Here is a 226,041-nt window from a genome sequence, read left to right as displayed (position 1 = left end):
TTTTTTTTGAAAAATATATATTTTATTAAAAAAATATTAGCCAAACTAGAATTCTGTTGCATCTAAAAATATCATTAATTAATTTTTTCGTTATAATTGAATCATGTATGAATTAGGGAAGGAGTCCTGGCCTGGGGGCGACAAATCAAGACATCGGTGCCAAATTGGAGGGCTGTGACCAAAATCAAAAGAAAAGTTGGGGAGAAAAAACCCTTTAGAGAGAATCGAGTGAAACTAGAATATCTCTTCTTTATATGGTAAGAAATGAGGAACTAGGTCATGCATGCGCACATGCATGACTTCTGAGAGGGTATGAAGAAAGTAAAGCATGCAAGTATTTACCTCTACTGGTTAGAGGAAAAAAAATATTTTAATGTTATTATTTTGAAAAAAAAAATATCATGACGATGGATTGAATCCTATCCCCCTTCCAGATGGAGATGCACACCAATCGGCCGAATAGTATTCACCTTCTTTCGCATCCGTTATTGGATCACTCAACTGGCTGCTTTGAGCTGTGCAAAGTAAATGAATGATAGAGTTCGAACCATATGAGTAGTGGGTGATCCAATAGTGGATTCATGCGTGGAAAGGTGAGTCCTTTCACACGAAAGATACAACCCCTATCCGACCTTCGTAGCGTCGAAAATGATAAACCGGCGATACCAGTGACTATAGAACTATCTATCCCTTCAATTCCCCAGCTCAAGCTCATAGTGAGCCAATTGCTGGACACTGCACAACCACATGCAGCATTTATGGCATGGTATAACAGATCAGCCGTCCTTGTAAGAAATGATGGTAAAATACATTCGTATTCTTTAGGGGCACAAAAATAAATTGTTGGAAGCTTCTCTCCAAATATGAAATATTTCGCAGTTTTATGACCTAGTTCATCGAGACAGGATATCATCATGGTTTTTGAACAAATTCATATTTGTTAGATGGAATAGAACTTGATCCCATCGTATCATGATTGGAACATGGAAGATTAATTGTGATTACAAACTTCATGCTTGTTCGCTTTCTAAACTTGAGAGCATGTATCCATTGAAGAAAATTCAAAAATACTACAAGCTGCAAGTAAACGAAAGTTCACAATTTACACAAGCATGGCCAGTGAGCTTCAGTACCCAAGGAGGATGAGGAGGGCCATGGACGGTGCATGGCTCTGTCCACCCATAAAGCAGCCAGCCAAGAAGATTCGGAGAAGAGTGTTATTGCTGGCCCCCTACTCCACCTCAATTTAAATCAAGTTAGTTGAATGGTTGGAGTAGGTGACAATTTAAATCTCAATTGCCAAAGAGTTATGGAACTTCTTATTGAATTTATTAAGCAATGTCTAAAATATACAAATTAAATAGATCGATAGATAGATAGATATATGCTTATTTGGAACAAGCATAAGGATAAAATTTAGAATGTAGATGATGACCTTCACCTACTTAATTGCCATCAGCTATGTGATATCCAATAAGTTAAGACAAAAGCCTTGAATTTAGAACACCAAGCTTGTTTTGTTGGGGCGCTCTATTTACTCAAAAGGCCACTAGCTAGTTTAGTTGTTACAGAAAATCATTGTCACACCAATCCAATTAATCTAAGATTGCATTAACCTGACAAACTAAACACCAGCTATGGTTGATGCATTTTGTCTATTGTGACATGGGATTGTGTGATGTGACAATCGACGTAGAAGCCCACAATGTGATCAGAATAGATGAAATTCTTTAAATTGATAAATAAACAGTCTTGAAAATCTAAAATTGTAATGTTAATTCTCATATAGCAAATATTTAAGTTGATGTATCTGTTTGTAATGGAACTTTATTGGTGGATGGATGAGTCAATAAGTGCGTGTACATGAATGAGATCATTTTTATTGCTTTTATGGTTACTTGATACGATGGAGTTTAGGTAAACCACTTTGGAATTTAATGGGTATATGATTCAGAAAAGTATGATTAGGACCTGCGACAAACACCTTCGCCTTCGTCAATCACATCAGAGTATAAGCGTACTTCTAAAAGCCATATACCCTTTCTTTTCTGAGCTTACACAACAAGCCACTCGCTGTACCACATGGAACATGCCATCCCAATGGAGAAAACAGCCTAGCCGGATTTATGAGCCATGTGAGGAGCGTGAGAAGAGGCTTGCAAGCTAGATGATGGATTTGATGACAATCTACAAAAAGCTCTAAAAAGAGGGATACATATTTGTTCACACGGATCTTATTAGAGTTTTTTTTTTCCCCCGAGCATTTGAAAAAGTTAATTGGGTCAAACCTCTCCGACGATCATTTTCTTTAGAAGAGGGTTGAAATAAGCCGAGTTCTTGTACTTTAGGACGAGATCTTCGCAAACCTGTATGTAGAGAACGAATCGTATTTCTTGGGCAGTGTATATCATACGCCTCGATCTAGATAATTTTTTTTAATTTCCTAATTTTTTATAAGTAGATTATTTTTTTATAAAATAAAAATATAACAATTTTTAGGCAAAATATTTCTGACAAATATAGCGTTGAATGGTGCAATGATCGCTTCGAGATCTATGAAAGCAGTGAATACCAGAGTTGAGATTACTTTGAGATCTATAAACAGAATCCAATAATGCTAAACTCATAAATCTTGAGAAATTATTACCTATATTATGTGCAACAGTGGCCGTATATGCATGCAGCTAGTGATGGCCGCTCATTCATGAGCTTCATTCATCAAATGCGCTTCTTAGTAGAGGTGCAAATGGGTCGGATCGGATCGGGTTCTGGGTGATCCCGATCCGATCCGGTTTTTTTGTTCGGGTCCTAATTTTGGATCCAGACCCGATCCGGTTAAAGATCGGGTCGGGTTCGGATCGGATCCGAGTCAGATCGGGTTCGGGTTCAAATAGGGTCCAATTTTATATGCTTTTGGGAAAGAATTTGGGCAAATCTAATTTGGTCATATCATAATTATGAGGTGCTGGGTGACCCATGACTTGAAAGACTTGCAATTGACCTCCAGTCAGAACAGATGACCCCTGACTAAGTTGGTCTACAAGCCAAATTTCATATCACACTATTTTTTGTCCATATGACTGATTGGACGGAACTTGGTGTCTCCCGGCTCCCCTCTCACGAAGACAAAAAAAATCCCAGACCTTCCAAAATCCAATTCCATTGCAGAAAACTGGCACATGACCCATATTTAGTTCGGTGTTCCCTCACTTCCTCCCTGCAAAAGTTAAAAAAAACAGAAACAAAAAAACAGAAGGAAAAAAAGAAAAAAAAGCATGCTACCGAGACACCAGAGGTATCAACAGTGTAATAGATCGAGAGAGGATTCTCACGGACCAATAGTACCACCACCCACACACACACACACAAAAAAAACTATCTTTTGCTTTTTTTTCTCTCTTTCTTTCTCTCTTCGGATCCATTCGGATCGGATCAGATCCGTTTGGTGAACTCAGACCCGACCCAGAAAATAATTCGGATCCAATTTTAGAATCCGATCCGGATCCGCGGATCCTAAAATTCGGATCGGGTCTATGCGGGTCGGGCCGGGTCGGATCTCGGGTCGACCCGAGCCATTTGCAGCCTTACTTTTTAATGCGTTTTCGTAGAACTAGGGGCCAGCTGATTTCTATGGGCTCCATCCATCAAATACGTATCTGGGTGTATTATTGTAGAAGCCCAGCAGCCGTGATTGGATATGCGCGTGACCAGGTCTAATGAGCTGGCGCCTTTCGGACCGTCAACGGGCAAAGCGCGGGGGCTTTAAGTCACTTGTCGTTTAACTTTAAGTAGGGAGCGACGGACCGTTGGGTTCATTTATTGGCTCGCGCCCGGCTACAAGAGGGCCCGAACCCTCCGGCTTGGCCAAATGCGAGTGGTTAGCACGGGAAAAAGAGGAAAAAGGAGAAGAAAACCTTAACGGTATGGGGAGAGGGAGTGGGTGGGCAGTGCTCTCGGTGCTGCTGCTCTCTTTGAATGGCTTTGTGGTGAGCGCAGTGGGGAGGCAACTGGCGAGTGGTGATGGGGAGGAGAAGTTTTTTTGGAAGAAAAAGGGTGGAGTGTTCGGCCATGGGCTAGGTGGGGGTCTTGGGTTAGGCAAGGGTGGGGGCTTTGGTGGCGGTCATGGCTTCGGTGGCGGATTCGGCAAGGGTGGTGGTCTCGGCGGTGGATTCGGCAAGGGTGGTGGTCTCGGCGGTGGATTCGGCAAGGGTGGGGGCTTTGGTGGCGGTCATGGCTTCGGTGGCGGATTCGGCAAGGGTGGTGGTCTCGGCGGTGGATTCGGCAAGGGTGGTGGCTTGGGTGGCGGTCATGGCCTCGGTGGCGGATTCGGTAAGGGTGGTGGCCTCGGCGGTGGGTTTGGTAAAGGTGGCGGTCTTGGTGGTGGCCATGGTTTCGGTGACGGATTCGGTAAGGGCGGTGGCCTCGGCGGTGGGTTTGGTAAAGGTGGCGGTGGCGGCCATGGCTTCGGTGGCGGATTCGGTAAGGGTAGTGGTGGCCTCGGCGGCGGGTTTGGTAAAGGTGGCGGTCTTGGTGGTGGCCATGGTTTCGGTAGCGGATTCGGTAAGGGTGGTGGCCTCGGCGGTGGGTTTGGTAAAGGTGGCGGTCTTGGTGGCGGCCATGGCTTCGGTGGCGGATTCGGTAAGGGTGGTGGCCTCGGCGGTGGGTTTGGAAAGGGTGGCGGTCTTGGTGGTGGTCATGGCTTCGGTGACGGATTCGGTAAGGGTGGCGGCCTCGGTGGTGGCTCTGGTGACGGTGGTGGACTCGGTGGTGGTTTCGGTAAGGGTGGGGGTCTTGGAGGTGGACTTGGTGGGGGAGGCGGCGGCGGCGGTGGTGCTGGACTTGGTGGCGGAGGAATTGGAGGGGCACATTAAAGTGGGCAGTATGTACGTTGCATGGTCATCTTAATATGTTGGTTTTACTAGTCTGAAAGCTACGCAGCTATGTTGTCGTTGACCATGTTATCCCTCCTTTTTCGTGAAAACTTTGTACGTTGAACTTACAGTACTTGTTAAGGAGTAAATGCCACATGCTGTTGTTTCGAAGCATTATATATATATATATATATATATATATATATATATATATATATATATATATATATATATATATATATATATATATATATATATATATATATATATATATATATATATATATATATATATATTTGATATGTCTCAAAATTGACCACACCCCGATCGGCTAATCAGACCCTTCCTAAAGCTTATCCAATGAACCATAGAGGGCCATATGCCCAGCCTAAAAGCGCGTGAAGAGTTTTTGAATTTCAAAATCTCTTCTAAGTTGACAACTCGACGCTCATGATCACAGGTGGTTTCTCAAACTGCACTACGGGATGCACAATTCAAAACGTGCAATGATTTGCTAAAGATAGCCGATTCCAGGCACCAGCCCTTGTTTATACAATTCGATCCCAAAAAGATCCTCCAAATAAATACTCTTAAGCTCCCACACATCGCTGTACTGCTGCTCTACCGCTCAACCTTCACTATTTCCTGAAAGCCTTCTCGACTTAGGCATCCAAAAATTTTCTACCAGATATTTTCTGGCAAAAGAATTTTTCCATCTTTGCCGTTTCAGATTGAACTCAACGTTAGAGTGAAGACCCATGCAGGATCTCAACTTTTCATCACCATCTCGAATGTGTCGTCGATCTACACAATCTGAACGGTTAATTGCTAAGCCCTCTAGCAATTTCACCAACTTGATGCCCCCGTTCATACTGATTCTCAATAGTAATAGCCGTGTGCATGTATTATATATATAGTTTTTGGAGGCCTCTATCTAAATTCTTGCAACCTATAGTTTTTGGTGGCCTACGAAGTTGAGCAAGACCATTATCAAGTTTAATCTCTCCGGATCGAAGTATGTACAAGGCACCTGCCAAGCACCAGTTACACGTAATAAAAATGCTTTCGTAAGTCAAAAATGTTCTCATTGCCCTGTTCGAATTGGTACGAAGAAGTGTGCCATTTAATAAAGCAGGTGATTGGGGTAAGATCCCTGGCTTTTTTTAAAGTGATCTGTGTTGCCGCGGCATTAGTCAACAGATAACTGCAAAAGCGCCATTAAATGCCACCAACTGCACTTAATTATCAGGACTAGATCTTTGAACGCTTCCGCTAGATCATCTAGACTCTAGTTATATATAGTGTTTTGTCTATTCATGTACTGGTTCTGAAGTTAGGTGAAACTCTGCATTTATGATAATAAAATCAATTATCAAAGTTCCATGGGTTGCTATCATGGAACTTGTTGGTGATCTAGTTGCTTGAAATCAACGTCGTTTAATTAGAGCTGAGTTCTTCATAAAGTCTATCCCAAATAATTAAAAGAAATTACATTATTGTAGTTATAATAATTATCATTTCTGATAAATAAAGAGAAAAAAATATATATTCAGAAAAGAGCTATATGTTGTATGGTTTCTTCAGAAAAGAGCTTTATGTTGCAGAGGGAGAAGAAGCACAAGAAATAAAGCAGAAAAGATGTGGATAAAATCTTTTATTCCATAAAAATATTTATATTTTTAAGAAAAATTGAAATAAGACTACCTCAAACTAAATCCTCAGCTGCCCTACATCGACAAGCCTAACAAAGGATAATAGAAATAGGAAACTCGGTCTAAAAAACTAAAAAAAAATATGCTAAAATTATTCAACTATAAAGTATAAAAAATCAGCAAAACTAATGCAGACTCTAGTAAAGAATTATAGGATTTTTGATCAAAACCCCTGAATCCAAATACGAATCTGTTGGTTCTTACAAGGTTTGGTATGATCGAACTGCTCGTGCTGCCTGTATCTTGCATTGCATCATCCTCCATGCATTCATCATAAATCTCTAACGACCGGCCCTCTATTGTGTTTTGTCATTAGCTGAATAGTACGCAGAACCCACCTGCCATTGTTTATTGCATCAATCCTCCATGGTTGTCATATAAGATTACATATATCAGAGCTGATCCATGGAAGTATTGTAGATGATGCTAAGGCCTAAGAGTTAATCTTAAAATGTTCGATCTATTGACAGAGCGATTGACGGAGCAATGCATGCAAAGACATGTTGGCCAAGGGACCAAAACCTGACAGATCTCTTTTAGTGAGTGTTTTTTAACATCTTGAGCCAGCCTCGGGGTTCTAGAGAAAGGGATATGGATTCATGGCATTGTTGATAGGCAAGGGATATTTTAGGTGGATAATTTGTTCAGTTCATCTCTCATAGACATGTGCTCCAAATGTGGGATACTACAAAGGGCGGCATTAGTGTTTAGTCCCACATCGGTTATTCATCAGAAAAATATTGGGTACTTACACGGGACTAAGGAACCCAACTAAAAATATCTTCAGGCTAAGATCATGAGTTGTTACAAATAGTAGCAGAGCCGGCCTAACTCTTGACTCTATATGGAATAAAAGATACTACAACACGAGTTTACTAAAACTGACTATAGACAGATCATGTTGCTTGTGATTAGATTTTGGCATATGTTTAGTTTCACATCAGTTATTTCCAGAAAGATCTTGAAAAATACTTTAAGATTCAAAATTAGGCTAAGAACATGAAAGTTTTTTTATTGGGTGCATCATGTTTATGTTATGGAATGATCCTTAGGATTCTAACCAGAGTAAACCATATAGAAGAAAGGCCAATGAAACCAGATGCGTTTGTGTTTAGGTCATTGCTTGCCGGGCCAAAGATACATGGCAGATACGGGCTGAACCATGAGCAAGAGTTCGGTAGAGTGGTCGTGAAGTTGGAGCAGAGGGAGAGCGGTGCGAAACCTAAATGCATCAATTAATCGGTGGGATGATGCTGTGAGGATGAGGAGGACGATGGAGGGGTTAGGAGTTATGAAGAACCCTGGACGTTGCTTGATTGAGGTGGATGGAGTGGTTCAGGAATTCTTAGCCAGCAAAAGATTAAATACCAGGTCTAAACAAGTTTATGAGATGATTGATAAGATATATAAGGTAATTAAGAAGGATAATCTGCTATGAACTATTTTGTGTTTGGTTTTATGAGTTAGCAAAATTAAGATTATAGGTTTAGGTGCCAACTAAAGATCTGTTTGGATGATTGATTCGTGGATTGGGCTAGTACAAAACAATTGGGTTAGGAATATATTCATAAATACTCAAGAATAGCTTTGGAATGGGCCAGCTATGGGATTCGGCCGGTTCACTCCAAAGCTATTTCTAAGTATTTATGAATATAAAAGTATGTAATCTTGTGATCTTGCTGGTAGTACTGGCTCAATCTATGAATCTTATAGAATTTTCGGCCCAATCATTCAAACAAGTTCTAAATATACTGATCATGGCCCGAATTTATCCCTACATTTATTTTGTTTAACTAATAACCGTAGAATTCCTTCTGTCCGAATTCAGACCCGTTAAAGCTCGAATACTCGGACTAGAAATGAATGCTTATCCTATTTTAGCATTGGCTACGGGCAATCCCGTGAAGGCATGGTTGGAGATTCAAGTTCTAGGGCCAAGAAAAAGATTAGGGTGGATAAACTGGGAAAGAAATTTGCATTTTTTTCATGTTTTATGAGCATGATGTTTGCTCAAAAAGAAGGGGGGCAGAGTAAAAGAATCATGATAAAGTAGATTCCTGATGTTGGCAAAAGGTTAAAGTGTTCTACTGTTTCTCACAAATAAAATAGATTTTAAAAGATGATTAAGAGAATTGTTTTGATATAATAGTAGTCATCTTTTCTAGGAATATGTAAGAACATATGTCACCAAAGCATTTTCCATACAACAGTGTTGTTCTTGTCATAACCTAGGACCTCACTCCAAAAAGGCTAACTAAAAGGCGTTATTTAGATTTCAAGTACCCAAAATCTATCTAGTGCATAGCCAGAAGGTGTTATTTGGATTTTTTGGCCCTATATAAGTACCCAAGATCTATCCAGTATATAATCAATATGGGACTAAACACACACTTGTATGGATTGTTACATACTCCCTCCATTTAAGCTCTAGTGTTCTCGCCGGGCTAAGGGTTCAAATCCATTCAAATCTAATCATAAGCACTACAATTAGCCCATGGCCATCCTCTATGAACCCGTGCTACAGTGTCTTCTAGTTCACATAGGTCATAAGCCGGATCTTCTCTAATACCATTTGTAACAACTCTGAACCTTACCCAAAAAGGCTAGCCAAAAGATATTATTTAGATTTCTTGGCCATGTATAAGTATCCAAAATTTATCTAGTTCATAGCCGATATGGGACTAAACATACGCCCTTATGGATCCTCAGTTCTAATGCGCTTGCATGTTATACCATGATAGCATGATCTATTGCATATAAATTTAAATGTGGTGGTAAACTCAATATCTTGCTCCTAAAAGCAAAAATACAAAAACAAGAGAAAAACACAAGAAGGTTTGTGAAAATTTAACAAGGGGTTGGATATTGAGGAAATTATTGGATGCTTTCCAATATTATACAAAGGTAAAATCTCAAGGAAACGTGTTTCTAGCTATTTTTTCCCGTAGAAACATAAAATCTAGTAATCAAAGTGTAGAAAATGATGAAGTCAACTGATAAAGAAAAGAGCTAAAAATCCTGTAATTTGTTTGAAAAAATAGATAATTGCAAGTCAACTTAAAAATGGATTATGACTAGCATATAACTCATGCAAAGCGTGATTTTCTTAACCCTACAGCCCAAATTATCCGGTCGAGTTTGCTAAGAAAGGATAACACTCATCCTATGTAAATGCACCATCTTATTCTTAATCTCTTATCTAGTCTCTTGTGACTTAGCTAAGGCTTGCTAACCAACATTTTACGTATGCTCTCGAATTGCTCTCTTGTGACTTGATCTCCATGCAACACGTTGGGTGCTTCGATAGAAAATTGAAATGCTCGAATCCCTCTCTTCACTCAACTACCCATTCCCAATTCCTATAAAATTTGCTATGCTAATGTAAGAATCATTAGATGCCTCACTAAAACATCGACACCCTAGATCGCTCTCTTTACTCAACCAGCAACTTCCTCATGTAAGTTTCTATGCTAATGTAGATCATTTTCTACATACCCCCGAAAAAAATCGATGTCTATTTTTGCCCATCCACATAAAAAGTAATTAGATGCTAATAAGCGATATACCATAATAAAATTCCAAGCTAACCAAAATAACCGATACCCATCATTAGTACAATATCTATATGACGAACGGAGGACTCTGCATAAATTGAACCTCTATATTAGATATGTATGATAGATCGTAGATATATGTATAATATGATATCTAGATGGGAAAACTCTCAAACAGAAGGTGTCATCCTCTACTGATTTCAATTAGATGCCTCGGCGATATTATTCCTGTATATTATAATCGGAACCTGATGCACCTTTAGTGATCTAACTGAAAAAGGAGTTCCCTTATCTACTAGGATACAATAGTCAAGACATGCGTTTCCTTTTCGTATCTTAATATTTATAAAACCGGCAGGATTTGAAAACTATGGGTTATTTTTGTTCCCACCTCATCATGCTAAAAAGTATGGACGTTATGTTTTTGTAACAACCCAGTATCTCATCCAAAATGGCTAGCCGAAAGTTATTATATGGGTTCCTTGATCCTGTATAAATACCCAAGATCTACCCAGCGAATAACCGATGTGGGACTAAATACACGCCCACACGGATCCTCACATGCTCCCTCTGTTCAAGCCCTGACGACCTCGTCAGGCTAAATGTTCAAATCTATTCAAATTTAATCATAAACACCACGATTGGCCCATGGTCAGCCCCAATAGATCCGTGCTGCAGTGTCCCCTAGTCCACATAGGTTATGGGCCGGGTCCGCTCTGATACCATTTGTAACAACCCAGAATCTCATCCAAAATGGCTAGCTGGAAGGTATTATTTGGATTCCTTGATCTTGTATAAGTACCCGAGATCTACCTAGCGAATAATCAATATGGGACTAAATACACGTCTGTACGGGTCCTTACAGTTTTAGTTTCAGATCAAACACAAAAAAACTAACGGTTTGGATTCTTAGTCCGTAGGTATCATCCATTTTTTTTTTAAAAAAAAAAAACTTCTATAGATGCTTATGATACAAATAGGCAATCATTTTTTAAGAATAAGTGGTAAATTTTGATTTTTTTTATTTTACCTACATAGTTCACCTCATAGCCCCGCAGGAGTTGCCCAATAGAGGATAATTTTTTTGTAATATTTGGAGTTTGTTTGGATGATTACGCTGAAAACCCTATTGGATTCGTGGGTTAAGCTGGTATAACCAGCAAAATCATAGCTACAAACTATGCTAGGTCCACATTCATAAATATGTAGAAATAGTTGCCAGCCCGAATTCTCTTGGAAGAAAAAAAAAGGCATCAATTTTTTCTTTTTTTTCCTGTGGATTCACCTACTCCAAAATTATATTTGGATATTTATGAATATAAACCTAACCGATCCTGTAATCTTATGATCTCGCTAGCTCAACCTACGAATTCAATAGAATTTTTAGCCCAACCATCCAAACAGACTTTTAGTATGTCGGCACTGGCCTTTCGCTCCACCCACATGCATTTTTGTGCAAGCCACTTTATGCCATTGTCAATTCAGATGGCATGCGGCACAAGTAATTGGTCAAACTGTTTAAAGAAAAATGAGTGCACTGGTTTAGGTTTGTGGCACTTTCAATGTCATTCACAACGCATTTCATGTTCCATGCACCGCATGTGAGGCCCATGGCGGCATGCATCTGATGCACGAATCTCAAGTTGCATTGTTAGGGCTCGTTTGGTTCGCGGAAAAAGAAGGGGGGAAAGTGTGGTCAACGGGAAAGTAATGAGATGCCTCTTGTTTGGTTGGAGTTTTCAAAGAAGAGAGAAGGGAAAGTTGTATTCCCATGGGAATGTGATTCCCATATTTTATGGGAAAGTCTTTCCCATGAGAAACATGGGAAAGTTACTTTCCCATGAGGCGGGAATCACTCCATTTTTACTGTTTTCCAAAAAGTCCCTTTAGCATTAAAGAAGCATTAAAGAGGCATTAAAAATCTAATTTTTATTAAGGGCATAATAGGAATTATATATAACTTTCCTAGGAAAGTGGATGGCCAACCAAACATAATCACCTTGGAAATTTGTCACTTTCCCATGGTCAACCAAACATGCCAAAAGTACTTTCCTAGGCATTCTCTTCCTAGGAATTTGTTTCCCAGGAATCATATTCCTAGGAAGGAAAATGCTTCCCACGAACCAAACGAGCCCTTAATGGCATCGAAGTACAGTAGGAATTAATCATCCTAAAGGAGATCCAAAGCACACCCTAGTCTTAACAAAGAGATGATTTTCCATAGAATTTTTAAAGAAGCACAATATTCTTGAAGGATTCATAAAATTCTTCAATCGGTCCAAAGTATTCTGGCATTTCTGTTACACTTGTTGGGAACCACCACCACCAAATGAGTTTTTCCCTTTTTTGTCTCTTTTTTTTTTTAAAAAATAAAGGTTTCTACACAAAAGGAAAAAAATGTGATTTTGAAACAATTTCCTATTAGAAAATGTTAGATATATAACAAAAATTATATATTCTTCTTTTCTAGAAATAAAAACTGCAATATCATCCTGCACATAGCACCTTAAGCAGGAGCAGCTCAATGAATTTGGGGACCTAAGGCGAACTCACTAATAATAATAATAAATCTATTTAGAAATTATTTAGGAGCCTCAATGCATTTACAGCTAAGAGTTTTTTTTTTTTGGTCCCAATGCATTTATAACTAAGAGTCTTTAGACTTGGGGGCCTCAATGCTGCATTTATTGCTAAAAGTCTTTAGGCTTGAGGGCTTCAATGCATTTATAGCTAAGAGTTTTTAGGCCGGAGCTTTAGGCAACTGCCTCAATCGTCTAAGGGTTGAGCCGACCCTGACCTTAATTTTCATGGAAAGGTGTCATGGGGATATTGAATTTGGCAAACATTTTTCATAGTGAAGGGTATTTAAGTGTTTTTGGACTCAATTATAATTATTGTAAGATGACAACAAAATAAAGATTAAAAGATTTACCTCAATATAATCAAACATATCGATTCATAGTATATGCACTTGTACTTTTCCATCATTTCTTGATACAGCCAAAGATATTAATTCATCGTATCTTCACCAGCCTAATGATATGAATTGTTAAATTTAAAAATTTTGCATTTTTAAATGAAAAGATCAGTCCATAGCAATACCTAAATTATCGTCCTTGATTATGTTGCAATAAATATTGGTTCCATTCCATGCAGATTCCTACTTCAAGATACTTTTTCATAGCATTAGCATAAATATTTATTTTATCAATTTCCTCGAATATGGGACCATTTTAAGCAAGATTATTACAATTGCGTTAAATTGTGATTCATTTTCTAAGGTCTTATGGTCCATAAAATTTACCATTTCAAAATATTTTGTCAAGTGATTTTCTTTTGGAACATCTCCAATTAATGGCAGCTTCATTTGCCACCAAACACAATCCTAAGAAAAGGGCGTTAAATACATGCTCGTTGCACCAAATCAAAACCCAACATATTCCTAACCGCCAAAGTGGTGGGCCCCATTCAACTGAACGGTCGCGATGGGAGCACAGCGAATTTCGCTGGACCCGCGGAACACCAGAGCTGCAAAGTTATAAATTATTCTTTAATGGAGGAGGATAATTTCGTCATTTAGAAAAAATTACGGGTTAGCGAGCCGGGCCGGTGCTTATCCGTACCCCAGCACGAAACACGTTTCCCCCCAACTTCCCCTTGCACACGGACGTCGTGCCACACGCAGTCCTGGCCTCGACACGTGGCGCAATCACACGGAGATCACCTGTTGGTCTCCAGATTCTCTCCCGTCCCCGCTCCGAACACGCCATCATCCTCCCGTCGAGTGCGAATGACGCTTTTACCCCTAAGGATTTCCTCTTTTTCCCGATGTAGCCTTCGCTCCTCTCTCTCCCCAGTCCCCACGTTAAGAGACTACTTATCCTCGTCGCTGTCTCCATTTGATGGAATTCTGGAGGGCATCAAAGTGGCCCCTCGGTCTGTCCATAACCACGAAACTGCCCTTCCCCACCGTTGGAAAGGATGCCGCTCGGACCCACGCCTATCATTTCATCGGACGGACAATAATCACTTAAAAGATCCATATCGGTTGCTATGACTAAAATGACCATATTATCCCGCTATCATCGTTCTTAGAGACTTTTTCCCTTTGCTTCTAACAAATTAGCAGGTTTTTTTCATAAATACCTTTTAAAAAAATTTAAATTTGTATAAATACATTCTTAAAATTTATATTTATCTCTGCATCTCATAAAATACTGTTTTTACGGAAATACCTCTAATATAACAATTCTTCTAATACTATTAATACAAACTATATTTATTTTAATTAAAAATAAAAAAAATTGAATTTACTTTTTTTTGTTTTCTATTGCATTCAACTTATAATGTTGCTTTTTGCACATAAAGAATATTTTAGTTATTTTAATTTGAAACTATTAATTTTTTAACAGCATTAGATGATGTGGATGCATATACAAAAATAATGATAAAATAGTAAAACAAGCATTTTACGAGATATATATTTGGAAGAATATTTATATAAAATTTAATATTTAGATGGGTATTTATGTAAAAAAATTTAAAAAATATATTAGCAAAGAAAGTTAGACGGCCACAAAATCTGGTTCACGTAGATCAAGTTGTGTTATATTTGATATTGGGTCAAATGAAGGGTTATTTCCGTCATTTCAACGAGATCTGATGGCAATCTAGGAATTATTCGACACAGTAAGGGCGTTCATTTAAATAGTCTCCCTATATATATGGTGGCTGAACCTCTACCCAGAAATCCGCCCCTCTCAAATCTCTCGTTGCCCTTTTTCTCTGCTCTCCATCCCTCTCTTTAATCCCTTTCGGAGCCCCGCTTCTCTCTGGGCTCCGGCCGTGAGGTCCGTCCATCCGCCGTCATGACGACCGGAGTGGCGGATTCCGATCACCCCCACGCCGTCTTTCTCCCGTTCTCGCCCCATTCGCTGTCTCTTCTCTTTTTACAGTTTTAGCCCTGAGCATTTCGTCTTTTCACATCCTCATCTGGCCATCTGGGTTTGGTCTCTGCTGTCCCTTTCTTTCTATATTGATTGATTTCTCTTTCGGCGTTTCTTGTGACGTGGCGCGAACAGGACGGCTAGGATGTCGAGCCACGCGCATCCCGGATCGACACTTGGGGCGTCGAGGAAGCGGAAGGACCGGGACGGGTCCGACCCCCCTCGGACCCAGATGCCACCCAAGTTCGAGCCCAACTCTTCAGCGGCGGCGGCGGCGGCCGCGGCTCGCCCGGCTCTGGCTAGCAACCGGCTTCTAGCCGGTTACCTGGCCCACGAGTTCCTCACCAAGGGGACCCTCTTCGGCCGGCGCTGGGAGCCGGGCCGGTCCGAACCGGGGAGGAGCCCGGAACCGCCGGTCCGGGCCGAGCCGGATCCGGCCAAGCCGCCGAGGGCATACGTGGAGGTTTCGCAAATGCTGAAGGCGGAAGGTGTCCATATTCCAGGAGTCGTCAACCCAACGCAGCTGGCTCGGTGGCTCAAGATGTGAGAAAGGAGAGCTCGCGGGACACCGCACCGTTCGGAACGCTACGTGGCGTGGATCTCCTGGTGGTCGGACGGCTGCTCGCTGCATGCATGAGTCTCGAGGTGGTGAGCGAACCGAGATACACAAAAATGGAAGGGAAAGAAAGGGAATGAGAATGCCCCAAGAAAAAATCGAGCTTTCGCTTTTTCTATCTTTTCCTGCATTGAAACTGGCTTTTAATTTGTTTTTTGGTCATAAATATTTAAGGATGGAATGGTAGGATCATTGTTTAAGTTTGCATTTGTGAATCTATTGGTGTGTCAAATATGCTCTTCTCTTATTCTCTTATATTCCTTTCTCCCTGAGAGAAAGTAATACTTTTGAAAAAAGGAAAAAAAATTAGTTTAGGATAATATTAGAGTACATTCTGATGAAATGGGACGTACTACTGAATCATGCCATTTCCTTCTCCACGCGCATGCTCCATCAGCGTAAGATATTCTCATATTTATCTGTAAATTTGGTTGAAGCCTAAAGGTATCAAATCTCGACAAGCGCTGCGCGTGTGATGCAAACGATTTATGTGAGAAAAATATATATTTCATGGATGTCTATGATCCCATAACCAAATGTTATTTGCTATAAACTTGATAGAGTTTTTTTTTTGTTGTTGTTTTTTTGGCTTCAATCTAATCTACTCTTTTGTAATCATTTATTTGATTGAACGCGTGTTTTTGTGATGGGATGGGAGATGCTCAGCTACAGAGATGGATAAACAGGCGAGAGAAGGGCTGAGAGGAGCAATTCGATTACTGTGGTAGAGTTTAGAATAAATGATATCTTGCATGTGTATTGAAATTTAGGTATTGATCATACCAAGTTTCAGGTACAGTTTCCTTAGATATTTAGTCTAGATATGTGCATTGGTTATTTTAAACATGTGTATTGTCTCCTCCCATGGTCCTCTCGTCTCATTCTTAACAAAATGGCAGGGCTTTGGCCCTCATTTGGACCCCTAGCATTCCGGAGGCTTTATCTGGGATGACCACTCCTCGGTTTCGTCTCCATTTTACTTTGTTATCCTTCTTGGTCTTATGGGCTATACCCACACCTGTTGTGTGTGAATCACGGTTGTACAAAAAAAAAAAAAAAATCAGTTTGTGTGGGGCCTTGGACTCCAACCTAAATAGGAGTGGAATGGGTATAGGATAAAGGCAAGGCATATATAGTTTCTTCCTTTTTTTTAAAAAAAATAAAAATATGGTAACTGAGGCATTGTTTCTAATCTAGGTTTCAGTTAGAAGGTAGAAAAGCGATAAATGTTGAACTCAACTCATAAGCAAGGATGAGTGGGGTGCAATGTCTGATTTGAAGCAAATTTAGCATCCTCAACTGTATTAAAATCAAAACATAAGCAGCACAAGTCCTTTTCATGCCTTGTGATGCCAAACAAAGCAAATAATTGCACATAAAAGATTATGTGACTGCAAGTTATCTTGATAAATCTTTATTGGATTGGGAATAGACTTAGAAATTGTTGCCACTAGATGTGCTTTCATGGTGGCGAGGTGGTGGTCGATAATCGTGCACGAAGTTCTCTTGCTAAATGTTATTCAGTGGGAGACCTTTCAATACCTAAGCCAGATAGGCTCTCAGGAACAGTGAAAGTACCCTTAAGCTCTCCAGCAACAACAGAAATAAAAATCAATTCGGTGGCCCTTGGGTTTCTGATTTGAGAGGTATTATGGAATATTTTGATACATTTTACAATAATCTTTCGGTAGCAATAGCACGGACGATTTGGTCTTGATACTTGGCTTCAAATCCAGCCATGACTGATGATCTCATTCAGCCCCTTATTCGACCATGCATGTCTAAATTCTATGATCCCTGTCCTAGATGGCTTCTACATTGAATTCTACAAATTTTACCTGGTAACTTTAAGCTCGCCAACTTTTTCTTTTTCTCCTTTGTTTTTTTTATGGCATACTCTCGCAAGCATAGGGGACTACACATGTTGTTGTTCCACCAAGGAGGATAACCTTGCCATGTGAATGATCATAGATCATCTTCCTCTGCAATGCATGCAATCAGTTATTTGCTAAAAGGCCTTGTTAATGACATAAAAACAATGCTGAATTATCTGGTCAGGCCAAAGCAGGAGGCTTTTGTGGCCAATCATGATATTATGAAAATGTTATGATTGTCTGAGACTTGGTCTATGCATTGATTAAAAAAAACTAGGACAGTGGTCCAACAAGATAATGATGATATGATGGATATGGAGAAGGCACATGGATCATCTAAATTGGAGAGCTACTGCTCAAGATCTTGAACATTTATACGAAATACAATGATTTGTTCTTCCTACCTAAAGTACCCGGATGGGTTGGTTTAGTAATATCGACGTGCAAAGCATGTTTTACTAGGTTAATGCATGATCAATAGAATTCCTTCCATCCTTGAAATTTTGGAGGACCAAGATCTACCATGCCACTACCCATGGCCCTCTGTAGTGCAACATTTGAATCATCTTTAGAGACAAATTTACAAAACTCATCCCTCTCCAGCCTTCCATCTTTATCGGTTAGGTTGTAATAAAACCTGAAATTTACAAAACTCATTTGATCTGGCGATCCAAACAGTTCGGCTATCTAGTCAAATTGGATTTGGACCAACCCAGACAATAATTGTTAAATGAGAAGAGAAAAGATAGAAGAAAGAGTTTTCTGTCTCTCCTCTCCATGATAATTGGCAGGACATTTAAATAGTTGGCACAACCATTTTAGACAGGGAGGTTGGGATGTCGTGGGCGAAGGCAAGGATCACTAGATCTCGCAGGGATGAAAGTGTAGGCCGTTAGATCTCGAACATTGGCTCCAATGAACAAAGACAAGTATTACCATATATTGCATTAGTTGATAAACATGGATCCTCTGCGGTGCATGCTTTGCACGGCAGAGTAATATATAATGCTCGATATCTGCTATGTCACTTAAATATAGAGACAGATAGCTATCAAATAAGATGGAATTGTATTGCATACACAATATGTCATTGTTGATAACTGTCTATCTTCTAATGTCGGTCATCAATCGATGAACAACACTCTACGGTGCAGAAGGTGATAGACAAATCTAAGTCTTAAGAGCTCAACTCAAATATCTTCTGCAACTCAGACTATTTTTTTAGAGCATGACAAAGACATAATATTTATAAATAGCCTTTGCATGTAATTTTTCTGACATAATAAAATGGAAGAAAGAAATGTTAAACCAAAAACATGAGATCCATAAATGCATGGTTAGTAGATGCATAGGAGTTTATTTACACATGATTCAGCGGAAAAGGAAACAGAAAAATGCTCTAGGAGCTCTCGGAGAGATTGAAGTACACCACCGAAGTCCACGAATTTAATCATTTTTTGGTGTTCATGGAGTGCTTGAGGGTCTCAGCACCATCCTTGATACTCTCCTTGCTATCTTCTGCCTTGCCGACCACCTTGTCCTTAACTTGTTGGACGGTCTCTTTGGCCGATCCCCACGCATCTTTCACAGTTTGCCTCGTTTTCCCTCCTCCATCTTGTACCGCATCAACCACTTTGCCAGTTGCTTCAATGGTTTTCTCGATCACCTAACAGACCGCACAATGGCAAGGACTCAAAACATTACAACCAAACAGCATCTTGGTTATACTTGCAAACTAGCTATGGTGCATGTAATTATTGTTTTATTTTCTCGATTTGAAAAGGTTACTCTGTTTCTTTCTTTGGAGGAAAAAAAAATGATGAGATGCATCAATCCAGGATACATTCCTTCGGACAATGCATTGGATTTTTGAAAACTAGATAATTCCTGCTAACCTAACCAGGATCTCTCCAACAATTACCAAGCAATATCCGATTTTTTTTTTTTAATAAGAAGATTCATGAAGTAACAAGAAGCTGGTGTAAGTTAGGCCAATTCTTGTCCTTCTTATGGATAACAAGTCATTTATTATTAATCAAGAGAGAAAAAAAAAAGGAATTTTCAGTTGTATGTCTCGAAACATGGACAACATGGATTTTGATCCACCCATCGTCCAGATTAGGTTCCATGGTTGGTTGAGCTCTCTGAAGTCAAAGTATTCACAAGAAGCCAAAACTTTATTTTTTGACTTCATTATGTTACACTCTTTGCTTCATCACTGTGTTTCTCTGATGCAACCAAATGACGTACTCATTAGGCTCTGTAACTGGTATTTTCTTTACCACATGCTGAGAAGAAAGAAGTAACAGACAGAGCCATTTATTTGCAGATGCGTATGCTGAAATACCAATCTCAGTACTTCAATGGACGAAATAATTACCTTATCAGCAGCCACATTGACTTTCTCCCTCACATCCTCCGCCGTCTTCTTCACCTCCGATGCCGTATCCTTGATATGCTTATGAGTCTCTCGAGCCTCCTTCTCTGCACTCCCCTGACCGACGAAGATAGAGGAAGAGAAAAATCCATCTTCCATTAATGAAATGGATGCTTGAAACCGATGGAGAATTTAAATTTATGATGCCGTCCTCTGGAATACCTGCAAGGGCCTCGTGGCGGCGGTGGCGAGGATTCTTGGGCTCCATGGGCTGCTTCGAGCTATGGATGGGCCGAGGTGGCGGAACCTGGGGAAGACTCCAGCGAGAGCCATTTGGCCACTCCTCTTGTACTGGTTTCCTTCGGTAGACGTATGAGAAGCGGAACCAACTGAAGAAGGGCCTGTCCTCGCCGGCGCCGCATTAATAGACGAGGAGGCGGCGGTTTCTTTCCGTTTGGTGGGGACGGCGAAGAGTGGCGTGTCATGGTGGGACCCGGTATCTGCGGTTTCGGTTGGTTATTTGATGCCTTTTGACTCGTTCCCCACATGACCGAGCGAATTACCGCGAAATGATGTGAAGAAAAGAAAAGAAAAGAAAAACCAATCAAAAAATGAGTAGGTATTGAATGGAAGAAAGAATGGTGCTCGTGGATCTCGTCATCTATAACTTTCTCATTCGATCACCACTGCCGATCCTCTAGACCCAAATGAGCCAAATCCTTTCATTTAGTATCCACATTAGGTCTGGAAACAGGGATTTGTGAGCAGCTGGTTGGCCTTCAACCAAGCTGCTCGTATCAATAGGGAAGGTGGTAACCAGGTAACGGATTGCTCCGCCTGTTGTAACTTTTTGAGTCCTCCTCCCTCGTGCCTGCCCTTCTTGCTTTCTTGTTGTAGGCTGGTGCTCGAGGTGTCCCTTCTTTCCTCCTCGATGCAAGGTTAGGAGCCGATCGCCATCACAGTTCAAGGAGAGAATTTCGATATGTATTTAAATAAGCTATAATGAAGTGCAACATTTGTTGCATCTGAATTTTGATTGTTCATCCTGTATATATGTAAGTTCGAACCCTAATGGAAGTTGACAAAAACAAAAACAACTTTTTACAGCTTATGTTATTTTGTTTTGCAAGTTAAATGTCTCCAGAAAAATCTGGTCCCATAACCAACTAATATTCAGTTGTTTGCTAAAACCTAATCAGTGATACAGCTTTCTAGCCGACCCTGCTACCCGTCAAAGTTGGCTTCTTGTAATGCCGGGCATGGCTCATGATAGGACAGAGAATTAGGTCAGCCTAAATTCAAAAATATAAATATTCTAGCAAGATTCTCGTGCATTCAGAATTAACAACTCTGGGCTTATTGGGAGGAATCTCACAGCCAATGCATCCCATGAAAAATATTAAGCGAACGCCCACCAATCAACAACGGCAAGATTTTTTGAGTTAGTGAAAAATTCTAAAATCTTCCAAAATCTTAAGCACCAGACACATCGTTCCACACCCACCTAAACACATTTATATCAGCAAACGCTGTTTCATTGTTACGAATACATTAAGTGATGTCAACAACCAATATATGCAAGTGGATGCATCCATTACTCCCTCCCCCTTAAAATTACCCACAATGCAAAAGTGATTGATGCAAGACAGGCATGAAATAAATATTGAGTTTTCCCCCCATCTGTTTGGATGGAGGAAAAACTAACATAACGTAGACATGCTTTTTTATTTTATTTTATTTATTATATAAAAAAAAAAGAGATCTCCAAACTTTTCTGTGAAAGACCTTCACCCTTACCTTTCTGAACCCAAAATACCCAAGCATAAATAGATTGACATGCATATCATCATGAAAAGCTGTAAACTAATAATAGATGCATCTAATATATCATTTTAAATAAAAAGTTGATACGCTGAATAATAGTGTCCTGCACCACGCAGGTCCAGTGCTAATTCTATTGATCAGTTAGGCTCCAAGGGCCCATGGGTCCAATCACATTTAACAATTGCATGTGCAATGGAAATGCCTAATATTTGCACATCATAACTTCAACTTGGTAGAGTAAATTTTACACATCTCATTCAGATGCAGATGTATGATATGTATTAACAGAATTTCAATATACCAAAAGTTTTCCAACCAGCAAAGTTTGATAATAACAAATTATTCATATACGTCACCACAAATAAAAAAAAAAGAACTATAAGCCTGTCGCTTCTTCTGCCATCATAAATATTCTCTAGTATAATACTACAAGTCTACAAACTAAGAATTTTCACCTCTCTGAGTACGGAACATTTGCTACTACCTATGGCCAGAGCACCAAATTTTTGATGTTATTTCTTCATAAATATTCTCTACTATATTACGACAATTTTACAAACTAAGAATTTTCACCTCTCTGAGCAAGGCATATTTGCTACTGCCTATGGCCAGATCACCAATTTTTTGATTTTATTTCCTTTAAAGCCCTACTAATTAACAAACAAATAAAAACACGATACTGCATAGCGTCCCACCCCTTTTCACTTCTTTTTGTACAGGAAAATGTCACCATAAAAATGTTCAGTCACCGAAATGCCTATTTCCATATCTTGACAGATCTGTCATGACTTGCTGAGGCAACAATTCCAGTGACAGGCGACTGAGCCAAAGCTGCAATCAGACCATCATGTGCCTGAGCCGTCATCGTCTGGTTCTCAGCCATGTTCCACAGCTCCAAAGTCTGCAATTATTTGAACCAGAAATTTAGGATCAGCAAAATTTATTCAAGCCTATCGATGCCTCTCCTGAAGCCTGCAAGCGAAAACTACACAACATATATGAACGAATTACTACATTGATGAAAAAGATTGCTATCCCTTTAAGAGGGATAATATCGCAAGGATGGATGCCACAGTTGTCAAAAGCACCGAAACCAATTTGAGGGAACATTCTTCCATGCTTCCAAGACCCTCGGAAAATCCAGACATTACGACTACAATAGATTTGTTGAAAGCTGAGGATGATGAAGTGTCAAGGGAAATTGTCGAATCCAACATTTCCCACTGATTTTTGTTTTTCCTTCACGTTCCAAAATTCAAACATAGCAAAAGAAAAGTAATACAAGATGAAAAAAGATTTTCTTTTTTAGTTAACAGAACAATTTCAGATTTCCTGACCAACTGAGATTAGCCCAAAAATTGTTCTTCTGACAATATTGTGAGCTCATGGTGCGTAATGCTCTATTTGTTGGAGAACCTACCAGCCCTCTCACATGCACACGCACATGCACACACATGCCTACAGGGTTTGTGATGGGTACAAAAAGCACAGACGAGTTGTAGTTGGTGTACCGGGCATACTTCAGTTGCTGCTGACACAAGATCTGCTGGCGCAGATGATGAGGTTATGAGCTTTATGCTCCACGCCCCCTAAACTTGGAACGGAACAGGGCTACACAACATTGTGTAACTCACTTCATGACTTCAGGCTGATCTAATAAAATTATCAAAAATACTAAAAGCTTGAGAGTCCCTGAGGTTCCCTGTTAATTTAATTTTACCCTACAGAGAATGGGTTCCCAGTACAGCCTAAATTGTGGAATAGGTACAGCTAAGCTGGAAATGGCAGAATAACGAAATCAGTGTATACATGTATTTTCGCTAATAACAGCAAAGCTTTTATACCATGTCAGGTCAAGTACTTGACAGATCTAGCAGCAGAGCCATAGGCAAGTTCTGTAAGTGCTGAATCATAAATATTAGTGTGTTTCGCTTGCAGTGCCTAAAGCAATTGTGTAAAGATGAGTTTCTATGAATTGATGTGTATGAGACAGATGCAATAGGGATGATGTTATGAATTGATGTGTACGAGACAGATGCAATAGGGATGATGTGAACTATAGTCCAAAGTAGTATGATGTCTTTTAGCTGGCAACCTAATGATGGCAGGCTTATATAAAAAGAAAAGAGTTTCTATGATTGTTTCTATGGTGTCTCTTAGGGATGATGTCAAGAATCACATTTACCTGATACCCTCCAATAACCAAAAGTTTGGGATATCTTGGATGGAAGGTGCATGAATGGAACTGGTTCCCATTGGAGCTTAGCTCATGAATGCATTCCCCTGATGTCAAGGACCAGACTTTAACAGAATCCTGACTAACAGATGCCAGATGGTCTCCATTTGCATCCCAACAAACAGAGTGTACCACCTTGTTATGACCCTGCAATTTAACAAAAAACTTACATGTGATGAACAAGGAAATAAAGATAGATATAAAATGGTTCACCAGGTATATTCTACATATGGAGAAAGTATCCAAGATGTCTTATATTTATTTCCTAGCAAGTACAACTCAGAAGCAATAATATCATGCAACAACACCTGTAATGTGCGTGTCTTCATATCCGTCTCGACATCAATAATGGACACCACATTTTCTGCAGCTGCAGCCAAAAGATGTCCAATTCTGGGCTGAAATCTGACCTGTGCTGTGCCACCCTGTTTCCCAAATGGTTTAGATCATTAATTCCAAGAATACAGTAGCTTAAATTGAAATTATATAGATAGTAGATAGATAGATACATACATACATACATACATATAAATAGATAGATATAGATGAAGCACCAATTCCAACCTTAGAAACATGTGAGCATGAGTATTGGCTAGCATTCCAGTACCGAATTTCACCATTGCCATCACAAGAGCAGAAAAGATCTGTCTTCTTTGGATGAAAATCTAGTGATGTCACTTGGGAGCTGTGCCCACTAAATGTGTGCAAACTAATGCTTGGCTACAAAACCAACAAAACAATTGCAGATAAAGCATATCAGGAAGGGCAATAGTTTGACTAGTATATACCCAACTTGTATTTCAAGCTAAAATTAGAAGTACATTCCCAAATTATGAATGCCAGCATGCAGGCATTATAATATTAAATGATATTGAAAGCATATAGTATTATAACAAGCAATAATAATGGGAAATACTAGGGCTTTATGATATGGTAGACTTATGCTAATCTACCAGTCATTCTGAATTAGGATTTTTGTGAAGATTTTCCTAATAAGAACACAAAATTGAGACCAAACAGACATGCTCTAGCATCTTCGTCTTGCTGTCACTATTTGCATCGTATCCGAACATCGCTAACATGAATGATAAACATGACTTACCAATGGCACATCTCTCTAATTTTGTGTTATACTACAAGCAGAATTGTCTCCAACTGTCATCAATATTGGATAACCTACCAGCATATGACAAAACTACTACTTTTGTTATTTACTTAATCAGCATAAGTCAACTTCAGCTTGAACAAAATTCCAAACTGCTATCAAATGTGTAGATGACACTGTTAACTTCCATCAATTATAAGTTATAACTAATGCTTAACGGCAGCCAGCTCTAAGATTAATGCAGAAGCATTCTTTGAGCCCAACGAATTAATCCCAAATGCATGATCCCCAAGGGAGTCAAGTCTATGATATTACCCTCAGAGGATTTGTCTCCTACGCTGAGAGAAGCAAAGGAGTAACTCACGAAAAGGATGCTGATCCAGGAATCTGTGAGGATTAAGTGAAAGCAATGGAATTAGCATGAATGAACACGACTACAATGGGAACTCTGGGGATGCATGTCCATCCCTGAGTTCCACTCCATCATGGTGCCCACCCTCACTTCGACTCCACCTGCAATTTTAATTTTTTGAGTCTGTCACTCTCTTTTTCTCCTTTTTTTCTTCGACTCCAAAAATCTATCTATTCTAATCCACTTGTTTGCACATGCATTGCATGTGAAGAACTAGAAACAAAGTAAATTGAGAACCAATGAGAGGTGGAGCATGAGTCGCCTTGGGATTCATGCAAACTGGGTTGTTTTGAGCACAGGACACTGTTCACCCTGTTAACAGTCAGAGATTATCTTTTCATGTCATTTCTTTTTCTTGTTTTCTTTTCTTTCCTTTTCTATTTTTTTTTGTTGAGCAAAAGAATGATGTCTCTCCAACCATGCAGCTTTCAGATTCTTCAGAGATCCAAATTGATTTAGGATTCCAGGGGAACTCATTCCAAGTCTATCCAAAAGGGTATTTTAGCATACACGTATTTTCAGAGCAGGTATATTTTGAGAGGAGCACTGCAGATCAAAGCTCAATTCACCACTCAGTTTGCACTGGTCCCATGAGGCAGTTAGGGATTGGTGCAGTAGATGAGAGGTAGGTGTTGTCAGTCATGGCTCGGCAGTGACGGTACTGATGACCTTCAGCATTTTTCTTTTGGGAATAAACCATAAAATTTCCACAACAGAAATATTCCTGCTTTTGTATATAGTAGTAGTATATGCGACTAAGCAATATATGACATAGTTCACATATGAAAAAAAGCAAGCACTAACTAAAAAATAACTAAAAATAAACACCGTTAGGAGTTGAAATAGAGAATCTTTACTTCAGCTGCGTTCCAAAGTCGCACAGTTCTATCAAAAGAAGATGTAGCCAGTTGAGTTGAGTTTGGCCTAAAACGAATATCTGTAATAATAAGAGAGTGATCCTCAGGGGTGCTCTCTGTTTGCAGAGTATCCATGTTCCAGAAAACAACCTATAACATTAAAGTTAAAATGGTAAGTATCCTAAAATTTCAAGTATTAATCCTAGAATTCCAAGTACTAATTACAGAACACTATGATAAGTTCCATAGAAGATAAATTCTACAGAATAAATGCATGCAACTTGAAGACAGCTAGACACATCATGTAAAACTAAATCATAACCAACAGTGCAAGACAAACCAGGAGAGCATATAATCATATAATAATTCATAAATAAAGTTAATAAAATAAATGATGCACAGATAGAAAGAAAAGGATGGACACCTCTTCTCTCTGGCTTGGGCATCTGTATACAACTTCTACCTGCATCTCACTTCTCTACTAACAAACCCAAGGCTCAACTTCTTCTTGGGTGTAGTTTTGGATCTTTAAAATCTATTTTCTTAGAATTTGGTAATTAAGTCTGATTTTTTTATGGCTTAATGAATAAAGTTTTGGTTATTTCTTTTCTTCTTATGGGGCCTCCATTGGTCCCTTGTTCCGTTTCACACTAAATCTCTTCAGTCCCGTCTTCTTCCTCTTCCTTTCACTGCATATGCCCCTACCTTCTGCCACAGCAAATAGTTTCGGGTTGGGTGCATGCATACAGACACATTATATTGGTTGCTATTTTGCAGGCAGTTAGCATTCAATGGTAAATCCTTGCAAAAATTAAGCATTATTTTTACACATGGTTAAGTCCTTTTATAGATACTAATGCATAGCGGTTAAAATTAAAATTGTCATAAAACCAAGGATTAAAAAAATAAAAATATTCGAATAATAGAGGCTAAACATCAATTGGCAGTCAGTTCAGTGACCAGCGCCACATGCACATCTACTACGCCCTAATAAAACCCTTTATCCCGAACCCATTGTCTCTGTTTCACAGCAATATGTTGTTCTGCTACCACACTGTCCCTCCATCCATATTTTGCCAAATCAAGCAGAACCGCCTGGTTCAGCCTGTACTGAGCCAACCCGGCAGGGGACCAGGTCGGTTCACCCATTTATTTCGGAACTAGGTCCAAACCATCCGGAACCAGTCTAGAACCGCACGGACTCAGTCCGAGCCGGCTAGTTCGCATCGAGTTGGACCGGTTCCAAACCCACCCCTCCTTCCTCTCTTCTTTTGGTTTTAAAAGAGAGTTGGGAAGGCCCGAGAAGTTTCTCAAGCCTTCCCAACATCTTTCTTTCAATCCCCCTCCCTCGCGGCCAAAAACACACCGATTCAGCACGATTCAAGGAGAATCCAACGCAAAATAAGATACACAACATATTCTTATTGATACCGAAAATTGCCTCAAAATTTGCAAAATGTGGAGAGATCATGCCGAAATTTTTGATTTTGGCATGATTTAATGATATACAATCCAATAAAAAATTTTAATTTTCGAATTACATATAATTTTAAAACTAAAAATTATATTTTTAAATTAAAAAATAAAAAAATAAATTCAAAAAAAAGACTATAAAATCAAAAGCATATTTAGGAGCATGCAAGCTACTCTCCAGCTAAATTTGGTGTCTATTTATTCAAATTTTGAAGCAATTATGCGCATAGTAGCTTAGGCCTATATTTTTTAAAAATGAGAAATAAGTTGCCTCTGATACATGCCCACAAGCCTAAAAAAATATATGTAGCATCCATGATGGGTTCTAAATAAATCTTAGCTCAAATTATTTTTTTTAAAAATATATATTAAAATTATTTTTAAAAATTAAAAATAATAAAAAATATATAATTAATACCAAAAATTATGAAAATTAGTGGTGCGTATTACATATTTTAAAAGTATTTGCTAAAGTAAAACATATTTTTCTGAATTTATGGTATTTTAACATATTTTTAAATTTAAAAATTATTAAAATAAATAAATATGAAAAATTAGTACTATGTATTAGAGTCATACATATTTTCTAAAGTAAAAAATATTTTTTTAATCGTAACAAAATTTTGCTATTTTTGAATAATTGATAAATCAACGCACTTAATAAACCTGCAAAAATGAAACCATCAAGAAAAAAAAAGAGTCAGAACGTGACATTGGTTAGAATCATGGGCAAATGCTCTCGAATCGGTACCACTGGAAGTATAACTAGTGCAACACATAGTTCAAAGAAGGAGGAATAACCAGGTTGAAGCAACGCCTACTGGTGATTATCCTGATATATCTATATACCGAAAATGCCCACAAGAGATCCGGCAGCTGATAAAAAAACACTTCGTTGATTACAAAGCAACAAAGAAGAGGATTGCCAAGAAAAAAGCGGAGGTGGACCGTCAAGCAACAGAGCCACCTTTCCATCGCTCTAGGAAGTCAGAGTAGGCGTCTGCTCCAGATAACGAGGCACAAATCTAGACTGTCATTGAGGAAGCCTAGAGAATGAGGTGGCCAGATATAGGACTTGATTTAAGCCCTCACACTACGAGTAGAGCGTTAGTTCTGCGAACAATAAGGCAAATCCAGGGTTTAAAAGAACCTTAGTTAGGAAGGCTATTAGTAGAGATGGTGGCCGTATTGCATCTATGCTAGAGATTTTTGGTAGCCAAAAAAAAATCCTCCAGAAAGATTCCACCAAGATCCACATGCCTTCTCCAGCAAGAATTCGAAGTAGCGGAGAATTGATAATGCTAAAGAACGATAAGGATATGTGGCAAGCTATTGAATTCTGCTTCTACTTCAAGCACATCCCAGTGAATGCGGCAGACAATATATATTATAAATCTATCATTTCCTCCATATAGGCTATCGGTCATGGTATAGATTTTTAGGACCAAGTACCTCTACAGTGAGCTTTTTGACAACAATAAGGAGCTAAAAAAGTGGATTGCCCCATACAAAAAGTGACCCACATATGGACTGATGGTGAGCGATGGAGTGGCCCTTCAGGCGAAGTATGTGTACCAAGAGGCCAATAAGGCGGCAAACTGAGTGGCAGCATATGTAACCAGCCACTCAGGAGACACCCTTTGAGCTGGAGAGGGGGAGTTGCCCAGGGCACTATATGACATTGTTTGTTGATTCTATTGGATGTATCCGTACTTATAATGTATGAAATATCCGTTTTAGCAAAAAAAAATATGGACTGATGGTGATGTGCAATGGTTGGACCGATCCTACCAAGCGGAGCAATAACTTATTGATATATTGTGATACGAAGACTTTCTTTCCATAAGTCGGTTGATGTTTCCGATCAGATATACGACGCTACGTATATCCTCAAATTGATGGAGAAGGTGATTGATCGGGTAGACGAAGAAAATGTCATACAGATCACTGATAATAGACCACAATATAAAGTTGTCGGGGAGATCTTGATGGAGTGGCAACCACATATTTTATGAACCCCATGTGCTGCACATTGTATCGACCTCATGTTGATGAACATTACGAAAATTTGTAGGGTGCAGCAGATAGTGGAGATAGCCCAAACCATCACCAGATATATTTATAACCATACATAGGTCCTAACATTGATGAGGTATGCAGGGAAAGAGATCTTGAGATCAAGTGTGACATGGATTGCTACCAAATACGTTGCACTTGAGAGCCTTGTTGAGAGGAAAGCAACCCTACATTAGATATGTCAGTCTCGAGTGGCAGAAAAACAGATTTGCGAGGGCCGACACTGAAGAAAGCACTGTCGACAACTTGATGATGAGGCAGACATTCTGGCAATAGGCTGAAAAAAAAATAAAGGCTATCAAGCCATTGTACGAAGCACTTCGAGCTGTGGACAACGGAAGGTACCCCAAATAAGCTTCTTGTATCATATGATGGAGGGCAAAGAATCAAATCAGAAAAGCAGATCCAAGACATGCCTAGACTACATCAACATCATTGAGCGGCGATGGAACTATGAGATGGATAAGAACTTGTATCTAGCATGTAAGCAAGAAGATTGAAAATTAAACTGCTCCTGTACTTGTACAATTTTACTAAAATAATTATGAATCCTATCAACAGCTTACTATCTAAACTCGAAGTTTCAGTACATCGTACCTACAATCGATATGGGTGACAAACTTCTGACCGCTCTACGTAATGTGATTTACAAGATGACGTCTGATCCGGAAGTTGCGACCTTATGTCTAGAACAAGTTAACTCAAGTGACATACGTAAGTTAACTCAAGTAGCATGCGTAAGTTAACTGGTATATTCAATATTAACATATTACAACACGATTCTTTTTTACAAACCAAAATATTTAGAGAGAGCACTGACAACTTTAGAGTCTCAGCAACTGTCTTAAAAAAAGTATGAATCCAAATATGTTGCATATCAACAATAACTATTACCTGACGTTAAATAGTTACTAATATGATACTATCTTATATGCAATTTTTTTCAATATTTTTGCAGCTGAATGGTGGATTCATTTTGATTTGTCCGCGAGAAATATGAAGCATCTAGCTATCCATATCCTCTCTTAAACATTCTTCTCGAGTGGCTGTAAGCGCAACTAATCCCCCTTCGCCCTCAATCCACAATAAGCAAAGGAATCGTCTGATATTGAAACGCCTTTACAATCTTGTATATGTTCACTATAATCTGAGATTGAGACTGAAGTGCATTCAGAAAGAAATAAAGCTAAAATACATAGATCTGATCCATAATGCTTTCTTTGACAATGACGATGACCATATGATCGAATGGCTTGTAGACCAACAATAGGAGCCGAAACTTGATGAGCTAGGATCGCCTCCACGACCGGCTAATTTCATAGCCAGCGAGGCTAGGGTTGTTGCAATGCAATGGACAGATCCCAACTTTCCACACATCCTTCCAGTTGATCAGCCACAACCACAAAAGTCACTGGAGAGCCAGTCATCACATGACTCCTCATTCGAGTCATCCTCTCAGAAATATGATCGAGAGTTGCTTAAACAAGGCTACCACGCTACCCGGTCAACTCAGTCAAGAAGGTGACATCCATCCTTCCAGCGTAACCAGGCATAGAAGGGCACGAAGGATAAACAAGCAGCTGCTCAACGCAACAAAAAAAAAGGAAAGACAACTACAAGCCCTATAGAGTGTGGAGGAGTCAGTTCATTCAGATTCAGAGACCAGGAGCAGCAGTGATGACAGCTTTAATGGTCATAGATCTACTAGCTAGGGAGGGAGTGCAGGCATGTGACCATTAATCTAAACAAAGGCATAACTTAATGGTTAGTGTATCTTTTGGAGGACTTATTTTATAATGAAATATGAACTAAAACATGCTTTCTACAATTGATTGAAAAGATTTAATTCTACTGTTACTCATATGTAGACAAATCCTTGAATTCGGCTTTGCTTAATATAACACTCAATACACGTCCCATTCTGATAGTTCCATTAGTCCTTGCGCAAAACTAAGCTTTCCATATTGACTCATAGAGATACTTGTATTGATGACAACGTCTTTAATGCAAAAGCTATTTACTTTACCTTCTTCTCATGCCCGGCACTGGCCAGTAACTTCCCATCTGACGAGAAGTGGCAGCAAACAATTTTGCTGCTGCTTGCACGGATAGAACCAACCTCAGTAAAGGTAAAACCTGAACAGAGAGTTTGAACATGTCAATGGTTATTTACAAGTTCTGATGTGATGAAAGAAAATTACCCCTTTTCTGGTACAGAAAGAAAATTACCCTTTAAAGACTCTGCGTTGTGCTCTGCAGGACTTCTTTTCAATGCAGCAAATATATCTCTTGCATCTCCATCGTCATGTGACAGAAACGATTCCACATTATCATCCAAAGAACCAACATCCCCAAAATGCTCCAGGTCATCCTGTTGTTTGAATATGCAAATGAATTGGACGGAACTTTCCTAGTTTGCATGCAATTGACAATGAAAAAATTGTTCCAGGAGATACCATTTGATTTGATGAAGAAGCAAGTCCACCTGTTCCATCTGTACCATATATCATTAAACTTTTTGACATGTTGTTCGCATGTTGCAAATTACCGGCCATTGCAACTCCATCACCAGGTGTATGAGCAGATGGAGTTGATGGAGGAGAGTTGGGGGAAGGTCCAACAGTATTTCCTGTACCAGTACTGTTTGCAGCTCCAGAAGAAGTAGGTTGTTTCCTTTTCCTAGCATTCTGGAGAAATGAGAAAAAAATGAATTTACACTTAAAAAAGAAAACTAGCTTAGCAGCATAACCTGACCATCATTGCTGAACAGCTACCAAACTTGGCAAAGGAAATAAGCATTTCCTTGAAAGCAGAAATCAAGAGGGAGAGAAAATATGACTTTGGTACCTGTTGCAATTGTTGTTGCTGTTGCAGTTCCTGTTGTTGCTGATTAGAGGCTTGCTGCTGCATGTGGGCCAACTGCAACTAATAATTTTTAGTCAGCACAAAATAGAGATGCAGGGATCTTCATGTAAATAGATATATCTCATGCACTTCAAAAATCATCTAAAGGCCAAAAGATCCAGCATGAGAACTAACAAATTCTAGAAGTTCCTCAAAAATCAAAACAATACACCTGACTTGAACTAATAAAAAAAATATCACTTCATGTAAAAGTAGACAGAAGTGGCGCTTGTCAGTGACTAGCATAGACAACAGAGGCACTATAAGAAGCACGTGGAGGAAAAGAAATTAGACTCATGAGATTACTTTTATTAGGTATCCTTTAAGAGAACTAACCTTCATTAGATATTCAGCTTGATCTTGTCTAACCTTCGGTGAATTTGATTGAATTGGAGAACGGATTGATCCATCATTTCCACCGGGCTGACCATCTTTACCATTCAAACCACCCCTAGGCAAGGCCCTGAATCTTCGTGGATCCATTTCTCCATAGCTGGGTGAGCTGCCAAGGCTAGTTTGTGATTGGGCCTGTGCAAAGAATTGTTGTTGTTGGTTTGACGGCAAAAGTTGAAACTGATTCTGAGTGGACATAAAAGGCTTTTGCACTTGTGCACCTAAACTTGGGCGCAGTTCAATTCCCTGTACAATGCAATAAATTTCTAAATTGCAATAAGATTACCTAACTAAATGATTAAAGATAATTCCTGTACAATTCTTACTGTTAGAGGCCAGCCTCTCAATGGAAGACCACCGACACCTTGGTTCAATCCTGTAGAAATGGACAAGGCAAGGGTAAAAATTAAGTTTCACTATGTGAATACTACACTGAACAGTATCATGTTGGTTTATGTCCCATATTTCACTTTTAAATAGCTAAGATATATGTTCTTCCTTCGATAAGCTTTTTTGCTATAAAAAATCATTGAATATCACAGGAAGCAATTTCAACACACTTATCCAAATCCAATCTAAAATACAAAGACAACAGATAATTAGCACAAAAAATCTAAAAAAGATGGACAACTTTGACCATCAGGATGCATGTAGACACAGAGGGACTGCAAAATGTGATCAAATTTTGCAGAATGGATGATCCGGAAAAAGAGAGATAGAGGGGAAAAAAGAAATAAAACAGTCATTCCCAGTATATGAAATGTGGTTAGCTTATCAACAACTAAACTCTTTTTCACATATATTGATATATAAAACTGATTGTTAGATTATTTCAAACAGATTCTTGTGTGAGACATTTCTGCAGTTTGTTCTGCCAAGGAGCTACATTAAGAGACCGTTTCAAGTTTTCAACATCAATTTCATCATTGTAGTGGTAATTGGCGATCTTGACCATCTAGATGGTGATGCATGCCAGAACATTTTCCTGTAAGCCTAGGAGCTATATTATTCTGATGGCAGAGACATGGATTAGTAAAATTGTTGGCTCTATTATAAGAAGGCATGGTTATTGTACAGTTTGAATTAGCAAGCAAAGACAGCTGAATAGTCCGAATTTGGACTATGTATGGTATAGGTTCATGCAAAGCGGCATGATATGGATCAACAACTTGGGTAAAAGACAGCGTGCGAATAAAACAGGTGAATTGTAGCACACAAAGATAGTGCCATTAATTTTGGGTTTTCGGGTCTTTTTTTTTTGGAGGGGTGAACTTAGCATGCATTAAGTGCCTGCAACATCTATGAAGTCAGTTGTGGAAAAATTCAGCTAATATTTCTATGTTCTAACCAACATAGTTATGTGTACCCTTAAAGGAGAAAATAAGGCAGATCGTCTTTATTATTACTTTTGAGAAATACAATGGGATTGCCACCTAGTTTGATCCCAGATTCACTCCAAGGAGCATGCATTAAGGAAAGACGTGCAAAACCAGTGCGCCCATCTCTCACACGCATGAGGTAGATCACCTTATGTTACAATATTTTACTCTCTTTGCCATCTATAATGCTCAAGGTATTTGATGTCATATTCACTATTTTCACTTGGTTAATACTATATGTAACTTCCTAATAATTTTCTCTACTTTCTCAGTCTTGAGTGCAGGTTCTTCAAGGAAGATGCATCAAAATTAAGCTTGATAACAATGCAGTTGCATTCAATGACATTTCGGCTAGGAAGCATGGACACATACAAGATACAAATACAGCAAGATACAGATATGATAAGGCTAGGAAACGGCACATCTTGAAAAACTAGAATATAGAGTATGGGCAGGATATAGAAATAAATAAACAAAAATGCATTTTATATCTATAAAAGAACCTACAAAGCATAGTAGGCTATCAAAATAAAATAGTCTATATGTATAATATTAAAATCAACTTTGGCAAACTCATCATCTAGTCATCATTCAAATCCATAACTACAATCCATGTTCCAAATTTTAACATTACAAACTTCAATATCAACCATTCATTATTAAAAGGTTAACATTCATAAAAAATGAAACGAAAAGACCCTCCCCCATTCTTGGAGGTATCCAAAAAGTATCATGAGTGAATATAAAAAGTATCCAGAATGCTTTTTTAATTTTGAATGCCACAATACTTAAGACAAGTATTGCATGTGTATCTTAAAAGTATCAACCGAGAATTATAAGAAGGCCTTATCGTTATATAACACGAATAACAACCGTGATATTTTCACTATTCATCTTAATAAAATAATTTTTCCAATTAAGATTTGCATTTTAGGTGTAAAAATAATTTTTCTATTTAGCAAACCATGATTTCAGATAAAACACCAACATTTTCTTATTACAGCCAATATTATACCATTATTTCTTTTTATGATGGTTGATAACTGTTCTCATAACATCCAATATTTTATTACCTAATAAACTCAGGACAAGCTGATCTAAGCAAATAACCATTGCTATTTCTATTATAACAGGAAATAACATTTTTAAGGGGGCAATTACTTGGAGATATGAGAATCTTGAAACCCTGCCATCCCCTATCAATTATGTTCCTTTCTTACTTACTTCATTCATGCTCTCTCCTTAATGGCTGCTCTCTCCCTCTCCACATTTGACATTTGATATTTTTATCATTAAATAAATTTCCTAATTATAAATGGATCTAGAGGAGGAAAGTATGGCTGCAAAAGAAATTAGGCTCTTAGGTTTCATAATCAGCCTCCACACTGGCTTTTCTCTTTCCTTAATTACTGTCATTTTCTCTCTCATCCATTTTACACCTCACCCCTAATAAATCGACTATTATCATTGCTTTCACAGACCCCTTGCTCTCTCCCCATTCACAGCCAATCTCTCCCCCCACTTCCATTTGTCATATTTGATTTTTAATTTCTTGCTTACCAGCACTCCTCTCCCCTTAAGTTCATTTCTCTCCACTATCTAAAGCTGGCAACCTTCCATCCCTTGATCTCTTTCTCTTACACATATCGGGTTAGGTATTTGCATTCTAGAGTTTATAAAACAAATAACTAAAGCCCTTAGTTAATGCCTATAAATAATGGGGGGAAATGAAAAACTATAAAGGTTCTGCCAATTTCCAGTTTTGAGTAAAAACCTTCACTCGTAATTGGTGACGTAACTCAGTAGTTCTTTGTTCAAAGAAAACCTTCAAACAATTCTTACCATAGACCCTTTCTTGAATCAAGTAAAAATTTGATAGATGACTTGATGTGGACCCTAATCCTGCTTGCAACCTCATACCTCTTGACTAGAAGAAAAAAATGGAAAAGCATGATAACCGAATTTTCTTCTTGAAATTGGTACTGATAACTCAATCAAATCCTTTAATGAATCAGATCATTTATGAAAATTGGTTCTTCAACTGAGTGTTCTTGGAGATAGATTGGAACATGAGTGAAGCACCAGAACTTGCTCCCACGCAAGTAGTTGTTGTAGAAGCATGTGTGTGTAATATGAGTAGTATGTATCATAGAATCAATGGTGGCAACAACATGCAAAGCCAAATGAGAGAACAGCATTACCAAAATGGTCATCCAATATTCCAAGTTGTCAAAATCAATTATGCCCAAGACATTTAGTCTAAAAAATATGCAAACTCTAAATTAATGCAAAAAAGAGTAACACCAAAGTTTTTATGATCTTCTTGCTTATTATTTGTGATTAACTAGTTCTTTCACACATACACAAAAAGATCGTAGCCATCCTGTTGTTGGCAGAAGAATAAGATCCCGCTTTCGCATCATTCTCATGACCCTTAACTCTCACATTTTATCGATGACTAGGTCAACTCGACAACTCACTCTAACTTGGCAACAACTCGATCTAACTCGAGAACGAACTAGACCTAATGAAGCCAAGTTGGTCTTGAAAGCAGGACTCATCTGATTTTTTTGACTGGCTGATTCAACTGAGTCATGAAAGACTCAGAAAGACTTGATCAAATGTTGCTCATTTTTGGGTACTCCTTGTATTATCTTGACTTTTGACTTGGCAGCCCTAGTTTTGACTCGATCGACCTAGTCATGAGTTGACTTGTCAAGTTCTTCCCCTATGCAATGGTGACACTTGAGACCACCCCCTTATCTAGCAGCACCTCTATCTCAGCATCCCTACTGGCCGCCACCTTACACCACCATTCTCCTATCGCCTCACATCCTTGTATGCCTCTTGCTTCACGGTGAATTCATGGAAATTCACATGCCCATTCTACACAACCATGTGCGGTGCCCCATCCATCGCATCTACCAACCCTTGTTGCCCTCATGAGCTCCTTCCACTCCATGACCTCCGAAGTTGCATGCATGATAGCATTGGCACCGCCTCGACCCCATCACTAGGCCCCTTAATCACTTTAAATGGGGTGGCAGAGGGGTGAACGCTAATGAAAAGAAGGGATGGAGGGCTTGGTGGTGCAAAGGACGGTGGCTAGGTCAACAAAAGGTATCAAGGGAGGAGTTAGCGTTGGTGATTAGGTGACAAAAAGTGACAGCTTCGCCAAGGGCAACAACGTGGCGATAAAGAAAGGAGCCAATGTAGATGACGTCAAGGTGCGTGTCGCAGGTGGTGACAGCAACAGGGAGATGAAGGCTTCGATGAGGAGTCAAAGGGAAGCGCGCAAAGAAGGGATGGGGGGGAAGGATGACTTGGATAACAGCATAGGAGAGCCAAGTAGAAGAGATCACTTGGAAACTATTCACTTTTAAAATTTTTTAAAGCACGTTATGGTTACAAGCATCCCTATCTTTCCTATGAAAGCCATGACCTACTAATTAAACCACATCCCTTATCCTTCCGTTGACATCAGCACTACATTTGATGTGATCCCTTCATGCTAACGTAATTATATTGACTCGGGAACTTTGAAAATGCAAGGTATTAAGTATCACACAAATTGCGCAATTGTGATCATGCATTGATGGCCCGCATCCATATACCAAAACATCTTTGGTAGTCAATTATGTTTAAAATAAGGGTTCTTAAAATTGTTTTGAATGCCTCCCATTAGATTAGAATATGTACACTGAGAACTTAGATAACCACTAATGTATAGTCGTCTCATTATGGCAATCAATTTTTTGGCAGATTGTTACGACAATCATTACATGACATAAAGAGCAACTTTATTTGCTTGCTTCATTATTCACTAAAAAAGATCAATTTCATCTTAATATAAAAAATAACCTATTATGTGAATAGTAAAATGATTATAAATTGGACAATCATAGCAGATCGTATCTTATTTCTAGGAAATTCAATCAACATTCTGAGTGGACAAGTACCGATTACCGTTTCCATTATAATGGTAGAGAAGGGCTCAAGATGGGATCGATTGTTTGAGGATATATCAATAATACTAAAACCACGACAATTGAATATGAGGATACAACAATGAATCATAATTCTAGCTATCAAACTCTCCATAAATAACACCCTTCTTGCTCTGTAACTTAATTGATTCTGTTGACCTTTAATCCAATTGATGACCTCACATAATAGCCTAAATAACATTATAATGGCCGCTATTTCAATTTCATGCCCATTCAAATATAATATAGTACAATATCAATCATTACTCATCAATTGTTCCATTATAATAATTGTTATAGAACAAGAACGGTCATAAGTTTTCAATATTCATCAGATATATTTTTTGACATCAAACTCCTCAACAATTCCCAAAATACTTATCTTATATAAAAAATGAAAAGCATATAACCTATTTCACAAGTAGTGGCTCAAGCAAATAATGTTGTTATTTTATTTACCATTGTCAAGGGCAATGACATATATCATTTATTCCAAAACATCCTGAGAAAATTAAAAATATAGGAGAGATCTGTTAGTTAGGATATTTATTTCAGTATATCAACATCATTGAAACCTAGTCTCAAGGGGCAAAAGAAAAAGGAAAAAAAGGAAAAAAAGGAAAACATGGAACAGAGTACTTGAGCAAACCACTATTAGGGAACACATAGACAAGCTGAAAGATGGAATAACAGCATAAAGTAAAATGAGAAAAAATTAGGAATTCCATAGTTTTTTTCTTTTTTTTGCTGAAATAGGAATTCCATAGTTTCCCAATGTCTTTCTCCCTAATGAAGGAAATATCCTATTTTCTATGCCATCCTGAGCAGTTGATGGCATAGACTGCCCCAAGTTTGACTGTGATTGACCTCGTCCCCAAGGACTACACTACCTCAACCCACTCCTAGTCCACTAACACCTCCTCCTTCACCCTTCCACATCATGAGCCAGCATTGTCTACTTCCATGACGCAACAACCAACCTTGGCCTCTCTGACCACATCTATGCTTCACCTTCATGGGCATCCGCATTGTCTTGGGCATCTGCATTCTCTTCCTTGGAGTTGCTAATTGAAGCAACGACTGTAAAGGAGCAGGGCAAGCAAGTGTAAGAGTAAGTAGGCAATGCAGCAAGCACAGCCAGGGGGTTAGGTAGGAGGGGCTTGGTTAATGATAGGAATAGGCAAAGGAAAAGCCATGAGGAAGTAATAAAGCAAAAGCAAGACAGAGAGGCAGAGAAGTTTTTTCTTCTTATTTTCCGATTTCGAATCTTTTTTCTTAGCCTCAGTTAATGAGTTATTGTTAGGCTGTTTCCGCCCTACGACTAGTAGTGCGTTCACTCTCTTTCAAGTAGGATTAACACTCACTAAGGAATAGCTTTTAGAAAGATTCTTTGGTAGGAAGGTCTCTCAATTCCTATACTATGCTCCCAACAGCTGATTCAAGGGATGTCCCTTCTTGAACAAGAACCATGACATGATATCCTTCTTATTATATGTCAATTCTTTACGATATAAAAGTGGGACCTGCACTATGAGCAAGCTGTGCGAAAAACCGCTTCTTTTTTCCGGTTCCGGAACTTGGTCGAAATGGGGTTCTACCGGGAAACCATGGATTTTTGAGTTTTCCCCATTGGTTACTGGTCAAGCCACTGGAATGGAATGAGATAGGAATCTCTGGAGATCTTTCCTCTCCACTTGTAGAAGACTTCTTAGTTCTTCCTAATCGCATAATTGTCCTATTTTTTCCTCAATCTTCAAAGAAGCCCTACTTCAATGAAAGCTCCTTCTCCTTTAGGATAGGATCGTCGTTGGTCCTTCTTTCACTAAGAATCTCATAATCTCACCATTTTCTAGTAGTTTGCGCGAACGCATGAGGGAAGTGTGTATTAAATGATAATTTATAAAACATCTAATCTTAATAGGTGGCCAGAGAAAGAGTTTGAAGGATTAGAAGAAGCAAGACTTAAAATATTAGTACCAGAAACCATATCAGTACCTTATTCATACAATTGCAAACTGATATGGTAAGTTACTGTACCTAGACAAGGCACACTTCTATGCGCAAGAATAGGAAAATGGATGTGAAACACCTTGTGTCAATAACGTAGCGATCAAGATATGCCATCTCAGTACCGGATCCGGAACTGGTACTAATCTATTACTGTGTCGATACGCCCAATACGAGGACCGATTGGGCGTACCGAAACTTGGTATGCCCTTTGTATCGCATATTGGTTTGGTAGTGGTACTGTACGATCGGTACACCGACCAGTACAGCATTCCTTGGTGGCGATACGCCAACCAGTACTATTACCTACCAATACAATTGGGGTACAAAAGGTGTGGTTAGTACGCACGAATACTTAAATCCTTGAGATGAAGGATATAATTGGAACTTAAACATATATTGACGATAAGACTTTTATATGTAATAAGATATATACATAAAGCTTCAAGGTGTAGACATAAACCAATTATGTGTATATAAAAAATAGGGGTCCACTTATCAAGAAGTGAACACGATGCCCTTGCACAAATAATTAGTGCTTTCGATTCTAGACTCTTACTATACATGGAACCCTTTATTACCAAAATAAAAGTACTAAATGAACATCCATTTTATGCATATAAAGGCTATGTCACACATTGTTCAAGAACCACTATGAAATGACAATGTCCATCCTCTAGAATCCTTTGTATTTTTTTCTATAGAACAATAATTCTTATAACAAAAAAAATTGTTACAGAAAAATGTTCCTGTTCCATTTCCTTCCATTCATGGCACTTATGCTCACCGTAACACCCAATGAACCTACTCCAATGACTCTATTTCCCATGGTTCTTTTTATCCTAACACAACTCCAGCCTGCCCGATGTCGCTATACTTGCCACCACCTCCAATATTGCCCCTTTAGCAGTCTCTCCACCTTTCAACTTCCTCATCCACCTTTGTAGCTCCAATATTAACCTAACACAACCACAAGGACAAGGGAGAGCTCTCCCAACCACGGGATAATTTGGAAGTGAATGCTCATGATTGTTTGTTGATTTCCATATGTTCTGTTTTGATTTTAATGCTTCGACATAGATTTAAGAAGACACTTTCTAGATCTGTGAACACATCTTGCTCCTTAGGTGCCATAGTTTTGAAGGTTTATTTTGTTATTTGTTTTTCTAGATGTTTGGCTCCCTCTACCACATTTCCTTGCCTTTTGTTTGAAGAAAATGAAAAGATGGCTCCACAAACTTTGCCTGTTTGAAGATTCAAACTTCAGTGGTGATGAACATGAAGCATGCTAGCAAAATTGTTCACTCACACAATTGGCCAGGCCAATTTCTTTCTCCTCTTAATGCTCTGGTCGAATGGAACTCTCCAACTAGGTCATTGACATACTAGCATTTTTCTTTTCTTTGCTGTCCAAATCTGAAGGTTACAACCATGCCAAAGTACATCAAGGAACACCACTGTGGTGGAGCAATGCAAGTCCAACAAGGATGTCGCTTGGATCTCCACATCTCAATTGCAGTAATCCTATAAACCACCATCCCTTCAGTCTCAGGTAATCCTTTTAAGCTTTTCTTACGCTTTTTGGCTGTTGTTTTAAGAAAATATAGGAAATGATATTGATGTTAATAGCTTTCAGGAAATGATATTGATGTTAATAGCTTACAGAAAATGATATTGATGTTGTTTAGTCCATATAGCTTCCATGGACTTTGTTGTACTATTTACTTGTTAAGAAGATTTTATGAATTTCTCAGTAGTGGCCCTATACTTCTCCAATAAACCTTGTTGACAAAAAAATGAAAAAGAACAACTTTTACCTACTATAACTTTCAGTCATCTATATTATTCATTTAACCTCATGGAAATTCCCAAACTTTCTACTCTTTAAGACAAATCATTTCCAAGATTTCGATCTATTAGCATTTAGATATTTCTCTAATTGATAACCTATTCTATCTTGCTGAAAACATAATTATGAACTTAGTGGTTCTTGTGTCTATCATGCCACAGCTGCATGTTTTACTTGGCATGATCTTGCACCAGCATCATAACTAAGCTGCAATGTCATTCTGTACATGCTCACAAATACAAATATTGATACAAAACCCTCCATGCAATATCAGGATATTAGAAATTGTTGTAATTGATGTTTTGTGTCAATGAACCATTTGAGACCAGTAAGTACCAAACATATCCTAGCTTCAGGTTATGCAGGTTATATATTCATGTCACATTTATCATGCCTATTTAAAACATGTAGATGAAAAAAATAATTCTTTTATTCTTCATGGTAGTTACTTACCAGCAGCACCTAATGCAGATTTTGCTTGTATATTTCCCTGCATGTATAACGAAGAGGGATCCATGGGCAAGGATCTCTGCACTGCACCCATCTCACTCTTGATTTCCTGCTATAGTGATAAATGAAATGAATGATAAAGAAGGAATGATAGGAATGATGGAGAAATATGAGAGAATGATGGTACAGGTAATTACAGTTGCCCGTTGACTTCGTGCCTGAATATGCTGCAGAGAAGCAGGTACGCCAGGACTACCTTGGACTAGTTGCCTGCCTCGGAAACAAAAAAAAAAAGAATAACCTACCAGCTCCTTGTTATTCAGCATGTACAAAATATTGACACTGAAACATTAGATACTACCCAGGATGGTTGGTTCCTGATTTAAGAAGGGTCATCCTACTAGCATCAAGAACTTGTTGGGATGCCTCAGAATCCACTGAGTGGGGATGCTTCATACGTTCTTCATACATTTTAGCAGCTAATACACTTGCTGGTGGCGTCGCCAAAACTCCATCAGAGTTTATGCCATTTAAAGCACCATTGAGAGCAGGATGGTTAGCATCCCTACGCATCATTTGAGGATGTTGCTGCTGCATGAGCTGCAATCGCTGCATCTGCAACTGTTGCTGCTGCTGCTGTTGTTGCTCCCTTGCTTTCATCTGTTGCATCTGCAAGTCAAGCAAAATATTTCACTGGATTGCCCTCTTGGCAATTAGAACAAGTAAAGAGATTGTGAGATACGAAACATGGTACTTCTTTAGAACATTACCTCTATGTAAGCTGCAGCAACCTCAGAATGCTTTTCATTTGTCCTTGCAATGAAGATATCCCAAAACACAGACCACCATTCAAAAAGGAATCCTCCCGGAGCATCAATTGCTGCACAACTCAAGCTAAAGCTTACCTCTCTGCCCAGCAAATCTCTTACATACACAAATAGGAACTTTCTAGTAAACCTTGTTTATGTTCCAATGGATGGAATGACATGGTTTAGACAAAGACTTTAATAAAATGTTCCACACTCATGCTAATTGTAGGACAAACCAGAAATTTATATTGTATTATATTGTGGTATGTAAGTCCAATTTCAAAATATAGAGTCCATGGCTCCACGCTGATCCATATCAATCTATATCAATCCATATCGATCAGCATGAACCAATAGAAAATGACATGAACTAGAATAAATGATACAGCAGTACAAACCCCATGATACCATAATATCCAGCCAGTGTGGTACATAACAAACTATATGCATGCATAGCGGCATCTAAATTCTTCAGAAAAAGCCAATATTAAAAGGAAAAACTGTAAAGAGACAAACGTTTGGATAACTAGAAACCAATTTGCAGTTAAAAATTTTAAGATTGCAAAATCTGCTAACCTAGAAACCCATGCCCCTTAGGGCTTGCAGGGAATTAGAAGATGACAAAAGCTGAAATGACTAGCATCAATTCTTTCAGAAACGCCCCATAATTCAAAAATACAATGTTGTGTCACCTAACCTTGTTTTATAGCAATTAAGGAATCTAACAACCAATATCCATAACCAACATGGACCCTCTTGCCAATGTTCAAGCAACATTTACCAGAACCCATCAAAAGGAAGAAGTGCATTAGTAGCAGTTCTGGTCTGTGGGTTCAATAATTTGGATTGACAGGCATGTCCACACAATTGTATATTTAACTCACTTAGAATCATCCTGTGTAAATGTACATATCAAACATATAACCTGTTTCTCAAAAGATTTGTGTATTCATCAACATTCCCAATAATTTCACTAGGAAAGTTGAGTTCTAAAACCTCAATATCAACTACCTAAATGAAACATAGGAAGGGATTAGATAGCATGCAGAAGAAATAAAATTTATTACCTACTGGATCCGCTGCAACCTTTCCTTCAGCCATGAAGGCCTTTGCAGTCGTTTGCAGATTCCGTTTCAACAGATAGTCATAAATATAAACATCAAGCCTAATAAAAAGAAGAAAAAAAAAAGTCTTATAGGTTTAAAAAAAGAAACGTTAAGAGCAGTAAATTACCTATAGTCAATGTTATAAGAACACAAAAGAATTCAAAGGAAGTAAAGAAAACAAAAAAAGGTAAACTTTATTAGATGCACACATCTTATCTGCTTCCCAATTACTCTGTGCCATCCTGAAGCTCCAAACCACGAAACCGAAAGCACGAACGCTGCACACGCGTCACTCCCTCGATCTCCTAATCCTTCACCAAAGAAAACACAAACCGTTACGAAGAAACATAATATAAAAATCTTCATAGAAGAAATTAACGCTCCCATCCGAAAAAAAAAAAAAAAAATCCCCCATTCGATAACCCACATTATCAAACCCACATAAAAATCCCCGATTCCGCTTCCCGAATCAGAAACCCCCTCGAAGCAACGCGGATCGTGGCAAGAAAACGCGAATCCGATTAAAGAACTGCTTTTTTAACCAATAATCGAGTCCCAGAAGTCCGCCACTACCTCCTACCCTCTTCGAATTCTTGAATTGCGAATCCCCCACGAACGCCTCTTGGACTTGAAATTGGAGCAGAGAAGGAGACGTGGAGGAGAGAACCGAACCCCAGAAGCAAGGCCTAGGGTTTCAGATTCGACAACGATCCCTCGGAGAGACGAACAGCTCGATCTCCACCGAGAGAGAGAGAGAGCCGGTTTCTCCCTCGCGTCAAGAGACGGGGAGGAGAGAGAGAGAGAGATCAAACGGAATTATATTTCGGCATTCCAGTTCGGATCCGAAGCTGAGATCAAGACGCCGCTGTGAGCTTTATCCTGAATCGCATCCGCACATAATTCTATATGCGTGAGGAACGATCTGCCGTTCGTGGCTCACGAGCCGATCGCCGCCCTTGGAAACAGGACTGTTGGGCCAGACCTGGAAGTGTTTGTATGCGGACGTTTGGTTTTGATACCGAAGGGAGAGGCTCGGAGGGGCTAGCCCCGTGCGAATCGGTCGTCGTGCGGAGGGAGCGGGATTGAGGCGCGCGTGGGGGGCACCGGGATCAGGGGCCTGCCAAGTGGTGTAGGTGGAGCGTCAGCCCAAAAATGGGCTGTCGTTTATTGAACCCCAGGCCCAGGAACCTACAACTCGCCTTCTGAGAGAGACCGCACCGTACGTGCAACGCCGATCAGGCCCAAAGCCGCTCAAATTCGTTGGGCCGTCCTAACATTGGATCGGGCTGTTTGCATGTGTGTAGCCTTCGAGCTTGATTGATGATGCATTGGATTCGGGTGGTTCTATATACACCCCCCCTATTGCTCAGGACACCCCCCAAAAATTAAAAAAAAATTAAATACTCTCTACACCCCCCCCCCCCATTTGCTAAGGACACCCCTAAAAAATTAAAAATTCCTAAATTACCCCCCACCCTCCCCACCCCCTCACCTAAATTACTCTCTACACCCCCCAAACCCCCCCCCCACCCCGCTCTTCCCCTCCAAAACACCCGCCGGCTTCTCCCTTCCGCCCAAAAAACCTCGCCTCAAGCACCTCGCCGGCGGCCAAACCCCCTCCGTCTCCCAAAGCACCTCGCCAACGCCCAAAACCCCCCCGTTTCCCCTTCTCCCTCTCGTCGCCGGCATTCTGTTCGGCTGCACAGAGCCGGACAGAACCCTTCTGTTCGGCTGCACAGTGCCGGACAGAAGCCTTCGGTTCGGCACTGTGCAGCCGAACAGAAGAGTTCGGTTGAGGGTTGCCGAACAGAAGGCTTCTGTTCGGCACTGTTCAGCCGAACAGAAGCCTTTTGTTCGGCGATCCAGTGCCGAACGGAGCACGAACCGTGAAAAAAAAAAAATTTCGAAACAAGGTGGAATACGTACCTTTGCGGCCGATTCTTCGTCCTAAATCACTAGTTGCTTGTCCATGCTTCGAATGGGGCTTAAATCTCCTTCAAAGATCGCCTAAACGATGTAAATGGATCGAGGGGTTTAAGGGGGGTTTGAGGGGTGTTTTTTTTTTTTCTTTTCAAAACGAAACGGAGGAGGAGGAAGGGGGGGTGTACTGAGAAAATTTCAAGGGTAATATGGTAATTACACTAAAGGCTAGTTTGGGTATTTTTTTTTTGGTTTTTGGGGGGTGACCTTAGCAATAGGGTGGGTGTATATAGAACCACCCATTGGATTCCAGATTCCTGGGGAACAAAGGGCTACTCAAATGCACAATCTGGGCCATGCTATACTAAGGGTGAAGCTGCTGCTCTTTTTTCTTCTTCTTTTTTTTCTTTTTTCTTTTTTTTTGGCCCAGACGGATATGTTATACCTATTTTTTAGGAATATATCCAATAAAATTAGAAAATAAAAGGTTTGGAGCGCTCGAACCATAAGAGCTGCTTATACTCGGGCCGGTGCTTTTAGTTTACCCTGATAAAATAGGACGAGAGCATCTTATAGTGGGACGGCAGACCATCGAAACCGCATTTTTTGAAGTAGACATGAGACCCACATATCAAGATTATTTTTATATGACTCGTGCAATAAAGTAAAAAGCTTTAGTATGTAAAAAATACATGCTTGTCTTATATCTGTAGCATTGCCTTTTTTTTTCTTATATATAATGCAAATCCATTGGGGCCTATGCATCTCTGCTCCACTTTTTTTTTTATCTACCCTCGAAGACAGACAAGGTTTTTTCCTCATGTCTTTTCTCTCATCCGGGTCCCATGTAGAGCACATGAAAAAAACCGGTATAAACAATCAGAGAATCATAATTTAGGGTGAGTCTTAGCACGACGCTAAGATTGCCTTATTGTGATTTGAAAGCCATAGATCTCAAATAAAGAAGCAGGATTTCTTCATATAGGATAAAATTGTGCGTATCTATCCTTCTAAAACTCGCAATAGTGGAAGACTTAAACCCTCCCAAGATGTAGTAGTAGCAGTAGTAGGAGTCTCCTGGCTGCTCCTTTTTAGCTACTTTTCCATTGTCTTTCATCTTTCACCCACATCTTCTTCCTTCTCAAACTCTTTCCTACTTTTCTTTATATTCTAAAGCATAACAAATTATCCATATTTTATAAATATAGTTCCAAGTTATATTGCAAATAAATTTGTAAATCATTTTTCATGACATTTAACCCTATTATGGATCAAAATATTGTTTACAGATATTCGTACTATGGTCATTTTATACTTATGGTATGACCATAATTGACTGCATATCACAGTCTGCCAATTATTATACCTACTGGCGAAGGTCGTATGCCAACTATTATACCTACTGGTGTGGGCATATGCTATCTATTATACCCGCTGGCGAGCCGTACGTTAACTATTATACCCGCTGGCGAGAGTCGTACGTAGCTATCTGAGAGCTTTTCAAATACTTATATCTTTTTCTTAAAATGTACACATAAATAGATGAAAAATACTAATAGCGTAATTAAATTTATATTTTATAACAAAGCTACTTTATTAAAATATTCATAAAACCATTTTTTTATAATAAAGCATGTTTTTCATAGCACATATGCTGATTCAAAATTTTAAGAAAAACATGATATTTCCATAAGAGAATCTTGTGCAAGAAAAATATGATAAATTGAAAAACAATAAGAAATGCAAGATCTACTTGTCTCTTTTATTTTAGACTGTCATACTTCGCTACGTAACTCATCTAAACCTATTTAAAATATTATTAGTAAAATTAATTTTTAATTATAACTTTAATAAAATATTTTGAGAAGATTTAGACTGAGCATACAGTGGTTTCGTGTAGGTTAGGTTTAGATGATTGGCTCAATGAATCGGACTCAATTAAAGTTAAGATCAATCAACATGGTTCATCAATGGAGAGTTTCAGGGACATTCAATAGGACTAGGTTGATTGGTTCAATAGGCAACCCAGGCACCATGGCAGAACAGGGCCCTTTGCAGGGGCCAATTCGAGTTCGTAGATCGGATTGACAGAATTTGATATTGAGTTCTATAGATCTTCCGGAGAGAAAAAGTAGAGAGAGGAGAGAGAAAGAGAAAAAAATAGAGAAGAGAGAAGAATCCTTCTTCCTTTCCCTTTGTTGGAACAGGTACCAGCCAGCTGCCCACCAGATGGTAGCCTCAGGTAGTTGCAACCCCAGCCAAACCCGGCGGCTCGCAATGGCTAATCACGTAGAAGAAGACCAAAAAAAGGGTGCTCCATTTCGGATAAAGTTCTGGCAATTGCCGGCTCTAATCTAAGAGAACGAAGGCCCAAAACATAAGGAAGAAAGAGGAGGAGATGGAAGACTCGGTTCGGCTAGGCTCGGCAGAAGACGGAGGAAGATCTTGAGAAGGAAGCTTGAAATCAATGACGAGAAATCTAGACCTACGATGAGGAATCTTAAATAGGCAAAATTCTGAACTTTTTGATGTTCGGATTGGCTTGAAACGCCACTGTTCTGATCGTGATCGGGATCGGAATTAGAGAAGGAGGAGACTTTCCACCGGAGTCATCTCCCGATTTGTCATGCGGTGCATGCGGATGATTGGGCGGGCCACTTCGGGCCGGCCCACAAGTCAATCGAAATGAGCGGGCCGGTCAATTGGACCAGGCCCTCACAGCACGTGCTCCATTCCTTTCTTTTTATTTTTATTATTCTTTGCGTAATCATATAAGGTTTGGTCGGCCCTCCTCCTCGGCGTTCATCCAAGAAGAATGGCTGGCGCCGAGGCAGAAGAAGCCATGAACTCCTCTTCTCCCTCCGCGAGCTCGTCAGGAGATGGAACCCTCATCGAGGACTTCTCCAACTCCTTCTTTCAGTGCTGCGTCTGCCTGTAAGTTTCCGTCCTCCTCCTCCTCCGCTTCCGATGCCCCAATGTCATCTCCCTTTTCTCCTATTCCTTCTCGAATCATCTTTTTAGCCCTTTCAAATTTGGTGCGTTTTGGGTCGAATCTTGTGCCGAATCAATGTTTGTACCATGACAACAGCGTGGGTTTTGGATTTTATCTTTAAAATCGTGTCCTAAGAATTGAATATTGCCGTGGTAGATCACTTTCCGTGTGATGGATCGGGAAGGTGCTTGGACGAAGGAAATTCCAAACCCCTTGTGCTCTCCCGAGATGAAGCGCGTTAACATCCTCAATTTCTTGATTCTTGGGCCGGGTTAATTCTTTTATTGCTAAATTCTCGATAAAGAGTTGTCTGGGACCGCGAGGTCATTAGATCACAATACACTTAGATTGCTGGTGGCCTTGTAATGAATTGGCGCCACTGCAAAGTGCTAAAGGAGATCCATTCGGTACCTTTTTCCCCCGAGTAAGCTAGATTCAAGTCCGTGACCATGAAGCTGCAAATATTTTGGAGGCTTGTCTACATCTTAGCTGGGCGATGCCGCACCTTGTGTCGGTATATCATAATTTGGTGATATTGTGTAGATGATTGTATTATTATGGTCCCGTCCCATGTCTTAATATTTAAAAGAGCGGAATGTTATGGAACAACAAATTTAAAGTTTTACAAATTATAATTTCATACAGTGATAACTACTTAACTGAACCAAAAGATTTGCTGGCTAGCATGGCAGGTTGCAACCATGCATTATTTTGCTGTTTTGATAATAGGAGATCGAGATAGGATTGTTAAGGATTCCTAGCAATAGACTTACAGATGGTATTTGTGGAATCAAATTCTTAAAGGAAGAGGACCCTAATGATTTGTTGAAGTAGGCTTGTGGATGGTGGAGGGCAGGATTCTTTTTCTTTAAATGCTGGAGAGGAATTTTCCAGATTTGTAAGTTTGTTGCAAATTGCTTTTGAGGTTCCGTATTAAGTATTATAGGCAAAATATGTTTCCTAGAGATTGTTGTATTCATAGGCAGGTAGATCCGAATGATCCAACTACATATAGGATTCAAGTGCAGGCATTCTTGTGCATGTTTCAAAACAAATCTTTCATGACCACTCAAGTTTTGCATATGCAAAACTTTGATCATGAAGGAATATCCCTGCAATGTGTAGGCTAGGCACTAGATGGTTAGAAGTATTTAAGAAAAGCTGAGGGGTTGTTTGGAGTCCTGCAAGTGGAGCTACAGGCAACTCAAGTTACAGGTGCAGGCTAGCCCACTTATTTGGATCTTGTAGCTCAAATTACACTATAATTTGAGTTCATTGGGCTGCAACTTAGGGCTATCTTGCAATAGGTAGATTTGTAGTCAAAATGGTTGCGGGACAAGTCGCATCCGCTCGAGGAGGTATCTTAATTTTTTTAAAAATTCTTTCATCCTCCTCCTTCCCTTCCCATCTCCTCCCTACCTCGCTCTCGAGTCACTCTTGGCTGCTACCCGGTGTTGCTGCCGGCATGGCCACCACAGGGAGGCCCATGGCCACTTCCTCCTCCTTAAACATCACCACAACAAGCCTCTTCTCGTTCTCCTCCTTCCCTTCCCCTCTCCTCCCCTGCCTCACTCTCAAGTCTCTCCTCGTCGGTGCCCTTAATACTGCAGTTGATCCCCATCACCTCCAGGAGGCACACAACCGCCTCTTCTGCTTCAAACTTCACCGCACCACCTTCCTCCACTCTATCTCCTCCTCCTCCTCCTCCGCGCCCACCCCCTCAGCCATCCTCCTTCACCATCTCTGCCCCCCACCCCTAAAGGCTTGCAATGTCGCCCACTCCCTCCTCACGGGCATCTAGGTCCATGCCCAAGCCCTTATCACCGGTGGCTTTGATGTTGATCTCTTCTTACAGGGCAACCTTATCTCCATGTACGAGTACTCCGACCTGCATCCCATTCACAAGATGCTCGATAAAATGTCTATCAAAGAGGCCTCTCTTTTCCCCAAACTCTTCTCCAACTTCATTGTATGTCAACTATCGTTATTTAAGTTGCAATGTCACTTGAGTTGTAGCACAACTTCAACTACAAGTCTCCAAACAGCTCTTGAGAGAAAATTAAATCATGGGAGAGGAATGGAGATTGAAGAGGATGGGACTTACATAAAGAAAACCAGACAAGTTGATTCAGAATACGTGGAGAAAGGTGAAAAAGAAGTGTGAAGAAGAAAGTAGAGTTGGGAGGATGGTTGGGGTTGGTTGTTGGTTTAAATGGCAAACATGGTGGCCAATGACAGTGTGAGGAAAAATTGGTGTTGGTGGTCTTTGGACTTCTTAGTGAAACATCAATTATGACAACTCAGGCAGTACATTAAGTCATGAGAAGATTCATTTCTTAACTTTGTATTCTGTGGTTTAGTGGAAGTCATACATAGTCTGTCTTTGAGTATCTTTCTTCCTGCTTATTTTCTTCAAGGAAACACTAAATTTTGTTTTTCATCTATTAATGGCATTTTACCCTTTCCTCCTCCCTATCCAACAATGCTTTTCTCTGTTTGATCTGCTATTCATCTAATTTTGATTTGTTTGGTTGTTGTAGGGATCTCCTCTACAAACCCATTGTTCTTGGTAAGAATGCATCAATATAATTATAAAATTTTTAGTTCCATTACTATTGTTATCATCATCATCGCTGTCATTATCCTAATGTTCTTCTCCAATTGCAGCTTGTGGTCATATTTCTTGCTTTTGGTGTGTGCATAAAGCTATGCACGGCTCGCGAGCATCATATTGTGCTCTATGTAGGCAACCGTATAAGCACTTTCCTAGTATCTGCCAATTACTCCACTTCTTGCTCCTAAAACTTGAACCTGCGGCCTATAAAAGAAGGGAAAAGGAAGTGCTAGGTGAGTTTCTGTCATGATTATAATTCATATTATATATATATTATGTGTATCATATATATGCATGTATATACACACATGTTTGCATGCGTGCATGCACACACACATATGTGTGCATATTCAGTGGTATTTCACATTATTTTATTATTTTACTTTCAAATGGAACTAGTGGTATATATTTACATTCTCACACAAATGCAAAAGTTAACCTATTCCAGATAAGTGTTTATCTCTCCTAGTCTAGTGGTATATATTTATTATCTCATTCTCGCTGCTCTGTTCTTTGCTAGACAAAGGCTATAGTGTTGTGTAAATACTTACAATTTGCCTACTACTGTTATTCTTTTTTATGTTACCAAGAAGCATGGATCTAAACTAAAGGAGTGATTGCTGTCTGAAAATACATTGCAGACAAAACTAAGTATATGAAATACCAGAATCAAACATTCATCATTATTGTTGTTTTTAACTTATGTTGGGCACCCTTGCTACTCTTTTATCAAATCAGACATGGCTGCTTGATTCAAAATTTAGCTTTTGGGAGCAATGCCAAGAATGGAAGTGGGAGATGCTACATGGACTAACTTGTGAACTCCAAAATTATCTTGAATCAGAGAATATGAACATGTCAAAACTGGAAGTTGGAGATGCTACACTGCACTGATTTATGAACTACAAATTATCTTGAAACAGAGAATGGTACATCCAATATAAAATGTATAAGCACATATGCACTAATATTTGACTCAAACTTAAGTACTTATAGTTTCCTATTTAACTTCTGAACCATCTACTTCCACTCTTAATGCACTTCCATTTGGGAAAATGCACCTCTAGAATCCGAAAATGCATGGAAGGATCTTAGTTACTCTCCAAATACTGTTGATATAAAACAGTCATAAAGGTAATATATTACTATCAACCAATGGACCGTCATGATATCTGTACATATGCTAACCTAAACTGTTCATAGTTCATACTCCTCTTTGCAGCATCACATGCTTTTGCATGTGCCTAATGCGTACATAGATCAGATAGAATGTAGACCATTTTATGCACAGAATATGTGAATATCAGTTTTTGAGAAAAACTGCAGTGTACATATAAAATCCTGTTCTTGTCCCGACTTTACATGTTTGTTACTAAACTCATGAGATTTTGAACTTAAAACTGTGAGGTATGTCCTTTGTAGCCTGGTCTAGAAATTGTAAAGCAACTTTGCCTAGGGATGTCCTTTGTCCAATTGGTGACAAAATTGGATTAAAAGAGACTCTAGTTATAAACATTTCCTCCATTGTTCCCTGAACAGATAATGAAAAAGCACCGGTCTAATTTTGCTGCGAAGATCTTGAAAACTCGTATAATTCGATTCCAATCTGCTGGAGCTCTAGGGAAGCTCACCCAAGTCCAGAGCCAGAGCAATCTCCCATAACCTTTGGTACAAAATTTCCAGCATGGACATGGGAAAAAAGATAATGGTCAGGTCTCTGCCAGTTTAATTATTGAACAACATAAATTTTTTTGCCAATCATACAATATGCCATCTTGATGCTTTCAGAGGCCACTCTGGATGGGCTTTGAGACCATAACAACTTGAGAGATAAAATGAATATAAAGCATGCCTGTCCATTAGGGAATCAGCCCCCACATGTACAAATGTACGAGGGGTATGATAACCTAACTGGTGAGTCTACCATGCAAATATTAATGAGATGCAACCTGAAGCTTCAAGACTACAACACTATGTAAGATTTATTCCTCTTAGTCTTGATGCCTTTTTCAGGTGTCTTTTATGAGCCTGTCATTTCTTCCGAGTTATTGCATTTGATTTTTGTCCATGTTAATTAGTCTTTTACGGTAGTCCGGTGATAAAGTGATGTAGGACAGTCTATGGTAGAGGATCTGTTATGGTTTAAGACAGGAAGACTACTATAAAAGGTTTCTGGAATTTCAAGCTTAGACCTTAGTTTTAAATAAATCTTAACTATGGTGTTGGAATTTCAGCTCAAAATTGATAATGAATGTCATAATAATTCTAAATAGCATGAAACTGGGGATCAACTGGTGAACTATGATCTAAATTCAAAGGAATAAAATGTCGAAAGGAGCTGCTGAACACCTCAATTCTGCAGCAGGGGTTTAGGTTTAATGGAATGCTAGTTAGGAATCAAAGAAAAATGTTCGAGAATCAATATTTGTAATAGAAACCGAAGTATTTGTAGAAAAATAAAGAAAAAAATAAGAAGACACATAAAAAACACAAGAATGATTCGAAGACAAAGAAAAGGATGGAACCAAACTCACTCCAGAGGCCTAGGAATCACACCAAAGGTTGCAAGGCTTGCGCTTGTTCTGCAGCATCAACCATAGGAGAGAGAAAAGAAAACTGATATTCCATTCATCTTCTGCATAAAACTTGATTATGAACACAACTCTCTATTTAAATAGAAAGAAAACCTAACTACACTTCATACTCCCTAAAGTACCCTTCACAAAGCATCAGTTACTGTTCATGTTTATTGTAGCATGAACAGTACCATGAACAATATTCAGTACTGTAATTGGGCCCATCAAGACATCAAATAAGATCTAAGATCTGTTAATCTCAGCCCTCTGTTCCAAGATAACCCACTAAAAGTAAAAACAAATAAAAAGAAGAAACAACAATCTAACTAAAATTAAATCTAGGCAAATCCTAAGTCCCATGGCCCTCCGATGCATCATGAGACAATCTGTCATCTCCATCATAATAGATTTTTCTACCCTTGAAATTTGCAGCCCTTGCTTTAACACCATGATTGCTTTCACTTTGATTTTTCTTAATGCAATTTTACTAATGCATCTAGCTATATCGTTTACATGGACTAACCTTCCGTAATGGTATGTTTTAGAGGAAGAAGAACGTATGGACATATACTCACCTCAGTTTGTAGATCACTTAATCTCTGAGAGGGTTCATTCTGGTAAGAATAGAATCTCAGCTTTGTGGCATTTTCTTCAGTCATTTGATTTCATGTGCCAGTATAGCATGACTTGTACTGACTGTAATAACTCTGGTACCTTAGGCGAGATTTTAAAAAATAATGACAGTCTTAAAGCCAACAAAAGTGAAGCTTCAAAAGAACTTACTTTTCCAGAAAATAGACTTGAGAATGGAATTTGCAAACAAATTTCCATGAACGACGTACTATGTTCTCTTTGCAAGGAACTGCTGTATCAACCTGTTGTTCTCAATTGTGGGCATGGTGAGTTCTGGAGCTGTAATTAGGCATGATGGATTTCTGTTAATTTGGCCACTTGATTGAATTTAAAAAGAAATCTAACTCTTGTTTCCTTTTTCTTACGATACAGTATTTTGCGAATCTTGCCTGTCTAGCGTAGTTGGCGATCCTCTTAAATGTCAAGTGTGTCAAAGTCTGCATCCTGGAGAATTTCCAAATATTTGCTTGGATCTGGATCATTTCTTGGAAGAACAATTTCCTAGAGAGTATGCAATGAGAAGAGAAAGCGTACTGCTAAAAGTTGAACATAGACATGGGGATCCATCATCTAGTAATTCTCCATCACTATATTTCAAATTGCTGTTTATATAGCTTGCATGATATCTGCTTTAAATTTTGGTCACAGATCAGCATGACAGCATTTGATATACTAAATTATGGACTGGTCTCACTACTTCTACAGCACTTGCATAAGCTCTTGCTTGCCATGAACTAATTTGTCAAGCAAAACAGCCATGAATTAGGTTTGCTTGTGTCAATAAAAGTATAGACAAAGTTTTGAAAATTTGAATGTGATTTGAGTTCCAGTCCAAAAATAAAATGTTTTGACAATTTCATGAGTTCTGCTTTTGAACTTAATTTCAACCCATAGCTCAGAAGTTCAAAAATTAAAAAAGAATGAAATAGGCAAAAAAGTAAACAAGAGAAAGGTTAAAAAACAAGAACAACTAGTCATCGTTCAAGTATAATTGATGTGTCGTAGCATTTCTTAACTATCTTGTATCAAGTTTAGAGAGCATTATAGTGTAAAACATTGATTTTAAGTTAACTTTAGCAAAATATAGGAAAGCACCAATAAAAGAACACAATAAAGGAAATACTGTTCTAAACTAGATGGGAAACAACAGTCCTAGGTCATGCATGAGCGCAATTTATGTATCATGAGTGCTCACAGAGAAGGGTATGTTGAAAATACTTAGAACAGTAGTTCATGGAAACCAAAATTATGAGGTGTGTCAACAAAGGAACCAACTAAAGACCACTCTCCTTGCTCCTCAGGCAACAACACTATTGTTAGATTGGTGGAGAAAGATGGAGGCAGCGAATAGTTTGCTTTAGGTGCGGCTGTGGGTGGGGATGCAGGGATGGTTGAGGAGAATGGGGAGAGGAAGGGAAGAGGGAGAGAGCTGGAGAGGAGTTCATGGGATTGGGAATGCAACAATTCCTATGCCTATTATATTTCTAAGGTTACATTTTACTAAATACACAGGTTGGGTTGGGTCAGCTAGTGTCAGATCAGCTCTATATACATATGATGCATTAGTCAGGTTGGGCCAGGTCAGGTAGAAAAAAGATGTGGTTTGGACCTAACCCTGATTAATCTGGGATGATTGTTAGCGCTGGTCCTGATCCACCAATTTGAAAAATCAGGTTCAACTGGGTCAAAATGATTCAGGTCTGGGTTCAATCACTGTTTTACTGACCTAGTTGCTGCCTATCAACCATGTGCTATTGCACATTCTCCTAGGAAACTGAATCATGGGGAAGAGTACATGTCATAGCGTTGTGTCAGTGTTCAGTGCGGAAGTATCAAGTAATGGCTCACATATTATGTAAATTCCTGCGGTTGAAATCTCATTTAGCAAAAGTACGTTGTAGTTGAAAGGTCACTAAAGTTATACTGTGACAACTGAGCTTGGCAGCAGTATGTATAATTAGGAATTTGTTATCCATTGAAAAGAACGAAAATGTTATGCTGATTTTTGCTTCATCTGTGAGAAGATTGAATATTAACAAACATTTGGCAAATTTGTCCAATTTAAAGCATCAGTGAGCTAATATGATTATAAGAAGTTTTGCAGCACAAATTTTTGCATGTTCTTCCAAGTCTGAGATTTCCATATGCAAGCTTCATCTTGAAGGATGGTTGCGAAAATCCTAGACTGTCTTGCATTAGCTATTGAGATTATATTCATTGGGAATTCTATAATTGTTGTCGATGTGTGGATTTTGAACCTATTGATATGTACTATACCAATTTATTGTGCTCAATCAACCTTGTGAGAGTATTTTGGCCATTTGGGCATTGACCCTACTATTTATTGAATAAATAAGAGTTATGTGACTAAATCAACTAAACCATTTCCCCTTGTTATTCTTTCATTGATTGGTTGTTCATCTTTGTCTTTCACTTGCTCCTTCCTTTTGGTCACTTTATGTATTTATGTTCCTCTATTAGTCTTTTTTTTCCTTTTAAGAATTAAGTGCGCATCTAATTCTGCAGGGTTCTTCCACTTGATTGAAGGTATGTGTTATATGTGTTCTGGCATTTGAGGCCTCTCTTGATATCATCTAGTTCAGTAGTTCATTAATTTGATCCATCAAAATGAAAAATAATCAAGACCACCAATGCAGAAGATCATGTTCTTAGCATCCCTTGAAATGCCTTTAGTAATTTAGTGGGTTAAAAGTAGCAGAAGAACATAACAAGGTGCTGAAATTCTTTGAGATTTGGCATCTAAGAACCAGAGACTCCTTTTTATGAATCAACACCTTCATTTAGAAGAATGCAAGAGATTTGACCAAGAGGAGGTGGTTGGCATGATCCAACAATGGTACCTTAGCCAAGTAGAAGAACATGAATCAACCCTTTCATTTAGAAGAATGCAAGAGATTTTTCCAATAGGCAGTCCCCAGAGGAGGTTGTGGGCATTAGTCGAACAATGTACCTTAGCCAAGTAGAAGGATGGAGGTAGCATAGCTTATAAGTGAGATGTGGGGCCCATGACTGAGTGAGAACCTTGAAAAGGAAGTTTTAACAGTAGGATGGCCATGAGCTAGTTTCCAAGTCTAGCATTTCCACATTTTTGAATAAGCTAAGCTTGAGGTCCAGCTTGTAAAGATTAAATATCTGGACTACAGTCCTCAGCCCAGCCCATTTTACACCACTGATAGCTGGCTTTCTAGTGGGACGCTCAAATGCCCTCAATTATTTCTCAGAAAACAAGAGTTGCATGAAATAAAGTAGCACGTGAATAGGGATGGGTCAGTTGGAAAATTTCTAGTCTTCAAATACCTACTGAAACACTGTCCAAATGCTCGACTTTGAATTTTGAAATGCATGGATCATTGTTATTCTACTATTATTTGTGGGTTTTCAATTTTTTAGATCATTTGGTTTCCGTAATTGCCTCTGTCAGCAAAGTGAAAAAATAGCCTATCTGTTTCAGAATACTCTTACCATCTTAATATCAGTTATTTGTATGCATAACCTTCTGAATACCTCTGCTTGATGAGCAAAATCCACTAGTGTCTTTCTCTATTTATTACTGTAACGGTCAAGACATTAGCTCTATTCTTTTTAATATTTCCAATTGTGTAACTGTGGTAATGATCATTGGAATCAAAGTTGAAGTTTTTTTTTTTTTAAGTTTTCTTATGGTTGCAAGAATTGTGGCATTTACTCTGTCTGGTTGAATTTGTCTTCCATCACTTTCTTTTCTTTTCTTTTCTTTTTTGACATATCAACATGCGTGCACCATATCTGTGGATGATTTTATATATGAGCAGGGGGAATGTGATATCGGTGGTCTCTGTTATGAATAATTAACAGTGAGTGGTATGCATTCTTTGTAGGTGTTTTGCATACAGAGAAGCAAAGTTCCAAATCATCTTGTAATGTCCCAGACGATCACCTATGCCTACCTGAAGACTTGTCAAGTGTCCATGTTGGAGTTGGCTGTGATTCATGTGGGGTATGTTTATTGATGCTACAACCTTGTTGCGAATTTTAATTTTTAATTTTAGCCACTTGAATTTCATAGTACAAAAGCAAACTTCTGGTGACATTTATAATTTAAAGGGAAATAAAGCTTCTGATTCGTGTCTTGTTAACTAACACTGCTCTTCTGATGAGCCTGCACTTTTTATTCTGCTCTAGGAAAGTTACAAACTATTCTGCAGGCTCTACATTCTACCATTATTAGAAGTGATAAACTTTTTTTTGAGAAAATTGTAAGTTCTTTTAAAAAATAACTGGAGCAAAGCTACTTTAGAGATATGGTCAAATGTTTCCTCCCTGCATCATTGCGCAACTAATTGCTTGGTTCTTTCATGAAGGAGTTGAACAGCAATTTTTAACTATTATTTCATTTTCAGATGTATCCCATAATTGGAAAGAGGTACAAATGTCAAGACTGCAGAGAGACAATTGGCTTTGACCTGTGTGAAGCATGCTATAATACTAGCTCTAAACTCCCTGGCAGATTCAATCAGCAGCACACACCTGACCACAAGTTCGAACTTGATGACACACTGTTGCTATATAAGATATTGTTGTTCAGGGCCATGCCAGAGGAGGACCCTCAACAAGATGTTGCCGAAGCTGATCTCCCTGATGATGATCAACAAGACCATGAAGATCATGATCATGTACCAGAAGGAAATCTGAATGAGGATCAAATCTTATAGAAGAAAAGTCAATTTTCAGCATGAGAAAGTTATATATCATGTTCACCAAGTATAATTAGGACCAGAAGCCACGATCAGGTTGTAAAGAAATAACAAGGATTGCCTGGCATCAGCATTGGAGTTGTTAATCATTTTTCTGTTGCTTTATTAATTTTAGCTTCAGTTGTTTCTGTCGGAAAATGATGACATTGATTTCAGTTGTTTGATTATTCAAATACACATTTACTTTTTCATTGTCAAATAATTATTGCACATTACCAAACAAATTTTTTATTTCCTGCTACTTTCAGTATCATGATGAATATCTGTGCCTTGTTCAAATCTTCTTGATGGTGGAAATTTGAAATCTCGCCGATGAAAAACTTGAAACAGCTACTGCAATAATATGATCAATGTGGATCATTCTTTTCCGTTATTGTGATTTGTAAATTTTTGTTGCACCCCATTGTCCCTCATCCACTATGTATCATGGAGTCTTTCTTCATGCCATGAAAAATGCAGCTCCATATTTTTATCAGAAAACATCTCTACCCCTAAACTTTATTAACAGGATTGCATGTTTCTTTTTCTCTCATATAATCTGCAACTTTATGCCCGACTTGTATCAGCTTAAATGCAAGTAGAATTAAAAAAAAGGAAAAAAAAGAAAAAGGCATTACCATGATAAAAGAGGTAAAGTTCTGCCATGAAAACTACATACATGTGATAGACGGCGGATTGGGGGTTCAGTCTCTGATGGCGAGGTGGGAGGTACTAGCTGCGAGACGCACCACTAGGTTTGTCATGGAGTCGGACAACATGTGGAGTGCCTTATTGAGGGCCAAGTATGGAGCACACATGACGACGGCGGATTTCCGTGGACGCCATTGCTCTTTTATTTGGAGGGAGGTCTATTCTCACGCCCCGTCAGTGCTACCGGTGGTCAGGTGGGCGGCCGGTGATGGACAATCCATTGATGTCCTATAGGACAAATGGGTGTCGGAGCTACCGCTTAGCCGGACGCCGACGTTGGTTGCGCGACAAGGATGGCTGGTTTCAGAGTCAATGACCTGCTCATCCCCGAAGAGGGCCGGTGGGATGAGATGCTGATTAAAGAGGCACTAAGAGGATCCTTGCTATCCCACTACCCTAGGGAGCAGCATTAGACATGCAGATTTGGACGGCCACAAGGAGAGCCAGAGTGCGTTTAGTTGACTTACAGGCGGCAATAGGTGGCAAGACTTTCAGGCGATTTGATGGTGGTTGGATCTAGAGAATGCAGGTCCACCCCCGAGTGGCTCTGTTCACTTGGAAGGTGGCCAAGGATTCTTTGCCAACCAGGAGCTTACTAGCTAGGAGGGGAATCAAGATTTTTCAGATGTGTAGACTGCCTGGACTCGGTAGAGTCTGCTCGGTGCCCACGAGCAGCATAGGTCTGGAGAAGGGCTTCGTTTCCTCGACCGAGGCCTGCGATGTCAACTGCGGATCTTCTTCGGCATGTGAGGTCTGCCATACGGTCACCGAGCACTGTTGGGTAGGGTATTGATGCCGTCTATTTGGCTTACCTCATCTGGTTGGACAGAAACAACAGAGTCTTCGAGAACGGAAAAGCTCTCCTGAGGACAGTTGTGGAAAGAGCTCTCCGCCAAGCTGTGGAAGTCACTGAGGCAGCCAAGCTTGATTCATCTAGGATGGCTAGAAACATCTGGGACCCCTTCTCTACTAGTGTTGCACCCAGACATGTCCTTGTGTCTTGGCAGCCTCCACCTTCTGGCCATCTCAAGATGAATTTCGATAGTAATCTGCCCACTAACTATGATAGTGCTGGAGTGACATTCGTGATCAGGGACCAGGCCTCCAAGTTGATTGCTGCGGGGGAGCGACATACTTTTGAGGCTTCTGCTTTTGGGGCAGAGCTCAAGGCTGCGTGGAAAGGACTCTCCTATGCGAAAGGCTGGGTGTATCATCCTTGAGGGGGACTCAGCTGCGGTGATTGAGTGCATACTGAAGGGGGCGGGGGGAGGCAGAGCACCTTGTTCTAGGCGACATCCACCTAATACTGAGGGAGTGTTGTGTTTTTCGAGCCACGCATGTATTTCGGAAGGCAAACAGAGCTGTTAATTGCCTAATATTTTAGAAGGATCCTCTGGACTCGGCACGCTTCTGTCTCTCCACCACTATGTAGTCTTCTTTTTATGGATTTAGCTGGTTGTGCTCACGTGAAATTAGTGTGAGCAACCGATGTACCATAAAATAAAATTAAAAAAAAAAAAAACTACGTACCTGGAATTGACGAAGGCCACTTGCTTGGTTGATGGGTCCTTGGTCCTTTACTGCCATCACAAAGCTTCCAAATGTGATTACGGGCTTGTCAATCGCTAAGCAATAATGGACAGCTTAAACCTGAGCCCGAATCCATTACGCATTGGATGTGCTTAAAAAGAGCGGCAACACAAATATATTAATTAGGGGTGGCATTAAGTTGGTCAGATTGGGTTTAGGTTGTGTCGGATTTTGGTCGGCCCGGAAAATTTTGGTACATGACAAATGTAAATCCAACACATATGCTTTACATGAATCTGTACTGAATTTGGCAATCCATTTATGGCTTTATTTTTCAGTCGTATATGTTAAAGAATAAAAGCGAAATAAGGTCAAATAGAGGGGATCTAGAGTGGGCTTTTAATTAAGGTGCGTGTGTGTGTGTGAGGGAGGGAGGGAGAGAGAGAGAGAGAGAGAGAGAGAGAGAGAGAGAGAGAAAGGGGAGGAGGAGGAGAAAAACACCAATCTTGAATGTCCTTGCCGCTCCACTGCTCTTTTTGTGCTGTTTTTTTTTCTTTTTGTAACCATAACTCCTACAATATCTTTGATTACTCAAACCAAGTCTTGATTAGTCTATGATCGATCACATTATTACAACTATATATCTTAGGGGTCTAAGAGTTAGGTTTTTAATAGTTCCTCCAACCCATGGTGCCTAGAGTTTGGAGGCCAAATAGCATTTACAATCAGATTGTATTGGGTAATTCAGGCTCAAGTCTATTAATGAAAATCCTCCCCCAATTCATCTTACTTCAGGAGGAGAGTTTGGACATGGTTGGCCGAGCTGGGTAGAAATTGTTCCCTTTTAACATACTTGCCAAAGCAATATCAAAACTATCAGTAAACTCCACTTTAAAGTAGAAATGGGAAAGGTTTTGGCTTTTACATTCATAAATGTGAAGCAAAAAGACTTTCAGATTCTTTTTTTATTATTTGTTTTGCTTTAATGGAGAGGGGAGACTCCCTCCCAAGCTTTCATTGGATCGGAAAGAAGACTTCAAGTTTCATGTTTGGAGCAGGAGACATTCTGGATAAAACTGTGGATTAGTCCTTCGTATTAAATTTTGTTAGGATGAATCTAAAATGCCAACTGGGAACCTCTCTCTCTTTCTCGCACTTCATTGTGGAGCTAACCCAAGCACAAAATTATGTGCTCACCATCTAAATGCAAGTTTGGGATGTCACTTTGTGGCACATTCCCTGCCTGATAAAGCGAGTTCACTTGGCTATTTATGAAGCTAAAAGATTGTAGCAAACACTCCATCTATGGGGTCATGAAAACTTCGAAGTGCACCACCAATTTGGCCGTACAACACATAAAATGGTCAACATAGCGATACCAGTGCTCAGAGAGAGAGAGAGATGCAGATATCGCCAGAATTTGCTCCAAGTATCATAATCGTACATCCATATATTTAGTCCCACATCAATTATTCATATCGATTATTCACTGAGTAAATCTTGAATATTTATACAGAATCAAACAAGCCAAATAATACCTTCTTGTCACAAATAAATCTTGGTATAAACATGAGTATATTTGAGCTGACCATAAGCTAATCGTATTGTTTGTAATTGGATTTGAATGAATTTGAATACTTAGCCCGACGAGGATGCTAGGACTTAAACTGGAAGAGTATGTAATGGCGCGTATGGACATGTGTTTAGTCCCGCATTGATTACTCATTAGGTAAATTTTGGATATTTATATAGGATCAAGAAATCCAAATAATATGATCTTTTTAAGTGCAATTCTGAGTTGAGTTGTAATACTAACTATGGTTTGGATGCCATCCAAAGCAGCTCAATATTCTTTCCATGCATGAGAATCCAAGTGGTGAAGTCCTCTCCCAATAATACATTCCACCGTGTCCCAAGGGACAACCAAGCAAGAATATATGGTTTTTTTGGTTCCATCCATGGCTTACTGTTCCTTCTCTGACCCCCTTGAAAGGGACTCGGCCTTCATCTCTTTCTTTCGCAGGGTAGCAGATGACCTCACGCGTCCCTGAGAGTTCATTGGAAAGTGGTTGCTTTGGAGATTCCTTTGCTGCTTCTCAAGAATCTTTATGGGCATTTGATGGCCATATTCTGCAGGAATGTGATTGGAAATTGTGGAAGTCAGCAGTTTTCATAGCTGCATTAGGTAGGACACTGCTTCTGCTTCCTCTGATGAGTGAACTGGGGAAGTTGTTCCCGTAATCTGGTATCTTCTGCAGAATATCCTTCTACTTTAACTTAATTTTTAATCGCATATTTTCTCTCGACATATCTTCCAAATAACGTTAGTCGTCTATTTTTTTAAGTGTAGTCAGACTTCCATAATTATCTTGCTTGTTAAAATCTCTGTCCTCTGAAAGCTAAACTTCGATATTATTAGAGCTGCATGCACTTTGATGTCACTGCAGTGGATGCAAATCTAGTTGCATGCAAGTTCAGCTGCTTGACATATTTAGCCACTGGAGAACAAACATGGAATCTGTTAAGTTCATTGATAATGGTGGCAATATCTTCTTTTTTCTTTTCCTTTTATAGAAAAGAGGAGAAGACAGGCTCCATCCACCTCATCAAGAGAATGAAGGGAGCACGAGAGGACACAAAAAAAATACATGAGGAATCTTCTTTTTCTTTCTTTTTTATGTTTTTATTTTCCTACAAATTATGTTTTTATTTTCCTCAAATATTTCACAAATAATTTAAAAGTTTAAATAGGGTTTCATGATGCATAGTTATTCGCAAACTGAAGCAACAACATGCAGACCTTATATTTATGTTTATTTTTTTAAAAAATTTTCTCTTGTAAAGCATATAAGAGGAAACATGAATAGCTTTAATGCCTCACCTAATTAAATTTTTTCCTCTAAAATGTTCGATAAGCATGCTCCTCCTACCTTTTTGGTTTTTTCTTATTGCTTTTCCTCAGCACAAGAACCAAATTAGATATGATATATATTTTAAGAATGAGTAAGTACGGAGGCCATGTAAATTGATGAGGCATCAGCTACTAAAATCCAACAGATGGCATAAGACGTCAAGGGCTTTTGCCTTGTAATTATGGATTGTTTACGTAGAACTTGTGTCCATGGATGATGCATAAGTAAAAATTCCACTGTGAACATCTCTTATTTCTATTGGATATTTATAAGTCTCTACTGTTTGCAGAGTAGCAAGTCCAGGGTGATCATCTCCTGGTGCTGGTCTCCATCTAAACGGGTTCTACAATGGTTTTTTTCTTCGAATTCCTACCTCTTTTGGTAAGAAGATAGCCCTGCTCTTTGCCCGTTGCATAAACATTTGGTTTCCAACTAGTCTTTTTGGATAAGGTCCTATGTTGTTACAATACCTAGCTATAGTGCATAAAAAATATTTTGCTTGAAAGAAAGCGTTGCCATAGAATTTGCTTATGATGCTCGTGACGAGTTCTCATGCTCCAATTATACCAGAAAATGGGTGAAGAAAAGAATCAAGCTACAAAGAGTAAATAGAAGTGTAGCAGCTCAAAAGACTAGGATATATGTGGTAAGTATTTCCAATATACGTGGTAAGTATTTCCTATATGAATAATGTCCGGTATCCATGAGTTGTTTCTAAACTGGAACATCTCAACATGCAGGTTTATATTCTTGTATGGACGCAAGTTCTTCCTTTTCTTGAAATCCATGATATCAATTGAGCAATGTTATGGTAAGTTAGGACTTATTTGGTTCACATGAAAAGGAGAGAAGAAAGTGGGGTCAATGAGAAAATGGATGCCTTATATTTGGTTAGAGTTTTCAAAAGAAAGGGATGGAAAAATAGCTTTTACTTAAGAATAAAATTTTAGTATTTTTTGGAAAAAAAAATTATGTAGGACATAGAATGAATGGCCTTCTACCATTCCTTCACAATGCAAATACAAGAAGCATGATGGGAATTCAACACATCAGTTGAGTGATTGTCTAAGCTACATGTTGTACGAATAAATGGTCCGAACTTAGTCCCACATTGACTAGATAGCGGAGAGATCTGTTCCTTAAATGGAGAGGGGCTACCTCTTTCTCTTCAGATGTGAACCTTATGAGTACTACCAATCAGGCAGGATTAAGGCCTTCCATGGCTTTCGACGCTCTCGGGTGACGTTGAAGCTTTTTGTGGGGCAAAACCGTGCGTGGGGATGAGACTATGAAACCCTCCCAAAGCGGACAATACATCTCAGGAGAAGCAGTCGTTTCCGCTGTCTGAGCCCGGTGGGGACTGAGCTCTGGGATTCGGGAGATACCCTCGGCCTCATCAATGGTGCTTTTGTTAAGAGCCCTTGACCCCGGCACAGACCCCTCCGTTGGGGAGGCTATGTAGGACATAGAATGAATGGCCTTCTACCATTCCTTCACAATGCAAATACAAGAAGCATGATGGGAATTCAACACATCAGTTGAGTGATTGTCTAAGCTACATGTTGTACGAATAAATGGTCCGAACTTAGTCCCACATTGACTAGATAGCGGAGAGGTCTGTTTCTTAAATGGAGGGGGCCTAACCCTTTCTCTTCAGAGGTGCCTTTTGTGGGGCAAAACCATGCGTGGGGAAGAGACTATAAACCCCCCCAAGCGGACAATATCTCTGAAGAGAAGTAGTTGCTTCCGCTGTTTAAGCCCGATGGGGACTATGCTCTGGGGTTCGGAGGATACCCTCAGCCTCATCACTACATTTTTTTTTTTTAAGTTACTGAAGTATATTTGAATATTAATTTTGAGCCATAAATAAAGGTGGCAAGAAGAGAATAATAAACTTGGCATAGATATGTCGAGAGCATTAGAAAGTCATGAATGAGCTCCAAAAAAAGATTAGATTAAGGTCATTAGAGGGGATCCTCCCAGAAAAACACATTGAAATCTATACATTTATACTTTGTAGGAGGATGTGAGGTCCACGCTATATTGCTATGATTAAATTTTAAGGAGCAAAAAGAAGAGAGAGAGAGAGAGAGAGAGACAAAAAAAAAAAAAACATTAGAGGGGACAGGCAAATGCCAGTTGGCAGCCCTTGCAAACTTAGCTGGATTCAGATGAATAGTTTCTCCTTTTATTTTAATTTGAAAAGATTCTGGATATGCCCACGTAAGCTGTCCCGTTGCCCTTATCCCACATCGCTCCTGTAGGGATGGTACGTTGGTTGGCGGTCCAGTGGAAGGCGCACTAAATTGAAGATAGCAAAGTGGGCCATGTCTATCATCCAAACAAAGAACCCAATGCTGGCTTTTTGTGAAATATGTAAGTGGGCATGCACTGCATGCACCTAAAAATTAAACCTGACCCACTAAATGCATCCAACCCGAGATCATGGAACATCCACTTTGGTTCAACAAAAAAAAGTAGAGAAAACACAACCTAAGAACAAACATCATACATGGCACATCACAAAAAGGGGACCAAATCTTAAATCCATGATGGCCAAACCCTGCTATCTTTTTTGTGGTTGGTGATAATGTGGAGAGAAAAAAGTTAAGATAAATGAATGCTTAAAAAAAATTAAAATATTTTTTTTGTGCGCGCGTGTTTTTGAGAGAGAGAGAGAGAGAGAGAGAGAGAGAGAGAGAGAGAGAGGGGGGGGCAAGCTTTTCTGTAAATTGATGAAAAGTGTTCGCAACGAAAATTTCCTAACATGCGGCCCACAAAGTTCATTTTTTTGAATAGCATGGAATGGGATGGAAAATGTCCTATTTTAGACCATAATTGCATGAATATCCATTTTGTTCTTCAAGGGCTAGAACGGAAAATTAAAAAATCTTACTTGAATTTTGATTAAAAATAAATATATTTTTCAATAGCTTTAATTTTCATCAGCATTTTGGTTCTTATTTAATGTTGTATTATTGTTCCATCATTAAAGTATCATATCATGTATTGTTCTCTCTCTCTCTCTCTCTCTATAGGGCAAATGTTGTTTTATGTTTTTATTTTTTTTAAAAAAAATAAGATCCTTCTTTCATTGGTATGCAATGTTCATACAAAGAACTCTATTAGAATAGAATTTTGATTATACTGCATGATGTAAGATGCATGGCTTGATTCCTCACTTGAATGGGAAACAAATTTAGGTGTTTCTGGAGAAGAAAAAGTCGTTTTCAAGAATTCCAACTTCACCTGGCCCAACAGAGTAAATTGATGATCTCTGAGTTTTATAGTGATAGATACCTAACCATATCAATCTAGAAAGATGGCATCGAGAAGCATTTCTCCATGTCAAACCACTCTTATTCAGCTTCCTAACTTGGAGACTAAACAAATACATTTAATGGTATGTGCAAATAATAAACAAGTCTAGCAATGACCTCACAATTGCTTGTCCACATCCCAAAAGTAGTAGTTGCTAGCACTAGATAAATTTCCACATCCAGCCATCCAAAACCCTCTATGATTCACAGCTGCATTGCACACCTGTTATCCCTGAGTTTGCTAAGAGTTGAGACTTGGTGCTGGTTTTGTTGGAGAGGCGGCCACTGCACTACAAAAAAAAATAGCTTTTTTCGACGCTTTTTAAAACCTATATCAACGTCTATAAGCATCAGTATTTTGGTGCCAACGCTTTCAATAACGTCGCAAAAATGTTGGGTAGGTGGGAGTAGAATTTTTTTATACCAATGCTTTAAAGCGTCATTAAAGATAAGAAGTTGGAGCTACAGCAGAATTGATCGAGGGAGGATTCAAAATAGAGAAGAAGTTGGGGGAAGAGACGAAAGTGACTTTTCGGAGGAGCGTCGGGCTGCTGAGGTGGCTGGAGGCCACTATGGCTAGGGTTTCATTGCCTGGCATTTTATAGGGTGGGTTTTGGAGGGAAAAGTGTGGTGGAGTGGGGTGTTTAAGCGTCGTCCGGTGTTCGACGACATGTTCAAGCGTCGTCTGCAACTGTTGTATAGCCCAAAAGGCATCCGACGATGCTTAAAAGCATCGTCTTAACTTAGTGTTTAAGAAAAAAAATAGTAATAAGTGGTGAGTTAGTAAGTAGGATTCTGACGACGCTTTTAAGCGTCGTCTGCTATTTTTTTTTTTGGCCTTCGACAATGCTTAGAAACGTCATGTTATAAATTTGGTTTAGACGACGCTAAAAGTGTCGTCTTAGTTTCATTCATACCGATGCTATTAAAAAGTATCGGCAAATTTTGGCGTACTCATAAAATTGTCGACGCTTTTTTTTTTGCATCGGGGCACAAAAGTCGGAATATCTTATTTTTGTTGTAGTGCTGATTTGAAGAAAAAATATTTTTAATTGAAATTAGATTGATTCTATGAATGACTGACCTCATAAATCAATGAAAAAAATAAATACTAAATTTTGTTTCAGATCAGTGGATAAACCCAACAACAAACGCAGTTCCAGCATATGTTTTTTGTCTTGCAAAAAGACTTAACAAAGGCGATGCAGGCGAGTTCGGGACCCCGCCACCCCAATGATTTGTCGAGTATTGGTTCGGAGGGAGGGAATCCACCGGGACTTTTGAAAGGGCCATGCACGATCGGCCAAATGGCTCGTCGTCATCGGCCAACTTGTACGGCGGGCAGGGCCCAACGAACTCGAGGTGAATGGCGATGGAACTCGCGCCACCAATTAATCTATTCACTCCTCTATTTCTTATGCCACGTGAACTAGGGTTAGGGTTTAGGGTTTTCGCCCTTTCGGCCGCGGGCCGCCGCGACGGTGGATACGTTCCCACTTTGGTTTTGGAGGGAAACTCCCGGGGTTTCGCACGAGTGCGGAAAGCGGCGCGGGCTGTTGGCGGGAAGTTGCCACGTGCGCCGACTGGGTTTTGGGGGACTTTTGGCGGGAAATTCGGTTGCCTCAGCGGCCCGGGGGCCAATACGGGGGAATTACCATTCTTATTTCATTTTTTAAAAGGAAATGGATTTGTCTTATCTTTGGAACTTAAAGATAGGAAATAGGTTTTGTCTTTGGCGTTTCATTTTTCGCTTTAATTATATTAATGTAGAAATAAACAGCGGATAAGTGGATGGTCATAAAATGCGAAAATAATAATAATATATGTATATATGGGCCTAAGAGAAAAGGTGCATTAGATTAGAATAATAATATATCAAATTTAGGTTTTGGAGTTGTATTTCAACCCATGTCCTAGAGTTTTAGCTTTATGTCACACTAAAGCATGATTAAGTTTGCATGCATACAAAGGCATTATCATGAAAATAGGACAGCAACAACTGGACTGATTCCTAGTTTTTTCTTCTACACATGCAATGCCATACATATCGTGTATTGTTTGATGGTTATCCATCTTTTGAACACAAAGTCATTCAAAAATGTACAATATTTTGTGATAGAGCCCATGCACAAGATCCTAGTTGTTGTATGTATACATGAACTCACCTTAAAAGATGTACTGTTAGATATTCTTCATTGTAATCCATAAACAAACGCACGCATGCATGGCCCATGCAAAAGATCCTAGTTGTTGTATGTATATCTCGACTCTCCCTTCATGATCATAGATCTTAAAAGATGTACTGGTAGGTATTCTTCATTGTATTCCATAAACGTACGCAAAGATAGTCCGCATGGATGGTTCTTTTCAGGGCTGGAAAACATAGGATTCTTGGCAAAAGTCTTTGGACGATGACTTCGAGAGCTGAGACTATAAAGGGGAGTTGAAAGCCTGCTGGTGAAATAAATGCGACGAAACAGAGCTGTGCGTGCGTGTGTTTCTGACCAAAAATAACTTATGGGGAGAAATGAAGGGCCAAAGAGGTCTCTCCGTGCACGGGTTGCCAGGGAGTTTAATGAGTTTCCCTGAATATGCGAGCAGGGGAGCTTTTAAAATTCCACAACGCGTCCTGATTTGACGAAGGCTGGAGACACCCACATCAAATAAGCTGTGGGATTACACAACCGGGATATAAATGGTGATACCTCTAGATTTGGGTCTGCAAACTCCCAAATCTCAAAATTAAAGAAAAGGTGCATCTAATTAGATCCGGTTATGCTAAAACTAGCTTTCAAACCTTCCGTTAAAATCTTTTAATGCGAGTTTCTTATTTCAAGCATGCCATCATTATTGCTTGAAAGATCGACAAACAATTATTTAATCGATAACAAGTTATTGATGTCTTCGCCACCATGCCGATAGATTCAATGCCATGTTAATGTTTCCTCGAGGAAAAAGACATCTTGATGCGATGTGAATCGCCCAACGTTTTCATAAAGATAATGGAACTTCTTGAAGTCAGAAAAATGGGTCCAATTATTGTCTTTGGTAAACAAGATGATGAGTCCTTTATCCAACATGCATAAAATTTGTCAAGGATATAAGTAAGGTTCGGGTGGTATCTTTCGCATGAAAGAATGATCCATCCTCTTTTGCCATGTCGACCGTTTGATCTTGCAATATCTGCTTTGAGAGTTGTGCAAGATGTGATCTAATAGCTGACGTCACGATCAATTATTCTTTCGCTTGAAAGTTACAACTAGAATCTGAAAAGTAATAGGATAAGATATGGTCAACAGGGCTTTGTACACAATAAAATAATGGAGCAAGAAGAAAAGAGATAGAGAGGATGACCAGTCAAGGCATTCATATTACCCAATCGGCCTACCAAATTAGGGTTTCTTCGCTTCTGATTCATAGTTCACACTTATTGGATAGCTAGGAATATTGTTTCTTGACCAATGCTGGTCGTCCCTCATCACCCAAATGGTTAAGTTTCTGGACATGGAGCTGGAATCCTTCTAGTAACACATTATGTCATTATTGCATTTGAATAAGATGGGCTATTAGAGAGTAGAAGCACGGTAATTAAAGTCACTTTTTACTGGATTCATTCATGTATGTCGTATAAATAGGATGCAATTTTGTATGATGATGTGTCAGACTTCAATTGGCGTACAAGAGAGTGATCTCTAGGCCACACAAGTAGAGCAATGCATCAAACATGATTGCTCTGATGAGGTCCTTCTAACCTCACTTCAGGGTTTAGGCCAGATACATACTTCCCCATCTTACAAGCTAGATATGATTCAACACTTGCAGCTTGAAGATGTTTAAGATAAGATATTTGAGCAAGGTCTTTATTAAATGGCCTTCTCTTCATGCTAATGATGTGTATCTACCACCTTTAAGGACAAGCATCAATCTAAAAGAGTCTCCTAGAGGACAAGGGAACTCTGCTTAAACTAAACGGTTATACTTTCCACATCCTTGCATGGAATAGAAAGCTACAATTTGTACAATAATTGCACTCAACTTTCTCATAATGAAAAAAAATTAGCCATTTTGTGTACGTATGCTCCTTTGAAGCTTACATAGCAGTGACTTATATATAGCTTAGCAATTGCACCATTTGAATTATTCTATTCAAGGCGCACCAATATGTCGAAGATCTCTAAATACTCGAGAAAAGATTTAAGGATTCAAACCAATGATGCCTAGCTAAATTCAAAATCCAGACGGCTGAATATGATCTAAATTACAAAAATACCTAAAAACTTAATATTTATATGTTTTGATAATCTCTAATTTAATTATTAAATAGACATCAAAATGGATGGTTTTCATACCATGATACTTTTCTTTACTACGACTTCATCGTCAAAAACTAATAAAATCAAATGTAATGTATAAAGAAAATTTCTTTCTATGTTTTACCATTCTAATGTAATTAAGACCGCTCATTTTTTATAGACTTGATGCATAGATTAGATATTATCAAAATATATAACATTTTAGTTTTTAAGCATCTTTGTAATGTAGATCATTTTCAACAAGTTATATCTTAAATTTGGATAGCTATCTCCCTCTCATAAGTATGAAAGTAGCCAAAATCTTGTGGGGCGACATGGTCTTCTCCAAAGAGTCCATAGATGATATATATATATATATATATATTACCTTTTCTCACTCCTCCCTTGCATTATTGCATACTTAATAAAATGGGGGATGGTCTACAGTATCATTTAACATAGTCTATAAGATTATTCATCTATGTTGAGAGGAGAAGTAATAAATCCAAGGCAAGTGTAACGAGCCAGTAAATATAAGAGCACCATGGAGACCGCAACCTGGAGGTCACCAAACCCAGCATTCATTCCGCCAAGAAATTTGAACTTTAGACTTACTGGGAGAGGGAGGCTCCCACCGCCGCTAGCACTAAAACCCAGCGTATCTTTCCACCTGTCCATTAGAGAAGAGGATCCAATGTCTTGAAGGTCAAGTCGCATGTCCTCCTCTGCCCAATTTCTCTCCGTCTCGTTATGTTAATCTCGGCAAATTGCCTTTATCTTTTGTGAGAAGATAAATACATGATAACGATAAATTGGCACATCAAGAAAACCAACTAAAAATATTTCATGGACGCAAGACTTCAGCATCCTTCCATCTTCCAAGAATTATCATCTGTTTGGGTGTTTCCTGAAAAAATCCTGGCCCAATCTATCCCTGTTTATTGCACAAATAAGTAGTAGGATTATTTTCAAAACAAAATCCTTTTAGTTTAACTTTCTTAATCTGAATAAAACTGTTTGATCAAATTAATTTTGGACGAGTAGTTTTGTTCAAACTTACGTCGACATTCTTATGCTCAAAATTTATTAGATATCATGCATCAAGCTATACTGCAACCAAACAAAATTATATATCTGATCACATACTCGGTTCTTGCTATTATTTTTTAATAATTCATTAATAAAAATATTGATTACTTGGTATATCTTTATAATTGATTTTTAAAAAAATCTAATACAACAACAACAACAACAAAGGTGCAAATTAAATCTACATCCATGATGAAGGATTCGTCTTTCGAGATTTTAATGCAACAACAGGAAAATATCTAACCTTTGCCCCTAGGCCGAATTAGGATAAATATTTTCTTGTACATAGAAATAGGAGGTCAAATTTTTTCCATCCCTAATTATGATATCAAAACATAAACATATATCCTCGAATGCTCTCTCTAAGTCAACAACATGTTGAGATAAGGAAAAAAATTTCAAACTTAGATGCCTTGTTTGCTCTAATTTACTTCATGCTTAGGACATAAATTTTTAAGATTGACGTGTATCAAAATTGGTCCTAGAAATGAAATATTTGAAAAGGAAACGATCTTTCCATTTTAAAGAAGCTAGCAAGTGTCAAACATTTACTGGATTAATATCTAAATTGCAACACTTTTAAGATTACTAAATAGATTCAGACCTTTGGATTACAAAGTATGGCTATCTTGACATAAATATCCGAATATTAGAACTTTTATGGTATTCAATAAATTTTTCCTCTTTGGTCATGAAGTATAATTATCAGTCATTGACTGCATGAATATCTAAGTCTCAATACTTTTAAGATTTTAAAGAGATCCAAATCCTTAGGTTACAAAGTGTAACTGTCGTGCTATCAAACATCAATACATAAATTATTTAAATATTAGCACCTTCAAGATTATCAATAGTTCTCATGTGCCAACTACACGAATCTCAAAGAGTTTTGATCTTTTGTTGACAAACCACAAACTGTATATATTGAGTGCGTGAATTTCTAAAGAAAAATAATCAACAATACTTGTTACATGCTTATGAAAGATTGCTCAAATCTACTTATTATAACTTGCTAACGTAATAATCATTCAGCCCCATACATCACACCGTATCCTTCTGCATAAATTTTTTTTGTGCGCATGAAATGGGTCCATATTTTGATTTTTAAAAATTCTAACAATTTCATACTAAATTTGTAGAATTTTATTCTATAGCAACTCTAATGGTACAATAAACAAAAATATAAAATATTCGTAAAGATTTATTTTATCTTTTATTTTATTCTTCCATCACTATTACTTTACCGTAAAGCAAAAGAAAATCTTATAATGACATCTATCCAAACAATCAACTTTTGACCTACCAAAGCCTTTTCATCACTCCACAAATAAAGTTACTTCCACCATCACTTGATCATATTTTTAAAAATAAGAAGATTGCTGATTTCTAATTGCTCACTCCCCTTCACCCATGACACATTTCCACAAGCAGTGAATATTGGAAAACCTAAAATCAAAAGAGGCAAAAGAAGTTCTCTCTTTTATCTCCTTGGCTGTTAGGAGCCTTGCCACCACTCAATCTCTCCCCAAAATATCTTCCCTCACGATACATTCAAAGTTCACGTGCCTCTCTCCCTCTCCTCGTCAGTCCCCCACTACAAATACAAGTGGAAACCCCCGCCTTTCTATCTCTCTCTCTCTCTCTTTCTCTGAAAGCCGTCGTATGGTATGAAAGCTTGGCCGTAGATAGATATATTGGCATGGGAAAGTACATGAGGAAGGCGAAGGTCTCGGGGGAGGTGGCGGTGATGGAGGTCTCGGCCCAGTCCTCGCTCGGCGTCCGCACCCGCGCCCGCACCCTCGCCCTCCAGCGACTCCAGAAACCCTCCCCCCCGGACTCCTCCTCCTATCTCGAACTCCGCAGCCGCCGCCTCGAGAAGCCCCTGCCCCCGGCCCCCAAGGAGGACACCGCCAAGCCTAATAACCCTACACATCGAACCGGTGCCAGGGAGACGAATTCCGGCTCGGCGTCGTTGAGGAGCGACCCCAACTCCAACTCCAAGAAGGGGTCGGCGGCGGCGCCAGTGGAGGGCCCGGTGGCCTCGCTGGATGCCGAGGTCTCTTTCGGGGAGAACGTTCTCGAGGTTGAAGCCAGGGACAGGTGGGTTGGGTTCTCATCTTTGCTTCTAAACTCGGCTTCTCTACGGTTTCTGGCTAATCTAGGGTTTCTGTCTCTTGCCCGGTTGCTGGGGATGAGTTCTTCTTCAAAGTTTATATATTTTGTCAAGAAATCATTTGTTTTGTTTCTTCTTGTTTTTAATCATAGTGGAAAAGGGTAGATACTACAGAAATGGCTCCGTCTTATTTTTCTCCCATTTTTATTATCCCCTGTTTTTAGTATTTTTGGTGTTCAGGGTTTTGTGAGATAATAGGGATATATATATATAAAAGAGAGTCTCATTGGATGCTAAAAATCATGGGTTTTTGAAAGCTTAGTCGTGCTTTAGCTTCACGCTACTCTCTGTTAAAGAGCTCCCAAGAAAAAAAATTCATCTATATCTCTTTCTTGCTTGGAGGTTCAAAAATCCCTGTTTTTGGTTAGGCCGTTAGGGTTTTGATCTTTTAAACTTTTCTTGAGTTCATGCAGTGTATTCTCTTTTTGTTGCTATGCTTTATTATGTTTATTAAAAAAGATTTTTTTTCCTATGCTTTTTCACTTGCTAGCTGCTGAGACCTTCGGACATAATATAACTTTATATTCTCTCTCGCCAAAAGTTATCTTTTATAGTAGGAAAACTTCTATTCCACAAAAAAAAATAATTAGTTTTTCTCTCTCCCTTTTCTCCTTTTGATTCTCAGACCTGTTCCTTAAGTTAAATACCGCAAAATCTTATCTTTAATGTGGTCATATTCGTGTTGCTGAAGCCTTGGTACTATGTATGTGTCGCTGCAGAAGTCCCTGATTTTTGGTTTATTTACTTCTTTCACTGTCGTTGGGTTTGTTCTGTTGTCTAGTTTCTGGAACATGATTACGGCATGCATATAACTTCTCTGTAGGCTAGGGCCATCTTCGGTCATGCTCTTCTATTATTACTGGATTTATTATAAAAGGAGATTCTCTTCATGCTCTCTGACTCGAGTGTTGAAGGGGCCTCCCTCTTGATCATTCATGCCTGCAAGTGATTTTTCTATTTTTGACATGGCATGAACTTGATGAGACTTTCCCCTGTTTATGAGGTGTTTGAGAGCGTCTATCAAGCAGCAAGCAGTCTTATGGAACTTCTATGTCTATATAACTTGGTTTACCGAACTAAAACCAAATATTTTGCTTCTCTTCTCGGAGAAACTTGAGTGGCTTTCAGATATTTCGGATGCTATTATAGTTCTATGATTCCTCCTTCCTCATGCTTGAAGTCAGGGGAAGGCATGCCGGTTGTGGGTCATTCCGTATATTGGCCAATAACCGTAGAAAACACAATGGATTTAGTGGGCCTTGTTAACTCACCCAACTTGGAGGGCTATTTTGTTACTTTGTGCGACCTTAGACGAAAGTTGGCTGCTTAATCTTCACAGACTGGGGAACAGTAAAGCTGAAAGCATTAATGCATCTGTACAAAGTGTCCGCATCCAATACCTTTCTATGGCCTTCTCTGTTCATATCTTGTTTTGCTTAAAATTGTAGTGACGCTGGGACCATCCCTTGGCTGCACGTTGCTGGGTGTGTTGCGTGTGCTGTGATTCGTGATAAGCTCCAACAAAGAACAGGTTAAGGAAAACAATAAGAGCAGACTCAACAATCTTCATTTGTTGCGAACATTCTGATTGCTCAAGTTTCTTGTAGGTTGCCAATGCTCTTCCTTACCTATGGTGATCGTGATCATGCTTGTAGCTTAAAGATTTCTTTTTTCCTGTTCTGCTTGTGAGATTTTTTTTGTTTTGAAGTGATATCATATTGCTGATTAATGAGCAGGTCCAAGCATGTGTGATTGTTAATTTGAATTTTTGTGGCACTCTTCACTGTTGACAGACAACCATTGTCAGGAGCATGAACCAGTATCTGTTTGTTCATTTAGGGGCTTGTCTGATTTGATTTAATGTGCAGAGTCTTTACGTAGATTTCTTGTATTTGATTCTCTGGCTTACCCATGTGACTTGAAGTTCGCAGTGGCTTGTGTGTCCTTCCGCAGTCACAGGTGCATGAACCTGGGGAAAACTTTTACCATAGGTTATTCTTCTCTAGTTCTCTCTGTTAAAACTTTGAAACTTTATTCTGGTCCATAGTCATCGTTAAACCTAATTATTGAGGCTGATTTAGCTGTCTTTAAACTATGGAGAAGATACGTTTGCGAGTTCAAATTGTCCATAATTCTGCTTATGTTCAAGTTTCTTGAGGCCAAAGTGTATTCTTATGATAAGCAAAGCTTTTCTCCCCCCATCTTTCTTCTCTTTATATTTCAAAACCTGTATCCAGAAATTGTGAAAAAATGTAGATTTTTCATGAGAACATCCACACAGTAGTGGTGTGATAAGGGTTTTTTGTGCTACAATTTGGTTGCAGGAGTGTCAGGGAGACCACGCCTTGCAGTTTGATAAAGGATTCGGAAACCATTGGGACTCCTGGTTCTACAACCAGACCTACCAACTCAACTGCCACCAACCGGAGAATGCAAAATTCAGTGTGCAGGAGCATCCCTACCACCCATGAGATGGAAGAATTTTTTGCTGGGGCCGAGCAACTCCAACAACGAATATTTACGGAGAAGTATACATGCTTCCGTATTCTACTTTTTCTCTTGATATAATTCTGAAATAAGCTACAGAGAAGTATACATGCTTCCGTATTCTACTTTTTCTCTTGATATAATTCTTAAATAAGCTCCTTGCTATCCTGTATGATGAGTGCAGAATCTGAATCAAAAGGACAGGCTGATGAGTGAGTTTTTTGGCAAAAGCTTATTTGCATAAGCATCAGCATGTCCTATAAGCCTTAAATAAGTGTTGGCAATACTTTTGAGCAGAGATAGCAGTTTTGGAAGATAAATGAAGATATTAATCAGTGAGTTACAATATTTGTTTTGATTTCTCAATCCCTTTTGTAGGTACAACTTTGATCCTGCGAATGACCGCCCGCTCCCTGGCCGGTATGAATGGGTGAAACTGGACTCGTAGATGGCAGATCTTCGGTCTGGTGCTGCTTCATTTCCTGCAGCTTCTCCATTGATCTCTGCTCATTGGCTATCGCCGCCGCTTCTTTCTTAATATGTTGTAAATTTCCAGAAGACCCAAAGATAGTTTGTAGTCCAATGGTCTGTAACCCATACGGAGCTGGTGTTACATCTAGGTTCAAACTCACTGCACTCTAACAGATCATGTAGAGGGGTGGAGTAGGTGTCAATCTTATTTTATAATTTTCCTTGATAGTACTGGTGTTATGTATTAGGCTCTTTTGTTGGGTAGGGGTATACCATGCTGCATCTGATCCTGTATTTTTGTCTATACTGCTGCTGATGAACCTGAAAAGCTCATTGGGAAATAAAATGACCCATTTGCTTATGTCTTCCACCTCTGAAATATCTCCTCTCATTTTGGATTCATCTTTCCCTTTTAAATAGTTTGATGTGGATATGGTTCTCCATATGATGCTTAGTGGCTTGGGTGAATGCCTTGTTTCTGCCGGACTTTTAAGGTGCTCTTTGTTTCTACCGTAGCTACTTGTTTCTGCCATAGGGTTGAGGGGCCTTTTTTTTTTGTTTCGATTGTAGCTGGTGAAACATCTTTTGCTTGATGAGATTGCTCCCACGTACTCTTTACTGTTTGATGATTCTGTGGATTTATTCGGTAGTGTTTGTGCAGGCGGTAAGTGGAAGCAGCTTTCTTTTTTCACTGCTGGTAAATTTAGGCTATCAAGGTGTGTTTTGAGGTGCGTCTGCTTTTTTGTTGCTTGAGATTAAAAGCTGCAGGTTGCCTTCTGAAACACTGTCCATTCAAGACAATACCCACACTGGATACTGCCCATTTTCCTATTCATGCTGGAATCCAAGACTCCCAAGTGCAGGAAAGAAAAACATGGGTACAGCTTTTATTTCCAGGAGGTGGAGTGGTTGGTGGATTACCTCCTGGCGACCATACGAAACAGTGTCTGCCAAGCAAGAAATGGATCAAGTTCTCAGTTTGCTTGGTGTTTTTCAAGGCCTGTTTGGCTTGCGATGGCAATGTTTAACTGTTTAACTCGTTTTATTTGTTTCAACCCGTTGTAGGTTGAGCTGGATTACTTGTTTAATAAAATAGCTAGGTTCGGATATCTATATTTAACGTCGGATTTGGATTAACAGATTTTTGATCTATTATATATTTGATCTCACCTGTATCTTGTCCGAGTTTTCTTTCCAGATGATGCTGTTAGATGTTTGATCGCTTATTATTTAGATGCAGTGCTCTCCTCGTTGCCAACTCTCGAGCCTTTGCCCTCCTTCTACTGCAGAAGAAACCGCATGGGCAAAAGTTTGATGGGTTGCCCATCTGTGAATTGCTTTCGCCTTGTTAAACCAACTGATATGGTGGCCGTGATGGAGAATATTGAACATGCTCACTTCAATCCATCTTCTGGTTCGCCCTGCAAATGTACCCCAAACCTCAAACTCCAAACCTTAAACCCGAAGCTAGCAATTGGAGCTTCAGTACATGTCTGGATGGCTTGAACTTTGGCATGATCAACACAATTATGGTCTTTGCTGCATGCATGTTCCCTTCTCCAGGCAATCTGAGGACAAGGTGGATATTGCATTACTAATAAAAAAACCTCTCCTTGAAGCTGCCTTCTGACTTAACCCTTTATCTATTTCTTTCTCTGAATATTTGACACTCTTGGTTCCTTTTATAAAGTAACCTTCTAATATCTGTCTGATTTGCGATCTCCAATCTCCAAGCTATCTTCCTTCAGTAGCCTCAGATGGATTTCAGTCCTGATGGAATATGAGGTTGATGGATTTGAGTACCTGGTGACCACACATGGTGTTCATCAGTTTGTGTGGAATTGCTTGTGTCTAGACCTGAGGGCCCATTGTTGAGGAAGGGCTACTCTCTATTGTGTATCCCACAATAACCCAATGATTGAAATACCATAGAAGCTAACTTGGTTAGCCATTTCGCTACCCTAGACCTTCCAACACTGTATTAGCCAGTCCTAAGCTCTGCTGAGCTGGGTAACTTCAGCTGAATTTGGAAGCATGCTGCTCCATCCTTTTATTGTTGTATTAAAGAGGTCTTGACATCCCTAACCACTTCTTCCATGAATAAAAAAAGGCTATAACAGAAGATTACTTCCTTCAATTCATTGATATAAGCCTGACTCCATATCGTTTCCTTTGATGGTTACGAAAGTAGCTTATGTTCAGAACTTTTAATTTAACTCGATGGATTCTTTGATTTTGCTTCAACTGAATGATCTGAATTTTCCTCTCATTTTCTGCACCATCATTATATACTAGTTATATGATACATTATCATTATACTGAAACAAGTACATGAATGATTCCTCTTCATGTCACATGCCTCTCTTTGGAAACTATAACACCACAAAAACTAAGATTGGCATCACAAATTGATTATAACAGCAACAAGTCATTGCCATGAAAGGTTAATACTCTAGTATCAAGCTTGAAAAATGTGTATAAATGGGTAAAGAACAACCGGTAGAGTAGAGTATTAGGTTGATTAATTCATGTAGCTAATATGCTAGTACTACAAGGTGAAAGGAAAGGTATGACAATTCAGATTTTGGAGTAGCATCTGGTGTAAAAAGAAAACCCTGTTCCAGAATCAAGATACTGCTTTTTTTTGGATAATAAGGGAGGATCAACCACCCGGCATTTATTTAGGGAAAGACTCAAGATACAGAGAGCAGAAGGATAGCTTTGCAAAAGACTTCGTTGACATGAAGATGAGATTACAAATCATAGTCTAGATGAAAGAGGCATTGGTATTTAAATTCATAGTACATCATACCGTACCAAACCGGTAGTATGGAACAATACGTACTGTACAAATTCGGTACTAGTATATAGTATGGAGGGCGTACCAATACTTGGTATGTCCAACTGACCCTCATATTGGACATACTGATACAATGACAGAGTGACACCAGTATAAGACCTGGAACCATGACAGTGTACCTTGTTTAAATTTGCCACCAATGCTAGTCATTGCAGCATCAATCATCAAAAGTTGTGCTTTCTCAATCTAATTTTTACATCTTAGGCGGATGCACTTGCTTGAAAGATACCATTACAAGCCTGCTTGAAGATATACCATTACAAGCCTCCTCCTAGTAACTCTGACTCTGGTTTGAGTACTTTGATGACCTGTTGCTCTGAGCAGAAATGTGAGTCTTAAATACAATTTTACATTTTATGGATCAAAATTCCTAAAGCTCATGGGCAAAGTTTAGGATCAATGGCTAAAATTTAAATTATTTGATATGGTAGCTTTTAGGTTTAATTTAAGATCTTGAGTGTCTTTTTTTGTGATATGCATGGGGCGCAAAGCAAGCACTAGCATTATGAGTTTTCATTCTAGGTTTGACAATTTTTTTTATTTCTTCTGGGTACATCATTCAATAATTTCTTTAAGCCTTTTGTTTGATCTTTCACTCAATTACGAATTATGATCTTCATCTTCTCCTTATTTGCTTCCATTCATCCTCTTCAATCAATTCTTTTATAACTCCCAAACAGTACAAGAGTTTCAGGGCACCTACACCATATCCTATATGATGGGAGGTTAGATGAGAAGCTTGTAGTGAGAAGCATGATGGAACAGATAAATGGTAAGGAGATTTAAAGGCCCTGAGAGCTAGAAGGATATGGACTTGATGCAGGTGAACTTGAGGAGCTTACCTAAAGGAAGCAAGAATAGTCGAAATAGGTACCACTATAGTGAGGAAACTCGATAGATGGCGATGGGAATGGAAAGGAGTGAACGAAGAGGATTTGTTTGTAGGGGTTTCTTAGCAATTTCAAGCCCACTTGGTTTGTGGTAGTGAGATATATTTACAAAGGACCAAGGCTCTCAAAGACATCAGTGACTGTGATATCTTGCCATGGTCTCAAGATGAAGAGGCTCTTTGGAGAGCATAAATTAGAAGTGCCATGACTGTGAGGCATTGGAAGGAAGCAAGAAGCTTGAGTTTTCCTAGCATTGACTACAATTGGCTTCAAATTGGAAGAGATAATTATCCAACCAGGGTGAATATTTGAGCAATAAACTAGAAATATTTTTTAGGTAATGGATGGCGATATCATCATGACAGCTGCAAAGTAAAAGATTCTTATGCTTGCAACTAGAAAAGGAGTAGTAACTTTCTTCTCTGGCTCTAAAACGATGTCAAGAAAGTTACTACTGCTTTTCTAGTTGCAAGCATAAGAATCTTTTGCTTTGATTGAATATTTAAGTAATAGCTTTCTGCACCTATTGAATAAATAAATTAAGTTTGTTCAAATATATATTTTTTTAGAGTAGAATCTAACAAAGAAAAATCAATGGCACATTGAAAATTTGCAAGATAAATCGAAAACCTCTCCTCTTTTTTTATTTTTTTTAATCCGGATACTTACATAGTGCTCAATACGTGTCCGTATAAAAAAAATAAAGATAAAAACTTTAAAAATAAAAATATTTAGGAGTCTAAGATAAAAAATTATATTTAAGTAGGTTTATATTTAGTTAATTATTCAACGTAGGACTTGTATAAAAAGTCAAAATTTTGAATTACGTATTATTTAAGGGAATCGGAAGTATTCTCACGAGAAACGCATTTCACGGAGTTCCGAACGCCGGAACATGCACCACCCAAATGCTGCGTGCGGTATGGATTGCCGACTTTCGAAGCGGGGCCCACCCGCAGTTGTTATTTCTTTCAATTTCTTTAATTTTAAAGTTTTCGCCGTACCCCCACTCCGTCCCTAAATTTGTCCCAATTCCTCCTTTATTCCCTTATAATTTTCTTGGTTCTTGCTGTTTGATTCTACGCCCCCTTCGCTTTTCGCCCATATTTTTCCCCCTAAATCTCATAATTGATGGATTATTTAGCAAAGGAATCGTTTTTTAGTTCTTTTTTGCGGTAAGAAATCGCTATTTTTTTTTTTTTTTGCAAGATTTTTTTGGGATCAAAGAAATCCAGAGATTGAATTTTCTCGGTGGGTTGGTTTGGATGGACGAAATTGAAGAACTGCATTGGTGGCCTGCAACAGCGTCATGTGGTAAAGGTACGGCCTATTCAATGTCCTTGGATGTGTCGGGGTGTCCGCTGTCTCTTTAATTCGTGGGTTTTGGAGTCGGCATTAATTCCGGCAGGTTTGAGAGTGTGGAGGAGATTTCTCATTTCGGCTGGATTGGATCGTTGTCATGGGTTTAGGCTTTGCAAGGGATGGAGTTTGGAAGTCTTGAGAGAGGGGTGGGGGGGGGGGGGTGGTGGAGGGTTTGAAACGGGTTTGTAGTTTTGAAGCGTTTCTCGGGTTCCTGGATTCCGAGTTTTAGGGTTGAAATTCATGGGTTTTAAGGTTACGCTTTTGGATGGTTTTTTGGTGATTTTTTTTCCTTGTGAAATAAATGAAGGTATTTTGGTGGAGTTTGGGAAGCAATGCTGTCATCTCTTTTAAAATCTATTCCAAGCAGAATTTTATATTGGTGGGGTTAAATTGTTTATTTCTGGTATGATTTTCTGCCTCTTCTTCTTTCTTTCTTCATCGCCTTATTTTTTTCTTCTTAAAATTATGCGGGTCTGGGCATGCTTTGCAATACTGATCATTGGTTTTTTGCTTTTTGGTGCATGGAGGAGTATTTTTGTGGGGGATTTGTTGAGCTTATGGTGCACCTTTGAGGGGAACGAATTTGGTAATTTTATTGTTAGTCCATGCACCTCTGCTTGTGATCAGCAGGAGTTTTGAATTCGATGATTTTGGTTTTCTCATTTTGTGAGAACCTGATTGGGCTTGGAGTTTCGCTGTACTAGGAAAAATATTTTCTTTCTTTTTCCTTGTTTTTTTCCCCTCTAAGAGTGGAGCGGTATGTTTCGTGAGAGGGTAAACTCTGCAGTAACCATAATTCAGTGATCTCTTTTAGTCGTTTTAGTGTTGAACACTAAAACTTAGTAACTTCCTTGTTAGTCCTTGTTCATTTGGATATGATATCTAAAGGTCTTAGTTTTCAGCAATTGTTTTCTAGTTTAAATTGAACACGATTGAGCTTTGTTTTCATATTGAATTCTCTGATTGTTATGTTAGCTGATCTTTTTTCTGCATGTTATGGAGGCATTTCTAATATTAGACAGCTGAGATATGATGGTGAAGAGAGTCCTGTTTATGATTAAGCAGCATGCATGGTAGGACACGGAACAAGGGCTAAGCAATCTTCAATAGATTGGTTCCACGAAACAAAATGAAGTGCTTGTTTTCCGGGGAACAATTGAGAGTGAATGAATTGATTCGGTCGTCTGAGTCTGTGGCCACCAAGGACTGCTCAGCCAGTGGGTATTCTTCTCAAAATGGTGAGGGTGAGCAGAGGCTTGACACTGGCAACATTGAAGAAGCTGAATATTCTCTTCGTGACGGCATATGTCTGAACTATGAGGTTGGTCTTTCTTTGTGGTCTTCTCTTTTTACCTTGGTAATTATGTAACTTTGTAGTGAAGGTGCAACTCATTCTGAACAACTCTTTGTGCTGTAACCATGACCCTTTTGTTACTTTCAGAATTTATTTATGCTACTTTATATGGTTGCTGCTGGAGTTTTGTCCACATACTGAGCTGTCTTAAAAAGCAAAACTCTCATAACATTTGGGAGTCTCTACATGCATTGCTTTGATAAGTCCTCAGAAAACTATGGCTTTTCATTAGTGGTCGTTGTATACATTTCTTTTAGCATCAATTTGTTTTTACCATCATTCATCTTTAGCTACAAAACTGTACTCAAAGATGCATAACTGCTATTGTCCTTGTCTTGATTGCGCAAAAATATTTTTTAAGACATATATTTCAGTTACTGAAACGAAACTTGTCCTTTCTATTGTGCTTTCACAAAGAGTTTCTATTTCTAGTGGAGTTTGTAGAATCATTACTCAAGGGAACTATGATTAAAATTTAGTTTTTTCTTGCATGATAGAATTTTTTTAACTTTTAATTCTAAGGTCACGTCCTTTTATGATGGCCCCATATATTTGCATCATCATCAATATCCATCATTTCATGTATCTAACGTGAAATCTTGGAATAGTTTCCTGTTGGAAAATAGGGATTGAGTGGGAAGGATGGAAATAGAGAAGATTGTGAGAAGAAGAAGCTTACTTATTCTCTTTTCAATTTGTCATGAGTCTTAATCTGGTGTATATAAAGTTCTTTTGGTCACATTTAAGTAAGAAATCCTATTCTACTTTGGAATCTTAGAGTAGGATAGTGAAGACAAAATTTAGATTTTGACTCAAAAAGATTTAGGTTAAATGAATTAACTTCCAATAAGGAAATGAAGAGGAATATTTGTGGTATTAAAATGGCTATGGTATTTTGTTGGTAATTGCTTCTGTAAAACATTAAATTGCTAATTATTTTTGAAATAAATGGCGTAATAGTAATGATATTATTTATGAATGTTTGATAAGAGGGTGAATTTTAAAATTAATTTATGTCATGCGGGCTTGCACTTGACTGCTAAGAGAAAGAACATAGACACACGCACATGCACACACCGCAGGGGAAAAGGAGGAGAGGGGGCGCGGGGGGGGGGGGGGTGTTGGTGTTGAAGCAGAATACTTGTTCAAGATCTATCACATTTTCTTCTCTGCCTTTATTTTTCATGTCTTCTCCCTCTCTCATATTTGGATATCCAACCCTAGATCCCCTCTTCTTGGTCCTATATAGTTTTTTTTTTTTTTTTTTTGAAGTATATGACCAACAAGTGGAGGTATAATTGGGTCACTGAGTTGAGCATGGGTCAACATAAATAATGGGCTTGGTATGGTTTTATTCTTGTCAACATGATCATAAATGGGTCGGTTGTGGGTTAAGTTTTTTTTTTTTTTGGCTCAACCTTTGTTTGACCTGAATTGAACCCAACCCAACCTGGTCCATTGCTACCCCTAGCTTCAGCCAGTCTTGCAGTTGTATCTTTGACTTGTTCTGGTTATACTGGTAAAATTAGGATGGAGTTCTGCCAAATTAGCTCTCTCTAAATTTAAACATGGGCACATCAGTTCACGGTGGTTTTCCCATTTTTTTTTGATTATTTTTTGTTTTTGGTTAATGTTATTGCCTAGAAACTCTGGTTTTACTACCAAGCTTGCAGAGATAGGGCCCTTTCTTGTACTTCAGTCTGCATATATAGATCACTTGTTTATGTCAGTATTTAAATATTGAACAATGAGACAAAACAGATTCTAGATAGAACTCCTTTTCAGATCCTTTTATATGTATAAAATATGTACACCACGACCATGCAGGTGATGGTGTTTAATAGGATCGCACCATTCACATCATATAAACGTGACCCTGCTGGTGGAACTTAACAAACATGATATTTTGCAGGAAGCGAGGGCATTGCTTGGAAGGTTAGAATATCAAAGAGGAAATATAGAAGCTGCACTTTGTGTATTTAATGGAATAGACATTGCTGCAATAGCCCCTAAGATGAAAATATCCATTTCTAAAAGAACAAAATGTTGCAAGTCTCGTTCACACTGGGATGCGCCACCGATGTCCATACATGCTGTTAGTCTGCTTGTTGAAGCAATATACCTTAAAGCAAGAGCACTGCAAGATCTTGGCAGGTTTAAAGGTATATGCTCATGAATAATTGAACAGGTTAATGTGCATTATATGTGTTTAAGTTATTTTTCGTTGTGTTCATATTCTGAATTAATCTGTATCTGAAGTTCCTTAACCATTGTTTTTTCAAATCAATGAGGGTTAGCCAACAGGATCACTAATATGATATATATCACTTCCATTAATGAAACTAGGAACCAGAACCTCTTTCTAATGCATGCCACTGAGTAGAGAGGTGGCAATCAGTGGACCCAAGTCACTTTGGCCATTTCATACACTTTTCATCTATCTTTTTAATACTTCAATGATCTAAATCCTCGTTAAATCTAATTATTAGTTTTAGTCTTTAAGGTTTTACATTTCTTCAAGTCCCTTGTTATGTTCTGTTTTCCTATTAGGTTCTCCAGTTTTTATCTAGATTTAACTGATCCTTTTCACTCTTTCTACTCTTGATATGCATTTCCATTTCCACTCTTATGTTTTGGTTGGGCAAGTCATCAGCAGGTTGGGTATCTATTCCTATATAGGTTACCTTCTTTTGTTATAAGAAGAAGGTAATACAATGTTAAGTACTCTATCCACTGATTAGAATTACAAAAAGGTCTCTTTCTCTCTTAGTTTGATGTTTTTAAGCTACAGAGCTTTGCAATCAAAGTACCATATTGCTGTTTTCATTCTTAACTCCTAATATATAGTTGGATTGTTGGAGTATGATCTGTCTATTTTATGCTATATGCACATATCCTGTTTATGTGTTATTGATTTAAATATTTATTTATTTTTTATCATATCATTAGAATGAAGGCAATATAGGTTTCTCAAAACATGTGCCGTTGTATGTTAGGGTGATGTAAAAACCAAGGAAGTGACATTATTATTGAGGACTAATTTGGGTCTGTTCTAGGAAGGTTAATCATTTGAGATGTATCATTTCTTGGGCAATTGACTGAAATACCCATAGGATTTTTTGTCTTAGAGGAAGTATATCATAGAGTTCTGAAATGGTTAATTTGATGGTTATAATGTATGAGATTCTTTTATTGATACCCTGACACGTACAAGGGAGCAATGAAATTTATGAGGAGTTGTGGTAAGACCACCGAGTTTCTAATTGTGGTGGACCTACACTAAGGGTTGACAGTAAATCCACTAAATGTTGCCCTTGATTACTTCTGAAATTCTGAATGGCATGGATTTTTTCAATGAGAACATTGGAATGCTAAACTGGAAAGTTGGAGTAAAGGAGTATAGGGTTCTTTAAAAAAAAAATCAAAACAAAAATGAAGTATATGAGGTGCATGTCTTCCGGAATGCTAACAAAAGCAATCATTTGGTTGGAATCGGTAGCCATAAAATATACTGGAGTTTTTGTTGGTTACGTTAAAAAAATCTTCTAGTCTTTGCCACTACTTGAGTAGTTTTGGTAGTATCATCTCTACCTTGCCTTTAAATTTGTTCACTCTTCTAATTGAAGGCACTGCTATAGAAGCATGGGACTTATAAGCTGATAAGTGCAATCCATTTCGTGGATATGTGCAAAGGGTGTATTTATTAAAATAGTAAAAATCGTTGGACCTATTTAGAACCCCTTCAAGTATATGACTATAAAAGTCAGTCCTAGCTTTTTATGCTAAATAAAAATATCGACCTTGCAAGGTCCGATGTACCGGACCGGACCGGTACGAACCGGTCTAGCTTGGGACCAGTACCGGATCAGCGTGGAATCCGGTACCAGAAGCTTATCATTGGAGAACTAGTACGGGACCAGTATGCGGAACCCCAAAATCCGGCCATTCAACGGACCGGTATGGGACCGGTACGAGCCGATACCGTGCGGGTCCGGGCCGCCATCGGTACATTGACCGGTACTGGTATGGCAGACCTTGGACCTTAGTTTCTCATGCTGCCATTGTATGAATGTTTTATATTCCGATTAATAGGAAAGAGTAAAGGCATATCCTAGATAATCTGATGGGTAGATGGAGTTGCAGCACTGTATGTGAGTCTGCTTGTTCAAACTTGAGAATTAAATATTGCAGTGTGTAATATGGCTAATCTTATTCTATTCTGGTTTTGCAGAAGCTGCTCAAACATGCAACATTATTCTGGATACTGTAGAAACTGCATTGCCTGAAGCCTTACCTGAAAACTTTACTGCTGATTGTAAATTACAGGAGACTGTGTGCAAGGCAGTTGAGTTGCTCCCAGAGCTATGGAAACTGGCTGGCTTCTCGCATGAAGCCATCTCATCATTCCGGAGGGCCCTTCTTAGTCACTGGAACCTTGATTCTGAGACTGTTGCAAAGATACAAAAAGAATTTGCTATTTTTCTTCTTTATGGAGGTTGTGATGCAAGTCCTCCTGACCTCCGTTCCCAAATGGATGGTTCTTTTATACCTAGAAACAATACAGAAGAGGCTATTCTTCTATTGATGATTCTCCTGAGGAAGTTTTCTCTTAAGAAGGTTGAGTGGGACCCATCTGCCATTGATCACCTCATTTTTGCTCTATCGGTATCTGGCCAGTTAAATTCTCTTGCAAATCAGATTGACGAGTTATTACCTGATGTCTTGGAGAGGAAAGAATGCTATTATACACTTGCATTATGTTACTTAGGGGAAGGTGATAATTTAACTGCTTTGAACCTACTGAAAAAGCTACTGAGAGCCAGGGAGGACCCAAACTGTGTTAAAGCATTATTGCTAGCTTCAAAGGTTTGTGGGGAGAACTCTGCTTATGCAGAAGAAGGTGTTTCTTTTGCACGCAGGGCACTTTCTAATTTGCATAGAGGTTGTGATCAAATGGACAGTGTTGCCAACTGTCTACTTGGTATTTCTATTTCAGCTCAAGCTAGATCTTCTACCTCCGATTCAGATAGAGTTTCTCGGCAGGCTGAGGCACTTGCGGCTTTGGAGAAGGCTGAACAAATGATGCTTGGAAAAGATCATAGGATTTTATTTAATCTCAGCCTAGAAAATGCTGAGCAGAGGAAGTTGGATGCAGCACTTCATTATGCAAAGCAGCTTTTGAAATTCGAAGCTGGATCAAATGTCAAGGAATGGATTCTTTTAATTCAAATATTGTCTGCTCAAAAAAGGTTTGTTGATGCTGAGACTATAGTGAACGCTGCTTTGGATCAGACTGGCAAATGGAGCCAGGGAGAGCTATTGAAAACTAAAGCTAAAATTCAGATTGCACAGGGGCAACTGAAGAATTCAATTGACACGTACGCTCACATTCTTTCCATTATTCACCTACAGGCCAAAAGCTCTAGTATTGCGATAAAGTCTTCAAAGGTTGTACAATACCACAGTTCTTCCTCTGGACCCTGTTATGAACATATTTTATAAATACTAACTGATATTTGTGGCTAAGTAGCTTTTTTTATCTAATAAAATTTACTCCAATTTCATTTAGCTAAAATTATTTTACATGATATTGTTTTTGATACTTAAACAAAATTCTCAGTATGTAACTGTTCTGTGTGTCTTAATGTAATGCCTTTTTTCTTTAAATATTTGAAATGTTTTCTTTTATGCTTACTTTTCATATCACTGGTGACAGGGTGGAAAATGTGACAGAAATTTGGAAATGGAGACGTGGCTTGATCTGGCTAATGTCTACATAAGTATGTCGCAGTGGAGGGATGCTGAAGTTTGTCTTTCAAAATTAAAGGGCATTAGTCCATTGTCTGCATTAGGGTGGCATGCTACAGGTACCTAGTTTACTTCTTAATTCCTTTCTTGCATCATTTACATGAGCTGTATGCTAGCTCAAGTTGCTCACTTCTGTATAGGCTGTGATCAGATGAATTATTGAATTTTGAGTTCTACATAAAAACAATTAAACTAAAAAGTTTTTTTCATAAAAACCTAAAATTATTGCATATATAAAAAAATATTCTCTTACATATTTGCAAATTAAGACCTCCCTTACCCTGGAAATTCTCTAATAGGACTTCAAGTAAACTCTCTGCCACCTATAATTGCATATGTGCTACATTTTCTCTCATCTCTCTCCTCATTCAGCCCTTTAGAGCTTCTATGTACTGAGCTTCTTATGCTCCTGATTGTTTTCATCTCAGTTTTCAGCAATAATTGAAATCTCAACTTGAGTGGCAGTGGTGGCATCGAGGAGCACGACTAGTTCAGTAGCTAGAAGCTCCTAAGGGCTGAGTGAGGAGAGGCATTGGAAGAAATAAAATAAAGACCTGTTTGGATACTTTGAAACAAAATATGAAGGTGAAAAAGCTCTAGTCATTTGGGGATGCACCAGATAGTTAAACCAAGAAAAAATTATCCTAATATTCAATATTATTAGGTGTTTGGAAATTCGTAGGAAAATTTTAAGGAAAAATTTCTCTTCAAAATCAACTTAACTCAACTCATCTAAGCCTTAAACCCAAACTAGTTGGGTCTGCTACATGAATCCTATTCCTTCATTATCTTCAAAATACTTTTAATGAATGAAACACGATGTCAATCATGAAACAAATATAGAGAACGAGGACTAAGCCCCAAAACAACATCTTTTTACAGAAAATAAAAAAAGAAGAAAAAGAAAAAAATACACTCATTCCAACTTGTTGGGGAGAAGCAATCTATTTATTTGGCTTCAAAATCAAAACTTTGTTTGGGATCCATTACGAGTTCCAACACAATATGGAAAATTTGATTAAAAAATTGGATGAGATTGGGAGATTATACTAGTCATCTACACCTATGACATGGGGAAAAATTTTGTGGAATTAGTAGGAAGAGGTTATCTTGATGTGATGTATAGGGTAGAAGACTAGAGATAAAATTCAAGTGTAAAAGATAGTGGGTGGCGAAAAGGGAGATAATGAGGCCTGCCAACAGTGAGGTGGGGTGGAGGTTAGAGGCGATGGAGTAAACTAAAAGATGGGGACTGTGTCTGCTGTGCCGGTATCGGGCCTCAGACTGATTGTTCGGCGGCGCGGGTCAGTATAGGTGTACGCCGTGCCGGGCCTGTACTGACGTAGTAGAAGGGGTGGAGGAGAGGGAGAATGGGAGAGAGAAAAGAGAGAGAGAAGGGGATGCTGGCGGAGAGCCAGCGGAGGGCTGGGGAGCTGCCACGTGGAGGAGGCAGAGGCCGGTGAGCCGCCGCACAAAGGAGGTCGGGGAGCTGCCGTGGAGGAGGGGCTCCGCTTCTGGCCCCTTGTTTCGTTCAAAACAGGGGCCAGAAGGCCCCTTTTATTTTTGTGATCCCTCTTCCGCGGCTGCCTGGCCTCTGCCGACAGGCCTAGAGAGGGGCGGCGTGGGGGCGGGGGTTTACGGGATGGGGGAGAGGGTGGGGAGGAGCCTTGGTGAACGCTCTAAATCCAAAGTACTCCACTATGATGGAGTCATAGTGGATTTCAAAATATTCTAGAATTAGCCATTCTAGAGGTTTTTGAAACTTCAAAACTCCCATCTGAACACCTGTTCTGAATATTTTCCGAGGGAACCCCAAAGATACCCGAGTATTGGATAATACTCTGGTACTTTTTAGCTACCAAGCAGAGCCGAAATGTTCAGTTATGGCTAATGCAAAGTTAGCTTGGGGTCCTTCTATGGTGTTTTTGATATAAGAGAGGTGTAAATATGCAAATATGTTAAAAAAGGGGGGGGGGGGTCTTTATATACAACGAACATATAAAAGGAGGGGTTATATGCAAATAAACCATAGGACTTCTTTGGTATCAAATAACTATAAAATTTAGTAGGCCTTCTTGAGTGATATGGTCCTGTTAGAGTTGCCATCATTTATAGGATGTCAGGATTCTTGCAGAAACATGAGTGACACAAATCTGTTTCTTTGTAATATCTGCAAGGAACTATAAGCTGCAATAGTTCTTTAAAGACTAAATGGAGATCAAAGTTTGGCTTATCTATGTTTGCAAATCATGTGATAAGATTTTATGTCAATCTATTCACAAAATGTTCTATGGGAGCAGAATGGGCAAGCAAGTTAATAGAATATCTCAAAGGATTAGATTTTATGTTTAACATGTTGAAGTAAAATTGCAAGAAAACTATGTATATTGAACAAAGTTGACATCAACCTTTGTGATTATGTATTTAATTTTAATTGTACAAAAGAAGCTTTTCGAGCTGCTTCTTTCTGATAATATACCATGCTTTGATATTTATGCCATTACAAAGTGAATTGTTTTGTGTGTTTTGAGTGATTTAACATGTAATTACTAACTTTCATATAAAGTGCCGCTGCATTTCACTTTTTTAAGAGGCAGGAATAATTCAATGCTTAATTTTTCACTATACTTAGCACCCTGAGCTGGGTTTAATTGCTGAAATTAATAATTTATTGCTGCATAACTTGTTTATTGAAATGATAGTGCTGGTGTTCACGACTTTTAAATGATAATATAAAAATATCAAGGGCCCATTTTGCATCACTTCTACTTTTTGTTTTTTTCTTTTAAAAGGCAAAAACACCAAAACTGAGCAAAAAAAAGATTGGTGCTATTGTTTCTATTTTCTATTTTTCAAAAATTATTTTCATTATTTCCCCAAAAAATGAAAGTTAGAAATCTTTGCTTTCAATATTTTTAAAAATAAGAAACTCATGTTTTTTATCGCCGTTATTGACATCGCTGCTACCACTATTGCTGTCATCGACTCTGCCTCCACTGCCACCATTGTCATTACCTCTACCACACCATTGCCGCCGCAACGATTACCACCAGTATTGGGGCCTCTGCTATACTGTCATAGCTATTGTTGCTGCCTTCGCCACTAACCCATTGTTGTCGCTGCATCCATCACTACGTTTGTTGTCACTGCCTCTAAGAGACCACTGTCGCCTCCGCCATGACCACCGTTGCCTCTGCCATGTTTATGTTTTCAAAAATAATTAGCTATACCAAACATTTTTATGTTTTTAAAAATTTAGAAAAAAGTAGAAATAGAATTTTTATTTTCTTATTTTTGAAAACAGAAAAAATGAAAGTGCTGCCAAACGTCACCTAAATTTTGTGCTTCTCTTCCTCTATGCTTTCACATACTTTCTTGATTGCTGGTGGGATCGGAGGAGCAAAGCTGAGTAGGTTTATACTTGGTTCATACTTGACGGAGAAACGTTTGGTCACATTAAACACCCGGAAGCACATATTCATGTTCGATGAGAAAACTTTTTCTGTACGCATGTTATTTAAAATCTGTAGGGTTGTAAATACCATGGGCCATCATGGTTTTTCTATGGAACAACATATGCCTTGTTCCAACACTCAGGAAAGTGGGTGTCCCATCCTGTCTTTGTCCATTTTCTGACTCGTCTTGTCTCGACGCTCGGGATGGTGAGATGCCTTGCATAGACCACATTTGTGCTCATTCCACTAAATTTTTGACAATGTTTTTGTTCATGACCTCTAATCAATAATATAAAATTCATCTGTCAGAAAGTATTATAAAAATCTTAAACCCTGGACTTGTTTGCTTGCCCGCTATCACATGCTCACCTGATTGCTGGTGACACCAGAAGAGCAAAGTTGGGGTAAGGCTATATTTGGTTCATATTTGATTGAAAAATATTATATCCCATTGAAAACTTGGAAATTCATATACATGATATCGATCTGTATGTGCTTGTTCCCGTATGTGCTGCTATTTTACTTGGATTATATGAGGGCCATGAGTGGGATTGATTTGTGGCAATAATCCCAATTAGGTGTTTTTCTTAAACAAAACAAAAACTACATAATACAGCTGAATTATGGTTATTTGCTTAAAATATATGAACGGTATGGTTGTGCAATAAAAGAAGTACGTTGCACATTACTATGCTATGAGCAGACTTTTTGGTTCCATAATATCTCTTTTTATCCTTTACTTTTGCTCACCTCATTGATCCTGCTTATCAAAAACTTTTTAATTTTCCTTCTTTTCACTTTCTTCTTTGCTTTTGTGCAAAATCATCAATTATTAGTAAGTACAGGTTTTCCATGTGATGCGAAGCCTTCGCCGTACTTATTCTAATCCAATTGTTAATATTTCAGGGAAGCTGTATGAAGGAAAAGGCCTGCACAAAGAAGCTCTAGGAGCTTATACCAAAGCGCTAGATTTAGAGCCCACACATGTTGCAAGCTTGATCTCTACAGCGACTGTTCTGAGAAAGATTGGTGATTGGCCAATGGCTGTCGTGAGAAGTTTCTTGACTGATGCACTGTGGCTGGACAGAACTAACCATATTGCTTGGTTTAATCTAGGTCTGCTTTATAAATCTGAGGGTGGCAGATCAGTACTCGAGGCCGCTGAGTGTTTTCAGGCTGCTGCTCTTCTTGAGGAGACTGCACCAGTTGAACCATTCAGATGACTTCTTTTCTAATGGAGGAATTTTACTCTGTAAGCTATTGTACGCCTACAAGGATACATTCATTTCTATAAAATACTATCATATTGCAGTTCAGAAATTGTGGCTCTGGAAAAACTGTCAAACGTAAACATGGTGTGACTTCAATGTTCATAGTTGTTTGTATTTTCTGGAATAATTAGGCATTTTTGAGGGTTAACAAACAAGATATTCTTATTTAAATAAGCTATAGTTGAAGTTTGATTCAGAAAGGAGAACTGAACTAAAGGTGATGAGTTCAAAGAACATAGGTTCTCAATTAAGGATATGGAGTAGTTTTGTTGATAATTTTTTGCGAAACAAAGGTTTTATTGATAATTTGTGGTGGAACAAAGTGATCTAAAGAGAAATATAACATTATAGGTCACATCTTTCATAATGCACCAATCAGACCAACATCTTTAAACTGTAGGACTTGGCACTTCCTAGTTCTAAAGCACCAATAACTCTTTTTCTTTATCTTAGCAAACAGAGTAGCCCTTGGCATCCATATATGAACAAAGATTCTTTTTTCAAGATTTTTTTTTTTGAATGGCCCATTGTAGATAAATCTGTTGGAGAGGAGAGGATCAACCTGGAACCTAATGTTACATGTGAAAAACACTCTTGCTTGCTTATGTTCACTAGCAGATACTCATGCTTATATCCAGAAATAGTCTTTGCTGCTTTGTAAGTGGCGCATGCATTCCATGTCACATGGATCCGTTGTTTTCTGAAGTTTCTAGTTACATTAATCTTGAAAAAGCTAATTCCTGATTCTTAACATGTGAATATTTTTGCTCGTCATGCTTTTATTTGATGTCATAAACCTGGATAAAAAGTTGAACACAGGCATGGTGTGCCCATCTTTAGTGTCGTAAAATTTAATATATTTACTATTTCAAATAATATCATTTTAGAATAAACATCAAGTCCCGCATTTATCTCTTGGAACCATCAAAATTTCATTGGACTCATCATCATTTCATCACTGAATGTTTCTTGTTACAGCTAGAAAAAATACTCTCTCTTATTAAATTGAGTTATAGCCTTATATGCCGCACATGCTTGCTATCAAGTTGAATAGGACCAAAAAAAGTATATTTGAGATAGAGGGACTTGGAGGATGTTTATTTGTGCTCAGTGAAGTGCAGATATCTTATTATTGTATCAGCTTCCATGAAAGTTGGAAAGGCAACTAGAATTTTGTCAGGTACACAATTTTCACTAAAAAACTGTGGGCATAATGTATCCCAAAGCAGCTCGAATTTTTTCAAAGAAGAAAAGTTTAAGGCTGCATTTTTGTGGAGAGAGAATTAGCCCTTCATACAGTGGATCTTTATTTAGGAACAATCTAAAGTGAAAATGTGAAATACGGACTCTTCAGGGGAAAAGTCATAGGAAATCTTAATTCAATATCATCTTGGAATCATTTGTGTCCCAATGCAATCTACTTCTGTCTGTGTTTTCAAACAATCATTTTGTTGCTTGCAAGACTCTAACCTGCTCGTTATTTTTCCAGAGGGTTCTTAGTCCTCTAGGATTCAGTTCAGTCCTGCCCTAAGTGGGTTGTGCTAGTGATGTAAGTGCTCGTTTCCTTCTTTGTGATAAGAATCTTTGAAGGTGTAAGGCTTAAACTGAGGATTGATCTATGAAATAAACAAAAAGATAAATAAGTAATGCCATGTTAGGATGGAAGTTAGTAACTTATAGATTAAAGATTTCAGCTTTCTTTTTTTTTGACATTAATTCAGCCTAACTAATGCCAGTATTTTATTTGTGGAGCAAAAAGAATCAGTAAATTTCCACCTTAATCTGAATGGTTCGGCAATGATTTCCTTGTATGTTAGGGCTTAGGGACGTCTTTGTTCTGCAAGATGAACAATTGGCAGTGGTTTCAATCAATATTCTGTGATGGTTTGTGGGATCTAGCATATAGAAAATCCATTATCTTAGGAAGAAATATTATTTAAGCAAACATACCAAGTTTATTGCTGGTTGATTGCTTTTGGATAATTGGACCATATTATCTTATCAAGTTGGTTTGCCTATGTATTATTTAATAGCCGAATGTTTAGTTCATTGGGAAGTCCAGATAATACAACGACTTTTATTGGCTTAACCTTCTTCTTTTGTTTAGGATAGTAAGATATAAAAGGTCGAATCACCTGGCATGCCATTTTAGGTATATACAAGGTTGTCTACAGATCTCCACAGCTTTAATAGTGGATGATTGCCAAACTCTTTTCTTCTCCGCAAGCAATGTTTGGAGCTTTTTCTTTAATACTTCCCAGCAAATATATAGTTCTATGTGCCCCTTCAAAACTTGTAGGTAGAACATGAAGATACATAAAGAGGACTACTTTGATTAATCAGGAGGAAAGGCCACTAAGATAATTTTTGAGCTATTCAGCTGGTTGATTCTTTATAAAGTGGTTGAGCTGAGCTAATGTACCTGCTGTCAGAAATCTCTTTTTCAGAATCCTATGTGGAAGCAGACTTGCTCGCGAGCTTTACATTCACAAAAACCATATAAAGCCCCTTTGTCTATGAAGGCAAGAGATATAAAATCTTTGTTGTACTTCCTCGGAAGATATGAAGTTCGCTCCAGTATTCTTTACAATGACTTAGAAGCATGAACCAATTGAAATTGAACTGGAAATGTGTGCCAGTCATCATCTGCGTCGATTGCATGGTGTGTGTACTATGAAGGATCTTCAAATACGAATTTACAGATTTGGAACTAGATCAGACACAAGGTGCACCTTATTTTTCTAATAGTAAATGCTGCTTCAATCTCTTTATGCATTGGTAATTGCCATGTCTCCTGCTTGCAGATTCAAGTACCAAGAAGGAGATAACAATTTACATGCAGTTTTAGGTGAGAATTTGTTATCTTACTTATTTCTAAGTATTGGTATACCTGAATTTTTTCCATAACTGATGTGCATATCTTAAATTTCCTAATCCAATTATCATATTAAAGCAGGTATCTTCTTGATGTGTACTCATAATTAGGTTCTAGCAAGGCCTTTGACCCGATTATGTCTTGTTGTCAAAGGCACTGTGTGAGTTAACATTTATTGGGCTGATAACAGGAACTTTGATCCGAGGAAGAAGGTAAAATGGGCATTTGATTTTTAAATATTCCTTGATATTTGCAGTTTATGTAAGTTGGTATAGGATACCCTGTTTGAAAAAAAGACCTTTCTCCAAAAAAAAAAAGAATCGAAAGAAAGAAAGAAAGAAAGAAGATAGGAGTTATCTAAGTTTTGTCAAATTAATGTATCAGTCATGTAGAAATAAGAAATTCACACATGCAAAGTGGAAGCGAGAAGAGAACAAAGATAACAAAAAGATGAGAAGCAGGGAAAAGTTCTGTTTCTGCACTGATTGTTCACGTCAGTTTGTCATACCAAAAAAGTAGTTAGGACATTTAAAACAAAATTTTGAACCCATTTGTCAGGATTAAGCGGCAGCTATGCAGCCTCAAACTACCAAAAATCACTTCAAACAACTCCGCAGATTGGGAACCACAACCATGTTACGGTATGGCCATAAACAAGCACCATAAGTAAAAGTGACCGTTAGGTTTTAAATCCTGAGGGATGGGGTGTCTCGGTTTCTCCACAAAACGAGATAGGTTGCTGTCCCGCCCTATCCCGGTGGCCTTCCCAGTCGAGCACTCCAACCCTCCCCTTTTTTCTTTCCTTTTTTCTCCCCTTCTTTCCTTTCTTTATTTTTTTTGTTTCTTTTTCTCTTTTTTCTTCCTTCCTTTCTTTCTTTATTTTTTCCTTCATTCCTTTCTTTTCTTTTTCTTCTTTTCCTTTTTTACCTTCCGTCCTTTCTTTCTTTTCTTTTTCTTACTCTTTCTTTCCTTTCTTCCTTCTTTCCTTTTTTCCCTTCTCGCTTTCTTTCTTTCTTTCTTTCTTTCTTTCTTTCATTAGTCTTCTTTCCTTTTTCGCCTTTTCTTCTTTCCTTCCCTTCTTTTTGTCCTTTTTTTCTTCTTTCCTTCTTTTCTTTTTCTTTCCTTTACTTCTTCTTTCCTTTCTTTTTATCTTTTTTTTTTTCTTTTTCCTATGTGGATGGGTTTTGGAATCCTTCCCCATCCAAGTCCTATTTTCTCACAGGAACCGGAAGGGATGGCTGGGACGCTCTCCATGACTTAAAAAAACTTTGATTCTTATTTGTGTCAGATGGGAACCATGGGATCAAAGGTCATTGTCCGTCAATGGCAAATTCTGTATTCACATTCTGAGCGAGGGCATCAGGAAGATAGCATTATGTTCTGCTAAAACGCCACTCATCCTACAAGAGCGGTGGAATGAATTATAGGGAAAGTCATTTGGGACTTGCTGAATTGGGTAGAAAAAAAGGGTGGGAGACAAGAATTAAGAAACCGAAAAATTATTAAAGGTTTTTATCTTCGACTAGAAAAGGAAAGAGGAACTACCAAATAGGTCCATTTTGATCCTAACTAATCCAACTCAACCACCTGCTAGGTCATTTGTATCCTAGCTATGTCGCAGGTTTGGACCACTGAGGCCATTGCTTTGAGTCAAGGCGCATTGCAAGTAACCAGGGCCCATCATGTGGCACTTGGGAGGTTGAAAATGCCATGGCAGATGCAAGTTAGTGAGCGAGTGAATGAGTCAGTGATTGATCCAAAATGTAAATCTAGGATGATGCTATATATTCCCTTTATGCTTCTGTTACTGGAATTGCATAAACATGGTTCCGTTCATTTTATGTATATTTGCCCGTGGATGTAGGTCAGGTTTAATGCTTTGTCAAGTTTTATGTTCAGGTCACTTAAATTTAAGCTTTTTCAGTATCGATAATTACCACAAATATCAGGAGATATTTTGCTGGTTTAACTTCCTCGTCCGTATGGTATAGACTCTTCTGATAGACATTTGCTGTAATTGAGTTCCATAATGTTCATTTAGAATATAAAATTTGGCTCTGTGAGATAACTATTGGCATGCCAATCACTGGGGCTCTGTTTGGTTTCGGAGAAAGTGAAACCAAAAGTTAGAGTGAAATCATCTTTTTTATTGTTTGATACTGGAAAGAAAAATTAGGGACAAGAATAAAGAAACAATAATGAGCCAAAATTTTTCCAACTGCCCTACTAGTTTTCCATTAAAAGATATTAATGTTGAGAGAATAACAAAGGCAAGTGGTACAATTATCAGTGAAACCTCTCATGTCCACATTCTCTACATTCTCTGCAATTTTTAAGTGCAAGAGAACATGAGTAACTTTGATATTTTCTTTCTTTCGCCTCTTTTTTTTCCCCTCATTTTCTCTGCTTGGTAATGCTTGTATAGAGTTTACAAAAGTGGGTAGATGGCAAGAGAAGTCTAAGAAGTAAGTTCCCATTTATTTTAGTAAATAATATCAAAGAAAAAATCTTTTTTTTCAATAAAAGGTGGTTTTCTTGTTGTTTGAAGCTATCTTGATTGATAGCCTGTAGAAACTACTGGGAAAGTGGGATATGCTATCGAGACATTTCAGAAGAACAACATAAATATCATATCAAGAAAAAATTAGATTTTTTTTTATGAACTTTTTTTAAAAATTTTGTTGTAATCTATTGCAGTTTTGTTTTTGAATACCTTCACATTGAACAACTTTGCATGATTTTGATTTATTTTGGATCCACTTTGTTTTTATCCTTGATCCACTTTGTTTTTATCCTTGTACCAAATGATTCTCATGTTCCTTTTTTTCTTAATATCCGTATCCCCTATTTCTGCATTTGTTTATTACATATGTCCGTGTCTCCTCATCAAACTTTTTCTTAATTGCAGAACTTTGTTGCTAAGATTTCAGGTCTCCTTTGTGAATCTTTGCAGGCAAAGTGTACGGAGGCAACTTATTATAGTACAGAAGATGAAAACATCACATTATTAGTTTATTTTATTTGTGGGTACCCCTTCCTGTGCTGAAACTTTCGTAAGTTCTGTCCGTTTCCTCATGGTGCTTTTTAGGTGTTAATCCATATGGATTCCATTTCATCATCTGTCAATCAGGATCTGAGTTCAAAAGCATTGCCAGCTGGGTGACTTGGTAGTTATATTTTCTCTCGATTCGATATTTGAGGCAGTTATTATTAAGAAGAAAGGATGAACCATTAAGCATTTGGAGTGTTGTACTTGCTAAGAAGAGCTGATGGCGATGTATCTGTGATACTGAGAATCATTCAGCAATTTTCTCACGAGTGGTCTCAGGCTCGTTTGGAATAGATATCAGTTCGTTAAAGTTGAATCTGACATCATGGACGTGGTTGATACTGACGGCCAGATTAAGAATTTGGAGGAGATCCATTCCTGCATGTTATGGTCCGTTAATTTTGAATTTTAAAGGTAATTCCTCACTTCATTTGTTGTATATAAAGGATGGATGGTTTCACTTCTTAATTTGAAGGGTTGATGGTTTCACTAATTTTAAAGGTAATTCCAGACCTGGACACGTTGGTGGTACCTTCACAGCCAAAATATTTTCCACTAAGAGGATTTTGGCGATAACTTTGGCGAACATTCAAGCCATATTTATTTTTCTTCCATGATGAGCTACACCGGCTACTGCCTCCCTAGAAGAATCTATTCATGCAGCATTTCACATCTACCCAATGTCATTGTGAAGTATGGTGAATTTTTTATGGTTCGTGCTTCCGTCGGCTGGAATGGTTGCGATTTGCTGTACAAGGACAAAGAAAGTCCCATGGAAGCATAGGCAATGCGAGGCCGGACGCAGGCAATGATTTCTCTCGGTTGTCCTTTTTTATCCTCATTGACGGGATTTTTCAGTCATAGATGAAACATGCTTGACCCACCCAAAGATCTGAAGTGGGAGGCCATTATTGGTTTAAGGTATAGCTATCTGAGTGGTATTTCAGAAAGATCTGAGTGGTTTAAAGTGTAGCTAATTGCACGATAAGACTGGTGGCGCCATAGGCGACCAGGGTGGTAGCGGGGTTTCAGAAAGAACAACCTAGGGAGGTAGCTGCTCTAAAAGATGGTATTTCCAGTTGTTCTCTCCACCTGCTCTTTAAGCCTAGGGAAGTAAAAGACATGCAGGTCTGGGCTTAAGGCATCTACAAATCGCACATATTGTGAAAGCTACGGTATGGCCGTAAAAAGGGATGCATTTTGGTACCTTCGACTGACCCCAAGGCTCTCAAATTTGGATGTTCTCTTTGGCTTGGTCCATCTCTCATGCCTCGTTCCCTGCGCCTTCCAGGTCTTGATCTTTTCCGTGAGCCACTGAAACCTCTCTAGGATGGTGGGAGGGTGGGAGTCACTCAAGAGGGAGTTCGTCCGGGCTCAAGTCGATGCATCGCACAATCACTTGCCTGGATTTATCCCCCCCCCCCCGGCCGCCCCCATTTACCTTTCTCATTCCACAATCCATTCATCAGCAGCTAATCTGAGCTCACGAAGAGCTCATGCGATTGGCGGACAGGCCAAGCTTGAACCTAAAATGTGAGGTAACTTGCAGTCAGCTTGATCAAGCTCGCAAATATAGATAAATAATAAATGATATATATCATCAGAGACCCAAGTGCCTTTGCAACTCTCTTCAGGCCTTCTTTATTATTATTATTTTTTAAAAAAATTAGAAGATATCTGCAGACTTAACACACCTGAAGCGGCTTAGCCAACCCACTACTTTGGTCCCAAAGTCATCCCTAGAAGGCGCAAAGCCAATTACAGCCTCTCAAAATAAGATTTGCCATACTGATTGTACTGATACTGAATTGATACGTAGTCTCATATGGTACCGATACTAATACTGTAATAAAATGATACCAGTATAGGATTTGGTATCAAGCAGCAAACCTTGTGTCTTGACCTATTTTATGGAGATTAACCCTCAGAAAACCATGCGCTGCCCCCTTGCCATTGCTGCTGCCATCCATAATTTGACAAAAACCACTGATGGGGAAGTGGCTCGGTGGATCAGGCGTTCTACTTGGCGCGGGAGTCTTTTAACCTGCAAGATCTTCCAGCACAACAAATAAAAAAGAAAAGAAAAGAAAAGAAAAGCCCTGCGAGATGTTCCCACAACTGAAAAGTTCTGCTCATCAAATTACAGAATCATAATACACGCATGTTGGCACAGCAATGGCTCTATCCCAAGGAAAGAGTCACATATTTGCCAAATCATACACAGACATACATGAATGACAGACATACATGAATGGCAAACATACAAACTAGATTAAGAAATTTATCAATGCTTCAACCTTGAGACCATATGCTCAGACCTCTGCAGGGGAAATAATAAGGATCAACATTGGTATTATAACAGAAAAACCTCATACAAACCAAAATATTTGGCATACTAGTTCGGACCTAATTAATCAAATACGAAGAAGTAAACAAAGCTCGGTGAAAGAAAAAACTGTCTTTCACAAATTAATAGCATGGACTAATCTGAAGTATTTTTTGCATGCACTTCTAGATATATGAATATATACCAATAAAAGGAAAACGTTTATTCTTCCTTTTTCTCTAGGTGGTTAATTTTCTATGGAAATAAAATATATAAAATTATCATTTTTTTTTCCTTTATCACAGCTCTTTTATTTAAGAAGAGTACTTTTAAAACTATACATAAAGAGCATGTGCAAAGCGCATTCTCCATTTTGAAACTAGAGAGAAGCCAGGTTCTAATATCACCATTGTGATTGAGCTTCCAATGACACTAATCTTGTAGGTTAAGCTGACATAGCAGCCAACAAACTGCAGTTGGATGTTTGTAGAGACTGGGATGCCACACTGGGATGCACACACACACAGAGGGAGGGGAGAGAGAGAGAATGAAAAAAAAGAGGACTGACCTGTTCGCTGTAAGGCAGATACTTCCCATCAAATGTAATAACTACACGGTCCTTCCCATCAACACCTTGAACCTTGTCAACCGAACAGTGGAAGTCTATAGCTGACATACTGAAAAAGAAGTAAAACTATCACCCAAATAATCGTCGTTCTTTATGTAGTGAATCATTATGATGAAACATAATCAAAACCTGACCCTCCCGTATTAGATATTCTAAGAGAAAACGATAAAATTGAATCTTCATCTACCAAGCCAAGCTGTCAGAGCCATTGCAGTCTGTAAAAATATAAAAGCTATGATTTTCACATCATGATATCATATAATTTTCCTATGATTTGATGTTCAGTTGTAATATATAATTTCATATTTATACGGATAGGGCTTTATCTTGGTCATTCAATAGTTAAAATCATTTTTTTGAGAATATTCAATAGTTACTACCATTGTCTTTGAAATTGCAATGAAGAGCATAAATTGTACATCAACTTACATGCCATCACCAAAGTCCTCATTAATGATTTCTTTGATGCTCTCTCCATAATGCATAACAGCTTCATTCAATCTGCAAGATCCACAGATTATTAGCTGAAAAGACTAGCAACGACTGTTTAACAGTTCCGTAGCAAAATACATTAAATTAATGTTATATCCAGATGGTTTTTAGAACCGACTCTTCCGTAGCAAAATATTAGCTGAAAAGAATGACCATCTGATTGATTTAAGAGTTTTCAACTTTTATCAATTTAAGGAAGAGACATACATGTTCAATGACAAGGGAATGAACCCAACATTAACACAAAGGACTGGACCACAAATTACGGCACCAAGGAAAACATGCAGAACAGCATTAAAAAACTAGTGCCAGACAGATTAATTCACAAAAAGGAGCAACCGCCACCTGAAAGCAGCACTCCTGGAGAATAAAGAGCTAGCGCGAGGCAGGCAGTTTTGAACATCTAAGAATGCCAAAACTTTTTCAGCACAAATAGTTGCTACTGCATGACCAATGGATCGGACAACATATGCATAGGGAGTATAACAATCAACCGGCAGTAAGCGACCACAAAGAAAATACCAAAGGACAGATTCAAACCAGCAACTCAACAGGCAACACCAAAAGCATCTAAGAATCCACCAGTTAAGAGCTGAAATCACCAGTAATTAATAGTATATCAGACAAATTCTGATACATCTAAATAGCTGTCAAAGAAATTAGACAGGTGAATGTTCCTCTTCTTCTAGATAGACCAGGCGACATAAGATAAAAATACACAGCTAAGTATCTTAATGGCTGGGAAACAGTTTGAACATGATGCAAAAGAAGTTCCATATCTATGTTACAGTTTCCAGGATTCTCAAAAGAGTTCAAAGAATTGCTTGCAGCTAGCCAGGATACTATTTTTCTTCTTCTTAAAAAAAAGAAGATAAATGGCTTCCTAGGTAAAAGAAAGAACTTAAGAAGGACCCTGAAGTTTTGCCAGTAATCATCAATATGGACTTCATCATGCACCAAAACCATTAATAAATAGTAACATAAAAAGTTGTGGAAGACCAAAGATGCCCTTATTATAAGCAATTGAGAGGGATGCAAACATGGAGTTGGCAAACAACTTAAATCACAGATAAATGAGAGGACAATTTTAGGGGATTATACTGAGTGATCCTAAAGACGGCCCACAGCAACCATCCTCACAAAATGTCGTGGGAAACTATGTAATCCTGAACCAGCAAAACGATCTTCCAAATCCTTGGAAAACTTGAAATAGTTAATATACATATGAAATGACAACCACCAGATAATTAAACAGTAGGCATCACACCACATTCTTAGAACCACTCCTCAAAACTTCACAAACTTAGGGCCTCCATGTAACATCTAGAGGCGCACAGCCTCTTTGAAACACTTTCAAATGGCTCCTTGTAATCGTTGTAATGCCAACATTTGAAGTCTAAAAAACATTAAACAAGGAGCCAACTCCCACATCAACTGAACCTCCCCAAAGTTAATAAAACAGCCACTACCAATCCTGTACGTAATCACTTTCTTAAACTTTGGGCACACAGACCTTGAAAGCTACCTAACCCCAAATGCCAAACTATTCAAAGCTTCCATCATCACTTGTGGCTAAGAATTTTCAGAGAACTACTTATTTCTAACTCTCCATGCACATCATCAAATACTCTGCTTACCGTCCATCGACTTTGTTACGATACAATGCAAACCAATAATGATCAAATATGGGTATGAATGTAAGAATGACAGGACAAAGACACTAAAAACCCATGAGAGAAGGGAATCCTAAAGCCATTCAGAGAGGCAAGAAGACAGACGGAGAACGAGGTGTAAATGTTAACTAGGAAATTGAGAATGCAAGGGGAAAGACAAAAAGAGCGGACTTGATGAAGCCAGAAAACAACCAAAAGAGACGTGAACAAAGCTAATAACCAAGCGCATCTAATGAAAGGTTACGCAAGGAGCGAAGGACCAGGTATGAAAACCCAAAATATTTGGTATCGCCGAGATTTGATCACTAGAATGGGTTCTCTTCCCAAAGAATCCATCTTTTGTGTCTGTGTGCAGCCTCAAAAAGGGCAAAATCAAGAAGAAGTAGGGTGACAAAATTAAACAACTGGTTAGACCCTAAATCCATACAACGGGTTTCTTCTTCCCAAAAAAATAGAGATAGACATGTGGTGGGGGGAAGGGAATCGGAGAAAGAAACGATGAAGATACTTTTGAACGGGCATGCGAGGTCCAAATTCGGAACAAGAGAAAGAAACAGGAGACCTAATTAAATTCAAGCCCTCGCAGGACCAGCAAATCACCGAATGATCCAAGAATGGAGAGCATAGAAAGAAGCAATCAATGAATAAGAGGGAAAAAGAGAGGGGATTGGGTGACGTACCGGTAGATGGCGGGGTCCTGGATGAGATTGGGGTTGTAGGAGCGGAAAGGCGGTTCCATCATCTTGGAGACGAGGTCATCGGTGAGGGTTGGGAGGGCGGAGCGGAGGGCGAGGGCGGTTGAGGGCTTTAGCTGGGCCTGGCGGCGGAGGAGCTGGGCGACGTAGACGTTGGTGAGCCCCGTCTCCGCCGCTATCTGGGAGTTGGACTTCCCCGACGCCTTCTTCGCCGCCATCAGCCGCCCCACCACCTTCTCGTCGGCCATCGCCCGTCCTGCATCCATCGCTTTCCCTTCCTCCGTCCGGAACAGCGTAGCAGCACAAGAACAAGATTACCACCGACACGGAGCTCTCCATTTCGTTTATACTCTGATATATAAAAGGATAAGCAAGCAGAAATAAGAAGGCAACGCAAGGGATCCCACAAAGGCATTACACGTATGACAAGGAATTCTCCTATTCGCTTTCAGGGGGAAGAGAAGAGTGACACATCAGCTTGGTAGCTTTTTACGTTTGAGATGACTAATTAGTATTGTTCATGATTTTTTTGTGGGGTTACAGAATTATCTGTCTAATTTTGCGGTTTTTTTCCCAAAAATCTCCTAATTTTTTAACTAATAATTGTAAGAATTTCAACAAAAAAAATTCCCTCCGGTCATGCCAGGTTGAGCTAACCATACGTTAGACTTGGACACAAGAAATACTAAATTTTATATAAATTATCAGTAAACTGCCAAGTAATTTTTTTTACAATAATTTTTTTTTTATGAATATCTTTCTAAATATCAAATTTTATATGAATATCCTTCTAAAAATAATATTTGCATGTATACCTTTGTAAAGCACTTGTTTTGCTATTTTTTTTTTATTTTTGCGTATGTATCCACACCATCTAACGTCGTTAGAAAATTAACGGTTTCAAATTAAAATGACTAAAATATCCATAATGGGTAGATATGCAAAAAAAAATATTTATAAGACGATCAAGATAAAAAATAAAAAAATAATTTTAAAATCCTAATTTATTTTTAATTAAAATAAATATGATTTTTGTTAAAAAATCGTTATATTACGAGCATTTGTGTAAAAAATAGTATTTTATAAATGTATGGAAAAAAAATTTTAGGAGAATATACATGGAAATTTTTTTTTTTTGTGCTAGAACGGGTATTTCATACATCACATGTACGAATACATCCAAGAAAATCAGAAAGCAAAAGGTTCCGAAATGCTCTGGGCATCTCTTTCTCTCCAGGCCATAGGGTACCTCCTGAGTGGCTCGCTACATAAGCTCCATCCAGTTGGCCGCCCTATTGGCCTCACGATATACATGCAGAGCTTGAAATGTGACATCCTCCCTCCCCATCTCCCAAATGTCGCGGAGCAGGGGATGATCTCTATAAAATTGAACTCGCCTGAAGCATTCGCCACGCGTAGCACATATCCATCCAGGCCGCCCGCAGTTCTGTCTTAGAAACCGAGGTATCAAAAATCTGACAGCCTCCCGCCGCCACTGCACAAGAACTCGGTCCTCTGATAATGAATTCAGCCCCACCTCTCCTACCTCCATCCAAGACTGAGCCATCAAAATTGATCTTGAAAAAATTCGGAGGTAGAGGCTCCCAGATAAAGAATACCGTATGTGGAGCTGCCGCATTATTGGGGCCGAGGTGTCTGTGAACTCCGAGCCAAACATATCACGACTGACAATCCCATAATCCTATCATGCGGAAATGGGTCGCGGATCCAACGGCTAGCAACATATGGTGCTTTTGTCAAACCGTTACCAATGGACAGCGCAAGATAGCCAGCCTCGCCGCCTATAACTGCGGGAACGCCAACGAAAAGATCGTTCGGTTTGTCCGAAACTCGAGTCGGCCTGCCGTTGCCGCCCGCCGCTCCTCCCTCTTCTTTTTCTAAATTATTCTCTTCTTCTAGTCCCCAGTCGGTTTTTTACTTGTTATTCCTAGTTTGGGGATATTTCTTTCCTGTTCGATCCATTCGTCGCTCGAATTCCTGCTTTTTCTGCAGATTTTTTTTGGCAATAAAGCGATCCCTATCCAGCTTTCCTATCCGGAAGAAGGGAAAAATTCCCCCTTTGATCGTTTTATCGGTCTGGGTATGGGATCTCTCGAGGAAATCGAGCAGTAGACGAAGCTTTTCAGGTTTCCGGTGAAGAAGAATGGATTGGCGCCGTGGGAGCCACAAAACCGACGGCAGGGGCAAGCCCCCTATTGTTGAGGGGCCTGTTGATGTATTAAATAATAGGAAACGGCAGGAAGACGAGACGAGAACTCTTCTGCCGCCGGCTGCCAAGGGAGGGATGGCCGGAAAGGGGAAGAGATCTGGGAAGAGGAAAGTCCTGTGGAACGACTGCGATGGGAACAAACTCGTCCAAGTTTTGGAATTCCATCCCAGGTTAGTCCTCATCCAAGCCCGTCCATTTTTTTCAGTTTCTTTTATCATAGGTTTTTTTTTTTTTCCATCATTCCCGAATTCTTATGGGGGTGTGTTTAGTCTACATTGATTATTCACTAAAAAAAAATTAATATTTTTATAAAACTAAAAAGGTTTAAATAATATTTTTCAACTATTTTTTTTGGTTAAGATTCTTAGTCTTATCAAATGTGAGTTAATTATAATACTTATAATTAAATTTAAATAGATTTGAGTTTTATTTTATTATTTTTAATATATATATTTATTGGAACTCGAAAGGAATCATCAAAAAAGAATTAAGAGTACTTTTTTAATATTCTGACCTTGTTATATAGAACTAAATGGGCATGTTCTTGATAGTCTTCTCATCCATTGTATATTTTTCTTGGTACTTGCAGTGATTCAAGCGACTTGGAGGATGGATATCTGGATTCCTGTATATGTACAGTCATGTATATATATATATTTTTTACACAATATTGCTACAGCTTCAGCTGTCTTTAGAAATGGCAGAAAATTTAACACCTGGTCATGTTTGAAGTTGCTGGTTGTCTATGGGAGCAAATTTTCCGACATGAACCACCCTGCCGGTTCTCTTTAGATGTCATTCTCGCATTTACATGAATATGATTAGATTCTATACGTCACTATTGGTTTTCTTTTTTTTTTGGGTACAATAAAGTGATATTTGTTTGGAAAGCAGTTTGCGCCGCGAAAAAAAGTGATATTTGTGAGTATGGCTTCAAGATAGTGTAATATATGAATATGATATGGCTTGTGTAATAGTTGCCCTTGAAAGAAATTTCCACTATAACTAGTGAGGAAGAACGGCCAAAAATGAATTCTTAATTTTTAGAAAAAAAATATAAAAAAGAATCGTGGCTAATAAATAATATTTGAGAGATTCTTGCTGAACTCAGATTTATTTGAACGTATAAATAATCTTACCTTCCTGTGACGAAAGAAAAGCTCGTAGAATTTAGATCTAGATAATTTTAATATGAGCGGGTTTCTCTCTTTTTTGATAAAGGATTGAAAAAAATCCATGACAATTCCTAGCCGAACGCAGTCGTCGACAGAAAAAAAATCGTTATCGTGGGCCGACGTGGCAATTCCTTATTGGATCTGGAATCCGCTTCTAAACTAATCAGAAGCTGACACGTCCTCGGCTGCTGTCTTGGACCGAATAACCGGCCCGCAGACGCGGATCACGTCTCCACCATTTTCCCTACGCCTCCAAACGATACCCAAAACACGACACGAATCATATAAAATTTAAAACGACACGTGGCAAATTTTGATAGGGAGATGCACGTAGCCACGGTAACTCCACGCGCCTTCCCAACATTGCTCTGCCCAACGGTCGAATTCTCCAAGCTCATTGGAAACCCTTCAACGCTCTAGTCACCGTTTTGTCCTCCACAATTTAAGTCTCTCCTCCAAGCAAAACCTCCCAAGCTTTCTTCCTGTCTTCTCTGTTTCCTTCTCCTATTCTCTTTGATCCCATCCTCCATTTCCCCCCCGGTGAGGAAGCACCTTGGCTCTCTCCAATTCATTCCAAGCAGAAGGTAAGGGGAGAGAGCTGTGTTTATTTTCCTTGCTCATGGGGTGCTTCCTGGCCTGCTTTGGGGGTGCCAAGGATGGAAAGAGACGAAGACAAGCGAATAAATCACTACCAGTAGATCGGGTAGGTTTTTCTCCAGAGTTTTAACCCTTTGTTTTTGTTTCATTTCATACAATCTCCGTCAGTCCTTCTACCTTACTGTGCACTTCTTAGGTATGCGAGAGTTGCAAACCTCTGCGGAGCCCCTCTTCGAAGCAACTCGCACCGAATCTTTCTCCAAAGAAACTCGTCTCAGAAGCAGTGGATTCAACTCCGGAGTCGAGGTATTATTTTCATTGTTCCTTCGAACTTCTTTTCTAATTTACTAATGTTTGTGCTTTATTGGTACTATTCTCAATGCGTGTGGTTCCAGCTGCTGCGTTCTATATGCCTGGTAATTTTGTCACTTAATCCTCAATGTGGCTTTGATCTGTTCCTGCCCTTTCAGTTCAGCTAGGATTTAATATTTTATCTTCTGTATTTGTAGAGAGAATCATGAGCAGGGGAGATGTGGCAGCAGCAAGAAGAAAGTAACATTTGATTTGATTGTCCAAACGTACGAAGCGGTCTTAATAGACGAAGATCCAAAGCATTCATCAGAGGATAAGAAAGAGGATGAAGTGATAACAGAAGAAAGAAAGCCTGAGGAAGGTGAAGATAAATCTCTTCCGAAGTCGGGAGCTTCTCTCTTGAACCATAGGTATCAAAATTGTGAGGGTAGTGATGTTGATGATGATATTGACTATGGGGAGGAAGAAGAAGACGAGGAGGAGGATTATGAGGACTCTGATTTAGATGAGGAAGATAATAATGCTGTCGAAATAGAGGGAAATGAGGAAGAGTCTAATGCTTCGTTTCTTTCGCTACCAATGGAGAAAGAACAGCAATGCATCCAGGAAGTTAACAGTCCAAAATCCAAGTGTGTCTCCCCTCCTGATAGGCAGCCACCCCTTCTGGCCAGAGGTATACGCGGCAGGAGCCGGTATGTCCATCCTGCTCTGAATCCTGTAGAAAATCTCACTCAGTGGAGGCAAGTTAAGCTGTGCGCAGCTCCGTCGAAGAATCAAAAGAAGGAAAATATCAACTCGGATGCAGAGAACAAGATAACTGTCAATCCTGAGCCTGCATTTGAGATCGGGGAGTTCCGAAAGCTCGCTAGCTCAAATCCAAGACCCAATTGCCCTGCTAAACATGATATTCCTGTGGATGCTAGCCTTTCTAACTGGCTGGTCTCATTGGATAATTCAGATACGGAAAGGCCCCAGCAAAGCAATTCTCATTTCTCCGAATCGTCAGTTGGTCAAGAGGAGGGATCTATTTTAGCTTTTCTAAATTAAAACCAGAGAAGTGATTCAGGTTCTTCTTGCCAATCTGGCTAGACAATCAAAGGGATTCCAAATACCACAAGCACATACAGAGAGAGGCATGTTAAAGTAGCAGAAAACAATAGTTCTAAATATGAATTGCGAGCACTATCGTCTTTTCTCATCAAAGGTGCTGCTTATGCTTGCACAAGCTGCTGTGCTCATGGTGGATGACTGGATTCTAGTATGTGAGTTGAACTGTTGTGTGAGTACCATAGTTTTTTGTCCCCTTTCCTCATCAGCTTATGGCGTAATGCTTTCCACTTGTCGAAGAACTCTTGGCAAAGTTGTCTCTAGAGCTCGCCTGAGCCATCCTTCAACTACAAGTTCAGTGTGAATTCAACTTTTCTACTGTATATTCTATCACTGTCTGATGGGTTATGATGCCATTGTATTGTCAATAAGGCATTAAGTCTTCATTCATGACTGTCTGAGAAACAAACAATTACTGAAATCGTGCACATTCTTGAGGTATGTATCAGTCGATTTTGTTTTTTCCTTTTCATAGGCACCATTTCTAATGATCTATTCTTAACTTGATAAATGGTATGCATAAATGTCTGTAACAAGTTGAGCTAGATGTCCAATTTTAGGGCGTGTAATTTGAGGACCGTAAAAGGGTGCCAAATTTGCGGTTCTCCTAATATCATACTAAACTGTGTTCCACATGGATGTGATATATTTGATTTTCTTTATGGAGCAACCCTTCCGGTCTGATCCTTCTTACGTAATTAGATTCTTAGCTTGAATTTGAATTCCAGAAGGTGCTTACATGACAAAATCAAGTACCTTAAAGACCTTGCAGGAAAAGAAAAGGAGGAAACTGAAGAGATCCCAGAATGAGTTATGAAATATCTTAAACAATTGGTCTTATATGGAAGGATCAAAGTAAATGACATTGATACACAACTTTCTGCAATATCAGGAATTAAACATGTTGGGGGGAATAAGATTTTTTCCCAAAATGACATAAATACCCCTAAGAAGCCGTATAACTTCCGACCCCGGACGGCCGAAGTCGGCGTCCGACTTCGGAACGCCCGACCTCGAGACCTCCGACCTAAGAAAAACCCCGATGTTCGAGGTCTACTCTTGTCAGCCACCTACTACGGCCGTGCGCCTCAGAGGTCCGGCCGAGGACCGTACCCTGACATTTATTGCGCATGGTCGCTGTAACCTTCCGGCTTACTCCACAATAAATGCGGATCTCCGGCTTACTCCACAATAAATGCGGATCTCCGGCTTACTCCACAATAAATGCGGATCTCCGGCTTACTCCATAATAAATGCGGATCTCCGGCTTACTCCACCATAAATGCGCATGGCTCCTGTCATCTACGGACTCTCAGCTCTCCACGGCAAATCAGCCCAGCAGAGTCTAGTCAACTATGATAAGTCTCCGATCTCGGCCATACCTCCGACACCAATGCAATAATTCGTCTGACAGCGTGCTAGTTCTGGTTATACGACGCCCTCACCGCCGACATCAGAGCAATGATTCGCCTGACCATGCGCCGACCTGAACAACATGCCGAGCCGTACTACGGCCTCGCCCTGTTACATCGCAGGTAAACCGACCCCCGCCTATAAAAGGGAGCCGTGGCCTCTCAGGAGGGGGTTGGAAGATTGATACACTCTACAGACATTATTTATCTCCCTTTCTACACTATTTGCCCCCTCCCTGACTTGAGCGTCGGAGGGCCGGCGCCGGAAAACCCGGCCACCGGTTTGTGTGCAGGCACCCGGACGGAGGACGCCGCCAACTGACGGATCGCCGCTTCGCCAGGAGGACCTGCCGCCCCTTCTCTCCGACTGCCCCAGACGGAGGACGCCGCTCGCCGACGGATCGCCGCCCCACCGTGAGAACTCATCGCCGCTCGCTCTCCTCGACCGAAGACTGCCCCCGGGTCCAATTTCCAGCAACAAAACATTATCAAATCTTCATCTACCTCAGCTCCTAGATCAGGTGATAATGAGTGAGCGACGAATCATGTGATCTCCAAAAGAGTTTATGCACATCATAACAAGAAAGCCATTGGCGTAAGTTGATCATCTCAAAGTTTTTCATACTGTCCACACTTGCACATATTCCCTTTGTGTTGAAGCAACTCTTGAATCAAAGGCAATTTATCTAGGTCATGCCCATTTGAGTCGTGCTTAATTACCGATAACAGAATTGGCCTCTTTCTGATGTCTCCTGATACGCTGAGTTTTTAAGATAAATAATTTTCTAGTTCTCCTTGTTACAGAAGGAAGACACTATAAGAGGCAATTTTTGCAAGAAACTCTTAGTCTGAAACAAAAATAAGGAGACATCACAAAGGCGATTCTCTATGTTAAAACAACCACATGCATCAAGGTAGCATTCTAGCTGCATCGTGACAGCGTAACCTCAATATGTCAAGGGCTTGTAATTTTATGAACTGAATAATTTCAAAGGCGTTTTTCCACTACCCGAAATTTTTGTCAGTGTTTGAGGTTACTCTATCAAAGCATAGCATGATAGAGGATTAATTACAAGATAGGTTGAGCTGTTCTGCAGTGCAGTTGTGGCCTTCAGCTAAAAGGGCCCTTGTGACAACACCAAAACATTTGAATTAATGTATCAAATATAACAAAATCAAAGAACAAAAAAAGAGAACACAAGAAAGCGCAAGCAATTCACATGGTTCCATAAAATGCTTATATAGATATTTTGAGGAAAGTAATGGCTACGACGTAGATAGGATGGGAGAGTTCTTGCCTTCTCTGGATCTAATGCACAAAAGCTCCATGCATCAGAAGACCTTGTGCACACACCCTTCATACGAGGGAAAAACCTTCCTTTATATTACAATTCTGAGGAGAACCGAGATCTAACGAATGTTGTTCCGACTGCAAGTAAATCTGAAACTAATCCATGAAGCAACAAAGAAAGGAAAGAATGAAACAGTGACCAATGGCCTCCTGTAAATAGAAAAGCATACCTGCCATTCGTTTGGCTAAGCTTTTGAACGGAGCCTCCTGGAACGGCACCAAAGTTAGAACCGGCACTGCGAATGCAGCGAGAAGTGATGGAGAAGCGGCCAACTCAGCGGGGCACCACCCTCCTCTCCACGGTCTCTTTGTCTCTGCATAGATTTTCTCTTGCTTAGTTGGCCCCTCGTTCCTCGTTCGTCGACCTCATCGATGCCCACCTTAACCGTTGGCAATAAAACAAACGGGTTGCCACCCATCGAACCCCTTTCCAACCTTCCCTCCTCTCTCTCCTCCTCACATCCAATCCCCCTCCCCGGACAAAAAAAGTATAGCGTGCCGCGGAAACCACCCTCCCTTGTCTATCTCTCCCCTCCCGTTTGATATTTTCCTCCCTCTCTCTCTCTCCCTCCTTCTCTCTTCTCCCGACGGCCGTGGCCTGAGCTGCCGCAGCGGCCGGCGACACCATGATGCGCCGCAACCACTCCACATCCTCGGCCTGCCGGTCGGAGAGCAGCATCGACTTCGACGGCGAGCTGGAGAGCCCATTCGGGCGGCTCGAGACCCTACGGTGGTCCGACCTCCGCGAGACCGCCTACGAGCTCTTCTTCATGTCGTGCCGCTCGTCCCCCGGCTTCGGTGGCAGCCGGAGCGGGCTCAATTACTACTCGCTGGAGGGCGGCGGGGACGGGTCGCCGACGAGCGGCGGGCCGAAGGGTGGGACGGGGATGATGGTGGTGAACAGCAGGATAAAGAAGGCGCTGGGGCTGAAGGCGAGGCGCCCGCCGCCCATGCGGACGATGAACCCGTCGGGCGGGACGGCCGGGAACGGCGGGCCGAACTCGCCGGGAAAGCTGAGAAGGCCGATGACATCGGCAGAGATCATGCGGCAGCAGATGCGGGTGACCGATCAGAGCGACAACCGGCTGCGGAAGACCCTCATGAGGACCCTCGTCGGCCAGGTAACAGATTTTCTTCTCGTCATCCGGATTCAACATCAGGTTGGCAGCAGGCCATAAAATTTATTAAATAATTCTACAAAATCTTCTAAATTTATATTGTCTCGATTTAAGAATAAAAAAAACTTGAATGAAGAATTACCATAAAGAATAATAATTAATCTTTTAAAAAAAGAAAATAATCAATTAAGTTTCCATATGTGCGTACTGCAAGAAATTGCTATCATAAAAATCCAACCCATAAAATTTTCATCTTTTCCAACAACAACAACAACAACAACAAAATTGTATAAGACATGCAAATTAATGGATACACGAAGCATAAGATAATGGGGAAGCAACAGAGAAACTACTTGACATTGATTTTTTTTTTTTTTTGAGTGATATTTTGTCAAATTTCAGGAAAAAATGAATAATCTTTCTTAACATTTCAGAAATCTGCTAATTTGCGTGAAGGCAAATCCATAGTACAATATATAATAGTAATATTATCAATATGTAGAGATTAATTAGAAAGTGCTCTTCTGCAGCTAATACTTCATACATCTGAAAGATCATTGAGAAGAGGAGCGTTAATGCCTCTTCATTAGTGTGTGTGTTTCTGTGTGCGCTAATATTGTCCTCAAATTTTTTGTTGGTGTTAATAGGTTGGTAGAAGAGTAGAGACGATCATTCTTCCTCTAGAGCTCCTCCGCCAGTTAAAACCGTCTGAATTCAATGACATGCAAGAGTACCACCGATGGCAGAGGCGTCAACTCAAGATCCTAGAAGCTGGCCTCCTCTTATACCCCCCGATCCCCCTGGACCGGCTCAACTCCTCCGCGCTCCGTTTCCAGGAAGTGATCCGTTCAGGCGAGCAAAAGCCCATCGACACCAGCAAGAACTCCGAAGCCATGCGCAGCCTTTGCAACTCCGTCGTCGCCTTAGCATGGCGCAGCACCAATGGTTCCTCCGCCGAAGCGTGCCATTGGGCCGATGGCTACCCCATCAACGTCTACCTCTACTTAGCTCTCCTCCACTCCATCTTCGACCTCCGAGAAGAGACCGTGGTCCTGGATGAGGTCGATGAGCTTATCGAGCTGATGAAGAAGACATGGTCCACATTGGGGATCAATAGGATGATCCACAATGCGTGCTTCACCTGGGTGATATTCCAACAGTATCTCATCACCGGGGAAATCGAACCGGACCTGATCTGTGCAGCGTTAGCAATGCTCGTCGAGGTGGCCAACGATGCAAAGAGGTCCGACCGTGAGCCTAACTATTTGAAGGTCTTGTCGAGTGTGCTGACGGCGATCCAGGGATGGACGGAGAAGCGGTTGTTAGATTATCACGAAAAGTTCGACAAGGGAACTTTGGGCAACATGGAGAACATACTTTCTTTGGCACTCTCAACGACGAGGATCATAGCTGAAGATCTTCCAAGTATGGGGGCCGTGGGCACGACCACGTCGGGAAACCGGGTGGATTACTACGTAAGATCTTCCATGAGAAATGCATTCACTAAGGTGCGAGTTCTGCATTAATATAAACTACTACTTTGAAGCTGTCTCGCACTATATATGTATGTATTGACTCAAATCGAAGCTCTTTAATGCGATGACAGATATTCGAGAATGGAGCTGGGGCTGCAGACAGCATGATCGTGGAAGAAGAACAAGATCCGAGTGAAATTTTGATAGGGCTGGCCAAAGATTCGGAAGAACTAGCGGTCGCCGAGAGGGAAACTTTTAGCCCGGTCCTAAGGAAATGGCATTCAAATCCGACCGCCGCTGCGGTGGTGACCATCCACAACTGCTATGGTATCGTGCTGAAGCAGTACTTGGCCAAGGTCACTTGCCTGACAAACGATTTGGTTCGGGTGCTCCAATCTGCTGGAAAGCTGGAGAAGTTCCTAGTTCAGATGGTTGTCGAGGATTCCGAGGACTGCGAAGATGGTGGGAAGGGGATCGTGAGGGAGATGATCCCATACGAAGTGGACACCGTTGTTGTGAACCTCCTCAAGGCTTGGATAGACGAGAGGCTAAGGATTGGAAAGGAGTGCCTTAAGAGAGCTAAAGAAACGGAGGTGAACTGTTCGTATCCAATAATTCCTTGTACAGGGTGAAACTGTAACACGACAATATTTGTCCATTGTTTAACTTGTGCAATCTACTGTATCGCAGAGCTGGATCCCGAGGTCCAAAAGCGAACCCTACGCCCAGTCTGCTGTGGATCTGATGAAGCTAGCCAAGGTGACAGTGGATGAGTTCTTTGAGATTCCAGTAGGAGCCAGGGATGACATGGTCCAAGACCTTGCTGATGGACTGGAGACTCTCTTTCAGGACTACGTTTCCTTCGTAGCGTCGTGCGGTAAGAAGCTTCCTCTAGACTGAAGGATGAAATAAAGATTAAAATTAGAAGCAAGTATAGTTCGATCTCTTTAATCTGTTTCCGCTGCTGCCGCTAGGGACCAAGCAAACCTACGTTCCCCCACTCCCCCCGCTAACAAGATGCAGCCAGGATTCCACAGTGGTCAGGCTATGGAAGAAGGCGTCGAGCCCCTGCAATGCGGGCGTCGACCTCCCGAAGGCGAGCATGAATGCGGAAGGCCAGGAGCCAAAGCCGTCAACGAGCCGTGGCACGCAGCGGCTGTACATCCGTCTCAACACCCTCCACTATGTCCTCGCCCACCTCCACTCACTCGACAAGTCGCTATCCTTCTTCTCCCGTGGCCGCGGTCCATCTCCCAGCGGCCGCGCCGCCAACAGCAACCGCCGCCTCGCCCCCTCCTACCACTTCGACCTCGCCCGCTCCTCCGTCCAGTCAGCCATCCAGCATGTGTCCGAGGTGGCTGCCTACCGCCTTATCTTCCTGGACTCTCACCGATCCTTCTACGATGGCCTCTACCTGGGCGACGTCGCCGATGCGAGGATTCGCCCGGGGCTCCGCATCCTGAAACAGAACCTCACCCTCCTCATCTCCATCCTCATCGATCGGGCACAGCCGATCGCAGTGAGGGAGGTACTGAGAGCGGCGTTCGAGGCATTCCTCATGGTGCTGCTCGCCGGCGGGAGCGAGCGGGCCTTCATTCGGTCCGACCATGAGATGATACTGGAGGACCTGCGGAGTTTGAAGAAATCGTTTTGTATGTGCGGCGAGGGGCTGGTGGCGGACGACGCCGTGGATAGGGAGGCAGAGGTTGCGGAGGGGATAGTGGGGCTGATGGGCCTCTCAACAGAGCGGCTGATTGAGGATTTCAGCATCGCTGCGTGCGAAGCGAGCGGCCTCGGGGGGGCGGGCCACAAGTTGCCGATGCCCCCGACGACGGGGAGGTGGAACCGGACCGACCCCAACACAATACTGAGGGTGTTGTGCCATAGGGACGACGACGCTGCCAACCGCTTCTTGAAGACAACGTTTCAGCTCCCAAAGAGACGGTGAACGAGTGAGAGCTGCAGCTATTGCTAAGATTCACGTCCAAGTGTGACGAATTTTAGAGAGAGAGAGAGAGAGAGAGAGAGAGAGAGGGTGCTGTGAATGTGCATGTAATGGGACATAGAATCTAATTTTTCTTTCTTTTTTTTCTCCTTTCTCTATGACTTGCCTGCGAGAACCTTTGGATAAGAAAAAAATCTAACGCTCTGCTTGGTGAAAAATATAAAACATGAACCGCTTGAAAGGAAATTTTAATGGGGGAACAGAAGGAAAAGTTGAAAATTAATCACGAATATTGAAGATAAATATGAACACACGATACTTCCCAGAGATCAGTGTTTTAAAGCCTGCTTCCATTAACAACTCACGATCACCACTACGCGTACTGGTCGGGGCAAGATTTGATGGCAACGCTAGACCACCACACCACAACATTGATCAAGACATCATCGAGCTCATGGAGCTAGCAAGAAGAGACGTGCGATTGACGCCATAGCACTCGCAAGAACTTTTATACGATCAGGAAGAGAGGAAACATATTGGAACGCCTGCTCCGTCTCAAATTTACAGTACCCGGAAAAAATCCTTTCAGGTTGACTAGCATTACTTATAGCATCAATCATGGCGTGCTATTGCCTAAAGAGGACCAGATTCCAGGAACCAATATAGGAATGATGTGCTCAGAGCCAATTTATGCTTTGATTTACTGCAAAGACATTTTTCAGAGGATACTGCAAATTAAGGTAGGAGTAATGTCCACAACAAATTCATTTTCTGATTTACTTCCAGGGCACATATTTCAGAAAGCACTTGCAATGAGCATTAAAAGTTCAAAATTCAATGATAGGACCAAAGCTCATTGATCAGCAACTTGTTCCCTTCCAAAGATGACTCTAAATGAAGGTGAATTAAGAGGTACCAGAGCCCGAATGGTGGTGCACTACCGGGCAGGCTAGACACCGTCATGAACATTCTTAAAGTCAAAAAAGAGCAGTGCGAGATACAAATAGGTTGCAAAAGACTTGGATAAACAGCAGGACAAAAAATTAGTCCGCAAGCCTGGGGCCTATACACAAAAAGGGCAATGACCGATACAAATAGGTTGGAAAGGACTTTTGGACAGGCAGCAGGAAGAAAATTTGTCCACGGAGCTGGAGTCCAACAATTAGGTACATGGAACAACATTACTCTGAAATCTTGACTCCACGAGCACAGACAAGAATCATTTATTATGTCTCAACAGAAAATTCTAAAGATTATACGGTCCAAACAGACCCAAGTATCGGTCAAGTGAAATAGTGAGATAACTAAAACTTCATATCCTAAGACTGTTTTCAATATCTAAAAACAAGACTGCAAGATAGTTGTCAGCCACCCGATTGTGACAAAATGGCGACATCACTCCTATTGTGACAATGCCAGTAGCAATAAATCCCATTTTCTTAAATAGTATCAACTTTCTTACTAAGAAGCACTCCTCACAAAGAAGACTTACCAAGAAGCTAGTCTAGACAAAACTCCAGTGAAGGAATGGAAGCTAGTCCTAATCAATGCATATCAGAAGTTTGTGCAAGATTTCAACTTGCAAGATGAGACCTCCTATACAAATGCTTGCCATCAGTTTTAACCAATGCTGTTACTCCAAGCATAAGGATGCGTGACCTACGCGCAGAAACACGCACATCTCCTACCAATTACATAGATGCTTAATACTACTACATATTTCAGTAGAATGATGCACGTGAGAAATATACAAACACAAATATAGCCAGACCTCACGAACCACCTCTCTTTTGTGAGTATATGAAAACTGAAAAAGTTTCCAGGTTTTCAAGCCTACTAAGACAAGATTTGCATAATTAAATTTCAATCATTTATTTCACAAGTCTCATTGACCTACCCTAAGATAATCTTCAAAGAAATATTGCAGTATAAAGCAGCAAAAATGAATGAGGCCGCCGAACAGGTAATGAAAGAGATGGGATCATCCATTTCAAAAAACCACCTGCTGTGGCATGCAAGGCAACACCCTTCAACAATCGATTTAGTCAAGAGCCACTTCCAATGTGATGAATAAAAACAAATTAGCAGATTTGGGAGCATCCTCCTGCGCTCGACTTAGAGGTTCCTCAGTGCTTTATAACCTCACCTGGTGAAAGGCTTCAATGTTGGTGGAGAGGAAAGAGAACAAGAGCGGCAGCCCCTGTACAAAGGGAAAATGCAGGAGGAAAGAAATGATTATGCTTTGCCAAATGTCTCAACTACTACTATGAATGGCAAATTCTCTAGCTCTTACTCCATCCTTAAAGTAGCCTCCATTACTCACTACATCTTAAATCTCTAGTTCATATGGCAGTGCTAAGAAAAAGTCATTTGTAGAAGTCTTATCACGTATAAAAGAAGCTATGGAGTCTACATCATTATCACAACATAGAGCAGTCGCATATCGATAAGCTACTGAAGGCAGTCTACATCTCTACTGTCCATATCATGCCCCAAGAGTATATGTGAAATAGTTCTAAGTTTCAATCAAAACCAAAAGAGATTGCCAAGATATCTATAGCCAGATTCTGAGGATTAATGCCATTACAATTAACATAAATAACTACCAAGTTCGAAACCATGAAAGACAGCAATAGAAAGTCTAAGACAAGCTACTCTAGCTTTAAGACCAGAGGAAAAGCTAGGGAAATCAACTCCAAATAAGTGCTTAAGGAAACACCTACACGCCGACAAATGTAATATAGGAAACTTAAAAGCAAGCAGTAGTGCAAGGTGTATACTACTCATAACAGCTACTTATTATATTCTAGAAAGAGATTACTACTAAACTACTTAGGATTTAAGCATTCCAACCAGACCCAGAAAACTGCTTTCCTCGGCAACAGCCAGTCCTCACAGCAGGCAAGAAAACCAAGTGATGCAGGCCACGTGACAAAATTCAAGAACCAACTCTTGAGCCTGAATTCCCAGGTGGAATTATGATCCCACCATCATGATTACTGCTGCTGAGCCTGCCTTGACTGAGCACCACCATAGGCACCACCATAACCAGCTGGCCCACCAGGAGGCCCATTCACTTGGCTAGTTCCATAACCAATTCCTTGAGAAGGATCAGCCCTCCAAGAATTTGGATAACCAGAGCCACCACTTGCATCACCATAGCCGCCACCCATGTAGCCAGAACCAGCCCCTTGTTCTCCCAGGCCACCAGTGGGATTGGTAGGTGGGCCACCACTGCCACGTGCACCGACAGCCCCATAGCCACCTTGACTGCCGTAAGAGACTTCAGCCCCACCGTATCCGCCATACCCATATCCCTGATTCCCGTACCCAGTCCCACTAGGAGACTGACCAGTGGGTGGGGCAGCAGCCCCCCCACCACCTGCTGCATTCCATGAAGCCGGCGCCCCGTAGCCTGAATTTGCACCATAGCTTGCTGAGCCATAAGCAGATGGAGCTTGGCTGCTCCAAGGGCTTCGAGGTGCACCTGGTGGACCGCCTGCATAACCGGCAGCTGGGGCATTTGGATTTCCATAGGCTCCAGCAGGTCCTCCATATCCTGCTGTAGCACTTCCATAGCCTCCAACACCATAACCTCCATATCCTACACCATTATTTGCTGCTCCATACCCATATCCAGGTGTACCATAGCCTGTTGAACCATATGCTGGGTAACCACCACCAGCTGCTGCTGGTTGCATATACCTACCAGTATCAGCTCTAGCATCATAGGAACTCATATTGACACCAGAAGCACTGTTGGTTTGATAGGGCCCTCCAGCATTTGGACGGCCGCCGCCGCCGCCGCCGCCGCCGCCACTAGGGTTTGCATCCTTTGGGAGTGCCCGCTTGACCTCCACAAGTTTGCCATTGAGCTCATGGAAAGTCTTGTGGAGCACTCGATCAACAGCATCTTCTGAACTGAAAGAGATAAAACCAAACCCTCGGGGGCGCTGGGTGTTTTGGTCATACATAACCACAACATCAGTCACATCTCCATAACCCTGAAAGTACTGACGAAATGCTTCTTCTGTCAAAGTTGGGGGCAACCCTCCTACAAATATCTTCTTAGTCCTAAAGTTACCGCCACTAACATGTCCTCCTCCAGTTCTGCCAACAGCAGGGTTTCCAGATTTGGATGCCTGCTGTTCCTCTCTTGAGAGAGCCCTTTTTGCTTCCACCTGAAAATAAGGTACTAGCAAGCATAAGTTAAAGAGATACACATGCAACATGCAACAAATCTAAAACCATGCAAGAAATTTGCAACGACGCTCTAGCATATGTAAATCATGAGTTAGAAAAACACTACCAAAATAAACCATGAGAGAATAACTTGCAAAAATAAAATGAAATATCAATGATAAAGGAATTCATGAGCCCCTGAAAAAAAAAATCACCTTATAAGCTTTTAGCATATCTCTGAATATAAAAGGCTTTCTTTTTATTATGTAAAAGAAGGAAGAGCCCATAAACCTGTTAATTAGGATGACGAAACAAGCACATTGGGAACCAATGTTCCCATGGTGTGTAACAGAAAATACTGCTATATTTAGTTAGCGCATGTAATGCACCAAAATGTGTTATCTTTGCTGAGAGCAATCATAAGCCATGCATCATGGAAGAGTCTCTTCTAAAAAATTACTTATCAACAACCCATACTCATATGATATGGGGTAAATTACAAAATATACCAAATACTTGTAAACAAGTTACAGAAATGTCACCAATGGTAAAATGATAAAGGAAAACAAATGAAGTTATCTATTCCACAAATTGACATTTCACAAACAAAACACATAATGTTGAGCATAACGTGCACATAGTCAACTCTTCATGCTTCCAGTAGAAGTTTCAATACGTGTAAATGTTACCTTACCTATCAATGCATGAACATTTACAAAGTATAGCAAATACTTATCACTAAAAGGGTGGAGAAAAAGGTATGATTGCCTGAAATGTCATGCCACCATCTGATTTCATAAACAACTAACTAAGATCAGAACATTTCTAACAAGTCATCCCTGAAGCCAAACAACCATAAAAAAAAATCCTCATAAAGTTAGAGTATAACTATAAAAAAAAGCTCATAAAAGAATATATTCTACTCCATATCACTCAAATTCAACTTGAAGTCAATGTGTGCCCAAAATAAATAAAAAAAAGGTTAACATACAAATATACCAATGTGGGACATATAATGAGTCATTTCGATTTCATTGACCGCTAAAAAATATCATCAAAGAGCCAACCTTAAAGTGGCTCTATGATACCAGCAGGATGAAAAATTTCTGTCCACAGTAAAAATTTTAGTGGTGAGCTCAATCAAAGAGCCAACCATTTTATTAAGATAACAATGTCAAGAAATAGGCACAAACTATGGAACTGCCACAACTGACCACCCTTCCCCACAGACATATACACAAAAAAGGGGGGGAAGCGCACATGGAGGGGAAAATTTACAAAAATAAATAATTTGAAGCCCAGAAACTCAAGTAAATCACAATTCCATATGACAATATCAATGATAAAACAATAAAAATCCCATTTAGGTAAGGCACTTCAAGCCATCCTCACACATTAAGACCAATTAACTAGGAACAATACCAAATTGTACATAGAGCTTGCCCTGGTCAGACCCCTCTATGTGACAAGCACTGATAACGGGTTCAAGTTTTAGGTGGTGCATCCCTAAATATTCGGACCTAGATAATTACAATATCACATATGCCCCAGCCCTCTCTCTCAAAGAAAAAATAATATAAAAAAAAATCAACAGATCACAAAAAAGACTAAGTTGAGAAATGGGATTGATATTCACTATCAAGCAGAAAGCTATTATCTTCATAAGCGTTTGCTTGGAGAACAGAGGGATTCATGAGAACGACATATTCAAACATATGGCAGGATTATCACCAACAGACACCTAGAAACCTACTCGTCGGCAACCTTCTTGGCCTGAATTTATAAAGTCGGTGAATAACACTTCACTAGCGGTAAAAATGGACTGGATGATCTGTCCATATTTGTTACAGTGTCTAAATCTATTAGGATATGGATACAATTTTCAGCATCTAGAAAATATCTATATCGGTATTCATATCCATTAAAGAAAGCCAGATATAGATATGGATAGATAGCTATCAAATCTATATCATAGTATTTGGTCTTCTTCACAATCTTATTTTTGTCTTATATAACACTCATGAACTTTAACAAAAAAATGACAATATTAACATATCTTTAACTTAACCATCCGATTCACTTCTGCATTTACTATAAATATCCAATTATATTAGTATACGTTTAAAATAAAGATGGATATGAATTTTAGTATCCGAAATATCGGTATCCATATTTGTAGTCTTCAGCTTAAATAGATATGGATATATTGATACCAGATCCATATCTGATCTGTTTTCAGCCCTATACTTCAGGCATCCGAAAATTGCTTAGTTTCTTCTTATGACTAGGAAGCAGATTCACCATGGGGGCCATTCAGGAAGCTAGGTTATGGTGCTCACCCATCTTAACCCACCCACCGACCCAAAGAAAGAACACATATACATGAAAAGGGGGAAAAAAAGATAAATCACCCACGCACACACACAAAAGCACACACCCTTCCCAAAAACCCAATCCTATGTATCAGGACTTAATGACTTATGGTACCCGGCTGATCTATATATCCTGTCTAGTTGTCCTCTTTTTCCACTTCCCCTTTTGAGTTTTTACTCCATCCCCTTCATTCACATTAAGCATCTTAATGACACTTTGCTCCTACTTAGATCCCTTCATGTGCAAGTTATCTTCCCCTTTCATTCTCTTCTTCTTCCCTATATCTTGTCCTCTTCTCTGCCTGATCCATGTCCCTTATTCCTGTAAGGATCCGTACGGGCGTGTGTTTAGTCCTACATCGGTTATTCGCTGGATAGATCTTGGGTACTTATACAGGATCAAGGAACCCAAATAATAACTTCCGGCTAGCCATTTTGGGTGAGGTCCTGGGTTGTTACAAATGGTATCAGAGTGGACCCGGCCCATAACCTATGTGGACTAGGGGACATTGCAGCACGGATCTATTAGGGCTGACCACGGGCCAATCGTGGTGTTTGTGATTAGATTTGAATAGATATAAACCCTTAGCCTGACGAGGACGTCAGGGCTTGAACGGGGGGAGTATGTAAGGACCCGTACGGGCGTGTGTTTAGTCCTACATCGGTTATTCGCTGGGTAGATCTTGGGAACTTATACAGGATCAAGGAACCCAAATAATAACTTCCGGCTAGCCATTTTGGGTGAGGTCCTGGGTTGTTACAATTCCACTTCTAATAATATACTTGAAATCCTTTACTTTCTTTTTTCCAACATTTTCTCTACTTCTGTTTCTTATGCCTCTTACTCTATTCTTCTTCAATCTCTTCTTCCTATTTTACTTTTTTCTTGTTCTTCTCTTAGCTTTTATCTGTTTGTTTCCTGCTTCATTCCGTTTTTATTTTATTTTGCTTCAAATTTGTCTCCATTTTTTCAAGTTTTTTTTTTTAATTCTTCCCCGCAATTATTCCTCAAACTGTGTTCTACTTAATTTCGTTAGCTCTTCTAATATTCTTCTTTGTTTTCAGTTTCTTTCTTTTCCTTTATTGTTTCAGAAGATTATATTTGTTCCAGGAAATAGCTTGAGCAAAAGCTCAGGAAATCGCCTTAAGTGCAACTGCCTCTTTGTGCCTTGACTTGGACAGGCAACCTATCCAAGCAGCCAATGCCGTAAGTGGCCCCGCTTCTGTCCTTAGGCAGGTACTTATGTGAGCACCAAGAGTAGGCCAGTCATAAACTCAAATACAATTACTTGTTAAGCTTCAATTTTTGATTTATTATTATTTACTCAAGCCTCATCATTCATACTTTACAGTTTTTATCCTGGTTCTTTTCCTTTCTTCTCCCCAATGCTTTAAGTGCCACGCATCTGTTCCCCACCCAATGTTATCTCATATACACATGTATTTACGTATTTATGCAAATGCATGCACGTATGCTTATATGTGTGACTATGTTTATGGCTATAGGTGTGTAGAAATGTGTGGGTAATAAATTCATGATGTCAAAATGTTTAACAATAAAAATAACACAAAGAAGCATCACACACACGTAAATCCACATACATAATTTCAGCCATACGCACTGAAAGACAAGAATGCACACATAAACACCACAGTACATGCACATGCACAACACACCAACAAACAGTGATCACAGCACACAACAGACCCAAAACATGTTTATGTCTATGCAAGCATGTACTTATGTGAATGAGCATCTACAATTCTAAGTACATACATGCACATATATAATGAATTCATGGTGCCAAACATATTTGACAAGAAGCATAACACAAAGAAGCATACCGTGCATACAAATCCACAATAATTTAGCCATACGCACCAGCAGTCAGACTAAAACACACATATCACAGTAGACATACACGATACATCAGTGCAAACAACACATAATCACCACAGCACAGAACAGACACACACAACACATAATCATGAAGGTGCAAGCCTTTTGTAGCTTAGCACCCCAAGAGGTGCATGTTAGGTAATCTCTTTCAGCACTTTGATGAAGCTATCTTGCCTTGAGGTGGGTAAGGTGCTAAGATGGTGCTCTGGTGCTCTCTTTCAATCCTTGCTTCTCCCATCAGTTTCCCCTCGCCCTCATTTTTGTTCATACCATCAGTAAAGTCACTGCAGTGACTCTTACTATGGCCCCCACCATGTGCAAGAGATGTGCTTCCAGTTGTCATTGTTTTTGAGTGCCATAAATGCTACTGCTAAAGCAGCCATCATCTTGTCCTCTGTGCACTAGCCTTATGCTTACGTGCCAGGCAGGCCCTTGATCGCCTACGGTCCCTATAGAACACCAAGGAATGTTTACTAGTCTTTCTTTAAATTTAAAAGACAATCATTTGAGTCATTTAGCAATCTGCCCAAATCACTTGCTTTTCTAGCCTTGATGATAGCCTTGCCCACACAGCCCCCCTTCCCCCATTATCCTGTCTCTCACAAAATCATTAATAACAATACTTCTCTTCTTTCCAACATAATTTCCTATCATCCTGTGAATCTCACATACATCCCTTCGAACCAGTTCGTTGATATGAATCCATTCCCTTATTAGACTCTCCTACATAGGGTCCAGATTTCTCCTTTACTTTATCTAGTGGAAAAGAGGATTTTATAGTTAATGCACCAACTTCACTATTGCAATGATAAATTATGGAGTGATCAGGCAAAAAGAGACTGGAAGAAGAGGAGGCTGCAGAAGATCAAGAAATAAAAAGGTAAGAGGTGAGTATATATTTGTGTATGCATAAAGAGAAGAGGAAGGGACAACTATGATGTTTGCAAAGCTTTAGCAGTGAAGATATTTGAGCCATTTCATGTAGGGAATTTTTAGGATGACGGGTTTGGGGTTCAATATATAGCACATTTGGAAACAGAAGCAAGAACTACATAATTAGTTTAAAATGATCATGATGCTCATTTGGAGTGTTAAATGTTTGGTTTCATTTCACGGTTTAGGTGCCCAAATTTAGCTAAATTGCTCATCTAGAACATGCAAGCTTAGGGACCATCTATTGGTAAACCAAAAGCAAGGCTACATATATTAGCTACAAAGACATAACCACTCTAGTACAAGAATGGGTAAAATCAAAGAATGTCACACATGCCACATTGTATGCACAATTTTTGTGGTAGTCGATTCGATTTAATCATATTTAAAACGTCAATTTTACGTATGACTTGGAGGCTAGATTAGGGGCCACTCTACAGGCCAATTTTGAACCTAAACATCCAATTGCTATTGCAATTAGACTGATGTAGAACAACTGAAGCTTGATTCCAAACTTGAATATCTAGTCATGATATTAATTATTCTTCCAAATTCAGCCAATACCTAATGTCAACACCAGTCTACTCCATGTAAGAATTTCAAAAACTACAAAACTCAGTGCCAGCTCCTCATACTTCTACTACAAAATCTCACTGTAGGTGAGACATCTAGCAATATAAACAAAAGTAATGATGATAACAACATCTTAAGGAAGACAATTATTCCATGGATAAACAATATAAACAAACACAGGAAACACTACCAAAATTCCAATATAATTATTCATAACAGGCATTTGAATAAATAGAAGAGGCTCAAGAACCAACTTTCCAAGGATGCCACCATAACTCACCAAAGACCACCATTAAAAGAAAATAGCATACAGTCATAAGTACCAGTAAATATTAAATGTAATTCATAAAACTTAAATGGAAGCAATAAACTCTCGGAACCAAGTCGACCTACTACGTTAGTCACCATCAAACATAGATTAGATGACCTGCAAGTGATATCTCTGTTGCTAATATAATGCAGCAATAAAGCCAATGACAGCAAGAAGAAGAGAATTTACAACCCAAACGGTTAGAAGCATATATCTAGTTTTCATTGGAAAAAGTCCAGTTTAACAATCAACGGGGAGAAAGAGAGGGGGGAGATCCACTATTATTAAAAAAAACTCACAAACAAATGAATTAGTCTAAAATGAGAGTTCAACTTAAGTAATTAAAAGAAACCACTGGAACTCAAAAGTAATCAAGTCTTTCCGTTCATTGAGTCAAGGAAAAATACCCGCAAAATCACAGAATTCCAAACACTACAAAATACTCCTGACGACTTCTCGATTGGGGTAAACGAAAATCGAGGTGGCCATTACCATTAAAGCGACAAGAACAACTGCTAACTCCAACCAGAGAACGCAAAGATAGAATTACCGAACAACGATGGAGCTATCTTCCAAATACATAGAAATCAACGAAATTTCTTTTTTTATTAAAAGATCAACTCAGAAAAAAGAAAAATCAAAGGAAGCCATAAAAAGTCCATTAAACCAACACCAGATCAGGTGTTTTACTGCTCAAAAACCCTAGAACAGCATAATCCATGAAACAAAGAACCAAATCCACATAAAAACCCCAAAGAAATCCAGAAAATCATTTGTTTCTAAATCATGGCCGCATCAGACGTCGTCATCGTTTTAAAATCAAGAAAAACCACCATCCCCAAGAACCGAACTTAAATCTTCAAACAAAATCCCAGAGCTTCTAGATCGGATCGGAGAGAAGGAACGGAAGGGCTGGAGAGCTCACCGTCCGGCCGTCGATGGTGTGACTGTCCTGGAGGACGCGGTCGAGGATGGAAGGATCGGCAAAGACGACGAAGCCGAAACCCCGGGGCCGGCCCGTCATCTTGTCCCTCATGATCACCGTCTGCAGCACCTCCCCGTACTTGGAGAAGTACTCCTTCATCTTCTCCTCCGTCGTCTCCCACGATATCCCCCCGATGAACAGCTTCCCCTGATCCGAATCCATCGCTCCCTCTTCTCTGCTCCCTTCTCCTCTCTATAGAGAGATCGAAATCGAAGGGGATTTCGTTTCTTCTTCCGAGAATAGGGATGGAGAAGGGAAGGGGATTAGGGTTTTGGGGGCGAGCTGGCGATGACGGCAACGGGGGACAGAAATATCTGAGAGGAGAGAGAGGGAATAAGAGGGAGAGGCGAGGACAGAGAAAGGAAGGATAACGAATGGTGGACTTGGAGGGATTGGACGGCGATGGTGTTTCTGATGAGGGAGTTGGAGTGGAATGGACCGCGGAGATCTGATATAGGGTTTTCCTAAAAGGGTCGGGACGTGCGGGTTTCAGCTTGTTGCACGTGTGGAGTTGGAGATTGGGTGTAGACGAGCCAGCTTAATTGATTTGTTCATCATTAGTTCGACCTCAAGTCGAGCCAAATTTCAAATCGTCAGGGACATGAGTTAAACTTGAGTCAAGCTTGATTCAAGCTTGGATTGAAGCTTTATTCAAGCTTAATTTTAAGCTTGGGTTAAATATAAATTAACATTGAACGGGAAGTAGAGCTGGAACATGGGCCGGGTTGGATCAAGCTTTGTTACCGGCCTCAATTTGGGTTGGATTTGGCCTAATTTTGATTTGGGCTCTATAACCCAACTTTGAGCCTGATTCGAAATCCCTAGAGCCGATCTCAAAAGCTGACCGGAAGCCGGCCTAGGCTAGCTTGAATCCATTCTTGCCTTGCATGCTTGCAAGAAGTTTGTTGTATTGATATTGAAATAGGTGGAAACTTGAGAAGCCAAGATGAATTCATCAACAAGTCAAAAAGCTAAAAGGTTTGGATGCAAAATAGGTAAACAAACTTTGACCCATCTATAATTTTAATTTAGTAGGAGCTAAATTTCTCAAATAAGAAAAGTCTTAATTCAGAAAGATCATCAAACATGTCATGAACCATTCTGGCAATTCTAGAAAGGAAACGGATAGAATTTGAGAGCAAGATCTACCATATTTAGTAGTCAATCACCAACTAAAAATTTGGAAAGCTAAGAAATTAGGTAATATGAAAAGAGACAAAATTGATATGGGAGTTGAAATATAGCTTGTATCCAAACTTAGAAATGCTTAAAAATATTTTTTAGGAAAATAATTTTCAACTAAAGAGGATATTGATCAAAATAATAAAACCAGTAGTAGTAACTGAAATCATATACAATAATTCTATACATATTGATTGGAAGAATATAAAAAAAGTTTTGCACTATTTTTTTACTTAATTTATCTTTAACTGCGAGAAGAATTCAATCTGAATTTGAAGACTCCAAACTCATTAATATAAATAAAGGATTTTTATAACAATTTTATTCATTTTAATGAAAGTAAAGAGTTTAAAATTTTTCTTTCTATAATTCTTAATACTCTTCACTATCTTATTTTAATAGATTCGAATTGAGTAGATTGAAAAAAAAAAAAATCTTGGTAGAATTAGGACTACCTAAACAGACGGGGGTGGAAGTTAAGAATACTTGATTCAAGGCCTATTCTTTTTAATGTGAAAGAGAGCTTCATGGTGCAAAATGTTAGATGATTTCACCGATTACAAAAAAACAATAATAATATAAATTGTGAAAATGTATTGGATTATATATCCTTTAAGATCCTGATTTTACTTCTTATAGTTTTTTTTTTTTTTTGAAAAGAAGATTATCCAGTCCTACTACGTTAGTCACCATCAAACATAGATTAGATGACCTGCAAGTGATATCTCTGTTGCTAATATAATGCAGCAATAAAGCCAATGACAGCAAGAAGAAGAGAATTTACAACCCAAACGGTTAGAAGCATATATCTAGTTTTCATTGGAAAAAGTCCAGTTTAACAATCAACGGGGAGAAAGAGAGGGGGGAGATCCACTATTATTAAAAAAAACTCACAAACAAATGAATTAGTCTAAAATGAGAGTTCAACTTAAGTAATTAAAAGAAACCACTGGAACTCAAAAGTAATCAAGTCTTTCCGTTCATTGAGTCAAGGAAAAATACCCGCAAAATCACAGAATTCCAAACACTACAAAATACTCCTGACGACTTCTCGATTGGGGTAAACGAAAATCGAGGTGGCCATTACCATTAAAGCGACAAGAACAACTGCTAACTCCAACCAGAGAACGCAAAGATAGAATTACCGAACAACGATGGAGCTATCTTCCAAATACATAGAAATCAACGAAATTTCTTTTTTTTTATTAAAAGATCAACTCAGAAAAAAGAAAAATCAAAGGAAGCCATAAAAAGTCCATTAAACCAACACCAGATCAGGTGTTTTACTGCTCAAAAACCCTAGAACAGCATAATCCATGAAACAAAGAACCAAATCCACATAAAAACCCCAAAGAAATCCAGAAAATCATTTGTTTCTAAATCATGGCCGCATCAGACGTCGTCATCGTTTTAAAATCAAGAAAAACCACCATCCCCAAGAACCGAACTTAAATCTTCAAACAAAATCCCAGAGCTTCTAGATCGGATCGGAGAGAAGGAACGGAAGGGCTGGAGAGCTCACCGTCCGGCCGTCGATGGTGTGACTGTCCTGGAGGACGCGGTCGAGGATGGAAGGATCGGCAAAGACGACGAAGCCGAAACCCCGGGGCCGGCCCGTCATCTTGTCCCTCATGATCACCGTCTGCAGCACCTCCCCGTACTTGGAGAAGTACTCCTTCATCTTCTCCTCCGTCGTCTCCCACGATATCCCCCCGATGAACAGCTTCCCCTGATCCGAATCCATCGCTCCCTCTTCTCTGCTCCCTTCTCCTCTCTATAGAGAGATCGAAATCGAAGGGGATTTCGTTTCTTCTTCCGAGAATAGGGATGGAGAAGGGAAGGGGATTAGGGTTTTGGGGGCGAGCTGGCGATGACGGCAACGGGGGACAGAAATATCTGAGAGGAGAGAGAGGGAATAAGAGGGAGAGGCGAGGACAGAGAAAGGAAGGATAACGAATGGTGGACTTGGAGGGATTGGACGGCGATGGTGTTTCTGATGAGGGAGTTGGAGTGGAATGGACCGCGGAGATCTGATATAGGGTTTTCCTAAAAGGGTCGGGACGTGCGGGTTTCAGCTTGTTGCACGTGTGGAGTTGGAGATTGGGTGTAGACGAGCCAGCTTAATTGATTTGTTCATCATTAGTTCGACCTCAAGTCGAGCCAAATTTCAAATCGTCAGGGACATGATTTAAACTTGAGTCAAGCTTGATTCAAGCTTGGATTGAAGCTTTATTCAAGCTTAATTTTAAGCTTGGGTTAAATATAAATTAACATTGAACGGGAAGTAGAGCTGGAACATGGGCCGGGTTGGATCAAGCTTTGTTACCGGCCTCAATTTGGGTTGGATTTGGCCTAATTTTGATTTGGGCTCTATAACCCAACTTTGAGCCTGATTCGAAATCCCTAGAGCCGATCTCAAAAGCTGACCGGAAGCCGGCCTAGGCTAGCTTGAATCCATTCTTGCCTTGCATGCTTGCAAGAAGTTTGTTGTATTGATATTGAAATAGGTGGAAACTTGAGAAGCCAAGATGAATTCATCAACAAGTCAAAAAGCTAAAAGGTTTGGATGCAAAATAGGTAAACAAACTTTGACCCATCTATAATTTTAATTTAGTAGGAGCTAAATTTCTCAAATAAGAAAAGTCTTAATTCAGAAAGATCATCAAACATGTCATGAACCATTCTGGCAATTCTAGAAAGGAAACGGATAGAATTTGAGAGCAAGATCTACCATATTTAGTAGTCAATCACCAACTAAAAATTTGGAAAGCTAAGAAATTAGGTAATATGAAAAGAGACAAAATTGATATGGGAGTTGAAATATAGCTTGTATCCAAACTTAGAAATGCTTAAAAATATTTTTTAGGAAAATAATTTTCAACTAAAGAGGATATTGATCAAAATAATAAAACCAGTAGTAGTAACTGAAATCATATACAATAATTCTATACATATTGATTGGAAGAATATAAAAAAAGTTTTGCACTATTTTTTTACTTAATTTATCTTTAACTGCGAGAAGAATTCAATCTGAATTTGAAGACTCCAAACTCATTAATATAAATAAAGGATTTTTATAACAATTTTATTCATTTTAATGAAAGTAAAGAGTTTAAAATTTTTCTTTCTATAATTCTTAATACTCTTCACTATCTTATTTTAATAGATTCGAATTGAGTAGATTGAAAAAAAAAAAAATCTTGGTAGAATTAGGACTACCTAAACAGACGGGGGTGGAAGTTAAGAATACTTGATTCAAGGCCTATTCTTTTTAATGTGAAAGAGAGCTTCATGGTGCAAAATGTTAGATGATTTCACCGATTACAAAAAAACAATAATAATATAAATTGTGAAAATGTATTGGATTATATATCCTTTAAGATCCTGATTTTACTTCTTATAGTTTTTTTTTTTTTTTGAAAAGAAGATTATCCAGTCCTACAATGCTTGCTTTCTCTTTCATTATCTTCCATTGAATCACCATGATCATCCAAGGACGGGACTCTTGTAGATCTTTAATGCACGCTCTTTCTATTCTTTGGTTGCTTTTCCATTTCCTTTGATTTATTCACTATGCAGTCTTCATAATTGAATATTCTCCATCCTCTTTAACATATTCTTAAAAGGAGTTTTATGTGGATGTGAGTCTTCTGCAAGTGGAAAGAAAGTTTTTAAGAAAGCCATCCAGAATGAAGAAGAAACAGTTGGATTCAGCACCTGTGGGGGCCAATGGAAGCAAATCAAATAAATTACAATTTTGATCATGTATCCCTAACTCGAAGACTTCCACTCCCTTCACTTGTGACCTTCTTCGGCAACATCTCACTATACTTTCTCAGCTCAATTTCCGACTCAATGACATCAGTGCTGTAAGTATAAGACTTTGAAACAACCAGGAAAAAGAAGAGATTAATGACATTGAGAGCGGCAAAGAATGCATAGTAGTAGTCCAAGTGAGAGGCATTCAAGTTGTCTTGAATCCATCCGTTGCTCCCATTCTTCTTTGTGATGTCAGATACCGTCGATAAAAGGACGCTGCTCAGGAAATTTCCTACTCCCAAACTAGTAGTGAAATAAGAAGTCCCCAAGCTCTTCATACCCAGAGGTGCTTGGTCGTAGAAGAATTCTAGCTTGGCGACCTCCACGAAAGTATCAGCGATTCCCATCATGGCAAATTGTGGCAAGAGTACAAAGATAGAGAGAGGGAGTGCTGCCTTCTCATCCACAAGCCCATGGTCTCTTGCCACCTTCAGTCTATACCTTTCTGTTAAGGATGCAATGACCATGATGGCAACATGCACGAGAAGGCCAATCCCCAGTCTTTGCAGCAATGTGATGCCTCTTGGGTTCTTCGTGTGCTTCTTCATGGCAGGAACGAGGCATCGGTCATAGAGCACAAGGCTTATCAGCATAAAGATTGTCACAAATGCCGTGAGGCATGCAGAAGGGATCTCAAAGTGAGGTCCCATGCTGCGGTCGAGTGTGGTCCCTTGCTTGATGAAGAGGGTGTTGACCTGTGCCGTCATAACACTTGGTACTAGTGTTGCTACCAGAACTGGCAGCATTTTGATCATTTGCTTGGTTTCCTCGACTTGGGTCACAGAGCAGAGCTTCCATGGGGTGTTAGGACCGCTCTTCACTGCAGCTTTGTCCAAGAACCTGAAACCATGAGCAAAAGATACGTATATATATATATAGATGTAGATATTTCGGAGTACGATAATACTATATTTTAGTACTATATTTCGGAGTACTATATCTTTTGCTCAAACGCTAATGTGAGTCTAAGCTCAAGTCCTCTACGTTATGTTGAACATGCTGTAAGCTACAGAAACTTAGATGGCTAGCATATAATGGGAGGAATGGACCTTAGAGAAGCGGTATATTCGATTGGAAACTTCCCAGCCTTTGTATAGTGCTCTAAATCAAGCTCATAAAGTTCTTTCGGATCACTGGGAAGGGGAACATCCCATTTTCGAATGGCAGCCACAGCAACTCTAGCCATCCTCGTAAATGGGCTCCCTGATGGCAGCTTGTGCCTGTAGAAGGGTGTCCCAACCAGGAAGACCAAGATGGAGATGGCAAGACCGGTCGTTGGAAGTCCATAGCCGACAGACCAGCCAACATTGTCCTGGATGTAGATGAGGAAGGTGTTGGAGAAGAGGGTCCCGAAGAAGATGCTGAACATCCACCAGTTGAAGAAGGAGAGCTTCTGTGCTCTCTCTTTGGGCTCGAAGTCATCGAATTGGTCGGCACCCATCGTCGAGATGTTCGGCTTTGTTCCGCCGGTTCCTAAGGCAATTGTATAGAGCGAGCAATAGAAAATGCCCACTTGGAATGCTGTCACATGGCTGTTGCAGTCGCCGGCCTGTGCCGTGCTGCACGATGGAGGCCTCAGCGAGCGGAGCGACACCGTGAGGGTCAATAGTCCCATCCCCTGTTGACAAAAGAAGTTGCAGGCATCTTGCATAAACTTGAAGAAACAAAAAGCCTGAGCACACTCTCTGCTAACTGAAGCAGTGAAGTGAAGGACTGGGAACAATTGTTAGCTCAGTTTGTTGGCACTTCTTCCCTTTAAGAGCTAGCTTATCTTTGGAGGAGGTCCAAAATTCAAATCCTGAATATTTTTCATAAAAAAGCATTGGTTTGCTATGTGAATTTAAATCATCATGGAGAACGTCTGTTACCACTTACCAGAAGATAGATTGCAGAGGATATCACGAAGGTCCAATATCGGCCTAGATGTGCGTCGGCAATGTATGCACCCAAGATTGGTGTCATCCATACGGTTCCAACCCAGTTGGTGACATTGTTTGAGGAGGAAACTGTGCCTTCATGGAGCTTCTTAGTCAGATATATAACCAGGTTTGATGCGATCCCGTAGAACGCCATCCTCTCAAACACTTCATAACCTACATATATTTCCATGTAAAATAAATAACTTGGATGAACAATGGTCATCTGAAACTCTGCGCCTTGGAACTTAGGGTTCAATATTATAACTTTGTTCAGAAGTTTATTCGTTCAGTTTCAGTAGCAAAATCTATCAAAGTAGTGATCAGCAACTTGCAAGTCAAATTAATAGATCGATGACATACAAGTATTTTCATCAGAAGAAAATGGCATGCCAGTTTTAAGATTTGCCATTTTGTTGCAATGTATAGTTTGGGTATCATATTTTTTGAGTGGTAATGGAGGAAGTGAGAAACTTCCCCTGATTTTATTAAAAGAGGGTTTTGGTATCATAAAGATGTAGAATTTAGCTACTTTATAGTCTGAAGTTTATCAACTGATATTACTCATTTGGCATCATCAGTTTCCGATTCTAATTTACTAACACCAGGTAAATATATCACTAGTCCATGATTAGATGCATCGTTTTTCTTTCAGCTCTGAAACTGTCCTTAAAATTCTGGCTCTTTCGTATCAAAAAAAAAAAAAACATGAATATAAAGATCCTGGAATTTAAACTTGAATTTGTGTCTTTTAGCAAGAAATCTTGTTGCGAATGTTGCAGTTCATAAATAAACAACAATAGCAGCAGCAACAAAGAAGCTCTACTACTACACAAGTAGCTCTCTCATGTGCTACTTGCTCAAGATGTTTCCTGACTCTAGATGAAGGAAAAGAAGCAACGTAATCAGACTGTATGCAATACTAAAAATATCAAGTCTCACCTACAATAAAACAACACGCTGTCCATCTCCCTCCTTTTGATCTCACACAGGGTCGACCCCTGAGATCTACAGAACCATCCTTCGTGATATCCTCCTCAGAACTCAGACCGTTCTCTCCTCCGTCCGCCATTATGGTGCAGAGGGAGCTGTAATACAGTTGGAGGTGATGTGAATGACAGCTCGGCCTTTAATCAAGTACGATCAAGGTGTGTAACTACAGCTAGAGTTTGTGCATAGAATATTTTCTATTTTCGTCTTCCCTCTTGCCCTCGAGTTCATCGAGCTCCGATTAGATAGATAAGGTGCGAAAGAGACGCAGAAAGCAGCAAAAGAATTAGCCTCGACTAAGCTAAGCTTCGGAATCATCTACCTGTTATATGGATAAAGCTGGCCAACTGGGACGCACCGCCACTTCTAGTGAGTGTTTAATCGTAAAAACTTGATAGAGGTGAGTGGATACATTTAAAGGAAGTTTTATCTTGGCTTTGAAGCTTATACTTTGGATTTTTCTGGGCTATGAAACTGACCACCACTTCCAGTGAGTGGATTTTTCCGGCCTCAGGATGGCTATGAAACTGACCTGGCTTAAAATATGCAGCGACCAAAATGAGGTCCAAGGCCATAGATCCAGGGTGAAGTGCCGTGGGTTCCATTACCCTGCTTTCTGGGCTCTTCTGAGAGGAGAGACGTACGTGTGGCAACCAGCCATCCTCGTCGATGTCACGTTAAATAGCTGTTATTTTGAAAAGAACTGATGACACTGACATGGAGACGGAGTATTCGTGAATCACGGTGGATGCAAAGTACGAGCTCCTCGCACTCTCGCCCACATGTTTGTTTCTATTTCTCCATTCAATTGGTTCCGAGGACTGGCAACCGGACGATGGAGAAGACGTTGAGAGGCAGCTCGTCCGCATCCTTCGGCAACCGACCGTGCGGAGATGGCGGTGAGCAGTAAGTCTCCGGGTGACTTTGAGATGTTTCGTCAATTCGTCGTGCCCTGAAGCAAATGCAGGGGCATGCCATGGGACGAGGATGTCAAAGGACGGCAGGTTAGGTTGGCCATTGGTAAGACCGGAGCGGAGGTAGTTGCTACGATGGATGGCCGGCAAAACTTCAAAAAAAAAAAATACTGCATATTCTCGGTAAGAGACAAAAAAAAAAAAAAAAAGTTAAGGATCGGAACTCATTTGATTTGCAAAAATATATAGTTAACAGAAAAATTAAAAAGATATTTTTTATTTAGTTAGAGTTTTCAAAAAAATAAAAAAGTAATATTTCGATAAAAAAATTATATTTTATAAAAAACTCATGGAGGACATGAAAAACTATTTTTCTACGGGTGAAAATTAGGATTTTTTTTTCAAATATACTCTTCACCCATCAAAATTTATAGATAAGATCTTTTTCTTTATTAAGAATATAATAGATATTTTATACAATTTTTTCAAAAAATAAATGTTTAATCAAACATAAGCTACTCTAAAATGTGTCACTTTTTCATGGTCAATCAAACATGCCAAAATTATTTTTCTAGGCATTATATTCAAAAAAAAATATTTCATTAAAAAAAAATTCTTCCCACATATACCGAACAAGTCTTGGAGTGCATAGATCTTTCTTTTACAATATATATATATATATATATATATATATATATATATATATATATATATATATATATATATATATATATATATATATATATATATATATATATATATATATATATATATTCTTTCTAGTTCGTCTTGCAATGACTTTATGGTGGTCCTCCAATATTAAATAATTTAGTTGTTCAGACAAGTCATAAAATTAGTAAAGTTGACAGTTGGTTCTCTAGATGATCCTTTGGGATCAAGCTCACCCTTACAATTGTAGGAGTATTCAATTCCGTAGTAACAATCATAGAGTTATTCCGTTCCTAGCATGGAGAAACATTTTGATCATTTTGGTACCATAAAAGAGACCATTTGTATTCTATTTCAATCCGGTGGTTACAATCGAGAGATATTCTATTTTTATCCGATACTTGATGAAAGGTCAGATGATGGCAAAGACGTCCTCTCGAGTTAGAGCTCTCGAGTTAGAGCGTGGAGATCATTACAAACCAACTTAGACAACTAGACGCTAGAACTGCTTTTGGATAAGGGGCTTGGGGTCAGGGCCGGCCCGAGCCTTAGGCGACCGAGGCGGTCGCCTAATGCCCCGGGCCAATGGAAGGCCCCCGGGAGGTAAAGAAAGAGAGAGAGAGAGAGAGAGAGGGTCGGTCTGACCGTGACCAAAAGGAAGCAAAGGCCCCATATCGAGTCTTCCCCTTTGATGGAAGGGAGGTGGAGAGTTTCTTGGCCTGCAGAGGGGAAATTTAGGAAGTTGGGGACGGTAGTTTTGTTTTGGATGGAGAGAGAGAGAGAGGAGGGATTTGGTTGGCTTGATACACGCCTGAAGCCACTCTTATCTTTCATCCCTTTTCTTGTTTGGTTTTGGTCTTGGTTTTCCTTCCCTCACATTACTCCTGATCCAGCTGGGCCATCAGGAAGAAAGGGGGATTGGAAATGGACTTCTTGGAGGGTGGAGATTCTTTTAATTTTCTCCTCTCGGTTTCTTCTCCCCTCTTGGGTGGTAGAGAGAGAAGGAGGGAGGGGGTTGAATGGCTGCTGTGCTGTGATGTTGCGGTTGCTGCTTGGGTACTCACTTGAAGGGGAGATGGAGGGATGGGACTTTTATTAATTAGATGGAGTCAATTTCCCATAATGCCCCTACTTTCTCTTACAGTGAAGCTCCTTTCTGGATAATTACTTTTTTTTACCTTGACCATGAAGTGCCATGGGATGACCTTTTCCTATTCCACTCTTACTTGCCATGATAAACAATATTGCCAAGCATTATCTCAGTTATTTAATTAGTTTTATGGCCCTTTTTTTAGGATAATTACTTTTCTGCACTTTCATTCAAAAATAATATTAAATTAAAAAGATTTCTTGTCTATCTTTGTTAGATTCATGTATCTTTGTTGAAATAGTGTATTTGATAGCTATCTATTTTCATATCATTTTTTTAAATATTTTATATTTATTAAAAAAATTATTATTAAAAAAAAGGCCTCATTCATTGGATTCGCCTTAGGCCTCCAAATGTATTGGGCCGCCCCTGCTTGGGGTAACGGTGCATATAGCTGAGTAAGGTGGAGGGGGGGTGAGGGAGTGAGCAAGACCGGTTGAGCGAGAGAGCATGGTGTGGGCGTGAGTAAGAGGATAAAGAGAAGAATTGTTGTACAGCGGATAGAGGAGATGGAGGCATCGGACAAGAAAGAAGGTGGGATGGGAAAAGAGGAAGGTCAGTAGGCAGGATCATTTCTCCTACTTTGATACCATATGGAGAAGTAGAAATTAGTCGCCAGCCACTTTTACATATTTGGAAACCAAGATTTGCTTTATCCTATAAATTCTGCAATAAAAAATTTGGTTAATTATCCATTAGACAATATGAAAATTTTTGTTGCATTTTTTTGTTCAATTCAACTCTTTAGTCAATCCTCAGCAACTTCTCACAAGCCACTTGTGCTTCTCGACACCATCACCACCAGAAAATTTTAATTTCTTGTTGCCATTGATGATAGAATTGAGATCTTGATTTGACTCGAATTTAGAGACAATACCATTGGAAAGTAATGTAACCAACCAGTTAGAAGCTCCAAAGAGCCGAGTGAAGAGAGGAACAAACAAAATTGATATTCCACTATGGTTAATGGAAAATTAATGAGTTCTTTTAGACAATTTATGGGATAAAGCAAGTTTTTGGATCTATAAATATATAGAATGTGTCTTTATATATATATATGATTAATCAATAAAGAGAGGAGCACATGCAAAAATTCAAATTCTAAGACATTAATATAAATTCTCTAATGTGAAACATGTCAAAATGTTCTATATAAGTTAAACCATATGTCGATCAAAGTCAAACGTATTTATCTCAAGCTACTCTCCCAAAATCAACATGTAAATGGGTTGGATGGGGATCAAGTCAAAAAATTGTTAACTCGAATCCAACCTATTTATTAAACAGATCAAAAATTTAGATCCAAGCCTGACCTGTTTGTTAAACAGTTAATCCAACTTGATCTGCATAAACTATTTATTAAGCAGGTTAAATAGGTTGAGTGGATTTTAAATGGATTAAATAGATTTAACTGGGTTAAACAGATTATTGAGTGGAATTCTCGGAAGTCTGATAGTTGCCTAAATGTTTTACGCAAGTGAAACCATATTCCATCAAAATCAACATCCTAAGTGTTGATTCCATGCATTTAATAATCTGTTAATAAATCTGTTCTGTTTAGCATACGATCTCAAGCATCGACTGCATCTTGTTCTCTTTATGCCTATTGTTATAACAGAGCTCATGCCCAGATCCTGAAAACACCCATACAGATCTAACTATTTGAATCCAACTCATGAATGTGATTCCTCAAGGTTGGCATTTGCAATGCTTCCTCCTCCCTGACTCTGGTGTCCGACCCGGAGATCTCAGCCCGATAAACATAAAACCGGCACACGAGGAGGAAGAAGATAAAATTCAGGAAGTTGAGGGTGGCAAAGAAGGCATAGTAGTAATCCAGACGAGAGGCGTTAAGGTTGTTCAGGATCCAACCTGTGTGGCCATGCTTCTCCGTGATGTGGGACACAGTTGACAGAAAGAAGCTACTAAGGAAGTTCCCTGCCCCCAAGCTAGTCATGGAATAAGATGTTCCCAGGCTCTTCATCCCCTCTGGAGCCTGGTCATAGAAGAACTCTATCGTGGCCACGGCTAAGAAAGCGTCAGCCGTCCCCATGAGCACAAATTGAGGCAGTAATATAAAGATGGTGAGCGGCACTTTCCCCCCATTCTCTTCTAAACCATGCTCTCTTGCAACCCCTAATCTATGCCGTTCTGTTAGCGAAGCAATCATCATGATGAAGATATGGATAACTAGCCCAACTGCCATCCTTTGGAGGAGACTAATTCCCCTAGGGTTCTTGGTCCATCGCCTCATTAGTGGGACAAAGTACCGGTCATATATCACTACAGAGACGAGCATCGAGATTGTGACGAAGGTTGCAAGGCTTGCAGGAGGTATTTGGAAGTGTGGGCCAATGTGTCGATTAAGAGTGTTCCCTTGCTTGACAAAGAGGGTGTTCACCTGAGCGACCATCGTGCTCGGGATGAAGGTTGCAAACAATATCGGAATCATTTGTAGCATCCGTTTAGTCTCCTCTATCTGCGTCACTGAGCACAGTATCCATGACGTTGTTGGGCCAGTCTTTACGGCAGCCTTGTTGAGAAATCTGCATGTAGCCAATAAACACCATCATCATTCATATATAAATGTGCGTGTGCATGTATCTTTTGTATGAAAGAATGAATGATCTTCTTTTCCAACATCGCCTGTTGGATTGCTCTCTACACAGATCTTGAAGCGGCAATTGCTTGATCTAATGGTGATCCGCATGAAGGAAGGTGAATCTTTCTTTCGCGCGAAAGGTACACCCCCGTCTATGCAGAGCAGTCATATATTCTGGGAGGACTACTTTGAAACTTGAAAGCATAAAACATGCATGGGAGCAAAGCATGAAATTATCATCATCACGATCCTCTTAACTTTTTCATCAAGTAAACTCTAAATTGAGAAGTCTCCAGGGATATGAGGCAAGAAAAGCACTGATCAAAGATGCAAGCCACATAGTAAACTACCCTAATCAACCTCCTTGTTTTTTTAATTCCAAGCTTAGAAGACTCTACGCAGGCACGGTATAGAAGCATAATTAGACAATAACTTCAAGCATTAATGATCAAAAGAGAACAACCTTAAGCTTGTAGTGGAGTCGATTCGGAACTTTCCGCTCTCAGCATACTCCTCCAAATCCAGCTCATGGAGCTCCTTAGGGTCATCAGGCAAGGTAACCCTCCACTTCCGAGCTGCAGCTACAAGAACCCTGGCCATTTTAGTGAAGGGACTGCCTGACGGCAGCTTGTGTCGGTAGAATGGGGTGCCTGCTACGAAGATGGCAATGGAGATTCCGAGGCCGAGGGTGGGGAGAGCATAGCCGAGGGTCCACCCGACATTATCCTGGATGTAGACGAGGACGGTGTTGGCAAAGAGGGTCCCGAAGAAGATGCTGAACATCCACCAGTTGAAGAAGGAGAGCTTGTGGGCGCGCTCCTTGGGATCGAATTCATCGAACTGGTCGGCGCCGATGGTCGAGATGTTGGGCTTGGTCCCGCCCGTGCCGACGGCGAGGATGTAGAGCGCGCAGAAGAAGACACCCAGTTGCAGCGAGGTCGCCTTGTGGTTGCAGTTGGGGTCGTCGGTGTTAGCTCCACAGGGTGGTGGTCTGAGAGAGTGCAGTGATACCGCCATGGTAAGAAGACACATCCCCTGGGGAAAGAGAACAGCATTAGGTTTTCACAGGCCCCGGCATTATTTTTATGATGGCAAACTAATCAGCTACCTAACAAATGCAGCTAACCAGTGGTCGACAAAGTAGAGCATCTCGACTTGAGAGCATAATGATCATTAGATGAAAAATCCGAGGTGGTAAACGATACACTATGATTGAATGTAAAAATGATCACTCAAAAGCTTTTGAATTAGATTGCCTCTTTTGCTGCGCAATACTTAGAAGTGATCTTTTAGATATGTTATATAAATGTTCCTCTACCTCTGCGCAATATCTTCTGTACACTCTTTTGGCTATTCTCACGTTTTGTGAACAACCGATGTACCAAAAAAAAGAAAGCCTGTAAAGTTGTTTGCCATGATGCTATCCATTTGTCGATTTAGGATCGAAGTTCAATTAACAAGATAAAACGGGATATGTCCAAGAGGAGGAAGGGTTAGATTCCTATCAAAGTAAAATATCAAGATTCAGATCTACCAGGCAGGACACTTTATGGACTCCTATCCTTAAATTAGTTGAAGTATTGAATTGGTAGCCAAGGTTGCTGGCCAACCACATGTGACATGATAATTTGTTTATTTATATCTTCCAATTATACGATGCTTCCGAGCTTCCATCAAGTTTGAGAGTACTCGGATAAACAGTGAAGATAAGATTGAAGAGTTACCGAGAGATAGATGATGGATGCAATGATGAAAGTCCAGTACCGGCCAAGATGGGCGTCAGCAATGTAGGCACCGATAACTGGTGTCATCCAAACCGTGCCCACCCAATTGGTCACATTATTTGATGATGTGACAGTGCCTTGGTGTAGCTTCTTGGTTAGATATATCACCAAATTTGAAGATATCCCATAGTATGCCATCCTCTCGAACACCTCGTACACTGCCAAAATAAATAAATAAATAAATAAAATGGTTGTGGAGGTTGGCAGCGATTCTTTCTAGAAAACAAGAGCAGTATTGAGCGAACGGGGCTTGAGGATGCCCCCAGAGTGCGGGGCATGCGGAGCTGATGAGTCGGTGGACCATGTACTGTTTCAGTGCATATGGGCGAGGGCGGCGTGGTGTGCGGCGGGGCTGCCATGGGAGGGTTGGACCCGTGGGGACCAGTTCTTACGAACTATCCGCTGGTGGTCGGGTAACCCATTGACACGCCAAGAGGCGGTTAGAGCGACCTGCACAGCATACCAGATATGGCTGGCCAGGAATGCTCGAACCTTTGGTGAGCAAAGCAAGTCGCCAGGCTCGTGGCGGAGAGCACCCGGGCGCAGGCGGCAGAGATTAGTCGTGCTTCCTCCTTAGATGGACTTTTGATAGCTCGGGATATCTGGGGTTCCCCTTCTGCCTCGGCAGCTTCTCACACGGTGTTTTTCACCAGGGAGCCCCCACCCCAAGCTTCCTCAAAGTCAATTTTGATGGGTCCGTGCTGGATGGTGGCACGATAGGTGGAGCGGGTTTTGTTATTCGGGACCCGACCTCCAGGGTAGTGGCGGCGGGAGGCTGTCAGGTATTTGAGTGCACGGTTCCTGGAGCGGAGCTGAGAGCTGCCTGGGCGGGTCTTCGACACGCTCAGCATGTGCTCTCAGCTAGATCAGTCATCTTGGAGGGTGACTCGGCTACGGTCATTAGTTGGATCCAGGGGGGTCTGAGAGCCGGTGCTGCCGACCATCCCTTGATCCGCGATATCTGGTTGATGATGAGGGACGGAGGGGTGGTCCAGGCGAAGCATGTGTTTAGAGAAGCCAACGGGGCTGCGGATTGGGTGGCCACGTATGTGGCTAACCATGCTGGTAGTACCTTATGGGCTGGGGACGGGGAGCTGATGTTTTGTTTTCCGATTTTATTGGTGTATCCGTACACGTGTTGTATAGATCACCCGGTTTAGCAAAAAAAAAAATAAAAAAAAAATAATACGACTAAGTTAGTAGGAAAGATCAACAGGGAACTGTTTCTAAACAAAAATTTCCATCTAGAGTAGTCAATTGAAATAACTATTATAATATAGTAAGAAGAGGTTGGTGTAGTTAGTCAGCAACCAGATTATTTGATAAAAATAATATATTGCTTGAATTGAAGAAAAACTCAGAAGTGGGTAGTCATCCATCAGGAAGAAGATGGCCAGAGACCACCAATTAATAGGGTTCACAACTCATGCGGATATTTTTTTTTAAAAAATATAAATTATATAAATAAATCTATCTCATCCTATTAGCTTAAGTTTTTGGAATATGTGGTGATTTTAATACAAATTTAACCCAAAAACCAGAGTTGGGGCCATGTCTCATATTGCCACTCTTTGATGGGTTCCTCAAAGGAAATGAAGGTTTGTGTCATGGATGCGAGAAGTCGGTGTCCTTCGAAAGCGAAGCAAAGGGATTTCATGGCGAGACTAGATGGATTCTATGGGAATCTGATACTAGATAACTTTGAATCATAGGTTTGGGTTGTATATGGGCCCTTCAAAGCCGGAGGACAACAGATTTCAGGGTGGGATTTAGTTGAACCTACAAGATTATGGAGTCCTAAATATGAGTTTCTCATTTGAAAGCTCAAGAAATATGCGATTCGAGGATTGGATGAGTGGGCAAAGAGACAGGCGAAGGTATTACCCACTACAAAGCCGCAAGCAGTCCATCCTCCTCTTTTGGATCTAAGAACAGGGTTGCCCTTTAGATCGACAGAGCCGTCCTTTGTGTACTCTCCTTGCCCGGACTCACAGCGCTCTGCCATGGCTCGGCGAGTTCCCTTGCAAGTTGGAATACATACAAGGTAGTTGGAAGATAGCTTTTATGAGCTCTGGCTTTTATAGACCTCCTCGATGGATACTTGCATCATTTGCCATGCTGCTCCAACTACACTGTACCAACCGCTAGGAGACGATGGCCTATCTCATTATGGCGCGTGTCATCTCCTACAAAGAAGAACAAATAATGGGGACTCTGCCAGGAAAAAGTTCGATTTACTAATAAATTATTTTAGTTATTATGCCCTAAAACTCAAGTGAGTGCACACAGTAGATCAATCTCAAGTAATATTAGTCAATGCATATGTAAAAATACCTTCCAATTCCAAATAGTAGTTAGGAGGATAAGAATATGGTAAGCCAATAAAATCCATGAGAAACTAATATTCTAATTATTTTTAATAATAATAATAATTGGCAATTGTCACAAAGAAGCTTTCAATGGTAATATAGAATTTAAGAATATTTTAGTAGGTCGTGCAAGTGGATCAGATAAATCATTATCCAAGTTTGTGGTTGAGTTAATTTGGACCTAGGCCTCACCATATCCTTTTCATGGTTGTTTCTAGAAGAGCACCGAGCCGTTGCTACTTTATGAGCGTGCCAGCCCAGGCTCACTGACGCCACAAGCCCGGGCTCGTTGGCGCCGTGGCTAAGAAGAAGAAGCTTTGCTTAGGATTCACATCATCAATGAGGGTTTCACTGAGAGTGTGAGAGCGAGAGGGTGCAAGGGTTCATGAGGACTGCGAATTATAGTTTGTTCCTTCCCTGGAGGGATATTTCTAAAATTTTAAAAATACATTTTTATCATATTATTATCATATGTTCTTGGATTTGACAGAGATGGACGGCTCGGCCATATTGCAACAAAAATTAAGTGCTGGGATCGAATTGGAAATTTAAAAATTTTGTGATGTAATTACAAATCATAAAAAAATTGAATGGATGTTGCTGTAAATTTTTTTTTTTCAAATTTTATCCTTTCATTTGTTATGTAAGGTGGTTGACATTAGTATTGCATCATTTATCAGGTTGTCGAGAAGCATTGGTGCATGGATGCTATTGTCATGTACTTGGCTATGCATATCAAACATCCTGGTGTACAATATGTTTGATACATCAGGGCATCAAGCATGTCCACCACGAGATGGCACGTCATATATGCCACTACAAGAATAAGCCACATCTTTTGATCCTTGCGTTCACTTTGATCAGTGACTTGAATATCTTGAGCCAACTATTAGCTTCTTTCCTCAAAAGAAACACACGAGCCACATTGGAATAGCATTTGGACCATCTTTGATTCTTGTCCAATATTGGAGGATAAAGGAAATCCAACCTTCTGCGATAAGATTTGTTTTTGCACATTTGGCTTGAGAAAGACGACAGAATCTTTTTTCGGCGAGAATACAATCCACACCTATCATTTTTGGGAGCATTTCGGGTCAAAAGAGATTTAAAGGTACCTTTCTTCCTTTTTGACTAATTGCCCTTCCTCCTAGTTGGAAATTCTTTCTTTTCTTCCATCTTTTTTTAATATATTTTATTCTTCTTTAAACAAATTGAAAGAAGTGATTCGCTTCCTCTTTATTCTATCAAAATATTCTAGCGTGCTCGACCGCACTTAAACCCTAGACTATTTGGACTAGTTCACATGCCAAATATTTTTATAGTATCTTGATACATTCAAGAAAATATTTGCATTCAAAATATCCCAACTTGACATTAAAAGTGCCTGTCAATCATTGTTTGGAGATCCAAACTAAAATCATCCTTTTATCCACCCTTTCAGACAAGAGACGTTTACATACATCTTCTCTCAGAAAGATAAAATGAATGGAAAATTAGGAAATTGAGGTGCCTGCGCGGGACAGGACACGGGATCCGATTGAGAATGAAGCGTGAGATTGGAGCCAAATCGTACTGAAGATTGGAGCCCGCAAAGAGCACGCGCAATAGTAATGTAGCTGGCTGTGCTCATGCAAAAGCAGTGTAAGCAGCTGTTGTACCAAAAAAAAAAGGGCACGTGCAATCCGTTTGGATATGATGTTGTGGTCAAGCATGCTTTGACGACCAAACGGAGGTTAAGGTTGGGGGCTGAAAGCCCTGCAAAGGGATTTTCTTCATGTCCACAAATCCATCATGTCATATGGCAGCGCTAGGAGAATCCATACATTGGTGGCTTATTAGGTCCATTAGTAAACAAAATTTTATTTTTAACACTGCCCTTTTTTTTTATGTCATATGTAATGGAATCTAAGTCTTAGACACATGTTTGGAATATAATTGCTTTTTAAACATCAGTTAATTGCAAGATTGTAGTTATTCTCTCGAGGCTAATCTCAAAGACTAGTGAGCATCAGCCTTTTGAGTGAATCTTGCCCTTAACTCAAACGCCAAATAGAGCGTACCAACCGCTTTACTAGAGTCATGTTAACTTGTGACGAAGCCAATCCCATTACTTGAATTAACTGCTATTTCACATTCAATCAAAATTTCCACCCCTAACCCCAAGTGGTTCTGGATTGTATCTTTCGTGTGAAAGAATGGTTTATCTTCTTTGACGATGTCAATCGTTGGTTGTTGGCACAATAATTGCTTCAAGATCAATAAATTATTAGCGTGCGTGGTGTGGTCCAACAATGCAGTAGTTGTGATTCAACAATTCTGCACAGATATTACTATTGACTTGTTTTACTTACAAGGACATACACTTGGACTATTAGATTCTTTACGGGTCAGCCACAAATCCACTTACATGAACATACAGATCTTTCTTTTATATATTCATTTTGGTTGCACTTGCAATGATTTTATGGCGGTCTTACAAAATTTTGTTGCTCGATCCAATCATAAGCGTAGAAGCCATTAGCTGGTTCTCTAGATGATCCTTTGGGATCAAACTGACCCTTAGAAGGCTAAGGTTTCGAATTCACTAAATTTTGTAAGCGGAGCAATGAATACTTATCAAATTGTATTACATAAAAAATCTTTAGTCAGATGAGGAGAAACCAACCATCCATCTATGCTAACTCTCACATGCACTGCACATTGTAGACTCTAATTTACGAATACATCGGCACCAGGGCCATTTGCTTGCTTCGTTTTTTTTTTTTTTTGGGGTAACAAAAAGTGAGGTAACTCACTACGCACGAGTGAAAGACATGCCCTCTGCATCAGCTCTAATGCAGTCTGCCAAAAGGAAACTCTTCGATCCAGATCCTTTTCATTTGCAGTGCGCCAGCCCTGGGATTTGAAATGGGCTTCTTTTTCTGATGCAAATGCAACTCAGGCTCGTTTTGTATGAAAATCCGCTTTTAGCAAAAAAAAAAAAAATGCAACTCAGGCTGGGCTTCTGGTCAGGCCTATTAATGAGTTCGGTGCACGAGCCCAACCCTAATCCTTCAGCAGCTGTTAAGTTTTGGATCCTAGTTTTCGTCTAAGCCTGGATACAAAGCTTAAATTCGCAAGCAGTAGCCCATGATCTGGAGTGCTACAGTTCAAAGCATGCCTCTAGCTCAAGTGGGCCTAGGAAGAGTTCGGATTATTTGGGGCCCGAGGTGTTTGGAAGTTCAGGCCACTGTGTCGTTCGAACTGGGCTTTAACTGTATACAAACATTGAGGGCGGCGTGGAATTGTATCATATCAAACGAGGCCAGTATGTACCGTGTAACCAGTCAATGGGCCATAAGTGTACTTATTATTTAGTATTTATCTAACTACTTACTTATACCTTCGAATCACGTCAAAATGCATATTGAACTGTAATTCTTCTTCTTGTTTTTTTATTTTTTTGAGTAAAAGGGAATATTAAGCGGAATTCTTCAGAGTCTGAAAGTTGCCAAAACCGGCACATAAGTGAGACCATATTACATCAAAATCGACATCCTAACTATCGTTTCCATGCAATTAATAATCTGTTAGTATATCTGTTCTGTTTACCATACAATCTCAAGCATCGACTGCATCATCGTGTTTTCTTTATGCTTGTTGCTATAACAGTGCTTATGCCCAGCTCCCACAAACGCCTATACTGATCTAACCATTTGAATACAACTCGTGCGCGTGATTCCTCAAGGTTGGCATTTGCACTGCTTCCTCTTCCCTGACTGTGGTGTCCGACTCGGAGTTCTCAGCCCGATAAACATAAAACCGGCACACGAGGAGGAAGAAGATAAAATTCAGGAAGTTGAGGGTGGCAAAGAAGGCATAGTAGTAGTCCAGACGAGAGGCGTTAAGGTTGTTCAGGATCCAACCTGTGTGGCCATGCTTCTCCGTGATGTGGGACACAGTCGATAGAAGGAAGCTACTAAGGAAGTTCCCTACCCCCAAGCTAGTCATGGAATAAGATGTTCCCAGGCTCTTCATCCCCTCTGGAGCCTGGTCATAGAAGAACTCTATCTTGGCCACTTCTAAGAAAGCATCAGCCACCCCCATGAGCAGAAATTGAGGCAGTAATATGAAGATGGTGAGCGGCACTTTCCCCCCATTCTTTACTAAACCATGCTCTCTTGCAACCCTTAATCTATGCCGTTCCGTTAGCGAAGCAATCATCATGATGAAGATATGGATAACTAGCCCAACTGCCATCCTTCGGAGGAGACTAATTCCCCTAGGGTTCTTGGTCCATCGCCTCATTAGTGGGACAAAGTACCGGTCGTATATCACTACAGAGATGAGCATCGAGATTGTGACGAAGGCTGCAAGGCTTGCAGGAGGTATTTGGAAGTGTGGGCCAATGTGTCGATTAAGAGTGTTCCCTTGCTTGACAAAGAGGGTGTTCACCTGAGCGACCATCGTGCTCGGGATGAAGGTTGCAAACAATATCGGAATCATTTGTAGCATCCGTTTAGTCTCCTCCACTTGCGTCACCGAGCAGAGTACCCATGGTGTTGTTGGGCCAGCCTTTACGGCAGCCTTGCTCAGGAATCTGCACAAACGCAAAGCATACAACAATCAATCATCATCCAAAGCGTGTGCGCCTGTATGTATAAAGCTGAGATTCAAGTTGAGAAAGCTTTACTCATGAAATGCATTGTATCGTAATTTAAGAATGGGGTTTGGGTTGCATCTTTTACATCAAAGAATGTTTGATCTTCTTTTATGGCATTGGCCGTTGTATCTTTTACAACCTCTGTCCATGCCGAGCAGTCATATATTCTGAGTGCTAATTTGAAAGCATAATACATGCATGGGAATTCTCCGGAAACCCTTTCATCAACCAGACTCTAAATTGAGAAATCTCCAAATATATGAGGCAAGACGGCGTAATTCAAAAATGCAAGCTACATGGTAAACTACCCTCATCAACCCCCCTGTTTTTTAATTATCGAGCAGAGAAGACTCCACGCATGCACAGTATGGAAGCATAATTTGACGACTCAATAACGGATAAGGCTATATGTTTCGAGCATTAATGGTCAAAAGAGAACAACCTTAAGTTTGGAGTGGAGTCGATTCGGAACCTTCCGTTCTTGGCATACTCCTCCAAATCCAACTCATGGAGCCCCTTGGGGTCATTAGGCAAGGTAACCCTCCACTTCCGAGCTGCAGCTACAAGAACCCTGGCCATTTTAGTGAAGGGACTGCCTGACGGAAGCTTGTGTCGGTAGAATGGGGTGCCTGCTACGAAGATGGCAATGGAGATTGCGAGGCCGAGGGTGGGGAGAGCATAGCCGAGGGTCCACCCGACATTGTCCTGGATGTAGACGAGGACGGTGTTGGCAAAGAGGGTCCCGAAGAAGATGCTGAACATCCACCAGTTGAAGAAGGAGAGCTTGTGGGCGCGCTCCTTGGGATCGAATTCATCGAACTGGTCGGCGCCAATGGTCGAGATGTTGGGCTTGGTTCCGCCCGTGCCGACGGTGAGGATGTAGAGCGCGCAGAAGAACACACCCAGTTGCAGCGAGGTCGCCTTGTGGTGGCAGTTGGGGTCCGCGGTGTTAGCTCCACAGGGTGGTGGTCTGAGAGAGTGCAGTGATACTGCCATGGTTAGAAGACACATCCCCTGGGGAGAGAGAACATCGATCATTAGATAGAGTAACATCGTCGAGACATGAGCATAAGAATACGAAACTAAAAAGAGAATAACTGAAATTAAGCTGCTCGATATATAGAGATGAATAATTTCCCAGTTCATTAGTAGCCCTCTAGATCTTCTCACGATTCTAAGTTTGCATTCTAATTTTCCTTTCCTTTCGCTTGCTTTGTCTCTGCCTCTCTCCCTGTTCCTTCCCTACCTTCTCCCCTTCCTTCTCTCTATTCCTTTGGCAGGTGGCGGGAACATAGTTTTTGATCTTGGGAGTTTGGGCGCGGGGTTACAATGTCGGCGGATTGCTCGGCGCGGTGGGCGAGCGGAAATGGAGATGAGGAAAAGATGGGGAGGATTGGAAAGCTGCTCGTTGTGTAGGCGAGGGAGAAGGTCGGTAGGCAGAGCATTGGAACACGGTAGCGAGCGACGAAGTCGGACCGTAGGCAGGAAGAGTAGCCCTGGCAGCGAAAGAAAGAGAAGAGAAGGTGGTGGTGTGGGAGGAGAGATCCTGGAGTTTTGAGAGAGCAGAGAAGGGATCTCTCGCACTTGAAGAAGAAGGGGAATTGGGGTGTATTTATCGCGCGAAAGAAGGATTCACTTTCTCGTGAATCCACCGTTGGAGAACCAACCGCAAACATCTCAAAGCATGCCTAACTCCATCCTCCACATCTCCTAAGGCAATCAGTGCATGATTCAACCAAAGGAAGGCCCAGGCCCCCCTTTCCTACCAAAGATACATCCGGCCGGAGCTGATCATGAGCTAGGGCTCGTCGATTTCATCCTAAAATTTAACAAGCTTGGGCACTAAAAATAGGCCCATGGGAGGGGCCTAGGCAAAAATGTAGGTTCGATCAAAAAATCGAACCAAGCCTTGGGCACCATAGAGTTTGGTGCAGCACATTGCAGAGAAGTCCACGCACCACAAAGGACCGTAGCTTTGACCATTTGCTTCAAGACCAGCTAACTTTATGGACTCATTTGGTTTGTGGGAAGAAGAAGGAGGAAAATATGGTCATGTAATTTCTTTTATTATATAATATACTTGATAACTGGATTTGTGTTCTATAAGGGTTCATGTGGCCATGTGTTTAAGAGTTTGGTTCGAACTTGATGGCGTAGTTTACAACCGTAATTCGTTTATGTATTGTGCTACCATAGTATATTAGGCGCCATGTATTTGCAGGGGCAGCTGTCTTATGCATAGCATAGACTTTGATGCATCATGATCGTCACGTAATACATGGATGGCCATGATAGTAGAATTGGACCATCAAGCTTTGTCCTTGAACTTGATGGAATCCAAACTCTATATTGCTTAGACCCATAATGCGTTGAGAATCTCTTGGATAAAGCATGATCAAGGACCCCTTTGAGATAAGGTCTTGGGTTTTCCCAGCCCAACATCATTTTGAACAATTATTGTTTTGAACTCGATTTAAGATCATAGTCATCATATGAAAAATCCGATTTGGTAAACGATACACAATGATTGAATTCAAAATTGAGCAGTCAAAAGTCTGCAGAGCGGTTGGCCATGATGCTATCTGTTTGACGATTTTAGGATCGAAGTTCAATTAACAAAGGCCAAATAAATAAATAAATAATAAGAAAACACATTCCCCCATATCTCAACAACCCATGACTGATGAGATAGTTTATTGACTACTTGCCAGCTTTGATTGCTGCGGACATTGAGCCATGGATTTTAGAAGCTTTGCAAAGTCACAACATGAGACAACTTCCGCCGTCGTTTGTTGCTTTCCAACGAGCAAGTGTGAATTTGTCTACTAAGAATGAATGCAGACTCGTCGGCCATGAGTGAGCAAGTTGGGCAACTTTTTCACGTCGTAAATTAAGTGCCCATCCAGAGCAGATTTATTTCTTTATTCAGATTACATTCAAAAGAGGGGCATATTGAGATCCTTGGGTATCGTCACGACACTTTGAAATGAAAAATATTAATCTTCATTTTAGAATACAAAATTACATAAAGGAAGTAAAATAATACATAAATAATCATTATCAAAAATACTTTAAACAAATAGTATGATAATTGACATGTAAACTTTTATTTGCAAAGTGGGTTAGGTTCAAATTGTATTATGTATCCTAAATATATATATATATTTTTTTTTTTCCGTTCAAGAATAATAATGGAGAACACCTTAAGAGTATAAGGATCTAATATTTAAGTACCAACCGATTCGAAGCCAGAAACAAGATATGCTCAAGAGGAGGAAGCCATACTTTTCCTACAAATTTATATAAGATAGAAACATGATACTGCAATCCTAGTTAAACCTAATTGTTAGTTCCAAATCATATCAATGTACAATATCAAGATTTAGGTCTACTCCCTTTCTGTCGGCATTTGGTGCATTATTAAACATTAAATTAGTTGAAGTATTGAATTGGTAACCAAGGTTGCCAACATCCCACATGTGGCATGTTAATTTGTTTATTTGTATCTTCCAATTATACTATGCTTTTGAGCTTCCATCAAGTCCAAGAGTGCTTAAATACACAGTGAGGATAAGAGTGAAGACTTACGGAGAGATAGATGATGGATGCTATGATGAAAGTCCAGTAGCGGCCAAGATGGGCGTCGGCAACGTAGGCACCAATGGTTGGTGTCATCCACACCGTGCCCACCCAATTGGTCACATTATTTGATGATGTAACAGTCCCTTGGTGCAGCTTGTTTGTTAGATATATCACCAAATTTGAAGATATCCCATAGAATGCCATCCTCTCGAACACCTCATACACTGCCAAAATAAATAAAATAAATGGTTGTAGAGGTTGGTAGCGATTCTTTCTAGAGTCATACTTGGAAATGAACAATATGAATAAGTTAGTAGGAAAGATCAACAGGGAACTATTTCTAAACAAAAATTTCCTTCGAGGTAGGTGTAGCAAGTCAGCAACCAGATTATTTGATAAAAATAATATATATTGCTTGAATTGAAGGAAAACCTAGTAGTGGGTAGTCATCCAACAGTAAGAAGATGGTCAGAGACCACCAATTAATGGAGTTCACAACTCATGAGGATATTTCTCCACTGCAAATTTAACCCAAAAACCAGAGTTGGGGCCATGTCTCATACTGCAACTCTTTGATGGGGTCCTCAAAGGAAATGAAGGTTTATGTTATAGATGCGAGAAGTTGGTGTCCTTCGAAAGCAAAGCGAAGGGATTTAATGGGGAGACTAGATGGATTCTATGGGAATCTAATAGCAGTCGACTTTGAAGCCGGAGGACAATAGATTTCAGGGTGGGATTTAGTGGAACCTACAAGATTATGGAGTCCGAAATACGAGTTTCTCATTTGAAAGCTCAGGAAATATGCGATTGGATGATTGGATGAGTGGGCAAAGAGACAGGCGAAGTCATTACCCACTACAAAACCGCAAGCAGTCCATCCTCCTCTTTTGGATCTAAGGACAGGGTTGCCCTTTAGATCGACAGAGCCGTCCTTTGTGTACTCCCCTTGCCCGGACTCACAGCGCTCTGCCATGGCTCGGCAGGGTCCCTTGCGAGTTGGAACCACAAACAAGCTAGATGGAAGATAGCTTTCATGAGCGCTGGCTTTTATAGACCTCCTTGATAGATTCTTGCATCATATGCCATCCATATACTATCCCCAACCTGCATCAAATGAACCAAGGTCTAGTGGTCATTTACACTATGTGCCATCCAGTAGGTTCAATTGCCTACCTCATAATGGCGTGTCATCCTATAAAGAAGAACAAATAATGGGGATTCAGCCAATAAACAGACAATTTCTTAAATCTTTAACAAGAACAAATTATCTTCCTGTCTTTTATTGACATGGTCTATTCTGATTTTTACTGAGTTATTATGCCCTAATACTTTAGTAAGTGCTCACAGTTAATCAATCACAAGTAATACTAGTCAATACGTATGTGAAAATATCTTAGAAGTAGTCTCGAGGAGGATAAGAGTATGCATGGTAATCCAATAGAATCCAAAATACACTATTTTTATAAAATTTTTAATAATAATTAGCAATTGTCGCAACAAAGCTTTCATGATAATATAGAATCTAAGAACAATTTTTTAGGATGCGCAAGTGGATCGGGTAAATCATTATCCAAGATTATGCTTGTGCGAATTTGACGACTCCCCGACTAAAACCTCAAGTCTAGCTTCATTAGCTTGTGAGAATGGCATAGATCTGACGACACTCAAATAGGAGAATTTATATTCTACACGGCATGCACGGCTATGTGGTGCACACTGCTAATCATATCTGCTTGTTTCTATAAGCCTCATTTATTAAGAGCTATTCTTCTACACGAGCGAGCAGCTGTGATTGGCAGCATGGTGCACGGATTTCTCCTCAAATAAATGCTGCAAGGCTTAGCAAATTCAAAATTTTGAGGTCTGGTAAGTCTTGTTGATTTGGACCTGGGCCTCATCATATCCACTTGTTGAGTTAGAGCTCAAGGTAGTTCAAGGATCATCCTACCCGTGGCTGTCTCTAGGAGAGAGCCGGGCCATTGCTACTTTATGAGCTTGAAGACTACCCGTGCGTTTGCAGAGTATGCACGAAACGTCAATGACAAACAACACTCTGAAGTCTTTATTAGAATCTATGTATAGTCTAAAATCGACGAGTATCTGATGCCATGAGACCGACTATTTCATCAAGAGTAAGCGCTTCTAGAAAGTTGGTGACAGTCTTAGGGTAGTTGGGCCTTAAGAATCATCGCTTTGGACTTTTTGGTGATCAATCTAGTCATTTAATCAAGAAGATTTTTCCTAATGTGATGATGCAGCAGCTAAATTAGATTTCTTTTTTTCCCAATATGGTGACCCAAATGGAATCACGAAGATGAATTTAGATCATTGGTGATTCTTATCTCGAAATAATATGATCTTTGATGATTTAAGATCGCCGCATTTGGTATGCATATTTTAGTGATTAAAGATTCCCAGTTATCAACAAGTAATCTGTTTGGTATTCTATAGTAATCCAAGATCAACCATCATATAATACCAAAATTGCCCCTGATATATTCTATATATATATATATATATATATATATATATATATATATATATATATATATATATATATATATATATATATATATCAATTATTAATATGTTCTATAAAATATATTTATTAGTTCTATAAATTATTAATCCTTTAAGGTATATTAATTATTATTATAGAATTGATATTTTTATTTATACTTATAATATATTATAATAGAATATAATATAATAATAGTATAATGATATACTAATTTTTTTTGCTAGACTGAGGGCTATTTTTGTCCTAAATTTTAGCCTAAGATCATTGTTCTAGAGTTATCTTGGATTCCTGATATCAAAGATAGGATCACTAGATTGAACGGTAATTTGAGGTGTGGGGGTGATTTGGGACCACTGCCACGTAAGATCACTATGGTACAATCAAAGGCGATGATCTCATTACTTCCATCTTGATCTTGAGATACCTCATACCAAACACCTTCTCAAGAATTTGGTGTGTTATTAGAATTAGAACTAGAGCAATCAATAAACAAAACAGGGACATCATGTACTGGGCCATGCATATAAAACATCTTGGTGTGCAATGTGTTTGATGTCACATCAGGGCATGAAAAATGTCCACCACAAGATAGCGAGTCACATGTTTTGATTCTTGCATTCACTTTGATTAGTAACTAGAGAACCTTGAGCCAACTTCAAATTTCTTTTTCATCAAACTCGATAAACACATGACCCGCAATGGAATAGCATTTGGACCACCACCAATTCGCATTCAATGTGGACCACTTGGAGGATGAAGAACATTCAACCTTCTCCGAGAAGATCTAAGGACCAACTGTTGATGGTCTTGTTTTCACATGTTTGGCTTGACAAGAACATTAGGATATTTTTTCGACGGCTGCACTATGCCTTCTCGGTCCTACAAAAAAAGGTTAAAGAAGAACATTGTAAGATTTGGAGATACCTTTCTTCCTTGGCGATCAATCATTGATCGCCCTTCCTCCTGGTTAGGAAGCATCTTTGTGCATTTTTTTCTCTTCCACCATCTTTCTTGTACATATTTGTTCTCCTCTAGTAAATAGGCTCGCAGTTTTTCACTCCCTCTTAATTTCATCAAAAAAATTCTAGTGAGACTTTCTAACAATCTTGATCACACCTTGACCTAACCCATCTAGACTAGCTCTAGCAGCCTTCGAGCACATTCAAGCAAATTATTGCATTCTTTTGATTTCTAAATTCAAATCCTTTTCATAAAAAAAAAGAAAAATCAAATCCTACTTTTACCAAGACTTTGAGACTAGAGATATTTAGAAGAGTTTCCGATCACTGCCATAGATTAAATCAATAAAAAATTAGGAAATTGCGTTCTTGGTTGGGACATGACATGAGAGCAGAATGGGTATGGAGCCGTTGACGCCGAATGGGCCGCAAGAGAACACGCGCGATGAGCATCCGTTTGGCTACGACGATGCGGACAAGCATGCTTCACCAACTAAACGGAAGGAAGTAAAGGATGGAGGCGGAAGTTTCAAGGGCGGCGGCTGAAAGCCACGAAAGGGACTTCCTTGACGTCAACGGCCACGTTCCAGAAGATCTCCCTCCGAGGTCCGTTCCCATCCCTCTGGGGCCCACCTTGCCCCACAACTAATATTCCATACCGCATACACCATACAGAACCGGCCCAATGCATTTGGGGCCTAAGACAACTTTACTAAGAAAGATTTTTTTTTTTCTTTTATCTTTGAGGCATTCTAGATGAATTCACTCAGATTTTTTTTTTTTTTTTTAATAATCTTTGAGGCCTTTCCTTAACAGGTCTTTTTTGAGCCGGAGTCTTAGGCTACCGCCTTAGTCGTCTAAGAATTGGACCGGCCCTGGCACCATATAGTTGGGCACCACACCAATCTTTTTTTTTTTTTTTTTTTGCGTAGATCTTATTTATCGTGTGCTTTATTTTGGTAAATAGCCTTAAAAAAATAGATGGATTGATTGGTGTGTGCATGGCCACATTGATACATTTAATGTGAAGTATAATTTGCTGGCATTAGTTGTATTCTTATGTACCGCTGTACTGGAGTCATGCTGACTTGTGATGAAGCCAATCACATCGCACCCACTTTTGATAGCATAGAGTTGATGTCAAGAGGAAATTGGCGTTCGTGCTTGAATCAACGGCCATTTAGCAGTCAAGGAAAGTTTCCATGATTCACCTTCCTTCACGTTGGCAACTGGTGGATCACCACTTCAAAATCCATGCAAGCAGGTAGAAGCAGGGGTATCAATAGGCCGGATTTCGGTGCCGTTAGTAAAAAAGTAAAAACTAGATCCAAACTCCACCACTGCTCTCCGAAACCGATTGATTTTTGAGATAAAAAATTTAGAACCGCCAATGGAAAAAACTGAAAAACCAAAACCAAAACTATAAAACCATATTCGTTTAACTTTTTCTATTTATTTTAATTTATATATATAAATATTTAAATTAAAATATCATCTATAATTTTTATAGCATCCATACCAACTTAATTAATAAATATTTTCAAAAATAATAACACAACCACCTAACAAACTCCCGCAAATGGTAATACAATAATCCAACAAGCACAATAATTCAACTTTTTTTAAAACCAAGTTCAACTGCATCAAGAAAACAACTTCAACAAACACAATAATTGCGAAGAAGAACCGAAGAAAAAAAAACTGACTCTCTAGCCTCTAGGATTTGTCCATTTAGTCATTTACCATCCATGATCTATAGATGGTACATATTGAATAGGATAGAGGGCTAGAATTTATACTAAATATACAAAGTACTAAGAGATATTATGTATCTTCGGTTTCGGATTCGTGTCGGAATTGAGTTGGAAAATTCACCAAAACCGAAACCAAATAATTTTTGATTTTTAAAACAATCACTAAACCCATTTCTATTTAAGTTTAGTTAAAATCGTCCGGTTCGTTAGGAGGAGGGTAAAATATTTCGATATCCATTACTGTTGGTTTCACTATATGGAAGAAAGATATTGGAGTACTTTGAGATCCATGCAAGATGTAATTCAATAGTTGACATTATAAAAGAAGATTAATCATTTTTTCGTGCGAAAGATACAACCCGAATATCCCACCTCCAAAAAAAAAAAAATCCTTAGTCTTATATGGAATATAGAATTATTTTTTAAAATTTCCATGTTATGGATGTAATTGTGTATTGAAATATATGTAAATTTGTGTGTAAACTAGACATGATCGTAAATAATGTACGACAGACAAAGTTTGGCAATGTGCTGTACTCATGATGGAATGCTGCATTCATGAGCGCTGCACATAAGATGGCAGCATTGGATTGAGGTGCATGTGAGAGTGCACACAGGTTACCATTAACTTGTTTCACTTACATAGCTCATCAATCTTATGTGAGAATTGAAGCTACAAGCAGTCAAATTAAGTTGGAAGGTAATTATTGCAAGGAGATTAGATATCCTTCCAATTATTGAAATCATTATGCAGTTATCTAATGACCCATGAATGCATCATCTTGCTGGACAGTTTTGATTGTTTTATTCAAACTGAAAATATGAGAAAATGATATATTATGTTGGCGGAGGTCGATGTGGACCAAGTCAGCAAGGCTCGTCTGCAGCGGAGGTTGATATGGGCAAAGTCGCAATCGAACACTGGAAGGGCGCTTGAAATGGTCAGTTTAAAGACTATGATTAAGCCTTCACTATCATCTGCGGATTTTAATGTGATGGCAACACCTACGATCCTAACATATTATTATCGTAATCTGCTGCATGTTAGCTTCACATGATTTTTTTTTTTAACAATACACCTAAAAAAAAAAAGTAACAAATGGAATTTTTTTCCCCTTAGCAATCAAGGACAGACACTTGGACTATTAGATACTTTATGGGTCTACGGCACTAATCGATCGACGCAGCCATAAATCTACTTGCATGAACTTTCTGATAGAATTCCAACCTTTACGGGTATCTATCTTTAAGTGCTCAATTATTAAATTTATTAAAAATAAAAAAACAGCATATATACTTTTCTTGTCATGCATGTTGCATTAGATTTTATTTCTCTAAATTTATTTTGGTTAGGTCAAAATGTAGCTTAGCTTCTACATTAACTATTTTTCCCTTTGTTATATATAATTCTTTTGGGGGCAAAATTGAAATTCCGTGCACATGATGTATGTGTGCCTTCTTTTTTGAGGAAACATGCGCTTTTATTTTCAAATAAACCATTAAGCAATTAAGCACCGTTTGAAAAAATAATAATATATAAAGCCTTAGAGTGAGGTGTCTTGCGCATCCATGGGTCTGCTTGTGAGTGAGTTGACCTACAACTTGCCTAAGCTTTGCCATTTTACAAAACCTTAAGAGTTTTGTCGGATGCTGAGGCCCGAAATTTTTTTCCCCTCCTCCTTCGTACCTCTGGTCTATTTTTCATTTCATTCGTTAATGAAATGAGAGAAAATTCATTCACTACTTTATTTATATACATACATAGAGATATACATATATATTACAGAAAAAAAAGTAAATAACTATTTTGTAAGAAATATATTTCAAAATAAAAAAAAAGACAAGCTCACAACAAGACCTTGCATGGTTTATTTCATAAGTTCCAATCCTCTCAAATAACTTCAATTGCAATCCCAGTGTCACCACGCTAGATTGCTGGCGATTTGCATTGGATCTACGGAGTTCAAAAGAATTCACTGCGATCTAATCTTTACTAGTTTCATCAACAAAAGAAAAGAAATTAATTTTTACTCTATTTGACAATGGGATTGGGAAGTCGAAGACTTTAATTCAATGCTTTCGACAAGTATTCTGAATCTTGTTCATGTATCATAGAACCTCAAGCTACAAAGGAAATTATATCAAAGAATATTGACTGTTTTTTTTGTAAAGCATGTTCCCTTGAATTATAAGGACTGAATTATCATATGTTTCTTTGTGTAATAGTAGGGTAGAACTGAATTATCACCTTCTTTCGTGCAAAACCACAATTTGATAGCATAATTATCGTTTTGAGATCTATGCAGATGAATGAATGTAGATTTTGGAGCGCAATAAAATATGTGTGGAGTTATACAATTCGATGGACGACATCGTAAAAAAAGATCAATTATTTTTTTCGTGCCAACGATACAACCTGAACCCGTATTAGTGAAGAACTAGAGATTGGATATCAAGCGAAGCTCCGGGAGATGGGTTACACTGTTGGTCTTAATTACCATCATCATTCATCAGAAGTCTTGTTCTTCAGTGTTGGTCCTACTAGTAACATATATACGTCTATTCCATGTCCAATAGCAGAAAATCTAAAGGGTCTTAGTCGCTTGGCCCCGTACCTCGCACGCTGAAGATAATTTACTTGCCAAGTCGTGCACGTAACAATATAATAAGAAAGAAGATGAATAGGACAATAGCAAATACGACACACGGAAAAAGGTACGGTGGAATATATATATATATAGCTTGCTGATTTTATGTAGATAGGAGAAGTTGTGTTGGCGAGAGGGACCTTGGACATTTTATCATCTAGGACCTATTCCTGGGAGGATAAGAAATTTATTCGGATAAGTATTTTCTAGGCAATATTTAGATAAAAAATTATTTTATTTAAATTTTTTTATGCATTGAAGAATGACTCCGGAATTTGTTTGTTATCTATATTTTTTATCGAAATAAGTATTTTTCAGGCAACATTTAGACAGATAATAATATATCCATATTTTTTTATGAATTGAAAAAAGATTCTGAAATCTATTATCTATATTTTTTTGCTTTACTACTTTTCAGGATAAGCTGTCAAGGCCTATACATATTTTCCACAACACCCTTTATTATATAAATATAATTATATATTATATTATATTATTATATATAATATAACAAACAATATTTTATATAATATATTATTATATTATAATATAATAATATGATATAAGATATTATAATACAATAATATGTGATAATATAATATATAATATTATAATAATATATCATATTATATTATATAATAATAACATATTATTATATGAAATAATATTATATTATAACTATTATATTATATTATACCATTATTATATTATTTTTATATGGTAGGGGTATTTTAGGAATAAAATAAAAATATTATTTTTTCAGCTAATGTGAAAATGATTTATCTATCTCCTAGGTGGGTAAAACTTTTTCTCCATTTTATAGGTAAATACTACTCGACTTGCCCACTTAGAAAAAATATGAAAATATGGAAAAGTTGACTAATTATTCTATAATATTTACCGGATCCCTAAGTCTAGCCTTAAATTTTGCATTTTTGAAAGGATAATGGAGGAAGTGAGTCAGTGGCCGGTAGCTAAATTCATATGAACTTTGGTTAACAACGTTGACTAGGTCCATCCGTGGGTTTAGAAAAATTAGAAATGGAAGTCAGACAGGGTAATCTTAGTGACATTATATTGACTTTGTCCCTTGAAACGATGACAAAAATTACTCTAGCGGACGTCAATGATTGGAAAAAAGAGGGCATACATTGAATGAAAAATATCCAGACACTTCGACGGATTCAAAATATGCTACATCAAAGTGATGTTTACACGGCATGTTTAGTCTAAACATTTCCTAATCATATAATTAGTATAATCTATTATATATAACAAAAATTGAGGCTCATCCTATGCTGAGCTCTCGACATCTATCCTCGAAACAGATCTTAAAAAACATAATAGCTAACATATTATCTTTTGTCATTAACAACTCTATACATTAACTTTTACACGGATGAGTTAAAATAGATATTGAGTTTTCTTGGGGTTATATAGATAATAATCTAATGATGGATCGTAGTTAGTATATTAATAATTTATAAGAGCTGGAAATGGGTGGTCGAGTGAAGAAAGCAATCTAAGGTGTCAGTGTTTTAGCGAAGCACCCAAAGTATTATATTTTAGCATAGAAATTTTTATGAGAGCTTGAAATGGGCAATCGAGTGAAGAGAGAGAACCCAGCATTTCTATTCTTTAGTGAATTAAGCATCCAAGGCCTTGTAAGTGGATTGGGTTATAAATTACAAAAGATACATGTCAGTGATTCAAGCTACCTATGTGCAATTCAGATCACCCTAGGAGGGAGAGCGAGCCACTGTTACTGAAAAAAGATTTTAATCCAAGAATTCAAAGTCATGGATGAGAGAGAGACATTTTCTCCCTCGTATAGCATTTACTTAATTTACACTCCTGAAAAATTGTTAACACCTATTCTCTTCATATACCCTTTTATAGCCTATAGGTGATTCCAATTTTAATATCTTTTTTGTGCTCTTGCTATGATTTGGCTAGAAAATATGAAAAATAACACTTGGATCCGATGGCTGGCATCCTTCTCTTCTGTGCAGGCATTAGAGGGAGAAGGCGGGCTCAAACTCGGAGAGCGGCCCGCCACCACCTTTCTCAAAAGAACTAAAAGCAACTCAAAGAGTGTCACGGAGATCGATGATTGGCTATTTAATTTTCATAAACTTTCTTCTTCTGCAACATGTATCAAAAGCTCTTGATTTCAGCAAAATTTAATTACATGGCGTGTTATATATCATCCCAAACAGTCGAAGATTTGGCACCAAAGTACTCTTCAATCCCACATAATACTTTCTTATGCTCCACACCGGAAACGATCGATGTCAAGTAAAATGAGAAGAAACAAATCAAAGGCCCCAAAAGGGAGACCTAATTAGCACTCCACTCCACACTGCTTGAGAATGGGCCCCTTCTGTTTGGGCAAGAAAGGATCGATCCGGACCCAAACCAAAGAGAAGATGGAGGCAAGAAGAATAGACCAGAGGACCACTATGGTTGGCGTCCTGTTCTGTCTCCCCATCAGCCCCTTCAAGAAAGGATACAGATGAACAATGACCCAGAAGGCGAAGAAGAGCTTCCCGAACAGCGGGCCCCATGAACCATATCCATTGTTGATGGCATCCGACACTCCGGCGACAACCCCCACCATGTTGAGGATGATTAGAGTGGTGGGAGGGATGAGAAGGGTTGTCCACTTGAAGAGGTACAGGTCTCCAAACTCGGTGTCATCCGCAGCCTTGGAGGTGACCGTGAAGTTGGTGTCTACACCAGCTAGGACCTTGAGGAGACCCTGGAAGACCGCGAAGAGGTGCGCCGACACGCCACCAATGACCCAGAACTGCTCGTTCCGCCACCAGTCCTGGATGCTCACACCGCTCCATCGGAGCTCGAGGATTCCGGTGGCAATGATGGAGAGGAAGAGACCAATGAACCATAGGCTTCCAAAGTTGTTCAGCTGTTGAGGAAGGGTGTCCGTCAAGAGGTAGTATAAGTTAGAAAAATATTTTCAATTGCAGAACTGCTACACAAATATACAGTACCCTACATGCAACATGAAGCACGTTTAAATGACCCTTTTGTTATATGGATTGTGATTTACGTACGTAGCATGCATGCATGCATGCAATTTCTACCTATAATTATGCTTTCTATTAGTTAATTTGTTTATATATTAGGATTCGGCTACTTACACTGGGGATGATAAATTTTCCAGTAAGGAGGCAGATGGCTGGGATCGTGCAGTAGGCGAGAAGAGGGATGGATGTGAAGGGATACACGATGGTATTGGTGTATGCCAGCCTCTCTAGCCATTTCAAGTTCCCACCATAGCCGTACCATAGAGGGCAATGCCGGCTAAGGAATATCTCAACCGATCCCAAAGCCCAACGTAACACCTGGTGCAGCCGATCCGCGAGATTTATTGGTGCCGAACCTTTGAAAGCGGCTCGGGGAGGAACACAGTAAACAGACTTCCAGCCTCTGCAGTGCATCTTGAAGCCTGTCAAGATATCCTCTGTCACGGACCCATATATCCATCCGATCTGCAAGACATAATTCAATCAATTTCTCAGAGAACCAAAAGTGCTAATGCTTAGATAATCTGATGACAGCCAACTTCCTAACAAAATTCCATCACTTTTATTTTGTCCTCTGGGACAGATAGATCATCTATTTCTAATATATCACATGCCAAGCATGCAATATAACATTTAATTAGTTTTTAAACGCAACGATCCAACCGGCAGCAAACCTAATTTATGGAGTACTAGCTAGGACCCATTGTCTCATCTTGGATCCCAAATGGACCTAATTTTAAACTGGCTTAGCCAACCCAACCCAATCTAACCACGCAAAAATCTGTTTCCATGTCTATCACCTTAACTTGGATCAAACTAGGATGGTAGGCTGGACCTTGGTTTGCTCCAAATATCTAAAATAGATCTTTGGAGAAAACTTATCGGCGCACCAGTGGTCTAGTGGTAGAATAGTACCCTGCCACGGTACAGACCCGGGTTCGATTCCCGGCTGGTGCAATTTGGAATTATGAATTTTTATTTTTTTTTCTAACATTACGAATCTTTTTGATGTTTTGTTTGCTCAGCTCTCCTGTTATCTGTTTTATGAACAGCAATAGGAAGAATTACGACTAGTCATTTACCTCCTTCCCCCATTCGGTCTTCTCCTCATACCCACAGCTGATGACATGAATGGCCTCCTTGATGAGCCCATTGCTGTTAACACTCTGTGGCAGCCCGCCATCCTCCATGAGCGTCGATGCGATGAACACTGGCGACTGCCCGAATCGCTTCTCGAAGCTCTTCTGCGACATGAGTGACGATTTCTCCAGCTCATCATACCCCTCCAGCCCCTCCTCAATCTCCTCAAGGTCGAACCCCCTCTTCATGTAGCTCTTCTTGTTCACCACCACCATCTTGTTCTTCTTTCCCTTCTTGCCAATAAATCCTAGGAACCCTCCCTTGTGATCTTCCTTCTTGGACTTGGATTTCCTCGAGCGCCCGCTGCAGCAGCAGCAGCAGCACCATGAGGGCCAGCAGTCGCATGTCATCTTGGGCCGCTTCTGGGACTTGGGGGGGTCGTAGCCATACAATGCTTGGCGATTGAAGACACAGCCAGTTCCAACATACACGGGGCCTTGGATGCCATCTAGGCCTTTCATATTGATCTACAAACATTTCATATTAAGCATTAGTTTTTCCTTGTTCTAGTCTTAATGGAGACCATTCCTAGTTTCTTGGAAGACCTATAGAACTTACACCCATTATCATAATAGTAGTAGCAGCGATAAAATCTTTGCATGTAAATTTTCTGTCGGGGTTAATTTGGCAAACTCCTTGATACTAAGCAGTATTATATACCATATGAAGAGCGAGCTAGGAAAGTCCAATATCGCCAAAGCAGTAGGATAATTTGCACGAAGAAAACATTAGTCTAGCTTTTTTGGATAATATTACATATTTAATTACATTCCATTTATTATATACAAATTAAAGTAGTAGGCATGATGCATGGGGTCTTTACTATACTTCTTATAAAAAGGTTGTTGTCAGTAAGCTAGTAACTAGTAACGATGAAATCTTTCCTCGTATAATGTTTGGAGTTTTCTTGCTAATTTGATATGTAACCACAGCTACTGCGTGACAGGAGTCTGTAAAAAAAAAAAATACGTGCAAGGAGTCACAACTTACATCAAAGAAGACCACGTTACGGTTGGCATATCGGTCATTGGGGTCGATTCCATCGAACCTCTGAGGGAATTGGACATAGCAAAGCTTCTTCCCTAACTGAGGGTCCATTAAGAAGCACATTGCTTCCCTTAAGGCCTTGCTGTTGTTGATGTAGTGATCACAATCCAGGTTCAACATGAATGGCGCATTAGTGAGCACCGCGGAAACTCGAATCTGTCATTATTCATTGAAACATTAATACAGTCGACATACAAATATAGTTTCACCTAAATGGGCGTTCTGTTAAATTCATGGCTTACCAGTGCATTCATGGCCCCGGCTTTCTTGTGGTGTTGGTAGCCTGGGCGCTTCTCACGTGAGACGTACACGAGCCGAGGGAGTTCTTTACCTTCTACATCAAGTGCACCCGCGCTCCCCAGGTATACCTACAAAATATTTCTTCTTTTATTCATCTGTTGGTTGAAGTTTCGAAGTCTTTTTGTTTTATTTGAAGTATGAGATGGATATAATTGATAAAAGATGGCAAAACTTGTTACCGAAGGGGAACATAGTCAAAACGATGACCAGGAGTTTACGGCAGTTCAAGCAAGGACTAGGAATCAATGATCTACATTGTAGATTCAATTAAGGACTCGACTTGATCTAGCCATGCCAGAAGTTTTGATTATGATCTTAATATTTGATCATGATATGGTTTGGTTTGCAGGTAAAATGCATGGATGCCTGATATATATCCGCAAAGAGTCCATGATACATACTCATAATAGAAGAGACTTATTATTTTTTTTCATACAAATAAAATTATTAATTAATTATTAAATGAAAAATACTAAAGAAGAGTCAAAAAAAGACAAGGGTAAACGAGTGAAACCTGTATCATTCCCGGATGGTCCCTTGTGTTGTTCCCAGGCCACGGCGTACCATCCTGCATCACCCACCCTTCCTCCGGCTTCTTCTGAGCCTTGGCCACCAATGCATTGATCCGCACTTTGAACTCTTCGTACTCTCTCTGCACCATTTCAAAATCGTATGATAACCCAAAAGAATGACATGAATCAGACGGAGTACCAGATCCAAAGCAAGTACCATACCTTCATGGCTCTTCTCTCCTTCACGAAGCTTGGCTGCACCTTGTCCTTCAAATAGTCTATTTTCTCCGAGAAATAGAATTCCGGGGCCCTCGGCTCGATGGTGTACTTCTTGCAGAACGGGACCCACCTACGTGCGAACTCGGCGGTCTCCGACAGCGCGTCAAACAAGAGCATGGACGCGCCGTCATCCGACACGTAGCAGCTCACCTTGTCGACCGGGTAGTCAACCGACAGGATGGATAAGACGGTGTTCGCAGTGATGATCGGCGGCTCCTTGAGAGGGTCGACGGTGCTTACGAACACGTCGACGGCGGCGAGGCGACTGGGCTCCCCCTCGCGGTCGAATCGCATGGAGAGGCGGTCGAGGTAAGTCTCGCGGGTGATGGGGAACCACTTGGGGAACTGGTCGAGGATCCACGAGAGGGCGAACCAGATCTCGCAGATGACCGATGTGAGCCAGAGGGCGTAGGCATCTTTCGCAGGGGTGGTAAGGCGGAAGCGGAAGAAGAAGCACAGGATGACGAGGCGGAGGACGATCACAATGCGGTATGGGTTGATCTTGCTCGACGGGATCGGCACCTTCCGCCAGAGGGGTTGCCGGGCCTCCGCCATTCTGTAAAAATTTTCAAGTTTTATCGCATTGCATACTTGCATGGCGCATGCAAGTTCTTCGTAATGGGTAATGTCGTCGATTTGAAAAGGAAAGTGAAAAGTTTGAATAAAAGCCAGGTGGTTTACACCTCCCTTCCCCTCAACAACAACAAAAAAAAGGGGTGAAGAAGAAGAAGAAGAAGAAAAGGTTGGCTGAATTTTGGAACGAGCAAGGTTGAATGAGACAACGCAGCGATCTCGGAAAAAGTATTTGTCTTCACCCAATTAATAAGGGCATTCAAATGGGAATAATAAAATTTCATGGTAACATGGGCAAAACTGGTATTTCAATATCAAAATTAGGTGCATGAGACATACAACTTGAAGAGGTTTATGAAGGTTGGTCGCTCTTTTGAAGTGAACCTTGTGAAACCCTTGATTTTGGAAGTGAGAAGCTAGGAATATGAACTAATCATTCAAAAGTGAACCACGAGACGGGAATAGGTGAGAAGATCTTACAGCATCTCATCTTCATAAGCATCCTGATCATTATCTTCTTCATCATCTTTGTTGATCATTCCTCTCTTCTCTTGCTTTACCTTCCATTTCTCCACCCTATCCTTCCATTCCATGTTCCCTTCCATCTCCCTCTCGGCCTCCAACTCCTTAGCGGTGACTGCAAAGCCCACACGACAAAACGACTGATGTCAGCCCATTAGGCCCAACGATGGAGAATAACAACAAAGGCCCATATAATGGTTGCCTTGGACCTTTTTACTTTCATCTTACCACTGCCTGTAAAGGATGAAAGCCCATTCGGCCTCCACTGTTGCATCCTGTCACCATTCTCCTGCCAAAAAGCATTTTGAATGTCGTCATCACGCTTAGAATGGCAAGAAGCTTTTTTTTTGAAAAAATCAATTTTATTTATTTTTTTAATGATAGCTACCGAGTTAATATCCAAGCGATGATTCTCTTGTGATTTTTTGGGGCTCTTAAGTGGGAATTCGTCTTCAAAATCATCCATATCAGCGCCATCATCTCCGTCCCCTTCAACCCTTGGACATCCTGTGGGAACGTTTCAATGAACAGAGTTACAAAATGAGATTTGATTTATGCATTATGTGATCTAATTTCAAATTACAATTACTATGTTTTCTTAGTAATTGCATAGTAAAATATCAAAATCTCTATATCAAAGAAAATTTTTTATTTTCAGTTAAAATTAAAATGACATGCTGTTTTAAATTCTTTACTTATTGGAAAAAAATCCTAAAGATTTATCCAAATTCTCTTTTCTCCATAGTTAACTTGCAATGCTAAAACACTTTTAGCTGATGACAATACGATATTCTAGTCCATCCAAAAGATATGTATTGATTTTGGAATATCTGATGTTATGATTCAAAAGAATAGTTATTATGGGGATGAAGTTGTATTAAAAAATAAAGCGATTCACGTAAATAATATAATAGCCTATTGGCTGTGATAACATGGATTTTCATGGGTGCAATAGAAACCAAAGGACTCAAAACCAATAATTAAAAAAACTACAATAAGTGATAAACTATTCATATACCTTCATCACTTTCAAATTCTTTTTATTTTTTGTGATGAAAAAAAATCATCATCATTTTTTAATGTAGCATAGAGTAACTAATGTGAATTTGAAAATTAATCATCATTTTCAAACTCACGTTAGCCACTCTCCTGCATTAGAGTTAGAACGAGAGAGAGAGAGAGAGAGAGAGAGAGAGAGAGAGAGAGAGAGAGAGAGAGAGAGAGAGAGAGAGAGATGGAAGGTAACCTTTATGACGCTTGTAACGAGTGTTGCACTGGGGGCAGGTTTGGTTGCCCTCACTCCGCTCGTATTCGTAACAAGGCTGGCAGACAGGGAACCCACACTCGTGGCACGCCATGAACATCTCACCATTCTCCTTGAGCCCGATCTCATCACCACAAACACGGCAAACTTTTGCGTTCAAGTGGTGATTCTGAATCTTTGGCTGCCAAATACATCCACAAAATCAACATGAACATGTCGATTAATGGATTTCCAAGCTAGGGCAATTCAATTAGATCATATGATTGACCCTGTATATATTGACCTCATCCACAGTCAACTACGAACCACTGGGTTGGGCTCGGAGTCAATGGTTGGCGACTTATAGAAACATTAATAACTAACTTAAACATGCTCAAAATTTGACATGCCTTCAGCATAATTAAATTAAATTGCTTTGGACTTCTATAAACTTTAAGGTTTCGATAATATCCCCGAAGAGCAGACATCATCAAAAACCATTGAATTTACCATATAACGGAAATAGCAGCTGTTATTTGCCCAGCTTCGCCTCTGACTGATTTTCGGAAGAAAACAATGAATGCTACGTACGATAGCCATTGTCAATTACCAGAACAGAAAATAATGGATATAATAAGTGAAAGCTGCTGTCACTCTGTTTTTTTTCTCTCTTTTGATTTGAAAGGATGGTGACCTTATTTGTTGAAGCCACTGAGATCATTCTTTAGGCAGTACAAGAAAAAACTAATTGGCATAAAAAAATAAACCAAAGGGCCGTCATGACATGATATGAGTTAAATAACGGATGCTATCTAAATTTCAATTATTATTCATACATAATAGCATTGTTAAATTTCTCTTGAGGAATCAACATAAACGAACGATAAAAAGAAACTAACCTCCTCATGGCCATGCATGACATGCAGCTCGTTACGCCGGTGGGATCCCGCGACCAAGCCAGTGGGGGATGGGGAGTCCATGGATGAGGAGAAGGGAGAGTAAGGTTGTCTCACGGCAAGGATGAAGGGGGAAGGAAAGATAAGAGATTTTATGGGTGGTGAGGTGGGAGAGATCCATCCTTCACCAACTGTGAGTTGGGGGGTCGAGGTTTTGAGTCGAAGAGAAGATAGCTCTTTGGGCTCGCTTGGAACCAAAGTTCTTGGTAGGAGCCAAGGCTAGCAGGTGACCTGTGACAGTACGCTTGAAGCAGAAGGCCTACCACACCGTATGCTACACGATAAAAATGTTTGACAGGTTTTTTTTTCTCTCAAAAAAAATTCTGAGGTCATGGATACCCAGAGGCATTGATGTCCAGAGAAGTGAGTGTGATGGAGATGTCACAACGACCCCTCGGGCTCACTACTTTTGTCACCTAAAATATTCGAAAGCTGGGCATTGTGTGGATCTTAAGTTAGCAGATACTTAATATAGCTTCCCGCAGAAAATTATAGATTAAAGAAAAAGCTCTAAGAAGAGTTGGAGTGTCCATAAAGGTTATCATCCAAATGTCTTGATCGCCATCTTGGCTGGTGGGTGGGTCGGGACTTAGGCCTAGATAATTTGTGCTCCTATAAATTTTGGCCTCCATGGCATCAGAGGACGATGGAAAAGACTTGTATTCATTCTTCTGCTACCAGTGCTGATATTGGACCGCCTAATATCTTTTTTGGTACAAGGATGCATAATATTTCAAAGCCATGCATGCTATTAGTTTCAATGCGTGCCTTTATATGATTTATCTAACAGGAGACAGGGGTTGGTAATAGAGAGAAGAAGCTTAGATCGTCGCCACCAACAACCACAACTGTTCTACTAAGGGAGATTAGGGACCATGGTTTGGATTCGACAGCTCTTTTTGCACTATTTCCTATTTGAAGCATGGAACAAGAACAAATATATGGGAAAAAGTGGGTGTTGGGGCAGCATGGGATCTAATACAATGCCACTGACAAGAGAGGGAGGATCTAGCCGGGCATCTAATTTCCTCCATTTCAGAATATCAGAGTTCATCCGATCGATCTCAGGCATCCCATAGATTTTGGGATTTCAATGTCTATCTTGAAGCTCATTGATTTGTTTCCTTAAGGCATGTTGCACCAATAAAGCGTTGGAGCCTCGGAACATGCTTGATGTCTAATCTGACACTGCAATCCAAAGAGCACTGTCTTTTGTAGGCAATCGCATGCGATCATATCCTTTAAAATGCACGTTTGTTAAAATTTAACTATCTTAACAATACTCGACTAATTTGGTTGATAAAGTCACCAATAAAAGATATCAACTCTCATTTACCAAAAAAAAAAAGATATCAACTCTCGGACATTTTATCCGCGTTCCAAGGAACTAACATTTGCATGGTCTCACACGGAAGATCCGCAAGTTGGGCACGTGGACTTTGACATCTAAAGCCCAGCCCCTAATTCATATTCCCGGCATTCCTTGGCAACCTACTCAAGCTTGAAGATATGTCTATATGATTGGAGGATTCACATACTTCCCTATTTTAAGCTCTGACATCCTCGTCTGGATTTGTGCTGCAGTATCTCCTAGTTGACATAGCTTAATTCGTTCCGATATCATTTGTCATAACCTAGGACCTTATCCAAAAAGACTAGCCGGAAGGTATTATTTGGGTTCCTTAATTCTATATAGATATCCAGTATCTACCCAGTGAATAACCGATATGAGACTAAACATACATTCACATAAATCTTCATATAAAGGATTGTAAGACCTACACTAAATTTGAGCCTCTAAGATATATATATTTTGTGTTGCTTAAGAGAAATTATATTTTTAAATAAAAATATCAAATTAAATGTTTAATTATTAAAAAGTTTCTTCTGTAAGTTTTTTTTAAAAAAGAACTTAATTTTGGAAAAAAAACGAAAAAAAAATCCAATAGCATAATTGCTTATGTTATTACTTGTAATTTTTCATCACGACAACGGAAAGCAACTACTGTAATAGCCAGAGTCTTACTCCAAAAGAAAGTTTAATTGGGCAAGATAACATATTAATATTAGACAACGCCATCATTGTTTTTGAGGAGACACATGTAAACATTGCTGAAGCTCCAATTTGAATTTTAAAAATAACCAGATAAACAGCTAAGAAAACTTCAACAACGAGCAGAATAATTGTGGACGCATGACGAGGTCTTAAAACAGCAGCAACGGCTAGTATTTTCAACGGTAGTTTTAGCAGCCGTGTGGCCGCCGTTACAACGTTCTTCCGACAACTATTATCGTGATCCGAAAAATGCCAGATTGGATTCAATAAGTCTATGTTCGGGATACGCTGTCCGAGATATCGACGGAAGGACTAAGACTGGTCAGTGGAAGGCCGGATAAAGCGTCCCGGATTGGGCCGAAAAGCCAACCGCTTATCCCCGAATAGGACAGCGGACCGAGAAATGAAGGCCGTGAAAGTGTGGGGGTTCGATAACTGGAATTCCGAAAACTGCGATGAATACATTAAAAAGATTATCCCTGAATTATTAATTTTTTCCCCTTTAGTGATTGATATATAATAAAGCTCATCCCCAGTTTATTTTTTGGCTTCCTCTCCGTCTCTTTTCTGGCCATCGTTCCTTCCCATCGGCCTCTTCACCTAGGGATTGACGTCCTTAGAGAACATAGGCTTTTGGGGAGGAGGTCTAAAGCCCTCCAACGAGGGGAGACACATAGTTCTAGAGAGGTTTAGGGTGAGATTTGGATACCTTCTATCTTAAGTTATTTGTTTTTTTTTTTTTTGTTAAAAAGTTATTTGGTTCAGTAAATGGGATGTTCGCTAGGTTTTTGATTGGCCTTTTCAGCTATCAGGTTGCAAGATTTGGATTTGTCGACTTTTACGGTGTTTGTTGGTATAGAATGAGAACTTGTGACATTTTTATTCATTTTTTATTTTTTTAAACAATCTTTGCTTGTGAGAATGCATGTGATGGACCCTTTTTTTTTTTTTTTTGTGGTAACTGTCGTGGGATTGGAAATGGTGTTAGCCTTCCTCATATGATCAATTGATTTAGATAATTTTACTTTTTTTTACCTTTTCTTTTAGTAGAAAATAGAGTTGAATTATCGGATATGGACATATGAATAAGATTTTTGAGTTGTAAACATGACCTTCTCCTCTTTTTTGTTCTTTTATTTAGATTTTCTTAGAGATGTAGAATAAGGTTATATTCAAGTGTTATGCTTTCTTTTAGAAAATTGACTGGCTGCTAATGCTAGTAATTAGAGATATTATCATTAATGAGGATTCAAGGAACAAAAAGAAAAAAAGTTTCTAAGTTATAATGAGAGATGGGTTGGAACGGGGTATGATTAACCATGACCTAACCAAATTTTCTATACAAGTAATGATTTTGGATTCAAAATCAACTTATTAGTTGATGGAGTCCGGTTGGATCCATGGAAAAGATTTTAGGCGCAGCAGGACGTTCGGGTCCGATCCGAAAAATTTTAGACCCAACTTGAAATGTTCAAAATTAGGTATGCATGGGTTGAATCGACTTTTTTTAATTTGAATCAAGCATCTAGCTATTTTTTATAGTTAATAATTGATACTTAATTATAAAATTATTAAAAATTGTAGTAAAATAATAGTATTAATTTGAATTTTTATTCAAAAATTTTTAATTTGTCCGAGTGGATGATCATTCTGATGCTTTCGAACTACTATTTTTAATACATATAGACTTCCAAGGGTTTTATAAATAAGAATCCACCAAAAAAAATCATAAAATATGAATGTTTAAGTAATTAGATGAAAATAGGCAAGAGGGGATGTACTTATTGAGATGAAAAAAAGAGGAATTAGGTTAAATGAGAGTTTATTGAGTAAATTGGGAAAGATATAGAGAGTGAAAGAGGAGCATGTTAATATGATTTGGATTTTTGGATTGAGCCATGTTCGGGTTGGGTGAAAAATACAGATTAAAATGGTTCTCAGCATATAGGTCTAATTTATATATTTGAGTCTCAACTTGGATTAAGATGCAGTTTAATTTGTTGATCCAAATTAGACTTGGATGATATTAGAGTTGAAAAATACAAAATTTGGGCATGAATTGAAAGTTAGACCCGGTCTAATTTTTGAATCTGATCCAACCCATAGATCTCAAAACATAGATTAAGGCAGGTCTAATTGAGTCGGGGTACATGTCAGCCCGACCCATATACAACCCTACCCATGATGGAACATGTGGGCTCTTGACCAAATAGAAAAGCCGGACATTTCTCTGTTTTGTTCTGTACTGGTCTTTTGGTTGGTGGGCCCCTTTGACGGGCCTCTTCAATGTATGTTTTTAAGTAACATTGGTGAGAAAGCATCAACCTGTTTTTCTTCTTAGAAAGCATTAGCTTGTTCTTAAAATTCATCATTTACCGATCCTAAATTTACTAAGGTCGGGTTTTGTTATTTATGGTGCTGTCTTCATGGTCTCGTTATTTATTCTTTGATCTGTTTCTTTTTAAATACTTTTGGCTTTCCTACATGCTTGGTGCAATAAATTTATTTAGAATCAGGAAATCAAATCATTTTATGCGAGAGGTTCCAGAAAATGCTGGTCCTTAATACAACCATTTCTATAGGGCAGTCGCAACGAAGACCACAAGCAACCAGAAAATTCTGGTCCTTAGTATGCATCTCATGTCTTGCATAATGTCTTTTTTAGTACGTATAATGATGAGCAGCAGCTATAATCATTCTAAGCGGCCTCACTTCAAGATTAACCTTAATCCATATTCCATGGTTATGTTGCTTTGGAAATAATTTTTTGGTCATGCAGAGTGATGTTTCAATGCTTCTTTTTTTTGATGCCAGTGCAGGACAGGACTTTGGATTTAGGGATCCTCCGGGGCATTTTCTTCTACAGTTGAAGCCATGGAAGGGGGCGTCCATAAAGCGGACAATACAGAATTTAAGGAATGTTTTAGTCTGACATGGAAACAGCCATACATTCTTCGCCTTGCACTCTCTGCCGGCATTGGTGGTCTTCTTTTTGGCTACGACACAGGTACATCATTTAACTTTAGATTTCTGTTTTGTGGCACCGTGAAATTTCAGCACTTTTATGTTTTCTAGGTGAAGTAATTGTATCCTATACATTGCCAAGCTTAACAACCAGGAAATTTTTATGCACTTTTTGGGATATTTCGTTAGGAAAACAATATGACTTCATCCATGAAAAGTTCTAACTCTTAAATTTAAGCAGACACACACACACACACACACACACACGCACACACAGAGGGAGAGAGACTACATATGCTTTTTGTGGTATTAAAATAGTAGTGTGCTTCAAAAAAATTGTTGCACATAAAGTCAGCAGACGACTTAAATATTTCACTGCGTTTGGAATGTTCTTCGCAAGCTTAATTATTCTGACGTTGGTGGGCTATTTGTTTTTTTGTGGGGTTGGACTTTGTATTTTTTTTTATATGTTTATTTATGTGTTTTAGTGACTAATTAATATCATTTCTGAAGAAAAAGGATTTTAGTGACTAAATATCAGTCAGAACAAATTAGAGGCCTTTGTCTCTTTAAAACATCCTTCAAGCATTGCAGCCACTAGATGGACTTGGTCTGGTACTGGATGCTTACCTTCACTTTGGTATCTTTATGTTGATCTTTCTGATGAATAAACTTATGTCATGGAGCTCTAGATTTGTACAGGTCTTATAACTGCATTATTTTATCCACGAAGTTGAGATATTTAAACCCTGGATCTTTTCTTTGAATCATGTCAGCAAAACATGTACTGTTCCATTTCTGCGATATGATTTGGTAGCATTTGTGTAACTCAAAATGATTCATGGGTTATTGGTGCATGGATCAAAATTATTCACCGATCGTTAATGGTTTAGGTGTTATCTCTGGAGCACTACTATACATTCGTGATGACTTCCGACAAGTTGATAGAAGTACTGTACTCCAGGTGTGCTTCATTATGTTCATGACAGCTAATTATGTGGCTTTATAGAATTTGTTATAGTTAGAACTTTTTTTCCCAACCTATGCATGCCTCCTCCCCATCTACCTGTGATGGACCGTTACTCTTGTCGATAGGAAACCATTGTGAGCATGGCTGTAGCTGGAGCTATAGTTGGCGCTGCATTTGGTGGATGGATGAATGACAGATTTGGAAGGAGACCTTCAATACTGTTTGCTGATCTGTTGTTCTTTATTGGTGCCGTCATAATGGCTATTGCACCAATTCCTGAAATTATAATCCTGGGGAGAATCTTTGTGGGCATTGGAGTTGGGATGGCTTCCATGACTTCTCCTCTCTACATTTCTGAAGCTTCTCCTGCCAGAATTAGAGGTGCTCTTGTCAGCACTAATGGGTTACTTATTACAGGAGGACAATTTCTGTCCTACCTCATAAATCTGGCTTTCACTAAGGTAAATAAATAAATTCCTTCATTTCTGATACCGTTTGTTCCCAGATAGTAGTATTAATGGTTAGTGACATTTCAGCCTCTTTTTTTTTCTGTCAGACCCCAGGAACTTGGCGCTGGATGCTCGGTGTGGCCGGAGTTCCTGCTGTTGTTCAGTTTATATTGATGCTGATGCTTCCAGAGTCACCTAGGTGGCTGTACAGAAAGGTTATTATCCATTTCCTTTCAAATAATCTTGACGCGGTTCTCACTCACCAAGTCACTATACTTCTACTTCTCTGCTGTTTTAATCTACTCCTTGACAGAACTCTTCATTTGTTCAGTCCAGTATATGTTGCTGAGCGATAGTGATCATGGATTTTCTTATTGTTTTTTTTTTATATATATATTAAACAGGAAAGAAAAGAGGAAGCTGCAGAGATCTTGAGAAAGATATACCCGTCTCATGAAGTTGAGAAAGAAATCGAAGCTTTACGGCTGTCGATTGAAGCTGAAATAGCAGAGGAAGGTTCCATTGGGGGAGGTGGCACGTTCAGCAAATTAAAGAAGGCAACAGGTAGTGTGGTTGTTCGCAGAGCGCTTGTGGCCGGCATTGTTGTGCAGGTAGCTCAGCAATTTGTGGGTATCAACACGGTTATGTATTACAGCCCCACAATAGTTCAATTGGCTGGTTTTGCTTCCAATAGCACAGCCTTGGCGCTGTCTCTCATAACCTCTGGTCTCAATGCCTTGGGTTCCATCGTCAGTATCTTCTTCGTCGACAGAGCCGGAAGGAGAAAGCTGCTTCTTATCAGTTTGGTTGGAATCATTACGTGCTTGGCCTTGCTGAGTGGTGTCTTCTTTGGAGTTGCTTCACATTCGCCGGCAGTTGAATTGCCGAATCCGGCCGGTGGAAACTCTACGTGCCCTGATTTCAAGCCGGCTTCGGGCATGACGTGGACGTGCATGGATTGCGTGAAAGCCGCCTCTGGGTGTGGATTTTGTGCTCACGATGGAGATAAAGTAAGTACCTCAGCACATCTATACATTGATCAATGATCGTCCGTAAGCTTTAGAATGCAATTTATGCAGTTGTTGGATTTTTGTTTTTTCAAAATAAAATAGAGGTCTAATAATTGAGAGTTAAAAATGTATACAAGCCTCTCGGTTCATGCACCTCATTTATATAATATCTCTTCTCAATTTGGTTCTGGTCGGTAAATTAACGAAGAAATGCTTCACGTTCGATATGAGTTTTTTTGAAAAAGAAAGAGAAATAGTATTTCTCTAGAAATAATATTTTTCATTGAAAAAAAAATTTCATACGAGATATGGGATAGTTTAATTTTCACATGACCGAAACTTGGAGGAAAGAAATGCACCAAAGAAGTGCATGGTCCCATCCCATCATACCCCGCTGATCTTCCGCATTTAGATTGGCTTTATCCATGTCACATCGAGATCCGTGACATGTTGCTTAGTCCGAAAGTATGAAGAGGATATTAATTGATTCCAATTTAGATGTTCAAATAATTAGAATTTGTAGGTCTGGTTGCATCAAAGTTTTGAATTATTTAATCCTGATCATGCCTGCCTTAATCATGGAACAGCTTCTTCCTGGGACCTGCTTGTCGTCTGAGACTGATGGAAAACGATTATGTGAAACATCAAGCCGGGAATGGTACACTCGCGGCTGCCCAAGCAACTTTGGCTGGTTGGCTCTCATTGCTCTCGGAGCATATATCATCTCCTACTCTCCGGGCATGGGCACCGTCCCTTGGATTGTCAACTCTGAGATCTACCCTCTCAGATACCGAGGAGTCTGCGGTGGGTTGGCCGCGGTGGCGAATTGGGTCTCCAATCTGATCGTCACACAGACATTCTTGAGCTTGACGGAGGCCTTAGGCACTGCGCCAACATTCCTCTTGTTCTGCTGTGTTTCCGTGGTTGCGCTCGTTCTCATTTTTTTGCTTGTGCCCGAGACCAAAGGACTGCAGTTCGAAGAGGTGGAGAAGATGCTGGAGAGTAAAAGCTACAAGGCTTGGGAGAAGAGCTCTGTCCGAGCTCAATCTTAGCCAAATGTGCGTATCACTATTCACTGCCAAAAGTCTGTCCTGCATTGGTAATATAATAATGAGTTATTCCTTTCTCGGTTGAATGTGACAAATGCTGATGACTAATCCTGGGAATATGGAGCTCAAAAGAATTTGGTCTTGAAATGATCCTTCAAGCTGGTGCTGGATGACATGCCACTCTAAACTATACATACTACAAAATCATCTGAATTTATGCAGGGAGTTAATTAGTAATTATATTATTTAAATTTACAGTAATGTTTTTGAGAGTGTTTGGTTGAACTCCTGGGACCATACCTGACACAAGGGTTGAACCCAAGGCTTTTCAGAAAAATATACACCTGTTTTCATTCATTTCATACAATAAAGAAAAAAAAAACAGCTTCATATGTATATTTAAATAAATAAATCAATGCATAAATGAATAAATAAAAGGGCGCTGTCCTCTTGGAGAACACAGGATCCGCAGTCCCTCACACCCGACAGGATTGGCAGACTTCCGAGGGCGGAAAAGAAAATTAAAATTCCATTTAAGCTTGTTTCTCGCTAGGTTTTCCGTGGAGAGGGGACCAAAACTAAAAAATATCAGGAATATATAGAAGCAGTCAATAATCATGCATGACCAATTAATAATTTTGTATGGCAAAACATTGCCTTTTTGAGATCAAAGAAGAGAGTTGAGAGGACAATCAATAATATCTTCCTCCAAGTTTATGACATTGGGTGTCCCTTTCAAGTTTATGATTTGTGAACAAGGTGAAACGGGCTTACTTGGGAGTTCCCCTCCGGTGCGTAGGTCAGCCCAAAGACGCTAACCGTCGCGCAACATATGCCCGGACCTATTATTGCAAAAGCACTCTGCTGGACTACTACAAGTATATTCCTCCATCAAAAAAGGCCATGCTTCCTTCAATACTCGTTGCCCTTTCATTCACAAAATTATAAATTCCATCATAAAAGCCAAAACAACCAGAAAGAGGGTGGAAATTAGCGGACTCCGCTATCTAATCCAGAACTGCAATCTGCACATTTCGGATATGGTCCCAATTCCACTATCTAATCCACAATTGCATCAAAGCGAGAAGCACAGCCAACGGGAGAAATAAATGGAAGTACAGGCTAATAAAAACTAGAAATATCATAAAGTTGTAGCCAGACTATTTTTGGTATTCATAGCACATACAATATCTGGATATCGTAAAGCGAAGCACCTCGACGCAGGTTGTTCTCCGGTGGGATTCAAACTAGTGTCTTAGAGTAGAGTGCCCCTGAAGTCCCAAAAACTTGGCAGAGAACCATCCAAAATTTCGGTTGTTGATTGGTTGTCTGCAGTATTCACATGTTATACCGACCACCTCTGTTTAATTTTTCTCTTCTTGAGTCATCCTGTTAAAAGTTAAGAATTGAGATAATGATAAAGGATTGGAAATACACTGACAGAATCAAACAATGACAATAGGTATCGAAATGCGATTCTGATTTCATCTCATTTCGAGATATTCTATAAATAAAATAATGAAAAGAAAAGGAATACATCAACTAATTGATATTGATGCATCTAATATAAAACGAGATTCTCAAACATTATGAATGAGACATGAATATTTAAGTTCTAAGACGTACATGGAAGCTATATAGGATCTTATCATTGCAGTCAATGATTTCCTTCCATTTCTTCCCAATGCCCATCTGCATAATATTAAGAAATAGTAAATTTATACAGAAACCAAATGGTACAATTTAAAGAAGAGCTACAGGCTTCCGTAAGAATATCAAAAGCTTTGAAACCAGAGAAATGAAAGAACAGATTCACTTATATGTTTGAAAGATGATCACGAAATCTCATTTCAGGGAAAAAATCCTATCCTTTTTATCTTTGTTTTCTTGCTAACCAAAACCGAAAAACCACAAGGACAACTAACAACATACTACCACAGGATCATGATTTGGTAATGCATTTACTGTATGAACAAGTCATAACAACTAACCAATTGCTGGGTACGAACTAAGGAGCATGACTTTATTTTATCTCCAGTTTGATAACATAAAAACATAGAACAAGAAAGTTTCTTACAATGATTGGAGCGTTGTGGTAATGATGATGGTAACTATTTCCATGAATGACCAAAACCATCTGACGTGATTATAAAGATACGAGAGGATTATATTCAATGATCTCTGACTCCCAATGAAACACTCGAAAGCAAGGCTTGAAGTTTCAAACAAAATGAATCAGTTTTTGGCTGGTGGCACTCTGAAGCCACCCCGCTTATGTATTGGGATGTTTTGGCCTGTTTTGGCTGACATTCATTTAGTCAATTTCGATCAGTCTCAACTGAAAACAAGGGTTCTATTCCCAAGCTCCTAGATGGAATTTCAGTCTAATGCCTGTGGGGCCTCTCCAAAGACCTTGGCCCTTGAGTACTTCAGCACCTTGATGGGCATTAAGTTATCTAGCCCTTAGATTTACCTATAGTACCAGGATATGATACACACAAACATTTGTATGACACTTGGAAATGATTTAGAGAGAGCGAGAGAGAGAGAGAGAGAGGATCAAGGCCAACGCGATCGGGCTGAAGCCTCTACAGAAGCACTACCACAAAGGCCAATGCAAACAACTCAATAATACAAAGCACAACAGTAACATGTTTTATAAAATAAATTTATTTGTCCGTAACTACATGCATTTAGTTTATAGTCATTTAACCTCAAGATATAAATAGGAAAAGCCCAAAACCAACATGCTCACAGATTCTACTGAAAAATGATGATCAAAAAGCCTTAATAAAATATGACTGAAAAAAGTTTCAGAATTGCTAAATATAACGAATTTTTGAATAGTTGAATTGCTAAATAGTTAATACATATGTTTATTGTACAATATATCAATACGTATACACAACAAAGTTCATCTAAGAACTAACTACATAAATGAAGAACCTATAAAAAAATCTCTAAAATGCTGTGCAATAACTTTTCTTGGCTTCTTTTACTTTCTTCCATTCTCCTTTTCTGTGGATTTTTCCTAGTTCTTTTTAGTAAACTTCGAAAATTTGATCACATTGTTGAAACCCAACTCCACATGCCTAAATGAGACCAGGTTTTGAAGTTTGAACCTTGCTAGTAACTGTGCTCTCTGTAAAATGGAAGGGTCTGATTAATCAGAGAAAAAAACGAGGCGAGCAATTAAAGAATCCAACATGCGATGGAGTAGAAAATAATGAATCTAAGGTAAATTTGTTTTCTAATTCCACCTTTCCTTCTTTTAATAATAAACACTTCCCCCTTTCCCTCTTTTCATGAGAAACCCTTCCCCCTTCTCTTTCTCAGTCTTGTCATTCTCTTTTGATTTTGTTCCATCTACCAATGTTACATAATAGAGATCTTTAACTCTCAAAATAAAAACCCAATTTCTGACATCCATGCTCTTTCCCACTTCATCTCTCTGTTTTCTTTTATCTGTAGACCTAGGAGCAATATATCTATCTAATTAGTACTACTCCAATAACTTCAATATCAATGGACATATTAATATTTTACAATAGATATGATATAAGTGGACTTGAACTGTTCTTCGCCACCCATCTCTTTCAAAATCAATCAAAACCTGCCCATATCAGTGGGTGAAATCTGACTCAAGACATAGAAGAAATAGATGGCAGGACATGTGGGAATTGGAACCATTATAGTTCATACACTGCATTACGTAAGAGCAAGCCCCATCATGCCATATGCAAGCAAGCATGCTCCATTTGGCAATGTGCTACATCTGTTGGCCTATACATTGGGCATCTTTGACTGGTAGGATCTACATATTGACAACCATTGATGACCTCGAACTGTGCACCAACAACTTAGATCTTGTTAAGCTTTTCCATTAACTAGCCTCCAAGTTACCTCCATATGGTGTCTTGATCACTTCAAATCAGTGTGATCCTCATCTTAGCACAACTGATACCACAATATGTGCCAATTATCTCCAATGCAGTGACCATTGCATTGTTCACCTCCAATCGTATCAATAAACGCATACTCAATCACCATTATTTTGCACCAGAACTTTCAATTGTTAAGATCTTTGTATTGACAACCTCTAATTGCCCACTCCGCAACAAACACCTTCAAATATCCAATCTATGCATTGGCCACCTCTAATCACCCTAATCTACATATCGTTCATTTATGATTCACCGGAAGTGAATCAGACACCTCTAATTACAAGATCTTCAACCAATCACCTGAACCTTCGCCAGTTGCCTATAAGGGATGGTAGGACCCAATTCACCACCACCTAGACCTTCCCTTCTTGGCTTGCATCATCCATCTTTCCTTGTCCATCAGAAAATATTTTCCAATAGCACAGACTCAAGTTGTGCAGCCCTCTTGCCGCAACTGTCCTCACCTCCTGCTATCCTCCTTCCTTCCCCAACTCCCCTATTTATTATAAAGAAGCTTAGATGTTGTTTCCTACTCCTCATGCAGGACATAAGTTTGATAATGTAGGAATTGCTATCCCAAAAATTATCATGACGAGATGGTAGGTGGGCCATCCTTTTGATGGAAGTTGGCAACAACATAAGTGCCACAAAGAGCTACTACAGGATGAATTTGGCAAGCTTATCAGCAGGATATACAATTTAAAAGGACCTTTTTATAGGTTTCTCATAGTCGAAAGGGTGGAGCCATATTAAAACATGAATTTTAATGGAGCCCTTAAAATCATAGCCAATTAGACAAGAGTCCACTCGTGAGGCAAGGGCAAGAACTAGTAAAGTTATATTCACACTCCAAAATAGGATGATCTATCATTCTCTGCCTAAGAAGATTCTTTCAATAATCAGAGGAATTATGAGACCACATTAGGTGACATGCAATTTTACTAGAACCAATACCTGCGCAACCCCAAAATAAGGTTTGAAAGCTTAACTTTGTACAATTTTACAAGAGCAACAATCCAAAACTTAACCTTGTTAGTAATTGGTTCATATTGATTCTAGAAAATTGATCTTTTGCATTAGCATGGTTATCAATACTACAGAATTCAAAATCTACCAGCTAGTTAATACTTGACTCGGTAATAGTTAATAGTTTCCAACAACCTCAACAAGCTCAAACCCTTGGCATCAAATTTTGACTGATACCAAGACTGAGTTACAGACATTTTTTGCACCTTACATGAAACTATAATAGCATCCTATTTTTTTAAACAAAAATAAACTTTTAAACTCCTTTCTCAATTATCCCTTGTTCTATATTTTCTGACTTTCTAAACTTTCTAAAATTATGTAATTGTGCAAACAGGAGATATCTAGGAAGAAAAAAGACTATGAAATCTACCAAACCATTTCGTTTTGGCCTTGGACTGAGCTTGATTTCAAACCTCAGTAACAGCCTTGTCATCCCTCCCATTATTAAGCTCCCTCACATATTTTTTTTTCTTTCTTCAGCTCTCCAACTTGCTTAGAAACTCTATCTCAATTACCCAGGTGGAAATCTTCTCTTCTTTTATTTTAAGATTGGACCATCTTAAAAATGCTTGAGCTTGATAGTACAATAGAAGAAGCCAAAGATTTCAACACAATGTAAACAAGGCTCTAACATATTTCTCTGTTCTCTGTAGTTAAATTATGCTAGAAAACTTTCCTGCAAGATATTAACAAGACCATTCAGACATACCAAAACATTGCTTAATAAATCATTACGGCTTTTCCAATCAATCCATCTTTATTAAAAATTTCATTCTAGCTAAAAATACCGGAGACAATCCTAATCAGCATTCTGATACCTTTCTTAAGGTCAACCCTACAAAATAATCAGGAAAGCCTTGACAAAAATTGGGGATTACCGCATTCATTCCCAGCTAGAACAAAAAATGGAGCTTCAAAATTAAAAGCAAATTGACCATATAAGAGCAAACTTCTAAAATTCACTTTCTACTTTAACAAACCTTACTGATAATATTGCACAGGCCATTAGCCAAGTGAGTCACATTAACCTCTCTCATTTGCCCCTTTTTGAAGAAATATAGTAATTTAAACAAGTATCGTTTCCATGAGGCTTGAAGGAGATATCAAACTCCATGATCTTAGGGGCTGTTTGATTGGATGATAATTTTCCTAAAACAGTCATAAACCTCATTTTTCAGGTTGTGTGAGTTGCCAGTTTTGGCAAAACAAGTTTTATAGAAAACAACCAAATACCCATTTTTAGTAAAAAATGTCAACAAAAACAGCACATTAATGTTCCTTTATAAACATCTTTTTCATCAATCTTTTAAGGGCACATATTTTCAGCCACCAACACTGTTCTCCATGAAGGTGCAAGCAAAGTAATCCACTGATCCTTAGCAAACCTCCACTACTCATCTTTGTCTCCCATTAATTTGATTACCCGGACCATCAGCCATCTTTTTTCCTTCAAGACTTTTTCCCTTTATTTGGCACATTATTCAAGATCATTTTCCTTGCAACAATGCTTATTCCATTCCATCTATAATCAGCATCTTAACCCAAAACTTTCATAAAATTTGTAATGGTTAATAACGTTGATTATGGCTTACACAAGAAAACTAAATATTCTGCACTTTATCGTTCCATAACAGAAAAAAAAATCAACCATTCAACGATTCGTTACCGTTCCATATCTTGCTTTACCCAATCTACATAGCAATCACCTATACTCCAACCATTTCAATTTACAAGACTCGATATGGACAAATTTATATGCTTTCATGTAGCATGCACTTTGAATTCAAAATGATCGCAAAAGGCCACCAAGACCATGTAGCGACATCGATATACCAATCCCATTCTCCATTGCCGTGACCATAACCATAAAGTATTGTCCCAATTATTTGGTGTTGGCTTTATGGATCCTCATTCCACACGCCCTTGCCCAACATCAATAAGTTTTCTTTTTTGAAAAAAAAAACTCTTACAAAACCAAACATGAGAAATATTATTGATCTTATGCACTGCATCTAAAATACTTGGGCTTCTAATCCCAATCATAATTCACAGTTTACAAAATATAACAAAATGTTCACTTCAACAGAACAATATCCAAAAGCTAAAGCACAGATTAGGTGTTTCACATTTTTCAGAACAGATGCAATGTAAGATGTAATATTATTAATTGACACCTATTAAGCTTCCTAAATCAATTAAATAAACAAAACAAGAACCTGAACAGCTTCATTGCTTGCTGTCTTGGTCCACAGTGCAAGCTTGTCCTGCCTCTGACGCACACTTGCAACGACACCACAGATTTCCTCGTTCTCATCAAACTGCTCTCCAATTAAAGCCATCAGCTGCAGAAATATTATTTGTACACCACAAGTCATTTGGCACAAAATGGTGAGTGGGAAAGCCATGAAGATTAAAAGCTAGTAAATTGCAAAAGGCTATAGCATTAATTGCATGGTCGGTGCACATAGTTTGATATCCACATAGTGCCCATATGAAACAGAAGCATGCCATTATAAAGGGGAAAAAGACAAGGACTCACCGTCTCTAACCACATGGTGTCAAGAGTGGCCTTTCTATTACATGTTACTGACCACTTGCCCCCATTTGCACATTCAGGATCTTCCCACCTGGGTTCCACCCCAGTTTTGAAACAGTGGAAGTCAGCATTTGCTGGCAACTTACTGGGATGATATAGCTGATCATACAAACTATAAAAAGAAAAAAGAGTAACGTACATCATCTACGATATTGATTTAAGATAGAGATTGGATTATATGGAGTATAAGCAGAGAATGAAGCAAATTCAAGAAAGGAAAGTATAATATCAGTTCTACTGCATGATAAATGAATCTCAGAACGCTTGGTTGTTATTCATGGGATAAGTGGCACTGCTCTTGGCAACTTTTCCGGTCAAATATTCTGGTAGCTGAATGATACCCAGACAAGGATATAATGTTGATTCTTTTTTAATGACTGACACCTTTTCTTTGGAACCAATAAACAGCATTTTCAAGCGTTGCCAACTGAACCCAATCAAACCATCAAGGTTCACAAAATCCAGATATGTTCAAAAGAAAAATTATATGAAGCAAAAAACTACACGTGACACAGAATTCACTTCTCCATTAGCAGCCTAAAGAAAAAAGAAGTAATAGCACTCATAATAATCAAATTGAATTGGCTCAGGTTAGTTTTCTGCAGCTATCATCAAGAAAAATAACCATAACAATCAAGACTAGTTCTAAATATATGCTGAGAGCTATATGAAACACTTATCTACCTCCTATAAGAAGCTATATTAGCTGTAAATGCAAGTTTTCCAAGTCCTCTCACAACCACCATTCATTGTTTCACTTTTATCCATTTGTAGAACCTTCAATCAGCTCTAAGCTAAGATGTTAGCATGACTAATAAGAAAGTAAATGCTGGCCATGCCAACACATGAAATCAATGATGTGCTATATAGTTGAATAATAAAATATTCTCAGTTTAGAAAGCCTACCAAATCTATCCACTCCCCAACGCATAATTAATTGTGATGAAGGCCTAGTTCTAGATACTATGTTGCTTGGACGACTAAGAGGTAGATAAAACTTGCAAAAATGCATCTGGATGTTAAATTAAATTAGACAGCTGTGATTTTGATAAATAACAAGAATGTCACCAAGCTAATTAAGTATGAGTGTAAAGTAAATAGCCCATAAACCATATCAAGACTACCACATTATGATCAATTATGCAAGAAAACCAGTCTCTTGAGACATATAGTCATCAACCAAAATATCCAAATTGATAATGCAAACTCATAAAATTTTTCTCTACCGGCCAAATTAGTGATGCTTCCCAAGCAATGCTTTGGGCATCATTGAAAAGGCTTCAAGACAGAAACCCTCTCAAATATGGATGAAGAAAACACCAGCTGGCGGGTGATGCCATACACCCTAGTTGTAAGAGGGTGTCACAACCAAATCGGTCTCTAAGCCATTTTGTTATTTTAAATGCATCATCAATTATGTTTGACAATTCTGAGCAAAAGCTTACTAACTTATACAAAATACTCAATTTTATTTATATTATTGTATTTTAATCAATTTTACCAAGACAATGCCATACAATTCAAAGAATTGGCATGGGATATGTATTAATGAGTCAAATGGTATCCAACACTTAAATGCTTATCAAATTCTTCAGTTCCAACATTTAGAAACTGATGAGTTCATTCAACTAATAATAATGTCAAAATCGGGCTTTACTTCTTCTCAAAGATGGGTCAAGAACCAGGCATTATAGTAACCTTGCAAAATGTCAAGTTCTTTATATCTTTGAACTATTTTTGGAGTTTTGGATAAGATATCTTATTTTTAAAGCTCGTCACACACATATGGTTATTTTTTCCACATATCTGTATCACCTTTCTCCCTGTTGCTGAGTCATGAATCCAAATCTTGCTTAATGTCAATTCAGTGCAACACTGACAATAGTTTGTTGTATCCTACATGTTATACATTATTATGGTACCATTGTAGGTTATAGATTTTATGTTTGTAAGAAGCAACAGCATAAGTCATTAATGATTGGAAATCATGTGATCCAAGGAATATGAATCTTCTATTCTTCCACACATGACTTAAATTCTTATCATACCAAATCGACAACAAAAGCCATGCTAGCATGTTTACAACACAACAACATTGTATACCTATGAATTGTTCGTGCCAGAATGCACTGATGCATATCAAATTTATAAGCACCAGTACCTTTTTTTTGTTCTAAACTTGTATCTGACCATCCCAAAAAACCTTATTTCTATTAAAGGTTGTTTGAAACTCCTCTCTCTTTATATATTTTTGTAGCTTTTTTTCTTGAGGATGCTTGTTCTACAAACTAAACATAATTATAACAGAACATCATCATTCCAATCAGACCAAAGGTGAGAACTTAGAAATTGTTGCAAAGTGTATGAGTTTCCCACGGCATCGTTATACAAGCTTCCCATATTACCATCTAGGTGAGTAAAATATATTTAATATATTATCTTTAATATGTCATTGATATGTTGCTCATCACCCTATATTTTTATCAAGATTTTTTAGATCTTTGGTGTTTTTATTGTGTAAAAATAATCATCTGATTTTAGTTTGCATGATAAATACTCGAAACTATGCAATGTATCGCTAGATTAATAATTAGCATGCTTATAATCTTAGATTTCTAGATACTAGTTACAACTATATTTATACAATTAAACCAAGTCTATAATTAGTATGACGGTTCTAAAAAACAACCTATGTTGTTAGAAAAAAAAAATTGAATAAAGAAGCAGCATGTTAACATGCCAAGCACATCATTTTTTAGACTTGCATTTTTTTTTATGCTAGTGCTTGCCAAATGTCAAAACGATACACTTACTGTGCAAACCGCTAATAGATAACTAGCATAAAAAAAAAAATATGCAAACCCCTAATAGATACAACAACAGTACATGATATCTCAATCCCTGCTCTCAAAGTGAAGACCCTACTGTAATTATATGCTAAATGATGGATAATTCTAATTCCTACGCTGTCAAAGATATTGTTCAGTCTATTAGTATAAAAAAAGTTGCAGCACAATCATAATATGGGAAAATAAAAAAACAAATGAAAATGAATCTCACAATCCTGGAATAGGAACCAATTTTCAATAAGCAGAGGTACAAATGAAGGTGTTTGGATTCTGAATGAGGCAATGCATAAATCTGAAAGCATATGGTCTGGGCCTGATTGATATTCCTAGAATGTTTAGGATTGAAGAAAAGCAATAGGAAAAAAGATATTTCCAGACTGTTTGTCTTGTCTTAGCATGCCAATGTTTCAAACATGTTTCAACACAACAATGCAATGTTAAAAACGTAAATAACGAGGTGTGCATAATACCTGTACCTCTTAGCTTGATAACTTTGTTGCTATGAACTATAAAGGCTCACAAATGAGCCTAGGTGCATTTACGAAGAGTCACGACTTAAGGCTCGATGTGAGGTAAGCCTCAATAAAGTCTTTTGAAACAAAACCAAGAACACCCATCAAGGTAACATGACCATATAATGTTTGATCTATCTTTAGAAAAACCACATAGTACTAATACATAAAATTAGCTCTATTACAAGCATAGATTCGGATCTACACAAATTGCTATTTCACTGAAACAGTTCAAATGGTTTTTAATACAAATAAGTTGAAGCCACCAAATCAGTTTTTTTTTTTTTAAAAAAAAAAGCAAGATTATATTGCGCTATAATCAAATGAGACCAATCAAAGAGGATTCTCAAGCTTGGTCATTAAAAGCAGAAAGTTCAAAAAACTGCAAGTAGATCTGAATCTTCAAAAAAGCAGAAAGTTCGATGAGCCTATGTAAGAAGATGGAGAGAAATATAAGATGATAAAGCAAGAAAAGAACTTCGAAGTTTTAAGGGGTTATATGAATTTCACTACACAGAGACCCACCCAGTGTACAGAATATCATTACTCGTGATTTGAAAACAATAGAAAATCACAGAATATCACAATTTTGTAGCAAATCCAGATGCAACTACTACCTTACCAAGATAACACTCTGTTCCTTTTAAACAAAAACGTAGATAATAGGTTTCCACCATATGCATGTGTGTGTGTGTCAGCAGACACGAATCTGGTGAAAACAGGAAGCATTGCACTGTAAGCAATGAACACCAAGGAACAAAAATTAATGTTGGAATTCACTGACTTGTAAATAGATCAAATTTCCAAGCATCATGCCAAAAACCCACGATCTTTCCCTGAAAATTTTAAATATAATCAAAAACTGACGTTGAAGATTTTTATATAGAAAAATCTAGCAGATAATACCAATCAAGTCAAAACAAAAGGCATCGAGCTAAAACATAACCAATCCAAAGTACCAAGAAAACATTAAAGGAGAAATAAAAGATCCGGATCACAACAACAGATCCTACGAAAATTATATCCTATTTCTCTTGAAATTCTAAAATATTTTTTAAAGAAAAAAAAAATCAAGAAGCATAAAACTCGCAACTTCTTTTTCTTCTTCTAATATCAACCCTAAAAATCAAGGGAAATATATCCATGGATCTTCCACCAAGAAATCATGGACCGAATAGAAAATCCAAGAAGTATCGCATCGCAACCAAACAAGATCGAAAAAGAAAACAAAGTATTCCTGGCATCAAAATTCGAGACTAACAACAGACTGGAGAGAAAAACGGAAGATGGACGGATCCGAACGAGAGAGAGAGAGAGAGAGAGAGAGAGGAAGAGACTGACCACCAGAACTCCTCGACGGTGTCGAAGGTGTAGACCTTGCGGAGGGAGGTGCCCCAGGCGGCGCCCTGCTTGGGTTTGGACTGGTCGTCGAACCAGAAGGTCCACTTCCGCTCCAGCCGGTGCGGCACCTTCTGCCCTCCCTCGCTCTCCCCACCGCTCGCCGCCGTCTCAACTTCCGCTACCGTCTCCACTTCCGCCGCCATCCCTCTTCGATTCCTCCTCCTCCTCCTCCTCCTCCCTCTCTCTCGAGCACAAAGAGAGCCGACCCGCCAATCGGCAAGAGAGAGAGGCGGCTCCGCGGCTAGAATTAAATACGTTTTATACAGGGAAAGAACGAGATACCGTCCGAGAGCCTTTATTGACTCAAGCACATATCAGCCGGTACAAACCGACGTATTCTTCATGTATTGTCCAGTGAATCGGTATCTTGTTTTATTTATTATGCGTCACTTTGGACTAGATCAATAAGACAATATATTTCAGAAAGCCTTGTTTTGAATTTAAATTGTCAAGAACTCGCCTTCGTTCTGGCTTCGTCGGCTTGGGCATGGGAGCGAGAGAGGCGAGGAGAGGGAGGGGCCAATATCGCGCTAGATGTGAGCGCCGAATCGCTCGATGGCCAAGAGGTATAACGGCGGCGTGTCCGGAGCCGAATTGGGATATCCGCCGGCGGTCTCGCCCAGAACGGAAGAGTGGGTCCCACTCCCCCTCACTCGCCCTAGAACAAACGGGACCTCCTTCGGCTCTCTTTTAATGACGTTTTCAACAGCGCAACCGACCATCGCACAGCTCAAGCTTGACTGTACAACGAAGGACCCTCCACCCTCAACAAGATTACTAGATCCCCCACCCTCTACCTCTGGCTTTGTTGACAAAAAAGGGGGCAGTGGTGCACCGATTTTATTATCAAACATCATGATATCGTCAGACTAATGACAGCAATGACAGATTTTTGACAAGCTGCCGTCAGCGCCGAGCTCAAAGCTGCATGGAAGAATGTTATTGCATGTACTAGGCGCGTATTCTTTTTTGAAAAAAATTCGACTACAATGACTAAGTGAATTAAAAGTCGGAGATGCGCTATATGAAAGACTTTTGAAAAATATGACTCGTATTTGACCATACATGCATACAAAGAGGCGAGAGGCAAACGGTGCTGTCGACTGAATTACTTTCTTTATTACCCACTCTTCTGAAGGATTTCTTTAGGCGGATCACACTTATGTGCCTAAATCATTATTTTCTAATCTGGCCGCATTTGTTGTGAGCCGCTATTGTACCAAAAAAAAAAAGGAAAAAAAAAAACAAATGGCACTAACTTGCAGTTTTTTTTCCCCTCCAGCGGCAAAAGTTCTACTGCAGCGCACCACGCGGATCGCATCCAGTGGCCTTTCAAGATTAGCACCGAAGCATCATTGACACAGGCAGAGAAGGAAACATTTGTCCGCGTGCTTTCCAAAATTTGCATGGAACAAGTCTGAACTAGTTCAGAATTGACAGACACCACATCAACCACCGGTTAACTGGAATCTATAGTTACTCCCCATGATCCCGGCGCACCACAAAATATACAAACCGTCACATGGTTAACTATTTCAACAAATAGAGAAAGGCAGCACATTCAACACTTTCATGAGAGAGATGATAATCAGCATGATCGTTCATATACAGAGGTCTATCAACTTGACCATTTGGAAATTGGATGAAGGTTACCACCAGAGATAGCCCCATGCGACCCCGAAGGACCCAAGAGAGTTCTTCATGGCAGGCAGACTCTTCACCAAGCTCTCTTAATTTTTTTTTTAAAAAAAAACAATTACATATCTTGTAAAGGAAAAATAATCAATTTAACTTTGATCAAAACGTGCTTGCCATCACAGAGCGCTTCATTCAATGGTGCGCATGAAACTATTCTACATCCTCCCATTATGTCTGGCAAAGGAACAGTGGGTTTTCCTTTGGATTTCAGGCCCGATCTTCACTGTAATTTTGGAAAGCTTCGGTTATTTGAACTATAAATCATGGAAGAGTCTCCTAATATGCTCAACTGTTGTAGGCATCAATGTGACAGGGCACCGTTTGTACTGTCATTTCAAAAGCAAAGCTTAGACCATCATCAGGATGCATAGCAAAAGACATTCCATCTCATGATGGAAGAATTGTTTCCTAAAAGTATGAGAACTTGCCTGTGACACATATTTAAATACGCAAGCATAGCAGAAAACAAAACCAGAAACAGCAATGACTGATGGATTAACCCGTTTCTGGGAGCACAGTGGGCACAACGTCCTGTCTGGCGGCAACGGAATTCCATCTTTGGCAGCCTGTGGTTAAGCAATCAAGCAAGCAAAAAACATGACTGAGAAAATAGCACTCTATGTTCCAGCCTTTAATCTGGAAATCATTTTAGCTCGCCGAAAAAGATCTGGAAACCATTCTAGAATCTATAAAAATGTTATCAGTATTTGGGAAACTACGGTTACCAACTTACATTAATAGAATATTACACGGTTGGAAAAGATAAGCAACTTATGCAGAATCTAGGTTCAGAGAATTCCTTCACATTCTTTACTTTGCCAATGGGAATAAATAATTTGACAAGAAAACACTCTTCCAAACCAGTCTATTCAGATATTCTATTCCAGTTTCCTTGCCAATTTAATAATAAGAATGTTGGTCATTGTCATTTAAGCCAGAACTGTGAAACAAGATTTTAGGACCATCCACATAAGGGATTTTGATCAACAGCAGCATATGATATGGTCAACACAGGCACATGCTCTACATTAGGGCTGCACATGGTTAAGGTGTTCCAGGTTACAGGTCAACTCGGAACATAACCAATCCCAATAAGTTCATGATTTCTCGAACCAAAGTTGAACCAGTCAATGTTGGAACAAAACTGAACCAATCCAACCAAAATCCATGGGTTTCCAGGGTGCCAAACAAATAAAAAAAAAAACAGCAAAATGATACATTGAGTCTATGCAAGAAAATCAATTGAGAATTGTTAGTGAACAACACAACCCGACAAAAAATTTATTCACAACACCATATAACAAAAAACCTAAAAAGTAAACTAAATCTTGAAAATAATGTGGCACAAAAAAAATGCATTCTACGAAATGAAATGAGATGATGAGCATTAACTATGAGTTTATAGTATAATAAACCATGAAATAACATATCTTTATACTATAAGAATCTATTACAAACATTATATATGTAATATTGTATAATATATATTGGTCCAGTTTGGGTTAAATCAGGTTACCTGAACCATAGACTCAGAACTGAACTGATGCAATAAGGTGTTTCAAAAAGAGAACCAAGCCCGGCCCAAGTCACATATGTACATGACTAAATCTATATATGTACATGTACATAGTCAACAAATATCATGCAAGTATCCTAATATCACAATGCGGATCCATATCCAACACATCTCAGATAATACAAGGATAAGGATGTCATGTATAAAACAATTGCAAAGCAAAGATGCCCAGATCAGCAAGCAAAGAGGTAAAGAAAACGAGAATGACATTCTCACAGCAGTTAGAAATGTATACTTCAACATAAACGTATACTTCAACAACAATGCAGACCATTTTGGGAGAAAAGTTTAAGATTGATAGATCTAGAAGATTATAGCAATCATTAAGATACCATGTAGCGAGGAGCTCACCTTTGGGGCGGTGGAGGAGGAGGTGGGGGGTACACAGTGGGAGCTGACATTCTTTCTTCAGCAGATTGGTACCACCACTCCATCATCTGTATGAAAGGGGAAGTTTTATGTACAAGAAAAAAAGTGATACAGGAAGAAATTCGAAGAAAAGGAGAGAATGCACAACAACCTAAACAGATACTCATCCAGAACACGTGTAAGCATCCTGCAGGTTATTTGTTACTTTTAACATTAAGTGAATGAAGCTAGAAGAAAGTTCACCCATTATTGAATACTTAAATCCATAAAAATCTTCAGAAGGCATGCATCAGAACAGGGGAAAAATTGTTTTTTCTTTTTTTTTTCCGGGGGGGGGGGGGGGGGGGGGGGGGGAGGAAATGACATTTAAGGCATAACTATAATTAGTGACAAAAAGTAGTCCCAGAAGTATTTATCGTTGATCATATTCATAAACCTTGGAAAAACCATATTGGGACGAAAGTTTCAGATACCATAAGGTAATAAATTGGATAAAAAAGAGTGGCCCAATGTACGAGGCTCCCGCCATTGCAGAATCAGGAGAGGATCAGATGCACATAGCCTTACCTCCGCATGCAGAAAGGTTGTTTCCATGTTTCGAATCCATGACGTCTAAGTTACAATAAAGCAACCTTACCATTGTGCCAAGGTTCATTCTCTAAGTAATGAATTGAATATATTATCAATATTACGAACATGTAAAGGTGACCAAATCAATAATGGCAAAATGATCCTTGTGGTCAAGGTTCGTCGTCTCGGTACTGGACCCCATACCGATGCCATCCTATTACAATATCGGTAAGCAGTACGATATAAGATGGCGAGGCGTATCGAGTATCGATACAGTACGAGACCGCATACCAATTTGGTATCAGTACGCTGCATCCAGTATGGTATAATACCGGCCCATACAGCAAACTATGCTTGTGGCAAAACACCATATACATGAAACAACTGCATGGAAGGAAAGGACGCAAAAGTAGCAGGTGCAACATGGGGGAGCCAAAATAAAAAAGAATAAAGGAAATAAATAAGATGAAAGAACTAATATCCCTAAACCTGCATGCATCACATTTCAAACATGATAAGACATCTCATTCAGAGGGTGTGCAATGACTCCACTACACTTGCTATGCCAAATGAGCTTCAAATCAAATTTTTTTTTCCGTATGCATCTTTCTGCATTCAAGGATGATACCAACTAATAAAAAGGAATACTGCAAGGATATGAATAAACTAACAGCAGAAAAAAGGATCCATTTTATCTGAACATTGAAGGCAATAAAAGTTGATAGCATGCAAAATCATTTTATGATAATGTAAAATGGCAAATACTTTTTATGGTAATGCAAAATGGCAGATATTCCATCAGTACAATGCTTATTTAAATAAGCAAATGAAAACCAGGAATTAGTGGCAATATCAAATCACTGAGCATGATGGAATTATTTAAAAATTATAGAAAGCAGCTTGCTTCTGCTACAAATAATTTGCTTTCAGATGCTTCCAGAAAACTACCATAATATTTTGGGTAATTTGCATAAGCAGCCATTCACATTTTCAGCAGAAACAGCCATTTTTATTTCTTTTTGCATGATAAGCCATTTTTGAATTTTTCCTGCCCAAGTTGCTTCTAGACTATATGAGTCATAGTTTCAAGGAGACTTGTGCACATGCCATGCAGTGCACACATTCAGACTATGTTTAACAAGTTGTCCCCATCTAAAATGACAGCTACATACTAAGTTATGGCCAGGAAAGGATGGACTCTTCAAGGAGGGTGCTGCCTTGCTGACCACCCAAAGGAATTGAACCATCATTTATTTCTATCGGTCATTTTTCCAGCGCCATTTAGAGAAAGTCGATAAATACTTGGAACCTACGAGGGAAGCCAAAATCCCTGCTTCAGCTTTGGACAGTATGGTGAAGAAAGAAGTTCCGCATAACCTTAGAGAGGCTGAGATCAGGCTGTCTTTGCTCTATGTTGGTGTCTACGGAAGGAAAGGAATAGCAGAATTTTCTCAAGCAAGGTCTCTCTTCAGTGGATAGAGTATTTCAGCACTCTCTATACTTATTATCTGAGAGGACGTCTCTATCTGATAGGAAAAATGCTGATAGTTGAGAAAATGTCTTGAGAGCTGTAACAGTCTTAGAATTTAGGTCCCTACTCTTTTCTCCCTTCTTTTGAGGGATCTTCATAGTCTTTCTTACCCTATTACTCAGGTGAACTTCAGATCTCCATTTTACTCAAGGAAAAAGAAAATCTAAAATGACTAGTTGATTCTTTCACATTTACATTATCCAATGCAATTGTTAAATACATAAGACAGTCCAGGAAAATACACACACTTTAGACAAGTTGAGGCATAATAAATGTGATTCATACATTTAGACTAACTAGAGCACACTTTCATTCATCGATACAAAATATAGATCAGTATATGCACCTCGAGGGTGCATACTTTAAACTGATGCATATATTTGAGAGTGCAAAAATCTGATTATTGAATGCACATTGTTCTTTGTTGATCAGGCCAGGGGCAATTCAGTCAAAGAAATAGAAAACAGCTGATCCTGCGAAAGGAAATAAAATTGGCCATTTCTACAAATATGAGAATGGGAATGGCTATTAATGCAATGTTCCCTACTATTTTTTTAACATAAAAAAAACAGAAGAATTTTGAATAATGCATAAAATACTCAAGATATAATATAAGGATGATTAATATTCTGGGAAAAAAAATCACTGTATGATAAACAGATAAAGCAACTACAGGCCGATTATAACAAACCTCTAAAATTACCAGAGAAAGGAAAAGATGTGTATATTTGAGTGAATTAAGATGCCCCCATGCAAATTACATTTAGAATTTCAAAAGTAGGTAAGGTCTGCTCACCTTGAAAAAGAATACTGCAGCAATTAGACCAGTTTGTGCATAATCTAATGTTGTGTATACGCAGCTAAGCAGAACTCTCTGAACTGCCTGTACAAATCAGACATGCCAGGAAACAAATTTTGTAACTACAGGGGAAAAGATCTCAGACAGTATATCGACCTCAAACACTACCGATGCATAAAAATGATTACAATCAGATATTTTTGAAGATAGAAATGATATACCTTCAACCACAGAGGGCCCCTTAGTCTTTCAAGTTCGCGACTTCTGATCCTTGAAATTCTAGAAGAGGAATCCATCTACCTTGACATTTATTTTTTTAAAAAAAAAGTTTGAGATAATTAGATAAGGCATAATGCTCCAATCTTAACATACATTGAACCTCATGTTGCGCAAGTTTTCTAGTAATGCTTCATTCTTATAAGATAGTATAAACAGAAACCACCGACAAGTAACATTCAAGAACCAACATTTTCCACTTAAAAAAAGTAGCTGAAGAGATTATAATATAAAGTAATCCATGCGTAGCATATGCATATAAAATTTCAACAAGCAAAAAAGAGTTACAGCAGCAACAATAAAATAGAGTAAAAGCTTTAGCCTTTTAAAACAAGTGTATGCGTAAGAATGTTACATATGTATGTATGCGTATATATACATATGTATCTATGTATATATATGTATGGATACGTATATATGCCCAGCAGCACATCAATGCCCTAGGCTCCTAGCATTTAATCAAGGTGACTGAATTCAAAAGAGAAATGAAGTAGCAATTGTGAAAGCTATCGCACCAGTTCTTGTCCTGTTGCCCGACATACATGAATCCCAAGTGCATGTAGATCTGGACTATAGAAGCCAGTAGCATCCAGCAGATACAATAGTTGGTAAGCAAATGATAATCCTGCAAAGAACAAATAAGCTACTAAGAATATAGAATCATTATTCAACACACAGAGAAAGAGCTGAAAAATCCAGTTCAATGACATTTCGTTTTGACAGGAAGCTCAATATGGCACACAGTTGCTTCTGAGAGCTAGGTACTACATATTCAGTAGGCGGCTATAAAAAGGCATAAGAAAATTTTATTCATAATCATTCAGAAAATATATAATATCCAGATCCACTTTAGCCATAGTACTGGTGTAGGAAAACAATTGATAATTTAACTATAAAACTTTAATATATTACTACAGTTGGCCTTTCAATAGGAAAAGCAAGACTGCGAAGGTCCACAAAGCTAAATAATGGAAAATCTAATAGCATCAGAACAGATCCAGGCCAACAAAGAAGCCTTGTTATTTGCCAGTAAGCTTCTACAGTCATTAGATCACAACAAAGAAATCAAGATATGGAGAAGGACTTGTCAAGATCTCTGACGCTTATTTTATTCCCGAATGAAAGGTGGCTGCCTAATAGTATTACCTACAATAAAGAAAGGACAACATATTTTAATCAGATGCTTGTTACACAAATATGTTTCAATCAATATTTATTTTAATCTATCAGAGGTTTGTTACGTTAAAGAAAGGACGATATATTTAATCAAAATATTTTAATTATGATTTACAACCCATAAATTTCAAGGCTGCAAAACCATTATAAAAAGAAACAAGCTCATATTGGATGTTGCAATCATTCTCAGGTGACCAGAAAAAATTTTATAAGAATTTTAGAAAAAAAAATCAAGACAAAAAAATGACATTAAAAAGCAAACAGACTGATAAACCTCAAATTAGTTGACCTTCTATAATTTGTATTCAAATAAGAAAAAGTAAAAAATAAATCCAGACAAAATTAAACACAAGAAATTAACATATATATAATCGGACTTGGAAGTTCACAGAACAATTTTAACCAAGCAAAGTACCAAAATAACAGATTTCCAAGACACAAGCTTCAACAAAGGGATTCAGGATAACTGTTTCCACTTTCCACCCATTTGCACAACTGACATATCTAGCAGAAATCTTGAACACATAGAATTGGTTTTTAAGAACTCTTCTTAATCTAAGTTTTTACAAACATTCTGACATAGTAAATGATCTATCAAGCAAGCATTATATAGCAATAATTCTGCACAATGTTAACACATTCAGATTCAATTATTAAGCATGGTTGTATGACTCTAGTTTTAAGTCTTCAAACTTGAAGAAAATTTTGCCCAAGTACATTAACCAGCAGGTCAACACTTACACCTAGATCATCTAAATAAACATCCATAGTATGTTTCAAGCAAGAACTAAATGTAGTTTGACCAGGTAGATCACATGATCAAATGTTCATAAGGTACAGATATATCTGAATGGACAAATTTGTAGATGATATCACCATAAAGCAAATTACCTACCCTCATTGGTCGCATGAATCCAGGGGTAGCAACAAGCTATAATTTCCATAATTCTCTTTTTTAGGTGTGTCATGCGTGATCCTTCGACACTTGAAGCTTCAATTTGTGAATGAGAGCTCTCTCCTTGATCTAGGACGAAGCCTGTGTCATCAAATCTTGCATCATCATGACCCCAAAGACTTGCTTGAAGCCTTGCTTCCCTTTCTTTGTTGTAAATATAATGAAGCTTTGACTTTATATAAGGCAAAATGACCTACAATGAATTAGTCAAATGACAGTGTGTAACTTTGAAGGTTGTTTGCAAGTTTCAATAAAACATTAAAACATTACTAATGCTCAAATGCTAGAAGCTTTTTCCCCTACCATCTAACCCAAACTGACAGAAAATTAAATGAGATAACTAAGAACTTCAACAAACTTGAGTGAATTAAAACTAATCATACAGCATTTTTCAGCAATTTTATCAACATATCAGTAAAAGAATGTGATTTAAATAACAGGGAATAGAAATAGCAAGGAAGAGTTCAGGGAGCAGGTTAAAATGAACACAAAGAGTTAGCAGGTCAGGTTCAGATCACAGAACAGGACCCAAAAAATTTATCAGGTCAAGTATCAGCTATACATCAACGCATACCTGAACACCCAATAAAGCGCACACATGCACACATGAACACACATACAGGAGGGAAAGAGAGGACTTTACACCCATGACCATATTCAATGACAGCATTTGCAGAATGAAAGTTTAAACTGTTGGACAGGATCTAGAAGGTCTCAAATGTCAATAGATGAAAAGCATATATTCTGGAGACCCATCTGTGTGCATCAAGTAGTTCCAAGTTAATAGTTGTAATGGCCTGATATGATATTTTAATTTTAGGGAAAATTCATTATCTCTGAGTTTGAGGGCCACTAGATGCATAAGGGTCCATGACATATGATTCTTCTGTTTATAAGCATTTTAGGGATTGTACATCATGTTTAACAGTTTTGTTTTTTATTTTGCAAACTCCATCATTGAATTCGGCAATGTAAAGTCCTATTTCCATGCTTATGTGTATCATAACCATCCCATGTGAGTCTATGTGTACACGCACGCACACATACATGTACACTCCATTGTCTATGCAAATGCTTTGCCTACATGCCTGCGTAGGGGATTGGGTTTCCCTCAGCGATGGGTTATGCAAGTTATGAGACATTAAACCTCATGAGTGATGGTCCACAAGGGGTTGTGATAAATTCTATTGTGCTCTTTTTTTTCTCCTTCCTTGATGCCACAAGTTAATCAATTATAAAAATGTGAGGTTTAAATACTCTCAAACTTAAACATTTATCTAGGGTTATCAATAGTCAGGACTAGCCCAGTAATAGAGCCCGGCCAAGTGCTGACACCTTCATCCAAGGCAGCGCAACTCGAAGCTGCCCAAGATAACCTATGCTCGGCCTGAACTCTTCCAATGCCTGGACCAAGGCCTCATACATAAGCAATTAGCCTTTTTTTTCTTTTTCATCTTGTGTTTAGGACAATTGAGCCAGCAGCCATTCACCCCCGACATTCATCATTGTAGAAAATATAATCTAAGTGAATCTTTCATATTATATTCACTGAATCCCAATATTGTTTTGAAGATTATATACAATGCATTTAATTCCATTTTAGGAAAGAATTCAACTACATATCTTTGATCTTAGAGAATACAGTCTAGGCAATTCTTTCATCATGTGGTTATAGTGGTCTTTTCAATATCACTACGGAAATAATATTATTGATTTGGTCTTGTAAGCATGTCTTGAAAGATTATATACAAAGCATTTGACTTAAAGGTATTACTTGAATAAAATTTTCACATTAGGAAATATAAGCCATGTAATTTTTTCTTACATGTAGAATCTTTAGTATCACTGTGATGATCATATATGTTGCATCCAATCCATTTTAGGATAATTAACTTGTATTTTTCATTTTAACAAACATATCATTAGGCACATCCTTCACCATATTATTTCAGAAACTTTTTCCTATCCAATTCCGAAAAATCATCAACACAATCTACTATTAGACACCAAAAAACTCACTAATTCTTTATCACATATAAAAGAAAGTCTTTCCTAAGCGGTCCTTATGAAGAGCTATAAAATCTAGGTTGTGCCAAGGATGATTACCTACCTCTAAATTTCTCTTTTCATGTTATTTTCAATAGGATGTTTAGGCAAATCATAAGGTAACTTTAAGTTAGATTTTTATGTCAAAATTTGATGTGCACATATCGAGAAGCATATTTGTTTAATGGAAGTATTTACTTCCTTTTTCTTGGAAACAAAATTAATAGCACTATTGCAGCTCTTAGAAACATGGTAGTTGTCCTGGAAAGCTGACAAAGTAAAATATATCTTCTTTGCCAAGTGAAATCTAGGACTAGAGAATTTAAAATCTTAAAAAAATGAAAACATAGCAAAAACTATGGTTTGGCCAGTATCAATGGGATAGCAACAATAATATCAATGTAGGGAAGTGTATAAAGAAATTATCAACAAAGAGTGCAGTTGAGTAGCTGAAAGCAGAATCTAATACCAGAAATGCAACTGAGGCAACTTTTTGGTGCTTCTCTAATCCCGAGTGATGGATTTTATCATTTGATTCCATATTAGAAGAATGTTTTTTGTGGATAATCTTCACTGCTCTCCTTCGTAGACCATACAAGGACTCCGAAAAAGAAGCATCTGAAACAGAATGTATCGAAAACATGTGTTACCCAATAGCAGACCTGACAATCCTTCAACTGGAAATATACAAATTTAATTCCTACATAATGAAACCCCGCAATTAGTAAAGCCAAACATCTCCTTGCAGAACATTGAAAATATATATCCATGCGTTCTAAATCTGTTTTATGATGCAAAATAATAATATGATCCATTCAGCCAAATTTAGAAGCATGCAATCCAAAGGAAGAATTGAAAAGCTACCACTGTATATACTTTAGGAAAAGTGAAAGAAGTGTCAACTGTGGCAGACTGTTGCAGATGACTTAACAGCATTATAAAACAAGCACAAAGGATTGTAATTCCAGAAAAGTGACATGGATTTAATTTTGTATTATCATATTCTTCAGAAAAGCTTCACCCCAACTGGCTATAAATTGATATTAATCTATGAAGAGGCTTTGTACATAATGATCAGTATATATTTAAAAAGAAAGAACATGTGGATCTTTCTGATTACCTCCACAGATTCAAATTCTATTTCGTGAATGCTCTCTCAATTTTTTCTTTTTCCTTAGTTCCATTCTATAAGAGTACACCATGCCATAAAACAACATAGGGTTAGGGAACTAGAGTACATCACATCTGGATCATAAAATTTTAAAAAAAAGAAAATTCTGAAATAAATTTGTACACCCAATAGATTCAACACTTTTTCAATTTTTCTACATTACAGTAGTAGAAACAAATAACATCTACTTCAAACCAGCAGAGAACATATATGTTAGCACAAGCAGATGGACTGATCATAAGCAAGTCTTTCTCTCCACTTTCTAGGTCCTTAAACATATTTCGAGCACCTCTCCTTACTAAAGCCTCCTTAGGTCTTTGTGTCACATGCCCATACAATCTCAATTTTTTTCTCCATCATTTTTTCCTTAACCAAAGTAACTCCTATCCCTTCTATAAGATCCTTCTTCCTCACTGTCATTCCTAGTTTTACAAAACATCAATCACACCAACCTCACTCTACACTTACAAGTTGATTTCATATACGCAAGGGTAGTTAAATCGTGGCGTCAAATTATTCTTGACCCGCTCCTGCCACCCCTCTCACTCATATACCCTAGGCCACTTTCAAACAGGAGAACCAAAGAAATTTATCATTTGCTCTATCATATATTGAGAAGGTTTGGTTTTTGGATTAGAAGTTATAACACGTTTAAACCACTCCCAATTCTATTCACAATACAACCTATAAGGTTGAAAATAAATTCCAGCATGGTTTATCCGCTGAACAAGTATCAGGTTTGCAACTTCAATGCATGTTGTTAGAACATATTCAATGATTGCACTCACGCATATTTCTGCCTACTTTCTGATTGCACTTCACCAAAAGAATTTATTAATAAGAATGCACCGCTTACCATCTTTAAAAGAACTGCCATAAGATTTCATTCTCTTGTACAATTTATTTTTGTCAGCAACAGATATCAGAATAGAACACAGAAACAGAACTGCCAACTTTCTATAGGCTTAGTGAATGGCAAATGTCCTTACCGTTGTCTATGATTATAAATACTGCATTTTTTGCTTAATTTTTTTTAACGATGGTGCTCTGAATATTTTAATATTGGATAACATCGTTTTCCTACACTTGAGGAAACATGCTTTCCGATTATATTAATTAAAAGGAAAAGCCAGGTTGGGACTATAACTATTGTCCGAAATTTGAAATGAAAAGGATGCAGATACAGCAGATCTTAACTGTATTCAAACTTCAAGCGGAAGCATAGATAAGTTCAAGCATCAAATAATATGAATAACAAGATTCTATGTCTCAATAGAAACTGCAAACCAAGATTGAAACCTTTAGGTTTCAAAGCTCCAAATGAAACTAACATAGAGCCTAATTAAATATATGAGCAAGTTGTTTCAAGTTTTTTGGTCTTTTGTTCAAATATTCCATAAACTACAACTCTAGGATTTGAAGTGGAAAAATTGGAAGTATTTGGGTGTCTAGAACTTGACAGATTTCTTTTCCAAGGTTCGAGAGAAGTTTGCGATTTAAACAATACGAAGTTGTCAAGTTCTCAAACCTGTTTAGCATGGTGGTTTTAATCACTATAAAATTCTAAAGTTTCTGATCCTAACAATTAAATTCAGGTAGTGGATACTCAGATGAAGATGTATGAGCAATTTGCAGTAGCTAACCAAACAAGCTTCAAGCTTGTTTTGCCAAATGGCTGCAATCCATCTAATATATTCGTACAGTCTAAAAGTGACTACCCTAGCAAGCGAGCTAATAAAACAAACATAGTAGAAGCAAGAATAGGATTTGAACTTAAAAAAAACAGCCATGATTTGCTTTAAAAAGTTTACCAATTCAAAAGTTTCAATTCCATAAAGCAACTCAAAACATCACTAAGAGTAAAATATGAGGAACAAAGAAGTCAGCGAACATGCTGAGATGGTCCTTGTTCCCAGAAGCCAGAGAGGGCATTGGAATTCCAAAGTGGATCTCCCAAAAAACAAAACAGGTATAAGGAAGCACATATGAAGTGTCCATGGAAACAGGTTTCAGAAGCAGGTGCAGCACCCTAAGTACAAGTATTCTGTTAATAAAATGGCTAGCCCTGCCAATACAACAGTTATAATAGTGACACAACTTGAGAGAAGCTTGATTTTGATAAGAATTGCATATCCTTGTGATAAACTCAGAAAAAGGGGGAAAGCACTTGTATTTAACTTGATTCCGGATATTGCAATCTCTAATTTCATCATAAAAGAAAATAACCGCTTGACATATGTGAATTCAGAAAAAACAAAATGAAGTTATAGACAACATAATCAAGAGAACCTGTGGTTCGTAAACTGTGACTTTCAAGCACCATCATCAACAAGGCAAAGAATTCATCATCATAATCTAACACCTTGTGAAGGAATGGCCTTCTCAAGGCAAACACCTGCAACCATAACAGGGAATGTCAATTGGCATTGTCCTGCATAGGTACTGCAAGCGGCATCTGAAAAAACAAAATGAGTCCAGAGCACATGAAGTTCCATAATTAATTGATCATGTAACTCAAAACAGAAATTAGGAATAGCAAAATTTAACATGTAGAGGAGAAGATAAATGCATCATGAGCTATAGCAGAAGACTTGTCACATCCCAGGAAGCATCACTTTATAGTGACAGCAGCGTAATACATTGCCAAAATCTGTCTAATTGACAATAGGATAGCTTGCAAGGATGCATTATCCACTAAATTTTGTGCGAATGATCTCTATATTACTGCCAGTGATTAATGAATATATGCACCATAATTTATCCAATTACCATCAGTGTCAAACTTTATAACGAATCTTATGGTGCTAACAGAATCGACCCTGCGTAAATGTTTTATGGAATGAAACAAGTATCATACATCTGATTCAACACCAGGACAAGGGATGCTCTGCAACAAGATCCTAACAAATGGACCTCACGATGAAGAAGGTAAAAGGAATTTGGTCAGTTAACATCAAAATGAGCAGAATAGGAAGGGAAAGTTAAATTAGGTATAAATGGGCGATTAAGCAACTGAATTCCAACGTAAAGGTGAGATGATGACTGATATTTAAACGGCATAAAAGAGGAATGTTGTAAATTTAACGGCAAATACAAAAGGAGTGAAGATTTCAACCAAGGGATTATGGATGTTGGGTCGGCATCATGTTGAGGTACGTCATGAAGGGACCAAAACCTAGCTTCAACTGAAACAAAGAAAAAAACGCGAACAAGAATCGAAGAAAAAGGGGAGAAGGGGAGAGGGGATTACCCCGAGGGAGTAGGTGAGGGCGGCCCTGAGGCTGGCTGGGAGCTGCTGCGCGGCCGCCATCTCGAAGAAGGTCGGCCGCGTCCCCTGCCCTCCCACTTGGAACAGCATCTCCTCCTCCTCGATCAAAGATTAGGGTTAGGGTTTCGGTTCTTTCTTCGAATCCACGGAGAGAGAGAGGTGAGAAACTGGGAAAGAACTGTTTCTAATTTCTGGGGATCCTTTTCTACTTCCGTGAAATTTTCAGCGTGACGATGATTGCCGTCATTTCCTTTCTTTTCCCACCGGCGATGGGAGCCGTATATTACACGTCGCAGCGAGAGAAAGACTCGCTATGTAGCGCTGGTCGGATCAGGTCCACCGCTCAGCTGGTGGACCAGTCCACCCGCGAGGGAAAGCGGGCAGGGTTTCAGATCAAGGTTTCAAGTCCTGGAATACCGTGGATTGAAAAATAACAGATCATGTCCCTTTTTTTGGTAATGTAAATCACGTCGCTCTATAGTCTTGCTACATAAACGAAGGGTTTTGTTTTGTAGCCGCTTGCATCAAGTTAGATTTTGTCAAAAATTAAAAAAGAAAAAGATCAATACTTATCTGGTTGCGTTAGTATTTTCTATTTCAAAAATGAAAGACACAGAGCACCTTCTCCAGATAGAACTTCCGAGAATGTAAATTTTTAGGTAATTTTATCAATATTTTTATATAATTCTTATTTACAGTTCAAAAATTCTCATTAAGTTTCTCGATATAGCCTCTCCGGCCGATTCCAAACAATTTCTACTAGTACCAAAAAGTTTGTTTTTTTTCCTTGCTAGCACCAATATCAACATACGAATGATGATGTAATATAACAGTAGAATATTCTTGCTTTTGATAATGTAGCAAATAAATAATAATATAGCATATGAGTGATGATGTGATATTTGACGATTAGACTTTTTGGACGAAAAATTCTACCGTAGAATATGTTGGATGTCATATCATCATGCATATACTACATCATTAGAAAAAAAAAAATTACAATCGTTATACCATACTATCACCCGTATGCTAATGTGCTAGAAATTGGCCGAAATCGCCAGACATGCTACATTAAATCATACTTGAAAAATCAAGAGACCTAGTTAAAAAAATTTAAAATTATAAGGATCATTTAAAAATATTTGTCAAATTTGGAGGACTAAAAATATAATTTGCTATATTTTTTTTCATGCATCTTATATTAGGACCTGCAATATCTGATCAAAATGATTAATGACCGGTAACTCTCCTATCAAACTTGTTATTAAGAGATGATGAACCAAAGAAAACTAATAGTAATCTAAATTAGAAGATATCTAGTCGGTAACTTTTCACAACATAAAATACCAGGAGAATTTCTGTTCACAGGTAGTTTGTTTTCCCAGTAAGCCGGTTGCCACCACCCCCATCACTGCTGCCCCTATTATGACCATCGCAAACAATAATCATATTTACTTGCTTCCTCCTTGTAAAATTAGAAACGATATTGAAAAAAACAAACATCATGAATCCCATCCCATACTGCTCAATGCTTCATAACCTTGCTACAGCACGCGTTAGACCAACAGTATTGATAATAGATTCATTTCATATCAATTGAGAATCCACCTTAAATCATCAGAAATTTGCTCGAATTCAAGACAAACTAGTGACTAAAACAACACATTCTATACAAACCTTATTTCATTACATGATTCAAGAACATTCAGAATGAACAGCATTACTGGAGGAAGGATCCATGACGGCTGTCATATGGCATTTAGTAACAGGTGCAACTTGCAGCACATAACTAGCAGATACTGATCTGATATCTTATAATTTTATATTTTTCGTGATCTACAGTCCCTAAACTGCAATGTATTTTGCTGTAAGAGTTCACTAAAGTTATTGAAAACAATCTTAAAGCAGAAATTTCTGAATATTAAAGCTAAAGATTGTTATAAGAGTATATGATCCTTTCTTTCAAGTACAGCATTTCTTTCTTGACAGTTTTCCAAAACACTTCAACTTAATGAAAGACACATAGCCAAATCTTTACACCCAATAACCTCATTATTGACTGAAATAAATAGAAAACAAGTCATTGCTCACCAACAGTACAAGCAATCACCATCTGCAGCCTCCTGAAAGAGTCAGAGTGGCTTCTGACCTTAAATTAGCTTTCCACTCAATATCGGCATTCTCATTACAATGACAGTTCCCATTTCACCAGTCAACATACAAGACTAAAAATGTGCTAATCTAATGCAGACATGGGAGTTAAGGACTCCCCATCAGGGCCTCGTGCACGCTTGCAGGATGGGGAGTGAGACCCACTAACAATATTAGCTTCCATCTCATTGCAGGATTCAGCTTCAAGCGTCTTCTGTTTGTCACCCACCTGCCTCGAGCCTTCTGACATTTTTGCACCATTAGGGTCAGTTCCTGATTCATCTCGACTCTTCCCTGGGAGTTCGATTTTGGCAGCAGAATGTGTTTGGTCAGATGATACGGTTAATGGTTCTTCCAGTGAGGAAGGAGCCTTGAGATTGCTGATGCCCGACTGCTTCTCAAACATCATCTGAAGGTACCTCCCTTGTTCTTCAATTCTCAACTGCAGATTTCTCTGAATCTGTGGAAAGAAGAGAGTATAGGATCAAACAATTGTCTGCAGTTGGTATTAAACAGGTGCTCTTGACACAATGTCCTGGCAGGAACAGAAAGGGTTGGGAACAGAATGGGTTGGGAATGAACGCTGTCACTCTTTTAAGTTTAGCACCTGAGCGTGGGACCCCATTGGAATCTCTCACCGCCTGCATAGTTTCAGGGTGAACCAAAAGCAACCCATTGATTGGTTGGCTAACAACAGGACAAACAACATTGAGAAGAGGCTTGGATAGATGACTTTCCCAGCATTGTTTAAAATGCTGATCCACACACTATACATTGGGAAATACTGTCACAATATAGGCTACATGCCAGCAGTTGGCATGCGGCTGTACCAATGCATGACAAGTGTACCAGTGGGACAAGCCAGCACAACACAGACACATAATGCCTTGATCCATGTTCCCCAAGACCTTGTAGACCCTTCTATGTGTTGCTTGTATCACTGTATGGTGTAAAGAGTCTGGCTTACTGAGAAAAGACGGAAAAGAAGGGGGTACCACGCTAAGAGCTCTAAAATAATTACATGCAGACATGGAGGGTCTTCATGCTTGCTTCTGTTTATCACAAAGATTATTAATAATACTTGCCCGATCCCTATTGCTCAAAAATGTTGTGGTTTTTTCCAAACCCTGGTGGTGGCACATTACCACCCATATTGCTTTAAAAAAAATTAAAAGAAAAAAAAGTAGGCCTGATCCTATGTTTTGATCATTTGTTTCAGAACCAACATGAATATAGCAATGAACAGAGATGGATCATTTAAATTAACTCAACCATGCGGATGTAACACTCAATGGATGACAATTCAAGTAAAAGATAGATAAAATGATGAAATATCTTTTTTTTCCAAAGCAAAACAGAAAGCAACTTTAATTACTGAAAAACAAAGTAAGCATATATTTAATGTATAATTAACTTATATCTCAAGTTCATGCCAATCCACCCAAAATACACCAGTAACCGGGGTGCAACCATAAGGTAAAAATCATACATCTTAGTTAAACAATGCATTCACTGTATGTGATTCTGCAAAATTTGGTTTTAAAAAACTTGCATGAGGATGCTTCTGTTAGAGAAAATCGAAGCTCCTGAGAAATCAACACACCAACAAATTACTCAAAGAATGTTTCAGTAAAATCCTATTGACACAATTGACATCTTAATCTTTATACTCCGATATGAACAAACACACAAAAAAGTGTTTTGAGCATGCAAGTACATATTCATATACGTGCTCAAAATCTTGCCAACAGAAAGGATGATGACAACATATGACATGTCTAGCAATTAGATAAGTTCTCAGATAATTCAATGATGGACCTGGGCACTCGGTCTTAGGACTAACCATTAGAGCCCAAGCCTGATTTAACTGAAAAATGAAAGCCCAGCACTAGGCTGTCATGACCTGATCGCCCGTCATCCATGACCCTAGATCGTATAACAATCCCTCACTGTGGGGTGCTGGAGAATGTGTTGGTGAAGGAGGTGATGAAGAATGGCCAGGTGCTGGGCACAGAGACAGTAGGAGTCCAGTAACAGAGACATGCGTAAGAAAGTATGGGAGGTTGGAGGAGGCTGTCATTCTCCTAAAGGACAGTTTTGGTCCGGCATCCGGTGGCAGCATTGAAGAGAGAGAAAAAGGACAGATGGGAAGAAAAGGGAGGCCTGATGTCCAATGATGAATACTTGAGGGCAATCCAGTTAGAGGTTGAGAGAGGGTTAAGAGGAAAGGAGACTGTTGTACTAAGGGAAAGCTGACCAAGTTAGGGCTTGGCATGGGGATTAGGTTAACTATAATATTTACATACTAATGTTTAAATATATACGGGCTGACTCAGGACAGGCCAAGTCAAATATGATTAAACCCAGGCCTGCCCAAATTCTGATTAGGCTCATAGGCCTCACCCCATGGACCTAAATTAATTGCCTGGTACAGCCCCAACAGGTAGGTCGAGCTAAAATGTCTGTCCATTCAGTGCAAATATACAAACAGATCTCGAGAAAAATTTGCCAAACTCCAAGAACACATAATTATAGTCTTAAAAATGATATTTGTAAACCAAAATATGGAGAAAGAACTTTTACTGCTACTTATGTTAAAAACCTATTCTTCCTAAAATTTCATAGAAATGAGTTCCATGAAAAAAAATACTCTGTACACAACAAGCACATACCATATATAATGACAAAGGAAGTTGTATTTGGGCAAATACAGACAAACTTTATCGGCATGCTAATATGTAAAAGAAACTGAAAATGCCAACACATTTCAATGCTTCAGTGAAAAGATAATATCCGAAGCTACATGAACCTTCACCCATGGCTATGATCCTCTCTATTCATATGACCCTCTCTATTCATGCTCAAGCAATGATAGATGTCCATCCAGGCTTCCATAATACCCCCTTGTTTAATTAAAATACACTCTAATTATCTCATCTCTTGCCAAAGTGAAATTGTAACCATCAATGCTTTCTTCCATGAAACCACAATCATCCATACCTTCCTCACGTGCATCACATGTGCACAGCAGTAGTATGGGATAACTCATGCTAATAATAGGCTTTACTATTCTAACACAAGCTGTTGAACCTTCATGCATGGCTATGAACCTCTATTCATGCTCAAGAATTGCTAGATGTCCATCTGGGCTTCTATAATACCCCCTCATTTAATGAAAATACACTCTAATCATCTCATCTCCTGCTAGAGTGAAATTGCAACCATCAATGCTTTCTTTCATGTAACCACAATCATCCATACCTTCCTCATGTGCATTGCATGTGCACAGCAGTAGTGTAGGATAACTCAAGCTAATAATAGGCCTTTCGTTTTTTATTATTTTATTCATTTTCTACGAAATTAGTTTTCTGGAGTCTGAAATCCAAAAATTAATATAGAATATGCAACAAAAGGTGAAATAATTTAATGTCAAAACTCAACCAGAAAGCATACCTCAAGCTGTTCGTGCAGTCGTTTCTGAACCTCCATCTGGAGTCGTAACGCTTCAGTGAGATCAATACTCCTGTCATTGAAATGAAAAGCAAGATTAAACACTAACTTAGTGAAGACTAAACAAGCCTTTTAACATTTTAGCATTGCCTGGAACGAAAAGATAAGGCACTAAACTTTTGATACTGTTAACAACAGATATTAGCTGTCACAGGAATATAACAGAAGAAACAAAGGGAAAAAAAAGGAAAAAACAGAAACAATAAAATGACCTAAATGAGATCTGCATCTAACAAAACAAGAACAAAAGCATTTGAACTGAATATTTAAATAAAATATTATTGAGGGCATGTTTAATCCAAGTCCCAGCACAGTTTATGTAGGGCAGTTAGATCTCTACTTCTACATAAGAGAAACCAAAGAAGGATAGCTGAATAGTGGGTGTCACTGATGAATTAAACCCTCTTCACTATAAGCTGACACTTTTCCATATTCTCTAGAAGTCTACCATACAAGAGTTTATCCTTTAAAGATAGTGTGTTTATGGCTTCACAAAAGATATGTCAAACTATTCCAACAGAATAGTGCAGGCTGTATCCATATTTACAGGTTTACCATTGATATATTCAAGCATCCAGTCACAGACTTGCCAATTTCTGGGTCCTCTCTAATTTTTGGTGTTTTCATCAATATATTTGAAACCCTGCAGGCCATAAGGCTCCATTCTATTAATACACAAAATTTCAATATAGGCATACCTCTTAATTCTCTTTTCCTAAATAATGCCTTAAAGAGAAAGTTATTTTGAGAGAGAATAAATAAAGGAAATGAATTAACCAAAAGTGGTAGTGCATCTATAATTCATTAATCAAAAAAGATATTTCCAAACAGTGGTTCACCCCTGGTCAAACCGAAAACCCCTTAACCTGGCAGCAAAATGGGTCAGTGTCTGGGGCCATGTTTGAAAACACAATAATAAAGTGGTGCAAATTCTTCTGCAACACTGCGTAGGACAAAATACATAAAGTAGCCAGTAAGAGAAACATAGAACCTTAGAGTAACATATAAAAAACATGCAAATACCACATCTCAAAATACAGACACATGCTCGAATGCTTAGAAAAAGCACCATGCAAGCATGCATGCATGCATCTTATGCACATATCCAGGTAGCGGAGCAAATAAACAAAAGCTTTTCAGGATTATTTTAGTAAATCAAACAAAGCAAACCAGCAACCAGCAAGCTTAGAAAGCACAATTTGCTGGTTCTTGTTCCCTTAATAGCAATGCCCATTTCTTGGCAATAAACAATTAACACATGAATTTTACTTCTTTTTTATAACCCAACATTCTAACAAAGTCAACCCATTTCTGCATATTATGAGACTGCTCTCACTCATTAACTTTGTTACTCTGGAAGTAAGTGTTTTAATTATCAGACTGTTGCATCAACACAAATGAGTAAAATAATCCTTCCAGTTTCTCAAAGGCCATAAGGTTCAGAAAGAAAAGTCTCTATAGCTATTATCATAAGAAAAAAAAGCATATAAGCATTTCCATATTTTTTTGACATATATGCTGTTGCAGCTTGATTACTTTTCTTCCAACAAGGCAGCGCATATTAGCTATAAATTCCAATTAGCAATATACAGTTACAAGTGTTCTTTTTAAAATAATGGCTCACTCACGTCTTCAAGTCAAGAGATGAGACTTCCTCTTGTGGAGTGACCTTTTTTTGTGATGCCCCTGCATTCATCAAAGCAACCAACAATATTGGAAAAATGTCACACTAGCGTCTTCCGCACAGTGTTACTTTCACTTACAGATAAAGTTGCTGCATAAATACTACAAGAGAGAAGCAGAAGGAGAAGGAGACAAGGTTTAAAAAGGAAGGTATGGAGGAGCAGCAGAAATATAAATCCATAAAATGAACTAGTATATGCATGACTAACCTTCTGATGAGTCTGGCCTATACCGAGCTGTCCTGTATTTCTGTAAAGCAACATATATATATATATAGACAGAGAGAGATCTTATTAAGAAAGGAAAAAAAATAAATGGCATGCATTAAGTGTTGTATATGTGAAGAAAATGAAAGTATAGACCTGCAGATGGCTTTTCACATGGTATATGGTCAAACTTTCCACTTTCATGAGTTTCAGCACACCTTTGGGGGTAGCCTCTGAAGGCATAAAAACAGTTTCAAGTCATGAGATATATGTTGAGGAAAAAATGAATCTCAAGGTAGAGTGTAACCTACTTTCACTACCACCAAGCTGGTTCACAGCATCTACAAAGCATTCATGCAGCTCTGGAGTCCACCTCATACGTGGTTTGGCTGCAGCAGCAATGGCAGCAGGGGAGGAATTAGAGACTGCACAAAGCTCTCCTGAGTGAGATGGAACAGATTGATGGATTTGCAGCTGGTGAACTGATATACTTGGGGATGCTTGGGTTGCTGGTTGCACAGACTATATGACAACAAAGGAATGAGAAGATGATTGGCAAAGCACATGACCAAACAATTGAACTACTACAAAATTTAATAATATAAATCATCTGAAAGAACAGCTATCAATTTCTGAATTTGACTGCCACCAAAAATGCCAATGATTAACAACCTAATTCATTTAATCATAAGATATTGTAATGTCTTATGGAAGTTCAATAGCTTGAAGAATTACACAAATTAATTATCCTTAATCGTCATAAATCCATAAATTACCATTTTCATTTAAACATTCAAATCATGGCAACCAAGGACTCATATGAGTATCAATAATCAATGAGAAGAGTTTGCGTTCTGTAAGACTTTGGGAGTCTGCAGTCTGTAAGACTTCTAACATATAACAAGCCACAAAGTGATAGCCATCTTATAGTAGAACAAACAAATGAGATCTAATAAAATTCTTGGACAATATCAGGAATGTAGAATGCTTAGAAATTCCAGTTTATTGAACATAATACCTTTGTCTGACATTCAGAAGCACTTGTCTCATTGAGAATATCCTTCCAATCATCATTCATTAAATCTGTCCACCACTCATTTTGCTTAGCAAGGTCATCCGAGGCCACATCGCAACTGCTCTGGATCTGATTGTTACCAGCAGTTATATTATCTGAATAATCAAGCATGCCCTGAATTGGTTCTGGACACCAGGACACATCAGCGGATTCTCTGGGGTGATTACTTGTTGCGGGACAGAATGACCCTGAATGTGAGGGAGTTGAAGGAAAAGGTATTCCAACATTTGGTGATTGAGAAACAAACGAAGCACCATTGTGGTGCCTCTCATTAGGTGCCATAGAAGAGAAATGAAGATCTGATGAGAACCCTGAAGCTGATGAGTATAAAGGTCCAACAACTGCACTGTTGGAGACAAAAGGAGTACGAAGGGGAATAAGTGGAGTGCTTCTTAGCTCCCTCTCCATCGAAACCTGTTGGGAATCTGGCAGTTTCGGAAACTTCTCTTCCAAGGGAGCAGGTAGCACAGGTAGAGATGATGACATAACTTCGGAATTTCCACTACCGCAAAACTGTTTCACCTTAAAATTCTTCACTGGGCGTGTTTCCATACCTTTCCATATGTAGAATATCTTCTGAAATCTCTGTTCTTAAGAAAAATATTCTTGAGCCACTTTGCTTTTATTTTTTCATTTTAGCTGAGCAGCTTTTGCTCCTTGAAAACTATGCCGGGAAAAAAAAGATGAAGATACATTAGGTCTCTACTAAAAGATGAAGTTGGCAAAAACAATGAAAGCAAAGATATAGATAAAATGATTCTGTGTTTGATTGGCACCACCATTACAGTTTACAAGAATAAGAAGATTAAAGATATAGACAAGATGCATCACAACCTGATAAAGAACCACCCTATACATCTACTTTCAAAACACTTAAAACAATTCCATGATGACTAAGTTTGACAGTACTCCACCAAGAAGAAAGGTTATGGAAGTACAAAATAATCTCATTAGTTGCAACAGGTGGACTAGGAAGAAGTCTAACAACTAGCAAACTAAAGGATCTACCCTATTCAACACATCATACTTTACAGACGATGGTAATTACCATGATCAATCTGCCATAGTTATCTCTATGGGGTTTGCTTTATCTATGAAGGCAGGATCCACTGAAGTGCGAAAATGTAATATGGCAGGCCATTGAACTGACACAAACCCTCTAAATTGGTGTCAGATGCCCGCCCAGAAGCAACTTTGGGAAGGAAAGGAGCTTGCTGTGAAACCTAGAAAGATTCACTATTGGTTCCGCAGTTTAAGCCCATGCAACCAGGGAATTATCAGTTCCCTTATTTTGAAAAAAAAAATTAATAATAACAATGATAACAAAAGATGAAGAGATAAAGACTTTCTACTACCTAGAATCCACCACTATTAGCATGATACAGAACAACAGTGTACGACTGAAACCGAGATTCGCTAGTTAACACCCTCAAATTCCGTCCATATATTCAAAGAGAGAGAGAGAGAGAGAGAGAGAGAGAAGAAAAACTCTAATCCAAGTCGATTACCACCAAAAGCCAGCCAGAGAAAAGCCTGCAACAACACATACCATGCGCGAAGTCGACCTCCAAATCAATCAAAACGATTCCTTTATATCCTACAGGTTCCAACCATCAAAAAACAACGGAAAGAACGAGATGTTTCTTCGATTACTACCGACTCCAAGCGAGGGAAAAGAAAAGAAGCCAACATCGAGGTAGGTTTTTCACGGATTCTTATCCAAAAAGCTAAGGGCCTCCAAAAGGCCACCCCGACCACGATCGAATCCATAAAAAGGCGAAGAAAGCCATGTAAAAAAGGCGAATCGAAAGCCCAAATCGGGAAGGGTTCACGGAATTCTTACCTCGCGAGGGGAAGACGGGAGCGAATTTTAACAAGCGGAGGCGATGATGGCGAAGGAAGAGAGGGAGAAGAGGCGGCTTTTGCTAGGCTGCCGCGAGGGCGAGGAGGCGACGAAATATTCCTAGTGGGACGAGGCTCGAATTCCCATCTCCGCAGCCAAGCCAACCGATTGGGAAAAAACAAAAAAAAAAAGTCGGTTAAGAATTTGCAAGTCTCCCCCATAGTTTTTCCTATTTACATCCGCCAAAACCACCCCAAAACTTAAAAGACTAAAACATCAGCCAATTTGTTTACATAGCCATAGGTAGCTATCTTACCAAACTTGAGAGATTCTTTTTTTTGCCTAAAACATTCTCCAAACTTGGTATTGCTTACGTCATTCACTTTATTTAGTAAATAACTCATAATAACTACCTAACGGTGGTCTTGCCTCTGATTTTTTTTTTTTTTTTTTGCAATGACCGTTCACGCACAAGATATATGTAAATGCAGCTAACAAAATTAGAAAATAAAAAACTACATAAAAGCTTCGACACTAAACCGCAATCCATCTACACGAAGCTAGAGTGGTGAGTTGTAAAGGACGCAATCCAGCCGACGGCACCGTTTGTCTTTCTATAAACATGCATGGTCTGGTGGAAACCATACTTTCTTAAAAATATGCAAATGTTATAGAACAACGGCCATCCTCGCTTATGCGTCTCCGACTCTGAAAGATCACCGTAGTTAAATCTTTCTTGAAAAAAAGACGGCCTGCATCTAGTATTTGTCTGGCTTTTTATTTTGTTTTTTTTTTTTTTTTTTTGAAGGGAGTCCCGGTAATATGTTGCAAGAGTTATTTCTTTGCTCGTCCAGAAGCTATTTAATGTATGAACAATATATACATTAAATAAGTAATTCATACAAGATAAAATTTATTTGCAGGTATAAAATATCTTTTTACACGAAACTCGATGTCACCCGCTTGCACTTCGCAGGAAAAACATATTTAAAATTAAGTTAGTGTACAAATAAAGGGCCATTGAGCCATAGAGGGAGCGAATCAGACTCGGCTCGGCTCGGCTAGGTCGCGTACGGAAGCGAACGTGGCGACGCTTTTACTCCTGCCACCACCCACCTGGCCCTTGAAGCCCCGCAAGAGTCCTCGGGCCATCAATTCCTTCTCGCTTTACGACATGCCTGCTTTTTAGCTTTTATCCGTTCAATTACTCCGTTTCGTGGAAGGAGGGGACGTAATAAAAAAAAAAAAAAAGAAGACAGAAGAAGCAAACTAGAAATTCTATGATACTTTGACTTTATTTTTGTACTTTGATTTCGTTCATGGTACGTTCTCTCAGCCAGAATCGATTAAGCTCTTGTTCCGGTCAAAATTTTTTTAGTTTGCTTAATTAATCCGTGATGCAATAGGCTTGTAGACCGGTTATTGTTGGATTATAAAATAGTTTGGCAACTGCGTTGGGCTACATTGCAAATTTCATCCGTGGCAATTTAAGTGGATCTCAAAATTTCAATGGTTGAGCCCATCTTAGTTTGGACCTATTACACTTGCTGCACCGTTTAGAAACATGAGTTGCATTAGGGCTCGTTGGGTTTGCGGAAAGTATTTTTTCTCATGTAAATATAATTTCTGAAAAAGAATGTAGAAAAGTACTTTTGACATGTTTGGTTGACAATGAAAAAGTGACAGATTTTCGATTTCCGGCTCACGGAAAAATAATTTTTCTATATTTCTCGTAGAAAAGACTTTCCATGAAACCTGAAAATCATATTTCCACGAAAATACAACTTTTCTGTCTCTTTCTTTTAAAAACTTCAACCAAACAAAAGGCATCTTCTCTCTTTACTTTTCCGTTAACCATACTTTTTCCTCTTCTTTTTCTGCAAGCCAAACGAGCTCTAAGAGTAACTTGGATGGATCGGGTGGGATCGAGGAGTCAAGTTGAGGGCCATGTTATATAATACAGATAGTGGATTAGGAATGGATCAATTTGGATTACAGTTTAATCCGAAGAAACTTCGTTCGGGTCATGCTCGTCAAGTTTTCAGCATATGGACTCAACTCGACTTGAAAATAGGAACCCAAACTTAAACCCAGGTTCATTAATCCGCCCATGTTTACATACAATACCAATGTAATCAACCTTTCACAGGATCCTGACCTGATAATAAGTATCAGCCATTTGTGAGATGCATGTTAAGACCTTTACACACAGATGTGAGAGGGGATTTTGCAGAAAAATCACGCATATTTACACAGAGAAATTTGTGCAATTTCTTTTTTGAAAAAACTAAAGACTTTTCTTGCGAAATTCTCATCTAATTTGGAATTTGTATGATCATCTAAATCTAAAATTTATTGTTAATATTATTAAAATTCAAGCATCGCGGAAATACTTGCATATGCCAAATGCTGGCCTACCAAATTATGCCAAACAGAGAATAAAAGAAGACAGAGGAAGGCTCAAAAGTTCTCTCTCTCCCTCTCTCTCTCTCTCTCTCTCTCTCTCTCTCTCTCTGTGTGTGTGTGTGTGTTTGAGTACAAGATGAGAAGCAAATGTAATCGGGCTAATCGGGAGGCAAAACGGGATCAATCTCTTTGTTCGTTGATCTTGTCCAGAAAAACTCCACGCCCGGGAAAGGGATTCGCCGACACCGCACTCCCCACAGCCTCAATCTTCTTCACAAAAACCCCTTCCCTTCCTCCACTCCCTTCCTCCACTCCCACTTCCCGCCTCAAATTCCTCACCTGCTGTTCCCTCTTCATCCTTCTTCTCTCCATCCTCTCTGCTCTCCTCCTTCTCACCTTCAACTCCTCATCCCCCTCACTCTCCTCCTCCCCAAGTACAAACCTATGCCCCTTGCTCAAAAATCCCACCTTTCTTGCATTTCCTATGCTCCCATCACGCATTCCAGTTCCCATCTCCTCCTCGCTTCCAATCCCCACGCTCTTTACCTTAAAATCTTCACCGAAAATTCCATCTTTTCTCACTTCCATACATCTCCAATCCCTCCCGGAAGAACCCATTTCCTTCTCCAAAGAACCCAACTTGCCACTCCTCGAAGCCTTCGGATCGCTACTAAAGATTCCATATTTCTTCTGTTCCCTCGCTTTTTCCTTCAAATCTCTGCTAAAAATTCCACCTTTGCTCTCTTGCTTCGATCTCCGATCCCCTTCTGGCTTGACCTGCCCGCCCTCATTGACCCGGGGGATCCTTCCGCCCATGGAGGTCCCCAGGAGCTGGAAGTCGACGCGGGCCCAGCTGGCCTTATCCTCGTTGTCCCACCCGAACCTCTCGCTGATGTCGAGGAGATCGGAGACAGGGGATTCGGAGGAGCCCCGGCGGCCGTCGCCGTTGAGGATGCGCTCCGCCGACTCCCACTCGATGCGGTCGCGGTACACGGGGTCGCGGAGGACCTCGTCGGCGAGGCGGGCCCAGTGCTCGAAGTTGCGGGCGCGGAGGTTCTTCGAGACCCAGAGGAGGTAGTTGGAGGGGAGGGAGCCAAGCATTCGGCCCTTGTGCTTGCCGAAGTCTATGACTCGGTCCCTCGCGGGGAGGTTTTGGGGTTTCGGTTTGGGGCGAGAAGAATAAAAACAGATCGGCCGAAAGAGGGGAAGGGGAGGAGAAGAGGAGGAGAGGGGAAGGGGTAGTTGGGAGCAGGGGAGGTGAAGCAGAGACATGGGGGGAGAACGAAAAAGACGAGGAAAGCAGGGCAGCGAAGCTGCGAAGGGGAGGAGAGGGAAGGTTATCCAATACGCACGTGAGATGCACGTGAGTGTAAGGATCCATCTGATTTATATGCCCTCCTCTGGTTATTTATCCAACATCCAAAAATCTTCAACAAATATCTTGGCAAAATCATGAAAAAAACAATCCTACTCTTCTTAATAAGATTCTTTTTTTGTTTTCTTTTCTTTTTTTCTCTAATGGAAAGGGGTAGGGGGGAGGAAGGGACAAGCCCACCCCCGCGTAGCAGCTCCCACTGGGCCCCCGTCCCGCTAGGAGAATGTTCGATGCGGACAGAAATGGCCGTGTGTTGGGCACCCCGACCGGTTTTACTCATGCCTTCCCCACCCATGGGCCCGGCTCAGCTATCCCTCTAAGCTCTGGCTCGAGTCACACCTGGCACCACCCCGGCTACTAGCGGTCTAAGAGCGGTTCTATACCTCATGTCCAAGCAGTGGCCGAAGCCTCATTTTAATCGTCA

At 39.2% G+C, this 226,041-nt stretch overlaps 19 protein-coding genes and 1 non-coding gene across 55 annotated transcripts; 9 read left to right on the top strand and 11 right to left on the bottom strand.

The window, feature by feature from the left end:
* Positions 1 to 3,832: 3,832 nt before the first annotated feature.
* LOC103704002 (glycine-rich cell wall structural protein 1) lies at positions 3,833 to 5,045 on the top strand. Its single transcript, XM_008787116.2, has one exon. It carries the CDS (start codon positions 3,924 to 3,926, stop codon positions 4,869 to 4,871), a length of 948 nt encoding a protein of 315 aa, XP_008785338.2. The 5' UTR covers positions 3,833 to 3,923; the 3' UTR covers positions 4,872 to 5,045.
* Positions 5,046 to 14,889: 9,844 nt separating this feature from the next.
* LOC103703911 lies at positions 14,890 to 15,928 on the top strand. The gene has a single exon (XM_008786967.4). The coding sequence runs from the start codon at positions 15,229 to 15,231 to the stop codon at positions 15,628 to 15,630; it is 402 nt and encodes a 133-aa protein (XP_008785189.2). The 5' UTR covers positions 14,890 to 15,228; the 3' UTR covers positions 15,631 to 15,928.
* Positions 15,929 to 18,874: 2,946 nt separating this feature from the next.
* LOC103704001 (uncharacterized protein At4g13230-like) lies at positions 18,875 to 20,283 on the bottom strand. Its single transcript, XM_008787115.3, has 3 exons — positions 20,173 to 20,283; positions 19,954 to 20,067; positions 18,875 to 19,239 (listed from the first exon to the last, which is right to left on the bottom strand). Exons 1-3 carry the CDS (start codon positions 20,281 to 20,283, stop codon positions 19,024 to 19,026), a joined length of 441 nt encoding a protein of 146 aa, XP_008785337.2. The 3' UTR covers positions 18,875 to 19,023.
* A 1,768-nt stretch (positions 20,284 to 22,051) lies between these two features.
* LOC103703910 (transcriptional corepressor LEUNIG_HOMOLOG-like) lies at positions 22,052 to 45,631 on the bottom strand. Of its 6 annotated transcripts, none has more exons than XM_039126428.1 (18): positions 45,244 to 45,631; positions 45,026 to 45,127; positions 44,778 to 44,875; positions 43,672 to 43,781; positions 43,263 to 43,570; positions 43,099 to 43,171; positions 42,905 to 43,013; positions 33,557 to 33,606; positions 33,174 to 33,476; positions 32,781 to 32,858; positions 32,390 to 32,620; positions 32,163 to 32,304; positions 31,960 to 32,069; positions 26,385 to 26,534; positions 24,575 to 24,730; positions 24,319 to 24,435; positions 23,960 to 24,157; positions 22,052 to 22,675 (listed from the first exon to the last, which is right to left on the bottom strand). In XM_039126428.1, exons 2-18 carry the CDS (start codon positions 45,055 to 45,057, stop codon positions 22,532 to 22,534), a joined length of 2,409 nt encoding a protein of 802 aa, XP_038982356.1. In that variant the 5' UTR covers positions 45,058 to 45,127; positions 45,244 to 45,631; the 3' UTR covers positions 22,052 to 22,531. The 6 variants fall into 6 exon arrangements, with proteins under 6 accessions (XP_038982356.1, XP_038982357.1, XP_008785184.2 ...); XM_039126429.1 differs by having other exon boundaries at positions 45,258 to 45,631; XM_008786962.4 differs by having other exon boundaries at positions 45,390 to 45,631.
* Positions 45,632 to 49,509: 3,878 nt separating this feature from the next.
* On the top strand, positions 49,510 to 60,546 carry LOC103703909 (E3 ubiquitin-protein ligase PRT1). Its single transcript, XM_008786960.4, has 8 exons — positions 49,510 to 49,670; positions 52,269 to 52,297; positions 52,396 to 52,575; positions 55,464 to 55,535; positions 55,638 to 55,817; positions 55,924 to 56,124; positions 59,430 to 59,548; positions 59,952 to 60,546. The coding sequence occupies exons 1-8, from the start codon at positions 49,552 to 49,554 to the stop codon at positions 60,261 to 60,263; spliced, it is 1,212 nt and encodes a 403-aa protein (XP_008785182.2). The 5' UTR covers positions 49,510 to 49,551; the 3' UTR covers positions 60,264 to 60,546.
* Positions 60,547 to 75,761: 15,215 nt separating this feature from the next.
* On the top strand, positions 75,762 to 79,637 carry LOC103703908 (cyclin-dependent kinase inhibitor 5-like). Its single transcript, XM_008786959.4, has 3 exons — positions 75,762 to 76,238; positions 78,636 to 78,839; positions 79,177 to 79,637. The coding sequence occupies exons 1-3, from the start codon at positions 75,838 to 75,840 to the stop codon at positions 79,244 to 79,246; spliced, it is 675 nt and encodes a 224-aa protein (XP_008785181.2). The 5' UTR covers positions 75,762 to 75,837; the 3' UTR covers positions 79,247 to 79,637.
* Positions 79,638 to 84,021: 4,384 nt separating this feature from the next.
* LOC103703907 (protein NPGR2-like) lies at positions 84,022 to 103,399 on the top strand. Of its 21 annotated transcripts, XM_026803370.2 has the most exons (11): positions 84,023 to 84,339; positions 84,689 to 85,702; positions 87,648 to 87,897; positions 89,967 to 91,183; positions 91,452 to 91,602; positions 95,905 to 98,995; positions 99,074 to 99,117; positions 99,226 to 99,356; positions 102,098 to 102,167; positions 102,275 to 102,607; positions 102,695 to 103,281. In XM_026803370.2, the coding sequence occupies exons 2-6, from the start codon at positions 85,511 to 85,513 to the stop codon at positions 96,219 to 96,221; spliced, it is 2,127 nt and encodes a 708-aa protein (XP_026659171.2). In that variant the 5' UTR covers positions 84,023 to 84,339; positions 84,689 to 85,510; the 3' UTR covers positions 96,222 to 98,995; positions 99,074 to 99,117; positions 99,226 to 99,356; positions 102,098 to 102,167; positions 102,275 to 102,607; positions 102,695 to 103,281. The 21 variants fall into 21 exon arrangements, with proteins under 21 accessions (XP_026659175.2, XP_026659171.2, XP_026659174.2 ...); XM_026803374.2 differs by lacking the exon at positions 99,226 to 99,356 and having other exon boundaries at positions 84,022 to 84,339; positions 95,905 to 96,027; positions 96,115 to 98,995; positions 102,098 to 102,607; XM_026803373.2 differs by lacking the exon at positions 99,226 to 99,356 and having other exon boundaries at positions 95,905 to 96,250; positions 98,717 to 98,995; positions 102,098 to 102,607; positions 102,695 to 103,399.
* Positions 103,400 to 103,878: 479 nt separating this feature from the next.
* LOC103703906 (cyanate hydratase) lies at positions 103,879 to 108,355 on the bottom strand. 2 transcript variants are annotated; one of them, XM_008786953.3, is made up of 4 exons: positions 107,993 to 108,355; positions 105,577 to 105,648; positions 105,088 to 105,196; positions 103,879 to 104,237 (listed from the first exon to the last, which is right to left on the bottom strand). In XM_008786953.3, the coding sequence occupies exons 1-4, from the start codon at positions 108,271 to 108,273 to the stop codon at positions 104,118 to 104,120; spliced, it is 582 nt and encodes a 193-aa protein (XP_008785175.2). In that variant the 5' UTR covers positions 108,274 to 108,355; the 3' UTR covers positions 103,879 to 104,117. The 2 variants fall into 2 exon arrangements, with proteins under 2 accessions (XP_008785175.2, XP_008785176.2); XM_008786954.4 differs by lacking the exon at positions 103,879 to 104,237 and adding an exon at positions 104,301 to 104,513 and having other exon boundaries at positions 107,993 to 108,354.
* A 3,410-nt stretch (positions 108,356 to 111,765) lies between these two features.
* Positions 111,766 to 114,324, top strand: LOC103704000 (uncharacterized protein DDB_G0283697-like). Its single transcript, XM_039126426.1, has 3 exons — positions 111,766 to 112,115; positions 112,206 to 112,315; positions 112,519 to 114,324. The coding sequence occupies exons 1-3, from the start codon at positions 112,032 to 112,034 to the stop codon at positions 113,366 to 113,368; spliced, it is 1,044 nt and encodes a 347-aa protein (XP_038982354.1). The 5' UTR covers positions 111,766 to 112,031; the 3' UTR covers positions 113,369 to 114,324.
* A 2,063-nt stretch (positions 114,325 to 116,387) lies between these two features.
* LOC103703999 (protein unc-13 homolog) lies at positions 116,388 to 120,890 on the top strand. Its single transcript, XM_008787113.4, has 5 exons — positions 116,388 to 117,312; positions 117,957 to 118,817; positions 118,916 to 119,377; positions 119,475 to 119,661; positions 119,759 to 120,890. Exons 1-5 carry the CDS (start codon positions 116,818 to 116,820, stop codon positions 120,730 to 120,732), a joined length of 2,979 nt encoding a protein of 992 aa, XP_008785335.4. The 5' UTR covers positions 116,388 to 116,817; the 3' UTR covers positions 120,733 to 120,890.
* A 1,609-nt stretch (positions 120,891 to 122,499) lies between these two features.
* LOC103703905 (heterogeneous nuclear ribonucleoprotein 1-like) lies at positions 122,500 to 135,290 on the bottom strand. Of its 4 annotated transcripts, none has more exons than XR_003385003.2 (3): positions 131,925 to 132,458; positions 123,583 to 124,910; positions 122,500 to 122,929 (listed from the first exon to the last, which is right to left on the bottom strand). XR_003385003.2 is itself a non-coding variant. In XM_039126425.1 (2 exons), the coding sequence occupies exons 1-2, from the start codon at positions 134,908 to 134,910 to the stop codon at positions 123,726 to 123,728; spliced, it is 1,407 nt and encodes a 468-aa protein (XP_038982353.1). In that variant the 5' UTR covers positions 134,911 to 135,290; the 3' UTR covers positions 123,250 to 123,725. The 4 variants fall into 4 exon arrangements, 2 of the variants coding, with proteins under 2 accessions (XP_038982353.1, XP_008785173.1); XR_003385004.2 differs by having other exon boundaries at positions 123,588 to 124,910; positions 131,925 to 132,456; XM_039126425.1 differs by lacking the exons at positions 122,500 to 122,929; positions 131,925 to 132,458 and adding an exon at positions 134,689 to 135,290 and having other exon boundaries at positions 123,250 to 124,910.
* Positions 135,291 to 136,856: 1,566 nt separating this feature from the next.
* Positions 136,857 to 140,958, bottom strand: LOC103703904 (protein NRT1/ PTR FAMILY 5.2-like). Of its 3 annotated transcripts, XM_026803359.2 has the most exons (5): positions 140,214 to 140,958; positions 139,844 to 139,989; positions 138,861 to 139,078; positions 138,035 to 138,603; positions 136,857 to 137,825 (listed from the first exon to the last, which is right to left on the bottom strand). In XM_026803359.2, exons 2-5 carry the CDS (start codon positions 139,971 to 139,973, stop codon positions 136,928 to 136,930), a joined length of 1,815 nt encoding a protein of 604 aa, XP_026659160.1. In that variant the 5' UTR covers positions 139,974 to 139,989; positions 140,214 to 140,958; the 3' UTR covers positions 136,857 to 136,927. The 3 variants fall into 3 exon arrangements, with proteins under 3 accessions (XP_026659160.1, XP_017697476.1, XP_026659161.1); XM_017841987.3 differs by having other exon boundaries at positions 139,844 to 140,958; XM_026803360.2 differs by lacking the exons at positions 139,844 to 139,989; positions 140,214 to 140,958 and having other exon boundaries at positions 138,035 to 138,783; positions 138,861 to 138,949.
* A 3,076-nt stretch (positions 140,959 to 144,034) lies between these two features.
* Positions 144,035 to 149,067, bottom strand: LOC103703903 (protein NRT1/ PTR FAMILY 5.2-like). Its single transcript, XM_008786949.3, has 4 exons — positions 148,895 to 149,067; positions 146,951 to 147,168; positions 145,690 to 146,261; positions 144,035 to 145,170 (listed from the first exon to the last, which is right to left on the bottom strand). The coding sequence occupies exons 1-4, from the start codon at positions 149,013 to 149,015 to the stop codon at positions 144,279 to 144,281; spliced, it is 1,803 nt and encodes a 600-aa protein (XP_008785171.1). The 5' UTR covers positions 149,016 to 149,067; the 3' UTR covers positions 144,035 to 144,278.
* A 3,718-nt stretch (positions 149,068 to 152,785) lies between these two features.
* LOC103703902 (protein NRT1/ PTR FAMILY 5.2-like) lies at positions 152,786 to 158,633 on the bottom strand. 2 transcript variants are annotated; one of them, XM_008786948.3, is made up of 4 exons: positions 158,456 to 158,633; positions 157,610 to 157,827; positions 154,464 to 155,035; positions 152,786 to 153,958 (listed from the first exon to the last, which is right to left on the bottom strand). In XM_008786948.3, the coding sequence occupies exons 1-4, from the start codon at positions 158,574 to 158,576 to the stop codon at positions 153,067 to 153,069; spliced, it is 1,803 nt and encodes a 600-aa protein (XP_008785170.2). In that variant the 5' UTR covers positions 158,577 to 158,633; the 3' UTR covers positions 152,786 to 153,066. The 2 variants fall into 2 exon arrangements, with proteins under 2 accessions (XP_008785170.2, XP_026659159.2); XM_026803358.2 differs by lacking the exon at positions 157,610 to 157,827 and having other exon boundaries at positions 158,456 to 158,474.
* An 8,956-nt stretch (positions 158,634 to 167,589) lies between these two features.
* On the bottom strand, positions 167,590 to 175,128 carry LOC103703901 (cellulose synthase A catalytic subunit 7 [UDP-forming]). The gene is made up of 12 exons (XM_008786946.4): positions 175,048 to 175,128; positions 174,152 to 174,350; positions 173,294 to 173,412; positions 173,134 to 173,194; positions 172,864 to 173,020; positions 171,754 to 172,366; positions 171,534 to 171,671; positions 170,962 to 171,087; positions 170,663 to 170,875; positions 169,615 to 170,139; positions 168,647 to 168,997; positions 167,590 to 168,411 (listed from the first exon to the last, which is right to left on the bottom strand). The coding sequence occupies exons 1-12, from the start codon at positions 175,126 to 175,128 to the stop codon at positions 167,830 to 167,832; spliced, it is 3,165 nt and encodes a 1,054-aa protein (XP_008785168.1). The 3' UTR covers positions 167,590 to 167,829.
* Positions 169,419 to 169,489, top strand: TRNAG-GCC. Its single transcript has one exon. It is a non-coding gene; the product is annotated as a tRNA-Gly (tRNA).
* Positions 175,129 to 177,691: 2,563 nt separating the features above from the next.
* LOC103703900 (probable inositol transporter 2) lies at positions 177,692 to 183,754 on the top strand. 2 transcript variants are annotated; one of them, XM_017841995.3, is made up of 7 exons: positions 177,692 to 177,854; positions 179,975 to 180,167; positions 181,018 to 181,088; positions 181,220 to 181,555; positions 181,651 to 181,758; positions 181,948 to 182,553; positions 183,141 to 183,754. In XM_017841995.3, exons 2-7 carry the CDS (start codon positions 180,035 to 180,037, stop codon positions 183,603 to 183,605), a joined length of 1,719 nt encoding a protein of 572 aa, XP_017697484.2. In that variant the 5' UTR covers positions 177,692 to 177,854; positions 179,975 to 180,034; the 3' UTR covers positions 183,606 to 183,754. The 2 variants fall into 2 exon arrangements, with proteins under 2 accessions (XP_017697484.2, XP_008785167.2); XM_008786945.3 differs by having other exon boundaries at positions 177,694 to 177,854; positions 179,980 to 180,167.
* An 856-nt stretch (positions 183,755 to 184,610) lies between these two features.
* On the bottom strand, positions 184,611 to 196,635 carry LOC103703899 (eukaryotic translation initiation factor-like). Of its 2 annotated transcripts, none has more exons than XM_039126413.1 (5): positions 195,874 to 196,635; positions 191,115 to 191,202; positions 190,792 to 190,917; positions 185,229 to 185,294; positions 184,611 to 184,991 (listed from the first exon to the last, which is right to left on the bottom strand). In XM_039126413.1, the coding sequence occupies exons 1-5, from the start codon at positions 196,074 to 196,076 to the stop codon at positions 184,941 to 184,943; spliced, it is 534 nt and encodes a 177-aa protein (XP_038982341.1). In that variant the 5' UTR covers positions 196,077 to 196,635; the 3' UTR covers positions 184,611 to 184,940. The 2 variants fall into 2 exon arrangements, with proteins under 2 accessions (XP_038982341.1, XP_008785166.1); XM_008786944.4 differs by having other exon boundaries at positions 191,115 to 191,283; positions 195,874 to 196,612.
* Positions 196,636 to 197,409: 774 nt separating this feature from the next.
* On the bottom strand, positions 197,410 to 211,748 carry LOC103703898 (peroxisome biogenesis protein 12). Of its 2 annotated transcripts, none has more exons than XM_039126412.1 (10): positions 211,351 to 211,748; positions 210,390 to 210,495; positions 207,399 to 207,547; positions 204,824 to 205,076; positions 203,268 to 203,377; positions 202,698 to 202,772; positions 202,474 to 202,560; positions 199,566 to 199,644; positions 198,060 to 198,205; positions 197,410 to 197,957 (listed from the first exon to the last, which is right to left on the bottom strand). In XM_039126412.1, the coding sequence occupies exons 1-10, from the start codon at positions 211,456 to 211,458 to the stop codon at positions 197,886 to 197,888; spliced, it is 1,185 nt and encodes a 394-aa protein (XP_038982340.1). In that variant the 5' UTR covers positions 211,459 to 211,748; the 3' UTR covers positions 197,410 to 197,885. The 2 variants fall into 2 exon arrangements, with proteins under 2 accessions (XP_038982340.1, XP_008785165.2); XM_008786943.3 differs by having other exon boundaries at positions 197,475 to 197,957; positions 198,060 to 198,197; positions 199,559 to 199,644; positions 211,351 to 211,741.
* A 1,531-nt stretch (positions 211,749 to 213,279) lies between these two features.
* On the bottom strand, positions 213,280 to 222,000 carry LOC103703897 (protein PHOSPHATE STARVATION RESPONSE 2-like). Its single transcript, XM_008786941.4, has 8 exons — positions 221,837 to 222,000; positions 219,937 to 220,657; positions 219,230 to 219,440; positions 219,075 to 219,151; positions 218,922 to 218,961; positions 218,658 to 218,715; positions 216,973 to 217,042; positions 213,280 to 213,979 (listed from the first exon to the last, which is right to left on the bottom strand). The coding sequence occupies exons 2-8, from the start codon at positions 220,543 to 220,545 to the stop codon at positions 213,605 to 213,607; spliced, it is 1,440 nt and encodes a 479-aa protein (XP_008785163.2). The 5' UTR covers positions 220,546 to 220,657; positions 221,837 to 222,000; the 3' UTR covers positions 213,280 to 213,604.
* Positions 222,001 to 226,041: the final 4,041 nt, after the last annotated feature.

Source organism: Phoenix dactylifera, chromosome 5 (genome assembly GCF_009389715.1).
Source record: "Phoenix dactylifera cultivar Barhee BC4 chromosome 5, palm_55x_up_171113_PBpolish2nd_filt_p, whole genome shotgun sequence".
Lineage (NCBI taxonomy): Eukaryota > Viridiplantae > Streptophyta > Magnoliopsida > Arecales > Arecaceae > Phoenix > Phoenix dactylifera.
The sequence above is the reverse complement of the archived record's forward strand: the minus strand, read 5'-3'. Positions and strand labels throughout refer to the sequence as shown.

Coding starts and splice junctions, on each gene's coding strand:
- LOC103704002 (XM_008787116.2), top strand. CDS start 3,924: ATGGGGAGAGGGAGTGGGTGGGCAGTGCTCTCGGTGCTGCTGCTCTCT.
- LOC103703911 (XM_008786967.4), top strand. CDS start 15,229: ATGTCGAGCCACGCGCATCCCGGATCGACACTTGGGGCGTCGAGGAAG.
- LOC103704001 (XM_008787115.3), bottom strand. CDS start 20,283: ATGGCTCTCGCTGGAGTCTTCCCCAGGTTCCGCCACCTCGGCCCATCC. Junction 20,068..20,172: donor CCGCCACGAGGCCCTTGCAG/GTATTCCAGAGG, acceptor TTCGTCGGTCAG/GGGAGTGCAGAGAAGGAGGC. Junction 19,240..19,953: donor TCAATGTGGCTGCTGATAAG/GTAATTATTTCG, acceptor GCGGTCTGTTAG/GTGATCGAGAAAACCATTGA.
- LOC103703910 (XM_039126428.1), bottom strand. CDS start 45,057: ATGGCACAGAGTAATTGGGAAGCAGATAAGAT. Junction 33,607..42,904: donor ATCTGCATTAGGTGCTGCTG/GTAAGTAACTAC, acceptor CCATTTCTACAG/GATTGAACCAAGGTGTCGGT. Junction 24,436..24,574: donor CATGCTCACATGTTTCTAAG/GTTGGAATTGGT, acceptor TTTGGGAAACAG/GGTGGCACAGCACAGGTCAG.
- LOC103703909 (XM_008786960.4), top strand. CDS start 49,552: ATGGCTGGCGCCGAGGCAGAAGAAGCCATGAACTCCTCTTCTCCCTCC. Junction 56,125..59,429: donor ACATGGGGATCCATCATCTA/GTAATTCTCCAT, acceptor CATTCTTTGTAG/GTGTTTTGCATACAGAGAAG. Junction 59,549..59,951: donor TTGGCTGTGATTCATGTGGG/GTATGTTTATTG, acceptor TTTCATTTTCAG/ATGTATCCCATAATTGGAAA.
- LOC103703908 (XM_008786959.4), top strand. CDS start 75,838: ATGGGAAAGTACATGAGGAAGGCGAAGGTCTCGGGGGAGGTGGCGGTG. Junction 76,239..78,635: donor GAGGTTGAAGCCAGGGACAG/GTGGGTTGGGTT, acceptor ATTTGGTTGCAG/GAGTGTCAGGGAGACCACGC. Junction 78,840..79,176: donor CAACGAATATTTACGGAGAA/GTATACATGCTT, acceptor TCCCTTTTGTAG/GTACAACTTTGATCCTGCGA.
- LOC103703907 (XM_026803373.2), top strand. CDS start 85,511: ATGAAGTGCTTGTTTTCCGGGGAACAATTGAGAGTGAATGAATTGATT. Junction 85,703..87,647: donor GCATATGTCTGAACTATGAG/GTTGGTCTTTCT, acceptor GATATTTTGCAG/GAAGCGAGGGCATTGCTTGG. Junction 87,898..89,966: donor AGATCTTGGCAGGTTTAAAG/GTATATGCTCAT, acceptor CTGGTTTTGCAG/AAGCTGCTCAAACATGCAAC.
- LOC103703906 (XM_008786953.3), bottom strand. CDS start 108,273: ATGGATGCAGGACGGGCGATGGCCGACGAGAAGGTGGTGGGGCGGCTG. Junction 105,649..107,992: donor CAGGACCCCGCCATCTACCG/GTACGTCACCCA, acceptor TGGATCTTGCAG/ATTGAATGAAGCTGTTATGC. Junction 105,197..105,576: donor GAGGACTTTGGTGATGGCAT/GTAAGTTGATGT, acceptor CTTCTTTTTCAG/TATGTCAGCTATAGACTTCC.
- LOC103704000 (XM_039126426.1), top strand. CDS start 112,032: ATGGGGTGCTTCCTGGCCTGCTTTGGGGGTGCCAAGGATGGAAAGAGA. Junction 112,116..112,205: donor AATCACTACCAGTAGATCGG/GTAGGTTTTTCT, acceptor TGCACTTCTTAG/GTATGCGAGAGTTGCAAACC. Junction 112,316..112,518: donor GATTCAACTCCGGAGTCGAG/GTATTATTTTCA, acceptor CTGTATTTGTAG/AGAGAATCATGAGCAGGGGA.
- LOC103703999 (XM_008787113.4), top strand. CDS start 116,818: ATGATGCGCCGCAACCACTCCACATCCTCGGCCTGCCGGTCGGAGAGC. Junction 117,313..117,956: donor TGAGGACCCTCGTCGGCCAG/GTAACAGATTTT, acceptor TGGTGTTAATAG/GTTGGTAGAAGAGTAGAGAC. Junction 118,818..118,915: donor TGAGAAATGCATTCACTAAG/GTGCGAGTTCTG, acceptor ATGCGATGACAG/ATATTCGAGAATGGAGCTGG.
- LOC103703905 (XM_039126425.1), bottom strand. CDS start 134,910: ATGGATTCGGATCAGGGGAAGCTGTTCATCGGGGGGATATCGTGGGAG. Junction 124,911..134,688: donor ACACCATCGACGGCCGGACG/GTGAGCTCTCCA, acceptor CCTTATTTTCAG/GTGGAAGCAAAAAGGGCTCT.
- LOC103703904 (XM_017841987.3), bottom strand. CDS start 139,973: ATGGCGGACGGAGGAGAGAACGGTCTGAGTTCTGAGGAGGATATCACG. Junction 139,079..139,843: donor AGCGTGTTGTTTTATTGTAG/GTGAGACTTGAT, acceptor AAATATATGTAG/GTTATGAAGTGTTTGAGAGG. Junction 137,826..138,034: donor GAATATACCGCTTCTCTAAG/GTCCATTCCTCC, acceptor TCATGGTTTCAG/GTTCTTGGACAAAGCTGCAG.
- LOC103703903 (XM_008786949.3), bottom strand. CDS start 149,015: ATGGCAGAGCGCTGTGAGTCCGGGCAAGGAGAGTACACAAAGGACGGC. Junction 146,262..146,950: donor CATCCATCATCTATCTCTCG/GTAACTCTTCAA, acceptor CTCTTTCCCCAG/GGGATGTGTCTTCTTACCAT. Junction 145,171..145,689: donor GACTCCACTACAAGCTTAAG/GTTGTTCTCTTT, acceptor GGCTACATGCAG/ATTTCTCAACAAGGCTGCCG.
- LOC103703902 (XM_008786948.3), bottom strand. CDS start 158,576: ATGGCAGAGCGCTGTGAGTCCGGGCAAGGGGAGTACACAAAGGACGGC. Junction 155,036..157,609: donor CATCCATCATCTATCTCTCC/GTAAGTCTTCAC, acceptor CTCTCTCCCCAG/GGGATGTGTCTTCTAACCAT. Junction 153,959..154,463: donor GACTCCACTCCAAACTTAAG/GTTGTTCTCTTT, acceptor GCGTTTGTGCAG/ATTCCTGAGCAAGGCTGCCG.
- LOC103703901 (XM_008786946.4), bottom strand. CDS start 175,128: ATGGACTCCCCATCCCCCACTGGCTTGGTCGCGGGATCCCACCGGCGT. Junction 173,413..174,151: donor TCGTTACAAGCGTCATAAAG/GTTACCTTCCAT, acceptor ACGTTCCCACAG/GATGTCCAAGGGTTGAAGGG. Junction 171,672..171,753: donor AGGAGAGAAGAGCCATGAAG/GTATGGTACTTG, acceptor GAAATGGTGCAG/AGAGAGTACGAAGAGTTCAA.
- LOC103703900 (XM_017841995.3), top strand. CDS start 180,035: ATGGAAGGGGGCGTCCATAAAGCGGACAATACAGAATTTAAGGAATGT. Junction 181,089..181,219: donor ATAGAAGTACTGTACTCCAG/GTGTGCTTCATT, acceptor TCTTGTCGATAG/GAAACCATTGTGAGCATGGC. Junction 181,556..181,650: donor TAAATCTGGCTTTCACTAAG/GTAAATAAATAA, acceptor TTTTTCTGTCAG/ACCCCAGGAACTTGGCGCTG.
- LOC103703899 (XM_008786944.4), bottom strand. CDS start 196,076: ATGGCGGCGGAAGTGGAGACGGTAGCGGAAGTTGAGACGGCGGCGAGC. Junction 191,284..195,873: donor ACCGTCGAGGAGTTCTGGTG/GTCAGTCTCTTC, acceptor TTCTTTTTATAG/TTTGTATGATCAGCTATATC. Junction 190,918..191,114: donor ACACCATGTGGTTAGAGACG/GTGAGTCCTTGT, acceptor ATATTTCTGCAG/CTGATGGCTTTAATTGGAGA.
- LOC103703898 (XM_039126412.1), bottom strand. CDS start 211,458: ATGCTGTTCCAAGTGGGAGGGCAGGGGACGCGGCCGACCTTCTTCGAG. Junction 210,496..211,350: donor CCCTCACCTACTCCCTCGGG/GTAATCCCCTCT, acceptor TTATGGTTGCAG/GTGTTTGCCTTGAGAAGGCC. Junction 199,645..202,473: donor CTGCAGTATTCTTTTTCAAG/GTGAGCAGACCT, acceptor CCTTTCATACAG/ATGATGGAGTGGTGGTACCA.
- LOC103703897 (XM_008786941.4), bottom strand. CDS start 220,545: ATGGAAACACGCCCAGTGAAGAATTTTAAGGTGAAACAGTTTTGCGGT. Junction 218,962..219,074: donor ATGTGAAAAGCCATCTGCAG/GTCTATACTTTC, acceptor GTTGCTTTACAG/AAATACAGGACAGCTCGGTA. Junction 218,716..218,921: donor TAGGCCAGACTCATCAGAAG/GTTAGTCATGCA, acceptor TGATGAATGCAG/GGGCATCACAAAAAAAGGTC.